The sequence below is a fragment of the Cydia strobilella genome, chromosome 7 (genome assembly GCF_947568885.1).
Source record: "Cydia strobilella chromosome 7, ilCydStro3.1, whole genome shotgun sequence".
Classification (NCBI taxonomy): domain Eukaryota; kingdom Metazoa; phylum Arthropoda; class Insecta; order Lepidoptera; family Tortricidae; genus Cydia; species Cydia strobilella.
This window is the reverse complement of record NC_086047.1, coordinates 12003023-12291380: the sequence shown is the minus strand read 5'-3', so window position 1 is coordinate 12291380 and position 288358 is coordinate 12003023. Positions and strand designations below refer to the sequence as shown.

At 37.7% G+C, this 288358-nt stretch overlaps 15 protein-coding genes across 30 annotated transcripts; 6 read left to right on the top strand and 9 right to left on the bottom strand.

The window, feature by feature from the left end:
- Nucleotides 1-43790: 43790 nt before the first annotated feature.
- LOC134742764 (uncharacterized) lies at nucleotides 43791-44591 on the top strand. Its single transcript, XM_063675951.1, has one exon. The coding sequence runs from the start codon at nucleotides 43806-43808 to the stop codon at nucleotides 44574-44576; it is 771 nt and encodes a 256-aa protein (XP_063532021.1). The 5' UTR covers nucleotides 43791-43805; the 3' UTR covers nucleotides 44577-44591.
- Nucleotides 44592-53182: 8591 nt separating this feature from the next.
- Nucleotides 53183-67996, top strand: LOC134743172 (interferon-related developmental regulator 2). The gene is made up of 9 exons (XM_063676547.1): nucleotides 53183-53458; nucleotides 55501-55620; nucleotides 59423-59670; nucleotides 59935-60033; nucleotides 61373-61480; nucleotides 61830-62012; nucleotides 63378-63578; nucleotides 64468-64683; nucleotides 66324-67996. Exons 1-9 carry the CDS (start codon nucleotides 53428-53430, stop codon nucleotides 66408-66410), a joined length of 1293 nt encoding a protein of 430 aa, XP_063532617.1. The 5' UTR covers nucleotides 53183-53427; the 3' UTR covers nucleotides 66411-67996.
- Nucleotides 67997-70834: 2838 nt separating this feature from the next.
- Nucleotides 70835-103861, bottom strand: LOC134743184 (transcription factor RFX3). Its single transcript, XM_063676565.1, has 16 exons — nucleotides 103776-103861; nucleotides 102746-102847; nucleotides 101160-101250; nucleotides 100206-100274; nucleotides 92044-92125; nucleotides 90086-90300; nucleotides 89348-89525; nucleotides 88933-89005; nucleotides 88282-88460; nucleotides 87516-87651; nucleotides 86674-86778; nucleotides 86058-86249; nucleotides 83499-83609; nucleotides 79180-79352; nucleotides 78719-78848; nucleotides 70835-78192 (listed from the first exon to the last, which is right to left on the bottom strand). The coding sequence occupies exons 1-16, from the start codon at nucleotides 103803-103805 to the stop codon at nucleotides 78058-78060; spliced, it is 2001 nt and encodes a 666-aa protein (XP_063532635.1). The 5' UTR covers nucleotides 103806-103861; the 3' UTR covers nucleotides 70835-78057.
- A 10846-nt stretch (nucleotides 103862-114707) lies between these two features.
- Nucleotides 114708-115620, top strand: LOC134743181 (ubiquitin-like protein 4A). Its single transcript, XM_063676562.1, has 2 exons — nucleotides 114708-114867; nucleotides 115137-115620. The coding sequence occupies exons 1-2, from the start codon at nucleotides 114820-114822 to the stop codon at nucleotides 115539-115541; spliced, it is 453 nt and encodes a 150-aa protein (XP_063532632.1). The 5' UTR covers nucleotides 114708-114819; the 3' UTR covers nucleotides 115542-115620.
- Nucleotides 115621-118274: 2654 nt separating this feature from the next.
- On the bottom strand, nucleotides 118275-142873 carry LOC134743183 (uncharacterized). Its single transcript, XM_063676564.1, has 11 exons — nucleotides 142709-142873; nucleotides 139715-139929; nucleotides 139092-139241; nucleotides 138824-138912; nucleotides 137018-138103; nucleotides 131128-131300; nucleotides 126001-126105; nucleotides 125279-125383; nucleotides 124744-124831; nucleotides 124283-124378; nucleotides 118275-123628 (listed from the first exon to the last, which is right to left on the bottom strand). The coding sequence occupies exons 1-11, from the start codon at nucleotides 142841-142843 to the stop codon at nucleotides 123519-123521; spliced, it is 2352 nt and encodes a 783-aa protein (XP_063532634.1). The 5' UTR covers nucleotides 142844-142873; the 3' UTR covers nucleotides 118275-123518.
- A 555-nt stretch (nucleotides 142874-143428) lies between these two features.
- On the top strand, nucleotides 143429-148164 carry LOC134743170 (nucleoporin Nup35). The gene is made up of 4 exons (XM_063676544.1): nucleotides 143429-143746; nucleotides 144626-145081; nucleotides 145516-145684; nucleotides 146655-148164. Exons 1-4 carry the CDS (start codon nucleotides 143593-143595, stop codon nucleotides 146764-146766), a joined length of 891 nt encoding a protein of 296 aa, XP_063532614.1. The 5' UTR covers nucleotides 143429-143592; the 3' UTR covers nucleotides 146767-148164.
- Nucleotides 148165-148189: 25 nt separating this feature from the next.
- LOC134743171 (glucose-induced degradation protein 8 homolog) lies at nucleotides 148190-155919 on the bottom strand. Its single transcript, XM_063676545.1, has 4 exons — nucleotides 155687-155919; nucleotides 151023-151219; nucleotides 150412-150609; nucleotides 148190-150000 (listed from the first exon to the last, which is right to left on the bottom strand). The coding sequence occupies exons 1-4, from the start codon at nucleotides 155823-155825 to the stop codon at nucleotides 149818-149820; spliced, it is 717 nt and encodes a 238-aa protein (XP_063532615.1). The 5' UTR covers nucleotides 155826-155919; the 3' UTR covers nucleotides 148190-149817.
- Nucleotides 155920-161630: 5711 nt separating this feature from the next.
- LOC134743169 (akirin-like) lies at nucleotides 161631-170113 on the bottom strand. Its single transcript, XM_063676543.1, has 5 exons — nucleotides 169703-170113; nucleotides 166523-166710; nucleotides 164123-164248; nucleotides 163565-163649; nucleotides 161631-162723 (listed from the first exon to the last, which is right to left on the bottom strand). The coding sequence occupies exons 1-5, from the start codon at nucleotides 169875-169877 to the stop codon at nucleotides 162713-162715; spliced, it is 585 nt and encodes a 194-aa protein (XP_063532613.1). The 5' UTR covers nucleotides 169878-170113; the 3' UTR covers nucleotides 161631-162712.
- Nucleotides 170114-172227: 2114 nt separating this feature from the next.
- On the top strand, nucleotides 172228-175789 carry LOC134743180 (charged multivesicular body protein 1b). Its single transcript, XM_063676561.1, has 4 exons — nucleotides 172228-172386; nucleotides 173184-173428; nucleotides 174490-174710; nucleotides 175618-175789. The coding sequence occupies exons 1-4, from the start codon at nucleotides 172353-172355 to the stop codon at nucleotides 175739-175741; spliced, it is 624 nt and encodes a 207-aa protein (XP_063532631.1). The 5' UTR covers nucleotides 172228-172352; the 3' UTR covers nucleotides 175742-175789.
- Nucleotides 175790-177522: 1733 nt separating this feature from the next.
- On the bottom strand, nucleotides 177523-190337 carry LOC134743175 (spermine synthase). Of its 2 annotated transcripts, none has more exons than XM_063676555.1 (7): nucleotides 189926-190337; nucleotides 184788-184899; nucleotides 182414-182536; nucleotides 180646-180732; nucleotides 178795-178952; nucleotides 178214-178405; nucleotides 177523-177924 (listed from the first exon to the last, which is right to left on the bottom strand). In XM_063676555.1, the coding sequence occupies exons 1-7, from the start codon at nucleotides 190205-190207 to the stop codon at nucleotides 177763-177765; spliced, it is 1116 nt and encodes a 371-aa protein (XP_063532625.1). In that variant the 5' UTR covers nucleotides 190208-190337; the 3' UTR covers nucleotides 177523-177762. The 2 variants fall into 2 exon arrangements, with proteins under 2 accessions (XP_063532625.1, XP_063532626.1); XM_063676556.1 differs by lacking the exon at nucleotides 184788-184899 and adding an exon at nucleotides 183963-184071 and having other exon boundaries at nucleotides 189926-190335.
- Nucleotides 190338-190631: 294 nt separating this feature from the next.
- On the top strand, nucleotides 190632-196886 carry LOC134743167 (eukaryotic translation initiation factor 4E-like). Its single transcript, XM_063676542.1, has 5 exons — nucleotides 190632-190750; nucleotides 191045-191223; nucleotides 193331-193508; nucleotides 194371-194458; nucleotides 194999-196886. The coding sequence occupies exons 1-5, from the start codon at nucleotides 190721-190723 to the stop codon at nucleotides 195154-195156; spliced, it is 633 nt and encodes a 210-aa protein (XP_063532612.1). The 5' UTR covers nucleotides 190632-190720; the 3' UTR covers nucleotides 195157-196886.
- Nucleotides 196887-197738: 852 nt separating this feature from the next.
- Nucleotides 197739-212755, bottom strand: LOC134743166 (uncharacterized). Its single transcript, XM_063676541.1, has 8 exons — nucleotides 212643-212755; nucleotides 203202-203327; nucleotides 202723-202878; nucleotides 202073-202228; nucleotides 201399-201551; nucleotides 200795-201118; nucleotides 198154-199299; nucleotides 197739-197913 (listed from the first exon to the last, which is right to left on the bottom strand). The coding sequence occupies exons 1-8, from the start codon at nucleotides 212659-212661 to the stop codon at nucleotides 197801-197803; spliced, it is 2193 nt and encodes a 730-aa protein (XP_063532611.1). The 5' UTR covers nucleotides 212662-212755; the 3' UTR covers nucleotides 197739-197800.
- Nucleotides 212756-217687: 4932 nt separating this feature from the next.
- On the bottom strand, nucleotides 217688-218898 carry LOC134743165 (carboxypeptidase N subunit 2-like). Its single transcript, XM_063676540.1, has one exon. It carries the CDS (start codon nucleotides 218880-218882, stop codon nucleotides 217692-217694), a length of 1191 nt encoding a protein of 396 aa, XP_063532610.1. The 5' UTR covers nucleotides 218883-218898; the 3' UTR covers nucleotides 217688-217691.
- A 4604-nt stretch (nucleotides 218899-223502) lies between these two features.
- LOC134743185 (uncharacterized) lies at nucleotides 223503-285376 on the bottom strand. Its single transcript, XM_063676566.1, has 6 exons — nucleotides 285205-285376; nucleotides 284534-284667; nucleotides 232586-232664; nucleotides 231930-232098; nucleotides 227226-227480; nucleotides 223503-226481 (listed from the first exon to the last, which is right to left on the bottom strand). Exons 1-6 carry the CDS (start codon nucleotides 285275-285277, stop codon nucleotides 226142-226144), a joined length of 1050 nt encoding a protein of 349 aa, XP_063532636.1. The 5' UTR covers nucleotides 285278-285376; the 3' UTR covers nucleotides 223503-226141.
- On the bottom strand, nucleotides 247073-253210 carry LOC134743163 (uncharacterized). 15 transcript variants are annotated; one of them, XM_063676534.1, is made up of 3 exons: nucleotides 251760-253210; nucleotides 247945-248015; nucleotides 247073-247506 (listed from the first exon to the last, which is right to left on the bottom strand). In XM_063676534.1, exons 1-3 carry the CDS (start codon nucleotides 252463-252465, stop codon nucleotides 247228-247230), a joined length of 1056 nt encoding a protein of 351 aa, XP_063532604.1. In that variant the 5' UTR covers nucleotides 252466-253210; the 3' UTR covers nucleotides 247073-247227. The 15 variants fall into 15 exon arrangements, with proteins under 15 accessions (XP_063532604.1, XP_063532602.1, XP_063532601.1 ...); XM_063676532.1 differs by having other exon boundaries at nucleotides 251497-253200; XM_063676531.1 differs by having other exon boundaries at nucleotides 251473-253191.
- Nucleotides 285377-288358: the final 2982 nt, after the last annotated feature.

Sequence of the window (288358 nt, the reverse complement as noted above, 5' to 3'; positions counted from 1 at the left end):
ATTATATAATTTTTATAAGTAATAAAATAGACCACACCCGGAGCAGCGAGCAGATCCGCATCAGTATGATAACCGCGTTAGTAAGTGATCAATTCAATTTCGTAGGATAAAAAAAATTGGGTAATTATTTTTTAAATGACAATTTGACGTAAGTATTTTTTTCACACGCTTCTACTAACGCGAAACCGCACGCACACACACAGCTACACATACACAACTACTCGAAAACGCGAAATCGAATTACAAGTTTTAAATATCGACCTCAAGTGGTCTTTTTATTTACATAATAAAATCTAATTTTGTGGTCAACACACTTAAATCCAAGATTTCATTACAGTAGAAAGTAGCGTCGTAAAGAACAAAGTTTGTCTCATAAAGTCTTGGTATACCCACTGCTACCTAATACACAGTATAGTATAGGTAGTCTTCGCTCGGTCAGAACTCAGGATACTTGTTGACTGACCATAACATCTATAGCACTGACATGGATTTTTAGTATTTACAAATCTGACGTTTGGCCATCTTTTTTAAAAGATAGGTATTACATTATTTTCAATATTTTTCGAACTCTTATCGGGGTGGTAAGAATATAGATAAAGTGTGAAATAATCTAAAACATTTAAACATATTTTTCGTAGGTATATTCCTACTTAGGTATATATTATTTTACTTTCCCATCGCCACATATGCGTAATAATTGCCTTTGTCCACTTGGTCACGTCTAATACAACCGCCTAAACCAGAGGGCGGAATTCAGCCTAAATTTTGTTTGCAAAATCCGGAAAGGGTCCCTCGTGAAAAATTATAACACGAAAGCGCGTTTTGCTAAAAAATATGTTTCCCTTTGTGTTTGAGTCGCGATATTTTACCGTCACCCGACGCTTTTGAGAGTGAAACTGAATATTTATGTTTTTTTTTTTATATATATAAGACTGTAATTGATGTGTTGTGATTTATACTTATATATTCGACAGGAGCACCGTACCACTGAATTTGCCGCGTTTATAATTTGTGCGATATTATGCAAGTAAAACGAGACATACCATTTTTCCATCCTTACTATTAGGGCTGACAGCGTATATTAAATTTAAATTAAATAACAAAGTAAAATTACTCTTGTAGGGAAATTAAAAACAAATATATTTAGGTGAGTAAAATTGAGCAAAACTGTCTTTTGTGGATAGAATATAAAATATACCGAATAAGAAACTCAAACTGAAAATCTTTCCGTTAAAAATATCGTGAAAAATGGCCGGTAATCTCGGCATTTTTCCACAGCGGCGAGTTCTAAATGAATTATATTCGTTTCAAATCAAATAAGCCCCAAGTCGGGCCACAATGGGCTCATCAATGAAATTAAGCGACATAATTATTCTTTTCCGGAATAAAAGAAGTTCTGGCGGAAGAAAACAATAATTCAAGTTTCTTTTGCGGTCCGTGTGGAAAACGTCTTTAAATTTCTCCGTTGTCTTATGTTTTTAGCGCTTGGCTAGACGAGCATTCGTTTACCGGATTTTCCAAAGATCCGGCGACCAATAATTTATAAAACTGCGTTTTTTCTCAATATACAGTGTATAAACACCACAACCGTTATGTATTGTGAAGTGTATGTTGGTGATAATGCGTGTTAAGAGGGGGCGTAAAGCCAGGAATACAGAAAGGAGCAAAAAACTAGGCGTGCCGCCGCGCGAAACTTGCGACAGAAGATTTCGGAATCGCGCGGGTTTTTAACGTTTTTCCTCAATATCTCTGAAAGTAGGTATACTTTTGTTTAAAGTTTGGTAGTCAAATCCCTCGCCTATAATCAGCTATTTTATACTAAAATTATACTGCTATCGTATGAAGTTGAAGAGTAAGAGAGTAACGTATTATACAATTCAAAATAAATTAAAATTAGACATGTTATTGTGATTTTATTTTCTATCTATCCAACTTTGACTTTTTAATGACTTTTGAATTGAGCCTGATTAAAAAGTGTAAAAATTCAATATAAAAAATGTGTGTGCATGTAATCTTTACGCGCGATTGAAGTAAAACTTCTTTGACGATGACGCTTATCGCTATGTTGGCACCACTAAAAATGACAGGTCTGCGGTTGGCACTTTGACGTGTGTCCTATTGTGCGTGTGTCACTGAGCGTTACTTCCATCAGAAAAAAAAATCGAAGTTACCCTCTAGTCGCGCACAAAGAAGTTTTACTTCAAAACTACAGTTTTGCGTTAACCCCCTCTTAAACAACGTCATTTTATTAAACTACATAATAAATAGATTTTTATGTCTGTCTCATTTTTGGTGCTCCTATGTAATATAATCAGAGTCGTTTATCAATATTTGTAACTATTAAAACCAAACAATAACACCAGAATATATATATTTCGGTAAGTAATTAAACAATAGCAATAACAGGACAAAAATAGCCGCACTAAGAAAGTTCGGTCATGAAATCGGTCGTAACCCCAGGAGTCTACCTACCTCCCCAGCCTCTAATAGTAATTTCTGGAGAAACATTCACTGGTCCAAGTTTTGATTAGGTTTGTGGTTAACTGTTCTTTTATTCTGATTATCTTCCTTACTATCCTTAGTATTTTAACTGACTAATATAAATAGTACCTCTACATATTTAACCCTGTCGTCAGCGGCCGTAGCGCTTATTGCGTCTCACATTTTACTTAATGAGAGAGTGAGACGCAATACACATTAGACAAAGAAATTGAACAGGTGAAATACTACCCTTATCTAGAACTGCGGTGGCAGCATGGTTCCATTTTTATCGCTTGTCACTATGCCTGTCACTTTCGCACTTACATACTTGTTCTAACGTGAAAGGCATGGTGATAAGTGATAAAAATGCGACCGTACTACGGCCGCTGACGACAGGGTTAAAATATGTAGAGTACCTGGATGCCTGGATGCCTGTCACGTTCTAACAAGTATGTAAGTGCGAAAGTGACAGGCATAGTGACAGGCGATAAAAAGGGAACCATGCTGCCACCGCTGGTTCGGTGATTTATTTAGCAATGTATTGTTATCTTGATACTTGTAAATCATTTATTTCTCAGTTATTATAGTTCCCGCATCTAAGCAAAAAAGTCCCAATGAAATATCTATTTTCTCGACAGTCCGATAAAATTCTTATTGTCTCCGGCGACAAAGTCAACTCATTCCCGATTTAACTCAAATCTCTAAAATAAACAATTTTATTATTACAACGTACATAAAGAAATCTACTTTTCTACAGCGCAATCTTGTCTCAGCTGCCCTAGGCTCCAATAGAAGCCTTAAATAGATAGAAAGAGGAAAGTCGGGCAATTCATTATGTTTCCTTCTGTTTGAGGGAGATACGTTAATCGTAAAACTTTGCAGTGGGAAATGTAACAATACATTTGGAGGAACATTGTTATGAGTTTTCGGATTTTCACACAAATCACTGGGAAAGTGTTATTAATGAAAGACAGGTTCTTCGTCTTAAAATGTGTCTTTATTACTTACGAAAGAAGGCTGCGCAGATCTGATTAAAAAAGACAGGAACATTTTAACGATGATAAGTACCGTCAACCGGGGTGAATAGGGATGGCTGGGGTGAATAGGGACAAAACTTAAAATGTGATTTACCTTACAATTTCTTAATAACTACCCACACAAAAGGTATCATTCGATTCAAAATAATAGTAGATTTTGTATGAAACAATTTGTGTGGGTAGTTATTAAGAAATTGTCAGGTAAATCACAGTTAAAGTTTTGTCCCTATTCACCCCAGCCATCCCTATTGATCCCGGTTGACAGTACCATCCATCCATTCATCATTCCATCCTTTTTAGTACTGTCCGAGAGAGAGATAGTGTGGTTGCGAATAAAAATGCAGTATGTTGCATTAGTTATTCAGAGGTAAATAATATAATATCCTGTAATTACGTATTGTAGACCAATTTACGAAATATAATAATTTATTATTAATAAAGTAAGTTTACTAAGATTAATTAATGGCAAGACTTAATTTAAATGCAAATACAAAATGTATTCTGATTTATTTATTATCAGAACTATTGCGTTGATTGCGCTGCGCACCGTATAAAATTACAATTCGATTAGGGTTGGCAGCTCTCATTTGCATCATTGATGTCTACGGTGTTCGGGAAAAACGAGCATCTTCCAACCCTACAGTAACATTGGACTACTTCTAATAGGATGTGGCATACATAAATTTCTCAGCGAAGAGATGTTTTCGACAGCTATTTTCCGTCGTTGCATTAAGTTAAATGAATTTCAATAACATCAACTTTTAACGTTTTTTTTACATTTATACGTATATAAGGTTCATTTTCTTAAAAAATACTAAAACAATAAAAGTAGGTATGTAAGTAATAAGTAGGTGCCAATGATTGGTTTTTATTTTAAAATTTAAGTTAAATATAAAAATTAAATGAAATCAATGAATGAAGTTACCAACATATAATTATACGTGGATGAACTAATACAAAAGTGTGCAAAGTTCATCCATGAAAAATTTAAACACAAATCATAGAAACAGTCCCTTTAGGTATATTTTTACTGCCTTTGCAATTACGTCGTATGTAAAAGCGTGGGTGCCATATCCATTGCATCGTACATCTTACATTCATACATATTCATGGAAGTCCTTTTCGTATAGTGTCGTGCGTCACCGACTTAATATCTCAAAATGTATATTTGATGATGTCCTCAAGTGTAGTCGTCGTAAAAGGATTCTTGGGTACACTGTTGAGCCATAGTCACCATTCTATGGAATTGGGTCAAAGGCTCAAGAATTTCCACTAACAAGATGTTTCAAGTGAATGGGAAATGAGACTATTACCTAATATGATTTATATGATAGAATTTATTTCGGAACGTTCAAAATTCCATACAATATTGTTAGTACCTACCATCGTTATAGCCATGTGTTAGTAAATACATTAAAAATAAAAACAAAACTTTCAACAATGAAATCACAATCCAATAAATTTAAATAATGAATATAATACTAGGTTTTAATTAACTACCTGGAGCATTAAAAATTCAGATACATATAAGAAAGAAAATGAATATTTATTTAAAAGAAAAAACGATTAACATTTGTCAATGTGTTATTTTAGTTGGTCACTTACAAACTGTTACATTTAATAAAGATCTAAAATATGTTGAAAGCGTTTCACAATGATCCAATGCGTTGCTGATGCGTTTCATGATGATGATGATGAAACTGAATTAAATAGTTTTTTTTAATTTTCATTCGTACGTAACGAAACACAGCTGTCTTAGGCAGAGTTAATAATGGTGTACACCTAAGTTAAAACAAAGGAGTTTATTTTATTCAGATCTGGCGACGAATCAGCGAAGACAGCGGAATTAGCGTTTTTACGGCGGCGGCCGTTACCGCGCTCGACAAATCCAAAAGAAAATAGATAGTATAGAGGGTTACTGTCGTAGTAAATTTTGTAGTCACAGTAAATTTACTGCCATCTATCGACACAGCACGATTAAAACTAAAAATAAAAATGTATACATATACGGATAAATGATTTTTTATATTTTTTTAAACGCCATATGACTTTGACCCATGTTCTTTCACTGATAAGTGTTAAAACACTGTTAAAATTGTTAAATATCAAACGGTGTCAACGCCATCTTGCCGTGCATAGGCCAAAGGTGTGGCGCCATCTATTCGAGAATGACTTTTTCTATGATTTCCGAGGCACGTTTTTTCCTTAGACTTTATTCATCTTATACGGAGTTGTCGGAGTTACATATGTCTTTGACATGATAAATAAAACCATAACTTTCCTCATCTAGCTGCAGTTAGGAGTTAGGAGCGAGTCTCATTAGACTCATTACAAAAACAAGTTCCGTACATTTGTCTGCCTTTATGCGCACTGACTTTAAAAGGCTTGACGGCGCTTCTCCATACAAACGTAATCCTCATTTTCCTGTCTGGATATTGACATTATGGAAAACACTTTCAAATAATTTGATGTAAGTATATTAACTATAGCTATTCCCCTCCGTTTGTTTTTTTTTCTTTCATTATTTTGTATATATTAAATGAATACAATAATATGTTAACACGTTAATATTATTATCGTATTAACATATTATTATTATATAGAAGGATGCAATATTTTGCAGGTTGAATACGCATGTACCACTAATTAGATTAAGATCCCATGTTAACCGTATTATTTAATAAACTTCCCGAGGACATTAAAGAATTGCCCCTTAACAGATTTAAAAACAAATTGTACGCTTATCTGACCCAACAGTGTTACTACAATTTAAAAGACTTCCTAAATTACGATAATGTACAAACTAACTATTAAAGCAGTAATATTAGATAAAAACTTGTATAGTTTAATATTTATTTTATTAGTGACTTGTTGTTTATAATTGAATAATTTAATTGTATATTTGAAAACTCTGACATGTTTATTCTTTGTGACCTATTTATATTTTAATTCTATTAAACAGTTTTATTTTAATGTTTTATTCTCCTTTTGTATTGAAATCTTTTTATGAATGTCAGTAATTTTTCAAATATACATAACTGACTATACTGATTATATTATTTTAAATTCAATTTTTAATTTGTAATTCGATTGTGTTGCTTTGTTTCTTTTTATTCTTATTTGTTTACATGTAATAACCGTTAATAATTTAACTAAATATTTAAATAGTAATTATAAGTTCAGATTTAGCTATTAAGGAAATAATTTGCATGACTTATTAAAGTCTGAATGTACGCTCATTTAACCATTGTAACACCACAATTGTACTACATTTAAAGCAAATAAATTACTATTACTATTACTATTACTATGACAAATAAAATATTGATGGATTGATTGATTTATTGTAAATATTAGGAACGATAAGCAGATTTCATACAATTTTATTAATGCTTGCAACTCTTATAATAATTAAAAGTTCGAAAAAAATCTAACGAAGGGGCTTAGCTGTGGTTGATTTACAACAAAAATTGTGTCAAAAAAAATTATGTTAACTAATATCCAGAGAGGAAAATGAGGACCACGTTTGTACAGAAAGGCGGAGTTCGCGAGGGTCCTCCACTTTTGTCTTAACCCATTAGCGCCCTTGTACCCACTTTGGTACACCTGTGTTAAGGTGTTAGATTAGATTTTCTACTGTAACTCTAGGTTCCGACTCCCTCTGACTAGGTAGGTACCTGAAATACTTGCATTGCGTACCTACTCTTAACGAATGTGTAGGGCATATTATAGTCCAAGCGATGTACTATAGTTGGGAGAGAGTATTTTTTTTAAATAAAATTAAAAAAAAAATAGCTAAAGGTTTTTTTGTTAACGCTGATTTCTGATTTCTTAGGATTAAATGCACTACCATATATGACCTAAACATGGTGCGCTGAGAGGTCAGTCAGACCAATCAGGAAGTGGAAAGTAAAAGTGTACAACTAGTAATACTATTATTTATTTTGTGGTACAACTTAGTACAACTAAAACATTGTTGGACTGTTAGTTTAGGTTTAAAACTAAGACCATCTATTGCCATATTTTCGAGCAGTGGTACGAAAAGACTTGTTTTGTTTAAAAAGGTTAAAGTAAGTACCTATCTACAAAACAAAAAGTCAAAATGTTTCCCATTAACGTAAATTTTTTGCTGATATTCTCTCCATTTTGTGATTTTTGCCAATACTTTTTTCACTTCTCCCTTGCTAAAAAGGTTTTTCACTTAGACACTGAACCATAAACAAAAAAGTTTATTTTTAAAAATGGCGGAAACTCAGGCAACTGGGTCAATATGCGGGCGCGAGTGGGACCGTTTACCCTATTGTGTTTCTTCTGAACTAGGGACGGGGGACTGGGGCTGGTGATACTTTTTTATTTCCTTTACGAAGTTTGAGTTACTGAAATTAAAATGATTGAAGTCTTGTTAAAAAGAAGTTAAACTGGTTGGAGATAGAGTTACTGAAAATGTAAACTGTTGCATTGCAAGAAACAAAAATAAATAAGCTTAAGCTTATTTTTCTTTCCGTATTCTATTTCAAACTTAGAGTTTGCAGTATCTGTTTACATCGCACATCCTATACTGTGTTTGTCTCATAAGTATATGTTATTATTATCTATGCTATTACATTTATGTCAATGTTCTATCGTCAATGTATTGTTACCGTTATCCGCGAGAATAACGGTAATAAAAATAAGTAAAGGGAATTAAAAAGATATATAGGAGATTTTCATACCTTATCTAGGTGTGAATTATGTATTACTTGCCTTATTTATTCAAATAACATAATTGTCATAATAGGTAATGTAACATAATCAATATATACCTTCATAGAGACCTACAGAAAAGATAACGTACATATTTTCTTTAAAATTATGTTAAGTTGATGCATAATGGAAGATTTATAATTATCATCAAAATAATGCTTCCCATATTACTTTCACATTTTCAATTAAAACATAATTTCTACAAATCACATACAAAAACGTCGCAAAAACCCAATTTAAATTTCGACATCCAATCAGGGAACTTGAAAAGCATAATGGACACTTCAAACACCATTTAAGCAGTTACAATGAATTCAATTAGTAGTGCAAACAAGGGGACCCTGTCTAAAGTAGTATTGTTTACCGTAGGGATGGACTGCGTGTGGAGATTAACGTGGTCATACATAAATACATGTTTTTATGTATACTGGCGTTTGTAAAGTATACAAAGCTCTTTGACAAGTCTCTCTCTCTCTCTCTTTGATTCATTCGCCGTTCAGGCAATCCGCCTCGAATGCACTCCCATCCTTACGAGTATAAGACAAGCCCGAAGCAAAATAAATTAGTTTTCAAGCCGATGCTCCGTAACCTGTGTCCCTAACCATCTGCTAAATGAAGAACTCGTCTACTATCCATCTTCCTATATAAACCAGTGAAATCTTACAAAAAAATCTCCTAAATAAACAATGCGTGATGTAGTTCTGTATTTTTGTGTGTTGTGGAGGAATGTGAAACTATGTTTTGCAAGCAAAGGTCCGCTTGGTAATTAGAGTATGACACTGATAAATATATCAATTTCTCAGCAAGTTTTGAGCACTAATTTTGTCACAAACACATGACTTCTTAAAATAAGGAGATTAGTACTTACCTGCTTAAGGATAAACAACAACCAACTGGAGAAAGTTATCTAATAACATAAAGTAATTGAAGAAATTCAAACACACATTATGCTAAAGTCGAGAAGTGTTTGAGTCGAAGTATTCGAGGCTTCATTCGAGTTATACTTGAATCCCGTGGAGTTCTGTTGCGGCTGCGAGTGTCACTCGAGTCTCCAGCATTTGGATCTTACACGGACTTTGCATTAATTTTGAAAATTTTCCAGTCTTCTTAAAAACATAATCACACTGGTCATTTGTAAACTTTATTGTACTTAATAAATGGGTATATGTTATACATAATCGGTGGTAGTCGATGAGACAATATTATGGCCAATCCAGTTATTTTTACTAGGTATGTACAGTAGGCTAGGTTGATCTGGGTAAGATTATCCCCAAATATTTATGAATGTATTTTTATCAATCCTCTTTTCTGATGCAAGTACTTACTTCACTGGCTCAGTGACCCATAAAGGATCTTGGCCTCTGACACAAGAGAGCGCCACTGCCCTATCCTGCGCCACTTCACGCCAGTTGGGTATTCCGAGGACGGACAGGTCTTCTAGGGCTTAGTCACTCCAGCGGTATCTGGGACGCCCAGACGGACGCTTTCTTCTTTCACATACGCTCTTCTCACAGCACGATCCTTGTAAGTGTAGCAAGTAATAGAAGGAAAATATTCTCATCTGGTGTCAAATCGCGTGGTAACCCCAGACGTGACGCTCGGCGTGAGCAAGTTAGCAGCAACTTTAATGTTGTGAGGATTCTCAGGCACCTGTTCGCCGCGAGATCTTAACTTCAGAAGGTAATAAATCTCCTATCGTTTAGTTTAGTCTCCATTTATTTAAATGAGTGACAAGCTTTACGCGGGCAGGTTTCCTCGCTTTGCAAATTCATAGACATCATGTTATCGATCTCCGTCAAGTCAATAATACTTATAAGCCAGTTGAGTTCACATATGCAGTGGCCAAATAATGTAAGGTGAATTAAGGTAAGATGGAATTGGTTTTTAATGAGATAAGCAGTGTAAAACAAAAATACAAAGGTGGGTGTTAAAAAATTCTAGTAAGTACTAGGGGATAAGAAGAAGACTTTCCTATTTCATCGATAATACTCCAGTAATACGGTACCAATGTGTAAAAAATACCCTTTAAAAATCTTTTTCAACAAATAAAACCTAGGGGACTTGGACTCAAATGTCCCAACCTCATCTTTCGATTCAAGGAATTACCGCGCGCGCGATACGATTCAATAGCAAAACCTCGTAAAATTTCACTGTTTATTTATACCACTGGCGAATTCTTACGGATTTTCTTAAAAACTTTGGGGAAACATTTACCGATAGTACGTCCCTTTCTCGAATAAAATCAAACAGGTAAATGTACCGTTTTGATTTCAGTGTGTCTATCGCTAAGTTAGAAAACAGGGCTATAACCGCGAAAATCGAAGTTCGCAAATTGCGGGCATCTGGCTCTGTCACTCTAATTACGCCTTCATTGGAGTAAAAGAGAAAGATCCCCGCAATTTGCGAATTTCGGTTTTCGCGGTAGCCCCTCTGTTCCGCTTGGGTAACTATTAAGCGCATTAGCGGATTAGCGGATCGATCATGTGAGGAGCCACTTAGGTAAAAAAAAAATAGTTTTTTAAGGTTGCATATTGGTCAACACATTCTGGAGTAAGGTATACAATATACAGTATACAATGTGTAAATATTACTAACCTTGGCACCAGCATCCTCGAAACAACGTCACCTTCTGAAGACACAGCAGTCGAAATTAAAAGCGTTCCACGCAAACACTTACTTCCTACTTGCTCGAACACAGCACTTTACACAATGTAACAAATACTTAGATAGGTACTAGTTTATTGAAACACAACACACATACAACACACTAGGGGCACATTTTGTATTTTAACGGCTTTTCTCACAAACCAAAATCGTGTAGATTTATATTATGGTTTGACATTAAAGACATGTCATAATATCGTCATGTCATGTAGAATGCGTTCCAGTTTCGAGACACAAGGCACATATATTGTCAAATCCAATCCATTAAATAACAAGATATTCAATATAAGAGCAAAATATATGTATGACAATATTCTCTTATGATTGAAGAATTTTTACTTGAAATAAAATATCGATGTTTCAATTCAGGTACAGTCTGGCAAAAAAGAGTACAAATTAAAAAGTGGCAACACTGTAGTGTCGTCCCTTTCAAATCAATCAAAAACGGGACGACACTACAGTGTTGCCACTTTTTTTTTTTTTTGCCAGACTGTACCTACCTACCTACGCGAATTGGAACGCAGCTATAGAACGATTGCGATTTTGACGCCCAAAATCCCCAAAATAGACGTAAGGATATTTATAATATTATTTTCTTTGATTGACGTTGGATTGACGTTGATTGACGTGACTAGCGGACAACTAAAAATATGCTCTACATACATTACATTTAGCGTTGAAAAAACCGGGAAAATTTCGGGAAAATTTCAGATCGGCTCGTTTTTTTCAAGTCTCTTTCGAAAAAATTAATGTATTTATCAATATACTTAATTAGGAATTTAAACAGGTAGGTTAAGGTTGCATGTCTAATGTGTTTGTTTATGGCATTGACACTGTCATCACTCAGCAGTGACATTGTGTAACATCACCATCACATCATCATTGTGTTCATTGTGTTGAATAGAACTGGAACAAAACCGAAAAAAACTAAATTTTGTAAAATTCTCGACAAAAACATTTGATTTTTTCCGGAATTTTCATCCCTTATTACAATACATATACCTACGACGGGGAATCTGTATAACACTGTGAACTACGGCTGCAACACCGTGCAGCTAGTAACTTGTTGCGAAATCCGGTATGATTAAATCCTCTTTTTCTCTGCGATCTCCAATGACTTTTCATTAATAATAGACGCGTGACGTTCATAGTTGACGAAACTAAAATGCAGGCAATTTTAGTAGGTAGATGATTTTGACAATCTTGTGAGCCGTACGAGGTTCCGGAACCTATATTTGATGGCTCACGATCTTGTATATACTATGTCTATGCTCACGATCGAGCGCCTGGTGCCATATCTACCTCCCTTTACTTACATCCATGGTGATCTCTGTTTGGTTGATCTGCTTTGAAAAATACGGACTAATTTTAAATATGATTTGTGTGCCACTACCTACCTGTCTCGCCTCTATACTCGTTAAGTATAATCCAGGCATGTACTATCAATATATATATATAACTAACCATGTTGATATCAATTTAATAAATTAATAATATATATACCAATACGTCAAATTCCATCTGAGAACTTTATACTCTTTACAATACATGAATATGTTGTCAGGCTCGTTATTTGCTTGTCGGTTTGCACAAGCAGGTGCTCTAGAAGTTCCGAGTTCCAACTCGGAACTTCGGCAAGTGCGAGAAGTTGAAAATTGAAATACCTACAGCTACACTTTGAGGAGGAACTAATGAATTTAGAATAATTGTGTAATGAATGTTACCTACTTAATGATGTAGACGATAGAAAACCGACCAAGTACCCGACGCGTATTGGTCGGTTTTCTGTCGTCTACATCATTACATTCATTACACAATTAATCTAAATTCATTAGTTCCTCCTCAAAGTAAATTAAGGGTACATGCATACAAAGATAGGAAAATTAGGAAATCAGCATAAAAGGGCGATTACATGTGAAAACCGACAAACCAATAACGCAGTACAACTTTACTAGCAAGAATAAATCGTTTTTTAAATTAAATATTTTGATTTGTGTTTTAAGTATTCACATATAAATTATAAACTGAAATATATTGTAATATACCTACTACAGAAAAAGTGACCAAGTCCTCCAGTGGCGGAGGCCGGATTAGCCGCGTAATCTGAAGACGCCGAATCGTATCGCAAAAACGTTTCTCTCAATTACATCGAAATAATCTAAGTACAATAAAAACTTTCTACAAAATTAAGAAAACCGACTTCAAATACGATAAAATAAAATATAATCCGTTTATAAGGGTCTCCGGCAAGCTCGGTTCTCCATACAAACGTAGTTCCGCTCTCATTTTAAAACGAATAGCTAGATTGCTCTGAAACTTTGTACTTACAATAGGATAAGGTATATCTATGTCTGTAATTAGTTTATGTAGCTTCAGATACCATAGCTAATAAAATTCAGCGAATTTGAATTGTTAATACAAAACTTGTTTTTGCTCTATTTCGTTCATTTTATAAACTGGAGCTATATAAACTAATTTCAGACCTAGATATACCTCATGTCATTGTATGTGCAAAGTTTCATTACAATCCAAACATGTAGTTTTAAAATGCGGAATTACGTTTGTATGGGAAGGTGCAATTCGGCCAAGCTTGCCGGGAACTCTATGTTTGAAGTCGGTGCCAAGTGAATTTTTGAAGCGTACCATGATTTTGGTGCGATTCGATAAGAATGTGGCTATATGTACGTTGGATTGCCTTACACGACAGCAATAAAACCTACCTACTTAGGTACCTACTCTCTGTAGGTACCTCACCTACTTACCTAACAAAACCGAATACAAAACCTTCTGGGTACAGAAGTCGGTTAAAAATCATCATCATCAGATCCATTTAAATTGATGGTTTTTGAGAGAAAATCCTCGAGTTGCTTAAGAAAACACCCAAATCACCATAAGCGTGTCTTTAAAAAACGAGGAGTTCCCTCAATTCCTCATGGATCCCATCATCAGATCAGAACCAAATTAATATGAAACCACCTTGGAGGTAACTCCTTTCAAACAAAAAAAAAGAATTACTCAAATCGGACCACGGGTGTCGGAGTAATCGGTAAACGAACTCGTACATAAAAAAATAGCCACAACCGAATACAGAAGAACCTCCTTCTTCTATGAAATTAAATTCGGTTAAAAATGTTTCAGCGCCTAGAAGCGTGGCGTGAGCTGACAAGGTCCAGAGTGTTATGTGACAACAACATACAATTTACCCTACAGTCATAAAAGGTAAAATCAACTAAGTATGTTGTAATATTTGCACTAGCTACCACTGACTCTACAGTCGTGTCTCAGCTTAGTTGCCTTTTTACGAAAACTGAATACTAGTATTTACATGTAAAAAAGAATAATGAAATATTATGTTATCATTTATGTTACTTTCATTAATTTTAGCAAAATTCCGAAAAAATATTAAAGACAAGCGAAAACAAATTCTCGTGGGGTACCGAAAAAGCCGTCACTTTTTTCCGTAAAACATTGTTATGACGTCCTCGGACAAAAACTAACCATAGCCGGCAGGTGGGGGCTTGAAATATGTAACAAAATGCACCGCGTGCTGTGAGCAACGCGCTTGTCAAACTGTCTGCCGGACTTTTGCGGACACAGAGGCATAAAGAACAACTTGCAAAGCAATAAGAACCGACCTAGACGACCTTGAAAACCCAGCTGTAACTTTTTAGAACTCAATGTTTGCTCTTTATCCTAACTGAAACAACGTAACCAGAGCCATAGACGAAAGTGGACGGCGGCGCAAGAACGTATTTCATACAAATGTAGTCCCCATGTTGGTCTCTGGATATTAATTAACATTATAGAAAATTGTTTTACACAATTTCATTTAAATTAACCACAGCTATGCCCCTTCGTTTGTTTTCTTTCCATGTTTTATTTATAATCAGTCAGAAGCTCTTTAAAAATTGTATTGAAATTGTTTTTCGCTCCTAACTTGTATAATAATCGAAAACAATTAAAAATCAAACGAAGGGGCATAGTTGTTATGGTTAATATACATCGAATTATTTGGTTTTTTTTTTCATAATATCCAGAAAGCTAAATTTGAACTACGTTTTAACGGAAAAGCAGTCGTCCACTAGGGAAGCTTTTCGGATTTCGTAAGTATCTCTGTTTGAAAGGTGTCAATTGAATGACAGATTTCAATATAAGATCATATCCACAGAATAAGCAATAGTACTACCGTACAGAAAAGAAACTTCCTACAAAACCGAAGTTTGACAGCGATTCAGGGACGAATCATACTGTCACTTTCTTATATAATATATGGTACTATCCCTTTCGGTCATAGACATAGTAGTTACCGAGCGACCGGGGTTAAGAGAAAGAATATTCAAATAAAATTTGGGCAGCATAGGATTTTTTTCTTTCACTGTTATACATTTCGGTATTTCGCCATCGCCTCCGACCTATGATGCCACCCGGTCGGTGATAAGGACAAAGCATGGCACTATTTTCTCTTTCCTCTTATAGGTATCGCAATAAGACTATCTTTCTCTATCAAAGAGTGTCAGGCCCTTGCTTTCGGCTATTCAGGGTATTATCTTATCTGTGGTCGTACACGCAAAGGGACGTCAAGTTGTGCCAACCCTAATAATTGCTCGGCGCAATGCTGAGCAGAACGGAGCCGAAAATTCCCGAACGCTTTAGTTTCCTGCCCCTGTCATATCCTTCCATTGTCTGCAACTTCTAAGAGGGCTTAGAAAATTTTGAGTTGAATGCTCGCCAGCAAGTTAGCCAACACCTGTCGGGTCGGGCGTGTGTCTCGCGCTCGGGAGCACGTACCTGCGCGTGACAGGTTCTCGTTGCAGCCGATATTTTTCTACCCCCACCCCCAACGAACTGACGCTAGTCGGATACACTTCAAACTGTGATGGAATTTGAGCTGAACCATTTTTCTGGAAACTTCCGTGTCAGAATCGTCTGAGGTGTTAGGTTAGCTTTACTATTAGTTTTGGCTGTACGTATATTTTTAGGGTTCCGTACCCAAAGGGTAAAAACGTAACCCTATTACTAAGACTTCGCTTTCTGTCTGTCTGTCTATCCGTCTGTCACCAAGCTGTATCTCATGAACCGTGATAACTAGATAGTTGAAATTTTCACAGATGATGTATTTCTGTTGCCGCTATAACAACAAATACTAAAAACAGAATAAAATTAATATTTAAGTGGGGCTCCCATACAACAAACGTGACTTTTTGCCGTTTTTTGCGTAATGGTACGGAACCCTTCGTACGCGAGTCCGACTCGCACTTGGCCGGTTTTTTTTGTTGTACGAGGTTTGTTCTAAAAGTTTCTAGCTATTCCAGCTGTACGGATCTAATGCCTCTAATGGCAATGTTGTCATCTGAGCTCGGTGTTTGATTTACAACATGGATGGATTTTCTCTATTTTTTTAAACAGCTTTTCTAATTTTCCTATTTATATATAATTATTTAAAGTATTGTAACAAACTATGTGGCGTGAGATAATACTTAGCAGTTTTCTCAAACATGCAATGAAATGTCGTCATTACGTGTGTTATAACAGGCTTCAAAGTATCACGTTTCGGGCGGAGCAACTCGAGAGAACTGTAAAGGAATTTCATACAAAACTGAAGGCCTAGGCCGGAAAGTATTATTATTTTTTAATTTTAATGTAAACATGGAAAAGAAAAAATCTTTTATAGGGCTGTATCTCCTAAACCGTGCGTCGTAGCGCAAAAATAATCAAATTTTCGTTCCCCTTTAAGAATCCCCACAAGACAAGACTAGAGACGCCACTCCCAGCCAGGAACATGCCTGCTCCGGACTAGCCGGCTTACCGGGACGTAATTTTATAGGGAGTGACACGCTCTGGGATGGGAAAGGGATAGTTATAATCAGTTAATATTGGAAGGTAGGTGGGGTAGGTTATGTCGTCGAGGAAGAGCGTTGGTGATATGCTTCTCGTCGTTTCCGTTTCGGTCTTCGTAATATCTTGTGTTAAGCGAGGCCGATATCATTTTGAGATGCCGTTTGCTCGTCGATTCGGGGTGTTGGTTCTTCTTCGTCTGATTCGCTGTCGGTTTCGTCTGCAGGTTGATATATTTCTCTTGCTGCTTTAATAAATTCGCCTTTATCGCCTGCCATGTTGAGCCGCTCAGAGGGGTGCCTGGTGTAAAACTCCATGTCCTGTGTGGATGTCCTGTGTGGTGTGTGTGGATTATTTTTAACAGGTCGGCTTCATGGAACTTAGTTTCTGGACGCTAATATTCTTGGTTTCAATCGATAGAGACTGAACGGAAACGCACTAATAATTCAGATGCATGTACCTTTTGTTGTTCTAACAACTCTAAAAGCGTTATTTATCTTACCTTTGTATATTGATGAATTATTTAAAAAATCAATATATTTTTATTTCAAATATTTACAAATAATTCCGCTAAAAGTATAAAATGAAATATTTGGGCTTGGGATTTCCACTCGCGAATACTACTTGACCTCTTGATTTTGTAAAAATAAAACCTAAAAACTTATGGCTTAGATTTCCCATCTTATACTACATGGCGCACCATTCTAATGTCTTCGCCATAAGTTGTATTTTCCTTCAAACTGTCTTTGGAGGCCCAAAAGATTTTAGTTCAATACGTAGCCAAAATATAATGCGAGTGCATTTATCTTATTACCTATGTATTAAGATTGATAATGGGATGTGTGGTGTATTGCCTCGGCAGAGGCAAAAGCAGGGACAAGTGCCAAGCACGTAGATTCAGTTTCACGGCGTTTGTGGTCACGTGGTTTCGTCGTTGGAATTTATTTTCAACGGTGAACCATCTAGAGCTGGTGCCCTCTCGTTTGACGAAAATTTCGCCGAGAACTTTGTATCTCGGCGTGGTGGATAGGAATTTCGTACAAGTACACTAAGTTTACGGTTTTACTTTCATTTACAGTAAGTGTGCAGGCTGTTGTTTTACTTATAACATCTGACTGCCAAGATGTTGAAGGTTGAATCGGGTGTCATGTTGATTGTATGTTTCACAACAGCACAAGGATTTTTGTGACCATCACCACCATCATAGGATATAAATTAAAGCTATCTATAAAAATCTTTAAATTGAAATACAATTATTTTCGTCCTGAAAGGGCATCGATTTGAGAAGAAATGTCGCTTTATAAGTTCAACATTATTAATATTATTATATTTATACAATTCAAACCCCAGTGACTTAATCTATCCAAGGACGATATTCGGTAGCTCTAAACGAAGCTCAAATTTTCTATCACGTTTTCGTCCAAAACAACTTCGGTTAACCCTAGAGCCTAGACCAATGATTTGCTACAGATTCCACTGGCGGAAAAGCCCGCATTTATCTATTACACTTCCTGTTGCGAGTACAGCAGGAAAACATCTAACAGGAGGTATTTTATTCGTCGGAGACACGCGAAGCGCTCGGCTCTGCTTTATGGCAGAAATGCGAAAGTAGCTTGACGCACGTATGAAGGTAGATATATAGTAGCGGGCTGGCTCAGATTTTGGAGAGCGTGGATATTGCAGTGCTTAATGATAGAGAGGGGTTGTCGATAAAACCTTTCACTTAACTTTGTTATAAGTTCAATATTGTTAAGTATATGACATGACTCAAAGGATTATTATAAAACATATTTTCATTAATTTACTACGTAAGTTCGCGCATTCTAAGCTTCAGCTATTCGCAATAGGTACTCGGTAGTTGCGTGTTTACTAGTACCTAACTCACGATAAGCTGTGCGTAGGTACGTTTATTTGCAAAACGATTGCAAACAGTATGATGAGACGATTGCAGTTTTATCCGAGACGGGCGAGACGGCTAATTGCATGTGCGAGGCAAAGTGCTACTACTCTCTTCCTTTATTTACAATAATTATATTTTCTATCAAACAGCGCAATCTTGTATCAAATACAAGCGCAAGCGTTTGCAGGTCCTACTAATAGAAGCGCGCATCACGCGCGCAGCCCCGAACTGCAAACGATGAGAGTTTTAAAATATTCCAAAATATATTATAATTAGTTTAATAGGTAGGTACTCTCTGTGTACGGACTCAAAGGGATTCCTCGTGCAAAGAAACTTGTGCACAAATTGTTGTTTGTGCACAAGCTTCTTTGCACTCTTTGTTGTCTGTCCATACAAACGTGGGGACTACTATTTTCAATAATGTTAATTTAATTTTAGAACTGCGACCCTAACACAAACGAAATGCTACTAGAAAAAGGTCACGAAGTGGATTAATAAATTTAATAGGATAACGAGATGTTATATTTATGCATGACATTTTTAATTAAAATCTGGTAAACATTTTGGTAGCCACAAAATGGAATTTTAACTTTGGTGATCATTTACTATTTTTGGGTTAACAATGATTAGTTTGGTGTCATTTGCTTTAAAAGTATAGCAAAATGTAACAAATTTGGTTATCATTTCACTTTAAAGTGGAGTTTTAATTTTGGTGACCAGTCAAATAAAAATACTGCAGGCTCTCTATTGGAATATAAATCGTATGCGATGCAATATTTTGGGAATTGACGAATTGTTAGTTATGCCTAACGATACATTTGAGTAAATAATACTTGGTAAAATGAAGCTTGACCAAGTAATTATTTGTTAAACAATAACTTGCGAAAAAACAGTTTTGCTAACTGTAAAATTGCGATGTTGTTTTGCCAAATATTTTTAGGGAAATGATAGTTTGGGTAAAGTAGTTTGGGGTGTGATACTTTGAGAAACGTTTTTGGGCCATTCATTAGTAAACCCTAGCCGCTGCTTCCGTAGCGCCCCGCCGCCGGCTCGCGTGTCTCGTTAGCTACTTGTTGACAGCTCTCGCAATATTTATAGGAACCGCCAACGCTTCGAGCTACAACTTACTCACACTCGTACTCGTATGGTATTTCGTATCACTACTTTAATTTCTTCAAAGACCGGCTGTAAAAATAAACTTAGTGCTTTATAAAGGTTCTTACATCAGCAGGTACCTACGCAACCTAATTACTCGGTTTCCTATTAGTAATGAGTTTTCAAAAACGGCTCTAACGTATTCAATTAAAATTATAATATACTTAGGCGCTATTGAGGACAAACAATTTAAACAGATGATGAGTAAATTTCCGGGAAAATTCATTTACAGAAAGTGAGAAATGCTTAGGTACTTATACGATACGAGCAAAGTGCCCACAAATTGTGCTTACAATAAATAAAATATAACGCAATTCTATATTTAATAACTGGTTTGAAAAAATAGTACATTACGATATAAGTGCGGTAAATAGGAAATTCGCAACGAGTAACGAAGAAACGAGTAAAAAATTTTACAGTACATATGGAATAATAAGCACATTACGTAACTACATCGAAAATTTAAAGGACCATATGTACTGTAAAACGTTGTACGATACACGTGCGAATAGTTAATTCCCACTTGTATCGTAAATAACTAATATTGTAGATTTATTCAATCAATCAATCAATATATTTTATTTCAGACTAATGTCCATAGTGTTAGTGTACATTCCCTTAAGCCTATGTTAGTTAAACCTATACTAACTTATAATAACCTATAAACTAAGCCTCTGGATCTCATATGTACATTGTCCCAATGTTTCCAGAAGGCGCAAGCAGGCGACTCTAACACTAGGCGCACGAGGCTGTTGGAACCGTCTCGCACGCGACGCATCAGGGAGTTCTTTTGCGTATTATCGCACCGAAGCAGTCCGTACGCGCCTCCGCGAACATACCTGACGCGCTGCAAAAACGAGGCAGTCCCAACAGCATCCTGAACCCATTGTTGTACTGGACGCGCAGGGCATTGAATGCTTTTTTTAGTATAATTTGTCCACAGGCTGCACGTATAAAAGATCTGACAAAATGCCTTAAATAGCGTTATTTTGACATTCCCGTTACACCGCGCAAACCTGCGAGACAACATATTACAACGCACCGCCAATGCCCTGCGCTCCCTCTCTATATCGACGTCGTCCTGAAGATTATCGGTCACCCAGTGTCCGAGATACTTAAAGCACGTCACGCCTTCGACAGATCCAAAAAGCAGGCATAAACGGGTGTTTTCCCTTCAATATAGTACTTAACGGTATGCTTGAAACAAAGAATGGCACTCTCTGTAGATAGACCCGGTTTGAAACCAAACTGCGCGTCTTGCGTTTTAATGTGCTTCGCCAGTAAGTTATCAAGCAGACCGTCAAGCACCTTGGCCACCGTGGTTGCCAGTGATATTGGCCTATAATTGGAACTATCGAAGGTGTTCCCAGTTTTGTTTTTTGATATTGGGACAACTATCGTTTTCATAAGATCCTCCGGAAGATGACAATGGCTGATACACAGGTTAAATAACAGTTTAAGCACTCGAGGTAAGTGTACCCCTGCATGTACCAGGTGCTCTATACTGAGTCCGTCATGCCCCAGGGACTTCCCTCTGGTCATGGACTTAATGATGTGATCAACCTCCTTTAAAGAGAACCTTACTTGTACATCGGTGTGACGACCATCAGTAGAGAACACCTGATCCACCCGTTCAGGGACCTGCTTTGCAGTCTTGAAGGAAGCTTTGAACAAATTAGCGATGTCGACCGGTTCACAGAGGCCGTCAACCGCCGCGGGGACACCTGTTCTGGGATTCAACTTATTTGTGTGCTTCCAGAACTCTGCAAAGTCTTTGGCTTGGTGGTGAGTGGCTAATATGTACATTTTAATTTGAGTCTGATTGTCCTGACACCACTTAAGCCTCTCTTTGAATATTTTCCGAGAAGAACACATGTCTTCATAAAACGGCCCTGCCCTTGGTTGCCCAAAAAGGTGCCACCGCCGAAAGTACATCCTCCATCCATTATTATCTGTGTATACTACTGGTATGTAGATTTATTATCTGGGTTACATAACTACGACACTAAGTTTTGTTATTATTCTAGGTGATTCTAGTGGCAACTTCTTACCAGTTTATAATTAATTCTGAAAAGGTAGTTATGTTCTGTAAATATCTATTAATTAAATCCCAATTAACTATATCAATTGGTGTATTAACCTTCAATTTCAATTACCTCACTACAAAAATCCAGTCAACCGTTTTCCTAATAGAAAATTAGAAAGAAAAGTGAATCATTACAGCAAAAACTATTATTGGGAACAGCATATAAATGAAAGCTGTCTGGCCTGATTGGTCACAATCAATCCGAAGGGAGGCCGGGCAAAAAATTAATGATGGGAAATCGGGGAGATAAGGAAAAGTGATCAGTCTCGGGCCGAGGGAGGCGCGGGTAATATTGATACTAAATTCAGTGGATAAGCGAGGCGGGTAGAACTGATTTTTTTCGAGTTTTTTAAGAAATTGTATTTGATTTTTCTTTGATAAATGGAAAACTAAGCTAGATTAACGGAATCAAAAAAAATTGTAATGTTATCAGTAGGTATTATTAAGAGTACTAAGTAGTTAATTCTTCTCACAACACCCTAGAGTCTAGGGCTAGTCTAGAGCCTAGACTCAACGGACCTAAGTCGGAGTTGGATGATGTAGTTTTAACGACAATATCTGGGAGACCGAGCTATGCTCGGAAAACATATTAAAGCATTATTAAATTGTAAAACGGGACTTAATCGCGTATTTAAGTTTTACCTCCTACGTTTCGAGGACGGCGTTGTCCCCGTGCTCTCGGAGATTCAGATTTCAATCGGGACGAGGGTTTTTAGATCTTATCCACATGGAATCCAGTGATTAGTAAATGTAAGCGGAAGCGAATATCGACAGTCGATAAATCGAATATCGTTAGTGTTGTGTGTCGACAGAGTAACATCCCTAGTGCGCAAAACGTTCAAGCTGATAAACAAGACCAAGTGCGGGTAGTTCGAAAAATTCGCGCGGCTAGAGATTGTTGATGTCTAGTTTAGCCAGTCTTCTCCGAGACCACGGGGACAACGCCGTCTTCGAAACATCGGAGGTAAATCTTAAAAACTTGAATACGCAATTATTAAGTCCCGTTTTACAATTTAATAATGCGTAACAATCGTGAGTTTAAATCAGTGTTTAACATATAAATACTAAAAAATGCGCGTTTTCCCAGAGATAAGACCTAGCTATTTCTTGGATCGATTTTTCGCCCCCGAAAACCCCCATATGACAAATTTCATCGAAATCGTTAGAGCCGTTTCCGAGATCCCCGAAATATTCTATAAATATATACACAAGAATTGCTCGTTTAAAGGTAAGGTAAGATAATAAGATTACATTTCATGTACATCTTATAATTAAAATTGTACATAATGCTACAAAAGTTACAAAACTGCTTTATCTTAATGAATTCAAACTTCACTTACTTATTCCAAGTCATTTAAATCCTTGTCGCATTGTTGTTACATTTAAAGTACATTATCGCACAACACATGTACGGCACTCGGGTGCATTGTAGCAAAGTTAGCGAAACGTCATAATGGCCTCGTAACTTGGGGATTACGGGACTTTGCACGGGCAGCATATTCACACGCTGGAGCATATGAAAACGTTGATAGCTGACGTAATTGTTGGTAGTTATCAGTAGTAATTGGTACCGCACCGAAACGAAAGGTAGGTACCAAAAATGTATACCAAGTTTGAAAGTAGTTTTGAAAATTCCAACTAAATGAATATTATTTTGAGATACGACTGGATTTCATGGTTCATATTTTAATACTATAATCGAAGTGGTCGAACTTAATACGGTATTGCGTGTACGATGTACTACATTTATTTATGCACCTAGACTGTCCCGTGGCTCCGAAAAAGCCTCCTATGCTTTCTTTTATTCCTCCTCAACCTCCTCGTATGCCTTTTAACAAAGACTGGTAAGTCTTTGTTAAAAGCTTCAAAATCGTTTTAACATTTCCGACCAGGTCTGACTACATGGTCGGGTACATTTTGTGGGACCTAATTACTGTCTGTCTCAACTTACAGGTCATCTGAAATTGCCACTATGATGTAAAATTTTGAAACAAACATTGCAGTGATATCTCTCTTAATTTTAGTTTATAGTCACGTTATAGTTCTAGTAAATACACCAATAAGTTAAGCATAAGCAAGTCATACCTACTATTCAAACAGACGTCAGATAATTATAATATACCGACTTGAAGAGACGACTATTGAGTTATAGTTTCTCAAAGGACTGTCTCATTTCAAACATAGACAGAGAGAATCATACTATCTTTGCCTTACACTAGTACTAGCACCCAAAAGAAAAGGATGAGTTTAGTTTTTTTGTTCTTATTTACTGCCAATTTGGCGTGACCAACTATCGGTAAGTAAAATCCCTGAAAAGGTGGTGCGGAAAAAATTTATGGGCTCTGGAGGGAAAGTGCTGTAAAACCTTAAGTTAATTAGCTCATTATACTTAAAGGAAACATTCTTTTATTTTTAAAAAGAAACAAAACTGCATTCAAAGTTTTTTTTTTATTCGCTTGCCCGGGAATTAAACCGACTAAAAATTACAAAAAATAAACACTCGCTATTTTATTCTACTATTCGATACAGTTAATATTAATGATAACATTTCTTCAAAAAAATGTTAGGTCTTACACTCGTCTATGGTACAAAATATCCATAAAATCGAATATTTAGTACTCAAGAATATTTTTAGACAAGCAAAATTGAAAAAAAAAAAAAACAAATCTTTGTATGCATTTTTGTTTCTTTTCCTTTTAGTAAAATGAGCTAACTTAAGATTAAGGCACATTCGCTCCAGAGCCCATTAAGTTTTTCCACCCTGTATATAAACAAATTTCAGCATATGTATACAATATACATTAGTAAGGTTTACAGGCACTGAAGCATACGTTTGTTTATCACTAGCCTCTCAGCTGGTGGACTTCCGGCGTGTCCCCTCGACAGCGCATCCGGCGTATCCGGCCGTGACGTCACAATTAATCTTGCGCCAGTCTTCCGGTTGCGGTTTTTTAGGTTAGCTTACTGCTACAGCAACAACAAACTTTAAAACATTTAATATACTAAATTATTCTAGAGAATAACTTTCATGTAAAGTGTAACCTATAAAGGTTAAGAGTTATACTATAGGTTTTGTTACAACACAAGTGAAGTTTGACACACTTGACAGGCGTTTATCAAAATGTCGATAGAAAACCTCTATATACTTACCCTCATGGCGTTGGGTGTCTGTGATCTTCTTGGCCTTAAAGTTATTTTTATATTTATGAGTGCGTTGGTCAGACGTTCCTGTGGTTCCTCCCTCGATGATTGAACATTTCAAACTCTTTATTGAGTTTTGCGGGTCTTTGACTCTTTGATTATAGTAAAAATAATCTGTATCTTATTAAATAAATAAATAATAAATACTTAAAATTGTTTCGTTTGTGGCATTTTGCCTAAAAAGTGTAAAAACTGCGTTCAAATTAAGCCATCCGTTTGGAAAGTGCGATGTTCACAGCAGACATTGGCGTCAAACTCGTAGTCGTAGCACCCCTCTTTTCTCGTCGGGGCTTTATAAATGGAAATCCCTTCATCTCTCTAACAAGTGTTTGACATTCGGAAATAGAATCATGACGAACATTATAACTTGACGTAGACTTGAAGATGGTGTATATTTAATTATTTCAACCAAATTTTAAATATATTGAACAATTAAGCAGGTACTTATCTAGTCATAACACTCGTACATGTACGCTAAATAAAAATAGTTACAAATAGCTACATAATAAATAAATAAAATACATCTAATTGCAATTAAAGGATGACTCACGTTAGACCGGGCCGTGTCCGGACCGGAGCTTCCGGCGATTACTTTTCTATGACATGACAGGTGATCACGTGATGCCTTCCATAGAAAACGAAGCGCCGGAATCTCCGGCCCGGACACGTCCCGGTCTAACGTGAGTCATCCTTAAGCCCTTAAAAGCTATGTTTCATTAGTCACTTTTATGAAATGTACCTATTTATTTCAGTTACACCTTTATCATGTTGCCTATATGGGTCTCTGTTGTTTGACATAATTATTGAAAGTATATGTAATGATTGTTATATTATCATTAGTCATAATTTGGTTTTTCTCAGAAACGCGTAACTTTTCAGGATTGCCATAAAACAAACCTAACCTATCTATAGGATAACCTGAGGAAAATCCTAAAAAGTTACGGTTTCAGAATTATGACTAATGATAATATGACAATCATTACATTATGACTCAATAATTATGTCAAACAAAGGGACCCCTGCCTATATCGGAGTACTCGTAAAATGCGAACAGCGAATTCTAACTCCAAAACTTCCATTCGTCATAATTATCGTCCGGCTAGATGCTCCCGCTCGTATCAACTGCAACTCTACTTTAAAATTACAAACAGTCCGAGAAGTTTTACAAAACTCATCCTTGTTCTGCGTGAGGGGTGCCGGGGATGTAGAACTGTCGTACCTTGAAGTGGCTCGATTATGCAATATGGTTTTGAAGTCATCGCCCGCGCGGTGAATATGTAGGCAGGTCATACTGCACAACTTAACTGTGAGATCAACCCTGATATTGCTTTTCTGTATTAAAAGAAACGGCGCCTTACCACTTTTATCCATGACTGAAGAAAAAAAAAACATTTTGTTTGCGAAAAACTTGTTAATTCGCATATAACACGTCAAAAACATAAAAGCCAAATAGTTCATTCAACTTTTAAACTTTTAACACGCAAAGCGGTAAAAATTATACAGGACCTGTATTACAGGTATCAGTGAAATATGAATAGTGCCATTGCCGTTACCATAATCATTCGCAGCTTTACCCCATTTGCCATTTTCATAGCCAGGCAATAACCATTAAAATTGTATTGCAACACTAACTACAACTTAGTTTTACGTAAGGAAAATGTGTCATCTTGGAACCTAGCGTTCTTATGTATTACAGTGTTACTGGTCTGAAACGCGACGAAGGCAATTGGCCGCACAGCGGGACAGGAGCTAAGTACTTGTAGACACGATCAAAGCCAACGACCTGAACGAATTTTCTCTTTTGCTGCCGTCCAATTTCATAACATTTTCTTGTGTTTAATTTCATTACGACGGTAAATTGATTTTGTTTTATTTTCAAGGGCCTAAATATGTATCAAGAGTTTTTTTAAGAAGATTCTTAAATCAAAATCAATTTACCTTCTCCATCTGGAAATCCAAATTAAATAAAACAACCCTCCGATTGTAACGTAATAAATTAATATTTGATCGCCTGAAACTACCGACTTTAAAGCACAATTATCAAACAAAACCCATTAAAAAATAATCCTAAATTCACAATAAAGAAGACCAAACAACCATTTAGCGCAAAGCAATCTCTTCTGAGCCAGTGAGCTATGGATGATAATGTTAATGAAATCACTTGGCTCCGCTTATCACCTGTCAGTGTCACCGCTATCGGCGCCCCTCGACAAGTGTCACTCCGTGGTAAAAGCTTGTGAAAAGATTACTTGGTTTTTTTACTGGCCTTATTGTTTACCCATTTATTCGATAGTGTAATTGGGGACATTCATCTGTGATATTATAACAGGTACCATGGGTTCGGGGCAGTGGTGTAACTTGGGGGGGGGCAGTGGTGTAACTTGGGGGGGGGGCAGAGGGGGCAAGTGCTCCGGGCGCCATCCAAGGGGGGGCGCCAAAATGGGCAAAAGGCAGCAGCAGGGAAACTTTTGTCAGTCGTCAGAGGGCGCAAATTTGGTGACTGCCCCGGGCGCCATATCCTCTAGCTACGCCCCTGGTTCGGGGTATTAGGAGTGTTTGCCATTTTAATAAAAAAACTTCCGTGACTTGATGAAAAAAATACATGAATGACCCGTTTTAATATTATATAAGTATAAAGGCTAGAGTTAGACCAAGATAAGTCTGCAACGATTTTGATAGCACGCGCAATGCAACTGTTATTTATATTATACGTCATAGTTTCATAGAAGTTTAATTGTTTGACGTTTAAAATAACACGCGCACTACGTGTGCTATCAAAATCGTTGCACTTTTCTTGGTCTAACTCTATTTTCAGTGTCTTCCTTTAGGCATTCCCACGCAAAAATTTTCGGCACATGGTGGTCACTCGAGAGCTTTTTTGCTTCTTAGAGTACCTATCTATCTCCATTCTATCTCACTATAAGTAATAGCAGTGGCCTAAAAGCGCAAGTCTGGCTTGTCGTAAGCTGTACTCGGCTGCTTACTAAAGCTAAATTTCTCAGTACATTGTTAAAGATAAAGATAAAAGACATTTATTCGTGACGATCACAACACAAGTACGAACATGTACAGACAACAACAGCAAGAAAAGAAGAGATCATCAAGTGTGCATCACGAAATGGACCCAACTCAGCATAATGCTAATAGCTATAAAGCCAGTGGTGGTCTTCCGTAGGGCCTATTCGGTGATGCCACGACAGATAACACACAAAGATACATATTAAAACATTACAAAGATACACACAAAGAATACCTAATTGTGTGGAATGTATGATAAAATTCTCTCGACTGAACAGGTATTTAGACATTATAGACCTGTACCAATAACTTCTGAGGTTATAAGAATATTAATGTTGCTTATTTTTTATATATAGTTTCCAGACCATATACTAAACCTAAAAATAATATTTTGTGTCATCCTAGGTATTTGCTTAGGTAGAAATTTAGGTATTTCTTTTTTCAATCAGCATTCTGTAAAAAAAATATTCGAGACGAAATTCTTTGTTTCCCTGTAAAGGCAAAGTGGCTTCCGACGTACACACGCATTTTGTGTCATTTTCATCCACGGCTATAATGGCATTTAATAAATACCTAATATTGATCCTAAAACGCCTAAAAAAATATTAGAGTCGATAAGTGAAGTGTTGTACTTTACAGAACATTGTTATATGTTATTCAAACAAATCTGTGTCAAATTCATCCACCGCTTTTATTTAAAAAAATTTTTTTTCTAATTAACACCCTGTATCTGCCACAAAAAAAAATTCATATTATTAAGTTTACGTCTACAATATTATAATACCACATTGAGACATCATTCATAATTTGGGTCATTTTGATCCACGGTTTTTTTACTATCTGGCAAAATAAAACTCAATTGAGCAAGAAGGGCGTGCGCGGGGAAGGGTACCTACGCGGGTGGGGTGCTTATTATACTTGCCGCAATATCAGCTGGCGACTGAGATCTTAATACTATCTCCTTTACCCTTGTTAAGACCAACCAAGAGTGAAAGAGATGGCATTATGAGCTGTCTCGCCACTTAGTTTTGCGATACAGTGTATTTATTTCATTCGGAGGCATAATTACATTGTCTTATCAATCTTACCGTAGTAGGTATATAAATATAATTAAAAATAAACTGTAGGCTGCACTCCTCATACTGACCAACATTTGTGACGTTCCTAATCAAAAGGTACCAATTTCTCTGACAGGTTATTTGTATAAAGATATAATCAAATTTCGTCTTTATGGTAAACGACAAAGTGGTACCTACCTTTTGATTGAGAATGTCAAATCAGCGACTTAAAAAATACTTTTGTTTCGATTTTTAGTAGACTTTTTAAGTTTATTTTAAGACGCAATTTATTGCGATTTTTGTTATGTTTAAGCGTGGCAAGCAACATTAATTACAATGATGATGATGTTCATTAAATACAATATTTTTTCATACTATACTGAACTGTCACCCTATACATGAGAATGAACAGCGCCCTCTTGACAATGATCATATATTACTGGTCAGGCTTTAATATGTGTCATAATTTAGTAGTCCCCTTTGTGGATTCTAAGTTTCCGAGTTACAGCAGTTTAGTGAAAGCGTTTTTTTTTTTAATATAAATTAAGGGTTGAATAAAGAGGAAAGAAAATTTGATTATTTTTGCGCTACGACGTACGGTTTAGTAGATACAGCCCTATAAAGTTTTTTTTTATTGTTTTTTTTTCTTTTTTACATTGTGTTTTTTGTATATTACTTTGGGGTTTTATAAAGGGGAACGAAAATTTAATTATTTTTGCCCTACGACGCATGGTTTAGGAGATCAAGCCCTATAAAAAAAAATCTCTTTTTTTTTTGCGTTTTTTTGTGTATAAATTAATGGTTATATAAAGGGGACCGAAAAGTTGATTATTTTTGCGCTACGACGCACGGTTTAGGAGATACAGCCCTATATAGATTTTTTTCTTTTTCTTTTTTAGGTTTGTAAATCTTAATTAAGGGCTTCTTAAGGGGAACGAAAATTTGATTATTTTTGCGCTACGATGCACGGTTTAGGAGATACAGCCCTATAAAGTTTTTTTGTTATTATTTTTTTCTTTTTTTTTCTTGTGTTTTTGTATATTATTTTGGGGCTTCATAAAGGGGAAAGAAAATTTTATTATTTTTGCGCTACGACGCATGGTTTAGGAGATACAGCCCTATAAAGATTTTTTTTTTAAATTTTGCGTTTTTTTAAATATAAATTATGGGTTGCATAAAGGGGAACGAAAATTTTATTGTTTTTGCGGTACCACGCACGGTTTAGGAGATACAGCTCTATAAAGTTTTTTTTCCTGGTTTTTTTTTGTTTTTTTTTAAGTATTATTATATATTATATAATTACGGGTTTCTTAAAGGGTTTTTTTTTATTATTATTGCGCTACGATGCACGGTTTAGGAGATGCAACCCTATAAAGATTATTTTTGTTGTTTTTTTTTTCATTGTGTTTTTTGTATATTATTTTGGGGTTCCGTAAAGGGGAACGAAAATTTTGTTATTTTTGCGCTACCACGCACGGTTTAGGAGATATAGCTCAATAAAGATTTTTTCCTGTTTTTTTTGTTTTTTTTTTTAAGTATTAATTAAGGGTTTCTTAAAGGGGAACGAAAAATTGATTATTTTTGCGCTACGATGCACGATTTAGGAGATGCAGCCCTATAAAGATTTTTTTTTTTGTTTTTTTTTTTCATTGTGTTTTTTGTATATTAGTTTGGGGTTCCACAAAGGGGAACGAAAATGTGATTATTTTTGCGCTACGACTTTTAGGAGATACAGCCCTATAAAGTTTTTTTGTTTTTTTTTTTTATTGTGTTTTTTGTATATTACTTTGGGGTTCCGTAAAGGGGAACGAAAATTTTATTATTTTTGCGCTACGACGCATGGTTTAGGAGATACAGCCCTATAAAGATTTTGTTTTTAAATTTTGCGTTTTTTTTTAAATATAAATTATGGGTTGCATAAAGGAGAACGAAAATTTTATTGTTTTTGCGGTACCACGCACGGTTTAGGAGATACAGCTCTATAAAGTTTTTTTTTTTTAAGTATTAATTACGGGTTTCTTAAAGGGTTTTTTTTTTTATTATTTTTGCGCTACGCTGCACGGTTTAGGAGATGCAACCCTATAAAGATTTTTTTTGTTGTTTTTTTTTTCATTGTGTTTTTTGTATATTATTTTGGGGTTCCGTAAAGGGGAACGAAAATTTTGTTATTTTTGCGCTACCACGCACGGTTTAGGAGATATAGCTCTATAAAGATTTTTTCCTGTTTTTTTTTGTTTTTTTTTTTAAGTATTAATTAAGGGTTTCTTAAAGGGGAACGAAAAATTGATTATTTTTGCGCTACGATGCACGATTTAGGAGATGCAGCCCTATATTTTTTTTTTTTTTTCATTGTGTTTTTTGTATATTACTTTGGGGTTCCGTATAGGGGAACGAAAATTTTATTATTTTTGCGCTACGACGCACGGTTTAGGAGATACAGCCCTAAAATGATTTTTTCCCTCTTTTTCTTTTTTGCGTTTTTCAATCTTAATTAGGGGTTTCTTAAAGGGGTTTTTTTTATTTATTTTTGCGCTACGATGCACGGTGTAGGAGATACAGCCCTATAAAGTTTTTTTATTTTTTTTCTTTTTTTTCATTGTGTTTTTAGTATATTACTTTGGGGCTTCATAAAGGGGAACGAAATTTTTATTATTTTTGCGCTACGACGCATGGTTTAAGAGATACAGCCCTATAATGATTTTTTTTTGCGTTTTTTTTTTTAAATATAAATTATGGGTTGCATAAAGGGGAACGAAACTTGTATTATTTTTGCGCCACCACGCACGGTTTAGGAGATATTATATCTATATATATATAGCTATAATAGCTCTATAAAGTTTTTTTCCTGGTTTTTTTTTAAGTTTCAATTAAGGGTTTCTTAAGGGGAACGAAAATTTGATTATTTTTGTGCTACGATGCACGGTTTAGGAGATGCAGCCCTATAAAGATTTTTTTGTTGTTTTTTTTTTTCATTGTGTTTTTTGTATATTATTTTGGGGTTCCGTAAAGGGGAACGAAAATTTTGTTATTTTTGCGCTACCACGCACGGTTTAGGAGATATAGCTCTATAAAGATTTTTTCCTGTTTTTTTTTGTTTTTTTTTTAAGTATTAATTAAGGGTTTCTTAAAGGGGAACGAAAAATTGATTATTTTTGCGCTACGATGCACGATTTAGGAGATGCAGCCCTATAAATATTTTTTTTTTTTTTTTTCATTGTGTTTTTTGTATATTACTTTGGGGTTCCATAAAGGGGAACGAAAATTTGATTATTTTTGCGCTACGATGGTTTAGGAGATACAGCCCTATAAAGTTTTTTTTTTGTTTTTTTTTGTTGCGTTGTTTTTAAATATAAATTAATGGTTACATAAACGGGACCGAAACGTTTATTTTTGCGCTACGACGCACGGTTTAGGAGATACAGCCCTATAAAGATTTTTTCCTCTTTTTTTCTTTTTTGCGTTTTAAATCTTAATTAGGGGCTTCTTAAAGGGGAGCGAAAATTTTATTATTTTTGCGCTACGACGCATGGTTTAGGAGACACAGTCCTATATTTTTTTTTACAATGCATGTGCTCGAAAAGTGCGTTTCCTACGGAGCCATATCGTGCGGAAAGTACTGCTTTTCCGCACTAGTGCTTTTTGTTTTCAATTTTTTTTTACAGTACATATGGTGCTACTTTCTCGCACTAGTGCGGAAAAGAGCACTTACCGTGCATATGTCGAAAGTTTAAAGGGCCATATGTACTGTAAAACGTACGATACACGTGCGAATAGGTAATTCGCAACTCGTGTCGATTTAAAACACTCCTTATAATAATTAAACTTATTTGCCATGATATGTTTTTTTATTTACTCGCACAATGCATAGTAAAACATTGTATGATACACGTGCGTAAAGATGATTTCCGCACTTGTTGCATAAATAGCAATTTTTTTTTATCAAAGAATGAAAGAAAGTCACGGTATTAATAACCAAATTTTACTTTAGTGGTACCTTTTCCCTATCACTGTCACAAATGTATGTGGCGTTCACGTAAACGCGATATTTTTAAGATTTCCCTGCGCAATGTTGCCAGCTCGCTCGCAAATCAAACATGTACTTACAGTTCTTTTGCATAATGGTGACATTGTACAATATCTATAAGTTTTAAATAGGTAAAAGATAATTCGACGCATTCTTTGCTTGCTTGTTGCTTGTTGTTGTGTTGTTTGCGTAACTTCTTTGAATAAGTTGCGTTAATTTGGCGCACAGGCGAAGTAAACATGCGTTGCGTACGGCAAGGTCACGCCGCGGCCCCACCCTGCACGGCCTCCGTTGCCCATTCAGACCGCCCGCTAGCTTCGTTCGAACGCAAATAATATTTTTGTAATATTTGTTTAAGCAGTGGATGCAAGTGACACAAATTCATACATCTTATTTATCCCGCATTTCAAATTAATAAGATGTAAACTCTAATATCTTTAATATTCTTTTGTAACGGTGACAGCCTGTTACATAAAAATCATCAAATATCTTATGAAGCTATGCCTTAATAAGACACAAAATCATTTAATGGACCTATTTAAACGATTAAATTCGACCTAAGTAATTTTTTTTAACTCTAATTTTTTTTTGTGTCATTTAGAATATTATGACATAGTATCAGATTGCAGTGGACGTAATTGACACAAACTATGTTTTCACACTAAAAACACTATCCTAAATGCAACACAGTTACATGTTTTCTCTCGAATATTTTTTTCTCCAAAATAATTCAAAATAAAAAATAATTACCACAAAATAACAAATTACTAGAAAAGCAAATTATATATATGACACAAAACAAAATGTAAGATTTACATCTTAACAAAGTATTCATAAGCGAAAACAGAATTGACTTTAATATTTTTATAACCTAGGGGTCAAAATATAGCCAGCGGTACAGGTCTATTTCGATCGAGTCCAAGACCATTCCAGGCCCGTCCAGACATCTTGATCCTTGTTCCTGCATTTTGTAGTACTTCGCACATGAAGTTTCGCGATTTAGAGGCGAGTATGTGAAAACAATGGGGGAAGCACCGCATTCACGGCGTATTAGCCCAATGGAACGAAACGTAACGCTTTACGAATAGGTAAGTAGGTACTCGTTACGTGACGTGACTTACGGGAACTGTGACTACTGTGAGTTGCTTCCTGAAAATACTACGATGATTTACTAATCAAATTTTTTATTTTCCTTGTAATTGGCGCCAATTTTTAACAGACTTTAATATTTAGAAGCAGGATGTTCTAAAGGATAGGTATATGTATTTTAGTCGGTCCCATGATGGGCATCAGGTCAGGATCTCACTGATGATATTTTTTTATCCTGGAAAAATTCAAGGAACTCTTAATAAAGCTATATTTAATAAAAAACGATGACTGCTTCCACCGCGACATTAGTCACAAAAAATTGAATAGCTATACGTATTGGTTAAAGTACCTAAATTGGATTTAGTTTTCTTCGCTAAATGCATCCCCTTGTCTTATCCTTGAATTGCTTGATATTTAGTCACAACACAAAAAATTTCAAATCAACTTAACATGTTAAGTTATAAAATACCTCCTTCCACTACATTAATCCAGTAACTGAATCTACGGCATTCGCTGTAGTGCGAACCCACACCTCATAATTCATCTCCACTTCCGTCTTGGTGATGACCACAGCCGTCTCGCTCTGGCGCTACGAAACCATCCACGCGAGAAAGAGCAAGTTGCAATTTTAATAACCCTGTACACGACGTCTGATAGGCCAGGCTTTGATTTATGCGGCTTAGACATGGACCGTTGAAATTGATATTTCTAGGCTATCTACTACTAAGGAAGGTTTTCAACGAAATCATAAATAAAATAAAACTAAGTACTACCTACCTACTTATTCCTAATATTTTCTGGAATAAATTAATTTCATGTATGTTGGTAAAGAAGTTGCGCTGTGATTTACTAGTAAATAAAATATATTACATTTTGACTTACTTAACATAATATGTACAAATTTCTGCAGCCTACCCTTCCACCAGTTCGAAGCTGATCATATACATAACTTCTTACCAACCGCCTTAGTTAAACTGTAGACCTAGTAGCTATGCTATGCTATAATAAATCAAAATCAGGTCAAGATGAAATTCTTATCTAAGTATTGGTTTTGGCTGGTTTTGGCTGGTTTTGTATTTTTTTCATTCATCCAGAGCCCCTAACCCTACCCAACCTAAATAGCGCAAAATGAGACCCCTTTCATTAATGTCATTTTACGGGTAAACAATTTAAGTACACCAAATCATTTTATGATTGTTTAAACAAATGCGAGTAAAACTAGGTACCTACGTTTTTCGCTATAGTTGTATGAACAAGCTCGCTAAGTTTCTCAAGAAGTTAAACTCCATTTTAAACGAACACAAATCGAAATAAATATGTAAAGCCTCGCAGAGAAAGAAATTCTTTGAAAAATTGCAACCTCCGACTGTGGAAAAACATTTTGTTCCGAGTCCGTAAGCTATGCACATAATTCCCTATGTAAATTGTATAAAGTTCTCAATCCTTTGCCAACTATTTAGAGTCTAAGTTGTTGGAGATCACAAGTTTTCCCATATAAATGGTAATGAGGAAGAATTTCGTTTTTATCGCGTGTTTTTTCAATCTTCCCGCACTGATTGTAGTCGGGAAGTTGGCTCGTTTAGATAGTCTGCACTCTGCGGGCAGGGCATGCATTGGCCTTTCACTCGGCTAGCTTGAGTGGAAATTTAAAAGCTATTAAATGGCGTGTTCTCATAACGCTATTAATTTGTAGAGAATATTTTGAGTATATTGTCACTGGTTTTAAAATTTTCGTGTTTTTTAGAAGTCAATTTCTGTTATGATATCTACCTATATATACAATGTGTACCTATAGCTAACACTTTGCTAACACTATCAGCATTAAATAATGTTGCACGAATTACGATATAACATTCCAGCCATGTCTTCTTTCTTTAGAGAAGTAGAGGTAAAAAAAGATATTTTTATTTATATTACAAATACATATTTAGGACATTTAGTGTTAGTTTTAGAAGCGCTCTTCGGCTAATCGTTGTCATAAATCTACATCTAATCAATGTTGAACTGTGAAAAAAATTGTATACTGTGGGAAAATTGTCAGAGCTAGAAAATAAATGCGCACAAAAGCCCGTAAACACTTTCATTTGAACACAAACAGACCCAATTCGCAACAGATCTAACCCGAAGACAGCCCGATACAATCAAACGCATAACCCCCCATTTTTCATACGGACACGGAATAGCGTGCTGCACGCGAACCAACACGTATCCAGCTCACTTACGTAGGAACGTCTTATGTTAATCATTAACTATACACTGTTACGTCATTTTTAATTTGTTACATGCTTGGTGATAATGCTAATCTTGGCCGTTATGAAGTTATCCGTAAAGCGCGAACAACGGAAGGAAGGGTGATATTCGTAACCGAATCTTTTCGCAAGAGAATGCAGGCCAAAGAAAATATAGTTTTCCTTGCATATATTATATGGAAAGCCAAAATCGTACAAAATAGACTTAGACCAAGCTAAGTTGGCAGCAATTTTGATACCCCGATTGTGCAAGTGTTATTGAAACGTCATATTCTCAAAGAAGTTTGACGGCCGCCAACTTAGCTTGGTCTAACTCTATACGGCTTCCCTTGAACTGACGATCAATCGAGACAAATAGAGTCTTTTTGGATAGAGAAGAGTCGTGGAATGTATTGGGCCCCATACATTCCACGACTCTTCTCTTTCCGCGCAGACTCTAACATCTTAATTCAAACTAGACAGCTTAACACAGCCATAACATGGCAAATTATTACAATTATTCATACAAATTCGGAGAAACTATGTGAAACCGAGCGTTAACGGGAGTTGCCAACTTACCCGCAAAACAAAACCATTATGGATATTCGCTGGGATTCTAGGTACGATTGAGAATATACATATCGGGTTTGTCCGTCTAGTTGGCGGTATCAAGAACTTAGTGTAGTTACACAGATAAAAAAAGGTTTCGAGTCAAGGAATATTATTAGTTCAAGATCTTTTCGAATTTTGATATAGAAATTCGAAATATGTCTTCGTCCAAGAAACAAGAAACAAAGATCTGGCGCCAGGAACTTATTATTTCATTTTATCAAATTAAAAAGATCAGTTTTGTTTCCTTATGTATTATCTTGACACAATTAATTTCTTCAATCAGTAAGTAATTAGTACCTAAGGTACTCTACTCCTCTACTCGACCATCTGCTATCAAGCAAAACTGCCCATTAATATAGTTAATTATAAATCTAAAGTAACATTTTACTTCCACCCTGCTAGGCTAGATTTGTAATACCCTGAAAATATAAATTATATTTTATTGTTTTGGAACTCCCAGCTACTAGTTTTAACGAGGAAAGTTGTCACTAGTTCCTGAAACAATAGATACAGCTCCGCAAGTTTCATGCGAATTTGAACCTTCACATTTTGTTAAGGAAGATTTAAATACTTAGTTAAAAGTGAAAACAAAAATGAGGGCGTAATGGACTTTGCTAACTTTTATTAGAAAAGGCCACTGTAGTCTTATTTTTAAATAATTATGTACTATTTAGTTACGTAAGTACTTAATAAAATAATTAGAAAAAAAAACTTTGTCAACGTATTTTTCATCACACACGAGGCGATATTGTGCGCGCGAGCTGTAAGCGAGCGCGGAATAAGAAAGCCGATGTGTGTAATGACCAATGCACACGCGTTTCATACGACGTTTTTCAACACACTTGCGAGAATAAAAGAAACTTTCATATTAATCGAATTTTATAAGTTAAAACAGTATTGTGTGTTTTATCTGTCATACTCGTACTGCCGGCCGGCCCTCGCGCTGCGCAGGCGGTCGGGCGCGCCCGTGCCCGCCAATCCGACCAATTAAAGAAGGCTCCCTTTCCATGCATATTATTAGCAATCAGTTAGCTTCTTAACTCAGTCGGATAATATAATGAAAAAGCACGAGTGGAATAATACACTGAAAGAGCACGCGTGTTTAATATCTAGGATTATGAGCCAAAAATCGGTGGAATAAAACGTCGTTTTGAGCAAGTGTGTTGAAAAGGTATTTTAACGTCTAAATGTGCCATTTTTTAAACCTGTTTAATTTTGCATATATTTTAGTTGACACTTTTTTTAAACCAATAACATTTATTAAGCTATATATATTGTTTACTATGATTAATCAAAGATCGACAAAGATTTACCACAATTATGATTAGGGAGTGAAAATTCCCGATAAAAATGCTTGAAACCCCCAAAACTTCTATGCATTTGACATTTTGAAAGACCTCCATCTACACTAGCGCCCCTAGCGGCGAAATTAAACGCGGTAACCCTCATTTTATGACATGTCTATCTATGTATGTGATTAACAACATGTTGTACGTGTATATATTGTTAAAAGTACATTGAATTTAGTTTTAAGACAACATACCATTTTGTACGCCTTTGTAAGGCAGGAGATGGAGAACACGGATAATTTTTACCACCTTTGTAAACCCATAACCAAAGATATATGTAACTCGAACCAAAGAGGATATAATAGGATAGAGCGCTACAATTGTAATACTGTCGCGGTACTGTCATAGTAAATTTTGTAGCCACAGTAAATTCACTGCCATCTATCGACACACGATTAAAACTAAAAATAAAAATATCAAAAAATTGCATTTATATGTTTTTTTTTTGGAATATTTGCATTAATTATTTTTATATTATTTTATTTATTTTGACCCATGTTCTTTCACTGATATGCGTTAAAATTGTGAAATAACAAACGAAACGGTCAACGCCATCTATACGAGAGTAGGCCAAAGGTAGTGGCGCCATCTGATCGAGAATCAAATTTTCTTGATTTTCGAGTTTTCCTTAGACTGTATCCATCTATTACGGAGTTATATCTATCTTTGCTCAAACTAGGTGCCACAGAAATCAAGAAAACAGTTATACCTACTCGAATAGATGGCGCCACACCTTTGACCTTTACTCGGGTAGATGGCTTTGGCGACACCGTTTGATATTTAACAATTTTAACCCATCAGTGAAAGAACATGGGTCAAAGTTATATGGCGTTCTAAAAAAAACATTTTTACAGTACATACTCGTATGGTGGTACTTTCTCGCACTATTGCGTAAAGAGCACTTTTAGTGCACATGTCGAAAGTTTAAAGGGCCATATGTACTGTAAAACGTTGTACGATACACGTACGAATAGGTAATTCGCAACTCGTGTCGATTTAAAACACTCCCTGCGGTCGTGTTTTGATTTATCGCCCCTCGTTTCTAATTTCCTCTTTTCCGGACTTGTATCGTAAATAACTATTTCCATATACATATATATACATTCTTTCATATTTTTATACATTTTCATTTTTAACACGCTTATATTAGGTCGACCTGTATGTAACTATGTAGGTACTAGGTAATGGAACAAATTTAACCTTCTTCCCGGTTTCCAATGAAGCTGAAAATTTTCATACGCATGTTAGTCGGGTGACAATGCTATTGCACCATCGAGCTGATCTGATGATGAAGACAGGTGGTCATAGGAACTCTGTGATAAAACAACGCAATCTAATTGTGTTTGGGGTGTTTAGAATTGTCTCGATGAGTATTAGTTGCCTGTGGAAAAAAAGTACAGTCAGCAATAAAAGCTTGTACATGCTTGTACCAAAAATGAATTTTTTGCCAAAAACTTATTTTAGTTTTAATCCTGTGTCGAATGTCGCTAGATGGCAGTAAATTTTCACTAACCCGAGGTTAAGCGGTTAAATATACCGTGTTAACACCGAGTGTCAAATTGTACTGGTAACCATGGCAACTCCAGGTTTAACCGGTTAACCTGGGTTAGTGGAATGGTGCAAGTGGGCTTAATAAAGGTAAATGTTTGATATTCACGCCATCTATCTGAATGCTCTGACATCCCATGATACCTACCGCTACTTTCTATTTACCATGCAACGATAAACTTGGTGTGTAAGGTTTCTTATAGATGGCGCAAAACGCAATATTTGACATCTTGTAAAATTAGCCTAATAACAGGGCAATTTAATTCAATTTTCGGCTACTCGGCGTGACAAATCACAATAAATTTAATTAAGATGGCTTAATAGATAATGACCACTTCCCTTACAATAAACGAATGAGACTTTTCCGTTAATCATTCTTAATCTTTCAAAACATGTTCCTTTTACATACTAAAAAACCAGCCAATTGCGAGTCGGACTCGCGCACGAAGGGTTCCGTACCATTATCTATAAAACAGCAAAAAAATTACGTTTGTTGTATGGGAGCCCCCTTAAATATTTATTTTATTCTGTTTTTTAGTACTTTCTGTTATAGCGGCAACATAAATACATCGTCTGTGCAAAATTCAACTGTCTAACTATCACGGTTCATGAGATACAGCCTGGTGACAAACGGACAGGCGGACAGACAGACAGACAGACGGACGGACAGCGGAGTCTTAGTCCCGTTTTAACACATTAAAACATTACCCTCTGGGTACGTAACCCTAAAAACATTTGGTACATTATAATGTCTACTTAATCGTTATAACATACCACTATACGGTTTTTTTTTCAATTAAAAATATTAAAGCCATAATTTAAAATAATAAGTAAATTACACTTATCCGGTCAAACCACTTTTTTATTGCCGCTTTTTTATTTTATTTTTAATGGCTTAATATAATAGCCAGTGTCATGTTTTATTATTGTATACAAACCAGGTAAAGATTAGAATAGAAATTCGAGTATAGAAATAAAAAATCAAGGCCGCTTTTTTAAACTGAAAACTGACGGAAATGGCTTGACCATGGCTTGACACTGCTTGACAGACTAGCAATGCGATCGAATCTTAACTCATTATTTACCTACTGCATTAGATAGTGATGTGAAATTATTTTCACAGTCGAAGATCGATTAAACCTTGGTAAGATTTTTTTTAATGTTATATTACTACTGCACCTACTTTTACTGATTATTAAATTTATTAATACTTAACTGACTTCAGACCAATACGAGAACTAATAAAACCTTTATGTATCATCAAAACCAATTTGTTCAAAGAGTTACTTGCCCAATTTGATTCGAGGACTTATTCAATCAAAAAGCAACGGTCATATTGATCTCTAGTACCATTAACAAACTTATTTAGATTGGATGGATTAGCGTAGGTATAATAACTATATTCAGCAATTTAAGTTCTGAATAAGTTATTTGCAGCCCTAATTTGTAATTAAATAGCTCATCCGCATCCGGATTCGAAACCAGTGTGGTAGGTGTACTAACCAAACTGAGCCATTGCTGCTTTGCTAGGTACCTAGGTACGATTTTGTGTCATTATCTCATTGACAAACCACCATGTTGATTAGATTGTACCCAAGTATCTATACCATACTATGTATGTATTGTAGAAGTCCAATAGTAGTTGCTTAATAATACAACCATAGTCCATACCTAAACCAGCCATCCATGCTGGTCAGAATGAGAATGCAGGAGGAATAGAATTAAATAGATGTGAGCATACTCATTCGCAAACGTTACCTCCTTTTTTCTCAGTCGATGTGTCCACGTCCCCTGCTGGGTACAAGCCTACATGGTGTCCTCAGGAAGACAGGCACTCAGGGCCTGATTTACCCACAGGCTAATAAGGCTAAAGCCTAGGGCGCAAGGACCAAGGGGGCGCGGCGGCGGCTCTGAGATCTGAGGTGAGACAAGCGGGGGGCGGATATACAATTGTCAGCCTAGGACGGTATGTGCTTCGTGTTATGTATAATAATAAATACGAAACATGGGTAAGTTTATTTTTGTTTTCATTTAATAAGCAGATAAATAAGTAAGGTACACAGGAATTCGAGAATTTTATCTTTTAAAATAAATGTTTACCAGAATCAAACTCTGATTGACTGATTTCCTGCTCTACATAAACCTTAATCCCCAGTTACTACGCTGATGCATTATTCAATTACACTGATATCACTTAAGATGATTACTTCAATATTGTACCTAATGTCTTGTTTCCGAGACAGCGGCTGCGCGTGGGCACGCGAGAAATGACCGGTATGATTCCAACCGAACTGAGGTCAAACTCTTCTAAAAAAAATGTTTTCAATAAGTACATAGTATAAATTAAATTGTACCTATATTTAAATAGGAACTTACTCTCAATATAGTTTAATTTCCTTATCTGGACTTCTATCTCATAACTCAAAACAAAGATACCAATATAAATACCAGAAAATTATATTATGATCTACGATACGATAATGATAATGAGCATATGAGGTATTTCAATTCAAAGTATGTTTTACGAGTCGGTTAATAGTTGTCAATAATTTCTGTAATCTATATACTTAGAGCAACGGCAACGGATGCATAAGATGCATAACATTATAATTATGTATAAGATTCCAAATTTGAAAACTATGTGGGAAATCGGTTTTATTTACTCATTATCTGTATTGTACAATCACTTCCAGGAAATTACTATAAATGATTCACACCGATGAGAAAAGAGATGTCTGTACCTGTAATACTTTATATCGTCCGTAGGTAATAATAATAATTAAATTCTCCGAAGTATGATTGATTAACTTTTACGTCAAGATAAATGTGATCAAATATCTTAAAATTGGCAAGCCGATACAAATCGACTTCCTTGGACGTAAGGAGTGTAACTAGCTTAAAAGATTCAACTTGCCCAATTGCTAAATCATAGTAGGTACTTAACCGGCAAGTGCTTGTCTTGTTCGGATGACACATAAAAAGCGTTAGTCCACATACCTACCTTTAACCCTGCCACCGCTGTCGGCCAATACATCTAAATTATAGATTTAGTATGTAGTTGGTTTTTTTATTATTATATAATATTTAATAGAACAAAGAGTAAATACTCAAAATAAGTCAGTTCTTTTTAGGGTTCCGTACCCAAAGGGTAAAAATTTATCTGTATCTCATGAACCGTATTAGCTAGACAGTTGAAATTTTCTCAGATGATGTATTTTTGTTGCCGCTATAACAACAAATACTAAAATAAGAATAAAATAAATATTTTAGTGGGGCTCCCATACAACAAACGTGATTTTTTTGCCGTTTTTGCGTAATGTTACGGAACCCTTCGTGCGCGAGTCCGACTGGCACTTGGCCGGTTTTTTTATTTATATACATAAACGGTTTTACACCAATTAAACTTATCCATTTTTTTACATATCTATTCCGTTTATGAGATCTCGTTCGGGCCAGTGTTAAAATATTTTACTTAAACTTCAAAAGGCAAAGTGCAACATAATTGAAAAACAGGAGCCCAAGGGTCCCCTAGTCCATTAGTTTAATTAGACAAATAACCATAATTATCATCCCCGACACACGCTATTTATTAATAATCACCCCAGTAATTTTCAACTACCAATTTAAAACTTGTCTATCCATTGAAAGCGACAAAAAATAATATATCCTGATACTCGAGGGATACGGCAGTTGAGTGTTAGCTTAATAAACGATTTAATTAAGAGAGCGTTGGGCCCGGCGAGGGCGCAGTGTGATGTTCGCGCGCGTCCAGGCACCATGCTGACGCTTGCGCTTGCAGTGCTCACGATCGCGGCCGCGGAGGCGCAACCGTTCAACATCACTCACTTTATCGTACCACACGATGTCCCTCCGGGCCAAGACGAAGTCATCATCGAGTGCAGATACGATGCCAACTTTACCATGCTTAGCTGGTTTAAGGGGCCGACGGAATTTTTCCGCTACAAACCTGGAAAAACACCAAGCACCATGTCATTTCCAATCCTCGGAGTTGGTAAAGTAGATTTGGTTTCCTGTGGACCGACAGCCTGCAGTCTCAAACTTGGCACTTTGACCGAAGACGCATCCGGTTTGTATAGATGTGACATTGAAAGAAGTTCACCACCGTACTTATTCGAAACTCGATCCTCCTACATGGAGGTCCATGGTCACAAGCACAAAAGACCTTTGCTGGAAGGCCTTGCAGAAGAGTTTGGTGAAGGAGATGAGATACTAGCGTATTGCAGAGGTGCAAGGGATTCAGAATTTCGCTGGTACATTAACGGACGAGAGGTGGAGGAAATGAAGGGATCGCAAACTTTAAGAAAAACCAGTTCTAGGCTGATATTTTCGGGAGTGCCACCAACAGTGACAGTGCAGTGCGCAGAGTTCCGTCACGGAAAACTGCTAGGCTCTAAAGAAGTAAAAGCTCGCTGGAGAAAATCCGTCCATCAAAGTCAAAAACCTCTAGAGCAAAGAAATAATGGTTCATCCGTTAATAAAAATATTACTTTTCTGAGTATCCTACTGTTACTTACAAATTTTCAATGAAAAATAATTATGTTATATTAGTTTTAAAGCTAAAATTGACCAGTTTATTTTTTGCCAAAGACATTGTTCCTCGTAGTTAATTTAAATAAAGATAATATGGATTGGAGATGTTTTATGTTTTTAAATAGAAATTGTAATAGTACGTCCTTTACTCAGTTTATCTATTTTTAGTAGGTACCTACCTACATCTACCTAAGCCTCCTTGGGCTTACCGTGGGACTTAGTCAATCTGTGTAAGAATGTCCTATACTTAATATTTGTGACGTTTTCAACCAAAAGGTACCACATTGTCGCTTGTCGATAAGGTTGATTTCTAATTGAAGCTATATGGAAATAGCGCCTTACTGACAAGCGACAATCAGTACCCTTTTGGTTGAAAATGGCACATTTATTTAACCTCAGGTGGATGAGCTTATTGCAATGTGACGAAGCCTGCGCTGTGGATCTGATGGTATGCTTTTTTTTGGTTAATAAACATACAGTGCATGTACACCTGTATAGGTAGATTCTTGGTGAAACAAAATATTGTACCCAACACCTACATATGTAACCCAATATTCATATGCAAATAAATCATTCATTCATTCATTCATTCATTCAGTATTCTCCCTAATCTCATATCGGCGCTAATACCCCCGTTCACTGTTGTGTGTAAGTAAGTTATTGGTTTCCTGCTACCCAAATGATAGAGATCGTTTTTTAGCGTTGTTACCTAAGAATATTATTAAGAATATTTACTTACTTAATACACTCGGAAATTTGGATCCAAAAATGCCCCATCTCGTAAGTTGTAAGCGTAAGTATGTATAGGTAATTTAATTACTTTATTACCTTGAAATCTAGTTTTATTGTACTGTACTGGGGAGTTTAAATCAGAAAACCCCAAGCATACGTATTTGTCATTGACGTCTCAAAACAACCCAAAAACCCGGCTCTTAGCCGGCCGAAAACATAATATATGCCAATTACTTTTAGTAGGTGTGAGTTAGCATTAAGTATGCGTGTCTTCTGTAGACAATATAGAATAAATGGATTTATTTATGGGCATGTTCAATTCAAACACTTCTTAACTTTTTGTATAACTTATATATATATGTGCCAACAATACATCCCTGTGATATTGCCCGCAGGCAGGCAATACACAAGTTTTCCGGAACGATCATTACCATAGAGAAATAAGTGGGGATAGGCTCACTACATACATCAGTTTTGTTACCAAATCGCTTATTATTTTCGTAGTCGACATCTATCGTCAAGTAGCGGATTTATCAGTACTGCTACTTGACACTAGATGTCACGTGTGTCGCGACTGACATAAAGTGTATTACCTACTGAACAATTTACAACTAATATTACACGCAGAAGGAATTGAAAATAGAGTTCCGGTTAATCCGGTTATATTATTTGGTGAAAATTTAATTGTCGAGCATTAGACTTTTCGTTCATGGCGACATCTATTTTAATTTGACGACCGGTCTGGCCTAGTGGGTAGTGACCCTGCCTGTGAAGCCGATGGTCCTGGGTTCGAATCCCGGTAAGGGCATTTATTTGTGTGATGAGCACAGATATTTGTTCCTGAGTCATGGGTGTTTTCTATGTATTTAAGTATTTCTTCTTCTTCCTCGGTTCGTCATGGCTAAGGGTCGCGACCACATGAGGTCGTTATTTTGTGCACCAAGGCTCTCCATTCTGCACGATTTTCCGTTGTTCTGATAATAGGCGCCTGTTTAGATCCCTGGCAGGCCTTCTTCACAGTGTCTACCCAGCGGGTTGGTGGATGTCCACTATCCTGTCCTCCATCCTCCATGCCAACCATAATGCGCTTTTCAAGGTTGTCCGGCTCCCGTCTGGCCACATGTCCAAAGTAGCTAAGGATCCGCTGGAGGCAAATGGCTGATAAACGACACTGGATTTTCAATTCCGTATTTAAGTATTTATTTATTTATTTAATCTTTATTGCACAAAAGAAAATACAATCGTACAAAAGGCGGCCTTAATGCTATGAGGCATTTATTTATATTTGTATTATATATATATCGTTGTCTGAGTACCTACCTATACATTTATACTACCCATAACATAAGCCTCCTTGGGCTTACCATGGGACTTAGTCAATCTATGTAAGAATGTGCTATTATATTTATTTATTTATCTATTGTCGAGTAGCAGTACTGATAAATCTGCTACTTGACGCTAGATGTCGACTACGAAAATAATAAGCGTTTTGGTAACAAAACTGATGTATGGAGTGAGCACTCTATGCGTTTACTTATTTCTCTATGTCATTACCAAACAGGGTGCAAAAGAAAGTCGTTAGTTTAGAGAAGCCTAAAAATAGAAGAGATAGTATAGCCAGTATAGTATACTCAGTCCAAAGGCGCGCTGTACGAATCGTCGACGATCCCAAACTCACAAGCGGTATTGAACCTTTAAGTCTAAGGAGAGACTTCGCCTCCTTATGCGTGTTCTACCGCTTGTACAATGGGCTGTGCTCTGAAGAACTGTTTCACATGATGCCAACGGCCGCTTTCTATCACCGCACCGCTCGCCATCGGCAGGGTGTTCATCCTCACACCCTAGCACCTAAATGGTCGCGTATTGTGCGGTTTAAGAGGAATTTCCTCCCGCGTACGCTTCGGCTGTGGAATGAGCTCCCTGCCGAGGTTTTCCCGAGGGACTACAGTATGGGGTTCTTCAAAAAAGGAGTGTACAGGTTTTTAAAGGGTCAGCAACGCGCGTGTAATATCTCCGGTGTTGCAAGCGTCCATAGGCTACGGTAACTGCTTACCATCAGGCGGGCCGTATGCTTGATTGCCACCGACGTGGTATTAAAAAAATAGATAAATTTGTTCTAAAGAACCATGACGTAGATTTGAAAGACGGAAAATAATAAGTTAAGTTTAACGGCATATAAAAAGTTAAGTAGGTACATCTCATTTATATTCTATCCATTCTCCAGAACATCTTATATTTATTATCATCATCATACAAACATATAGCAGTAGGTCTATTACTTAATCTCAGTAGGTATCACACACGCCACTCCATCAGTTATTTAAAACATCCTACAAACAAACCCTACGGATTCAGCCGCCCGTAGATAACCTTCGCGAGAACTGAACCTTAATCAAAAAGCATCTATACATATAATAAAGCGGAAGAGGGTCGAAAGTCTGTACATGGAAGATATTCGAAAAAAAATTGCCTGGGGATACTTAGAATCGATAACAGAACACATTCCAACAGTTTTTAGAATTTTTGTCTGTTTATCTGTTTGTCTGTTTATCTGTTTGTCTGTTTATTTGACCGCGCTACAAATGAAAACGGCTGAACGGATTTTGATGCAAACTTTACTAATCTGTCGAAAAAATCCACGGCCAGGTTTTAGGCTATAAAAATTTGAGAAATTTTACCCCTAAGGGGGTTAAAAAGGGGATGAAAGTTTGTATGGGGTTCAAGATTTATTTTAAGCTAGCAATTTGAAACTTCGTAAGAAGATATATTATTGAAATACAAGAAAACTAATTTCAGCGTTTTTGAAAATTCATCCCCTAAGGAGGTGAAATAGAGGTTGAAAGTTTGTATGGAGATCAATTTTTTTTGAGTGCGTTACTTGAAACTTTGTATAATGAGCATATTATTATAATACAGGAAAAGTGATTTTAGCGTTTTCAAGAATTCGTCCCCTAACAGGGTTAAAAGGGGGTTGAAAGTTTGAATCCATTACAAATGCTTTGAAACTTCTTAGAAAGGTATGATAGACGATTACAAAAAAACTAATTTTGACGTTTTTGGAAATTTAACCCCTCAGGGGGTTGAAAAGGGGATGAAAGTTTGTCTTGGGGTGCAAATTTTATTTTAAGCTAGGAACTTAAAACTTTGCAAAACGTTATTATATTAAAAAGCAAGAAAATTACTTTCAGCGTTTTTAAAAATTCATCCCCCATGGTGGTGAAAAAGCGGTTAAAAACTTTATCTTGATAACTATATCATTTTAGCTACTAGGCCAAGTTAGGTATCGATTTTGTATAAATCGGGTATGCCGAATTCATTTATGATATCAAAATGACACCATTCCCGAGTGAAAACACAAAAAATATGAAAAAACTTTTTTTAATTTCTCTTTACGCTTAAACCGCTAAACCGATTTAGATAAAATTTGGTATAGAGATAGTTTGAGTCCCGTGGAAGAACATAGGGTAGTTTTTAACCAAAAAAATGGAGACTGCGTTTGCATGGAGAAGCGGCCGTGCCCTTTCCTCTTAATAATGGTCACGAAGGTGGGTACTTTAAAAAAATCATTTTTCAGTAAATGTCAAACGATTTGGGACTTAAACGCGTTACCATGCCTTGCCGAAAAAAATCGAATCTTTCGCAAAAGTCTCGCAATGCATTGCGGCCACAAGGGGCACGGTCTCAGGAGACTGAGAAAAACCACGGTGAGAGACTCAGTGGCGCTCTAGCCAGGCAGGTCGCTTCGCTTTCGGCTGAAACGGCAAGCCAGCGCGAGTTCGATTGTGATCCCAAATATATCGTACGTAATACATATGTAGGCGCAGATCCTGACGGAGTGTGGCGCCGGAGAAGCCGTGTTCATCCCACGTATCCTTCTCATTCCGAGCAACTTCCCGTTCCGCTTCAAGCGCCTACAGGTCCCCGTGAGCGTCTGCTTCGCTATGACCATCAACAAGTCGTAGGGGCAGATGCATTTCAAACTCCGAAAAAAAAAAAAGGGGCAGACGCTGCCCGCCGCCGGCGTCATTTGACTGATTTGACTGGAGGACCGATTTGGATGACATGATTTTGATGGGAACACCCAAATATTCCGAAATATGTTTTTCCGATTTTTATAACCACGACTTTCATAATCCCGATTATTTATAAGTCCGAAATATCAAAATTACGATTTTTAAAAACACGATGGAATAAAATCACGAATGTGCTATTTCCGAAAACTTAAAATCCGATTGTCACTTGATAGAAAGCTTAAAGTTCCGATTTTACACTTTTCCGAAAATATTTTTTTTTCCGAATTCCTAAATTCTGAAAAATCATTGTCCGATCGGAAATAAAATAATTCGGTATTCAGAAATTCGGTTTTTTACAAGATCGGAAAAATGAAATCCGTGATATTCAAATGAAGACTCACGTTTTAGTAATTATTACGGGTACCTGTCGTGCCGCATCATGTTAAATTCGGCATAAAATATGTTTGGCATAAAAATTCGGCATAAATAAATTAGACAGAACTGCGAACCTGCGAACCCGAACTGTTGCTAGAAGTGGGTTAGGTTAGGTTAGAACTGCGACCCCAAAGAAAACGAACTGTTGCCAGAAGTGGGTTAGGTTAGGTTAGAATTGCGACCCCCAAGAAAACGAACTGTTGCCAGAAAAGTGGGTTAGGTTAGGTTAGAACTGCGACCCCCAAGAAAACGAACTGTTGCCAGAAAAGTGGAAATTTAAAAATTGGGATATTTAAAATAGGAATCACGTTAATTCGGAATAAGGGCAATTCCGAATTCGTGATTTTGAAAATCGTAAATGTTAAATTCGGTATTTGCCACCATCGGAATTGTTATAGTCGGAATTATGTAGTTCGGAATTTACAATATTCGGCTTTTTGGGTTTTCGGAAATATAAATCTTCGTGATTTTCATCATTCGTAATTATGACAGTCGGAATTTTGATGGGTCGAGCATTTAAAAATCGGAATGATAAAATTCGACATTCTAAAATTCGAAATAAAAAATTTCGGAATTATGTAGTGTACCCGATTTGCATAGGTACAGTCAAGGACGTTAAACAAAAATGGTACTGTATCGTTCGAAATACACCTATACTACTCTATGCCATTTAAATCACGACAAAAATTTGAATAAGGGCAAAAAAAATATTCATTTTGTAGTGTAATTTTATTTAGTGGTAGCAAAGAGGATATAATATTATAGAACGGTACTGTCATAGTAAATTTTGTAACCACAGTAAATTCACTGCCATCTATCGACACACTTTAAAACTAAAAATGAAGATTTATTAAAATACGATAAAATGTATTTAAATATGGATAAATGATCTTTTTTATTTGCATTAATATTTTTTTTATTTTGACCCATGTTCTTTCACTGATATGCGTTAAAATTGTTAGATAATAACAAACGAAACCGTCAACGCCCTCTATACGAGAGTAGGCAAAAGGTAGTAGCGACATCTGATCGAGAATCAAATTTTCGTGATTTTCGAGGCACGTTTTTTCCTTAGACTGTATCCATCTATTACGGAGTTATATCTATCTTTGGTGGTAGGTACCTAATTGTAAAATATTTTATCTGGACTACAGTCCTCTAGCGTATCCATCTGTCAACTTTACTTTAAGTTCTGTCTCCAGGGGACAGGGAGATAAATTAGGGGTGAATTAGCCGCTTACTGAAACAGACCGAATTCCACGCAGGCGAAGCCGCGGGCACAGCTAGTTATAAATAAATACCTACCTCTAATACCTACCCACGCAACGTTTGCAACAAAACATTGCACAAATAATATCAAGAGGTGTTATGACTGTGTGACTCACGCATTCACATTCATCGTCAACAAATTACAAAATTTTGTTTTAATTAAGCTTAAGCTTATACCTAGATGTTACCTAGCTTAAGCTGTAATGTAACTTGGCCGCAATTACATTGTCATACAGTAAATATGATCCTAAGATATTATGAATCATTTAAATATGAAAAACCTATGATGGTGTAATAACAATACATATACTCCTTTATATCATATGATCATTTTCTATGATAGTCTAATTGTGGCATTATACGTTGATTTTTTATTAAATACCTATATATAAACCTTGTGTAACATCAATCAATACGTAGGTATAAAAATAAATTAATGAAATAAAAAATATGTACCTACCTTCCTACATTAATACCTGCCAATTAAGGTATTTCCAAATCGCATAAAAGGGGTTGAAAAAAGACATTAACATTAAACAAGTTGCTATATTTACCATTAGGTCGATAATATAAAATATTTCACCACGTTATTTAATTAAAAATCGATTAACTATCCTCTTCTAGTCGATTTTGTTTTGAGGGACGGCGGAGGACGTCACTGGCTGATGTCAGAATTCGCAGAAAATGTTACCATATATAAAAAAAATATCTTAATAGCGGACTTCAGGACTTGTAGAGTTATGGCTCCTCTACACGATAGCCCAGCGTAGGCCAGTCTAAGAGACGCAGCTATGCGGTGGAACGGGATAGCAATATCACTTGCTCCCTCTAACGCATAACTGCGTCCCTTGGACTGGCCTATGCTGGGCCATCGTGTAGAGGAGCCATTGGACCGAGGTATATGTCTGTAACGATTTTGATAGCATACGCAGTGCACGTGTTATTTACTATACGTCATTATTTCATAGAAGTTTGAAGTTTAAAATAACACTGCTACGTGCTGCTGCGTGTGCTATCAAAATCGTTGCACTTATTTTACCTTAGCCATTGGACAAACCCTGAAATCCCACGTAGGGTTGCTGCTCAGGAATGCTCTCACGTTTATATTTTTTTAATTAGAACAAAAGATAAAATAAAAAAATTTGAACAAAAATTAATTCCAATGATCGACTACAAAAAGAAAGACACTGTATGAATCATTGGCAGGGTTTTTGACAACTTGTTCGAAAACGTGCGGCAATGATGACATTTGTCAAAAGTCAGAATCTTATTAATGTCATAAATAAAAAAGATAATCAATAAGGTCGAAGAAGGTTTCATACTATTTATTACCTCAGGAGCTATTAACACAGGCTACTCCAAAGTAAAAAATCGTAATTTGTTAATTTCTTCGTAACCGCTACACCGGTTGTTATGATACTTGGTATACTGATTCCCAAGATAGATATAACTCCGTAATAGATGGACACAGTCTAAGGAAAAAACGTGCCTCGAAAATCAAGAAAATTTGATACCCGCTCAGAGGGCGCTACTAGCTTTGGCCTACTGTCGCATAGATGGCGTTGATGGTTTCGTTTGTTATTTAACAATTTTAACTCATATCAGTGAAAGAACATGGGTCAAAATCATAAAAAAAATTAATGCAAATAAAAAAAAAACATTTATCCATATTTAAATACATTTATTATTATATTATATATTTAATTTCATTTATCGTATTTTTATAAATCTTCATTTTTAGTTTAAAAGTGTATCGATAGATGGCAGTGAATTTACTGTGGTTACAAAATCTACTATGACAGTACCGCTCTATCTTATTATATCCTCTTTGCTGATTCTAAATACCGTAATGCAGTACATTTCGGATTTGTCCAATGGCTAAGGACAACCTGTATATTTAACTTATCTCGGCCTGACTACAAATTTTTTATCTACAAACAGAAGCCCGAAATGCAGATAACATGGTAAATTAAAAAAAAGTGTTTATTATACATATTAAAGACAGAAACAATCATTCGTTATGATCTTATGATCTATCGTAAGTTTATTATGATTTAAAATTTCTCACCAATAATTAATAATTCGATTTTGATTTGTTATCCTGGCGACACTTAAATCCAAAATGGTGGCTTTAAATGACAGCTAGCCAACCAGACAGCAGACAGCGCATTGCGCAAAGCAGTGGAGTCGAGTGTGCATGTTATACGGTTAAACATGTTAAAAAGTTTTTCTGAAATTTTAGTTTTATGTTGCATTCGGTGCCCAAATCATTCTATAAGAACTGATATATTGAACTTTTCTCCGTCTTGATTAAGTGGGAAAGTTAGAAAATAATTTAGTGAATATAATTTAGTTTCATTTTAAGTCGTCTGACAGCTTTGTGTAAAACCTGATACACCATGCCGAAAGGAAAGAAAAAAGGAAAATACGGTGAGTTTATCCCGTTGGTTCTCAAATGTTTGGAAGCTTATTGTTAAAATTACATGTGGACCTGGAAATTAGCACAAGAATGCAATCACGCGGTGACCTTGTGCTCGTGGACTTTCCGGACCGCGTCCACGTATTTGACTTCGGTCGTTATACTTGAGGCATTACCTAGTCAGGTACCTAGCATATGTTACGCAGACACAAAAGCTTGGCACTAGCAAAAGCCACTAATTTCGCAAGCCTGCGTCGAGTGGTTGGCGCAAGCATTACTTTCACGATTTCATAACATGCCAATCACAATGTTTACAAAAACAAATTTTGGTTTGTTTAACTTTATTAAACCAAAATCTTATAACCTTGTATTCTAAAAACATCAATTATGTAATTTGAGATGATAAGTTTCATATTTGTAACGCAATAGTCTGGCATGGCTTTAATAATACAATGAAATGGCAACATTACGCTATGAGTATTAAATTACTGGAATAGTAACAACTATGGGTTGGATCTTAAAATAAGTCACCTTGTAAGTTGTGGATAACTGACGCTGTGGGGGGCTGTTTTGGGTTGTTTTTAAATGATTTAAAGCAATTTTAGCCACCGGAAATGTTTTTATTTTTTACCCGACTGCCAAAGGAGGAGGGTAATGTTTTTCGAGTGTATGTAAGTATGTATGTATCTTTGTGGCCTCCTGTAGCCTAAACGGCTTGATGGATTTTGATGTATGAGGTATCGTTAGATTCGTCTTGATCATCGGGAGTGTCATTAAATTGAACTGAATTGAAATAGCCTTTATTTCAGACAAGTGTTGTAAGTACATTTCATTTTGTACTACCCCACTTTGTACCCAAATGTCAAAACCTACCCCCATTGTCTATACATAACAGTTGTTAACATTATATATATATATGTTAACAACTAAGAGTCAGGGGAGGCCTTTGGCTACAAAAGGCATACAGATGGAAATTATATATATTTCCATCTGTATGCCTTTTGTAGCCAAAGGCCTCCCCTGACTTTCCATTTATCCCTATCCTTCGTTATTGTAGTCCAGCAACCTCCTGCTGCGCTCTTAATCTCATCATCCCATCTTCTTCTTGGCCTGCCATGCTTCCTCTTTTTGTATCTAGTGGCTTGATGGATTTTGATGTATGAGGTATCGTTAGATTTGTCTTGATCATGGGAGTGTCATAGGATACATTTTATCCCAAAAGTCCAACAGGATACGGATAAATATATTTTCTTTACTTTCGCTTTGAAAGAACTTGATGTATGAGGTATCATTAGATTTGTGATGATTTTTTATTAATTCGCTTGTCGCCTGGGAATCGAACCAACAAAAAAATTCAAAAAATAAACACACTGTTTTATTCTACTAGTCGATACAGTTAATGATAACATTTCTAAGAAACATTAGGTCTTACACTCGTCTGTCATACAAAATATGCATAAAATCAATAATTTAGTAATCAAGAATATTTTTAGACAAGCGAAATTGAAGACAAAAAGAAAAATCTTAGAATGCAGCTTTAAGTGAAATGAGCTAACTTTTTTAAGGTTTTAAGGCACTATCCCTCCAGAGCACATAATTTTTTTCCACCCTGTATAGTATGTTTGTCATAGATGTACCTATAACCCTATAACAGAACGGCCTTCACTACAGTAAAGCTGTGTGCAAGGTTTATTGATTATTGGCCTTTTCTGGTATTTCTTACCTTAATGACATTGTTATTTGTTACAACTGCAGCAATTTCATTACGTTCATACAAATGATATGCAGATATAAATGTAATATGACCTTGCCTGACCAATAATGGCATTTGTGCTTGTAGCTCAGCTAATTCACTACTTAATAGTCCTACTAACTAAGTTGTGTGTATATTCCTTGCTATCATTGTACTAAAATGACATATCAGTTGTCCAAATTTGAACAATCCAACTGTCAGTTTAGTACCGTAGTAGTAGTAGTAGTAATACTAAAACTAGTTTTAGTTAGCTGAACTTATAGCTCTTCTCTACCAATTGTTTTACATTTCCTCTTGCAGAGCACAAGAGGACAGAGCAGTGCTACTCCTCAGATGAGGATGCCGGCATAGACATGACTATCGACAACATGTCAGAGACCTCAGGGCAGTCTGATCTGAGGAGCATTCACGATGAAGCAGGTATGTATCAACTATCCAGGGATGATGTGATTTACCTTACTTTCAGCAGCAGGATGTGTCAAACATAACTGATGGGTCAGCAAGGCCAGAGCTAAGTGAAATCCTTGTATCCATTGTTTACAATAACAGTGGATAAATTTTAATTGGTCAGCTTTGTAACCACGTAACCACCACAGCTACGAAATCTGATATCATCTTCCTGTTTATACAGCAGAATTTGTTCTGTTACCTTACATTTACTATATATAGGCCTGTCACTTGTTTGGAACTATCAAATTTTTGTTCTGACAGGCTGATATCGTTCGGCGGACTGATATCAGTGGGCCCCTTTAGGAAAAAATTACTAACTAGAGTAGGTCTGTAGAGACGAGTTTAAGCCATATTGATATCGAATGAGTAAAAAATGCAAACCAAATAAACGTCATATGGAAAAATAAACATCGCCGCATTTGTTCAGGTGGTTACCTGAATGAAAAGTGATATCTTTACCTAGCCTTATAAACGTGACGTCACCAGAGACACATTTTCTTTCTAGTCAATACTAGATATTTTAAAAGATAAAGATAAAAGATATTTATTCGTGACGATCACAACACAAGTACGAACATGTACAGACAACAACAGCAAGAAAAGAAGAAATCATCAAGTCATTTGACATGTTTGTCACGCACCGCAACCGCCTTAGGAGCTCCCAAATTGGTCTGTGATTTGTCACCGGCTTACGCTGCCTCACAGCATCACAAAGTTTATTTCCAACGAAGATTAAAGCGTAAGATCTAGCTAGTAGTCCACCACAAAAGAAATTTTAATAAAAACGAAGGTGCCCCATGTTGCCAAAAACAGTGTGCATTTACCCATTATTACAATAACATCGTGGAACTCATCCGTTCGTCATACATGAGCATTTAAATAGTTTGACAGATCGAATCTGATAAGATAATAAACGATAATTGAGGAAGTCAACTTAGTGGCGTGACTACAAAAACACGGACTAGGCACTAACTAGTATAGTTTACTATTTCAACGTAGAAAATGATTATGTAGATACGTAATATGCCTATTGTTGTGGTACTTGTGGTTAGCCAAAATGCGCCTAATGATAATGGTCGGTAGTTAGTATAAGTATTTAGGAAAGCGTGATGTAGTCCTGAGGTTCCGTTAAATCTTGTCACATAACCCGGTATACATACGAGTACACTACGCGCAACCGATCCCCTTTTGGCCAGACACCCCTACTGAGCAAAATTTACATCAGGCGAACAGTCACGAAGTATCCTAGTATGAACAGATCTAGGACCAATTCAGCTCGTCATTGACAGTCATGACGTGGCCACAATTGTGCCCATGATTTTCATAAAAGTACCTGGGTTGTGGGTTCTTACAAATGTCATCTCTCGCAAATCTTACGTATGAAATCATGGATGTAAGTAAAGGAAGGAAGATATGGCACCAGGCGCTCGATCGTGAGCCATCAAATATAGGTTCCGGGACCTATATTGAATATGTCGTACGGCTAACGGCAATGTGTCACAATCATCTACTCAATATTGCCTGTAGTTTAGTTTTGTCAACTATGACTATGAACGTCACGCGTCTATTATTAATAAAAGGTCATTGTATAAAATAGGCTGTCTGCTCTTTTCAGTAATTAGACTTTTGGACGCGAAATGATGGCTCAACATGAGTCACAGACTATATATAAACCAAACATACTGTACCCACGGTATTGTATTGTAGATAAAAGTTTGAGAGCTGTACCTAGATATTTTAATATAATCTGACAAAAATAAATGATAGTTAATATTGGCCGTATCAATTAAGAAGCCAATAAAGTTAGATCAACGTCATCACAAAGTTGTTTTAATGATATGTAAGCTATTTCGTAAGGTTAAGGTTGTAACGACCTTGAAGAATATTCCGAGACGCCAAACTGATTATACATACCTACACTACACCTAATAAGTGCATGGTGATATAACACCTAACTATATCCTCATGCAGTTTATAGTTAGTTTCAATATCGACCTTACTGTTACATCACGAAGATTCTAATTCTACTGAAGTAAATTTTAATCTCGAATATTTCAGCCATAAACTGCAAGTGTAAACAATTTTTTTTTTTTCGTATAGAAACTGAATCGAGTTATTTTAAGTTTTACAGTTTAAAATTAATGATTTGAGAAAAGCACTGCTCATAGTTATACAAAGTTCACTATGGCCTTTGACTTGTGTTGTGTCTAACGATCAATTAACTGATAGAAACTCATTATCATTACCTATAAGCTATAAGATGATAGGTAAAAGATTAGCTCTAATGGCTTGTTAGTTACTTAATAGGTATTTAATTACCGGCTTGTGTTATTCAATAATACTTTAATGCAATTTACTGAGATTAATTACGAAACTGTTCCGCACGTTTGAAATATATTACGATAAGAGAAATAGATAGGTATAAATTTTATCCTAGTAGGTATATATTCTCTAATCTATCTTATTTATACAGTACTCATAACAAAATGTTTTGTTTCAACTCTGTTACCTACAATGTTTTTGCTTCTTTATGTGCTAGCATTGATAGATCTCTTCGTTTTCATCCCTGTAGGTACTATAGGCGGTCTAGCATAAGTTGCGTTCTTGCGCGCGAGTCCATACTTGAAGTCGCGCTAGATGTATGGAGTCGCGCGCGAGAACGCAACTTATGCTAGACCGCCAGATACTATATTTATGTTAAAAATGTCCTCCTTAAAACTCAGTAATGCAGTTACACAATAATGGTAGTGCCCTGAGCACCATCGAGTGTTATAGTGATTACTGCATGCAATATGAAAGTATCTTATCTATATAGATGGAAACAGTAAGAAACGTCTTACCTATTTTTATATAACCTTAATTTCAACATCACTTTATCTCAATTTTTTTGAGCATTACTCGTCACGTCTTTATTTGTCAAGTAATGTGGTGTACGGTATGATATGATGTCATGAAGAACCTTGCCAAACGAATGTATATGAAACGGTACTAGTAACAGTTTACCTTGACAATACCTCCTTAAATAATTTGGATTAATTAAATACGTACGAAAGGTCACTCATTTAACTGCACTTAATCGGTCGGAACACTGAACCCGCGCCAAGTGTTAATACAAGTTTAAATCGTATGAGTCACGAGTTCACGACAGCTTACCGTGATAGGGCCAACCTACGTATTGTCGGTATCCCCCTAATTATTTACACACTATGCTTTACTTTAACGCAAACAATTCTAATAAAACTCAGTTCCAATCAACGAGTGTTTTACCATAAAAACGTGCGCCATTACTTTACAGACATTGCCAAAGTTTAGCGAATCTATATTTAGATGATCTTGAATACTAAAAGGAACATTCGTTCACCTCCGTTTACAAAATAAATAATCGAATTAATCATCAATTGGCAGCTTTTTACAAATTATGTTTTTTAGCATGTGATGTGTTCTTTGACGATTTTGTTATTTGTCGTTCGATTATTTAATTGAATCCCATACGAAAACTGTTGTCATGCCAACTCTAGTTATTTCATATTGACGAATATAATACAATAATAATCAAGGTTAAAATTAAACTTTACCAAAAACCGTATGCGATGCTAGTGAACTGGCATTTATAAAATCACTCAGTACAACCCTATCAATATAGATTGTAGATGGACTGGACTTGTTCTATGTAAAGATCGATTACTGAAAGACATGTGAAGAAGCTTAGCTTTGATGCTGAATTACTATGTATTAATCCGGGATCGATTAAATTATTTATTTATTTTCATAGACGCAGAAATCCAAGAGAAGTTCGAAGAGAAAGTGATGGAAACCATCGACGGGCTAGGCGCCCGTGCGAACGCTGCGCGCGCCGCCGCCTTTGTATCACTGCGGGCGGCTCTCCAACGGAGATATCTGGCGCCATTGCTGGCCAATCATAAAGCAACACTGGCGGATCATCTCACCAAGGCCATTCGGCGAGGCAGGGATGGGGAGAGGAAGGCAGCTGCGTCTCTTGCGCCTCTGTTAGCGCTACAGGTTAGTGTCAAACTGCTTGGAATCGCTACTAGTGGGCCATCAGCTGAACTTCTGGAGATGCTGCAAATCCTATTCATCTCCTACTATGAGGCGGATGATATCTAAGTAATCAAATTATCAATCTTTAATTGAATTTACGGATTCACCACGGCAATCGATAACTAGGTTGATCTGTGTAAGATTGTAAAATCAATCAATCAATATTCTATTTTTGTCATAATTTCAACCTGCATGCAGGTGTACAAATCAAACATTTATTGACAGATCGGTGAAGACGGCACAGAGGAGTATATAAAGGAAGTGCGGCCCGCGCTTGCCGCCTGCGCCGTGGACAAGACCGCCTCCATCGAGACTCGCACAGAGGTTGGTTACATGGACGATACTACATAGTTACTACTATAGTTATTCACATTAACTTACCAAGGTAACTCCCTCTGTCGACAATTAGAGAGAAGGGAGTGCCAGTAGAGTACTAAAAGCTAGAAAAACAACTCGATTTGGTTTCTTCTGTGCACGGAGTTGCGTCTATTGTATTTACATTTATTAAGCGAAAATATATAGGCTGTTCTTCATTGACGGTGACAGAAATTTGTTGATAAGGTGACAGGGGCCTATTTCATAATAAAATACAATCAAATACTATTAGTGATTTTGTACGCAATCACTAATAGAATTAGCTTGTATTTTATTATGCAATGGGCCCCAAATCTTACGTATGCGTCACTACCCCGCTATTCGTGAATCGCTTGCTCACTGCACGCGTGAGTACATAAGTAGTAGGGTAAATAAGTGCGGTGAGTCTGCACTTTTGTCGCAGGCGATGCCGCTTGGCACGATTGTTCCTTAGGTCAGACAAAGCTGTTTTGACCCGGTAGCCACGAGATCGTACCGTACGTACCCCCTAATAAGGGGGGGGGGGGTGTTAGGGTAGGCTCCCCAGGTCCAATCTATGCTATATTTCTTCCTGATCTTAGCAACTAGGCCAAATATGTGACGTTTTCAACCAAAAGGTACCACATTGTCGCTAGTCGATAAGGTTGATTTCAAATTGGAGCTATATGGAAATAGCGCCTTGTTGTCAACCGACAATAAGTACCCTTTTGGTTGAGAATGGCACATATATCATGTTCGTATAATTAGGAATTCATTTTTGAAATAATTATACCTACCTTTCCAAACCAAAAAAAAAAAATTGTGTGTGTGGCGATTTGCACTAAATAAAAATGGACAATGTATGCCATTTATTCTTCATTCTGGAAAATATCACTTTAAAGCAGGCATTCATACATTTTTTCGTAAAAAAAAAAATATATAGCGCGTGGCGGTGACGATTTCCATAGAAATGGAACTGTGCCCAAAGTCAAATATTAAAAATGTTTACAAAAACACTGAATTTCATGGTTGTCCTTTTAAAGAGCGAGATTACGAAGTAATGAAGGTAAAATGGTTTGTTTACATTATTTGCAAGTTCTATTGACGACGACTTCGCTGCTCCGTATATTTACTGCCCTTGCCCTACTATAAGCACAAGCAGTTAGCGAGCGAGGCTTTCGCAAACAGGCGCATTCTTTACGAGTAGATCCAGACGCATCTGTACCTAGTTATAAACTATCTTTTCAACCGACTCTCTAACTAGGTATTATAAATGATAAGGTTATGGTTATATTAAGGGTGTTAGTAATATTATATTTGTAAATTGCAGTGTTGCCTGTCTTTATCTGTGGTATGCTACTTGCTCGAGGAAGACCTCTCCGAAATCCTGGAGGTCATGCGGATGTACGAAACCATCTTCAGTGGCAGCTATCTTAAGGTACTACAACCACCATGATTTTTTTCTAACCTCTTTACAAATTAAGATATAGAGAATTTATTATTAACTTTGCCAATAAAAAAAAATTGTTCTTAAAATTTGTCAGACCTGACAGACACGAACTACATTTGAGTATTTATATAATTATTAAAAACGTAGGTACACTGGCATCAGTCATCACTGGCAACCTACAAAGGGTAATATGCCACAGCTACGAAAAACGTTCGACCCGTTATTAATTTGTGAAAAACAGATGAATAGCGGTCGTCTCTATCAGCGTCAAGCGAACTCGTTCGCAGCTATATTTATCGTGGCGTTTGCATAACAGTATGGTGTTTCGGTTTCGCAGGGCGACGGTTCCGTCAAGGTGTCGGGGCTAGCCGTGGAGCAGGGCGCGCTGCACGCGGCCGCGCTGGACGGCTGGGCGCTGCTGCTGTCGCTGCCGCCCGCCGAGCACACCGCCGCCTTGCTGCGGACCACGCCGCCCGGCCTGCCGAGACTCGCTGATCTGCTGACCGCTGCTAGTCTAGAGGTGGGCCATTAATAATGCCAGTCCAATCCCTTAGCCGTGCTGGACGGCTGGGCGCTGCTGCTGTCGCTGCCGCCCGCCGAGCACACCGCCGCCTTGCTGCGGACCACGCCGCCCGGCCTGCCGAGACTCGCTGATCTGCTGACCGCTGCTAGTCTAGAGGTGGGCCATTAATAATGCCAGTCCAATCCCTTAGCCGTGCTGGACGGCTGGGCGCTGCTGCTGTCGCTGCCGCCCGCCGAGCACACCGCCGCCTTGCTGCGGACCACGCCGCCCGGCCTGCCGAGACTCGCTGATCTGCTGACCGCTGCTAGTCTAGAGGTGGGCCATTAATAATGCCAGTCCAATCCCTTAGCCGTGCTGGACGGCTGGGCGCTGCTGCTGTCGCTGCCGCCCGCCGAGCACACCGCCGCCTTGCTGCGGACCACGCCGCCCGGCCTGCCGAGACTCGCTGATCTGCTGACCGCTGCTAGTCTAGAGGTGGGCCATTAATAATGCCAGTCCAATCCCTTAGCCGTGCTGGACGGCTGGGCGCTGCTGCTGTCGCTGCCGCCCGCCGAGCACACCGCCGCCTTGCTGCGGACCACGCCGCCCGGCCTGCCGAGACTCGCTGATCTGCTGACCGCTGCTAGTCTAGAGGTGGGCCATTAATAATGCCAGTCCAATCCCTTAGCCGTGCTGGACGGCTGGGCGCTGCTGCTGTCGCTGCCGCCCGCCGAGCACACCGCCGCCTTGCTGCGGACCACGCCGCCCGGCCTGCCGAGACTCGCTGATCTGCTGACCGCTGCTAGTCTAGAGGTGGGCCATTAATAATGCCAGTCCAATCCCTTAGCCGTGCTGGACGGCTGGGCGCTGCTGCTGTCGCTGCCGCCCGCCGAGCACACCGCCGCCTTGCTGCGGACCACGCCGCCCGGCCTGCCGAGACTCGCTGATCTGCTGACCGCTGCTAGTCTAGAGGTGGGCCATTAATAATGCCAGTCCAATCCCTTAGCCGTGCTGGACGGCTGGGCGCTGCTGCTGTCGCTGCCGCCCGCCGAGCACACCGCCGCCTTGCTGCGGACCACGCCGCCCGGCCTGCCGAGACTCGCTGATCTGCTGACCGCTGCTAGTCTAGAGGTGGGCCATTAATAATGCCAGTCCAATCCCTTAGCCGTGCTGGACGGCTGAGCGCTGCTGCTGTCTTGACTACAACTAGCGTGCGAGTACTCGCACCATCTGTCTGAGCCTTAATAATTATATCAAAGTTCCATTCTTTTTTTAATATTTTTTAACACGGATATGAAAATGCCTAAAACGTGCCTACTGTTATTTGAGGTTCGATTGTCGAAAAATATTAAAGAAATACTTATCGAACGCGTCACGTTCCAGGTGCGCATGGCCGCAGGAGGGGCGCTCGCCATCGCGTACGAGTGCATCGCAGAAACGGAGGCGGGCGACGACGCGTCGGACTACGTGGACAGCCTGCTGCCGCGCCTCGACGAGCTGGCGCGCGACTCGCACAAGTTCCGCGCCAAGAAGGAGCGCAAGCTGCAGCGCGCTACCTTCCGCGACATACTCAAGTACTTCGAGGTGAGTATGAATACAGTACGAGGACTAGTGCAGATATTTATTTATGTGGTTAAAGTTCGCCTAAGCTACATTTGCATCAATTTTGACTTCACCGAGTGTTGAAGTGCTTTTATAAACCTCGTACTTTCAAAGTAATATAAAGTTTATGATGACTGCCATTATTTTCATACTTTTTGGGTTTATTCTTATCTTTCATTTTGACAGTGTTTGTTAGAAAGGGACAAAGGTAAAACTTGTAATAACAAATGGAGGCTTGTTAATATTTATGACCAAGGGCGCAAAATCTTAAATATTTGGAAACGTTTCTAACATTAAAATGTAGATGTTAGTAGTGGCAATGAGATCAATATCGAACGATCACGTAGTCTGTGATGAGGATTAATCACTTATTATATTTTGGTGCTACATATAGTTAGTGTTTTTATTGTGTCGGTAAATGAATCACCGCGTGGGTCGCAACTCGCAACCTATGCAAAGTGAGCTGCGTTTTTGTGGCCAAGTTATTTTTAGCCTCTCATATAATGTCCGTATCCTTTTAAGCTCCGATGTCCTTTTAAAAAGACAAAAACAAATCGAATTTAATGAAATAAAAGAAGGTTATAAATTCAAAACTGCAAAAATATTCTGGGACTAGGCCTGAGTGGCCGCTCGAAGCGGAGCGTTCGGAGGGGCGTGCAGCGTGGCGTCGGGCTCACAACTCTCAGAAGTGATTTGAGCAGCGTGCACTAAGGCCGCTCCTATACGTTTGCATTTGTTTAACATGCACGCCGCACGCCCCGCCCCGCTGCACGCACAACTAGAGCGTACACTCGGGCCTTACACTTACGAGGTGAAGCAAGGGTCGCAGGTGAAATAATCGCCGCATGAACGTGTTTATTTGTTATCCCAGGAGGACACGGTCCCGGCGCTGTCGGTGCGCGTGGGCACGGAGAAGGTGGAATGCGGCACCTGGTGGGCGCGCGCGGCGTACGGCGCGCTGGCCGCCACGCTGGGCGCCGGGCTGCAGGCGCTGGCGCCGCACTCGTCCGCGCTGCGCCACGCGCTCGGCCTGCCCGACACCTGCGCGACCCCGCTGCCCAAGAAGAAGCTCAACAAGCTGCATCGGGTGAGCTGAAGCGTTCTACTCTAACAACATATTATATTCTTTTTCTTTTCTTTTCTTGATGGACTTGAGGGCGGTGTTGCCCGTAGCCAATGTCACGTAAAAGGGTAGGAACAAAATAAATGCTCTTAGAGCACGACGCTGTTCGGTGGTTGTTGTAGTTATCTCGTAAAACCGATAGCTGGATTTTACGAGAAGCACGTGGACTACCGGCCGTTGACTCCAAAATGGTGGTTAAACACGCTTTGAGATTAATTCTCCATTCACTGCACACTACCACATTAGATTATTGTATAATAAAGCTATCGATATTACACTTTAAACAATATTAATGAGCAAAAACAAAGGAATTAATCACGAGGCTACTATCAAGATGACGTTCGAACCGGAAGTCCAAACATATTATATTATTTTCTATGAAAATATTTTAATTTGCGTTATATACAAGTAGACACCCTCCTATTTTAACTATAAACCGAAATATGTAAAATATGTATTTATGTATATACTTTATTGTACATAGAAATAAAAACAAGAAAAACACGGTCGCAGAGTAAATTAAAAGAAACAACGAACTTATCCCTGTGGGATCTCTTCCAGTTAACCTTTGAGGAAATGAGTTCAGAAAGTAACGCCGAATGACAAAAAAAAACAAAAGTGTACAATCACTAAAATTAATGAAATGCAAGTTTTCAATATACATTGCTACAAATAAACATAAATAGAAATATAATAAAAATAATGCATATATACATAAATAAAAAGAACCTAAATAAGAATAAATAAATACTAAATATATAATATACATCAATAGATATCAATTCGAACTAAAAAATTAAAGAAGTACTAATCGAGAAAAACAAAATTACCTAACTATCGGAATGCCACAATTTTTTAAGCCAAATAAATATATACGAAGGAAAAAATGCATTTGGCCATTTTTTCCTTCGTATATATTTATTTCCGATTCCAGAGCTGGAATTGAACCAGCGTCCTTTGTTTACCGAACAGGTGCCTGAACCTCCTTGTTGTACTAAAGCAGGGGTCGGCGAGCCCCCGCGAGCGAGCCGTGTACGGTTCTTTAGAGTTTGCGGGCGTCCCCGACGAAATAGAAACGACAATCACCGCTCTTTGGGATTCCTAAAAGTTGTAATATACTGCAGTTGGCTTTTATTCTCTAAAGTATAGCGACCTCTATACTAGTGCCGCAATGCATTGTAGGTAGTCGTAGGTCCGTCGCCATAAGAAGGTTCAATTAAATTTTCCCCCGAATACTACAGATATGAAAATGATCCGCCGCTCTTCTTCGTTTTATCGGAAAGATTAGCCCATTAACCGACGCGTCGCGCAATTAATATGTATTACGCGACTAAGGGCCACTTGCACCATTTACTAACCCGGGGTTAACCGATTAAACCTGAAGTTACCATGGTTTCCAGTACAATTTGACACTGGGTTAACGGTTTAACCGGTTAATCCAAGGTTAGTGAATCAAGTGGGCCTTAAGATAACTAACTGCTGAGATTTGGTACATTCAAACGAGATCATTTTTTATATACCAAATCCATTATTTATTACTTATGAATCTCAGAAAAATATTCTAACTGCTATCATTCAAATTAATGTCCTGTCCATTACAACAGCATCTCGCCAACAACGCCGCGGACAAGGCGCGGACGGTGGCGCGCGGCAAGAACCGCGACAAGCGCTCGGCGGCCCTCGTCATGTGAAGTGAACCCGACGCTGCGCGTGCGCGTGCGCGTGCGCGTGCGCGGTGCAACACCCGACCCCGCCCGACTGCATCGCGCGCACTGGTATCTGGGTTACACAATCCGCCTGCTCTATCGCTATACATATTTTTGTTTGTGAACCCTACTTTGGGACGAATAAAGAGAAGACCCATAGTCGATACGACTCTGCTGTAACCGCTTATACCATGTGCTTATTTATCTCTCAAATTGTCGATTTGTTGTTGTTAGGTTTAGATTATTGCGGTTGTTTTACATTTTGAAAGTATCGTGATTAAAATGTTAAATTACATTCATTGTTGATTTGATATTGAGTTTGGTTGTATATTGGAAAGGAAAATCATTTTTTGTAGTTAAAAATTAGTGTTAACGTGTAACCCACGTACCGCTAGGCGGTACATGTAAATTATCCCAGTTATGATCGGGAATATTATAGTTATTTCTGGCTTATTTAAGGTTCCAACTGCTAAAAAAATCTTAGATATTTTTGTTTTGTTGAAATAACGCTAGAGTAGTAATTTAGTGTAGAACCAAAGAAATTCGTCGGATTTTAGTACGAAAATTTAAAAACAAAAATCGTTGGAACCTATGTGCATAGTCTGATATGTCTGGTGCTGGTTACCTTGTCATTGTTCTGTCTAATGAAATTATCAAGTAGATTAGTTACACTGCTGATCATTTTCGAAGTTGGCTCAATCACTCGTTCTGGACCTTGCTGCATATCAGATTACTATAAGCATTATAAAACAACATCGACATTTGTCATCTATTTATTATTTGTTTCGTTGTTTTATTGTCCATTGTATATTTTGTCTTTAATAATCATCCATTAGGTTTAGATCTCATTGATGAAATGAACATCCAAACTTGTTTTTTAACATTGATTTCCGTGAAGGTGTTATCATAAATCATATCATTTTGTATTATAATTTGCATTGCTTAGCTACTTCTCGACTTGAGGCCGTGCTAAAGGCCAGCGCACACTAAGATGAGGCGCGTCGCTTTCGTGCGTTCGGCTGTTTGCGCTGGCCCTAACTCGCTCCACTGCCCAATGATGCCACATTTAAGCGGGATACGTTACGTACTCTAATTATTTACATTATTTTATATCATAGTATATTAAGGTTTTGATTTGTTATTAACAGTACTATAAATTAGCCAATTTTAACATAATATATGAAATGCTTTCGATCGAGTGTAACTGTAGACTTCAAGTTGTGGAGTAAGGAGCGCTATACAGCTTTTTAATAGGTTCATGTTTTAATTGACAGCAATATAGCCTCTGAATTGAGACGAGCTCTTGAGCTCACAACACCAACAACCAAAACAAAAAAACAAATTATTTTTAACCAACAATGAAATAGGAATGCTACCAGAGGCATGAAAATTAAAGAGCTGGATAACACCCGTTTTATTTTAAAGTTCACAATATATTTATTATTTACGACTTGTACAGTGCATTTCATGAGTGATAAATTGTCAAATAATGTATAGTGCAAGTATAAAACCATTATCTGTAAATATTATTTTGATTGGTAGTAGTATGTAGGAAGTTGAAATAATATTTAGCAGAACAAACATGTTTTTATTGCCCATTGAGGCCTCCCCTGATTCTCCTAAAGTATCCGTCAACGATGCTAACGAACAGAGTAACCTCCGATTATAAAAGTTCAACACAGAATTCTTTCATCATTTTTCAAAATGCATGTAGTAGTAGAGACAAAGAGAAGATCGATCGTGGTAAATCAGTAGTTATAAAAGTCGCTTAACAAATGTTGGTCGGTATGAGGAGTACAGCCTACAGTTTAATTTTTTGCTACTATTACAGGCCACACATTGTATATTAGTAATTTTAAGCCTTTTCCAGGCATATTACGATCAAAGATAGATATAACTCCGTAATAGATGGATACACAGTCTAAGGAAAAAACGTGCCTCGAAAATCAAGAAAATTTGATTCTCGATCAGATGGCGCCACTACCTTCGGCCTACTCTCGTATAGATGGCGTTGACGGTTTCTTTTGTTATGTAACAATTTTAACGCATATCAGTGAAAGACCATGGGTCAAATAAAAATTAATGCGAATAAAAAAAAACATTTATCCGTATATAAATACAGTTTTTGATATTTTTAGTTTTAATCGTGTGTCGATAGCAGAGATGGGCATTAATCGATTAATCTTTTAGTTAACTAATCAATCGATTAAAAATATCAATCGTCATTTTTTAATCGCGATTAATTTAGTTGCGATTAAATTAGTTGTGAGAATGTTCGACTAACAACTAAATTAGTTTTAGTTTCAATCGACTAAATTTCACGATTAAATCTATATTAAAACTACGTAGTCGCCCGTTTTGGCGTTTTTTATCTTGCAATATGTAACTACAAGTACGTATGTATGTAACATACGGAGGTACTCGTATGTTGTAACTATGTTAGTTTGGGTAGAATTTTGCGACTTATTTTGAAGCAGATATCTTCATCCGATTGAGCTAAAATTATGTATACACGTTTAATTTGATATGCTTGAACGACAATGCAAATAATGCCATAATATTATTATAACGATATATTGGTAATAACGACAAATAGCGAAAAACTGCATTGTTTACAAATCGCAAACAATAAAGTAGGTTGGTGCATTATTAATACTTTGAATTATACGATACTATTATTAAACTATCAATATTTTGCTGTCTCTGACAATAGTAAAACTCTTTTTAGTGTCACGCGGTGAACAAAACAATGGGATAATCCTACTTACCTGGAACTGGAAGTTGTTTCTTGCATTTTGGTGCAAGTGCCGACGCATCTTCTAAAAATAGCACGTTCTATTGAATGACACATCTGCATGTTGTTTATTATCTACGCGGTCTATTTTGTTTTCAACGTGTGGTCATTAAACTTACTTACTTTAGTAGCAAAATAATAGTGAGAACAAATCTCACTCCTTAGAAACGGTCAAAATATCGTAAGTAATACATGACTATTTTATTTTTAAACATCCGTTAAGATGTCCTAATCAGTCTGTCAACATAGCCATACCGAGGTATTTTATTCAATTTGCTTCTAACATTAGTCGCGAGAAAATAGTCTAACTAATTAGTCGATTACAAAATTTAGTTGTCCGAAATCAATCGGCAACTAATTTAGTTGCAACTAAATTAGTTGCACTCTATACAACTAAGATTGATCAATCGTCGTTTTCAATCGTCAGTCGCAATTAATTCTTGCAATCTTAATCGTTAATCGTTAGTCGATTACATTTTGCCCATCTCTGGTCGATAGATGGCAGTGAATTTATTGTGGCTTCAAAATTTACTATGACAGTACCGCTCTCCTATTATATTCTCTTTGGTACGATTTATCGACCACATAAGCGCAAATACAATTTTAGTACAGAGGGGAACGCCTATTAATGGCTACTCCGTTTGGTTATATCCTCCAAGTTGGGGTTTTAATCCCTGACGCCCCGTTAATGTTTAGTCACCAATTTTAGCGTGGCGTCATTCCGTGTAGTGAATGCCCATCGAGAAGGATTGAGGAGTTGAGGACACCCAAACTCACCCACTTCGTCAGTAGATAAAGGCGCGAAATTCAAGTTTTCTATAGGAAGTCAACTCTTCCCGGCTACATTTTTAGGTTTCCGTACCCAAAGGGTAAAAACGGGACCCTATTACTAAGACTCCGCTGTCCGTCCGTCTGTCTGTGTGTCACCAGGCTGTATCTCATGAACAGTGATAGCTAGACAGTTGAAATTTTCACAGATGATTTATTTCTGGTGCCGATATAACAACAAACAAAAACAATATAAAATAAATATTTGTACGTTTTTGCGTAATGGCACGGAACCCTTCGTGCACGAGTCCGACTTGGCCGGTCTTTTTAAATTTGCCGCCTTTTTCTACTTACAAAGTGAGGGTGCCAGAGTATAGGAGGATTTTTAAGGTGTCCGGATTGTAGGAAGAGCTATGAACTAACAAGTCTAACAACTAACTTAATATATGGACATCTTAAAAAAAACAACTATAATAATGATGGGTGGTATGACAGGTGAAGGAAAATAATAAAAGAGCATATAAACACATGACTAGCTTTATTCTCAGACATAGTACATCGTCTCCCAGCATACAAAACATAGTTTTCGCTCATATCATATACAACAGTTAAACATGTTACTTACTCTACGCGTCACCTGCGGTTATGGACCACATTCCTGCCAGGGAATGACTAGATTTACAGTTGCTTACTACCGTAAAATATTACAAAAAGAAAGAAATATCAATACATAGAATTACCAGGGGCCCCTTTATCAGAAGCTTGTAATACAAGTGGAAGTCCCTTTCTAACAAAGGCTGTCAAAAAGGGACTTCCACTTGTATTACAAGCTTTTGATAAACGGGCCCCAGGTGATAATAAAAAAAAACAATCTATATTATATCTAACGATATATTATTATCATAACATAACGAAAAGAGATTGGCAGTACTGTTCCGTCCTAGAGTTTATGAACACTTTCTGTTCAGGAGGCACACACAAGGAAAGATACCCAACTGTCCGGCTCCGATTCGATTTATTTTTATATATGTTAAATAGTAGTCTCAAATAACAGACATATTTTTTTTAGCTGCCAAAACAACCTATTGGAAGAAATTGTCCTCCAAAGTACTGAAAAATGACCTAACCCTCTAACTTCTGTAGAGGGTTTTGTTCAAGCAAATTGCTAGTAAATTACAGGTTTTATTATATGTTGGGGAACATGATAAAGTAATGGACACGTGTTTTGTTATTTCGGCTCACTCATATTTTACAAAAAAAACACTTCAGTGACGAGGCACATACGATATTAACATTAAGTATACATCACATATTACTTTGCTGAATACGCCGCCATCACATTTATTTTTAAATATAATAACATTTTTTATGCATTCTTTACAAAATTTAATCGGAGCATTTGAATTTTTGGTTGTCGTAAACCTTTAGCATGCTTAGGCACTGTTTAGAGCACCTCATATTCAACTTAAACATGTACAGTCGCCATCAGATATATCGGAGCGGCCAGTGTTCACAAATATCTGAACACGCACTCTAACGCCTTGACAATAGAGGCGTGCTCAGATACTTGTGAGCACCTTGACCGCTCCAATAAATCTGATGGCAACTGTACCTATTAGTCATGATCGCTATATAAATGGCAATTTTTTTGACACAGCAACATACGAAAGATGGATAAAAAAGAGTTGCTCAAAGCATAGACAAAGAATTCAAAGCAGACAAAGAATTAATAAGGGGAAAAAAACCAGGTATTACAGTGCTACCTAGTTCAGCTGTCAAAACAAACTATTTTTTTCACCTCTTCGTCACTTTCTTTCTTTGCTTATACTTGAAAATCTTACATAAATAATAGTTTTTTTATATATGTTAACAGTATACACAGGAATGCAGTCCAATTCGTTGCTCAATTAAACATCTGACATCGGAACAAATATACACTTACCTACTTGGTACAAAGTTTAAGCTCATGTATCAGACCTAGTACTGTAGCTAAACGGTATGGAAGTTCTCCGCAATTTGCAAAACATTGCTATTGAAATAGGTTGGGGCAAATCAATATAATACGCCGTTTATAATTTGTCCATAACCAGCCAGAAGAAAGCACGAAGGCGTTTCGACCACGGCCCACTCTGCTCTGCCAACAGCGACAATGATCTGATTCTCACAGATCCTTGTGTTTTTGGGTTGTTTCAACTCAGAATCACTGGCATATTCAATCCAGATGAAAAAAAAGTCCCAAAAAATTTGTATGAAAATTGTACATTCCACTACGTCACGCACATACAAGTGAAAAAAAGTGTGTGCGTGTAATCTTTATGCGCGATTGAAGTTAAACTTCTTTGACGATGACGTTTATCGCTATGTTGGTATTTTGACGTGTGTCCTATTGTGCGTGTGTCACTACTGAGCGTTACTTCCGTCAGAAAATAAATCTGAGTTACCCTGTAGTCGCGCCTAAAGAAGTTTTACTTCAAAAAAATTCGTACTAAAAGCGTGACGTAATGGAATGGACATTTTGGGACATCTTTTTTTAGGGTTCCGTACCAAAAAGGTACAAAAGGAACCCTTATTAATGGATGCTGTCGATTCTGAGTAGACTAAGCCCAATAATGTCCAGGTTTGAAAATCAGGTTTTAAATATTTATTTAAAAAAACGCTGCAATATACGTATCAGAAAATCCTTGTGCTTATCGGCCGCTTTTTTCTGATACCTCTGAGACCGAGCAGACAAATATTTCTATGAAGGTGTTTTAAAAAGATTACAAGCCATACTATGCTTTCTAAATCCAATAAAATACGAAGTTAATCAAATATTGCATAAACAGTGCAGGTAACTTAACGAAAACTCTTATGGGATCGAAATGGGTAGGTGTAGACTGTAGGTACACTTATTAATTTCCATTTTCGAAGCAATTCAACCGTTACCTACTAATAATTTCATACTCGTATGTGAGGTGCGGAGCCGACATTGACATTGTGCAACATGGGGCGTAAGTTAAATATTGCAAACGAGAGTATAGTTAAATCGCGACGGCTTGCCGGAGCGGTTTATAGTCTCGAGTTTGCAATATTATTACGACCCGAGTTACACACAATGTTTTTCATCACACTTATATATACGCGATACATAAATGAAGTATAAAGACAAAAAAACTGTTAATTATAATACTAGAAACTTCATAACTCCCTAGGGAAAACGCTTTTTCTATAGTTCCCGCTAAGCCTGCGTGCAATTCCACATTTACTGAGCGAGTGTGATGAAAACATTTTTACAAAGCATTAACGAATAAAATTGTAAATTATATAACGTCTCAAGTTGAACAGAAACCTTACTTTTAGCTACAGTCCGTCTAAACGAATAAGACACCTATTACTTACAGACTTAATTACTAAATCGAGATAATTTTAAGATAATTAAGAATGGTCTCAACTTCTCAAGAATTATAAGACTCCCATTAAAGAACATTCAAGATTAATAATGACATTTATTAACCACTAGTTACTACAAGTTGCGAATTTATCTACATTTAAAACTATTATACGTAACGTAAATATTTAGATTAATAAATAAAAATAATTCTTAGTGCGATTCCTAATACTTACAAGGGCTTTCACGTTTGTTTATATCAATACGTTAATTCTAGGCACTGACAAGCCCATTTTAGGACATTTCTGGGGAATAGATCAATCAGAAAAGCAAAAATTATCTCTTCTGATTCAGCTTTTCCTTTACATTCAAACTCCCAAGCACGCTGATATTGTCAATTATGATTAACTATAGTCGATTTTATTACTAACAGTCAGTATCAATGCGGAAATGATGTTCAAAAACGAGTGAAAAAAAAAAAAAAACTTTTTTCCGTATAGACAAAATTGATACTCACTGAATATATTACTAATGTAGCGCACACAAATGGACAGTACTGTTTATTATCAATGGAAACAAATCACAACTTTTCAATTATTATTTGCTTTCACACACAACCTGTGTCCGAATTCTTCCCGATCCGAGGTACAGTGTATAAGGCATCTGCAAAGGCTATCTGTCATCTGAGTCATCTCATACTCGATTTTATAAAAATATGTGCCATTATTTTTTTAAACCTATTTTAGACTTTAGGCGCAGAAATTGAGTTTTTTTTTATACAAAATGAATTTGAATATTTTTTATTAAGTTGCGTCTACATAAGGATCAATGTTGCAAAATCTGTATATTTTATAATTATTAACATAATTATCTATCGTTTTATTAGTGTGCAATGTGCAATAACGTAAAACGTGCCATTAAAGGATGTCCAGTCAATGTCACGTCACGTACTAAACACTTATATTATATACGAGTATAACCGTTACTTTTATCCATACCACTAGAAGTAGACAGAATACAGATAATTTCCTCGTATACTCGTTTATCTATATAATAATTTATTTTAACGTAATATATAAGTATGAACTAATTGCAAAAATTCCCATGAAAGCAATAACCAGTAAAATATATAATCCAACCAAATCACTACCAGAAAGAGAAGATTTACAAAAAACTAATAATTAACAATATTGAATTGAATACTTTGTGTATTTATAATTGCAAACTAAATTTCTTTTATCAACCTCTGGCCCAAATTGGGACGATGAGCTTCAATAACATTTAAAAATAATTGACAATTTATCATTCAAATAACACAAAGACTTATCCCAGCTGAGAAGAGAAAATCATTGTTATTTTATTACGAAGGGGATTTCTACCAACAATTTGGAAAGGGAAATAAGCTCAATTTCTGATTTACCTCGTTTCGTATATTTGTTATTGGTTGGTTGGATATAAAACCTTAGAATTCTAGCGTAATGGTTTTAACGGTTAATGACTAAAATAATGAGCAATCGACACGAAAATTCTTTGGCAATCAAAAAATATATTAACTCGTGCATGCTACAAACGCTACTGTGCTTATATACAATTAATTTTTTCCTATTTACAAATACTATTTAGGGCAAGTTCTGCAGAACTTGATTAAAACATTTGTACAGTTTGGTCAAACATTGGCTGAGGCCAATGCATGTGCTTCAAGCTCCTTTGATTTATTGAAGCCTTATAAGTATTTACACAACCTTTAGTGCTCCAGCACGAATACGTATTTTAATTTCAAATATATTTAATAACGGTTTCTCTATTTCTATTTGACAGTCAATAGTATCTAAAAATACACAATTATTGTATTGAATGTGAGAACGTTAATAAATTATTTAAAAATCCTAGACGTGAAAACATTTACACGTCCAAGAAAAAGACGCATTCTAGTACAATTCCGGAATTTTTTACAGTTTTTATTAAATATAGATCTTTAGGCAAGATTTTGATAGCAACTACTCTTTATACTTGTCCACAGGACAAGTAAAGATTCTACATTAATGTACGGTGAAGAGACATGATTTATACTATAACGCCACCTACGAGTGAACACACTCAGTTTCACTAAATGATAAGTGATTCAATGTTTAATGTATATGTGATACACCTATACATATATCTTGTACACATTTAACACACCAAGTTCGTACGTACTAATATATACAACTTGTGTTGGACGACTCGTGAGGGCATTCATAGATGTACAGTTTACTTAATAATTAACATTCAAGTCTTATAACACCTTACTGTACATTATGTATGGTCTTAGAAAAATCGAAATCGCGATAGCGGCTTTTTCTTTCATTTTGATAATGTAGTCGTACTTCTAACACTAAAATAACATAAACTAATATCTTACAAACTGTGTTCATACTTCATATATAAACTGATATTAGATAGAACTACAAAATTTGTATTTAAGTTGATTTGCCAAATGAAAGCAAACAGTCTAAGCGAAAACCAGCCACCAACCCTAGAACCAGCGACAGAACTGCTAAACTCTATGTACAACCAGGTAAGAGGAAAGGGCACGAACGCTTCTCCATACAAACGTAGTCACCATTTTCCTCTCTGGATATTAACATTACAGAAAATATTTTTAAACAATTTGATGATAATGAATGTTAACCATAGCTATTGCCCCTTCATTAGATTTTTTAATAATTATAGGAGTAAACTTTTAAAAATATGTATGGAATTTGAGTTTCGTTCCTAAAACTGATAATAATCACAAAATCAAAAAAAGTTAAACGAATATCTATTGTTATATTGTTAATATACAGGGTAATTTCTGGGCCGTGATCTAAAACCACTTTTTCTGACTGTAAATGGTGCACATTAGCATATATTAAACAACATCATTACCATTAGGCTCATCTTTGAATTCTGTATGATGGCTTGTTCTCTTGCTACACGACCCAGAAATCAGCCTGTATAACTGAGTAAAAATATTTTCCATGATATCAATATCTAGAGAAAAATAGGGACTACGTTAGTATGTAGAAGCGGTCGTCCACTATTCACTTTTAAGGGCCTCAACTAACTACTAGTCCGCCGGACGATATCGGCCTGTGTTAGAACAAAAATTTGACAGTTCCGAACAACTGACAGGCCGATATAGTTTGGCGGACTGATAGTCAGTGGGCCCTTTTAAAGCTAGCCCGCCGATTGTGCATAGTCAATATTTGTATAGGCAGATACTGCTTATTTCCAGATTTTATTTAAAGCACTGCCTAAATTTGCGGTGAAAAGTATTACTATAAAAAGGGTAATTCCAAACCTGTAAGAAATTAAAGTGCACAGTTGAAAGTCAATCATGGGTTTTTATTACGACTAAGATTTCTCTGGCCGCATGGTGTTTTTGTAAGGTGATAGGTGTATCGTTGACGTCGCCGCCCTAAAGCAGGGGTGCGAAACTCCTCGCTTCGGACAAACTCGGCTCCGTTCGGCTCAGCATTGCTCCGAGCAATTATTAGGGTTGGCACAACTTGACGTCCCTTTGCGTGCACGACCACAGATAAGATAATGACTTGAATTTTGACAACCCTAAATAGCCGAAAGGGATAGTGCCAATATATTAGAAAGGGATAGCATGATTCGACCCTGAACCGCTGTCAAACTTCGGTTTTGTAGGAAGTTTCCTTTCTGTACGGTAGTACTATTATTTGTTCTGTGCCTAAACTAGAAAGCACAGTTCGCCGCAGCGGCGGTAGTCATGTCAGTCTGAAATAAACCAAATGGGACGCCAGTTTTGAGTTAGACATAGACGCTAGCGGAAGGTCTCGCGATGTAGTTATATCGACCTGTAAACATTGTATCCGCCAATCGAATTCGCCGAACTGCTTTCTACTTTAGTCTCCTATTGCTTCTCCCTTCTATATATTATACTTTAACTGTCCTGCAGTTTTAACTTAATAGAAATATCAAGAGGAAAGGGGACGATCAATTCTCCATACAAACGTAGTCCTCATGTTCCTCCCTGGATAATGTCATTATGGAAAATATTTTTCCACAATATGACGTATTTTAAACACAGCGATTTTTTAATTATAAAATTTAGGAGGGAAAATTACATACAAACTTTTAAAAGCTAACTCTTATAATAATGAAAATCGATAAAAATCCAACGATCGGGCATAGGTGTGTTTGATATACATCAAGTTGTGTCAAAATATTTTCAATTAGGTTGATATCCAGATGACATTTGGAGGGTCCGAAAGAATGCCGAAATAGAACAACTAATAGCCGAGCCGAATATAATAGGTGAGACCAAAGAACATCGTGTCCGCTGCGCTGGCTTGGCCACCTCGAAAGGATGAGTGAAGATCGGGCAGTCGAAAGGGGACTTGGGGCGACCAACTGGACTCCGTCCTGTGGGTCATCCTCAATAACGTTGGGCGGATAGAGTGGAGGCAGATCTCCGCGAACTCTGCGTCGGCGAAAGCAGGCTAGATACCACTGGACGGAGCAGTGGCGTGCTTTTGTGTTGGAGGCCAAGACTCATTTTGGTTCATCGCGGCAGCCAAGTAAGTAATATCCAGAAAGGAAAATGCGGAATATGTTTGTATGGAAAGGCGGTTTTGGGGCGGTCGTCCACTTTCGTGTTAAGGTTGAAGGGTTTACTTGACCCACCGGCCCCGGAGCACTGATTACGTAGGCCGTTACTCCGGCAGCTTGGCCTTCTTGCAGGGCAGCGGCTCGTCTTCCTCCTCGTCGTCGTCGCCCCAGTCCCAGTCCCCCTCGCCCTCTTCCTCTTCATCCCGGGGTGCTTCTTCGGCTACGTCTTCCTCTTCCTCCTATAATGTGCAAATTATAGTTTTTAATTATGTTTTTGGACAAAGAAGCTAGACAGCGAGAGTATGATGTAGCGCGGTTATCGCTTTCTATGTATTGGCTTGTTCTATTCTATTATTTCGTTATCATACGATAACCGTTTGAAAGTCTCTTAAAGACTACCGCAATACAAATTCATAGCTTCGTACACAGGCACGCGTCGCCGACACCAATCGCGCGCTTCTGCCGGCCGAGATCGTCGCTATAAACGTCGCTGCGATTTTGAAGATGGCAGAACTTTCCCAGACATTTAGTCAATTAAATTCGTGTGAGCCGTGTACCCGCTACGCGTACAGTGGCAGAATAGACAACTCGCGTCTTGCGATTCAATGTCGTGTACGGACCGAGCGCTACCAGTTATTCGCGACATAAGTTTACAACATTAGTATCGAAGATTTCCATAGCCTTGTGTACCAGGGGCCTAACTGTTTCTAAACCTAGTCCTGCCGCTACGATAATCTAGCCAGATAACTCGTAGAGAATGCTTACAGGCGCGCGCTGCATGACGGCGATGGGCGGCGCGCGGTGGTGCTGCGCCACGCGCCGCTCGATCAGGTACGACACGTACTCGTCGTACAGCAGGCGGATCAGGTGGAACGAGCCGAACGACGCCGCCGATCTGCGGACAATACTTTATCGGTAAGTAAAAGCGGCCTTTGACGTTACGATTAGGTATGTCAAAAAAATTGTATGAGAAACATTTTTTTATTTGTAACATATGTTATTTGTGTATACATGTTTGCAACTGTGACTGTAAAAACCGTAGTGTGAGCCCTCGTATGACCAGCGATGGGCAGAACGACCTGTCGGTAGCAGTCGGCGCGCGTGGACCGTGTAATCCGGTCGGCATTCAAGCCACGCTGCCCATTGTTCCATCGTTGCCCTGCGGTCTAGTGTCGACTGGAAGGAACTATATGTGTGGGACTGTGACTATACAACTGTGTACGTACCTTAGCGTAAGCTCGCGTATGACTAGCGATGAGTAGAACGACCAGTCGAGCAGCAAGCGACGGGCTCGTGCCGTGTAATCCGGTCGGCGCTCGTGGGCCGCTAACGCGCCGCGAACGCACCCTTCCAGCCACGCTGCCCATTGTTCTAGCGTTGCCCCGCGGCCTAGTGTCGCCTGGAAGGAAGACTACACATATTAATATACCCAATCTTAACTACAGTGTCAAGTTAGTTACTAAAGTGCGTAAAGCGTGACTCGTTCTCTTGTATCCCTTACATGGCGACCTTGACAGGCAGGACTTCCATATTTAACTAAGAACCAGTTGCACCAACCACAATAAAATTAGCGGACTCATCAACGTCACTCAGCAGTCAACTATGAAACTTCCCATACAATAAAATTTAGCGAACGCTTTAACGATGACGGATGGTTTGTTGCAACCCCATAATAGATGTAAGCACAGAGCTGGGTGGGATGTACGGCATTCCTAGTGGTCACTCGCCAATGGCCGTACACTTGTGAGGCTACACCATAACTTCACTCGATACAATGTTCATAGTTAATGTAAAAGAATAGAATTAGCAATTACTTATCGTATAGCAATCGTCGGATACCAAAGCAAATAATTCAATTACAATTTTTATAATATTTAGATCAGTGCGGTTAAATATTTTGAAATATGTCTCACGATAGTTTAAAGTGCTATTACAATTTTTATTATACTTTAGGAGTAGTTATATACAATGGTACACAAATCTATCACAAAATATTAGTCATGTCAAAATATTCAAATAACAACTCATAATATGTAAAAAATAAAAAATTGTAACATAGTTCTAGTCTTCATCCTTGCCGCATCCGGCAATGGCCGACCCCATTAACAATTCTTGTCCGGATTATGAAATGCCCTAATGTGGCTCGCAAAACCAAACTTCGTCTTGAAGATGCGGTCACAGGATGCGCAATGGAGTTGTCCAGTCGAGTTGCGGGTGTACGTGTAGGAGGGCTAGGGAGTAGGGGTAGGGAGGGAGGAGGGAATAACAAATTAAATACAAAAGCGAAAAAAGAAATTAGATACATGTCAAATCAAAAATAAAAATAAGAATTGAAGTAAACAAATTAAAATAAAAAAACAAAATATAAATTTACATTAGGTACATGTAATTGGCAGGCCGTGGCGGCGGTGCGAGGATGCCCTCAAGGGGGAGTCCTGTCACCTCTGCTGTGGAACCTAGTAGTCAACAACCTTATAACCAAACTGAACGAGAAACACTTCTACACAATAGGCTACGCTGATGATCTGGCAATATTAATATCAGGTAAATTTGCCAGTACAGTCTGCGATCTCACCCAGGCTGCTCTTCGGATTGTAGAACGCTGGTGTAGAGAATTCGACCTATCAGTCAACCCCACCAAAACAGAAATGGTAATGTTCACCAATAAAAGAGCGCTTGGCAACTTTACCAGACCAACACTTTTCCAAACCGAGCTACAGCTGACCGATGAAGTTAAGTACTTAGGGCTAACTCTCGACAGTAAACTCAACTGGAACAATCACATCAACAAACGTATAGACAAGGCGGGAGTTGTCTTTTGGCAATGCAGAAGGATGATTGGTAAGAGGTGGGGACTCAACCCAAAAATTACTCTCTGGCTCTATAAGACCATAATCCGCCCCTTACTCTGTTACGGTGCTCTGGTTTGGTGGCCAAGAACAAACCTAGGCAACGTACGAGACAAGCTACAAAGACTCCAAAGGCTCGCATGCGCGGCCACCACTGGCTGTACGAGGTCCACACCGACTGCAGCCATGGAGGTCATGTTAAGCCTTCCACCGCTGCACCTACACATACAACAAGAGGCCAGTCTCTCAGCGGTAAGGCTGCGAGCCCTTAACATATGGTCCAACATCATAGGAGCTCTTCACACAACTTGCCTGAATAAGGTATATGACGAATTTCCAGTGCTCAATTCGGGCACGGATCGGATTCATAAACAAGCTATCTTCGACAAAAGGTACAAAATACAGTTATACGAGGACGACAATTACGAAGGACTCAATCCTCGGGAGCTCAGAATCTTCACTGATGGGTCCAAAACAGACAGCGGATCGGGCTCTGGAACCTTCTCAGAAGACCTGAACATGTCAATCACCACTCCGCTAGGAGCCCATAACTCGGTATTCCAGGCTGAGTGCATGGGCATCATAAACGCGGCGGCTGCCATTACTGCAAGGAAGGTAGTAGGATCCTCCATCCGCATACTCTCCGACAGTAGAGCAGTCTTGATGGCTCTAAAAAGCCATATAGTCACATCCAAACTTATACACGAATGCCACGAACGACTAATGGAGGTATGTCATAACAATAAGATCACCCTACAATGGATCAAAGGACACAGCGGATCCCGGGGTAACGATGCTGCGGACGAGCTTGCCAGGCAAGGATCGAGTGCGGGAGCGATTGGCCCAGAACCGATCCTCCCGATACCGTTTAGCAAGGTACGTTCAATGCTGCTGGCACGTACAGGGAAACTACACACAGAACATTGGCTAAACCAGACTGGATGCAGACAGGCCAAACAAGCCATGCCTGGCATCAACGGAAAGCTCACAAGGGTGCTCCTTCAATTAGGAAAGACCCGACTGAGCATGGTAACCAGTGTCATAACAGGTCATGGACTATTTAACAAACATCTTTTTATAACAGGTGTCACAGACAGTCCCCTATGCAGAGGATGCATGGAGACAGAAGAAACAGCCTCTCACGTGGTGCTGGAGTGCAGCGGAGTGGCCCCATACAGGGCAAAACATCTCGGATCCCCGAGAGACCTCCCCGAGGTCCTACTCAACATCAAAGGTTTGATAGGTTTCCTCGAGGAGCTGGGCTGGCAGGACTAGCCCACCCCCATGTCACGCAAAATAGGCGCCAGTCGTCGAGTTGCGGAAAATCGCCCGAACTACAATACAATACAATACAATACCAAAGCAAATAATTCAATTACAATTTTTATAATATTTAGATCAGTGCGGTTAAATATTTTGAAATATGTCTCACGATAGTTTAAAGTGCTATTACAATTTTTATTATACTTTAGGAGTAGTTATATACAATGGTACACAAATCTATCACAAAATATTAGTCATGTCAAAATATTCAAATAACAACTCATAATATGTAAAAAATAAAAAATTGTAACATAGTTCTAGTCTTCATCCTTGCCGCATCCGGCAATGGCCGACCCCATTAACAATTCTTGTCCGGATTATGAAATGCCCTAATGTGGCTCGCAAAACCAAACTTCGTCTTGAAGATGCGGTCACAGGATGCGCAATGGAGTTGTCCAGTCGAGTTGCGGGTGTACGTGTAGGAGGGCTAGGGAGTAGGGGTAGGGAGGGAGGAGGGAATAACAAATTAAATACAAAAGCGAAAAAAGAAATTAGATACATGTCAAATCAAAAATAAAAATAAGAATTGAAGTAAACAAATTAAAATAAAAAAACAAAATATAAATTTACATTAGGTACATGTAATTGGACAATGTCAGTTCAATTTGAGAGATATTCCTTTATTGAGTATAGGGATCATGGAGACTATATACTAGGGATTTCTTTAGTAAAAACAAAGAGGATATAATATTATAGAGCGGTACTGTCATAGTAAATTGTTTAACCACTGTAAATTCACTGCCATCTATCGACACACTTTAAAACTAAAAATGAAGATTTATAAAAATAAGATAAAATGTATTAAAATATGGATAAATGTTTTTTTTATTTGCATTTATTATTTTTATTATTTTGACCCATGTTCTTTCACTGATATGCGTTAAAATTCTTAAATAACAAACGAAACCGTCAACGCCCTCTATACGAGAGTAGGCCAAAGGTAGTAGCGACATCTGATCGAGAATCAAATTTTCGTGATTTTCGAGGCACGTTTTTCCCTAGACCGTATCCATCTATTACGGAGTTATATCTATCTTTGGTAAAAAGGTTTTTAGTTTGCTTCTTAACGCCATATCACTTGTCTCATTTTATATTCACTATGGCTATGAGATTGGGTTTAATTGGTGATAGAGTCATTGCGCTAGTTTCCGTCCAGCTCTAGTTTTCGTCCACTTGACGAAATTTAAATATAAACCTATATTGCTTCAAAAACGGACTTATTACAATCCTTAATGTCTAAACAATATATCTATCTACATAAAATGATATTTCGCAAGTAAAGTAGCAAATTAAAAATGAAATATATTATTTGCTAATCCGTCAAGTGGACTAAAACGGAAAGTAGCGCAATGACCATATGTCGTGCAAGTCACCTTGAAGTCTGCCTCGAGGCGGTGCGCGGCGGCGGCGCTGCCGCGCGAGCACGCCCAGGCCGCCTGCTCGCGCACCACGCGGAAGTCCACGCGGTTCAGGTCCGACAGCATCTGTTACAATAATGCGGATTAAAGTTTGGACTAATTACATGTGGCCTACGTACACACCGCCTTCCGAAGGCATTTCCTATATATTACCACATTCGCCCTTACGCGCTGGCCACAATAGGTTGGAGCGAGACACAGCGATCGGACCTTTCGTTCCACCTATGGTTTTCGCCTTAACCGAAGCAAGTGGAACAATGTCGTGGCCAGGCCGTTAGTCCTATGCGGCTATTAGTTGTCGCAAAATATTGTAGTTTCGACACTTTATTGCAACCTTTGATCATGGATGGTGGACGATTTGAAGGACATCTCAGCCAAGATTCGTTGTTCACTGGCATAAGTGCAAAACATTCGCCGATCATCGAACTGTCAAATAAGTAATGACTTCATAGAGGCTCTACTGTCACGTACACAGCCAATAACCGCCACGTCTACCTAGTACCGTGCATTGAATTATAATACCTTCTGGATCTGGTGCTGGTTGGCGAGCACGGCACGCGCGGCCTGCGCGAGGTGGTTGAGCGAGGTGTAGCGGCGCAGCGCGGCCGCCAGCGCCGCCGCCGCCGACGCCTGCGCGCGGCTCGCTGCCGTCGGCGCGCAGCCCGACCCCGCCGCTAGTAGAGTATACCTGCTGGATCTGGTGCTGGTTGGCGAGCACGGCACGCGCGGCCTGCGCGAGGTGGTTGAGCGAGGTGTAGCGGCGCAGCGCGGCCGCCAGCGCCGCCGCCGCCGACGCCTGCGCGCGGCTCGCTGCCGTCGGCGCGCAGCCCGACCCCGCCGCTAGTAGAGTATACCTGCTGGATCTGGTGCTGGTTGGCGAGCACGGCACGCGCGGCCTGCGCGAGGTGGTTGAGCGAGGTGTAGCGGCGCAGCGCGGCCGCCAGCGCCGCCGCCGCCGACGCCTGCGCGCGGCTCGCTGCCGTCGGCGCGCAGCCCGACCCCGCCGCTAGTAGAGTATACCTGCTGGATCTGGTGCTGGTTGGCGAGCACGGCACGCGCGGCCTGCGCGAGGTGGTTGAGCGAGGTGTAGCGGCGCAGCGCGGCCGCCAGCGCCGCCGCCGCCGACGCCTGCGCGCGGCTCGCTGCCGTCGGCGCGCAGCCCGACCCCGCCGCTAGTAGAGTATACCTGCTGGATCTGGTGCTGGTTGGCGAGCACGGCACGCGCGGCCTGCGCGAGGTGGTTGAGCGAGGTGTAGCGGCGCAGCGCGGCCGCCAGCGCCGCCGCCGCCGACGCCTGCGCGCGGCTCGCTGCCGTCGGCGCGCAGCCCGACCCCGCCGCTAGTAGAGTATACCTGCTGGATCTGGTGCTGGTTGGCGAGCACGGCACGCGCGGCCTGCGCGAGGTGGTTGAGCGAGGTGTAGCGGCGCAGCGCGGCCGCCAGCGCCGCCGCCGCCGACGCCTGCGCGCGGCTCGCTGCCGTCGGCGCGCAGCCCGACCCCGCCGCTAGTAGAGTATACCTGCTGGATCTGGTGCTGGTTGGCGAGCACGGCACGCGCGGCCTGCGCGAGGTGGTTGAGCGAGGTGTAGCGGCGCAGCGCGGCCGCCAGCGCCGCCGCCGCCGACGCCTGCGCGCGGCTCGCTGCCGTCGGCGCGCAGCCCGACCCCGCCGCTAGTAGAGTATACCTGCTGGATCTGGTGCTGGTTGGCGAGCACGGCACGCGCGGCCTGCGCGAGGTGGTTGAGCGAGGTGTAGCGGCGCAGCGCGGCCGCCAGCGCCGCCGCCGCCGACGCCTGCGCGCGGCTCGCTGCCGTCGGCGCGCAGCCCGACCCCGCCGCTAGTAGAGTATACCTGCTGGATCTGGTGCTGGTTGGCGAGCACGGCACGCGCGGCCTGCGCGAGGTGGTTGAGCGAGGTGTAGCGGCGCAGCGCGGCCGCCAGCGCCGCCGCCGCCGACGCCTGCGCGCGGCTCGCTGCCGTCGGCGCGCAGCCCGACCCCGCCGCTAGTAGAGTATACCTGCTGGATCTGGTGCTGGTTGGCGAGCACGGCACGCGCGGCCTGCGCGAGGTGGTTGAGCGAGGTGTAGCGGCGCAGCGCGGCCGCCAGCGCCGCCGCCGCCGACGCCTGCGCGCGGCTCGCTGCCGTCGGCGCGCAGCCCGACCCCGCCGCTAGTAGAGTATACCTGCTGGATCTGGTGCTGGTTGGCGAGCACGGCACGCGCGGCCTGCGCGAGGTGGTTGAGCGAGGTGTAGCGGCGCAGCGCGGCCGCCAGCGCCGCCGCCGCCGACGCCTGCGCGCGGCTCGCTGCCGTCGGCGCGCAGCCCGACCCCGCCGCTAGTAGAGTATACCTGCTGGATCTGGTGCTGGTTGGCGAGCACGGCACGCGCGGCCTGCGCGAGGTGGTTGAGCGAGGTGTAGCGGCGCAGCGCGGCCGCCAGCGCCGCCGCCGCCGACGCCTGCGCGCGGCTCGCTGCCGTCGGCGCGCAGCCCGACCCCGCCGCTAGTAGAGTATACCTGCTGGATCTGGTGCTGGTTGGCGAGCACGGCACGCGCGGCCTGCGCGAGGTGGTTGAGCGAGGTGTAGCGGCGCAGCGCGGCCGCCAGCGCCGCCGCCGCCGACGCCTGCGCGCGGCTCGCTGCCGTCGGCGCGCAGCCCGACCCCGCCGCTAGCGCCGACTCTAGGCTCTTTGCGAAGTTGCGGATTGCCTGACGACAACGACAAGTGTTCAAACTTGTAAGTGACCGTAGTTTTTGTTATTTAAATAAATGTATTTTCTTTTTCACAGAGTCCCAAATATTATTAGACATTTTTGTGAGATTGATCCTTTTCTCTAAATTTACATACAAGTGATTTTAAAAACTTCGTGGTTTGTTACCGCGACATTATGTCAAGGAAAGATATGAAATGTAAATATTTAGGCAAATACGCCTGGTGTTCCTGGCATTAAACACCAAATCTCTGATTGACGCAATATCAGATCAGGAAAGAAAATCAAAATTGAGGTGTTAGACGACGATCTAATAAAACTCGGTTAAATCAGGCCAGAAGGGCTAATGATAGTAATGATACTGGACATTGTCTCTTTGGCATAGTAACAAATAAAGAGAGAAGGATAATTCACATATGTACCTGCGTAAGCTGCGGCGGTATGGGGCGGAGCACGTCGGGCAGGAGCAGCTCCACGGCCCGCTGGTACAGCTCAAGGTCCGCCCGGCGCAACCAAGCGGCCACGTCCTTCATCAAACAATTTCATAAGAACTTGAAATACGGTGTGATCTATAGTATGAATTTTCTCAAATGAGGCCTCAGTCCTAATCCGTTAAACAAAAGCCTTTGTTTCTTTTATGGAGAGGCGCCTTAGTCGCGAGTATTAAGGTTCAAAATGTAACAGCTCATTCGGAGATAACGAGTTTGGTTACTGAAGTACGAACGGTTGCCTGTGTGTGGCCTCAGAATACAGAGCTGCTACATAAATTTGAACCATATAAATAGGACGGTAAATTTTCATTTTTAAACGAGTTTGTTCCCGTTCAGTCAGTAGCGGTAGCAATGGTAACCGCTGAACAAAAGAAACAAAGGCTTTTGTTTAACAGATTAGGGTGTGAGGCGTAAAAATATTTGAGAAAATTCATACTATAGTGGTTAACTATGGCGGGCAATGTATTGTAAACCTAATCATTCTAGTTACATTTCGGATTGTCAAAGATAGATTTGTAAAGACAACGGCGACGAAACGCAATCAAAACAGGAAGTAAGTAACTTTAAAAAAAGAGCACGCCGTCGCCGTTGGAATTTGTTGCCACGCCGCCGCCGCCGACAAATGATCGGCGCGTCAATACTTAAAACTAGTTTTTCTACTAAAAATATGGAATATACATATTTATTAATCATATTGTGTTCATATAAATTCCCGAGTAAAAATTCAAAAGATTATTTCTATTATTCAGAAGATTACAGTGAGTTAGTATTACCTTTCGTGCGGCTAGCCGGTACAGCACGCGGCGGCACAGAGCGGGCGGGGGCCTCCGCCAGAAGTTGCGGCGGGAGCGCTCCACGGCAGCTATGTCGAGCGCCGCCACGGCCTCAAGGAATTCGACGCCGTGCTCACTAAAGTTAAAAAAATATAAAAATCAGAAAATCCCTACATTAATGTCATAGAATAGAATACATTTATTTACGTCACATGATCGTAGGTTACATAAGAGTGTATAAAGGAGCGGACGAAAAAAGGACCCCCGTAAAAAGGCGTAATGCCCGGCTTACCGCAGCGCTGATTTTCGGTAGGGACCTAGTAAAAGATAAAAGACCTATATGCAAAAGTAACTTTGAATATATTTTACTTCTTCATACTTAAGATGAAATTTGGTACGGAGTATGAAATCATCCCTTAAGAAGGTGAAAAGAAACTAGTAAGAAATAATCCTCAGTCAAACCTCTTGCTTTCCAATGACGCGATGCGAGTCAGCAGAGAGAATCAAAATTCCAATTTACTTACCGGCGGTGGTCCTGTAGCGCAGTGAGAGACGATGGCTGCCGCCACAATGGCGCCGAGGTACTTACTGCCGGGGACTAGCGCAGCTCCTGGGAGTCGAGGGCGTAATAGCTTGTTTAGTTACCGGTGGTGGTCCTGTAGCGCAGTGAGAGACGATGGCTGCCGCCACAATGGCGCCGAGGTACTTACTGCCGGGGACTAGCGCAGCTCCTGGGAGTCGAGGGCGTAATAGCTTGTTTAGTTACCGGTGGTGGTCCTGTAGCGCAGTGAGAGAGGACGGCGGCAGGTCGTCCGCGGCGGCGGCGGGCAGCTGGGGCGGCGCGGGCGGCGAGGCGGCCACCACGGCGCCGAGGTACTGCCGGTGCGCGAGCCCGGGCACGCCGCCGGCGGCCGGCGGGGGCTCGGCCGAGCGCGAGCGCGGCTCCTGAACATATACCAAACCTGAACACTGGAAAAAAACTTTACAAGCCTCGATCAGTTTATTTATGTCCTTTTCTTGCAAATACATAAGTCAAAATGATAGATAAAGACAACCTATAATAGCAAATTGAGGCTTGTAGCGCGTTTATGAATAAACTCATAAGAATCAATCGGGCCTCAAATTTGACATCAGTGTTTCAGTAACGTTAGCGCTTGCGTTTGCCTTACGTTAATTGTGTAAATAATAACTATGGTTTCGGACAACACATCGTAACTTATTTCTACGGCATCCTTTAAATTTGTTTTAGCTGACAGTGCTGACACTTGAGCTAGCTCTAAACGTTTTAAACAGACAAATAGTAAGTACTGTTAAAGTAAAACAGTTTACTTTATCGGTTCCAATTAACTTTTATTAACAGCTAACAACTACTGTAAGGTTAATTAAAAAGTCTCAGCCTCTGACTATAATATCTAACCTGCATATCTTGGACATCAGCCTTCTCGTCGTTAGGATCGGGCGGCGGCGAAGCGGGAACGCTAGATTTCGCCCTAAAACAAACACAAAATTAGTATAGATTTGAAACTAGCTAGTTTAGGTATTGTTACGAAGAGATAAGGCCGTGTAATACGGTAGTATTGGTATGGCGAATACCGAGCTGTCTCATCGGTAGGCCAATAAAGCCGAATTTAAAAGCTAGCCAATCATAAACCATATTTCAACTAGGTAAGGCCCACTATTGTTCACACACATCTTGGTTATCAGAATCACGTAGAATCACCACCACCAATCAGTTTCAGCTTGCCCAACCTCGTTCACTAGGTCCAGTCGTTGGACAACCGATATTATTGTGACGATATTGTGTGGTAAGGTGCTATTGCAGTTGTAATCACCTGATGCCGTAGTAGTGATACTTGGAGTTGCCGCGCGTGCCGAGCCTCCTTGTCCGCAGGCCGACGAACACGGACCGGATCAGCTTGCCGAACGAAGCCGCGTTCACTGGGTCCAGTCGATGGGCCGCGCAGTGTCGGAGGTAGTGCGCGTAGAGAGTCGATCGGGGCAGAGATACGCCTGCAGACAATCATTTATTTTAGTATAAGATACATCATTAAATGGTGCAAAAGGGGAAGCTCATGCAGAAGTAAAACACTCCGAAGGTGGTTGGGGCGGGGTGAACTTACGTTAAATAAGAATACATCCCTCCAGGTCTCCATAGAAAACTAGTACAATTAAATTTGTCACCCAATAATCCATCCCCGCACGAACGACTACCGGTACAGAGCTACAGAGGGTCACTTAGCGTCGGCGGTCTTGTAGTTGTACTAGTTGTCGAGCAGCCACTGCCCACTGCACGGCGGCGGGCGGCGAAAGTATGCGCGGCTGCGGCGGTGTGTACTTGGCGGGCGGCTGCGGCGGTGTAGCGGGCGGTGGCCTTATTCGTGCCCGCCACCACGCTGTACGAGAATTCTACGTCGCGTACTCGGTACACACTTACCATCGGCAGTCTCATAGTTGTCGAGCAGCCACTGAACGGTGGCGAGCTGCGGCGGTGTAGCGGGCGACGTGGCCTTATCCGTGCCCGCGACCACACTGTACGAGAACTCTACTTCGCTTACTCGGTACACATTTACCATCGGCAGTCTCATAGTTGTCGAGCAGCCATTGCACGGTGGCGGGCGGCATGCGCGGCTGTGGCGGTGTAGTGGGAGCGGGCGCAGGTGACGTGGCTTCATCCGTGCCCGCGACCACGCTGTACGAGAACTCATCGGCGCTCCACGACTCAGTAGGCTGCTCGGCCGCGTTGACCGTTGCGACGCCATACACGGGATAGGAGCGTAGGGTTTCCCTGGTACAAATAAGTTGTACATACGAGGGTGAATCAAAAAGTTCTTAGAAATAGGGTTAAAAACAAACAAATATATTTTTTTTATTAATTTTTCTACATAATGTTCTTGTTGTTCTATACATTTAGTATATCGTTTTTGAATTTTTTTTATTCCTTCAAAAAAAAAGTTTTTTCTTGGGTCACTAAAAAATCCTCTACAGCACGCATGACCGTTGTCGTCCTCAAATTTAGTTCCGCGAATGAATCCATACGTTGCACATGCCCAAGTAACCGCAAGCGCCTCTGTTTCAGCAGGGCGGTGATGCTAGGAAGCTGTGCAATTTCCAGGACTCTCTTGTTAGTGAGCCTGTCCTTGCATGTGATGTTGAGGATGCTCCGAAGACAGCGCATGTGAAAGGTGTTTAGTCGACGTTCGTGATTAGCGTACGACGTCCAGGTTTCGGCTCCATACAAGAGCGTGCTCAAGGCGCAACTTTTAGTAAACAATCATCTTGGTCCTGGTCCTATACGACTACGTTACCCATAGGGTACACAAAATTAAACAAAAATCCTGATCAATAGGAAACTTCAGGCTGCAGTCATAAGTTTTCGTCAATCGAAATCGAAACTAACCCGCGCCATGACGAGAAGTTACGCAAAGACGGCGCCTATACACAAGATGGCGGTACCTACAGGATGTACCTACGCATGTATCGTTTATATTTACAGACTGAATTTATTAACTAACAATAGACGCAGCTGGATAACAGAAGAGAATTATTAATAACATTTAATTATTAATATTATTTTTATATTAATCTCAGGAATTTAGTCGTGGACATGATAACCCGCACAAAATCGGAATCGAAAAGCCCCCGAGATAAGAAGCCTTTTGGGTTTTAGAAATACTTCTTCGGCTGTTACGGAGAAACGAATTCACTGAAGCCCGAAAGGCATTACATAATCAATAGTCTATTAGGGAACAAAATAGAATTGGCTTGTTTAAAATCGAACGAATAAACAAAACAAAAGCAACTCCATTCCATATTTTTTTAATGTTATCGTGTGAATAATAGGGGTACCTAATGATTCTCCGAATAGTTTTTAGCAGATTATCGCTATGCTTATTGACTACTCTTGCAAACGACCATTATGCGTAATGAGATTCTACCAATCGTTACTCGGCCAAAGAACCAGTCGGCGAATCGTTGTCGGCGAAACAAAAATCGGCGTATTTCTTTTCGGCATATCAATAGGGCACCGAATAATAGAGATGCATATAGTAAATCGTTTAAGAAAAAAGGGGACGGCCGTTTCTCCATACAAGCGTAGTCCCCTGACACAACTGACACTGACGTCACTGACACTGGATACTGAAATTATGGAAAATATTTTTACATAATTGGATGTACATTAACCATAGCTATGCCCCTGCGTTTGACTTTTTTCGGTTTTTTGATTATGGTATAAATTAGGAGCTAAAAACAGATTTCATACAAATTTTTAAATGATTGTAACTCTTATAATAATTAAAAATTCGAACGTAGGGGCATAGCTGTGGTTGATATACAACAAATTGCGTCAAAATATTTTCAATAATGTTAATATCCAGAGAGGAAAATTAGGACTACGTTTGTATGAAAATGCAATTTCGCGCGGGTCCTCCACTTTCGTCTTAACAGAAAATGCTCTCCCGTGAAGAAAAGACTCGCCCATTGCTGATCGCTGTCGGTCATACCGCTGCCTGCTGGTTATGTAACTTACATATGAGTCTCATGGCCCTGGGTGTAGATCTCTTGAGGCTCCACGTATTGCACATGATAGTTGACCCCATTACTGCCCTCGCCTGTTAAAATAACATTATATTAATATAAAGTAGGTACATCAAAATATCTCTAAGCAACGCCCAGGAAATGATAAAGCCCGCCCATATACAATCAGCAAGGTCGAAGTCGTGTTGTCCCTTTCCAACCTAGAATGCTTTTAATAAGTTTAAAAGGGATCTCACGAGTTTCTCGGTGTCTCGCCAAAGGCAATGCTAATTTGTAAGTCGCAAAAGCGGAGATATAGATTCAAGTTAAAGCATTTATTTGTGAAACTGAGATATGATATTTACATCACTTAAAAATCTAGGAACCAGGTAGGGTTCAGTATTACTTAGCTAAATCAAGGTTTCGAAAATTGTATCAATAAACCCGTTTCAAAGAAATACTCAAATTTGTAAGCACGATGAAATAGTATAACTTACTTCTTATTTTTTAAGAACGGCAGAACCTTGCACCCTTGCAATACCAAATGTTACAGCGTAATATTTCAAGAACAAATCTATTAGAAAAGAGGCATATCTACTGTCTTATTGAACCATTTGAACTACACGCATATTTTATATCGCGCGCCATCAAGAACGCACGAAGGTCAAATAATATAGTAGGGTATTTGACAGTATATGAATTCATTTACACTATGCATGAAATAAAGCACCAGAAGATTAATAGAGAAACGTGGATAGCGGACCCGCATAAAACTATAAAGAGTACGTAATTTGATTGTGACGTCACATGCTAGTGTTTCATATAAATTCCATAGTAGCTAAATCGTTTTGACAGTTCGAAAAAAGAAACTGGACGTCTTTGGCGGTAAACAATTTAAGGTCACATTTGAAAAGATTCCAGATAAGCGAAAAATTAGTCAGGCTCTAGGATGATCCCGTATGGCCTTATCATTATCATAGACAAAATAATCATTATCATAGACTAATATGTCAAAAATTGCGCATAATATTTTAGCTGCCACTTTACCAGCTTAAGTAAATGGCCCTAGGCGGTGGTTTTTGGTAACTGGATTGTAAAACGTTAGGGCTTGACGACCTTTACCGCATAATGTAGCGGACTGTACAGTACCGTTTAATTCAATATACGCGATAGAATCCGTTTTCATAGTTTTATTTCATGAGCACCGTTTAATTTAGCTGTCAAATTAAAATCCTAAAAATAAAATCTTTAATATTTAGTCGTCCTAGTAAGTATTCATTTGTCGATGACATAACAATACCTAATAGGGTATTTTCCTACTAGTCAAATCAGTTTCTTTTTTTGAACTGTCAAAACGATTTGCTAATATGGAATTTATATGAAACTCCTAGTGGGAATTGTCTTAGGATGTAGGCTATATGTACTGTTATAACTTTGCCTGTAAATCTGATTGGCCTGTATCTGTTTTTTTTTCCCAATAAGAAAAATAAAAAATAAAATAAAAATAAACATTACAGAATGACGTCACGGTCTACTCACCTACTTTTTATACTTCTATCCAATTTATTAAATAGAACTTGTGTTTAAAAATAACTGCTATCTATGTTTTTCTTATAATTATCTGGTGCTTTATTTTATGCATGATGTGTAATAATTTATTTTAAATACAGTCGTATCGAAGAAATGATTGTAGAAGTTTGCTATATTTATAAGATTGCTGCGCCCTTGCAGGGTCCATATTATATACCTAATATTATATAATATGTTTGCAATAAAAGCTTTTGACTTTTGTATTAGAAAATAAGACAACTTATATATGTATAGAAATACAACACGGCACACCCAAAACCCGATAGAAGGTGGAATTATTTAGTTATAATTAGAAAGGTGTACCTAATTTAAATTATTAATTGAGTGAAACCTATATGAGTATCCCACACTCGTACTCGTACACACACTTATTGTTAATCTCAAAATGTTAAATTGTCTACGTCTATAAAATCTAACCACTTGTTGAATGTATTAAAAATATATAAATTTTCAGTACGATGATGGGCACGCTTTATTGTCTAGAGACGTAGAGACTCACGAGTCACGCTGCGTCTTCAACTCGCGAACGCGAAGCGGCGCGGCGCGGCGCGGCGGGCCCACGACGTTCGCGTTCGCAACGAGATCGCCCACGTACCCACGTAGGACACTTCTATAGGTATCAAAGGATTGATTCACCCCGCGCCGCATCGCTTCGCTTCGCGTTCGCGTGTTGTTCGCCTACGTAGTACGCTGCGTCAGTTTCATGAGTCACTCTCGCACCTGTTAGAAAGTGTCGGTCACGGTAACAGACGTTAGATTAGAAGAGCATCTTAGGCCCGCTGTGGACGCAATATAGTTTTCGCTCTACATAATTGTTATTGGACTTTTCACATTTAAAGTTATTTTTATTAGTAAAAGATCAAAAATTAAATTTAGGCTTATTAATAGGTACAGTGCACTTCTCAATGTCAAAAACTGCCACCATTCCTAACCTACACCACAGCCCTGAGAAGATACCGGCCAAAAATATAATCCCACGGCGTTTATAAAACTCCTTAACAATACGCGAAGTAGCTTAAAGATAAAGAATTTAAAAGCTAAACCATGATACTAGTTTTCACCAGTTCTAATTGGTGATTATCAAACACACCCTTAACTACGCAGTTCAGCTCTCTGCCAGAAAACTAGCCACTAGTCTAATCCTGACCGAAAATGTAAATTGATCAATTTTCAAAACCGAAATTCTAACATGGAACCGAACCGGCGACCGTTCCAAAATACACTGAAACCGTAAACCACAGTCCAGGGTGGCACTCACAGGGGTAGTACGAGCGGTAGCGCACCTCCATGCCGCGAGAGGTCTCCCAGGCAACTCGACTCGACTTCGACTTCCCAGAAGAATATCCGATAAACCGTCTCGCTTAGGCGCAGCTGTCCCGCTCACACGTATGAGGTAAGGCGGTGGTGGTGCCTCACCCCACCTGTTTTGGCTATATTATTGGGAAGCCCCTCCTGGTAGGTAGGATGCTGGGTGTGCTACAGGTTGATGATGTCGAAATAAATTATCAAGATTTTATTTTAAGACGCCAATTTCATAACACCAATTACCCAATCTCAATAACGTCATAATAGGATGACAATTTTTTTAGATATTATTGTCTCTGACGTTTTTCAGCAAAAGCAAAAACTTCAAGCTTTCCAGTCAAATATGATTGATTTTATATAAGATTTTACACTTTAAAGAGTATTTGAAAGTCCAGATTCAAATAGGTAAAACAAATTCAAGGAAAATTTTCAAGAATTTTTATACGCAATTAGTAATTGAATAATTATTATATAGCTTTTAAACCCACTTAAAGAATACGCCTACCTACTAGCGTTACAATTGTTAAAGTGAAGAGAGCTGACAAAAAAAATGTCGATGTTAAAGTATGCGCGCGCGCAATTTTTGGGCATTAAATTCTCATCGAACATGGGGATTCTATTAGTATGTATGTCAAAAATTAACCCTTTAATTTTTCAATGCGCAACGCAAATACAGATTTCAATAATAAATTAATATCTTAAAACAAAAACACACTATATCACAGCAATATCACGAAATAAAATACGACATCAAATGTTCAATAAACGTCCGCACAAATTGAGACGGCACGCGTCATATCAAAGGTAACCAGCAGGTGTATCGCATGACAACGAGATGGACCCCTCGCTGAACGCATTCACGATTTGCACCCAGGTAGATAATCTGAAGGGGCATCAACAATTATCTACCATTACATTTTTTTTAATACACCCCTATTAATCCCTAACAAGCAATTGTAAACTTTAAGCATGGTACTTATAGTAGATTTTATTTTTAATTGCTTGCGTTTAATAAGGTATCTGTTTGACGGGTATTGATAATCAGATTGAGCCTGTTTGGTGCATCAAAGGTTTCCTGAGAAATTAAATGTGCACTGGATTATTTGTTACAAATGTTTAGAGATATATTGTGACAAGACGATCATGAAGAGCTTATAACAAGCTAAGCTCAGGAAAATATTAAATTGACGTTATAAATATTAAAGATAGTTAAAAAATAAAGTGCAAGAAACAAAACGTTTACAAATTCATATTAATAGAAAATGACAAAAAAATTAAGTTAACCGAGTAATTTAAGTAAGGGTCCCGTTGTTCCCCTTGGGTACGGAACCCTAAAAATGTTAACCCTTAAAGGCCTTAATTTGGAAGGCAAAAAAGAATTTAAAAAAAATATTTTCGTTTGCTTTAATGAAGTTAGATGGGTCTAATAAATTATGAAAAAATATATTTAAAAAATATTTGCCTTATTCTGAAAAAAAACCATGTATGTCACAACATACACTGCCAAATTAAAGGTTTTTTTTAAGAAAAAAAACAACAAGTTTTTTTTAAGCAAATGATAAAGGAATTTTATTAAATAGACGGAACAATTAAATTTTATCTAAAAACAAACAAAAAAATTAAAGAACACATTTGTTTTCGTATTCTTAATAAAATACTAGTGAAAAAGTAATTGTGAAACAAAGTAAATAAATCGAATTAATTTTACAATTAAATGTAGTGGTGAAGAAATGTTTTTTTTGCGTGTTATTCTAAATGTCAATTTCTATTGTTTCTGCCAGCTACAAAACACCAATGTATAAGTACTGCAACAAAAATGGCATCTCCCTTGAGTAGTGAAATCCAGAAAGTGACAAATTTTACCATCTTATTTCATCATTAGGTGAATAAATACCAATAAAATAAATAAATAAATAAAAATAAATCTAGAGAATGAGTTTGTCTGTTTCTTCTTTATCTTTAATTCTGTTTCTTTCAGACCTACTGGAACCTGGAACTTCATATAGATGTATTTTTTTAAAGGCAATATAAGTTTCAGTGAATTTGGCAGTGTATGTCACGTTATACAATAAGTTTGAAGCAGAATAACTAATAGTAATTTAAATATTTACTGTGATTTTTTAGTAAAAGTTGATGCAAAATACATTACAGTGTTATATATAAAGAAATAAACAGCATGTTTCATAGAGAAAGACAGAGAAAAGCAGAAAAAATACCTTAAAAAATGCAATATTATTTTGCCGCCACGACATCTTATTGACAACTGATTGTCGATGTTGCCAGAGCTATGAATTCTTTTTTTATCAATTAAGTGATTAATGTTAATACCACAAAAAAATAATTGGTTCAAAATTATGGGTGTTTTTGATCGCTAAATTTTTTTGAATTAATGTATGACACAGCGTCAAATTAAGGGTTAACAAAAAGTAATCAGTACGGTTACCATGAGTTGACACTTGACGTTTACGCTAGCGACTGCGTGAACTTGATCGCAGTCTATTTCGCCGCACTGACGTATTGGTGCGATCGAGAGGGAATGCGATAGAGTTCACGCAGTCGCTAGCGTAAATGTCTAATGCCAACTCATGGTAGACGTGCAGGTGAATAATTAGTATTAGATGATATTATTAGGTTTGAAACGGAATTACACTTAGGGCCACTTGCACCATCCCACTAACCCGGGGTTAACCCGTTAAATCGTTAACCCAATCAACCTAGTGTCAAATTGTACTGGTAACCATGGTAAATCCAGGTTTAACCGGTTAACCCCGGGTTAGTTGGATGGTGCAAGTGGCGCTTAGAGAACAGCACACGAAACCTAAAAGATACAAATTATATTCGTCCCCCATTTAAGGATTTGACGGATGCATTATAAAATTTAGTGCCAGTTGCACCATCCGCACTTGACAGACTGATCAACGTCACCCGGCGCGCAGCGGCCGTTTGCTATGAAACTTTCCATACAATAAAATTTAGCGAACTCTTTAATAATGACAAACAGTTTGGTGCAACCGACCCTTAGTCTCATAATAGATATATCGCACGCTCATGAAGAAAATATGGATAATGCTTTTCATATCAGTTAGACAACAAAACTTTTATTTTCTACTCATCCCAACGTGTTAGTAACAAGTAACCTACTAGTTATATACAAAAGACATGTTTAGCCAGGAAACAAGACGTTCACATATTATAAATAGAGCAAGGAGAAGTTGTCAGAATAAAAAGAAGTCATTTGTGAGTCTAACTTCGTAGCTTGTACCGCTTGTGCGCTATAGTGCTCCGACCAATACGAATGCGATGCTGATGCAATTTTTGATCCGAAAAGAAAACGGTTTGTACCTAGTCGGCTCATAAGTTCTGTCACTGGCCTTTAAAATTTAAATTTGGAACTCCTAAAACAAAAACCGTTCTGCATTTGAATTTCGAATCTTTATTAAATATTTGAGTAGTATAATTTTGCAATTTTCTGTTTTCTTCAACATGGAGTGGACGCTTAAAGATAGCCGTACCGCAATAATTGCACTATATCGTTGTGGTCACTCGCCGACTAAAATTTTTAAGCTACTTGAAAATTTAAAATTCTCTCTAAGATTTGTGTATCGTACCATAGAAAGATACAGTGAGGTCTCTAGTTTAAATGACAAGAAAAGAAGCGGTCGTCCGCGTACAGCTAGGACTCCAGCGGTTGTACAAGCAATTAGGGCACGCATTGCCAGAAATCCCGCTAGGAAACAAAAAGTTATGGCCCTCCAGATGGGTTTGAGCAAAAACACGGTGAAAAGAGTGCTTAATCAAGACCTGAGACTTCGTGCTTATAAACGAAAAACTGGCCATCTTCTCAATGGTCGGCTTAAAGCTTTAAGGCTTAAAAGATCTAAAGCTTTATTGAAGAAGTACGCTAAAAATAAGCACCGTTGTATACTGTTTTCGGACGAGAAAATTTTTGACATAGAAGAAAACTGTAATAAACAAAATGATAGAGTGTACGCTCGCAATAGTAAAGAAGCGTCTAATAGCATTCCCCGTATTCAAAGAGGTCATCACCCTTCATCTGTGATGGTTTGGCTGGGAGTTTCTTATGCGGGCGTCACTAGTATGCATTTTTGTGAGAAAGGAGTAAAAACTAGTGCCAAAGTGTACCAAGACACGGTGTTGACTAATATTGTGAAACCACTATCCCATACGATGTTTCTAAACCAGCATTGGGTTTTCCAGCAGGACTCTGCTCCAGCCCATAAGGCAAAGTCTACACAAGCCTGGCTCGCCTCCAATAAAATCGACTTTATACGGCATGAAGATTGGCCCTCCTCTAGCCCAGATATTAATCCTTTAGACTATAAAATATGGCAGTATTTAGAGGAAAAGGTGTGCTCAAAACCTCATGCAAATCTAGACTCGCTGAAAAAATCTCTTGCTACGGCAGTGGCCAATATCGACATGAAAGTGGTGCGTGAATCCATTGACGACTGGCCACGAAGACTTCAAGCCTGTGTAGATAATTATGGCGGTCATTTTGAATAAATGTCATTTAGATTCTCTAGTTTATAAGCTTTCAAACGCTGCACAAATTATACGGAATAAACTTAAACTTTTGATTTTATTTGATACTATGTATATGACAGAACTTATGAGCCGACTAGGTAGTTTGAGAAACGCAGTGACGTCTTCGTCGTATTTTTTGGGCGTACACTTAAGCATAATTAATATTTAGACTACCCATTTCAGACTACGATTTTATGATTTAAACATTTTTTTAGGCTTAAATCAGTCGGACCGGGCGGTTCGGTGAACGCGAGGAAACCAGACCAAGCTCAATAGAGCCTAGTTTCCCCTTATGGTTAGATGATCAAATGGAGTCCCTTTCGTAATAGCCAGTGCTTACGCCAATTTTTAGGATTAGGTTGCCTAAAGTGGGTTCCAGACTCCTTTAGGATGCAACCAAGGCGTAACCAAGGGGGGGGGGGGGGGGCAGAGGGGGCAAGTGCCCCGGGCGGCATCCAAGGGGGGGCGCCAAAATGGGCAAAAGGCAGCAGCAGGGAAACTTTTGTCAGTCGTCAGGGGGCGCAAATTTGGTGACGCCCCGGGCGCCATATCCTCTAGCTACGCCCCTGGAAGGAATATATGATCGATGATTCTGAATAGGTACCAAATGACAAAACCGCGCATTCAAAAAAGCAGTATTCTTACAAGAACCCATAATCTAAGATAAAAAGCGTCTTTTTATTCTGACATACAAGCACGTGCAACCATAACCATTAACATAACAAGAACACTTGCTTTCTTGGTCACTGTGGATCTCGGCCTTGACGGGCAATGGGCCGATCTCGTTCTGCCATTCATCCTGCACTGTGCCGTAGACACGCACAAAATAAAAATAAAATAGTGCAAATAAACAAAACAAATTAAATTAAACGATTAGAGTAAATCAATCCTAAAGTGAACATCACGTTCCTCTAGAATTTTTATTCCGAATGCAATGGAAGAAACGTTGATAGTTAACATGAGAGTGCCCGAATAAATTTACCCCTTTTTTTGGCGTTCAGTTTAAGATCGGTCCAACTCAACATGCTGACAACTTACGAAAATAAATTGATAGGGTAAAATACCCATTCATTGGCATGCAAAATACACAATACTTAATAATATTATAACCCAATTATTGTAATAGTAAAAATGTACCTAGCTGCCATAATTGTCTGACTAAACTAAAGACACTTGATTGACGTGCAAAGTTCAATTTGACAGCTAATGTAAATGGAACTTTGCGGCTACTTTTGACAACTCAGTTACCTACCACAGAATCTGACGCCGTACAGGGGGGCGATTTTTGAATTTCGATTGCTCGATGTCATCACTCGAAAATCGGTGGAAAACGGCAAAATGCTATTTTTTTAAATACGGGCGATAGAAATTGAGAATCTAGTGGTATTGACCACTCGTTTACAATTCTATTAGTAGAATTTAGATGCCTAGTAGTGGAGATATTATTGAACGAAATACACGAAATCGAGCGGTCGAAATTCAAAAATCACCCCCCAGCGCCATCTACTTGATTTAAGAAACTGCGACGCGATTTGCTGCGGGGCGCGATTTTTTTCTTAGACTCCACATCTTATACAATCAAGAATCTATGACAGATACGAGTATTAACATCTCGAAAGCCAATCTAAATCATACATCTTATACCGACACTTCCATACAACGTGTATAGGTATTAGAAGAAGTACTTACTGGCTACAGTGATGTATGTGTGCCGGGCCTCGGTCGTAGGGCTCGAGTGGCCGGAGCTATCTCCGTTCACTTCCACAACCGTGCTTGACACCTGTGCACGAGAGAATGTTGCGTTGAAAACTTTTAAAATCAAGTAACAATATAATACATCACCGGCTCGGACGAGTATAGGACGTGATCCCAACTCGCGGACATTTGGAGTCCGGTGATTAAATAAGAGCTTAAATAAGAGCAGTACAGAAAAAGAAATCTTGACTGTACATATTCTTCTAGCAACATAAGATATAGTTTGAAACAACTTGAGTGCCTAAGAGTAATAAAATAAAGAGATAAAAATCATGTTTCAGTCCAAGGTTACGTTTCGGCCAAAAACCTGTCAAACTGTATTTTCGGTTAGTAGCCGAAGTTTCGGTTTGGGTTTCAGCAGGTTTCGGCATATTCGATTTCGGAAAAAAACCGGGTTTGGATGGACACTATTGTTTAGTTGAAATGCAAGTTCCTGAGACGGCTTCCCCAACGCTGCAACGCTGTAGGTAAAAGACAACGAGTAAAAGACTACGTAAATAAACAAGCCTAAGAGGCAGGTTATAAATAACTAGCGACCCGCCCCGGCTTCGCACGGGTGCAATGCTGATGTATTATACATATAAACCTTCCTCTTGAATCACTACATCTATTAATAAAAACCGCATCAAAATCCGTTGCGTAGTTTTAATGATCTAAGAATTCATAGGGACACACATCCATCCAGACAGCAGGAAGCGATTTCGTTTTATACTATGTAGTGAATAGTGATAGTGAAGGCAATAAAACTACCTGTGGTTTCAGCACTGCATGATCCTTAGGCACAGAGACTAAGGGGTCGGTGGCACCAAACTGTGATCGTTAAAGAGTTCGGTAAATTTTATTGTATGGGAAGTTTCATAGTAAACCGCCGCGGCGCCACTAAGTGCCAGTTGCACCATCCGCACTTGACAGATTGATCATCGTCACCGCGGCGGTTTACTATGAAACTTTCCATACAATAAAATTTGGCGAACTCTTTAACGATGACAAACAGTTTGGTGCAAGCGACCATTAGGTTGCACCAACTACAAATTGATGGACTGATCAACACCACTCAACAATGAACTATGAAATTTCCCATAGTATACAATTTTGCGAACGTTTTAACGATGCCAGACGGTTTGGTGCAGCCGACACTTACCCCCTTATTCATAAAACATTACGGGCCTGATTTAGTTAAATTATGTTTTGACCCTTTCTTACAAATACATAAGACAACATGACAGATAAAGACAAACGATTCACAGCTAATTCAGGCCAGTAACGCGTTTATGAATAACGCCATAAAGCGAGGTTAGACTAGCAAGAACTTGCATGCAATTTTCGTTACATTGCGGTACCTGATCAAACTTTTGAATACAGTTTACTTTAGTAGTCGGCAATGTAACTTAAATTGCATGCAAGTTCTTGCTAGTCTAAACCTCGCTTAAGACTAGAGACTTGCATTGTTCTCAATTTAGCTTGCATTTATGTGGAAAAAGGTCTCACTGCAGGGCTGCCTTTGTATTACTTATACCAACCTGTTGTATGGCCTGCTGCAAGCTGATGGTGTTAGAGATCTCCGGTATGACGATGAGCTCCCGCACGGCGCTCGGCGACGCGCCGCCGCCCGCGCCCGCTCCCTACAACACAAAGTTACTAATAAGCTTAAGTATAAAATAGGGTCCGCGAGATGGGGAAAGCAGCAAAAGAAAGGCTTAGGGCCTGTTTCACAATGTCCAAGTAAAGTCCTGAATAAGCTACTTGCCACTTATCTGACGAATAAAGTCATTGTTGGCGTTTCACAATCTCCAAATAAGCTTTATCTGCTGGATAAAGTGCTTTTTTTGTAGGAAATTTTATCTGCCAGTTAATTTATTTGTTAATTAGCTATCTAATACTTTACTTGGACATTGTGAAACAGGCCCTTAATAAAGTTGCCCGAAGATCTGGTAAAAATTGCAGGGAACGGCAATAAGAGAGGGTGAATTCGATTCCTTATATTAGGAAGAAGCCTTTGGTCAGCAAATGCCTCTTTTGCCTGATTTGATGACGACAAAATTGAGTTAATAAATCAATTTTATGTGACGATGGGATGGAAGTCTATTAAGGTTCATTATTACGGAATCTGAATTTTCAAAGTATTTAAATGCAGTGTCCTTTAACGCAGTATGAGGCAGTCATTGTACATCTTTAGCCGTTTAGGAACTCTCGTCACGTCAGGTTTCACTGTTCATTCCACTAATCTAGGATGTCCAGGTTGATCAGGGATAGTACCTACTGCCCTGCGTATAGGTTTCGTCACTTGCCGCACCCCTCGCGCATGTTTGGGGATGGACTACTGACTATCTATATATATACATAATATCTAGTCTTCATAGTCATCTAATACTCTGCCCCGAAAACCCTAATAACGACTACTACTTCAAGACTTCAAGAATAACAATCTACGTGCGATCATATATTAAAAAGATTGATACCATTTTATTCATTCGCGCTCAGGTTGCTCCTGCTGTAGGGGTGTGCTTTGTGAAGAATTAATTTTGTTCTTTATGAGTTGTATGAAGTTACCTGCGCAGGCTGAGCGAGCCGCGCCGCCATGACCGGCGAGGCGGGCGGCGACGACTCCACTAGCACCTCGTCGCCACAGCACTCAAAGTCTGGAACATTCCACATGCAATCATTTTAACCAATGAAGTTTTGAACTGCCTGCACAATACAGAGTACCCAGCTGCGTATATTTTTAAGGTTGAAGGTTTGGATATGTTGGACTTATGTGTTTGCTTAGACTTAATCTCAAACTAAGCCACCTTTTAGCAGACAACCACCGTGCGACTAGCTCACGGCTCTCAGGAGCCGTCAAGAGTTGAGTTGGTAGCACTACTATACTTATGCCTGTAATTCTAACACTGACTGGTGTTTTATTCCATGGTAAAGTAAATAGTCAGAGACGCCCTGTACATTGAGCTTTTGGTTTTATACCCTCGTTCTCATAAAACTGCGGTCGAACGTTCATATACAAATCCTGCGATATCCACCTTATTATACTTAGAAGGAAATACACCGGATACCGCAGCGGGACGCGTTTGATAGCCAGTATTTACCGAACCGTAGCTTTACGATCTGCACCGTAAGTACGGCACAGAACAGTGGCACACGCAACGTTACGCATGAAAGGATCAATGTAGATATCCACGTGGCGCGCAATCGTGCGAAATGTGCATCTTGCTTAAACCCTTTCTAACTAGCAATCCTAATTATTACAGAACAGCTTCATCTGCCACTATAATGTAGAACAAAAACGGGCCTGTACTGTACTAGCACAACTGTAGTTATACATTATGTTGAGACATATATCTGTTAAGTTGAAACTTAATACTTACGAAAAATCAACCTTTTACAATGCAACTAGACTAGAATAAAACAAGGGTCCAATTTAAAAATGAGACGAAATTAAAACTGTGACCATTTTAGTATGTGTTTTTGTAGATTTAGAGAACAATTTAAACAATTATAAATGTGGCAGAGTATTTTTTTTAATGTGGTAGTGTGGTGTGGCATTGTCAGTACCACAAAGATTCTATTTTAATTTTTACCATAAGAATAAAAAAAATATAGTAAAAAATATTTAATTTTAGTGGGTAAATTTGATATAATAAAAAACATTATTTTAATTTTCTGTTAAGTAGTTCATTGTTGCCTGCCACTTCAATGAAAAATTGTCTTTAGCTAATCAAACAAATGACAAAAGAATAGATTGATTTTCACTGGGCATTATGTAATGTTAGGAGACATTACATAATGCTGTTCTATTTTAATCTAATCATTACATAATGCCTAGTGAAAATCAAATGACCAATTTCTAATACATAGATGGCATACTCATTAGAAAAACTAAAATAATTATCATAATGATAGCATTCTGAATATTCAGATATGTAGTTTCAAAAATACCTGATAGCAATTTGACTAAAAACTGTAATAACAATAGTGCAGCTTAACTTTGCCCCCTCGACCAATTAATTAGTACAAGGGTATCACCCCTTCTGTAAAGCTACCTGCATTGAGATTAGATATCAATATTGGGGAATGAAACAGTTACATAATACAACACCTGATTACTTTAAATAATACAAGACCAGAATGAAAAGGGAGCATACAAAATAAATTATAGAATTAAAACATGTTTTTTTATAAAAATATTAATGGCATTTAATTAAATTCAATCAAACAAATAAGTTAAATAAATAATAAAAATAAAATAATTGAATATTCAAATTATTCAATTATTGAAAATTGCAAAGAAAACATAACTAAGTTTATTATAATAGGCAAAGTGTTATGTATAATATTATTGGAAAATTTCTGAAACTTTAGGATACATCACCATAGAAATAGGAATGACCAAAGTAAATTGAGAGTTAGAATTTGAAATTCCATTTAATTTTAAGTGCTATTTAAATGCTATTATACTAAGCAAGAATTAGAATAAAAGAAAAGTGTAGAAAAAAGTTCAGACAATTATAAAAGAAAAATTTCAAAGTAGCAATGAAAATAAGAATAGCAGTTATGTTTGCAAAACAATTGCATAACACCATCCCAGGTGATGGAGATGTTATTGATCTGGCGGGACGGGTGGAGGATTCTCGGAGTGTTACCAGGCAACACCTCTCCATCCCGTCTTTGCCCTCTCAATATAACAATAGTACAAAACACTCACTCTCCAGGTAGAACACATTCTCAAAGCCCATCTCGGACATTTTATATAATAACTGCAATTTCAAATTAACAACAGAGCAGTCACTGAACACAAACACATTATTATGACATGACACTGGCTGATAAAGTATCTTGTATTGATCAAACTAGCGTTGCTATGATTGTCTGATAAAAGACCTTGCTTCTCTTGTGTTTTTAGGTGTTTTTCAGTGCAAGCTTGGGAACTGTGTGTGATATTGATAGTGTGGGGTGGAGGGGGCATGCAGGTGCTCTATTGTTGCGCTTGGGTGACCCCACCTGCCCTGTAATGCATGGGTGGACAATATTACCCCATTATTAGTGATAATGTAATGGTGCATTGTTTATGTGTAATATTAAATTTTACTAGATAAGATATATGTTTTGATGTGTTTTATACCAAAAAATAATTCTAGGCATGAAAAGTATTAATGTTGTACTTTTACTATGTTGATAAGATTTAATGTGTGAGTACTGCTTAAAAAATCATTATGTAAAACCGCCTATGACATATTTACAAACAATAGGGACTTAGTGTCTAAAGTGCAAAGTTACTAAGCAAAGTAGATGCACTTACTACCTTTATGTGTTTAATTTGATGTTGATATTACAGTTTTTAGTGCAGGGAAATGAACAGGCGCGTGCCGTGCCTGGCGACGCCGTCGCGGCCCTCCCGCTCTCCGAGTATTATAGATACGTAACCAGAGCGCGAACAAGGGGTCCTCACTCCCGACGTCTCCCGCCTTCCGACGCCACGCACACCACTCTGACATTTTATTAGAACCAATAATGAGCTACTATCAAACCAAATATTCTAAATATATTACTAATAATTACGAAAATATACCTTACCCACCTGCCAGCCATACATTTAACTGTCAAAATCATCATAGCTTCCGACACCTCTATCGTATAAATAACTTTGCAAAAAAATCTTTTTAACGTATTTTAACTATCAGGGTGAAACATCTACTGATGTTTTGAGAATATATTTTATACAACACGGTTTTAAATCACTCGGCAAAGTTGTTGTATTGTAGCTACACCCGTTTCCTAGGCTACGGGTTCCTGGCAGACATCGGTCGTATGACAAGCGAAGATGGCGCTAGTGTCGCACAGCGCACAGATGATCTAGGCGCATACAAAGTTCCAAATCGAACTAGTACATACTATTATTATACAGAATGTTCCATATCTCTTCTACCATGGCTAAGCGACATAAACTGAACATGATATTTTAGATAACATTACATATTGTATGTAGATACGTAGTTACGTAGGTAAGCATTTGTAAAACAAAATAAATTTTATTCTCACAAGTTTCAAATTTACAAAAAGTTGTAAAGATCGTTTTACTTTTAATTAGTAATTATTCTTTACCATGCTGAGGTACCTAAAATCAGGGATCGAATACCGGTATATATATCGTACAAATTAACCGGTATTCAATTTCGGTATCTCGGTTGTTTAGTATATTTTTCCATTTCATTTAGGTGATCTGATAACTCATTGTCCTTACCTAAATACCATTTATTTATTTATTTATTTATTTTAAACTTTATTGCACAAGAACAAGTACAAAAGGCGGACTTAATGCCTTGAGGCATTCTCTACCAGTCAACCACTGGGCCAAACAGAAATTGTTAAGGTGGGTGCAGTGCGATGCGAAAAAAAAATTCTAAACCATTCTACAATATCAAAGAAATATTTCGAATGCTACGTGATATTTTGATTTTAAGTTATACCGGTAACGATACCTGCCTAAAATATTGATATCGCAATAATAGGGCCAAAGCTCAAAACATCTAGTAATTCTAGTACGTATACATATAGGTTTCAGTGAGAAGGTACATCTCTCACAGATTATCTGCAAAGTAAGTAAATATCGCTATACCTATACGTTATTTATTTGTTTTTTTTTTTAATTAAAATGAGGTATAAGTACAGTATTAATTGAACATTATGCTGTTCTTGTTTAACAATTACTTTCATACGTATTTACTTTAGTTTCTTTATCTAAAGTGCACAGGGTGCTTTAAAAATAAGATATCCATTAAGGTGTTCAGTAATAGGCATGCCCTTCGGTTCCAGCTACAGGTAGGTATTTTATTTATAGATGCGTATCGAATTGAATTCCCAGACGACAAAGGCCCAGGAAAACAAGTTATACGCATGCGTTAGCAGTCCTCACAAAAGCTTCCTACGCGTTCTACTCATAGTAAATAACTACTTAGTTTTAATAAATATTATTTATATTATAAATACATTATATTGAAGCCGTAGAAGCCCAATTTCAAAGAAACCGCAAATCGATGTACAGTTTAACCATTTGGCACACGCATACTAGAGGTCAAACAAAATGTTTGACCCCCAGTTCCTAACAAAAAAACCCTTAGGAGGGGTGCTGAGTAATTTTTTTGGATGAAAATATTTTTTCTCGCTTCACCCCTGTATCATCCCACAAGCGCTGACGGTCCTGTCTCTCTGGCATGGGCGCACCCAGGTTAAGAGCCGACCAAGCCGCCAAAGCATCCGCAGCAAAAGGTATGGCTACCTCGTCACCATTGGAAGATAAAATTTGAGTGACAAGGTTGCTAACCCCAACCGCCGACGCCAAGAAGGCCGGCAGGCTCACATTCATTTTTAAGTTTTTATTTTAATTTTAATAGATTTTTATGTTTCAAAGCTTTTACGAGCCATGTTGCTTGAATTAAATGAATACAATACAATACATCCCGAACGCGCCGAACTCCCAAACCACCGGTCCGTATGGGAAGTGCGGCAAGATCCCATTGGTTCGAAAATGGTTCGAATTAAGGGAGACATTTCGCAATAGCTCCACAGACTCCTTCAAAACACTGTGAAAGGAGTCAATATGCACGGGGTGAAGCCAAGCCGGTACGGTGCGCAAGACAGACCCGTAGCAACACGAGGGAAACATGCGCAAATGTGTTTCAACCTTTCCCTGGCGGTCAGGAGAAGTTGCCTCCTCCTCCTCACCTCAAAGGCATCAGGAATGGCTTCAGAAAAAATGGGGGAGCCCAGAAGATTAAAGGTTCGAGGTGCCAGCTCGATATCCCTGAGTAATTCATAAAATGAAGGCAAAGAAAGACGAGAGTCAGCGCCGCAAGGAAATAATTCGCATTTATTCAAGTTCACCGCTAGTCCCAGCTCTCGAAAACGTGGAAGCAAGGTGACCAGATCTTGCTCCACCACCTCAGGCCTAACCCCTAGGGTACCATCGTCTAGGTACCAAATGCTCAACGGGGATTTAAGCACTGAGATCGCTTAATACTTAGAAAACAGTGAAAACACCCATGACCCAGGAACAAATATCCGCCGTGTTCATCGCACAAATAAATGCCCCTACCGGGATTTGAACCCAGGACCATCGGATTCATTTCATAGGGTCACTACCGACTAGGCCAGGCAGGTCGTTTAATAAGTGCATATATGTAATATAAGTACTCAAAGAAACCTCTTTAACTTAAACTTTATATTAAGGCTATCCCTCTGTATTTGTTTTATAAAAAACGCAAAATTTAAATTTCCTGTGGGACGATAACCCTTCGCGCCGACTTTTTTTAATTTGCCGCTTTTTCTACTGACGGAAATGGCTTGACAGACTATAGTATATATTATACAAATTGTTATTTACTTATGGAAACCAAACTTGGAATAATTTAAATCAGAATTAAACGCTGCATAAAAAATATGTTTTACAAATAACGGATGGTAAGGTAACGAGTAATGCCAGTAATTAATGTAATTCTGGACGTACTTGACCGAAATTTGACCGCAATAGCGCCAATGGCTTTTGTGCAAAAATTTCATATTAAACGTTATGTGCCTTTTTATTAACAATTTATTTTACTTTAGCTATCTGGTATGTTTCACCGTACAATAAACATAATTTTTAGATTATGTTTTGTTTGTGCAGATTTTATTTTTATTATGATTTTTATTTTATTCACAGGATTTTTCTAAACATCCTGTATCTGTAACGGATAGGTAGGTACTAAAGTGATTAACTATAGGAGGCATTTTCGAACTAACATTTACACGAACGGAAGAAATACAATGTGTTACTATATACCTTCAAATTTAGCTTCTTCACAAATATACACTGAACAGGCATTCAGGTTATCATATGTGTCGTCATCAGGATCATCCATACTTTTCAAATTAATTTTTTTGAACTTCATAAAAGTTTTATAGTCCATCGCGAAAGAAGTAGCGGCAAATATTCAAATATCTCCTAGGTAATTGTTTATATCTTCTCCTTGGTAATTATTGTTTATTAACGACAGTTAAACTTCTTGAAGTAAAACATATGACATTTTGCTATTCTTAAAATAATTTGAAGTCATTTTTGATTGCGATCTAGATGGCCATGTGGAGATTATTAGTACATGAGAAGGACACGGTGATTTAAAGTACATCTTAAATATAAACTAAACTTATTAAATAAAGCACTTATTTTATGATAATTTAACTTTACTGATATCGCGCTTTAATATTATAAAAACGTTAGTAGGTTCTTTTTTATTATAACAATATTATACTTTTTACAAAAACATCTAATGGCAACATTATATGACGTCACTGTGATAGGGATGTCCACAAGCTATTTATTTATTTAATCTTTATTGCACATAGGAAAACACATTGTACAAAAGGCGAACTTAATGCCATTAGGCATTCTCTAACAGTCAACCTTTAGGCAAAGTAGATAAGTTTTAGGTGGTGCAAAAGCATGTGGTATACTATACATGATACAATTAGGTAGTTGCTATCGATCAATAAATACCAAAAATAAAACGCAGTCCGAAAATAAAGAAATAGAAATTAATCGAGGGTGCCACGTACTGATCGTAACATAAAGGCTGGAGCGTAGTTGTATTACCTTACAAAAGACTAGTGTTAATAACACTGCTACTTACTCTGTAGCCTCTGTAGGTATGTAATAATGTATGCTAGTGTTGTATTGCTGATAGTAGTGATAGTGAGTAAGGTTTTGCTCCTAAGGAGAAATCCTTTTAAGCTTGTAAGATTAGCAACGCGCGTGTAACTCCGCTAGAGTTGCAAGCGCCCATAGGCTGCGGTGGCTGCCTAACATCAGGTAGGCTGCACGCTTGTTTGCTATGGTCGTGGTACTCGTGGTATAAAAATACATAATACACATATATATATATATGTATATATATATATATATATATATATTGTTAACTACGTTGCAAACAGCACACACTCATATTAGAGATGCCAGGAATATTCGAAATTCGGCCAAAACCACTATTCGTGGCTTCTGTAATAAAATTCATATATCCATGCTGTCGCAACAGTGCGTCGTGTAAGTGTTTGGGGGCCTATCTCCCTTCGGTCGTGTTTTAAGACGATAGTCGCTGATGTGTCCTTGAGCGTCTCAGAGTCTCTGTACCCACACCCCGCTCACTACGATCGTACGTGAATTTACCACAACGAGGTTCAAAGAATAAGCTACAGCCCTGAGGCGCGCGGTTGGCGCTATACTCGTATCTTTTGCAGATATTTTGTCGTTTGAGTATGAGTAGATCATGCGTTTAGTGGAGGTCATAAATTATAATAAAAATATATTCCCGTTTATGCATTATAGCCTCAATTAGTTAATTTGTGTTTTATCTGTTTCTTACAAATAAATACCTAAGTCAATTCGACTGATTAAAATTTATAGCTAGATTTGGTACGTACTAAATTAAGGCGTACAGTGTGTTTATTTTATAGTAATTTTTAGTCAATCTGTGTAAGAATGTCCTATAATATTTATTTATTTATTATTTATTATTATTTATTATCCGTAATAAATAAATATAAATAATGCCATTAATAGTTAAATTATAAAATTAAGTACCTCCTACCTAGTCTACATACATATAAAATTTTTGGAATTGTTACCTACCTACTAGTGTTAAACTAGTATAATTTTTCTAAGTTCAAAGTTTTCTCAAACATTACGTGGGAATATCATTCGTGGGGAAATTATATTACAAGCGCGCCACAACCAAATCAGTGCTCTGCAGTTTTTTATTTTCTGGCCACAATAACCCCGATATAGTGGTTAACGGCTATGTATGATGAACCCCCGTGGACGTCAGCTGCCGCTCCGTTGGTGGGTTGAGGAATGGCAGCCAGCGAAACAAGCAAAAAAATTGTCATCGCCTCCCGCATGATACTTTGTCAGATGATAGTTTAGATGCTAATGTGAATTAAAAAATCGTCAGCCGGTCGTATCTCGGTGGAAGGTCAGCTGGTCACATGAACATGTAAAAAAAAAAAAATTCAGTCATCGCATCCCATTTCATTATACTTTGTCAGATGGTAGTTTAGAATTTAGATGCTATTGTTAATAAAACAAATCGTCGGCCGGTTCTATCGCGGTGGAAAGACCGTCAGCTCTTAAAACATTATTGTTAGTTTAAAAATAATTTTAATTGATTTAGCCGTTAAGTAGAAATAATCAAAGTTAGCCGCAAAATGGCCCGTTGTATTATTTTTATTACAAGAAAAACATTAAATGTTACAATTGTTGAACAATAAATATAGATTCATACCTATATATTTTTTCCTAATTTTTTTGTTTACCCATTTAGAATTATTTTACGCTCTAGACCGTAACAGTAAGTAAGTATATAGTTTCTGAATTAAAGAGGTATTATTTACCATTATAATAATTTACCACCTCCACGAAATGCAAGGTCTATTCGTATCTGAACAAGAAAACATTTGTAAAATACGAACTAACTACTACATTATAGCATAGGTACTCTTATTATCGTTGCGGTGGTAAGTAATACGTTTGATTTTTTCCTTTCGCCTTAATTTATAGTTTCGCCAAAAAAAAATACGACAGGCCGTTTTGGTCTTTTTACTAAACGGCTTAATCAATTGTAAGGGTCATGATTTATAAATAGTTTATATTTGGATTATGCCTACTTAAATGATTAGCTTACAAAAGAATATCAATTGACTCTTACTTGTCACTGTTCGTTTTGGGAGATTACCCAATCTCCCAACACAATAAAAAAAATTTAAACTTAAAAATGAATAAATAAATATCTATATATAACGTAAATTGATAGCCTATATTAATCAATTAATTATTGTTTTGTTAGGAATCGAACTTTATTCAAAACGTAAAAATGGCAATATGTCCGCGCATGTTAGAAAACTTTTATTTTTATATTTCAAATGAAGCTTTCTCAAACATAAGTGGAAATATTGTCATTATTTTCGTTATAATAGGCTGCAAAACACCGTGTTAAGCGCGCTAAAGCGCGTCAGAACCAAATCAACTTTCTGCAGTTATTTAGTCTTTGGCCACAATAACTCCAATTTTATTGCACTTGGGCTCGGCACAAGCATACATAGTACAAGGAAGGCACGGAGCGACGAGCGACACAGCCTCCTCGTCTCAAAGCTAGCACACGACTGCCGGCCTCGCTTTTTTCGAGCTACATACGCATGAAATGTTGAATAATATTCGATTTCTTTAAAAAAATATTATTTTTTAACATTATGAAACGTTACATTTGTAGTGCCTGTTAAAACATTTATTTTAGGTTAAAAATGACTTTAATCGAATAAACCGTTTAGGAGATATAAGCAAAGTTAGTCGCAAAACGACCTGTCGTAATGTTCCTTTTATGGAGAAACTATAAGTCACAGGGAAAAAGTCAAACGTTAGAAAGTTGTACATAAAATGGAGATTAATATATATTTTTTTCATAATTTTTTGTTGAACCATTAAGCAGATATATACTCTAGAAAGTAAGAGTTTACGGCCAAAAATAGCGACTAGCCCCTTAATTTATCGCCATTCGTTGGGAATTTCCTACTTTTAGCACTTCGATCGTAATGTATACATTATTTCTTATTTCCAATTCCAGTTAAGGTTGCACCAAACTGTTTGTCATCGTTAAAGAATTCGCAAAATTTTATTAAATGGAAAGTTTCATAGTAAACCGCCGCGGCGCGCCGGGTGACGTTGATCAGTCTGTCAAGTGCGAATGGTGCAACTAGCACTTCGTCTCTGTGCCTAAGGCACTTGGTGGTCTCATCGGAAGATCAGCGCTGGAAGCCACCAGCAACATGCTGAGATGAGGCCATTTCGTGGCACTTTAATCTTATTCTATGTTTTCTTTTATATTATGTAATGTCTCGTTTGTTTGTGCTTACGATTACATTTTTATTCTATTCTTATTATTACTATTTGTTTCCTCCTATATATTGAACAAGTCTCAAGCGGATGTTCTGAACGGATTCTCATCATCGAGGGTGGAAATCCCTTCAGGAGTGCCCCAAGGATCTCTTCTTGGGCCATTATTTTTTACCATTTTTATACAAGATATTTCCCATTGCTTTAAACACTCAAATATTATTTTATTTGCCGATGATATGAAAGTTTTCCGGATAGTCAATAACACTCTTGACGCTACTTACCTTCAAGAAGATCTTCTTAGACTAGATCAATATTGCGCTATCAATAAACTAGATATAAATGTGTCCAAATGTTGGCTCACTGTATCTATGTCATAACTTGTTACTCTAGCTGTAAACTTTCCTAACAAATAAAAGAAATAAAATAAATCATTATGGGAATCTTAGGTTTCATTTTTCGATTTTGTAATAGTCCTAATTTTGAGATACTTTTGGACATCACTTTAACTGTCAATGTCACTGTCAACTCACTCGCTGACAAGTGAAGTAGACTTGTCAGTGTCCCTTAAAACTCATCACCCTAGTGGGCTGTAATCAATAATTTTATTACAATAAAAATAATTTCCGTTTTCTTGGTTGCACATGTTTTAATCATATTCCCTTCGATAAACCGTAAGTTACAATGAAATTAACAGTTAAGAAGTTGCAAGGTGGAGAGTGTTGTGTTGAGGTAAGTGTCCGAAAATCTCAATTTAACTTGTAGCAACTGTGTACGTATTAGAATCTTGTTTTCAAGTTTTGCTGGATCGAAACCACAATGTTCAGACTTTACGAGCTTTTTTAAGCATTTACACATAATAAGTTCATGGGTATATGCCAAGAATGTATCCAGATGTTTTACCTCCCATTTATTTACATAGGTCATTTACTTATGTAGACTATAAAATAACTGATTTAGTTTTCAGCCAATCTCTAAAAATGATTTTTTGTTGTTTACAGGTGCTACCAACAACATCTATATTTGAAATAAAACGAGAAGTTGCTGGAAAATTAGCAATACCTGTTGAAGAACAAAAGCTTCTGTTACTTGGGCGCACCTTAACCGATGAACAGACTATTGAGTCATACCCAACCATTAAAGATGGCACCAAACTCAACCTTGTTGTGAAAAAACCTGATGGTCTATTTGAAGCTTCAATGAAATACTTTAAAAAGTTAGGTATGGCAGATAAAGAAGCCACAAATGCAGCTAATAAACTTCTAAAAATTGTAGAGGATAAGTTTAATAAGTTGTCTTGGGATGATATAGACCGGTTGTCTATGGATTGTCTTTTAGAGGAATGTGGCCAGAGCCGGCCAGTGGTTGAGAATGAGCCAGAAAATGAGGACATGTATGGTTTGTGACCCTTCCGGAGCAAATTGATTTACATCTTAAATCAAATGTTATAATGTTTATGGCTTTAAAAGACTACATTGATATTCATTGAAAGTACATTCTATAATGTGGTTATTTAACCATGTTCATCAATCCTTATTGGTATTTCTTGGTGTTTTTTTTTACTGTCATGTATTTTGTGGAACATTCATAAAGCCTGATTAAAAAATATCCATGATTTTTATAAGCACAGCTGGACAAGTTTTGCTCTTACTTTTTTATTCTATATATACAATTCAAATGAATTTGTAAAATAGGTGTCATTTTAGTTTTTTTATTTTGTAAATGTGTTTTATACAATAGCCTGTAGCGTAATTTCCTCTGTTTGCCAATTTTAAGACTTGTATGACTAATGTTAAAAAAAAAGTATACATAATAATATGTATAGACACTAATACATATTTTTTGCATCATTCTTACCATTGCATCCTTATCCTTGTTGGTAAAAACACTATCTATTAATAAAAAATCATACTGGAAGATGATGCAACATAAGACAGAGAGAAGTCTTACATTAACATATTTTAAGCTGTGAACAACCTTATCCCTTTAATACTTATGAAATATATTTGTTCTGAATTTAGTCCGATACACTTTTTTTGCACTTGCATTGCCACATTGGTCTACATGGCATTAAAATGAAGCTTTGTGTTGTTGATGATCTTGATTGGTGGCAAGTCAGTTTCCATACAACTTGACACACAACTTTTCATATCCAAAAATGTTACTATAAAGCATAAAAGTTACTTAGATAGTAATAGTTGTTCTTAGTGCTTTAGGAACTTTAAATCGAGACATATTTAGGTATTCTCTGCTTTGAAATGGTTAAAAATAGTACAAAGAATTTTGTTGAAAATACTCAAATAATAATAAACATGTATGGAAACTGCAGTTAACTGTAACATTGTGTTGTGTTGTGATACTCTATTATTCTATTTGTATGGACTGGACTGTAAATATTTTTTTACCAACAAGCTTTGATCATTCATATACCGGGTGTTTCCTGTAACAGGAACATTAAATTAAGCTGTAGGCTGTACTCCTCATCGTTCATATATTGAAAAGATAAGTTTAATTTTAAATTTTTTAACTGGAGACTGCTACCTGGAAGCTCAATTGCATTTGATGTAAGGTAAAGATCCCATTGATTGACACCCGAAATTTAATAATTTACATGCTTTTTTCTTTCGCCTTATTTCTATGGTATGAATGTAAGGTTTAAGATATACTTACACGTTAGTGTCAAATTCAAGCACATTTATGTTAATTTAATAACATTCATGACTCGGCGAGTATCAATGGATTTTTTATTTGATACAAATTAAATAACGAATTCTTATGTATATTATAGTATTTTGACATTGATTGAACTGAACTTGTACATACATTGTATCAAAAAAAGTAGTTTTTCAATAATATGGCAGCGATTTGTTTTTTTTTTTTTAAATTGGTAATTTATGTTGAATTAGATTCACTTCACCAGGGAATTTCTTTTCTCATTGGTTACATTACAGGTGAGAAACCTCAGTTGTTACTACACAGCTACTGAGTAACACCTTGGCTTGGTAGTGACAACTGGGAATAACTTCAAACACACCCTAAAAACCAACTGATTTTATGTGATAAACATCGCATTCAAGACTTGTACAGAGTGCAATCTATAATACTTATCCATGCATATATAACAGGTTTTTTTAATGTAATGACATGATATCTAAATCTGTACTGATAAGGTAAATGTTCTTATGCTCAACCCCCTAAGTTGGAACTTTTAATATTAGTTCATAGCAATATGTGTCAATTATATAGTTTGTCAAACATTGGGACGCTTACCTTATATACTTAAAATAAATTTGTAAACGTAATGTTGTAAAAAACATGTCATAGGTTTGAGTAAATAAAACTATGTTCGTTCGATTAATTTATTTTTTATTTTCATACTTTTAAAAGTACAATTTAATGGCAAGTAAATCATAACCAGTGCCTATTTCAAAATATGTACGTATAATTTGTTGGAATAAATAGTTCGCGTTGAAATTAATTGAAATAATTTATTTCAAGTCGTTTATCCATTATGATACTTAAATAAAAGTGATAGCGACACAAAATCAAGTACAGATCATACATTTCTCGAAGGTGTATAATCCCTGGATTCTAACGATTAATATTGTGACTAAATTAATATGATAAACGTTTTCGCTAAATGCAAGAAGTATATAAGAACCGCGCAAATAAAATAATAACGCGAACTTCCAGACTTACACGGCACAATTACCCATGAGTCTATCATTATGTCAATATGGCAAATCATTTTTTGCAATACGATTTTGTTTTATTTACGGTAGTGACATAACATTTTTTTACTTAATTTACCTACGTATATCAGATGAGTGAATATTTTGCTTGCTGTCAGTAGTACTTACGGCTACTTTTTAGTTAAGCGGGAGAGGGGTTTCTAAATGATCTCTACATACATGCTGTTACTTAATAATAATAGTTGTTCTAATCATTTTGAATACCTTTACCCGCTTAGCTTCTTCTGCTGCTGTCTCTACTTCAGAGATGTGACCGTACCGTATTGGAGTTACAGAAATTAGAAAGTTTGAGACCTTTTGTCGCTTCAATGTGTTATTAGAAGGCTAAAGAAATAATTTATATTTTACTATTAGAAAATTGTTTTCGTATGACGGCAAAATAGGCAGTGCAGTTTAATACAAATAAGTTAAACATGACATGTGTGAGGCACTTTATTTAAACACAACTACAGTCAAACGATCACAACCTTACAATGAGCTTAGATTCACCACCAAACCACAATTACAGAGCGCAGTGCGTCACTTAAAAAAGTACTATAATGTATGTTAGGATCATCAGCCTGAAAAGAAAAAGACTGGTAATTATTAGGCAAGTAAATAATAGAGATTTTCAACCTCCACGAATACAAGGTTGCGTTCCTCATCATTGCTTTAGATGGCGCTACTTAAACTACTCTTTGCTTTAATCACCAACTAAAAAAATGTATGAATCAACAACCCTTTTAATTGGCGTCAGTGAAATTGCTGCTTTATTTTGTTTCTTAGGAATACAAATTTAAAGTACGGTCGCCATCAGACATATCGGAGCGGCCAAGGTGCTCACAACACGCCTCTATTGTCAAGGCGCTAGAGTGCGTGTTCAGATATATTTGAGCACCTCGGCCGCTTCGATATATCTGATGGACAGTCGTAAATGTATTCGAAATATGTTGAATGTCGCCTCGAAGGCCAAAGCCCAATAAAATATGTGGCACTGAGACCTTGTGATGATGACAAAAGAACGCAAGTTAGATCTCTACCATTTATTTGTCTCTGGCTGTATGTCGATATATATAATTATAATACTTTAGTTCAGCAGGTAAGTGGTTGAATGACATAATAATGCGCTTGATTTCGTCTAATTCCTTAGGATTACGATTATTTCATAAGTCGTTAATTATTACTACCACTAGTTTACTTATAATTGCTATGTCCATACTTTACCATTAGATAGTCTTTACGAGGAAAATAAATGCACGTAATAGAGTTGAAAATATTTAAAATTATTTGAGATGAGCTATCGTAACAATGTAACCTATTCAAATATCGACCTTACTGCCCTTACTTTAAGAATTGAAATGTAATATAGCCAGTCAGTTACAGTCCGCCTCAAATAATTTAAAACATAAACTTATAATTCACTAGTTGGCACTTCAGGGCGCTCGTTTCAGACATTTTCGGTGCGAATGTGCCAATAGGGTCATACCCCTTACCTCAAAAACATTAAACATGAAAAGAGCTTATATAGGAAAAAAAGAAAATTGAAGTGGAAACAAGTCATTAGGGCTTCCCCTAGCTGGGGCGGTTGCACGGAGCGGGTAAGCGGGGTAACGAAAAGCAGTATGAGCGTTGCTAACTATAGTATCCCCCAACCAAACTGACGATCGGGGTCGTAAAACTTCTCATTCATGCTTACGTGATCATGACAAGAGTGAGAGAGATAGTGATATGACCTCGGTCGTCAGTTTGGTTGACGGATAGTATAGCTGGCGCGGACGCGTGCGACGGGTTTTACCTAAAATAGGCTTGATGACAATTTTTAGGGTTTCGTACCTAAAGGGTAAAAACGGGACCCTATTACTAAGACTCCGCTGTCCGTCTGTCTGTCACCAGGCTGTATCTCATGAAATGTGATAGCTAGACAGTTGAAATTTTCACAGATGATCTATTTCTGTTGCCGCTATAACAACAAATACTAAAAAGTACGAAACCCTCGGTGCGCGATTCCGACTCGCACTTGGCCGGTTTTTTATTAATGGTACCAATCGATCAGGTTTGTTTTTGGGATCAAATATCTATATGGGAGTTATGGGACCCATTGCATTAAAGCAACATTACAAAAGTAAGAAATAATAGTCAAAGTCCGACAGTCGTACTTTACTCGCGAAACGCTCCTAACAAAACGATAAGTGAAAGTGACGTCAAGGTCACTGAGAGCCCATCTTGAATGTATGGAAAATAAGTAAAATTGCGATTTTGTCGGTGAAATATTGCGTTTATGCATATAGTTGCTGTACAATCTTTTTTGAATAAAATCGAATGGTACCTTTACTTTATTCTTTTTTGGAAGTAAAAAAAAAAACCTAAAATTTTGAAACTTTAAGATCCTGTATTTTTTTATCATTTCCATATATTATTTTAATATCCACATTTTTGTCATAAATTGCTCATTTGCTATCTATTTTACTAGATTTTGTTATAAAATTCAACATGGGTCATCATCCCTATGGTACCCGCGTGCGTGCGCTCCGTTCACCCCGCGTCTGCTAGCGGACACCCGTTGAAGTTTTGTTCTCATCCACTGTTAGCTCTCATTTAGAACCACTCCACACTAGCGTCTCCCGAGCGTCGGCGTCTAGTCAGCGCTATGTAAAATGGCGTCGCTGCGCAGTTTCGTTAAAGTTGCGTCGAGCAGCAGCCACAGAGTTGACTAGACGGCGACGCTAGGGAGACGCCAGTGTGGGGTGGCCTTTACATATCAGTTGAAATATCGTTATTGTTACATTATAACTTGGAACAATATTGTGTTATCATATCATACATTTAGGATGGACTTAAAATTATTTACTAACGATACATGAAAGGATCAAGTTTGATCCTTTTCTTATAAACGCTATTTTGAGAGCGCATGTATGTATAATAATTTTAATACAATTGAGCCCTTTTTAATTTCCGAATTATACACTTAAAATAAAACAAGCACCTCGCCATATAAAAATTTAAAAACATTTTGTTTTACAATAATAACCTCGTCGTGTCGTCGTTATCTCAAATGAATATTTTAAAAAAATATTTAAGAATGTACTTAAATTACTCAATAACTATTTACACTTTATACAACTTAATACGATGGCGTCACTTTATTTGCAGATACAGGGATCTAATTATTATCTTTGGTCTCTGATTTTTGATATAAATATTTCAATGACCATTGACAATAATCAGAGCCCATAAACATTCAGAATCTTTATTTAAGGTCCTTCCTCATGGGATATCCTATAGGGTAAAACACGTTTAAACTTAAAATATATTATATGTCATATACTTAAGATTAAGTGACCTAGCCCTGCGGTGGCCGAGGCCGGAATCGAACCGGCGTCGTCAGCTTACGTGGCTAACGTCCTGACCAGCACTAGACCACCCGGTCACGGCCGTAACCGTCTCAAATTCTCGAGTATAAGCAATCATTGAAAGGCTAGGTTTAGGCCATTCATGCAATTGGCCTTTTTAGGTTTGGTAAGGCGACAACGACTGAAATTATTGGCCCGAAATAAGGTTTGTGCCATCCATAACTAAAGAGATAATTGTACAATAGTTGCAGTCTAAGAAAAATATAGTACTGTAGTAATAACTGAACCAATCTGAAGTATAAGTAATGATGCGTAAAGTTATCTAAGGTAGACTGCGCTGTACTGCAACTGCATCATATTACATTTATTTATTCATCATCAAATCAAAAGCAAACCTCTGTTAAATGATGTCTTTCAAATAAACACAATTATAAGAATGATAGAAAGAAACAAACGAATATCAATGACTTGTTTGATTTGACAGCCGTTTAGAAGGAAAATCTCTATGTATGAAAAGTGTCTATCAAAAAACAATAAATAGGCGGCGCCACCATACACCGAAAAGAAATGTCATAGACCTAGTATTTTATATAGATGTGCGACCGTGAGGGAGAGAACATACGCAATGCGACAAAATACACACACGTTTTAACGTTCCTGACAACATACCAAAAACATCCTACGTAATTTGGTCGGGTTATTTGTTGCCCCTCCCCCATTTCATCTCTACATACTTCTATGGTTCAGGTCCCAGAGCCTAGCGCCACCGGAGAGATTAGGAACTATTATTAACAGCTCAAGCTCAAAGCTGGTCACTTTTGCAACAGCTCTGCCATAAGAGATTGTGGCCCTTTCTATACCGTCCATAAATAACGCCTACAGTAATGTTACAGAGCCATTAACATAATTTGTAAAAAAAAAACTTTACATCTCTGCAATACTCTTTGCCCATAACTGACCTATTTAATAAATAAGTTGTCGTTGCCAAACGCTACCAGTGTTGCTACTAAATAGCTGTAATACACAATAAATGTAATAACACTAACAACGTTATTGCAATGTGCGTGTGACGTGTGACCTACCTTCTTAGTTTTACAACTTCTAATCGTAATCCTAATATCTTAACTGACCGAAAAGGACGCAATGACAATTATTTCTATCTCACTCATACCATACAACTGTCTCTTTTGGTCAGACTGGTTGAGGAAACATAAGTGGCTACTAGTACTAGTAGGGCCTAACTTCGAAAAAATTTTTAAACCAGATACAAAAATCAGTAGACAGTATATTGAATCTGCAACCCAATCAATATCAAACTGTCATTCTAGTACAAAACCAAATAAATTGGGCCATTAAATGTGGCTTCCAAAAAGAAGGGCCCTTAGGCACATGATGCATAAGGACCCTTCTCTATGGAAAGCCACAAATGGTTATTATTTTTAGTACTAGGGATACAATAACAGACTTTAGACTCAGCATAATACTAGTTTCCATTACATTAAAAGTTGATTCTAAAGCGGTCTTCTCATTGGATACAACGGCCTGGACATCTCTATACCCGTGCATTGTACTGTCTCGCTCACACACCGGAGCGGTTGGATTATCTCTTAGGTCTGAGGTATAGCTTAATGTTGAGTGAGTATAATTTAGAAAAAAAAACGCTGTCAAGCGAACTAAAGTTGACAATAGTAGCGGATGAAACAACGCGCCAAAAGTATCTGCCATCCTGAAATACTTTTCCAAATAGAGATATATCTCTACAGTTTGCGTTTAAAAGTATCTGGGCGTTTTCCAAAATAAATATTAAAAAACCTGATTCTTTCAAATCTGGACATTCTTGGGCTCATTCTACTCAGCATCGACAGCATTCTCCAATTTCTGAATCCTGCCATTAAAAAAAGATGTCCCAAAATGTCCATTCCATTACGTCACGTTTTAGTGTGAAAAAAATATTCATTTGTATGTGCGTGACGCGTGACGTAGTGGAATGTACACTTCATACAGATTTCTGGGACATTTTTTTTATCATCAGGATTGAATATGCTAGTGATTCTAAGTTGAAAGAACCCAAAAACACCCTGGTGTTCATCTGTGAGAATCAGGTTTTTCAATATTTATTTTAGAAAACTTCTGCCATAGTCTAATTGTTGTACATATAGACACATATCTCACATTAGAGACTTGACGCGTCGTCTGATCCGCTGCTTTAGATGCTGACTGTACCAATGAGTGAGACACTTTACGGCAAAATTAGGCAGTTTTATCCCAGTCGGAACTTACATGGACGGAGCACTGTGGTCGCTCAGTCGGAGTCCTCGTCCTCGGGTTCCGACTCGGACTCGGAGCTGTCCGGGTGGTTCTTGGTGATCTCGATGCAGTTGTCCACGTCTGTCAGACTCTTTAACGAACGCCCTGTTGAAAAATGGAATATCCTTTTTAGAGAAGCCTTAGACATCATAATGTTAACAGATTTTTTAAATACCGAAAAGTTTTATTAGTTTATTGCACTAAGAAAATTTATCATTATTTAGTTTTGAGTAACGGTTCAAAAAGTCTCGTTCGTTCATCATGACTCATAATAATTTGGAAGTCTAATGGTATAATTAAAATTTCGACCTGAAGGACAAGCAGCATCCCGCCCTTAGCCCAACACCCTCAATTGAACCGTATAAGTACAATAAAAACAAATAAAATTACTTTCTTACGAAAATATTTTAATTTGTGTTTTTTTTACAAGCAGTCATACTACTATTTAAAATATAAACGAAATAAATATCATATACAAAGGAAAAAACCCCGAAGAGGCCGTGGTCACTTTTTCCTTTGTATATGATATTTATTTCGCGTATAAGTACAAGTAAAATGCTTAATTATTTTGTGAATGAGGAATTTTCGCGACCGCATGCTGTTACTTAGTCCATGGACTTCAAATTGAACCATTTTCCCGTATAATTACAGTTCAAATTAGAGTGCAGTGGAACGTGCTTTCGCCCCTTGCGATCCAAATTAAAATTATATCTCATAACAGTCATAACAGGCCTCAATAGACCTATACCTATAAGTTACCTGTAAGAGTAGTGAGCAGCCTAGTTTCACAGCCGGACGGCATGTTGATTGGTCCTAGCTTTTTCGCGAGCTCGCGCGCTCGATCTGCCCCAGACACTAAAAAAGTACAAACACCCGTGAAAATTTTAAATTACATGTCAATTATGGCAGTGACAGTGTGGAAGTGTCATTCATTTTTTCACGTTCATTTTTGGAGCTCCGTACAAAACTTTGTTCACGGAGCTCTTATGGAACACTTCGGTCTTGGAAATCGGTTAAATGCATTTTTTTTAATAAAAATATCATGAAAAAAAAAAAAACATGATAAAAATATCATGTTTATATTTGCACTTCCCCAGTTTGTCTCTTCAAATTCTGTTCTGAGTTAGTTTATACGGACTTTAAGACATATTGTTATGTGTAACATGACATTATATGTATTGTGTCCATAATAGAAATATATGGTTGATATATATCTTTACCTCTGGAGCCTTCTTGGCTTGCGTCTTCAGTCATTGTAACTTTTTCGGTTCTATAAACACCGCTCACTAAATTCCAGACAAAGAGGCACTGAAAAAAGAAGATTTAGTTTTATTAAAGCCTCGAAACTTTAGGCTTACACTGACATGCCCCCCAGTGATTGTTACAAAAGAAATGCATACCCTTTTAAGATTCTTTAAATTACGAATTGCCCTTCCTTGAGTACTTGTCCATTACTGGTGGCGTTACCCTACTTGGCTTGGCACTAGTAGTAATTACTAGTGCCAAGCCAAGTAGGGGAACTGTTCTCGCCTCCTTAACCCTTTAAATGCCACGTTTATCGTGCGCGGCGCGCCATCGTGAACCTTGTCGCAATGCACGAAAGTCGATATTGGGCTGTCAGTTAATCCCTGCGCGCGTCAGTTAACGTCTTTGGTGGTCAAACAGTAATACAAACGATTGAACTTTCGAGGTTTTATTCTTGGAAAAATTAATTAAACCGAAATTGTTTGGTCACCCAAACATTAGGGGACTCACCTCGGCGGCGTACTGCAGGCGGTGCGCGGGGCAGCCGGCGCTGATGGCGCGGCACGGCTCGCACGCGCCCGTGTCGTCGCTCGCCCATAGCCACATCGCGCACAACTGCAATCAGGCGTTACAGTAGGCGATCACCACAAACAAATACTTGTCTACTTGTCTTTTATAGCCACCCCTCACTAGCGTCTCCCGAGCGTCGGCGTCTAGTCAGCGTATGGCTGCTGCTCGACGCAACTGGCGCAACTGCGCGGCGAAGCCAATTGCCATAGCGCTGACTAGACGCCCGAGACGCTCAAAAGACGCTAGTGTGGGGTGAGGTGGTCCTCAGAAAGGCCCCAAACTAGCGTCTCCCGAGCGTCGGCGTCTAGTCAACTCTATGGCAGCTGCTTGATGCAAGGTTGACTCAACTGCGCAGCAACGCCAGCTTCCATAGCGCTGACAAGACGCCGACGCTCGAAAGACGCTACTGTGGGGTGGTGGTGTGAGAGACCCGTGCTGATAACTTAACCCTTGGAACGCCACGACCATTTTATATAACATGCCATAATTAACCTTATTGGAATGCATGCTAATTAACATTAAAATGTAACCTTGGGCGTCTGTGGCCGTCTTTGGCGTTTAAAGGATTGGCACATTATAAACATAACTAATTATAATATGACCATACATACATACATACATATTTGTGTTGTGTATACAGGTTGCATCAAATATATACTCACCCCCGATAAGCAGCCACTGCTCTGACATACGTCTATGACATGGCAACCCCAATCGAAGCAGTATATGAATTTCTTTCCGTTCAGCTTGCAAAGTCGCCCGCAAACCTTAGGAAAAAAAAAACAGAATAATAATCAGAACAATTGGCCTGATTTTGAAATCGCTTCTAATATTGTCGGTACAGTTGTATTGGACCCGAAAAACACAATATTTCAGCTATACTCTTAAGTTTTAATATAAATAATTGCATTTTTTTACAGCTACTTTAACGTTAAGGTGGTTCGATTTTCATACAAAATTCAATCTGCTTTAATTAAGGCCCTACACACTATTACTACACAAATATTTGCTCATTTATCTACTTTCGAATATTCGTTTGCGCTAAATTAATAGAAAAACTTTGTTTCATACAGAAATCATACATAAATCAACGTAATTTTTTCATCAATTTTACGTATGTGTGTGTCACAAATGTCGTGTACAAATACGTTGCGTGCGGCGTTGCCACTCTATGACGTTGGCGACGTTGCCTGGCCGACCTGGCAGGATTTGCAGTGCCGTCATGTTTAGTGCATTTTTATTTGACAGTGTTGACACTGACACATAGGGTCATGTTTATTGTGACATCAATTTGTTTGTATAAATTGAAAATGATAGCAACGTCTAAATCAAGTTACAAAAATCATCGGTGTTCTGGTCCGCGAAAATCCAGAAAAATTCAGACTCAATTGAAGCGGAATTCATGATGGTGAAGTTTCGTAAGGTAGGTACAGTTTCATTCCTTCATTGTACATTGTAATTTTCTCGTGCCGATCTTTTTAGAAAATAATTCTCACTTCTTCCGTAATGGTAGATATAAGCAGTGAACGATACCTATATAATGTAATTATTACTGTTTTGGTTGCCGAATAGTCAATGTGTCACTAACTCTAGGTTTTTTTAGGTATTGTGCAAAATGAAGAGGCATTCTTGGAAATAAAATGTTTTCCTTCATTAGCCAGAAAAAATCAGGACATCCTCACTGCAATAAAGTAAAATAAAACATTTCCTGGGGATGAAAATTATGGAATTTTGTCTATGAATGAAAAACACAATTATTACTAGGTAAGTAAATGATAACTATTAGAATCCATATTGTTGCATCATCTTTCTTCCTATAACATTAGAGATTTTGTGCTATCATGATATTATTTTTCTTTCAGGTACAGGGACAACTACGGATAACAAATATGAAAAAATGTTATTTCATTTGTTGTGTGAATCCATCTACACGAACAAGACATCCACTGCTGGACATAGGCCTCCCCAGGGATCTCCACAACGACTGGTCTTGCAAGACCGGCCAAAATATCGAGAAATAAATAATATAAATAAACATGATAAATATCCCGTTTTCTATAATAGTTATAATAAGAAGGCCATGCAATGTTGTTACTCACTGTACCTACTTGAATAAAAAAAAAAAGTTTTAATTTGATTTTACAATTACTGCTTTATTATTAGTACATTACGATACAAGTGCGAAAAGTAGGAAATTGGCAACGAGTGGCGATAAATTGAAACACGACCGAAGGAAGTGTTTTAATCGACACGAGTTGCGAATTACCTTTTCGCACGTGTATTGTACAACGTTTTACAGTACATAATTATGGCCCTTTACATTTTCGACATATGCACGTATTGTACTAATTACCGCACTAGGGCGGTAACGTATATGTAGCACCATATGTACTAAAAAGTATTTTACAGTACATATGGTGCATAAAGAGCACTTTTCATGGATATGTCGAAAGTTTAAAGGGCCATATGTACTGTAAAACGTTGTACGATACACGTGCGAATAGGTAATTCGCAACTCGTGTCGATTTAAAACACTCTCTGCGGTCGTGTTTTAATCTGTCGCCACTCGTTTCGAATTTTCTCTTTTCCGCACTTGTATCGTAAATAACTATTTCAAACTGCAAGGGTACGATGATAGATCTCAATTCAATATAATTTTGCAACATTTGGCATTATTAGATTATAAATTGTATGGAGATGAAATCTATCATCGTACCCTTCCAGTTTGAAAAATACTATAGAGGCTGGGCAGTAAGGGATTGCTTTACTTGTAGAACTATATTTAGCCCTTTAAAAAAAAACTGATACCTAACACTTACAAACCTGGACTTCCTTGGGCTAGTGCTACTAAGAATCGTCAGTATTCTCCATCCTTTCTGAGTTGGAAGAACCCAAAAAGGTGAGATTTGTGAAAGTCAGGTTTTCAATATATGTGGCGTTTTCAACCAAACGGGTACCTACTTATTGTTGTCATATTTCCATAAAGCTTCAAAATGAAATCAACCTAATCGACAACCGACAATGTGGTACCTTTTAGTTCAAAACGTCACATATTTTTATAAAACGTTATAAACTAATTTATTAATTATACTGAATATCTGGGAGAAAAAGAAAACATAAGTAAAAACTCAAAAATGCTCGTTTTCCCAGAGATAAGACGTAGCTAGATCGAACCCCTTACAGCAAATTTCATCGAAATCGTTAGAGCCGTTTCCGATATCACTGAAATATATTTCGGTTATATCGGAATCGGACAAGAATTCGAAGAATAAAAGGTATAAGAAACATAAGATAACACAAAAAGGACAAAAAAAAGTACCCCTGTCGTACCAGTCTCGAACCTGAATCCTCTTGCACGTATTTCCACGAACATACCGCAACGCCATTGCAGCATACTTACACTGCATGAAATTGTCTACTACAAGCATCACGGAAACACTGTTTGCATGTGTGAGTAATAGTAGGAAATAGCATGACAGAAACACTCTGTCGACTTTAAAAGTGTTTTTTGCACTAATGAAGTATTCAATGTTTATTATAATAGTTCAATATTTATGTAAAGAGTGCGCTAAACATACTTTTAAGTATACAGATACCAACACTATTCCACAAAAAAATAAAACCTGAAAATTTGCGAAAGTGACGCCATCTAGCGGGGTTTAAGCTTTGGGTAACCTAGTCGAACCACCTTAACGTCGTCACGGTTTCGTTGGTGGTAGGGGCCACGCTACCACACAAACAATATCTACCAAGATATTGTTTACATGAGACATGTGTATTTTACACACGAATATATTACTTTACATACTTACAGTTACGAATTTTCCCTTGAACCTGAATGATATTGTTAATTCAGCACATATTTTTATTTATTTATTTATTATATATTATATATTACGATTAGCTATGATACTCACTTACACTTAGTTATTGCATGTTAATTGTACTTTTGTGGACATCTGTTACTGGCTATGTTTTCTGTTCACTATGCTTTGTATTACTTTTTGTATTTCTGTTGATGCCCCAAATAAATAAAATAAAATAAATAAAAAATAATACTCCATACATAGCTCACCTCATTATCTACACAGCAGCTCGGTGTCGAGGCTCCGCTGCTGCGCGCGCAGCGTGAGCGGCTGCGGGGCGCTCGCGATGCGCGCCCACGCGCCCGCGCCGACGCCCTGCAGCGGCGATTAGCCCGCCCCGTGAGCTTGCAAGTGGAGCTCTACGTGGTATCCCGATAATCCGTGCCCATACTCCATAGCTCACCTCATTACACAGCAGCTCGGTGTCGAGGCTCCGCTGCTGCGCGCGCAGCGTGAGTGGCTGCGGGGCGCTCGCGATGCGCGCCCACGCGCCCGCGCCGACGCCCTGCAGCGGCGATTAGCCCGCCCCGTGAGCTTGCAAGTGGAGCTCTACGTGGTATCCCGATAATCCGTGCCCATACTCCATAGCTCACCTCATTACACAGCAGCTCGGTGTCGAGGCTCCGCTGCTGCGCGCGCAGCGTGAGTGGCTGCGGGGCGCTCGCGATGCGCGCCCACGCGCCCGCGCCGACGCCCTGCAGCGGCGATTAGCCCGCCCCGTGAGCTTGCAAGTGGAGCTCTACGTGGTATCCCGATAATCCGTGCCCATACTCCATAGCTCACCTCATTACACAGCAGCTCGGTGTCGAGGCTCCGCTGCTGCGCGCGCAGCGTGAGTGGCTGCGGGGCGCTCGCGATGCGCGCCCACGCGCCCGCGCCGACGCCCTGCAGCGGCGATTAGCCCGCCCCGTGAGCTTGCAAGTGGAGCTCTACGTGGTATCCCGATAATCCGTGCCCATACTCCATAGCTCACCTCATTACACAGCAGCTCGGTGTCGAGGCTCCGCTGCTGCGCGCGCAGCGTGAGTGGCTGCGGGGCGCTCGCGATGCGCGCCCACGCGCCCGCGCCGACGCCCTGCAGCGGCGCGTAGCCCGCCCCGTGAGCTTGCAAGTGGAGCTCTACGTGGTATCCCGATAATCCGTGCCCATACTCCATAGCTCACCTCATTACACAGCAGCTCGGTGTCGAGGCTCCGCTGCTGCGCGCGCAGCGTGAGTGGCTGCGGGGCGCTCGCGATGCGCGCCCACGCGCCCGCGCCGACGCCCTGCAGCGGCGATTAGCCCGCCCCGTGAGCTTGCAAGTGGAGCTCTACGTGGTATCCCGATAATCCGTGCCCATACTCCATAGCTCACCTCATTACACAGCAGCTCGGTGTCGAGGCTCCGCTGCTGCGCGCGCAGCGTGAGTGGCTGCGGGGCGCTCGCGATGCGCGCCCACGCGCCCGCGCCGACGCCCTGCAGCGGCGCGTAGCCCGCCCCGTGAGCTTGCAAGTGGAGCTCTACGTGGTATCCCGATAATCCGTGCCCATACTCCATAGCTCACCTCATTACACAGCAGCTCGGTGTCGAGGCTCCGCTGCTGCGCGCGCAGCGTGAGTGGCTGCGGGGCGCTCGCGATGCGCGCCCACGCGCCCGCGCCGACGCCCTGCAGCGGCGCGTAGCCCGCCCCGTGAGCTTGCAAGTGGAGCTCTACGTGGTATCCCGATAATCCGTGCCCATACTCCATAGCTCACCTCATTACACAGCAGCTCGGTGTCGAGGCTCCGCTGCTGCGCGCGCAGCGTGAGTGGCTGCGGGGCGCTCGCGATGCGCGCCCACGCGCCCGCGCCGACGCCCTGCAGCGGCGCGTAGCCCGCCCCGTGAGCTTGCAAGTGGAGCTCTACGTGGTATCCCGATAATCCGTGCCCATACTCCATAGCTCACCTCATTACACAGCAGCTCGGTGTCGAGGCTCCGCTGCTGCGCGCGCAGCGTGAGTGGCTGCGGGGCGCTCGCGATGCGCGCCCACGCGCCCGCGCCGACGCCCTGCAGCGGCGCGTAGCCCGCCCCGTGAGCTTGCAAGTGGAGCGCCACGTGATATCCCGATATACAGTCGTCTGAAAATGCCAGGACAATATACTTCTCCTGTTTTAAAGCATATAATTCCTCCATTAATGTCTACCTACACTGTATTTAGATACTAACAGATTGAATGAAGTAAAATCATGAAAAACATTGTTATATTTCAGAAATATCACACGGTGACCTTTTCCGATGGATAAAATCTTACATTGAGAATCGTTCGCAGGCTGTGGCAGTGGGTGGATATACTTCTCAGTACAGGCCTATCACATCTGGTGTTCCACAAGGGTCTCATCTGGGGCCTTTATTATTTATCATCTACATCAATGATATCTCTGCATGTATAAAAAAGTCAAACTTACTTTTATATGCTGACGATGCAAAGATATTTAGAGTCATTCGTAATGTGGATGATTGTAAAGCCTTACAAGATGACTTGGATCTTTTTGAGACTTATTGCATTGATAATAAGTTGTCCATAAATCCGGACAAATGTTTCGTTATAAGTTTTAGCAGAAAAAGGAGTAGTATTAATTTTGACTATAAACTTTGTAATAAAAATTTAGGTCGTGTTCACCAGATTCGAGACCTCGGTGTCATAATGGACTCAAAACTCACTTTTGTACCTCAATTTAAGTAAAGCATTTAAGCAGTTAGGATTTATATTACGCGTAGGTAAACCATTTAAGAGACTTTTAACTTATAAGGTACTGTTCAACAGTTATGTTCGTAGTCGTTTGGAATTTGCAAGCGCTGTGTGGAGCCCACAGTATAAAATACATAGTGATAGGATAGAGAGTTCAAAAAAAGTTTGCTAAGACAATAGAATACAGGATTAGAAAAAAAAATTCAGATTACGTCACCGCAATGAGAGCACACAATATAACATCCCTTAGTTATCGCCGAGAACGTACCGATATCTTAAGAGCGTTCTTACAAGAAAAGTCGAAATAATGTAAAAATGATGATATTCCCGATAAGATTTAAGATTTTACGCTCATTATTAGAAATAAAGAATACTTGTTCCAGTAAGAGCGTCTTCTTATCTTTAGGAATATCGTTGTACATTTTAGAAAAAGGACTAATTAAATTAGTAATGATTTTTTTTCTGATGGTCGTTTACGAAAAACCGCGTGAAGCACTGAATTGTGAGCTCTTATTTGTAAATTTTGAGAAGTTTACTCTGCTAAAGTTGGATATTTTGTATTACTAATATCCTGTACTTTAGGAATATCGAACGATATTCTTCCTACATGCTTTTAAGAAAGAGAAAATCAATGTTAAACGAATTGAATTTTCTCTTCGAAACAAGTGTAAATTCCTACGAAAATCTACTTAGTATCGAAGTAATTTTTATACACGAGCAATCTACAACGTTTCCTTATACTGTTGGTATACATTTGTGTTTATCAAATTCTACTTTAATTTTTTGGCAATTTTTTGAAAACTACTCTATATTGCCGAAGACGCGCGCTGGCGATCTCAGTACCGCGGCAGAGCTTGAAGAGGTCGGACCTGTGTCGGTCGGCTCCGCACGTTTTCGACGGCGACAACGAGGTTTTTTATCGTTGTGTGCGGCAGGCGCCGTGTAAAACGCTATGCTGTGTGCGTGTAAACTGCGACTGAGAAACTTTAATCCGAGTACTGTATTTGTTGTTATAGTATTATAATATAGTATAGTAACATAACAAACTTCCGAACAACAATAAAAATATTTGAAATTACCTGACATTTTATAGGTAGTAAATTAAAAAAAAAACAGCCAAGTGCGAGTCGGACTCGCGCACAAAGGGTTCCGTACTACGCACAAAACGGTAAATAAATCACGTTTATTGTATGGGAGCACCACTTAAATATCTATTTTATTCTGTTTTTAGGGTTCCGTACCCAAACGGTAAAAACGGGACCCTATTACTAGGACTCCGCTGTCTGTCTGTCCGTCTGTCACCAGGCTGTATCTCATGAACCGTGAATCGTGATAGCTAGATAGTTGAAAGTTTCACAGATGTATTTCTGTTGCCGCTATAACAACAAATACTAAAAACAGAATAAAATGTGGTATTTCCTATAAAAAGGGACCTTAATGTCGATGGCGTTTACGCCATTATAAACGATTCTCCGATATAACTAAGACTGAACTTGTATAAGTTTTGAGTATGTAATACTCATCCTCCTTATGAACCCTGGCAGTACCTACTGGAACTTAGGTTTGGTGCAACATAGGCGCACACTGTTTTGATAATTCGACTCGTCTTGATGAGCAACTTGGGAGAGCAGTACTCATGATAGAGCTGATGCTGAACCGTGGCAGTATACCTAGTGGAACTTAGGATTGGTGCAACATAGGCACACGCTGTTTTAGTCATCCGACTCGTCTTGATGAGCACTTAGGAGAGCAGTACCCATGATAGAGCTGATGCTGAACCCTGGCAGTACCTAGTGGATCTAAGGTTTGGTGCAACATAGGCACACGCTGTTTTAGTCATCCGACTCGTCTTGATGAGCACTTAGGAGAGCAGTACCCATGATAGAGCTGATGCTGAACCCTGGCAGTACCTAGTGGATCTAAGGTTTGGTGCAACATAGGCACACGCTGTTTTAGTCATCCGACTCGTCTTGATGAGCACATAGGAGAGCAGTACCCATGATAGAGCTGATGCTGAACCCTGGCAGTACCTAGTGGAACTAAGGTTTGGTTGACATATCAGTCAAATTTGACAGATTGACAGTTTTTGTAATTTTCAGGGAAAATGATCTTTTTGGGATAGAATTTAGCACCAAGTAACATTGTTAAGTGTAGATTTATACTATCTGTCAAAATTGACATTTTTGACAGTTTTGACATTTTTGGATCCCAAATCGAAACGGTTTGTCCGATTTTGATAGGACTTTCAACATTAGTCATGGGATGGAAAATGTAGTTTGACACATCTGTCAAAACTGTCAAAATTGACAGTTTGACAGTTTTTGTCATTTTTAGTGAAAATTAACATGTTTTGTTAAAGTTTGGTACTAAGTGACATAGTTTAGTGTTGTTTGACATATCAGTAAAATTTGACAGATTGACAGTTTTTGTCATATATAACATTTAAAACTTTCGCGGTTTAAACACATATTAAATCACATTTAAAAACGGGTCTATCGCGAATTTATTTTGTTACCTTTATTTACCGACGTTTCGACACAGGTTTCACTGGTCGTGGTCGCGGCTAACTGACGTCCCAGCAAAATGTCAAAACAGAGATTTGTGTGACTACCCCACGAAAAGTGCATTTAAAGTTCGAGGTAGACATCACATTTTCAAACCACCCACTACACATAAAAGTTAATTATTGTCAATAGTCCGACACACAACACTCACAACATCCGCGTGTGTGTCGGACTATTGACAATAATTAACTTTTATGTGTAGTGGGTGGTTTGAAAAATGTGATGTCTACCTCGAACTTTAAATGCACTTTTCGTGGGGTAGTCACACAAATCTCTGTTTTGACATTTTGCTGGGACGTCAGTTTTCGTCATTTTCAGTTAAAATTGATATAATTTAGCACCAAGTGACATTGTCAAGTGTAGATTTATACAATCTGTCAAAATTGACATTTTGTGACAGTTTGACATTTTTGGATCCCAAATCGATTCGATCGATCGGTTTGTCCGATTTTGATAGGACCTTCAACATTAGTTATGGGATGGAAAATGTAGTTTGACACATCTGTCAAAACTGTCAAAATTGACAGGTTTTGTCATTTTTAGCGAAAATTAACATGTTTTGTTAAAGTTTGGTACTAAGTGACATAGTTTAGTGTTGTTTGACATATCAGTCAAATTTGACAGATTGACAGTTTTTGTCATTTTCAGTGAATATTATCTTTTTGGGATAGAATTTAGCACCCAGTGACATTGTTAAGTGTAGATTTATACTATCTGTCAAAATTGACAGTTTGTGACATTTTGACAGTTTTGGATCCCAAAACGAAACGGCTTGTCCGATTTTGATAGGACCTTCATCATTAGTCATGGGATGGAAAATGTAGTTTGACACATCTCTCAAAACTGACAAAATTGACAGTTTGGCAGTTTTTGTAATTTTTTGTGAAAATTAACGTTTTGTTAAAGTTTGGTACTAAGTGACATAGTTTAGTGTTGTTTGACATATCAGTCAAGTTTGACAGATTGACAGTTTTTGTCATTTTCAGTGAAAATTAATTTTTTGGGATATAATTTAGCAAACAAACCATGTTCATTTTCACTAAAAAAGACAAAAACTGTCAATCTGTAAAATTTGACTGATATGTCAAACAACACTAAACAAAACTTCAATGGCCATTAACGTCTCAAAAATTTAATTCGCATTAACTTTAATGCAATTGGTGCGTAATGCAATTGGTTAATGGCGGAACTAATGGTTAATGCAATTTATCAATGGTTAATTAAAATTAACAATTACGGCCAACACTGCTACATATAGCTAAAATAGTTTCGCTACCCAAGCGGTACGGTTACCCTGTACCTGTACCAAATGTAATGACGAAACATGTAAGCAAGCGAGTATAATTTCTTTCTAGTATAAAATAATTCTTTTATAATACAAAAGTAAGTACATTTGCACTGGATTTAGTATTTTCGTACCAAATAACAATAATTAGGATTTTAAAATTTAAGTACAGTTAGTGTCGTTATAATTGTTTTCAGTATGCTTCACGAAGGATCAAGATTATTTAATCCATCATTGTAGTGCGAGCGAGAGGGAAAACGTGGTAGAAGGGATCGGCACACTGAGCTCGCACAGCCCGCCGCAGCGCGTAAAATACCTAAACTCGCTCAACGCCGAAATGTAATAGCGCTCTTAACCCTTTATAAAATTATTAACAATATTATTGATTCTCCGTTTTTATTACATTCACTATCCTTCAGAGTTCCTTGACGTTGTGAACGCGCTTGCAGGAAAAAACCCCTCTTTTACATCCCCCGTAGTCGGACTGCTTACGCGTAAAATAGTTTTGTTAGAAGGGCATGCAGGTTGTACAACGAAAAATTTCTGAATCTCGATATTTTCTGCGAGAAACTTAATAGATTTAAAACACTATCTATGCAGTGTAATAACCCAGATCATTAGTTTGGCGCTATTGGGAAAAAATCTCAGTATTGAACGTTAATAAGTAATAAGAATAACAAAACCTTTTTAGTATTCAGTTTATATACAATTTAATTGTTAACACCCTGATACTCTTGCATTTTTTTTCTCATTATTGTTGTTATTGTTTTTGTTCTTGTTTGCACAAATAGCTCTGTTTTACTCTGTAGAAACTTTATTAAACATGATGTTAAAATATTTTCATTAAGGAAACTGTAAGTCTAGCTTTAAGAAAATTTCCAGTGTTATGTATAACTGTAGAAGACTGTTTGTTTCTTAAATAAATAAATAAAATAAAAAATAAAACAAATCTGTAACCCAGTCTAGCCCGAAGATTACTCTCACTTAGAACTAAACCGGCCAAGTGCAAGTCGGACTCGCGCACGAAGGGTTCCGTGCCATTACGCAAGAAACTGCAAAAAAAAAATCACGTTTTATAGCGGCAACAGGAATACATCATATTCTGTGAAAATTTCAACTATCTAGCTATCACGGTATTCACGGTTCATGAGATAGAGCCTGGTGACAGATGGACGGACAGCGGAGTCTTAGTAATAGGGTCCCGTTTTTACCATTTGGGTACGGAACCCTAAGACGAAACCATAAAAAAGAACTTACCTTCAGAATCCGTAACGATAGAAGTAATTTCATCATCACTTTCCACGAAATACCTCGTGAAAAACTTGCTACACTTAGAATTTTCCGAATGCACCAAATACGGATCGTGCGCGTTCACGGGGCACTCTGACAGCGTTTTCGAAGTGTTATCATGTACCGCTACCGTTTTCAGAGATCCGTCGTCAAGCATTTCCATAACTCTGTATTCAGATTCGCTTTTGTCATCAGATTCTAAGCAAGATAGACCCTGGTCTTTTTCACTAGTGGTCGGCGACGGAGGTCTACTTATCTGGTTGTGTGCTCTCAGAACCTCAACTGGCGGGGACTTTGGTCGTCTCATTTTGCTAGTGCACCCAGTAAAGTATTTCCTATTACTCCTTAATACCCTGAATGGGACTATATTTTCATTATTATCTTCAGAAAACTCATATTTCTTGTCAGCTAATCTTCGTTTTCTGAATATACTCAGTTTTTCACATTTCGTTTCGGTTTCTTCTACGAATTCGTAAGCTTTGTCCGCTTTGATTCTATGCGTTTCGTTAAACCTGGACATACTTTCCGCGGGTCTTCTCCTGGGGGATCTCAAGGGAGGGGAAATTAAAGTTCTAATGGAAGGTGAAGGGCCCTCCCATTCTTCGACTAAATTGTATGATATTGAAGACGCTTGAATACAGAGCTCTTGTCCCATCACGTCAGGTAACTGCACCGGTTTCGACATTTGAAAAGGCTCTGCGTCTAAATCGGAGAAGTCTTCTAAAATATTTTGCACAACCGTGTTCTGGTATTTAGGGGAATGGAAGACAGCTGACACGTCAGACGCGGGTGTGCTCGGATTGGTGTAAATAGAATTAGTCTCGTCTCTATCTGCAGATGAGAATTTGCAGTCATCGATTTCCATAGGCTTATCTTGGTCAGGTTTGACGAAGTCTATTTCTAGGATGTGTATGAAATCAGTGTAAATGATGATTTGATTGGAGTAGCCGAGTTGTACGACCGGCTCATAGACGCTGGAGTCGGATGTACAGAAGAACTTTGTGTGAATTGCGAAGTTGTGCTCCAGACATTTTTGACCCCAATTTTGACCATCTGAAAATGTTTTTGTGGCTGTAGAAACTAATAAAAAACGTTCTAAGAAGTTCAGGTGCGTTATTTACTTACTCTACCACTCATTACATATTTAAGACTTGTCAAAGAATGTGTCCAATGACACAAATTGTAGCAGGCAAGGGTGCTCAAAAATATCTGATTAAAGGAATTCAGAAAACATAAAGAGGGGTATTCCAATACGCGTTCTCTCGAATATTCTGTATCTCACTCATTAACACTACATTAGATCGCTAGAAATTGCTCTCTCGGTTCAGGAAGCTTTTCCCAGTTTCTTATGTGTGTTAAAACGCATCATATAACACCTTCTTAACCCTAATACCCTGGCCACATACTCGACGAGTGGCATGGCAAGTAGCGAGGGAAGTAGGCAGAGACGTAATGTGGCCTCGCTACTCGTCATGCCGCTCGTCATGCTCCTCGCCATGCCCACCGCTCCCTATTTTGTCGGTTTTTTGTCGCGGAGATGGAGCGTCGCGATCAATCGCGCGAGTAGGGCAAGTGTGTAGCCGGAGCGGGCAACATCGCGACAGCGCGAGGAGCATAGTCTGGCCGAGGTATAACATGTGTACAAAATATTTACGACGTGAGTTTTCAAACGAAAGGATACTCTCGTACCTTGACAACAATGCCTTGTACAGATTTTTATAGGTCAGGAAGTGATAATGTATTGACTTTTGTTTACTAGGTAAAACGGTTTACCTTCTTCTTTCGCCATAGCTGCGCATTTCCTACATCCTAACCGTGGCACTCCAATGACACTGAGGTGAGATCTTTCCGTACATGAATCCCTGTAAAAAAAGTAGGTATGGTACTTTGTATGTTGTACAAAATAAATTATTTATCTCGCTTTGCACGAAGAAAGTGGAAGCTAATAGATCAAATCATGGTTAGTTGCATTGCATCATACACGTTTATTCTATTTTTACTAAGTACTTTGTCTATCTCTAGTGAAAAATTAGGAACTTACGGTAGGCCATAGACCACCAGCACGCCAGGCTTGTGCTTCCACTGCGCCATGGAGATGGTCAGTCGGCTGTCCACGGCATCTCCGCCGAATAGGGGCACTCTGTGCACTGAGCGGACCATTCTTCCGGGCACCCAGGATAAGAAGTGCAAGCTGCAATGATATTAATTGTTTGGTCGCTTTTATAATTGACTGTGGATAGGAAAGGTTCCCGGTCTGGACACTCCTGTTTGATTTATTTATATATATGTTATAGAGTAGTCTAAAATAACAGACATGAATGTGACCAAACCCTCTAACTTCTGTAGAGTTTTGTTCAAGCAAAGCATTGCTAGTTAATTACTGGTTTTATTATATGTTGGGGAACATGAAAAAGTAATGGACACGTGTTTTGTTATTTCGGCTCAACTTATATTTTACAAAAAAAAAACACACTTCAAAGTTTCATACTTCTCTACTCTCTTATAGAGCTCTGAGATGTAAATGTCTCAAATCCAATAAATGAATATATTATCTGTTTGTGAAATTGGCTCGTCGTGAACCCACCATTGTCTTAAGCAGCCCTACCTCTGTTTATCTGCCAACTCTGTGGTAATTTTCTGTTGTATACTGATCGTAAGACTTACGTAAACTTAGCATTCTCCCTGAAGTAAACTTGTGACCCATTGCTGTACGTGAAGCTGAGCAGGTACTGTCCACACTGCGAGAAGCCCATGAACACATGGTTGCTGAAGTAGGACATAGGCACAATGTCCATGAGGCAGAACCGCAGCCGAGGCGGGATCCGCTCGAATATTCTGCGACCACGGTCATTGTAGCGACGTGACGTGTAGCCTAAAGTCTGTGCAAATAATAATCTGATCTTAGCATAATAAGAGATAATGAGTCTAAATAGTCCAAGAAAATATTTAAATAATAAATATTTTTCCATATAGCTGTATTTTTTTTAATTGTTCAGGATGTGATTTACTGTACCAGATTTTAATTTATTGGTAAAAAGTGGTAATGTTTTTTATTTATGTAATCGCTCCTTAAATAAAAAACATAAATCTTTACATGAGTCAAGAAGTCGAAAAAATATCAAAAATCTTCAATAATAATTGGTAACCAAAATAACTTGAGAAACCCGAAACCTTAGTTATAATTGGAAGAACATAAATTTTATTAAGGCTCAACATAAAAACCCCATAACATCTCTTGAAGGTATAAATTGTGGGTGGGTGGCAAAGGTATAAATATACCAATTGCACATATTAAGCGTGTTGGCCTCGGTATCCAAAGATGTAGGTTCAAATCACATGTTGGCCAGAGTTGATCACAGTTCATTTTTTCATTATGATTGACATGTGTATAATTTATAGATTATAATGTGGTATGTCCCCACAATAAAAAAAGGAAAAAAAAAACAATATGTTTATTAAAAATGTATCGTTATAATAACAGTACAAGTCTTGAAGGTTTTACCTTTTTATAACCTTCCCTAATAATTTACGATTTAATAGCGATTACTTAACTGTTTTAGTGAAAAATAAAATTACAAATAATTTTGCCAGATTCTTCTCTAGATAAAGTACAGTAATTAGGTCATATTACTAAGATAAGATAAGATGTTTATTTGTAAAAATCATGTACATGAGATGTTATTAAAGTTATACAGGAAGCTTCCATGACACCCTGTCAGGGCACACAAATTGTCTTATATCTAGCTTATTACTAAATTTCATTTACAGGCCATGCATGCTATTATGTATAATTAATAATTGAATTATTGTATAATTAATAATTGGTTAGACAATTTTTTTGTATATGTATGAGGTATAAATAATTACAATAATAGATTCAATGTCAATATTTGCTTAATTGCTATGCTTGATAGTTAATTTCTCTTACAGCGACTAGGTTTCCTCATTTAAAAGCTCCTCCACTGAGTAGTAACATTTCTGTATGAGAAAAGTTTTTAATTTTTTGTGAAACTGTTTGTCATTTGGTTCCAACTTGATCTCATCGGGTATTTTGTTTACTACTTGGATACACATAAAATGGGGCCCATTTCTCTAGATGGCTAATTTTGAGTTAGGTATTTTTAGTTTGTTTCTATACTGGCTTCTAGTTTTGTATGTATCCAGTTTAGCTTCAAATAAATCGGGGTTTTTTCTAGCGAAGATAACGGCCTCCATTATGTATATTGCCGGAAGTGTAAGTAGCTCATATTGTCTACTTACACTTCCGGCAATATACATAATGTAGGCCGAACTGATTAAGTACAATCAATTGTTTTCCCCGATATTTCTTAATTGCATCAGAGATAGGTAGGATAAAACATATCTAAGGTATAAAAGCACAACAACCGGAGTTGTGGAGATCAAGAGGAGAGGCCTTTGCCCAGCAGTTGGACAATGTAACGGGCTGAGAAAAAAAAAAGTATAAAAATGTGTGAACCACATATGAAAGTATGGTTCCTGGAAATGATTAGAACACATACACACCAACAAAGGCTAAAAATGTGAACAACATAGTATAAAACTTAATAAGTACAGTCAAGTGTATAAATATTGGTGCATATAAGCATAGAGTAACTTATACTAGAGCGGTACTGTCATAGTAAATTTTGTAACCCCAGTAAATTCACTGCCATCTGTCTACACACTTTAAAACTAAAAATAAATATTTATAAAAATACGATAAAATGTATTTAAATATGGATAAATGATTTTTTTTTATTTGCATTAATTATTTTTATGATTTTGACCCATGTTCTTTCACTGATATGCGTTAAAATTGTTAAATAACAAACGAAACCGTCAACGCCATCTATACGACAGTAGGCCAAAGCTAGTAGCGCCCTCTGAATGAGAATCAAATTTTCTTGATTTTCGACGCACGTTTTTTCCTTAGACTGTATCCATCTATTACGGAGTTATATCTATCTTTGATATAAGCCATACAACACTCTTAAATATGTCCCATAGTTCTTAATTTGCTGACATAAGAGCAATAGGACATAGTTATGTGTGAACCCATATTTTTACACTTGACTGTACATGGTAGGTAAGTACAATAACATTGTTACAAAGGTAAACAGTGTTACAAATAGTATTTCATTAGCATTACCCTGGTTTAGTGTTGTTTCTGTGCCAGTGAAGTTATTAATGTAATAAAGTTAAAATTAATAGAGTTAGTGTACTGCATTCCAACTAATGTTTTGTAAGGTTCTTTAAGTCCTATGTATGGTGATATGATTATGATAAACACTGGAAGTCAAGTATCTCCTTATAAGGGAAGGAGTAATACATTGATTAGATTATAAATAGTTATTTCCGGCAATGTTTCGGAGCGTATCAAGTATCGCTCGAGTACACCTGACGACACAACGATTATATATACATAATAAAAATCAAGTTTGTATTAAATTATTTTATGAAAAGGTCATAAAATGTGAATAAACTAACCGAGTTTAACAAGAATGTGTGGATATGCCGTCTCTAATCTCTTTCTTTAACTTAAGGTCATAACAATACATTACAATGAGCCGTCGCAGGTAAAATTACTAAAATTGTCTCAAAAAAAATAAAAGCGTTCAATCGTGTAAACAACCTTAGATTGGTTTACTTTAGACTTACCTCTCTGTTAAATAGCTTATGAACGATATTATTACTATGTCCTGACATGGTTTTAGGAACACTAATATAATTTTTCGTCATATCACTATCATTATGCAAAGATTTTTCAGATTCCTCACACTGAAAAGAATCCATGTTTGTTTGATTGACTGAAATTTTGACAATTCTTTTAGCACATATAATGTTGCCAAATGTACATGTCTATTAGACTATTATTTATATAACAAAAATACTGCATAACCTGTTTTTGTTCTGAAATATTATTTTTTTGATTATATAGCCACCTCACCTCAAAAGTAATATTATAAATTAATATAATAAAATAAATTTATTCATGAATAATTCATGACCATGAGTAACTTCTTAAATACTCGTCTTGTCAATATTCAAAAATCAACGGATATCATAATGCTGCCAGTTTTCTATACAAATTACTACTATAGTTGGTCAAACCAAATTGTCAGTATATGGGTGATATAGTTGGTTGGTTGGTAAAAACTATACTCATCCTTTTCTTTTGGGTGCTAGTACTAGTGTAAGACAAAGATAGTATGATTCTCTCTGTCTATGCTTGAAATGACTGAAATGAGTCAGTCCTTTGACAAACTATAGTACTAGTGTAAGTAAAAACTACTGTTTTAGAATTATTTTCTTGAATGAAGCAACATTATTATAAACGTCAGTCAGTTAACCGCTTGCTGTCTGTACGTTCTATTGTCAAAAGTCAAAATGTGGAACTGTGGAACGTCTAAATCTAAAATAGTCTAAATCGCTTTCTGAGCAACCGCCACGGTAATTGTTTCTTCTAAAAATTGATGATACAGTAAATATATGCTTTAGCTTAGTTACACTGAACTTTCTAAAACTATAAAATTTGCAATAAAATGGAGCCGATGACGCTTGGAAGTCCTACACACTCGCCGTCAGGGAGTCCGAATGTAGGATACCTGCCACCTTTCCTGTTAGGGGAAATTAACCCTCCTTCTACACCCCGAACCAACAGCCTGTCTCCTACGAAGGGCCGGAACCTCGCGTTTGGTAAGTAAAAAGTGAACCGTCTTAGTAATGTGCTATATTTGTTTCAATAAGCGTAAATTAACAATATATTTTCTTATCTTAGTAATTTAACTAAGACATTAGTCATGTCACGAAAAGAAAGAGAGGCTCTGTTTATTTTTGCTGCATTGCAGTCATCATCAAAGACTTGACAATTCTGTCAAGTTTTATTAGCGACTATAAAACAATTAAATAACCGGACAAGTGCGAGTCGGACTCGCCCACCGAGGGTTCCGTACTTTTTAGTATTTGTTGTTGTAGCGGCAACAGAAATACAACATCTGTGAAAATTTAACTATCTAGCTATCACGGTTCATGAGATGCAGCCTGGTGACAGACAGAGACGCACAGTGGAGTCTTAGTAATAGGGTCCCGTTTTTACCCTTTGGGTACGGAACCCTAAAAAGCATGTAGCCACTTATTCTCCTAGAGAAGTTTTTTCTGAACATGTGGATGTGTATCTGATAGAATACCTACCCTTTTTTAAGTTTCTTTGTTAATTTAATGTGATTTATCATTCTATGAGTATGTATTAGGCATAAATACTTAGGAACAAATATCTGTGCTTGTCACACTATTACTTGGCAAGAATTGGACCTGGGATCATCATCACTTAATTCATTGTTTACTTTGTCTTGATTCTGATAGTTTTCTTACATAGAATATTTTAGAATCAGTGCCGGATTAAGCCAGCGCGGGGCCTGTTGCAAATTCTATCATGGGGCCCATGGATTGTTTTAATTTTGTCAGAAAAAGTGAACAAAGTGAACCACGATGCGTAGGTGTGCGGGGCCCCCAAATGCGCCCGTGGCATTTGCTACTTTTGCCACGTGGCTAATCTGCTACTGTTTGGAATTTCAGGTTCACCCACAAGCCCAACTCAAACCTCCACACCAGACCAAAAGCATTACCGTCAGAACCTCTCCATGCACCAGCAGGCCCTGTACAACCAGCAAAACATGTTTGCCAATGCCCCTACATCACCAAACACATCATACAATCCCAATATGTCATACAACCCACCCAACATGTCTTACAACAACAGTAAGACTACAGGACCACCCATAGAGGACTTGTTTGACACAATTAAAAGCAATGAACCATCTGTAAACAAGTCACTATTCCAGGAGCAAAGCTTCTACAATAACTCTGTGTTGCAAAATTCTTATATGAATAGTATGAATGGATCTAGCATGAACCCAGTGGCGTGGGACGGGAGCCAGGAGCAAGATGAGTACTGGGTGACAGTGTTTGGATTTCCACCCAATGCTGCAAATACAGTACTAGCAAGATTTAGCAATTGTGGTGCTATTTTAGGTAAGGCAATATTTAATTTTAGATATGTACAGTATAATTTTTATTGCAGTTGTCTAAGACAAAAAGAAAAAAATAACTGCACAATGTTATTGATGATAATAAATTGTGTTAGAGAACATATTAAAAGCCTAATTTATTTTCTATAAACTTGATCTGATTGATAACAAACTTTTATTTTTAAAGTGTAAGTAACAAGAAACTGTGACAGATTCTGGTGGAGAACAGCATAGAATAGGAAAAACTGGGGAGGCTTTTTCTGCACATGCAACATGCAAATAAATATATAAAATTGTAATCTAATGAAACTGTGGGAAAAAAGCATGAAATAAAGGCTTTTACTTACTTATTCAAGTTATCACTTAAGAAGATAACAAGTACAGGAACTTTTTCCTTACCTTAAAAAGCTAACAACTCATAAAACATGATGTTTACAGACAAGCAATACCCAACGCAAGGCAACTGGGCGCACATCCGCTACGCGACTCGAGCCGAGAAGGAGCGCGCCATGGCACTGAGCGGGCGCCAGGTGCTGCCCGGCGTCATGGTGGGCGTGGCCGAGTGCCAAGAGCCGCCCAGGCAGCCCGCAAGCCTGAGCGTCACGAGGTGAGGACACCCATGCAGGATAAACTGATACTAGTCATTTAGCTTAGATTGTGATTACATACTATCACAGCAATATAAGCAAGCGAGAGTCAGTTGACGACCCTGAAAAGAAAGATATCATCAAAACATGATTAAAAACAAGCATCAATATTATATAAGTAGTTCTTTAATAAAAGCATGCGAGAGACCATTTTAGGAAAGACAGATAGCAAAAATCCTCTCTCTAATACTAAAGATGGCAAAGCAACTGGACGCATATGCCACAATGATGTTGGTGTTGAGGAGGTAATTGTCAGTTGCCACTTGGGGTCTAGGGTGCAATAGAGGACGTCCAGGAATCGCCACGCCAGCCAACAGACAAGCGCCCCTTATTCATAAAACTTAGAATAAAATAGAATAGAAAAAAAATATTTGCTTGAATACGTAACAATCAGATCTTATAAAAATAGTTAGACACAGTATTCATTCGACACAACATCAACATGCAAAATATTTACAAAATGTTATATTTTGTCTCTTTCTAACAAACACTAACGTCAAAATTACAGATAGACACAAACGGTTATCAATGGCTTACTACAGGGAAGCTGATAATCAATAATGTGTCAATGCACATTCATTCTACAATAAGATGTCAACTGGCACACAGGCACACATAATCGGCTATCGTAGATTAAGGAAAACTATAGATATAGTATAAAAATGCATTTCTGATAAATTCGACTTAGGCCAAAAAAAAAACTGATAAAAGGCTATAAATAAATAAAAAAGATGTCAACTCAAAAAAGTGGCGCTTAAATTTGACATTTTATTGCAAAATTAATGGAACCGCGGGATGAAAATTTCAGCTTCATTTCTATGATCTGGAGCTTATGATCCCACCATGCGTGCATGTGTCAGAAAATGCAACCTAAGAGTTAAGAGAAGTTGAAGTTTTAAGTTGTACATAGTTATTTATTTTTGTTTTCAGACAAACTCAAGGCGCCCGTTCCCTGTGCCCGACGCCCGTGCCGTCGGCGCCGGTGCCGCAGCGCTCCAGCGGCCTCATCTCCAAGGCGCTGGACTACGTGCTGGGCTGGTGACACGGCCTCGACGCTGTCAGGCGACTGGGGCTTATGATAGACTTTGAACTGTGGACTTCTAATTATTGATATTTTTGGTCTGTCTGTGGTGGTTAACGTACTGCGATGCTTCTTGCCGCAGAAAAAAATACGCAGTTTAAATTATCTACAGCATAAAACAGCCACCATTAAATACATTTTAAGTTTCTGTGGAATTCCATATTAACCTGTTATGTAAATAAAATTTAGGAATCGAATGCGAGTGAATGTCACGGTATATTTTTAAACGTCATAGAATTTGCTTGATTTGTCTCATACGTAGAAAATTGACAACCTGCATTTGTTACAAAATTAAGTTTGAGAACCATTTCCATTTATCCTAGGTACCACTGAATAACGGTTTTCTAATGCAAATGATAAAATCAAGGGGAAAACAAAACTATTAAATTTTAAGTGATTAGTTGATAAAAAATGAGTACCATCGCCCACCCCACACTGTTAACTGTCCATCGATCGCTGGACCCTATGCCTCTTGTAATAAGGTCCACCGATGGACAGTTGCGGGACAGTGCGAGGAAAATACTAACTGTAAAACATCAAACAAAATTAAATCCAAATAAACGTTATTAAATATTCATCATTTAAAAGTCAATTCTACCAGTCCAGGTGTCACTGTCAACTCAAAATTTGCATTAAATTACCACACATGTGGACAAAATGTAACTTTCTCATCACTCATCAGTTTTTGAACAGCCTTTACAAGCTGGTGTGGTAAAATAGTTATTTGTTTTACAAGGGGGCAAAGTTACCCGAGGAAGCGAAAGATTCCAAAATCGCTCTCTACTACTCGCTACGCTCGTGGTTCGAAAATGGAGTCTTGAGCGTGGCGAGGGTTTCAAGGCATGAGGGTTAACCAAATTTTGCCACCGAGTTAAGCACAGAATTTTTCATCACACCAAAGGAAAATACTAACTAAAATATCAAACAAAACAAAATCAAAATGAATGTTATTAAATATTTATCATTCAAAATCATCATTTATAAAAGTCAATTCTACCAGCCAACATCAGGAAACAACTCAGAATTTGCATTTGATTACTCTGCCCCACATGTGGATAAAATGCAACTTTCTCATCAGTTATTGAACAATCAAGAGAGCCTTTACCAGCTGGTGTGGTGAAAAGGTTTATTTTATCATCATACATTAATTATAAGATGCAGGAAAAAGAAAATAAGGAAAGATGCAGTTATCCCTAGTGACAACATAATAGTCGCCATTTGTACCATTTTTTAATCTTGTAAATAATTATTTTAATGTAATTAGCTAATTAGGTTAGTTACAACTTCCACTATTATTATTGTTGTAAGTGAATGATCAGTTGATTTCTATAAATAAAATAAAACAATTAGTTTCTTAAAGATTGTTTTTTTTTTTTCTTAAAGTATTTATACTTTATTTCTAAACATTACATACAAAAACCTTATTTTTAAATACAATTTAAGTGTTGATTAATAATTAATAGATTTTCTTAATCTAGTTCAATCGATTACTCTGAGGAATTCCTATCACTTTAATTTAAAACTTTTCTACATACAAATGAAACCTAGAATCGACAAATCGTTACGGACTATACTTGGAAACAAAAGTATTTTTGAGGTATTACAAATATTTACCCCCTTGGAATAAGAACGCTTTTTGGCTGCCCTATTGTGTGTTAGGTATGATTGTTGGTAATGTTCGTATTATTACTAGATGCTCATGCTATATAGCAAGTGATGCCTTACGGCCATAAGTCGGTTTAAAGGGTACAGTATGTACACGAGCTCCGAGGAATCGAGATTTAAATCAGCGCCTAGTATGTACAGTCGAAGGCAAAAATATCGATCCAGATATCGGGTCAAAAATATGTAAACACGACTTTATTGTCTGCGGTGTAAGAGCGTACACATATTTATGAAACCTTGGGAATGTATATATATATTTATGCCTTGACTGTGGGTACAGTCACCTGCAATAATATGTTACACAATGAAGGCCGCAAACATATCTGACACGACCTTATTTGTAGCCATAAGAGTGTGTCACATATTTTTGCGGCCTTTGAAGAGTAACATATTATTGCAGGTGACTGACACAAGCGCGCGCTTGCACGCGGACTGTTCCTATAAACTTATTTCCAACACACAAACAACAGTTTCCAGTACAATCTAATTTTCTCTAAGTTCAATAGAATTTAGGTATTTTATCAATAAAAATATATCATCATCTTCCTCGCGTTATCCCGGCATTTTGCCTCGGCTCATGGGAGCCTGGGGTCCGCTTGACAACTAATCAATAAAAATATATAAATATTTATAATAAGAAACCTTGATTATTTCATCACAATCTATAATTCATCTTCTCCATTCAAATTAGAACTTTTGAATAAAATATACAATTACCCATGTGGATAACCACTACATAATGATAAAGATGGAACAAATATGTACTAGCATGGTAATTAAAATAACTATTTTACTACTTAATTCATTACCAGATGAAAGTTTCCATTTGATTTGCGACAGCCAACATCAACTGACTTTTTTATTACCATTGTAAGTTTGGATTTATAACTTGTAAACGTCGTCATAAATGGAGACAATTTTAATAATTCCAATTTTATATATTGACGTTCTGCCTGGGCCGCACTTAGTGTTATTTTGGAGCAGGTTTTGAATTGTAAGTTCGGATTTATAACTTGTAAACGTCGTCATAAATGGAGACAATTTTAATAATTCCAATTTTATTTATCGACGTTCGTCATCGCTGCCTGGGCCGCACTTAGTTATTTTGGAGCAGGTTTTGAGTGTCATTATTATTGTTATACCGACATATACCAGCATATTTCTCAAAAACTACAAATTTTTATGTAGGTAATATGAAACGGTGCAAGTTCTGTATAAACCACATTAGTAACTATGTTTGTAAGATTAAATGGAACTGTTTTACTTAGTAATTGAGTTTATGTAAAAATTACAATGGTAATAAAATAAAATACAGACATTAAATTTATAAATAAACCACATAGAGACTTACTTAAAACTTGGATTTTCTATAGTGGCATTGGCTAGGTCGGTCATCTTTGGATACTTGATATTGTGCTTGTCTAATTCGCTCTGGGACCAGAGGATCATCCGCAGAAGGCTACATAGCTTGGGGTTGGTGTATTCTTGATTCTCCATCTTTAGTATGGCTGCGTTTAGCTCGCTGGCGATCTGTTGGATACAAAGACAGGCACTTCAATACAGAAGTCAGCAAAAAAACAGAATAACAAGAACATAACTTAGATATAATGTCTGTTTGAAATCTAAGTACATTCAGGCCTTTCATCGGTAATGCTAATGGTAATCTGATTTATAATCCCGCGATTCATATGACATAGTCCAATTTATTGTTTTGTGACATGTGTCAGCAACAAATTATTTATTCAGGTTGCTGTCAACTTGCCTTCTGGCAGCAGATCAGCAGGCGACGCGTGTGCGGGCCAAGGTACGACAGCAGCGCGAGGGAGCGCTCTAGATCAGTAAGCATTGTGCGGTAGTTGGCGGCTAAGGTAGCTAATACGAACAACAGGGTCTTCCTGCGTATATGTTCCAGCAGTTACGGTTACTATTATATTAACCTACCTTCTGGCTGTGGGATGGCAGCAGCAAATCAGCAAAGGGCGACGCGTGCGGGTCTGGGAACGCGAGCAGCGCGAGGGAGCGTTCCAGCTCTGTGAGCGCCGTACGGTCATTGGCGCCAGCTTCGGCCAAGGTAGCTGATGCGAATGATAGGGCCTCCTCGGCGCGCCCGCCACGGATCAACTCCAGTAGTTGCAGTTGCTGTGATAAATCAAATGTGGTTAGTGGAACGGTGCAAGTGGGCCTTAGAAAAGTTTCATAATCTCTATAATTACAAGTTTATCAGCAGGCTAGCTGCTATCCCTGAAAAAATTCGCGTGCCTACAATTGGTGCAGACTACAGAAGTTATATGGCAATAAACAAAATAGGAGAACCCTGTATGGGTTTTCAAGATTTTCAATTTTATTATTAGTTTTGTAATGCAGGCAGGCAGTTTAAATAACTGATAATGCCTGTATCCAACGTCATCAACAAGTTCTCAGTGTTGAGTAGAATTTATTCTTAAACTCATTGACACTGGCCCGATATTAGTCCTTTGGGAGTTTGTGTATTCCAATGTATAAAGTAACTACTAAACTAAGGAAAGAATAAAACATTAATAAGGCATCCAAACCTGCAAATGGAAGTACAAGTATCTATCATTATCTAGCAGCTCCGGATGAAGGGAGTTGACCATGGCAATGGCGTCTGGGATGCGGCCGTTCTGCACTGCCTCACGGATCATGATGCGCTCATCCAGGGAGCTGCAGAGAGCGGGCTCCTGCAGTCCAGCCTCTTGTTGGAATTTTAATGCAGCCTCCTTGAAGCCCTCTACAATTTTTCCAAGTTTTTTTTTACCTCAACAACAAAGACAATGCTTGTGGTGGCCTAATGACATCTTAACCATAATAAAACTGCAGACTAGATGAATGGAGTAGTAAGTGTGAATGTTTTAAAAAATAGTTGGAGGCTTAAAAGGGCCATGTGATATGACTGATATGTTATTGTACAATGTACCGTCAGTGAACACTTTCAAAAATAGACTGGATACACATTTTAGAACTGAAAAGTGCAAAATAAAATACAAGTGCTCGATATACACGCATCAGCTCCAAGAGCTGCTAGTGTATCAAATAAATAATAAATAAATGATAAATAATAATATACAAACAAGTGCAGTGTTATCAGAGATGGGCAAAATGTAATCCACTAACGATTAACGATTAAGATTACAAGAATTAATTGCGACTGACGATTGAAAACGACGATTGATCAATCTTAGTTGTATAGAGTGCAACTAATTTAGTTGCAACTAAATTAGTTGCCGATTGATTTCGGACAACTAAATTTTGTAATCGACTAATTAGTTAGACTATTTTCTCGCGACTAATGTTAGAAGCAAATTGAATAGAATACCTCGGCATGGCTATGTTGACAGACTGATTAGGACATCTTAACGGATGTTTAAAAATAAAATAGTCATGTATTACTTACGATATTTTGACCGTTTCTAAGGAGTGAGATCTGTTCTCACTATTATTTTGCTGCTAAAGTAAGTAAGTTTAATGACCACACGTTGAAAACAAAATAGACCGCGTAGATAATAAACAACATGCAGATGTGTCATTCAATAGAACGTGTTATTTTTAGAAGATGCGTCGGCACTTGCACCAAAATGCAACAAACATCTTCCAGTTCCAGGTAAGTAGGATTATCCCATTGTTTTGTCACCGCGTGACACTAAAAAGAGTTTTACTATTGTCAGAGACAGCAAAATATTGATAGTTTCTATGTCTAAGATTTACTCAGTATCGTATAATTCAAAGTATTAATAATGCACCAACCTACTTTATTGTTTGCGATTTGTAAACAATGCAGTTTTTCGCTATTTGTCGTTATTACCAATATATCGTTATAATAATATTATGGCATTATTTGCATTGTCATTCAAGCATTTCAAAATAAACGTGTATACATAATTTTAGCTCAATCGGATGAAGATATCTGCTTCAAAATAAGTCGCAAAATTCTACCCAAACTAACATAGTTACAACATACGAGTACCTCCGTATGTTACATACATACGTACTTGTAGTTCACGAATTAATAAACTAGTGGATGTGAAATGACTCCTATTTAGTATGAAAACCAGTGTCGCTAAACTCACACATTCATAGCCACGTTAAAATACGTCACACACTTACAAAATTGCTCTGATTCGTAGCAACTTTCCATACCAAAAGGTTATTACCGGTGGACATTTCTCGAACGAATATCAACTGAAGCCTACATGAGTGACGTTTTAAAATATAATGACAAAGCTATATGACATACGACTCTTTCATTATCTCATTCATCTCACAAAAGCTCGCTCAACGTTCACCTAATACAACTACTCAACACCAGATGGCGTTATTTTATATAATTTTAAAATCACTTACTTATTACAGGCGAGAAAAGGGCTAAAAAACCAGTATAAGTAAGGTCTAATTACGCATGGTTTGTTACGGATCTCACGGTCACGTTACACTGGTGTTTTCGAGATCTCTACACGCCTGCGAGTAGCTAACCGTTGGAACTTCTTTCCATTCGACGATATAGGGAGGGGACAGTGTAATCGGAGTGTTTTATCGATATTTGTGAGTTCAGTTAGGTATTGATATTTCATTACCTTATGTTTTAACACATTTAGATGAAACTTTATTTATGATTATAATATAGGTAGTGATAATCGTGATTGTATGAAAAATAATATGTAGTACAGTACAACAAATATCTAACTAGAAATTTGTTTCTTATTAATTGACCAACTAGGTTGTTAATGTGAACATTAAATATATCTTAAAGTCAAACAGATAAAATCATAGTTCTTTAAAGGTCTATTAACTCGGTATTGCTGTTATTTTGTAATCACAAATCTGCAATTACTTACTTAGGTAAGTATTCGTCTTTAACAATATATTTACTTGTAGCAGCATTTAAGGCCAATCTAGACGGGACAACCTGATTAAATTGTCAAATTAATTGTATGGTGTGAAAGCATACATGAAACTGGCTCATCGATCCCACTTGATTTGATTGTAAGATTGTGACCTATCAAATCAGGAAGGGGGGCGGCAAAATTCCAATATTTGACGCTAGTTTGCGTGGTACGGAACACTTTTTATTAATTTAGTGAGCCCGAATGTCACTAATAATTACTAAATTAGTAACCAAGTTTTAGGCGTGTGGACGCTAGATGAGATGTATGGCAAGTTTATCCCCAGAAATCTTTCTCTAAGAAATGCTCCTAGCAAACGGTGCTATATTTTTGCGGAAACAAATTTTCTTGCCCAGTAGCATTGATCCATTTATTTTTAATATCGGCATCTTGTGGTAACCTACAATAATTAATAATAAAGAAATAGAAAATATAAAACGTTTATTCATGGCACATTGCATGCATTGTACGCATAAGTGCATTAAGTACCTAATCTAATTATATTAACGATGAAAATATGATGGGTGTAAAAAACAAAAACGTATGTAAAAGAATACGAAGGTTTGAAAGGTTGCCATGAAATGACCCCGACTTAACTTAGTGCTTGATGACCAGAGCTGCCATATTTACTAAGACATTGATTATCCCAAATAATAATTAGAAACGTGTCTAAAATAATAATTTATTACCGAACAAACTTCATCATCAAACATCAAACTTGAAATATCGTAACTTTAACTTTATCGATATAAATATCGACATTGCGCAGCATCTGAGTAGCGAAGTTATTTGACATTTAGGATAGCGAATATTCCAGATAAACGTAAAGAATAGTGACAAAGGATTCTGAACTCTAAGTTCTAACTGATAAAATATAGATTTACTTAACGAACATTCGTAAATAATGCAAAATAAACAGATTTTTCGTATTTATCGGATTATATTTAAATAAATAACCACCGATGATAGGAAATACCTCCACGTGAAATATTTTTTAAACCGCTGTGATTTCTGCAGCTTAATACTGCACAATACGGCATTTTAAATTTAATTATCAATTTTTGTTAGACGAGCGTACGTACGACGTGAATGTCATTCGAGCATGAAGTTTACACAACAACTGAGCATAGTCTGTGCATAAAGTGAGTCGGTCGCTACTAACTGTCGGATAGACGGGAACGCCCACTTGCCATCTCCATCCTACTCCGTGTTGTAGTTACATATTGCAAGATAAAAAATGCAAAAACGGGCGACTACGTAGTTTTAATATAGATTTAATCGTGAAATTTAGTCGATTGAAACTAAAACTAATTTAGTTGTTAGTCGAACATTCTCACAACTAATTTAATCGCAACTAAATTAATCGCGATTAAAAAATGACGATTGATATTTTTAATCGATTGATTAGTTAACTAAAAGATTAATCGATTAATGCCCATCTCTGAGTGTTATTATACATGTATCAGGTTTCAGCTGATAGTGTATTAAACAATATAATATAATATACTGTCCAAATAGTCCACACTCAAAGTAAGGTGAAGATCACACTTTTGTAAAGATGATGTAGTACAACAAAAAGGTCTACAGACCCAATACAGACCCACTTCATTAACAATTATTAATAAGTTTAAGTTTATGATTAAATGCATTCCTTAGTTTTTAATGATTTTATGTTTATTAATTTTATCATTTTGTTTGTTTTGACAATTATAATATGAATTCGTGTTAATTGACATCCCATGCAATTTATAAAATCGAATCTTATTCATGTAATAAATGATGATATGATAAAATATACAAGGTTTCATGAACCAGACTCCTACTGATGTCAATGTTTGTAAAAATAACTAAGTCATATATTCCATACATATCTTTATAGCATTATTTTGAAATTATGCTACAAAGTACCACCATAGTAGCTTGAGGTCACTTTAGTCGATTAAAAGGTTCAGAGTAAAATATTGCTATATTAAATTCAAGCTGTAAATTAAATGTTGCTAAAATAACCTGTGTACTGTTTAAAATTTTTGTACTCTAGATATTATATTGCCTTTGTGCACTGAAAGGATTGCTTTGTCGGAGAGACACCGTTTCCAGGATAAAAAGTATTGTGTGTACAGGTGAATAAGAAGAAACTATCTATTCCTGTGTTGACTAGCGTAAGGTCATCGTCGCCACAAATGGAAAGGTAAAGCAACACATCAGATCATATTCTATTGTAAAACAATAGGATAATAAATTAATAATATTATTGCTTAGTATCCTAATAGATAATATTAATAGTTCAAAGGGTGGAAATATATTTAAACAACACAAACCTGTGACCAAATAATTCATAATCAACATGTTCATGTCTGTTCGCGAAATTTGCAAGTCGTCAGTTTTGCTGCGGTCGAGCACCTTCCTATCCGGCTTGTCGTTCGTACTGTTACTATTTGAGGATTGATCGAAGCTCATTTTGGATTTATAACTTTGTAATGATGGAAGAAACGAAATTAATAGTGAATTATTTACTGTATTCTTTGTAATGATTTGCTAGACGACGAAATAAACAGTGACACAGTGACAGTTGTGTGCTACAGATAAAAAAAAAAGATTGTAGATCACGAGCGTTTTTATCACCAACTTGAATAACTTTCCTTTGCACACTATGCATGTATAGTTGGTCAAGCAAATCTCACCAAATCTTGTCAGTAGAAAAAGGCGGCAAATTATAAAATGTAGGCGCGAAGGGTAATCGTCCCAAAGAAAATTAGAAATTTCTCGCCTTTTTCTTCTGGCAAGATTTGCTTGACCAACTAGTCTGGCTAATGAAAGTTGAACCTGAAAAAACGCGGCAATATCAACAAATCTGTAGCAGGCGGCTCTTTGATTACATGATCACTGAATAGCGAACTAGACCACACTCGCATTCGCAGCTTCGCGCATGAGTGTGGAGGGTCCTTACTCTTTGATAGAGAAATATAGTCTTATTGCGATTCCTATAAGAGGGAAGAGAAAATAGTGCCATGCTTTGTCCTTATCACCGACCGAGTGGCATCATAGGTAGGAGGCGATGGCCAAATACCGAAATTTATAAGAGTGAAAGAGAAAAAATCCTATGCTGCCCAAATTTTATATGAATATACTTTCTCTTACCCCCGGTCGCTCGGTGGCGCGTCTATAACTACTTGTTTATACTATGTCTATGGCTGCCATACATGGATATGTCTTTCTCTACCCCTGGTCGTTCGGTTTCATGTTTATAACCTCAGAATAATGACTAAAGCATAGAAGTCAGGCAAAAATGCTTCGCAAATATGTATACCCGTACTTTACTTCCTTACGAATTAGATAATGTGCCGAAAAGAGATGCATATATGCTTGTTATTTCTCATTTACGTACGGTGTCATAAGTTTGATAATTTGCTAGGGATGTAACTGTGTCGACTTTTTATATAGATAGATAGCGTTTATTCGTGGCAAAAAAGAGGAAAACACGTACATAGGAAACACAACATAAATAATATAAGCCACGAAATGGTCCCGACTCACTCATATAAGTTTATGTGCCGTGTAAAATAATAATCACGAAATTGGCAAATTGATAATAGTCTGGCTAATGAAAGTTGAACCTGAAAAAACGCGGCAATTTCAAAAAATCTGTAGCAGGCGGCTCGTTGAAATGAAATGAAATGCGTGGAATACAAGGATTGCATAACTTTTACACTTTTTATAATTTTCATATTCTAAAAATCATTAAAAAGTATAAAAATTATGCAATCCTTGGAATCATAGAGCCGCCTGATATGAGGATTAATGCATGTACCTAATATAGCTTTTATCTCATTTGCAGTCTACCACTCAGAACCGTCTAACTATACCTCTCGTTTTTTTATCATTAGAAAGAAGGCGAGCGATCTTAACGTGTCGTTTTATCGAAAAACACTTTGAAAATAAGTCACAACAAATATAATATACGATCATTTACATACTTTTGCTTTCATAAGTAAAATATTGTTATATTTATAAAAAAACTTGTCAATAAAAAGACACGTGGAAATGGTTTACCGTTTTTTCTAATGCTAAAAGACTAAGTATAGTTTCTAGTCATGTACAGTCAGCTGCAGAGAAAAGGCACCCCCCTGCATACAAAGTTCTGTAAATTAGTATGGACGTGGGGTACCTTTTCTCTGCAGCTGACCGTACCAAATAGGAAATAATAAAAAAAAACGTTCGTGTAATATTTTTTTATTATTTAATAATAGGGAATATTACGCGAAACTCGGCGTAGGTGGCGCCACTATCACAATCTGAGGGTCTATCGCTCTCTGTCACTCTTGCGTATTCGAGCGATAAAGAGGCAGCTAGATAACGAAATTTCGGATTCGAGTTTTCCGGTAGGTCCCCTGAAAACTTGTCAAAAACCTGTTAAAGGTACAGTATGAATAAGTTACTCTACGGTGCACTAAAAAAGCTAGTGCTGCACTCTAGTGGCAGAACATTGCAGTAATATCCCCTATTCCTCGTCCTTTGGAAATCTAAAATAAAAAGTTGAGTTTTGTGACCAACAATATTAATAAAAGGAACATTCATCAATGGTCATTAATGTCTTTTTTATTAGGGTTCCGTACCCAAAGGGTAAAAACGGGACCCTATTACTAATACTTCGCTGTCCGTCTGTCTGTCACCAGGCTGTATCTCATGAACCGTGATAGCTAGACAGTTGAAATTTTCACAGATGATGTATTTCTGTTGCCGCTATAACAACAAATACTAAAAAGTACGGTCCCCTTGGTGCGCGCGTCCGACCCGCACTTGACCGGTTTTTAGTATTAAACTATAGTCTGGCAAACACAATCTGTCAGTAAGTAAGAACAAAGAAAACTATAGGTACAGTAAAAATATCGATCCAGACAAATGGCTTAAAAATATGCGAACACGATTTTATTGTCTAAGCGTACACATATTTTTGAGACTTTGGGAATGTATATATATTTATGCCCTTGACTGTACTCATCAATTAAAATGAGACAGTCCTGGGCCAAACTATAAGAAAGCTGTAAATGTCGATAGGTTATTGATCTGAGGTCGATACATCACTATGCCAAAAATATAACCTTTCATACTTAGCAGAAAAGTTCGAAAATATATGCAAAAATCTATATAGACTTGAATGCAAGTAATAATTACATAAACAACATATCGATTTCTATGATTAGGGTCAGGTCCTATAAATAAATTTCTTCAAAATTGAACAAAACTCACCGATTAAAGGTTATCGGTTCGTGCGTATTTTCTTTTCTTCCTGTATGCGATTTACAGCCCTCGATCACACAAGACATTATCACAAAGGGAACTTCAAACCATTACAAATAAAAACTCAGAACGTTTTCCAACAATCTTTCAGGAATAGCAAAAATATAATTAAAATAAACCAAGATGACCGCTGAAACATCCCGAAATATTTCAACTAAAATAATACGACTATGTCAAGTTGTTACAGTTGACACCTACCTGTGAAATAACGAACATATATTTTATTTGGCTGGATTATATTATAGAACCACATAGAACCATTTGACATTTCCCTCAGTTTATCTTATGACAATACTGAAAAAAACGAAAGAACTTGCGGATTGTTGTCTCACTCACTCATAGACAAAAAGTAATAACGTGTTGTGAATACGATATCTTTTACCAAGCTTTTATTTTTGCCCGGCTTCTCTGCTTTAGTCATTATTCTGAGTTTATAACTACTTGTATCATAGATTTAGTATATTTTCTATAGATGTGGCCTACCGCGTGCGCCCGTAAGGGATAGACATAGATGACGTCATAATTTCGGAAAGGCTTGACACCCTGGCGCTGCGTAGAGATGTGGCCTCGCTCTGCATCTTCTATCGCGTGTATAATGGGGAATGCTCCGAGGAATTGTTCGGATTAATCCCTGCCGCTTCTTTTCGCCATCGCCCTACGAGACAATATTACCATCCTCACCACTTAGATGGTTGGCAGTCCACAACTGTGCGTTTCTCTAGAAACTTCCTGCCTCGCACAGCTAAACTGTGGAATGAACTGTCGCCTGCGGTATTTCCGGACCGATATGACATTCAAACCTTCAAGAAAAGAGCGTATTCCCATCTTAAAGGCCGGCAACGCACTTACAACCCCTCTGGTGTTGCGGGTATCCATGGGCGGCGGTAATCGCTTACCATCAGGTGATCCATCTGCTCGTTTGCTTCCTATTTCATAAAAAAAAAACCATATTGGTAAAAATTACCCCAATATTTGATATCACGTTGGGGCGATTACCCTTGAGGCAAAGTTAGCTTATTGTTTGACGGTATTACAATTGTTGAATAAAATGTCAATGGGCCGTTCTTTTTAGGCGTATGAACAATGAAATACCTCCTATAATTCGCGCAGGTGGTACAAAACTAAACATGTTTAGTAAATAAAACGTAAAATAAAATGTATTATGAGTTTTAATTTTAAGAAATCACAAATCGCAATCACATTATTCACACCAATTAATGTACACCACATTAAATCTTCACAACATTTGTTTATTTATTTTTTTTAACTTCGAGGTCAAAAGTACCCATAAAATTATGATATTTTCATCTGGTATCCCTAACATGATTGTTATGCAGCTAAATTAAGAAGAAGTTTAAAAATGGCTGACCTCAGACTCCTACCTACCTACGTAATTTGGGCGGATAATTTTAAAATAAATAAATAAAAATCATTTATGTCGGACCACAGAAATCCATAACAGGTTAGTCGAACATGCAGGAACTTAAAACTATGTTAGATACAATTAATTATTACTTAACTTACTAGATATTTTTACAAATAATGTTTTGTTAATTTACAATGCATGTGCTCGAAAAGTGCGTTTCCTACGGAAAAAAAACTAAAAAAAACCGTGAATCTTAGTATAACATGGATCGGTCATGAGGAGTGGGGGGAAATGACCGAACGGGATAGTCTTATGTACCTTTCAGTAGTAGTGACAGAGAGCAATATATTACTTTTTGTCATAGTTTCACTTTTCCACCGCTGCCACAATCGAGGTTGTGGCAAACAAATAAGTACGTGACATGCCATGCTTGTTTAATTATTGTTGTTTTGTATGAAATTGTGCTTTCTCTTATGAAATATAGTGATGGTTAGCATTTTGAATGCTTGAACTTTGATAAAATAATGGTGAATTGTTCTGTAATCGGCTGTAATAGCCGCTCTGAGCAAAAACATGAGAACATATCCTTTCACACGTAAGTACGGTATTTTACACCTTCCTCTTAACGCAATATGTGAGAATAACATCGTAAAATTACGTTACACTCAAAGCAATGTAGAATCAAACGATTTCAATAAAAATATCACAATTATTTACGCAAATTAACAAAACATTATTTGTAAAATTATCCGCCCAAATTACGTAGGTAGGTAGGAGTCTGAGGTCAGCCATTTTAAACTTCTTCTTAATTTAGCTGCATAACAATCATGTTAGGGATACCAGATGAAAATATCATAATTTTATGGGTAATTTTGACCTCGAAGTTTTTTCATACTTCTAATTCCAAACAATAAATAAACAAACGTTGTGAAGATTAAATGTGGTTTACATTAATTGGTGTGAATAATGTGATTGCGATTTGTGATTTCTTAAAATTAAAACACATAATACATTTTATTTACTAAACATGTTTAGTTTTGTACCACCTGCGCGAATTATAGGAGGTATTTCATTGTTCATACGCCTAAAAAGAACGGCCCAATGACATTTTATTCAACAATTTTAATACCGTCAAACAACAAGCTAACTTTGCCTCCAGGGTAATCGCCCCAACGTGATATCAAATATTGGGGTAATTTTTACCAATATGATATCCCCACGTTTATGACGTCATCTATGTCTATCCCTTACGGCCGCACGCGGTAGGCCGCATCTATAGAAAATATACTAGATCTATGTATGCTGCCGAAATTTTATATGAATATTCTTTCTTTTACCCTCGATCGCTCGGTGGCGCGTCTACAACTAATAACTACTTGTATATACTATGTCTATGCATGCGATGGATTTTACAAGTTGTAGTGCATAGCATAATCCTTTACCATCGTATTTTCTGAGAAACGTTCGTATTTGCCGCTATGCTACTACAGCCAACCTCAGTACTTAGTTCTGAGACTGACTGAATCAGCGTGATACCAAGTGATACGTTCGTATATAAGGAAATTATTAGTTGACATGAAAATATAAACTATTTACGGGTAATTAGCTAATTTATTTTCAGTTCTTAAACGCCGACTTACTAATAATGAGCTGATAATACAATTTAAAAAAAAACTATCCTAGATTTTTTTTATTGAATAATGCTTGGTAACAAATCATATCCTTTTTGTATTCAATAAAAAGTTCTAACTACATAATATAAAACAAATTCCCAATAATGCTCACCTGCGAGAACAATGTTACATTTGCGTTTCGATCTCCGAAACAGCAGTCGAGAAGTCTTCTACATTATCGAGAAAATAACTTAGAAATAAAGCTAGTTTATCATTCTCATGATAAGGCGTGTTGAGCGTCAAAATGGTCACACAGTACTGCGATCCATTAAATCAAACCAACCCAGTGCTTTCCACTTCAATAATCAAGGACTGCTCCTAGATTTTACCACTTTGACGCTCATCGTCGTCATATAAATATAATAATAATTAGATCACTAATAAACGGCGGCTGACGCGCCCAATCAAATACAACTATAATTCGACAAAAGTACAATCAAAATTATGGCTAACAAAACTGAGGACAATGATATCTTAACAGGCACTCTGCGTGAATTTATTTTTCGTGTTAGTACTAGGTTCCTAATAGTTCCACGATTAGAAAATATACAAAATACCATGGGCTCTTACTACTCTCAAGTCACATTAGAGTGCTGGAAACTGAACAGCAGCTAGTCCCGACTCACTCCGGCATCCATCCTCAGTCTATGAACACAATTATCCAGCAAACCTTACCTAAAGCGTTATAAACTAATTTATGTGTATGTGGCATGAACAAAGCTGTGGAATCTAACATTGTCAATATTGTGAATCATTAACATTACGTTTCGTTACTGTCAATTCATTTATAATCATTATAACAGAGGTGGGGCACAAATTTGTATATAATACTGTATACCTATAGTTGGCCAGCAAAATGCATTTCACAATATTAATGGCAGTAAAAATTCCACCAGCGATCACAATGTCTTGTTTAATTAGGACATATTTTTGCGTATATTATTCACATATATGTTGTTTGTCTTGATATATTTGCAGTTAAACACCCCATGTCGACACCATCGCTATTAGGACAGATCTGAAACAACAATAAACAGACTCAGCAAAATGTAATGTTACATGTTAGCTTTTTGCAAAATACACAGGTATTTGACCTCAATGTCACCAAATGGTAATTGTATATTGATTAGTACAGTACACATTCCAGACGATTATAATATAATGGTTAATGGCATGGTAATTAAATAGAAAGAGACGCAAGGGTAAGGGGACCATATTATACTTCAGTCAGTCTGGTAGTAAAGTAATATGCCTAGACGGTAAATATCGGTTACTAAAATCGAAAAAAAGGGGGTAATATGATTTTGGGTAAGCAATGTGTATCTTTAAGAGTCCCCGGCAAGCTCGGCCGAATTGCACCTTCCCATACAAACGTAGTTCCGATCTCATTTTAAAACTACGTGTTGGATTGTAATGAAACTTTGCACATACAATGACATGAGGGATATCTAGGTCTGAAATTAGTTTATATAGCTCCAGTTTATAAAACAAACGGAATAGAGCAAAAACAAATTTTTGTATGAAAAACTTAAATCCACTGTATTTTTTTAACTATGGTATCTGAAGCTACATAAACTAATTACAGACATAGATATACCTTATCCTATTATAAGTACAAAGTTCTAGCGCCATCTAGCTAGGCGTTTTAAAATGAGAGCGGAACTACGTTTGTATGGAGAACCGAGCTTGCCGGAGACCCTTAATCATTAATCATAAAGGCATCAGAAACACTCGCGGTTATAACAGTTTTTTTTTTCCACAGAGTAAGGTGGAGTTTATCGTCATTGTGATAGCCACATGTCTGTTCGGAAATTGAATGAGTGATGGAAGAATTCGAATACAAAAGAATGTGTACTTACAGCTAGGTACTAGATCCTGATGCATGTGGTGTTCAGCATCCATGCCCAGCGGCATGCACGTGGGGGGCGGGGGTCGACGCTGGACCTGCATCAGAAGCACAAAACCATGAGTTCACTTACAATACCTGAATTACGCCTGTTTGTTAAAATTAGCAAAATTTTACAGTACTAGAGATTTTACTTAGCAAGAAACATTTGGAAGTGGGTAATGACCCTTAATTGAATGCGTTTAGAATTACAATAAAAAAGGTACATGTTTGGTAATTATCTATTAAACCATGTTTTAAATAGGGATCAAAAGGATTGTAATAATAGCAGCAACAAGATAAAAATTACTAAGTATATTTGAGTGGGCATCTAGATGCATCTGTCTGTACAATAAGGAACAGTACAATAACTGGAATAACCATCTTCCAGTTTCACTATACCAAGCTCCGCAAAACGCAACATGCAGTGGGCAGTTGGGCACTCTGTGTTGGGCACACTGTTGCGTGAAGTGTTGTGCTGCTGTTGCATGGTGCCTCTATGCGGTAAGGCTTGAATGTAATAATATTTTACCTGGTCAAGGTTGAAGCGCACGAAAGCCTCGTATTGTTCGGCAAGCTTGTTGCTGAGAGCAGTCTCGTATTCTGCGCGCAGAGCTGCCTCCTGATCGCGCAGCATGCGCTCGCATATCATGCGGACCTGCCAAAAAGTTTTGCATTAATGTTTGTACGCTAAAATATGCCCTCAATTACCGACTTGTTTTCGACACAATATTAACACTACAGATTTTTGCCAGTTAAATCCACAGTTGACATTGGTGATTTCTAAGATAACTTTTAATTGTATGGCAGTAATGGTTTATTGAAAACTAACAATATTCGCTTAGTAAGGCAATTATTGTAGCAAATTAAAAGTTTTTACAGTTTTTAGCTGTGAACAAGATGATTTGTCATCTTTTCTTAGTACATACAAACTAAATTGTGTAATCATTTGAACTGCTGAGTAACTATTAACCTACTTTAAATGTGAAATTTATTACTTATACACAAGGCACATTAATGTCATGTCATCAATATTACCTGTTTAGTTGCAGTTTTGGAGACATACTCATAACACCTATATTTGTGACGTTTTCAACCAAAAGGTACCACATTGTCGGTTGTTGATAAGGTTGATTTCAAATTTAAGGTATATGGAAATAGCGCCTTATTGACAACCGACAACAAGTACCCTTTTGATTGAGAATGGCACATTTTTTGATGCTAAGAGCCGATGATTAAATAAAACATTATGTAGGTGTAAAATCCAAGGTGATACAAGTGAATATGAATCATTCTCGCTTCAATACAGAAAATTTTAACCTATTCTGTGGCATACACATATGTCCACATTCTACTACAGCATATTGACTGTTAGCTGGGGTTTTAGAATGTGGAGTTAGGGCATAAGTTGCACAACATGGTCAAGAGTTTGAAACAGAACTCAACAGTCAAAAATATGCAAGTACCATTTGCCAGTACCTAGTTTATGAGTGTTTAATTTCTCATGGTAAGGTAACCAGCATCGGCGATTGAACTGCAATGTATGCTACAGGAACTTAGCGACGCGAGCCTTGAGGTTGGATCCAAAACCCAGTTAATGACCAACAGCAAGAAGCACGAGGTGACGGTGGATGGTAACATTTTGCAATATGTTGACGAGTATACCTATTTGAGCCAGATAGTCTCCTTCACAGATCACCAGGACAAGGAGATCGATAGAAGGATCGAAAACGCCTGGAGGAGCTTCTGGTCCATGAAAGAACTCATGAAGGGTAAACTCCCAATTGCACTGAAGCGCAAGCTCGTCGACATATGCATCTTGCCCATCCTCACCTACGGTGCCCAAACCTGGTCATTAACTGAGGCGCAGAAATCCCGGCTCAAGGTTTGTCAGAGGGCAATGAAGCGAAGTATCCTGGGTGTTCGAAGATCTGACAGGGTGAGGAACACAGAGCTTCTCTCCAAAACCCGAGTCGTCGATGTTGGGGTGAAGACCGCCAGGCTAAATTGGGACTGGGCTGGACATGTCTGCCGGATGCATGATAAGAGATGGGCCAAAATAGTAACTAGCTGGCATCCCCAGTGTAGTCGTGGCAGAGGCAGACCGAGAAAGAGATTGTGGGACGATTTGGATGCGTTCCAGCGGGATTGGCGGGATCTTGCTCAGCACAGGGAGGATTGGAAAGGAAGAGGGGAGGCCTTTGCCCAGCAGTGGGACACACACATAGGCTAATAAAAAATAAAAAAAAGGTAACCAGAGCTGGCAGAGCTCCTAAGAGAGCTTGTCTTGTTGAAGAGACTAGACATTTTCTTTTAGTCTAATAAATTTCAGTGGTACATAATATTGCCTTTCTGTTTCCTACATTATGCACAGCAGTCAAAAAGTTGAAAATTGAAAACTGTACTATTTCATACACAATTATCAAATTTAAAATGCCATTGAGGTGTGTTTTCTCAATTTGAACTTTGTGTTATAATTATCGAGATTTTTTCGATCTACCCATAATTCTTTAAATCAAAAGCATAGCACAAGAATAAATATGTATGTTCCCGGATTTGTATTTTTGACACTTAGAGCTTATAAAAAAAAATGCAATTAATTTATATAATATTGTAAACTGTTATTAATATTGTGTTATTTCAAATGTGACCTGTAGTTCTGTTATTAATAATAAATTTCATTTCATCTAACAGAGTTTTGTTAAGTTTTATGAATAAGGGTAGGAGTTTGCAGCAATTGTGGTAAGTGGTCTTAGGCCCTGGATCTCTGGTTGATGCTGGTTGATGATGCTATTTATGCTGTGTAGTCACATTCTAAACTAAAGATTGCAGTTATAACCATAACATATAATAAGAGTGCACACAGAGTGCACAGTATATGGCAGAACACCAGACTCCACTGAGTCTGGGGCTCATTAATGTCGGTGTTTACCTGCTTGAATGTCAAGAGCGCGCGATTGGTGACCTTCTGCTGTTGGCTATGCGTGGAGCGATGCGGCGGCGAGGCGTCACCCTCGGAGCCACTGGATGATGAGCATGATGGCACACCAGTCGCCACGCGCAACTGTCTGCGTCGCTGCAAGCGTTTGATCTCGTCGCAGATTTCCTGGGCCATGCGCTCTGTCAAAATAATAAAAAAATTGTTAAATAATTTATTATAATTCCAAAAAATTCATAAATGGAAATAAAAAAAATTTCATTTATTTCTGATTTGTTTACAAATCCATAGTATCCATACCTTTAAAGGGCCTTTACTCTGAATGGCCTTATATCTATTATTTGACTTATAATCTATGAACTGAAAAATACAAATCAAAATATTAACTTAATAAAATAGTTTGATTTGTTCCCAAAGTTGCGTTATAAATTATAATCTGGTTCCACACAAATAGGCGCTAGTAGTTGTTGAGTGGCTGAAAGATCGCCCGTGCTACAAATACAATCTATGGTTCATAGAGTTGATAATGCGTTGAACCTTCAAGATGGTTGCAACAACTTTTTGACCGAGTGTTAGTGAAGGCCTCCATTTCAGCTTGGGCAAAAATGCATTCATATGTCCGGATGTTCTCCTCTACAGGTCACAATTCACAACCAATTCTCATTAAAAGTTGTGACAGTTTTTGGAAATTTTTCATTATGCTGAAGTTACCATAAAGCACCAATAGGGTCCATGGCGCTTAAGACCATTGTGAGTTCACTGTGATAATGACTACAAACGATGTATTTTTTAGTTTTACATTTTCTAAGTTTATCAAACACGAGGTCTACAGCTCACAGAGCCGCTTACGCTAGCTTATTTATTTCAGAAATAAGCTGCATATAATGTATTGTATATTAACAAAATAACACAAAATATTACCACTTCAATGTGGCAAGAGAATTCTTGTAATCAATCTGATGCCTCATGTAGCAACATACTATCTTGTTTTTGATTCATTGTATAATTATAACCAATTAATAAAATTTCCTACTTGGTCAACTTAATTGATTGGACTGGCTGAGGCAGGCAAATTCTCATGGGGAAACTATTGTAGTTTAATTATACATGTCTAGGATATACATAGAATGTCAGAGGAAATCTGTTTACTTATATCTAGTTCAAGATTCAAGTCTCCCTTGAGTAGGGAACTATGAAAGCACCTATGAGGCTGACATGTTCACCTAGAGTGTCCAAAGCCTCTATAAAAACTAGATTAAAAAATAAAAAATAAAGAACAGAGTAAATATTGATCATTGATCATAAAGAGAAATATAACTTGATTAAGCATTGTGCATTTTCCTCCCATTTCATCATAATGCTAATGATTTCTGTTGAAATCAGCTGTATCTATTCTTAGGTAAGTACAGTCAAGTGTAAAAATATGGGTGCACTCATCATACTCAAAAACATGTTTCATATTAGCTCTTATGTCACCGAATGAAGAACTATGGGATATTTTTGAGTAAGTTGTATGCACCCATATTTTCACACTTGACTGTACATCATGGTTTCCTTGTTGAAGATTTGTGAGGCAACCATGATATTAATTACCATATGTGGTGTTTCATTCTCAGACAGATTTATTTGAAGCATAATTCCATAACAAACGGAAGATTTATATCACATAACAATGGGTATAGATATTGCCAGGAGAGTTGAAGTCACACATACAACAACAAAATCATGTTATGACAGTAATTTTGAAATTAATGTTTTTTTTTGTACAGGAGGCAAACGAACAGACAAATCACCTGATGGTAAGGCTTAGAATGCACTGCGGTTTTTTTCTTGTGGTTTCAGTCTTTTAAGTGCGTGCGCTTATAAAGCATGTTGTACGTTACATTTTTTGCGGTTGCGGAACCGCTTTTGAAAAAACCGCAGTGCGCTCTAAGCCTAAGCGATTACCGTCGCCCATGGACACCTGCAACACCAGAGAGGTTGTAAGTTAAACTGCCAACCTCAAGATGGACCCAAAAAGTTTCTTCAAGGGTTATTTTTGTCACATTCACTATAGGTACTCTACCCCCCTCTAGTACTCTGTGACCTCTGTGTAGCTGTGTGTGTAATAATTCACCTCAACTCATACCTACATACAATTCCTACTCTATTATTCCCAGATTTTCCATGGGTCCTAGTTTGGGTAAAACTTCCTTGCAATTAATACATACAGCTGAAACCAGAGACTTTTATTACCATAGCTTGCTGTTAATGTGATCAAATGTGATGTAACTGGTAATGATAATCATTAGGAAATTGTAGTACATATAAATAAACGAATGCTAAATACTTAAGTAAAAAAAAAAACATCATTCATAATAGTATTGTTGCAACAAAGAAGGAAAATGTCTGATGTTAAACAATAAATAATAGAGGTAATTAGACCTTGTACAGTCAAGTGTAAAAGTATGGGTGCACACTTTATACTCAAAAATATGTCCCATAGCTCTTATGTCAGCAAATTAAGAACTATGGGACTTATTTGTGAGCAAGTTATATGCATCCATATTTTTACACTTAAGTTGTTTTCTATGTAGGGACTAATAGTAATAGACCAATCCCATTTATCAAACAAAATAATGACCATTGGTGCATCATAGCGCAGTCAATCAATAATCGCTATTGCTTTTGGCAAAACATCTCAGGTTTAGTAAAAAAAAATCCACGCAAAAGGTCGGTTTCCAAACCAAGCAGGTATAAAGCAACAAAGAGTTTTTTGCGAGTCCATTTTTCGAGAGCGTGCAATCTGACGCCAGATAACCAGCCATTACAAAAAGAAAAGTAGCGTAACTATTTTTGATTAGCTTCGTCATTACAATGAAAATAGATATGATTTGATATAGTTGTACGTTAATAATTGCAAATCTATTAGACATTCAGCTTGGTCATGTAAAAACAAAAGAACAAAATCCGCCCAACGGTTTTATTTAATACGTCCGTCTCACTCCAACACTATAAAATTATTCATGATAGCGCAAAAACAATGGCGATAAAAAATACAGCTGATTATATTATTGTGATGTGTAGGTTTATATTCATTGCCTAATAAGGTAATTTCACAATAAATGTAACTAATAATGTTAAATCAATACAGTAATTGAGACGCAAATGATCTTTTGTGATGGGGGAACAAACCTGGGGTCAACTTAGCAGGTGCACTGACGGATTCTCCAAAAGAAGAGGGTCTACTTTCTGACACTCTAATTCCTGGGCTTGTACTTGAGCTTGCAGCAAACGGAGCACATCTTCTTCTTTTAGCAGGCAACTGAGCCTCCCAATCCAAATTTCTTTTCAGTGTAGCACACGCCATTTTCTTTCTACGCCCAACGAACGTCCTTTACACAATACAACTGGTTTAGGATTTCAACCAATTTCACCAGGCAACACGATATAAAAAATAATATTATTACTAAACGTAAACTAACACTAAAATTAAAATACAATTACTTTTATTAAATAAGCTTAAAGGATTTATCCGAAAATTAAAGATTTTACGACGCTGATCACCAACCAAAATCTACCAGCGGTACTTTTTTACACAAGTCAATTTTGTTATTGAAATTTCCAGGGAGCACCAACATCAACCAACAATACCAACATACACAGAATGAATAACCATAGAGCATAGATTCTTTTTTAAGGGCTCTATAGATAAAACAATATCACAATATGATTTTTTCTTCGATTTCGATCATGGTTTTCTTTCGAACATCGAACATCCATTCACACTCCTACATTTAGTCCGCCTGATCCGCTCATTATGTAGGATTGTGTATGGGGCGCGGACCACGTGGCGTCCGATACAACACCGAAGTAGGATATGCCTCTTGGGTCCTACAAATCCAGCAAGGATCGTCTGTGGATTGACGTCAAAGAATATAATACTCACATTGACGTCCTGCATAGCAGGACTGCCATGTGGCGATTTGGACCGTGAATGTTAATGTATGAATGCAGTCCGCCATTTGTTCACAATTAAAAACACGGGCTTAGCAGATTTTATTGAAATATATAAAGAAATTAATGTGATCAAAAAAGTTTTTTTTTATGAAATAGCACATAACATAACGCAATTGCAAGAGCAACAACACGAGGGCCTACCGCGAAAAACGAAAAGCGTAATTTATTTATCTGCTTCTCTATCACTAATAAAGGACTGTCTCATTTCAAACATAGACAGAGAGAATCATACTATCTTTGTCTTACACTAGTACTAGCACCCAAAAGAAAGGGATGAGTATGGTTTTTTTTGTTCTTATTTACTGCCTGACCGCATGTTGTTACCTGGTTCTATTTTTTCTTTAGATATTTCTTTGTAGTTTTACATGTATGTAAAATGTATAATTTTGGTGCAATAAAGAATATTTACTTACTTACTTTACTGACAAGATTTGCTTGACCAGCTATAGATGTTCTTTAGATAAATCGCAACAGTCTGTGGAGCCCTCAATAAAAGTTTTTTGCTGATCGTGTATTCGATCCATGAATCTAGTATAACTGGATCGGTCATGAGGAGTGGGGGAAAATGACCGAACGGGATAGTCTTATGTATCTTTCAGTAGGAGTAGCAGAGAAAGCGCTGTTATTGTTTGTCCTTGTCATAGTTTCACTTTTCCACCGCTGCCACAACCGAGGTTGTGGCAAACAAATAAGTACGTGACATGTCATGTTTGTTCGTTGCTTGTTTAATTATCGTTGTTTTGTATGAAATTGTGCTTTCTCTTATGAAATATAGTGATGGTTTGCGTTTTGAATGCTTGAACTTTGATAAAATAATGGTGAATTGTTCTGTAATCGGCTGTAATAGCCGCTCTGAGCAAAAATATGAGATCATAACCTTTCACACGTAAGTACGGTATTTTACACCTTCCCCTTAACGCAATATGTGAGAATAACATCGTAAAATTACGTTACACTCAAAGCAATGTAAAATCAAACGATTTCAATTAAAATATCACAATTATTTACGCAAATGAACAAAACATTATTTGTAAAATTATCCGCCCAAATTACGTAGGTAGGTAGGAGTCTGAGGTCAGCCATTTTTAAACTTCTTCTTAATTTAGCTGCATAACAATCATGTTAGGGATACCAGATGAAAATATCATAATTTTATGGGTAATTTTGACCTCGAAGTTTTTTCGTACTTCTAATTCCAAAAAATAAATAAACAAATGTTGTGAAGATTAAATGTGGTGTACATTAATTGGTGTGATTGCGATTTGTGATTTCTTTAAATTAAAACCCATAATACATTTTATTTACTAGACATGTTTAGTTTTGTACCACCTGCGCGAATTATAGAAGGTATTTCATTGTTTATACGCCTAAAAAGAACGGCCCATTGACATTTTATTTAACAATTTTTTAATACCGTCAAACAAGCTAACTTTGCCTCCAGGGTAATCGCCCCAACGTGATATCAAATATTGGGGTAATTTTTACCAATATGGTATCCCCACGTTTATGACGTCATCTATGTCTATCCCTTACGGGCGCACGCGTATAGCTGGTCTATATAATGCTAGGTCTATGATTCGATCTCACTATATTCTAGTTCTCTTTGGTATGACGTCATAAAAACATGTCATCTTGTCATCTACAGTTTGACAGCTCACGAAGTTGTTGTGATTTCTGAGTCATTCATCCCTCTTTATTGGGAAATCTAAAAATTTGTCTATCTGTGTTTAAGTTTTTAACATTTTAAAATTAAAACAATTACGTTGCGGGTCAGCAACTCAGCAAACCTGTCAATTAGTTAACAAAGGGAAATATATTTTTATAAATGGGTAACGAAATGTCTTCATCTGCAATGGAAAGTATCCTTTTCAAATGTTGTTCACTTTTAGTGGTTTCGATTTTAATTATAATGTTGATATTATGTATAGTAGATTATTAAACAGGCCACTATGTAAGGCAAGATGACATCTCTCGTTTTTAACATCCTAGTACGCATCATATGACTAATAAGTTGATTAGATTCTGAAGGACTGATGCAATTTTACTTTCATTATATAGTATCCAGAATCAGATGCAATTAATTAACTAGTTGTTTTATTAATGACATTACTACATAATGGTTTCAATCTTACAGTTGTTAATAAGTTAGTTACTTTTATTGTTGTGATTCTATATCCTTGCAAAATGAATGAGTATTCTTTGAAACTGCTGTTAGTTTTCTCTAATTCCACCACCACTGAAGAAGTAAATACATTTTTCAAGTTCGTATAATACCAGATTTGGAAAATTTCTTTATGTCAGAGCTCTAATGTTAGCATAGATTGCTTACTTACTAGTTTATTGTCACTTTGAGCTGAAATAGTATTACAACTATAGTTTTTATGATATTTTAATCTGGCAATGTTGTTGTAATTCTGTAATGAATAAAAACAACCACACAACACAACAAGTTTGAGTTCATGACAAAGGTCTTGAGGTGGAGTTGATAGACATGCAAAGGATAGGAGGTCCATTAGGCACCTAAAGTATTTAAAAAAAAATGTTTTGACTAACTGGTATAATTTGTAAAAATATTGTTTCAAAAAAAATAATAATTGCAATTTAGAAGCCAAATTGATGACACCTGTGATTACAATACCTTAACTCACCCCTCCAGAACATCTGTTTAATCTAAAATTTGCAGTGAAAGAGCTTGAGAGAAACTCAAAAAAATGTGAAAAAGAAGAAAAGTTAGAAAAAGAAAAAGCTAAAAAGGCAATCCAAAAGGGAAACATGGAAGGTGCTCGGATACATGCGGAAAATGCAATACGGCAGAAAAACCAAGCATTAAACTACCTCAGAATGTCAGCAAGAGTAGATGCTGTGTCAAGCAGAGTGCAGACAGCACTCACTACAAGAAAGGTTGGTATTTTAATTAATCTCTATAAAACAATATGTTAATATTATTAACAGACTTGTTTACAAAATAAGTAGACCATTAATAACATAATAACCCTTACCCCTAAATATCTAACTGCGGTTAGGTATTAAGGGTTTTTTTCTTACAACCACCCAGCTGCTTCTTGTGCAATTTCCTTGCTCTGTGTTGTTCTGTGTGGACGCCTATTGTTAATCACTGGCTGCCTTATAAAGAGTTATTTAACGAAGTTATTTGTCTCTGATCCTTATTTTCTTTGTTCATATAATTATGTTCTTATTAAGCCAGTTATTTGGATAGTTGTCAGTGATGCATGATATACCTACTGTATATGTTACTGTTCAATTGGTGCACTAACAATAGCGAATGAAAGGGTCAAAAGCAGCTAGGATCTGATCCAGCCCTTTTCCTACTATTACATGACACTAGCTTAGCAGCTAAGCTAGTCACTAGCTAAATCTTTGAATCAATTATTAAAAAGAAGAAGCCAACAATATTTAAATCAAGTCACTTTGAGCTGAGAGAACACTCAAACCACAATTGCTCCATCATAAATAGAATAGAATAAAATTTTATTCCTAAACACAAACAAACATTACATAATATAAAAATAAAACATAGAATAAGATTAAAATGCCACGAAATGGTCTCATCTCAGCATATTGCTGGTGGCTTCCAGCGCTGATCTTCCGATGAGACCATCAAGTGAGAAGAATCACGGAAGGTAAAGATTTCCAAAAACTGAATTGACAACATAAAATCCATGTAATTATAGAACATGCTCACAAAATTTCACAAGAATTGGTTGAGAAATGCAACCAGCCGGGCTAGCACAGGAGTGGCGCGACAGTATCTCGCCCGCGAGATAGACTACCCATCCCTCTTTAATTAATACAGTTAGACAGAGGCGGGTAGTCTATCTCGCGGGCGAGATACTGTCGCGCCCCTCCTTTGCTAGGCCTACTGTAGAGACCATTTTTTTATCCAAGCTGTAACAAACCTTGCTTAGTCAATAATCATAAATTCATAATGATTAAATTTACAGGTCACAAATTCCATGGCAGGTGTAGTAAAAGCCATGGATGCAGCAATGAAATCTATGAATCTTGAGAAAATCTCTACACTCATGGATAAGTTCGAGAGTCAGTTCGAAGATCTAGACGTCCAATCTTCGTACATGGAGAATGCTATGTCACAAACCACTACCACCACGGTGCCGCAGGGTGATGTGGACAATCTGTTGCAGCAGGTAGCTGATGAGGCTGGGTATGTATTGATTAAGCTAATTATTTTGTTAGCCACAGATAGTAATAGACATATTAGTACAATATGATAATATAAATACTTAATAATGACAAGAGCATTTTATTACTTTTAACATATACAAATCAATATAACAATGTTTAATTGTACGAAACAAGGATAGGTTACAGAATTTACATAACCAGAGTCCATAGGTATGTTACACATTAAAATTACAAATAAGAAATTACAATTAGATACAAATAAAATAAAATAAAAATTGCAATTACAAATTATTACTAGCTTATTTACACAAATTAATACATTAATAATTAATAAATGCCGCCATGCAATAATGGTAAATAAACTTAATTAGTTTACTGTTTTGTTGCTCCGGCCTGCGAATATCTTCGATTGTTCGTCTATTTTTCTTTCCATTGCTTGAAAAGCAAGAGTTGTATGAATTGACCCTGTCCCTTTGCTACAAATTCAATTTCGTCATATTCAAATGACGTATGATTACAATACATTTTAAAACTGGGATCTTGCCTGAAATTTTAGCATAATTTATCAGAGAACAGCAACATTTGTTTAGAACGTGATGCTATACCCAGCATATATGTCAGCTGGACACCAAGATCAAGATGTGAAAACTATGTGCAGGTTCAGATCTAGGGCTTTATATATTGCGTTCAGCACTTCCGATTTAGGTAGTCAGTGTACGGCCTAAGTTGCGAGCGTCTAGCGGAGCGTTCCGCGGAGTGGGAACGTAGCAGCAAGCGCTCTCAGGTCGTTTGCCTTTCTCTCGAGCTTACACTTCGATCGTACACTTTTAGTTACAGTTAGCAAAGCTATTAGCTTGTCACACCTGCATACACATTTGTATATGTACAGAAACGAATAGTCGTAACGCTTACATTTACATTTTCAGTCTGGAACTAAACATGGAACTGCCGTCTGGTATCCCGAGCACGTCGGTGGGCACAGCCACAGTCGTGTCGCAGGAACAGGACGACCTCACGCAACGACTGGCCAGGTTGCGGCAAGCCGAGTAGTCTGTGAGATTGTTGAGATTCTGTACCAGTACACCAGTATCACGATCGCGTTAGGTTAGGGGAGGGGGGTCAAGAAAATGTGACATATTGTGAAGGGGGAGGGGGGAGTATTAACTTATTTAAATTATTTTATTCGCTGTACAGTTAAATAACAAGTTTTTGGAACGATAATAGTTTATATTCCCCTTTATTTACTTTCCTAATCAGTTTTGGGTTATAAGATTACTAATACTTATAGTTTGGTCTCATTTCAAACATAGACAGAGAGAATCAATAGAATCATACTATCTTTGTCTTACACTAGTACTAGCACCCAAAAGAAAAGGATGAGTATAGTTTTTTTTTTCTTATTTACTGCCAATTTATTTTGACCAACTAAATTTCTTTTGTTAGAAATATATAATGCTTAATTGGATTTGCCGATTTTGACAAGGGGGGGGGGGGGTCAAGAACACCTAGAAATTCGTGTGACGTAATTAATGGATGAATCCTTATAGCCGATAAGCATTCGTCCCTCTCTCACTTACGTAATTGGTAGTAACCGTAGTAAGAGACAAATGTTTTATATATGCAGGATTCTTACTTTCTATTTGTTCAAATATGCTTGGTGCATCTCTTTCTGAAGTATAGAAAATTAAATGCATAACATTATTTGCGCAAATAGGGATCGTGCGTATTGAACGAATTATTACTTACGTCAGCTGCCACTTAGGTCAAAATTGTTTTTATTGTCTGCTTGCTACTTTGTAGCCTAAATCGGAGTTAGGGCTCATTTAGACGGTGCACGAACTCGCATGCTTGTTTAGTTACATTACGGACTATTAAGGTTAGATCCACGTTAGATCCAATTCTGCCTACCGATCAAATACCGCAATGTACTGAAACTCGCATCGATCCGTTTAAAAGTGCCCTTTAACAAGGCTTTAACCCTTTCCCAGGCCGCACCAATCTACAAGGTTTAATTCAAATATATTCCAATCAATCCAGCTTTGATGATTCATTTAAAGACAAGTCACATTTCCCGAAAGTGCAATCTAATTTGAATGTTTGGAAAAGGGTTAATAATAATAACTTAATATTGACCTTTCAAGCTTTTGAACGGGGGCTCCTATACTGTCCCTATCATTCACGCACGTGCTCCCCAAGAAGTAAATTTCCTGCATTAGATTTGAACGCGATTGTGCCAGCTGGTCCGCGGGTTATTATAAGGCCGAACTAGTTTTGTATAAAGCGTGTATAAGTGGCAATACAATCGCTGTTGCGTTGCGTTTGTGTTACGATTGTTTCGACGCTGTGTTGAAAAAAAATCTTGAAAATGTATAATGAACGTATACCTGGATTTTAAATCTATATAGGTACTTGTTTTTTTAGTGTCATTAATTTTAAATATTAATCGACACGTTCGATTAGTAACTTTTTGAGCAACCAAACATAAATGTATAGGTACAGATTCGTCCATTATTTTCCATTGAATTGTATTAAATAAAATTTGCTTGAAATAAAACTTTTGTCTGTAAAGTTTTAAGTTACAAAAAATGATACTTTACTATATTATCTGAAAAATCTAGTTTAGTTTTTATGAAGCTTGTAAAGGTAAGTTTAATGAAGAATTATCGTTTGTTTTGTAACATAGCTTTTATAATATATTATACTTATACTGTGATGAGGTTACAAAGGACTTTCATTATCTGACTGGACTACAAACAAAAAATTGTTTCCTATTTACAACCCATACCTAAGTCGGGGCAACGAGCTAAGCCGTACAGCAGAAAAAAGAACAATTGTCGTGATAAAATACTTTTACTTATCATAAAACAATCAAAACAAGCATAAATCAATACAAATAATATAGCTTCAAATCGTGTATCGTTATGCTTACAAACTAAACAATTGAAAATGCAAAAATCGTCAAATACTGTTTCGAATACTTGTATCCGTGTACGCTTAACAATAATACTAACTACATATATGGCAATATGACTTAGGGAGATGAATAAGGAACTGTTGTCTTTGGTCGGTTGTTAGGCGCCGTTGTTAGCCGAGAAGGATATTTGGTAGAAGATCCAGTCCTCGAGGAAGGAGGGCACGAAGGCCCGGCTCTTGGAGAACGAGACGGCTGGCGTCAGCTTGGCTAGCTCTTGCTCGTACAGCTCTAGAGACTCGGAGCTGGTGGCACCGTTGCCCTGTTTATAAACAATATTTAGTAAAGGAGTTGTTATTTAAAGTAACTACCTAAATTGCAGACGTTTTCAGGTTAAATTTTGACCCTTGCGCATAAAATTGCTTAAATTAAACAATTTACTTAAATAAATACCTCACTATCTTAAAGAAAAGTAGAGATTAATATATTAAGAACTCATGAGGTATCTGTTTTACCACAAGGTTAATAATTAAGTGTATTGGACATTACATTGTAGTTCCAAACCTTATGGTACGATAAATTATGTGTATTTGACACTATGAGGTACTTACATGTGTCATAAACCTCCCATCAGGCTTGAGTATCTTGAACGATGAGTTCAGGATGGTGATCATGAACTCCCAGAGCTCGCCGCATGCCGACTCCGAGATGGGAATATCGGTGAGGTCCCCGAAAATGTAGTCGACTTTCTTGCCCTCCTTGATGAATTTGTTTATGGTCAACATGCAGTCTTCTACGATTATCTGAAACAAGTTTTTTGTTACGTAGTACGTTTTTAGCAAACATTTAATGCTCACTGTAAAGTGTACGTACATGTATTACTTTGAGTGCCGATTGTGGTGATTCGAAGAGGTAAAGTGTTTGTATAGGTAGTTCTCGGACCCTATTTCTCGTGTACCCTGCCTGATCGTCCCCTTCTTGAAGTAGTCTAAAGGTCGTTTAAATTTTGCTGTTGGACTAATCGGGCAAAATTGCTTTGCAAAGCAAGTTGGTGGTAACTACTGGGAATTTTGTTTCCCAGTAGTTACCAGTGTTAAGAAGTGCATATGGCGCGTTATGCACGTTTCGCACGATTTTCGATAGTCACAGATCTTACTCATACAGATAAACATGGAATGAATAGTCTACACACTTCATAGTTAGGCCCCTTTCGTCTCTCCAACACGTCGCCGCAAATGGAGCGCAGATGCTTATTGCACGCGTTCATCACCACCTCGTCGATCTCCAACATCCACACGAATTTGGGCTTTTCCTTCAACAACTCGTATAGGAGTGCTCCGTCGCCACCGCCTGAAATAAAATTAAATATCACAATATATTAAAAAGGAAGTTAGAGGCGTTGTACATAATATGGGTTAAGAAATGTTATAATTTTAGTTCCGAGTGCTCCATCTCTCACGAGCCTTTTGTATAGACGAGTTCGTAAATCCTACATCCCTACCTGTTGGTCTCTTTTATTCGTATTCAAAAAATAGTACCTATCTACAGTGAAGTACTCATGTTAAGATCTAATTAAATGACACGAAGTTTTCTGTGCTTGCCCTACGATTTTCCCAAGGCTTATTTTATTTGTGGCCTCCCATCATAAAGGCTCCTTATGGTTCATGTGCAATTAGGACGTTTCCATCTGAAATTCTGATAAAAAGGTCCTTATTGCAGATGAAGCATAAGGATAAGGACCCTTCTCTGATGAAAAACCACATTTAAGCGACTAATGCGATTTCGCATATGACTTTGTCTTTACGGGGACTGACGGGGACATACAATCTTTAATGGCGAGGTGAGTGCGTGCCATTCGTATGTTTGACTTGTTTGAGGTTAGGTACAAATTCGTATACCATGAAAATAGCTTCGCACGAATCAAAGATTGATATAACTCCGTAATAGATGGATACAGTCTAAGGAAAAAACGTGCCTCGAAAATCACGAAAATTTGATTCTCGATCAGATGGCGCCACTAGTTTTGGCCTACACTCGTATAGAGGGCGTTGACTGTTTCGTTTGTTATTTATAATTTTAACGCATACCAGTGAAAGAACATGGGTCAAAATCATATAAAAATAATTAATGCAAATAAAAAAATCATTTATCCATATTTAAATACATTTTATCGTATTTTTATAAATATTTATTTTTAGTTTTAAAGTGTGTCGACAGATGGCAGTGAATTTACTGGGGTTACAAAATTTACTATGACAGTACCGCTCTAGTATAAGTTACTCTATGGCACGAATGAACTATTCTTGTCAATGAATGTCTATGTTAAGAACAACATAGCGAAATACAAAAGTAACGAATAACATTTTTGAACAGGCTAGACAAAATTGCACCTTATTTAAATGCCACCAGGACTTTGAAACCCTTTTTCTATTTGTACGGTGGTTCGTGACTCGTGAACCATTATAGGTATTATAGGAAGGTATACGATCCTTGAAATGTGTGCGTGATAGATTTAATAGTGTATAACACGCAATGGGTTTTCTATACTGTATTTCAAATCAAGTATGTGCAGTATGTTATGTTAAACGTTCGAATAACCATAGTGTTGGGTCCTTGTATCTTTTTTCCTGATAGAAGTTACAAGAGATGAGATCAGAAGATTGAAAATCGTCGAGTGGATGACGATAAATAAGATAAGCACTTGTTAGAGTTGGTAGTTCGAGTGGGGATTGACCACTGCGCGACCGAGCACAACTAAATGGCAGATGGAACCATGTTGCCAGCACTAAAAATAGACGTGATTCCTAATTTCGGAAGATTTTTTTTCTTATAGTTTGTCAAGGGACTGTCTTATTTCGGGCGTAGACGGAGAGTGTCATGCTGTCTTTGTCTTGCACTGGTGCTGGCGCCCAGCAGAAGAGGATGAGTGTAGTTTTTTTTATTCTTACTTACTGACAAGATTTGCTTGACCAACTATAACTACAAAGTGAGCATAGTGGTTTACGGATATAACCCTGTTAACTACTGTACGTAAAATCCTTACCTAAAATAACGATTTCCTTTCCTTCATAGTTTTCCTTGCCTCGTTGCATCAAAGTTTCTGTGTATACGAGGTCAGCCTCTGATATATCTGTAAGGAACATGAAATTGATTATTTAAAAACAGCCCTAAAATACAAACCTCAAAATAAAGATTAACAGCTATTACTGCAGTAGCATAATAATCTTGGTTTCAGCAAGAGCAAAAATAATTGTAATCGTAGATAGCGACTCAACGGCACGAGGTGTAATCAAAACTGTTAGAGAGTAGATTCTCTTCAATATATTTTAAGAGCAAGAGCCAAAAGCCTCCGTGCCTTGCGGACCTATAGTCACAGATTAATAAATAGTTACCATTTATGTGTATTAAGTACCTACTCCCTACTGTAATTTTTGTGGTGTTCAGTACAGATCAAACGAAGGCCAAAGATAGAAGAACTAAAAATCGATTTGACCTCCATTGCTAAACAAAACCTAAGTTTCAGAGAAATCATCGATTTCATATTTCTTTGGTATGCGCTCCAGCTCAAACGACTTGATGCAACTACCTATTGCATGGGTATAACTCTAAAATAAAATCATACATGGAATCATTATAATAATTTTAATAAACTCATATTCCTAAAATATTACTATTTAACAAAGAAGAATATTAAAATAATGTAAAATAGCCCTATCAAATAGATTAAAACTAGTAGAATTCGGGTGTATTTAGTATCTCAGTCCGCTCTCAGGGGTCCCGAGAGTTTTTGTACTGGCCTCCTAACGCCTCTTCGTTATTTTTCGAGCTCTATATGACTTCATTCTCAACGTTTTTATAAGCTTAGCAATCTTTATTATCGCACGGACCTTGGCAGCCCGTCCTAGAATCCTACGCTCTGGTAAACTAAATACTCTTTTCTGTCTTTTCTTGGCTACAAACATCGTGGAAGTCCCAGGTTGAGGTTGCATGTTTTCGTTAGCTTCAGTAGGGTTAGGCTGATCGGCATATTTATCAATATTTTCAAAACTTGCTAATGAGTGTATGATAGATTTTATTTCCACGTCTAGTGATTTAAATTCTGTCTCCAGGGAATCGTGAGAATCAGTTTCCATTGTACAAATTAAAATTACTTAACAAATTCTTGTAATCCTAATATTTAAAAAATCTTGAAAGCGAGAGTGACATATATCTACTTGACATTTTTAGACTAGGATTCTACTTAGGGTAGAATTCTTAATTCAAAGTTTGTCAAGTAAATAGGTTACAAATCAGATTATTACTAGGGCCCCTCCCTAGCCAGCTAACTAAGATCGGGCAACATCTCAGAATAATAACTTAAGTTATTGCCCTCAGAATAATAACTAAAGTTATTATATTATAGTTATTAATAACTAAAGTTATTATTCTGAGGGCAACATACTTCATATTATCAGTCTTTCTTTTACGTCATTTAATTACAGAATATAATAGGCTACTTGCAGGCTGCCTGTGCTTCGTCCTAGATTTACTGAGAAAAAATGCTAAAACGCCTGGATAATCGTATAGCATAATGCATGTTTATTAACACATTCACTGTCTCCATACACAATGATAGGACAAAGTTTCACGTCCAAGTGTGCTTCCACTTTGAAGTTGTGAACCCGTAGTGGAAGCACGGACTCTTGAAAAAAGCTTCATGACCTCATCAGAAAAAAACAATTAATATATCAGCAACATGCAATACTTAACTCGCAATTCCTAATGTTTCTGCTTCTGCAATATACCTATTCTATTAATACATGTTTACTTACTTTGCAAGTCATCTAGCACCAACATGTTCCCAAGGGACTTGGAGTGCACTATCTGCACCCTCTGGAAGGGGGACTGTTCGTCGAACACAACATTGTCGATATCGTACTCTAGAAGTCTTTCATCTGAAAACAACCAGTCATTAGTCACGTCGTACAGGCTTTTCTAATAACTTGGCCAATTCTAGCAACATGGAGGACAGAGAATTTGTGTACCTTAAAGGTGCAGGCGTTTAAAAAATAAGTCATTACCGTGTACGGTTAAATTCGTCATCGTGGTGAACTAAAACTTGGTACCAAGTATCCAGAGGTGTAAGCAAACTTGCCTGCACACAAAGGGTATAGTTATCTAGTAAGTTCCTTAGTTTTATCAAGATTTAACGGTGGTGTATTTCGTATTCCGGTAGTATTAGATAACAGAATTTTGTTTGTTCTTTCACCATCAACATGACTTTGCGAAGTTAAGCATATCAGTGCCGCTAGTAACTATGTAGTGTGTGTTACTGTGTACTTAACACAGGTTCACGTTAATGAAAATCATTAGCTGCTTCCTAACCATACTTTACATGGTTTACTTTTAAATCCCAATATTCCTTGTTCACCACTCTATATGAAAGTTTTTGTTACTATAGTCGACATCAAAGACACTGGGTCTGAAACAAATCTACCTTTGACTCTCAGCGAAATGGATCCTACCTACTCATCATGGAACCATGTCAATTCCACTAATATTTAATAACATATTGTTACAGCTCTTATAGATTGGTTCATAAATGATGACAGTTTTCTTTAATTTCATGTCCACGATAGACTAGAGTGCTATTTTGCCGTATTTTCCATGTTTTAGCATTCATAGCACACAAGACTACAACCCCAAAAGTCACAATAGCTGACTATTCAATGCAAGTTTGTATGGCATCACATGTGTTTGAATAGCAAACCTGTAAGTGACATTTTAAAGATTGTTCATGACAATATGAAGCTACGTGTAAGACTATAGACAAATAAATAGATCAAATTAGAATGTTTCGAAGATAAAAATCATTAAACATATCGTAAAACATGATAATATATATATATATATATATGCTTGGGTCATTGACGAAATAGCTGAACCACTATGGTTCGGATGTATTTAGTTTAAATCTGGAATATATGGCTTTTTAATGGAATAATTTTCTTAGCCGTTAAAGTGTTTAACAATCATAATCGGAAAGAATTACGTTGATAAAAGCTATTCTTCGAAATATTCTAACTCAAGCTAAAGATGAATGTAATATTGATCGCAGGGGTGATTAATTGATTATAAAAAGTATAATACTTTAAACTTGAATGATTTTTCTTGCGTTCATCAGTGGCGGGGCGCTAAATATTTTCATTGGTGTACCAAAGCTAATTCTACTTGTTTTCTGCCGAAGTTGCCGAATTATCCTAAAATAGGTAGATATAAGTCATTAGAAAATGTATCCATGGACGCCTCGCCACTGGAAGGCATCTACATCTTTTATATCCTATAAGTACAAAGCAGTTATCAGAAAGGCAGAAAACTCACCTGACGTCGGGTAATACCTGCCGAAGAGGCAACGTTTTAACGGCGCATAAGCTTGGGATTTTATCACACTGATGTACTTTTTCAGCTGACTCTCCAATACTCTTGCGGACTATTGAAAAAATAATAAGGAAGAACAAACCCAATAAGTATGCGGGCTAACATGCAAATAACAATAAATATCTTATTCAGGGTTGTTTTATTTAAGGTTGAGCGTTTTGTACTGGAATTAAAATCTGTTAATATCATTGGAACATTAAAAGGGTAGAGGAACATGCCGGTTCATGTCATAAAATAGTGTACAGTCAGCAACAAAGTTCCGTATCCCATCCTGTATACCAGTCTATGTATATACAGAGTGGATACTTTACTTTGAAGCTGTATAAACTACTCAACCAGTTCTTAGATGCTGATAGAATATAATTAAATAAATAAGTACAGATACTATAAAAGATAAACGTAAATAAATCTAGTGTAGGTGTCGATCAAATAGCTGAAACTATTTCGTGACTAATTACCTATATAATTATACTATAAATATACAAAAAGTGAGCAATCCAAATGGGGCAGTGAGAGGAAATCAAAAGTATTTATAATATAAATTATGCGTTTTTTTTCAGTACCCATCCATATTCCGATTTCGAACCATGGCAGAAAAAAAGTATTGTAGGAAAATAGAATAAGATGGTACTTAATTATAAATAATAAACTTAGGTATATGTCTAATACACCGGCAAAAATAAAAAGAAAGTGTTAGACAAATGATAAATTGGTAAGCATTCATAGGTAAAAAGTATGGGGTAAATACCAAATAGGGTACCATCTGACCTGAGCTAGTAAGGTAAACGTCAAACTTATAGCCCCTCTTAATTGTTGGCAATAGCTTAACTCTTTCGCACTCCAATGACATTCTGACAGAACCTTCCAGTAGTTTAGTGTTCTAGAAAACAAAAAACGCTCAACCTTATCGCTACCTGGTTAGTTTTATGGGATTACTATGATTTTATCAGATGACACAGATTTCACGGCAACCCATAACATAAGTAGAAACGAGTCAATAAAGGCTAGATCCCATGAAAAGTTGGTTTCGTTCGAAATAAAGAGTTTTATAGATGTGATGGCGACATTAGTACTTGAGTGGCGCAATAGATGGCACTGCTAGTTGATAAATTTAATTAGGGCTGAGTTACAAGGGTGTTACTCATATGTAGCTCAAGCGGGAGGCAAGGACACCTAAATAGACTATATTGGTATAGAGAAGCCATACTAAACAATGAAATTGTCGCAATCGGAACCTGTACCTCGCGACAGTGTTGGCCGAACGTTAATTGCAATTAACCATTAACCAGTAGAAATTGAACCGTAAACCGTAACGGACGGTTACAGTTTACGGTTTATACCGTCAAGGAAATAGATTTCTGTGCCTTATCACAGTGACAATAATATGAGATCCCTAGCGTCTTTCATATTGATTGTCACTTGTCACTGTGATAATGATAACACCAGGTTTGTAGTGGTACATTAATCATTTTCTACTATCGTACTAACAGCAATACACTTAATTTAACTGACCGTTGCAATAAGGGTCATGATCATGAATAGATAGTTAACTGTGTCGACAATGGTATCATAACATTAAAATTATTTGGAGAAACGCAACTTCGTATGGATAGTCTCTTTATTACACTTACATTCTTGTTTCTGGTTGTGACTAAGCCAGAAGAAATAGACAATTCAATCTCTAAATTTAATGTACCTATAAGTACCGCGATCATAATTATGATCCCGCTTCCCCTAATAAAGCAGTTAGAGAAGTGGATAGCTACGTTGGCATGCTGTATACAGTACAGTCAAGTGTAAAAATATGTGTGCACAAATCATACAAAAAAATATGGCCCATAGCTCTTATGTCAGAGAATTAAGAACTGTGGGACATATTTTTGACTAAGTTATGTACACCCATATTTTTACACTTGACTGTACATAGGTAATAATAGTGTAGCACATTTAGATATAGGTACATAGTTACATACACGGTGTCGTATTAAGTGCGGATCAAACGAAGGTGAACGATAGACGACTTTAGGGGCTACTGTTTTGAGTGATTTGACCCCCACAACACAATTTTACTGTTCAGCGAAAATTTATGGTTTCGGTGATATCATCGATTTTGTGTTTTTAGTGAACCATGCTAACATAACTTTTGTAACTTGATTATATCAAAAAGTATGACTTTAAGTCGGATATGCCCTAAGAAAATAACGGCTGGGAGACCTTTCTACTAGTTTAACTAGTTATAGGTACATATTTACAAGATTTGACTGAAAGCCGTTCTGATGCGTATGTATGGAGCCAAATTTCAATGATATTTTGGAAACCATTGATATTCGCTGAACATGCATGGTCAAATCTGTTACTTTTCAGGTCCTCTATCAGTAACCTTCGTTTGATCCATACTAAACGCTACATCCTGTATAATGACGGCTCAACAACGAAGTGAATCAAGCACGCACAATATTGTGTACGTGCAAACTACCCACTAGGTATATAATACCTACATAGTCTTGCCATAAATTCCGTCTGAGTTGGCTAGACTAAGGTACAAGAGATCCCTCATAGCAATGAGGATATAATAAGATAGAGCGGTACTGTCATAGTAAATTTTGTAACCACTTTAAATTCACTGCCATCTATCGAAATACTTTAAAACTAAAAATGAAGATGTATAAAAATACGTTAAAATGTATTTAAATATGGATAAATGTTTTTTTATTTGCTTTAATTATTTTTATATGATTTTGACCCATGTTCTTTCACTGGTATGCGTTAAAATTATAAATAACAAACGAAACAGTCAACGCCCTCTATACGAGAGTAGGCCAAACTAGTGGCGCCATCTGATCGAGAATCAAATTTTCGTTATTTTCGAGGCACGTTTTTTCCTTAAGACTGTATCCATCTATTACGGAGTTACATCTATCTTTGCTCATAGGGATAAATTCGCCTTTGTACTTTCAAATTATATCTGTTGTTTACCTATTCTTGTTATGTAAAAGTGTTTTTAATTGCTTACTTACGTACATTACCTATATTTAAAAAACCGGCCAAGTGCGAGTCGCGCACGAAGGGTTCCGTACCATTACGCAAATAACGGTAAAAAAATCACGTTTGTTGTATCTGAGCCCTACTAAAATATTTATTTTATTTTATTTTTAGTATTTGTTATAGCGGCAACAGAAATACATCATCAGTGAAAATTTCAACTGTCTAGCTATCACGGTTCATGAGATGCAGCCTGGTGACAGACAGACGGACAGTGGAGTCTTAGTAATAGGGTCCCGCTTTTACCCTTTGTGTACGGAACCCTAAGAAGTATTTTCTCGGTACTATGTAGATATCGGCGAAAAAAATAATTTCCATTGATTTTATACTTTTTTCAGCTCTAAGTTCGAAACTTAAAGTGGAAAGGGGACATATAGTTTTGCGGCTTTTGCCTCTGATATTATGTATAATTCTACTGGCTTAGGTATACATATAAACCTGATATACCTAAACAGACTTATAAAACCACCCATTTATACTGGAGAGCAGTAAATTAGATAAGAATGTCAATCTCATCTCAAAAACAATATTCTTTAGAAATGCCAAGTATCCAAATAGCCTCTAGTCGCCCACAGCGTCTAGTTGCCAAGTAGGGAATACAATAACCAACCAAAGTGCATAAGCGGTTTCGGTTATGCCCGGAAAATAACCGATAGGTAAATCGGTTACGGTTATTTTCGAAAAAAAAATATAAGCCCCAGATAAGCAGATCTGCGAAATCGACTCCACACTCGTCACTCGCGAAGGTATATTCGCGCACGAGTGTGGAGGGGGCTATAAATTTTCAACCAACTAATGAAAAAATTACGAAAATAAAGGAAATACCAAAGTATTAGGTTATATGTGAATAGGTACAAGTCTTCGTTTTTTAATAAAACACACAAAATATAGTAGAAGTGAAAATATGACCTTGGACGTGGTACAATATTCAACCAAAATATTTCACAAATAAGGCAAGTAAATTTGGTATATTTCGTTATTAAAGTACAGGAATGACAAAAGTTATAATCACGTCACAGGCGTCACAGCCAAAAAGGCAGGATTTTGTAGTCATCAATTCATAGAATTAAAGTCATAAATAAATAACCGAAAATAACCGTAACCGGTTATTCAAGTTTTCAATAATCAGTTATGAATTTTTGACAAAATAATCGGTTATAACCGATTGTTTCGGTTACGGTCATAACCGATTTGCATTCCCTATTGCCAAGACAAAATGCTATATTAATTTGTCAAGACAAAAACAAAAATGATATGAAAGACCTTTTTATAGGTATCTGGACGGCAAGAGGATAGGTATTAAAACAAGATGACATTATTAGATTAGGTTTATATAATATGTAAAACATGTAGAACAGAATAGATATACTCTGACACAGCCACTCTGTTAGTAGGAAAAGGCGGCATTAAATGAGTTAATATAATTAATTTAAAAAGTAATTGGCATATATGTAACTATGATTTCAATTATAAGTAAATACATGTTATTTCTCACTAAATGTCATTGATCTCAATCAATTAGAAGAACACATTGTTTGAGAGGATTCCTAATGTTTTTTTTTTAATTTAGTACTAGTCCAGTCAAAAAAGAATCTAGTAAATTTCTATTACTGCCACTAACATTCTAGGGTAGGAAAATTTTATATTGAAATAGACAAGTACTGATAATAATCATAGATGCAAGGTATTTTGTTTGAGGTAGTCCAAAGTAAGTCCCATGTTGTCACACATTTTTCATTTTGCCTCAAAAATATTGAAAAAAAAAAAAACTTCCTTTTAAACCCAATACAACAATCAACAAATAATATTGGTTAAATTTTTTAATAAGATGCAATTGTTAAAATTTGGAAAAAGTATTGAGTTTAAACATACAAAATCCTTCAAATTAAAAACGCAACAAGTGATGGATTAATAAAAAACGCATCTCGAACCTGAACTTGGGAGGTAAACATCAACTCTATGGCCACGCCTGATAAATGGGAAAAGTTTGATTCTTCCCAAATCCAATAACAACTTTACAGCATTTTTTCAGTAATTCTGCAGTCTAAAATTAAGTAACTTTTTTTGAAGCATACTCTCATTTAGGATCATAAGCTATTCAGTGATAGCATAATATTTACTTATTAAATTTCTACCTTGTTTTTTCTTAAGATTAGAAAAATAATGGTCAAATTCGCCCATCTTTCTTTATTTATTTCAGCCAATTTAGGGAAATATTACAATAAGTACTTGTTTCAATTATTAAATATTAGTCTGTCAAGCTAATTCCGTCAGTAGAAAAGAGCGGCAAATTTTAAAAATGTAGGTGTGAAGGGTTATAGTCCCATAGAAAATTAGAATTTCGCACCTTCTTCTACTGACAGTTGTTTGACCGGCTATATATGCTTAAGAATAAAAGGTTTTTTGGCCAGTTTATCACGTTTTTCCTAGAAATCACATAGCAAAACACAATTTTTCTAATCTGAAAAAAAAAAACAAGCTACATAGAAAAAAAAGCAAAAAACTCCCTGGGCGCTGAAAGGTATACTAAATGAACTGCCAATTACTTCATCAAATGGTTTGTCCCTTAATAAATCAGCAGTTTTAGTAAGATTTTATAACAAATGGATGTTTTATTTTCTGACATATAGGTGGTTTGTTTGTATTAGAAGTTTTGGCAAACATTTCATAGCACCGTACCTGGCTGAATGCCAATTTGCCAATACGTTTAAATTTATGAAACCAATGCTATAATTTTATGAAAATGTAAAGCCAATAGGCACTGTAGATAAAATTATGCTCAGTAACAATGTACGTAAAATGAACATCCGAGTACAGGTAGGTGTATGACATTGTAACAGCGGTGGTAAAGGAATTATTCTTACCTTGAAACTTATTAAAGGTTCTTCAGAGTCTTCTTTGTAATATTCAATGTTTACAGTTACCAGCCCACGATCGAACAGTCTTACTGATACCGTCGTGCCATTCTTACCCGTTAATAGTTTCAAGGACCCTCCATCCACGGCTACTTCAGCGGCTAAAATAAGATTCGGCACATAATCTTTTAAAACGCTTTTCAGCTGACTAAAAACCGCCTTTTGACCGCTTTCGTCGCCTAAACGGGCGGGGTCAATCGAAAAGTCCATTAATAACGTTTGCACCGACATTATTTAATTTGTACAAAGATTGTACTATTATTAAATATGGAGTAATACTTGGACGGGACCGGGAATTGAGGAAGAATATTAAAGTGGTACTTGCTGTATTTTTGATTGAAAAGGGAATTGACTTGACATTTATTTCAAAGTGTTGCTTATTGTAAAAAATATTGTGTAGTAGCATAGAGTAACTTAAGTTACTCTATGCTTAGACTGTATCCATCTATTACGGAGTTATATCTATCTTTGGTAGTAGAAAATATTCCACATTCGATTTTTGTACATAGAAAAACAAATTTAATGTAGTACAAAAAACATCATCATTATTTTAACATTTTTATTATCATTGTTTTAGAGGCCAAAGTATTCGAAGACTGGCAGCTGATTATGAGGCTCAGGCACAAGTCAATGCCGTCATTGTCTGTTTGTTTGACTCTCTAGCAACACTCATAGAGTGCCTTTCCTTTCTATAATCTGTGGTCTCTCTTTTGGTAAAAATCGGGATCGTGAGATTCTTGTGATATGGCCGGAAATAATACCGAAGAAGTAGAGGTGGGTAGGATAACATCACATAAGACAAGAAGCAAGGGTTCTACCCGAATTTACGGAATATATTATCACACTTCCCTTACTTATTGCGAGTTCTGGTGATGTGGCTGAACTAACTTTCACTATAGCATTTGTTTCGTGTTCACCGGATTTCTTATCATTTTATAACTTCCTGCTTGCTACTCCCTGGTTTAATCGGCGCAGAAGGCTTCAAACTGACCCTTGTATAACGTTTTGGTTGTTAATACGAAATCGTTGGAGGTTAGAATTATCAGAAAAATGACCTGTATTTTCAAGGGGTCCGCGACCACCGATGTGAAGACCAACAGTGCTGCGGAAGTACCGCCAGAGTTCCTTATCAAGCATCCCCTACAGAACACTTGGAGCCTTTGGTTTTACGACAATGACAGAAACAAGACATGGGAAGAGAACCTGATAGAACTCACCACATTTGATACAGTCGAGGACTTTTGGAGGTATGTTGTTGAATTGACTTATTATCTGGTTTATGCCAGTTTTGTTAGCATATTCATTCCAAGTCTTGACCAAATCAGTCGGACTAATATTGGTTGCATAAAAGCTAGAAGAAGTGCTGAATAATGTAAAACTGTCATTTTGTCTGACTGTGTATGTGTGTGTGTGTAAAAAATTGTGTTATTATTATTATTTGTAATGCAGGCAGGCAGTTTAAATAACTGATAATGCCTGTAGTGATTAACCGAGTTCTCAGTGTTGAGTAGAATTTGCTTTGTGCTTATCTAATTTATTCTTAAACTCATTGACACTTTGACTTCATTAAATTGGATCCTAAATAAACTCTTTGCTATTAACAGGTATGTCCATTGCAAAATAGCACCAAAAGACCCGATGCAAAGTATGCCACAGAATAAGTAATAGTATTACCGTACAGAAAGGAAACTTCCTACAAAACCGAAGGTTGACAGCAATTCAGGGACGAATCATGCTTTCTAATTTTTCTAAATTTTCCCTTTCGGCTATTTAGGGTTGTCAAAATTGGATTGGATTGGATTGAGAATGCCCGACGGGAGGAGTTTCGCATCCCAGGCATATCTACAAGTTCGACTAAGCTAATTCTGCATGGGATTAGCAATGACAAAGTGTGGAAATGTCATTATTAATGTCCAATTTCTATTAAATCAATGATATTTCTGGATAATATGAGGCCCAATGCAACAAACCCATTAAATTGTAATGATATTTTTCTTATTATTTTATTTAATAATGGTTTTAACATAGTTTTTAATTAGTGCACAGTTCTCTAATCTAATCTTAGTATATATAAATCTATCTGAATATAATTCAAGGTGGGCGATATGATATGTGGATATAAAACATTAAAAGCTCTGGCAGTTAGCCTAGACATCGCAAAGGCTTTCGATAGGGTTTGGCACAAAGCGCTTCTCTCCAAGCTTCCTTTGTACGGGCACCCTGAGGGATTATGCACATGGGTCGCCAGCTTTCTATCTGGGCATAGCATTGCAGTCGTCATCGACGGGCAATGCTCAGATCACTGGCCCATTAATGCCGGCGTACCCCAAGGATCTGTACTGTCACCTACTCTGTTCATGCTTCATTATATTTATTTATTTAAGCTTTATTTTTTTTATTTTTTTATTGGGAATGTTCTGCACCTCCCGCCAAAGAAACAAAGCTCATCCTCACTTTCTTGACACGTGGCAAACCAAAAACAAGCGGGCATCTCGCTCGTTTTTGCCCAGAACGTGCAAGTTGTGGAATGAGCTACCTTCTGAGGTGTTTCCCTCGCGCTATGACATGGGGTTCTTCAAGAAGCAGGTATTTAGGGTTCTCAAAGTTGGGCAACACATAAGTGGCTCCTCTGGTGTTGCTTATGTCCATGGGCGGCGATGACTGCTTCCCATCAGGCGGCTCGTCTGCTCGTTTGCTTCCTATTACTTAAAAAAAAAGACCTTAGCACATATACTATATATATTTATATATAAAAAAATATATATATAAACATATATAGTAAAATATTTGATTTTCCTTTATACTTTTCATGCTTTGGCGTGTCCCGTTGTTCTTTCATCTTGTTTGCACTTGTGCCAGCGACAGTGTAAACTGTTTAGTTCTGTCCATTTTCTGTTACACTCAGTCAAACGCTCTCCAATCCCACCGAACTAAAGGACCTAAAGACCGATTAAGAGATTAAGAGCACACAAAAAGATTTAGTTCCTTTCGGTCCTTCACGGGATTTCATTCCTAACAGTTCTTAGTTCATAACCGACTCAAGCCTACACTTTAGGAATCTGGTGCCAAGGCAGTGCCCCCGCCAAGTCTAGCCAAACAAAGAGGCGCAACCGTACCATCCTTTTCTCGAAGCCTTTCAGGCCATTTTCAATGTCCTGTAATTTTGTGTTGGCTTAAGCTAGAACCCATTAGATTAGAAAACATTAAATTTGAACTTGTAGTTTAAGAATTATTGCATGTCAAAGTTCCTTGCGAAGAATTGCGTTGCGAGACTTGCATCTTTTTACATGCACTGTTATTGATGGGATTAAATCATTTTCTATAAAATATCTAATTTAAATTAATATTTTCTAGACTATACCACCACATAAAGCTACCGTCAGAACTGCGCCAAGGCCACGACTATGCAGTGTTCAAACAGGGCATCCGTCCCATGTGGGAGGACGACGCCAACAAGATGGGAGGAAGATGGCTTATCAGTCTTGAGAAGAAACAGCGTAACTCCGACTTGGACCGGTTTTGGTTAGATGTGGTAAGCACTCAATGCAATATATGTATTGTTCATTTGTGCTGTTGTTTAAATATTAGCAAAGTGTTATTGATACACCCTATCACAGCTTATCTTGAGAGAATCTTTGCTAGGTTACTTTCAGCAAAGATAGATATAACTCCGTAATAGATGGATACAGTCTAAGAAAAAACGTGCCTCGAAAATCACGAAAATTTGATTCTCGATCAGATGGCGCCACTAGTTTTGGCCTACACTCGTATAGAGGGCGTTGACTGTTTCGATAGAGGGCGTTGACTGTTTCGTTTGTTATTTATAATTTTAACGCATACCAGTGAAAGAACATGGGTCAAAATCATATAAAAATAATTAATGCAAATAAAAAAATCATTTATCCATATTTAAATACATTTTATCGTATTTTTATAAATATTTATTTTTAGTTTTAAAGTGTGTCGACAGATGGCAGTGAATTTACTGGGGTTACAAAATTTACTATGACAGTAACGCTCTAGTATAAGTTACTCTATGCTTTCAGTCTGGGATATTATATTCATTCAGAATAAAATCTTTACTTCATTTGTCATATCATATCATATCATATCATTTATTCATAAAAACAATTTTACATTGTGTTTGAATTTATAAATTACTTAAAACTACTCTTGAATAGGTACCAATTTTACTGTACAAAAAAAATTTACTTCTATTGCCAAAAACCTTGTACTGATCTGTAGGCCTAGCACATGATTGGCGCGACAGTATCTCGCCGCGAGATAGACTACCCGTCTTTTTCTAACTGTATTAATTAAATAGGGACGTGTAGTCTATCTCGCCGTCTCGCCCGGCTGAGGCCACATTGAAAGTCAATTTTGTTTATTTCCAGGTTCTTTTACTCATTGGGGAGAATTTCGAGAATGCTGATGAAATTTGCGGTGCAGTTGTGAATGTTAGGCCTAAACTTGATAAAATAGGTAAGTCATTCCAAGGTGCTAATTAATGTTTTGATTCTGTTCTACTTTCAATATTAGTAATAGTTCTACCTGATTATTCCCACTAGTTAACTACCACCAAATTGTTACCAGTGGTAATGAGTCATTACCAAGACTAATGACTGAGATTTTCTTTCTCACCTGTCCTCAGTGGTAACACTTGGTTACCCCAGTGGTTTGGTTACCAGTGTTACCACCAACTACTTATTTTGATGGTTACTAGTGCGATTTTTTTCTCAGTTGTACCCATTGTTAAAAGGTGAAGAGAAAATTCTCAGTTGTTATCCAGTGTAACAACTTGGCGGTACTAGTGGGAATAACCCGTTCAACCTGTATTGCACCCCATTTTGTAAAAAGGCTTAAAACTATTCTTTCAGTTTATAAATTATAAACTTTTTGTGTCAAAGTTATTTAATATTTATGCACACGTAAATTGTAATAGCTAATTGTGCGTTTTCTGAAATGTATCTATCTACAATAGGTCCTGAGTATAAATGTACAAGTGTTATATTTATTTTGTAGGTGTGTGGACAGCGGATGCTTCCAAACAGAATGCTACTGTAGAGATTGGCAGAAAACTGAAGGAGCAGCTCGGAATCCACGGAAAAATCGGCTTCCAGGTCCATAGAGACACTATGGTCAAACACAGCTCGGCCACCAAGAATTTGTATACTGTTTAGTCTGAATTATTTGTACTACATGTATGGGATAACTCGTTATTATGAATAACAGGTTATAAAAGTGGAGCTCTTCTTGTGTCATATAAATCTATTAAAAATTCTGTTTAATTTGGTAGAAGAATTTGTCGCAAAACTACGCATCCGCGCGATTAAGTGATGTTTGTGTAAAAAGATTGCGTGATTTAACTACAAACCAAAGTTTCGAAACGCTTGACCACGCAACACCGCGGATCACGGTTATATGTTCTGCTGTGTAAGCTCCATGTTCAGTGGTGCTGATTCAATGCTACACTTCTATACCTTGTTACTATGTTGTGAACTAAATACTAAGTTATTATTCGCACTGTGTGCGAGTATTAACGATTTTTCTATGGTTGGTCCAGTTGTGAAACTTATTGATTAAGTAATGATATTTGATATATCAAATTATTGATTGGGCTATAAGTCTGTATATGATTACTAAAAGTTACAGTTAGATTGCTGTATGTAGCATTTGTAACGTTTAGAATCTGATAGAGACATGCTAGAGTTATCTCATAATGTTTCGTCAAATAGTTTATTTTATTTAACAGAAGTCGTGTTTTAGGTTGATGTTTGATCATTTGTTTCGTATTCAGAGCTTTATAACATCTAGCAAAGTAATACTGTAGTAATTTATGAACTAATTAACTGATATGAACTAAAAATTCATAATTTTATTAAAATATTTTACCAACCACTGACTACTACTACTATAGTAGAGGAGACCAGGTATAAAAGTAACGCGGGATGAACGTAACACATGGTTTTATTACACTTACTTAGGCCTCGTCAAGTTTACTACAAGATTTCCTAATACGTATGTTTACAGTAGGTAACTGACCTACTGCGGACCCCTGATAAACACGCTACGGACCCTTAAGGGGTCCGTGGACCCCACTTTAAGAAACCCTGGCCTACATGAACAACTTAACCAAAGAAAGAGCCAAATACGAACTACTGTCCACTTCACCCCACATACTATGGAGCCTCTACAGTGGCGAATCCGTCTCATCACCATTCACAAGTGGCCAAAAACCTCAAAACATCTTCGTGCAAGCAAACAACGCATCTTCAGTGTTTCGCAGTGCTGTAGATACAGCGAAATCAATATTTTCTCAAGCTTCGCAGAATGTTTTTGGATCGCCGCCAGCACAAAATCTTAAGTATATTTGGAGTGCAAACACAAAGTTAAAAGTCCACGGCATATTTTTTTTATCTAATTGAGATCTCGTTATTAGCCCACATCAACCTTAGTGCGTTCCAACAAAGTTCACGATCAACGTTCATGACAAAAAGAGACTGGAAAATATATGTACTTATGTATCATAATAATAATACCTAAAGCATGGCAAAATGTAGTCAGGTGGATGAGATGTTAGTGTAATAAGAGTAACAGTTCAAATCAGTTATTTAGTTTGTCAATATCCACTTTGCTGTTGAACTGTAAGTCTGATTTTTTATATGAAATGCTCGAGTATGTTTGTTGTACGATCACATAGTCGTAAGTTTGTATTTACTTGGTTCTAGAACAAGAACTAAACAAAAACATTTCATTTATAACATTAACACTGACCGTGTAAACTCATAGTCGAACCGTCACCTGAGTCAGGTCTACTGTTACACATACTGACTCCAGTAATATGTGTTGTTTAAATTTGGTATTTGTAAGTAACGTTTTGGCATACATATTTTAATAAAGTATAAATTAAGTAATGTCTTTCTTGTAATGTAGTCCTTTGATTGTTATCTACCTACCTTGAAGTACCTTGTAAGGCGGCAAAAATGCGTACGTCCGCCTGGTCTGCTATAATATTTTTTAACATAGCTTGGGTACAGTGACAGCTGTAATTTCTATACAATTAATAACCTAAAAACGCAAAATTTATGGAGATGACAGCTGTCACCGTATCCAAGCTATGTGAAAAATACTAAATTACCTAAGCGGTCACCATAACCTATGGACGTGGACACAATCCCAGATGGCATATACAATACCAAAGTGTAGAGTAAGTATATGTACAATACATACGTGCATGTTGCTTTGCCGTATAAAGTAGAGATAAACCTTTATAATGTTTATATCATCATTCATTATCACGATTTGGCTGTATAAGATTATACAGCTAAATGATGATATCGGTCACAGATATACAGCAAGCAGTGGCCGCGTTGCTTTAGTATAACTTTTGTAACACTCTTTAGTGTTAATAGGTGTTTCATTACTTTGCTAGTTAGGAAAGTACCCCCGGGTCGATTTTAAAACGGGACAACCCTAGGACCGGAGAACCCGGCCAAATTTAAAATACTTATTTCTTCTAGATTCCATGGAATTAGTGATTTTAATTCTAAAAAATAAAGACTTGTCTAATCAATCGTGTTGTGTTGAAATCGCGATCTAATACGGCAGAATTACGGAGTAAAAAAAACCTAAAATCATAAAAACGTAACGAAAATTTGTATAAAAATTAAGCATATCATTTACAGTACTTGTGTATTAAAAAAAATAAAAAAGGCCGCTTAGTTTTATAACAATTTGTCTTAGGTAGTAAAAAGCAGTTTAATTTAATAGTAATAATAAAAACTTTATTCATAACGGCTAAACATTTAGAAGACGGAAACGTGTTTATAATATAGTGCATGTTCTAGAGTTCGTCTGATTTCTGATTTCGGTCTCGACGGTCTCTTCTACTTTGTGCACGGATTGCTCGGCGTGATCGATGCCCTTGTGAATGTTATCTGAAAAATAAAAACAAATAAGTAACGACTACTAACTAACAACAACAACAATGCATGGACCATCGACAATGCTTTACGACATGTTTACGACCAAGTAGTGAGACCGAAAGAGAACTCAAACTACAGAATTGCATTTCGTTTTCATTACGAGATGTGTGTGTTAGTGTGTGGTGCCACGTTAATATTATGTTAAATAAAGGAAGGAAAAAGGAGTGACACGGTTCTTGGGTGAAAACATACCTACAACATTTTCTTCTATAACTTTTCCCTTGCCCATACAAGAATTTTCCTTGTCTCTTATGTTCTGAAAAATACGGGCAAGTCTTCCTTTCTCGGCCATTTTATTGACAACAACATCGCTCTCCTCGTTTTGTCCTACATCGTCATTATCTATATGGTCTTCGCTCCTTAGTATGGGTAGCACTGCTTGTGTTTTAGCCCCCTTTCCTGCCTGAGGGCTTGATTTGTCCGATCCACAAGGAATCGTTTCATTCTCCGACTGGCCAGTCTCGCTTTTTTGGCCATCGTCGCTATGTTTGCTTAAATTTGGGCTCATTTGAGACAAGTCCGGTATATGCAGTAATTCTTGTAAGATAGGCGATTTCGGTGGTGGTGAATTTGCTACTTCAACGATTTTGTCGGGTATTTGCAACGCTTTTTTCATGTTGTCTATTTTAGGAGTTATTTTTGCTTCAGTTTTCTTTATAACATCTTCAACAATCTCGATTTTCTCATGAGCTTTATCTGATGCTGCTTGATACGCCTCATTTGCCGCTGCTTTGATATTATCTGTTGTTTCTTTCGCGTGTTCCTCTACTTTTTCGACTGCGTTATCCAGCATAGTGTCCATAGTATCCATGGCATGCATTGCTTCAGCTTTGAGAGCGGCCGTAGTGGAATCCAACTCGTCTTTAATATCCTCAATACCATGTGTGCTTCCATTGTCATTCTCAAGGTCGTTTATGTTTACAATATGCGATCCGCTCACGTTAGCTTCCAGCGAATCGATCGATCCGGTTTCATCGACGTTTCCATTGATGTTATCAGTGTTTACGTCGACATTAGAGTTGGTAATATCCTCCATGGTGTGCAGTTCGTCTCCTTTGTTTATGGGTACTTTTAGGGGTGGTAATTCCGTTAGGGATACGAGTCTGGTCTCTTCGCTGACTACGTTAAAGTCGTTGTTGGTAAAGTCTGCGTTGGAACCCTTGGTGGCGGTGAGTAAGGTGTGGCAGCCGCCGCAGGCCACGTTGTCGACAATAAAGCCATTCATGGCGGTGACCCGCTTTGGCGAGTATTGATTGGACTCGTTTGAATTGCCGTCATTGTCGTCTAAACACAACTTGTTGTGCCTGGACTCGCCGCAGGTGTATAGGAGGCCGTTATCTAAAAAAAATGATTGAAAATTACAATTTCATTACAATGTAATAGTTACCTAGGTCATACTAAACTGCTTCCCGATTGACTGTTTTTGAGTTGTTAGCGTTAAACATCATATTCAAAGTTATAATGTGACATTAGTTGTAAAGTATATATGGAATCGGTTTTTTGGAAAATTAAAATTAATATGACTGAGTTACGTAATTACATTTATACGTATTAAACGGCAAACGTTGAGCGTACTTCTATGTACCTACCTATTATAGACTTATTTTCGCGCTTTTCAAATCTATCGTCTAAAATCTAAATATAGCAAATATAATATGAAACGTAAATAAGTAATCAATTTAGTTGTTTCTAACGAAACCCTATAGCTTTTTGTTACTGCCGTTACCTACTAAATGTTACATGACCTACATTCAATTCAAGACGCAACTTTTATATATTTACCAACGTTATTAAGCAGAAGCTCGAAACCCTTGAAGTTTTTACATAGTATTTACAATCTTATCCCCGTAGCTCTACAAATTGAAAGGTTATTAACATCCTTGAAGCAATTAGATACTTTAGGCACGAGTAGGTACGTCTTACTATGTACATTCGTTGGGTTGTGTTTTGTGACGTAGGTTAGCTATGCGTAATTGGGTTTAATATACAGTATACTTATGATTTAAGAATGGAGGAGGCCTTTGCCTATAAACGGGCACCTAGCTAAAAAAAATGTATATATTTAATGTTTAAAACTACTTAGTTTCATATAAAAACTTAAAAACCTTTCGACTCGGACGACATAAACTAGTACTACAATGAACTACCCAACTTTTTGAATCAATATATAACTTTTTACACAAAATATGTCCACTGTTCACAAAGCAGGCGTCAATACTGGCTATATCAATTTGTTACCCTTGACGGGTGGAGTGCCTAATGGCGGTATCATTTGATGGCAACGAATGTACCAAAATAGAAGTAGGCATGTACGACTGACAGTGACGTCCTTGTAAGGTCGTCACTGTCACCTATTTAAGTGCTCGTTGCTTTAATGAAATAGATGCTACGTATACGTACTTAACATTCGAATGATTTGATTGGTTTGTCATGAGGGGCGTAGCCACGAATTTAATTATCTGTTACTATGTATTAACCAATAAGTTCAATACAAGTTCATAACATGTTGACTCAGCATAGCACATCATAGCATATAGCATTGCTAAGTAAAATATAGGCAATAGAATCAGATGTGGACAACAATGGACAAAAAATACCTATTTGTACCACTACTCTACAAAATAACTTAAATCTATTTAGATTATTCTAGAAAAAATCTATTATTTTTATTTAATAAATGATAACGCCTCTTGAGGCCTCTTCTTACGGATACAACTCAGATTATATTTTTCGGTAGAAAGATTCAAAGATTTATTTGTTCAACATAGGTAAGTTACAAGATGTTAAAGATCACAAATAACACATATAAAGTAGGTATTTAAGCATAACTTACCCGTAACAAATGCCGTATGCATAGCACCACACGCGACCAGTTTCAACTGATATCCCTCAAACATTATCTCCATGTCAATTTCCGTTGGCTCAGCCACAAACTCTATTTCCTGGGGCATTGCTAGCTGGCCTCTCTCATTAGACCCGAACGCCAAGATTTTCGTCTCGTCCATAGACAGGAGGAAAGTGTGGGAAGCCCCGCAACACGCGCTTTTGATAGGAATGTCTAGAGGCAGAACTTCGGGCACGTATACAGTGGTCGCTGTGTTTGGGATGCCGAGTTTCTGGTTTTCGTTGTCTCCCGTCACGAAGACTGCACCTTGGGCTAAAATTAAGGGACGTAATTAGATATAAACTACTAAATAAAACTTGTATTACAATCGCCATTCATCGATCCCACCCCATTTATGTGGGATCCTCCTTGTGGCATATGTTTAGTATATATATTCTCTAACATTTTTGGGATCGGATTGCGCGACTAAATATAAAAACAGGCGTTTGTATTCTCAATCTCCTTTTGGAAGTCAATTGTAATTATGGATTATTAAACAACTTCCTATAAACTTGGGTCATAATTGTCATGATGACAAATTAAACTTACGTACTTGTAATAAAAACCGTGTGGTAGTATCCGCACTCGACGAAGGCGATTTTCTCCATGAACATGAGTTCGGTGAACTTGGTGGTCGATCTCGTGTCTTCGCCGAGCCCGAGCTGGCCCTCGGTGTTCGAGCCACATACGAACACTCTGCCGTCGTCTGGGTACATACACAAAAATTGTGTAAAATCAATTTGCTAGGCCCATAACCTGACCGTCGAGTCCATACTTGAAGTCGCGCAAGCGGCAAGATGAAAACTTATAATAAATTATAAGATTTATTGTAACTTCACTTGAAGATATCTGACATAGCAGGTGCGGGTCTGGAGTAGTAATTTGGATAGGTTTATGCAAGTTGCACATAACGCAAATACCTAATCGAAATTAACGTTGGGAATACCTAATGATAATAATATGATGTTTAGCTAATTTTGGTAACGCTTTGTTCCCCGGTTGATTGCAACGAGTGCTTTTCCAGGGAAATCGCTTTTTAGCTGTTAGACTGCTCCTCTTGCTTGCCTCTACTTTGTATGAATTGTTTTGGTATAGATTTTGTTTTAACAAAAAAAAAAACCATGTGACTGTGACTAAATACATAACTTTATAAGTCTCTGCAATGGATAATTGACTCATACCAGTAATAAAAATCTGACCCATTAAGTGTCGCTTTCGGGTAGTTACCAGTGAGTATCGCTGTGTGGTTGCTCCCTGCCGACACCTGTCTAATGTTGGGCTGGTCGTCTACCTCCACGTACTGTGGTACCGTGTGGTGCTCCAAGTCACCGGTACCCAGCTGCCCCTCATCGTTGCAGCCCACAGAGTACACTGAGTTGGTGTCTGCAAAACAATCAGGTGTCAAACAGCGTGGCATCGTCAAAATATTGGCACATCTCAAAGCAGACAGACAGTTTCAATTTGGAGGGACCACTGGGATTACTGACAGAAAACCTGCGAAATATTGGCTCTTGTGAGTGAGGTGGGTGACTCTTAGGGTCGGTTGCACCAAACCGGCTGTCGCCGTTTTACCGTTCGCTAAATTTTATTGTATGGAAAATTTCATAGTTCTCTGCTGCTTGACGTTAATCAGTCTGTTAATTGTGGTTGGTGCAACTAGACCTTAGTCAGTGAATTCTAACATGTCGATATTAATTTGTTAAAGCTAACTACCTACCAGTCGCAAGGTACGAACATGGCTTAACTATGGGGCTTGGCTTGAGAGAATTGATTCACGTTGAACGTACCACCTCCTTGTTGCCGAGCCATAGCTGTTTTAGGTAACGACCGAACACGAAACCTTACCCATTTTCCGATAAAGTTCTTGAAATACAAACCTGTAACGAAAACAGTGTGCGCGCGACCGCATGCCACGAACATGGCGCGATGTGGCTTGAGCCATTTAACGCACGACGGGCGCGTCACCTCATCCTGGTGGCCGAGACCCAGCTGCCCCCATGCGTTCCCGCCGAACACGAACACTCGCCCATTTTCTGACGAAAACAATTTATTATAATTATAAAGTATAAACATATTTTTTTGGGTTGTTTACGCCTTACCGCCTACGGATGTTGACGTTAACAGTTACACCTATAAGTAGGTAGATTATTTATAAGTGAAGGTTTAAAATATTGTAATAGTAAGCATCCCAATTTGCGCAGCACATGGCAATCTACATGAACTGGTGATAAATGAGCTTAATTTTTTTTACACTGAAACTTTCTTAATACCTACTGTCGAATCTTCTCAATACATTCAATATTCATTTTTGATGAGTCATACGAGTAAATACCTATTTAGTATAGACTGTACTCACGACATATGACGGCGCTATGTTCGTCACCGCAAGAAATAGCGACGATGGGATCATTCTTTATAAAGAAGTGGCTCGGCTCGTTGTCGGCAAAGTGGGACTTGCCGAACGTAAAAACGGCGCCCGTATCTGCAAAAATAAAAAGGATTAGAAGCAGAAACGGGCGAACGGCGTTAGCATCCTGATGTCTTGATTATACAAAAAAAATTTAAGCATATTTGTAATATATGACTAAAAATGTTTGCTTAGAAAATTTACCCAGATTATCTATAGCTGTAACTTAGACCCAATGCTTGACCTATTTCTATATTACGTCTGAGTTTAAAGATAGAGTAATTACAGTACACGCCCATCAGTAGCTTTCAGCAAACATTCCGAGCAGTTCTATGTTACGAGCACACAATCTACAATTAAGGCGGATTCTTAGCTATTTCTGTCTATGACCTATAGCGCCTTGAATTTCATTTCCGCGTTTCTTTATATAAGAGCTGTTTTACAAGGTATAGGTGTTGGCTGTTGAATTTATAAATGTTGCTATGTACTAGGGCTCCCGGTATCCGTGTTACACGCCGAAACGAATACCCGTGTTCTTAAGCCCGGCGGTACTAAGAACCCGGTTTACACGGAACCGCCGGGATTCGAAAACGTTTCGAAGGAACGTTCCCAAGAAACGTATCTCAGACACGTATCTCCGTTTACACGGGTACTTAAGACCGTTCCGAACGGGTCTGAATACTCCGAACCAGTTTGAGCCAATGTACAATGGTAACAAGGTCCACTTTCCACTATTATTATGTTGACTTCAGATGAATTCGTTTGTCGTACGATTTTTAAAGTAAAACTTTTAATTAAGTTAACATTAAAACCGCGATTTTAATACCGTAATTCGAATTAATTTCCGAATTTTTTAGTTAAATGGCTACAATCCGAAAAAAGTTTCACTTGCATCGTGGTTTCATAAAACCGCACAATTACTTTTTTTTAAATTGTTTTTAACCGTATTGATAAAACATAGGTACTGAGCCATCTTCCTATGTTTAATAGTAGGTATATATAATTTTTATTTTAAACTATTTATATCATTTAATAAAACCGATTGCTTCTAAGCTAATTACATAAATTTGATATCGATCAGTTTTTTTTTATAATTACATTATGGTATTGTATTTTTTCATTAATAATAGGTGTGCAGACAGAATACAATATTAATTAAAAATAAAAGTTTAATTATTTCGTGGTTATTTTTATCTCAGGTGTATTACTGCTTTGCGAAAACCACAAACCTGCCAACGGCGCAAAAAAAGTTAGGTACACAAAAGCGGGATTATCGAGTAATCATGCTCAAATGAAAAGCAGAATTTTACCCAAGAACCATAAAAACCCATACTACCTTGGATAACTTGCGATAATATTGCTAATTACATTACGATAGATCTTTAAATTGGTAATCATTCATAATTCACTTTGGTCACTTTCTCACTAGCGTTCAGGTAATAAACTTAAATGGTCCATCCATCCATTGTTTTCCAATATCCTTTTGTTTGTCATCGTCGAAAACATGTAGGTTCCCAAACTATTATCACAAGTGTCACCGCGAACTATAAGCTTTGTGTCGTTGTAATAAGGTCAAAACATCTGCACAAGAAAATGTTTTCCATTGTTTTGTAGCCGCGCCGCACTAAAAAGCGTTTTATTATGGTAAGAGGTACCTGGAGCAAAAACAATTACAATTTATTGAGAAGGTGCAATTTTATCGTTGATTTAAAATGTTTATTAATAACTAGCGACCCGCCTCGGCTTCGCATGGAGAGTCAAGCATAATAAAATACATTCTGTAACAAGTATTCACATCGGTAGCCCAATAATACTAAGACTTCCATCCACCTGTCTGTCACCACTCACTAGGCTGTATCTCATGAACCGTGATAGCTAGACAGTTAAAATTTTTACACATGTATTTCTGTTGCCGCTATAACAACTAAAATTTAAAATTAAATTTTGTACGGAACCTTCGGTGGGCGAGTCCGACTCGCACTTGTCCGGTTTTTTTAGAAGTTAATAATGGGTTAATTATTCTTAAAATATAGACAGACAGCCATCGCGCACTTTTTTGTAGACTTTTTTCCACCATACATTGTGTCGTTATATCTCAAATAGATTGGGCAGCGTTTCCGATTAAGCTCCTGGCCAGCGTGATTTTTTCTAACTTCATTAGCAAACATCGTCATATTTCTACCAATTTAAACAAAACCTTAACAAAATATATACATAAACATTCCCAAAGAAAAACTTCATTCATAGGTGAGGTCTGGTTATCGCGAACATACAGACAGACATACGGACGCGGCGGGGGACTTTGTTTTATAAGGTGTACCTACATTACATTACATTATATGACAAGAAATATAATTTCATATCATGTTCTCAAATTAAACTAAAAATAAAGAAGCAAGTTAAAAAATTTTTTTTTATAAATACTTACCTAATGCCAATTTCGAACATTAGTTTGACTTCCTGCCTACATACTGAACTCGATGGTTCTAATTTTTTTTTTAAATAGGTACTAGCAGGTTTTTATTTTATTTTATTGCTAACCCGCAACGTAAAAAAAGTAGCTATTTAAAGTGCTATATAAAATACTACTTTGATAAGAAGCGTGAATACTCGTAATACCTATTGCAAGCAAAAACTACCTGCTCAAGAAAGGGTTTTCTAAACCGTTTATTAAATTTCGACTCTATGACCCCACGGAATAAGGTTAAATATGACAGAAACTCGTCATGAATCTTTTGTCTATTCATTTGTAGCTGGCGTTCGTTCCTTCGCTACTATCGTCAAGGACGTGTCCGGAGCCACGGATAAATAAGATACGTATCTTCGAATACCCGTTTATCCGTGTACACGGGTCTTAACTACACGTTTCTTAATTAAACGTGCGGAACGGGCCAGAAAACCGTTTACGTATTATTCGGAGACGGGTATTCGAAACGTGTAAACGAAACACGGATTCGACCGCGAGCCCTACTATGTACTTAGTTTTCATATCACTATATGAAGGGTACACGGAAAGAACATGTCTAGTCACTTTAGTAACATTTTGAGTATTTGCGGTTTTAAAATTTGGAACCATGTCAAAATGTATGGTAATTCCGTGACCAAGTCTTTTTTAACTAAAAAAAAGTTGTTACATATATTATACAGTGGTAGCAAAATATATAACTAATAGTTCATTAAGAGCTCTACATTATGAAATGAAAATCTCATTTTCGAAAAAAGTGACTAGACATGTTCTTTCCGTGTACCCTTTATATGATGTCACTGTAAATGCTTTGACTTGCGGACGAGCCCTTGAGGCCTACCTACTTACAGAATAAATATTAAAATTTTGAATTTTGAGAAACAAAATTAATCTCCTTTTTTTAACATACCTATTTAAAGTCAGTTTAAAAATAATCTTTAATGTCAATTAATAAATGGAAAAAATTAAAGCTGGAGGGCCAATACTACTACTACTAGTGAATCAAAAAACTTTTAGCAAAGAAATTGTTGTGTCCAGTACGGCTACATCAGTCCGGCACTGACATAAACGCTAGCGTGAACGTAACTTACTTTCTATGCATCTCGCTCGTACTGACATATTAGTGCGACCGAGATGTATAGAAAGTAAATTACGTAGACGTTAGAGTATATGTCAGTTTTGACACCGTCAGTGACTCATGGTACGGGTACACAAAGCCCGATACCACAGAATATATAATAGTACTATACCGATACATTGATGGTTATAGAGTAGTATAACTACGTAGCTTTTTTCTCTGTCTGACAATCTCACGTCTTCCTTTTTTTTTTTATGCGACAAACAGGTGTAAAATTAATTAATATTTCACTTTAACTGGCATGCTTTTGGGCATAAAAATGGACGCCGCTAAATCCTAGATGATAGGAATCTGATCAGATTACAGCGTAACCCGGCAAGGTCGCCGGAAATTATGGCTCACGCACAAAAAGAGCACTTTTGTTCCAAAAAGAATTCTCACTCGCAGTGACGTCATTTTCGGCGTGATGAATAATGTAACTTAAGGAGCCCACTGAGTAAGGGTTATTTACGTCTGTGTACCTCGAATCTACGGACGGTTTTCGCTACATAAAGGAAATTTACTGCTATGGACTACGGCGTAGCACACGTAGCACCGTTACCTACCGTTGCCCGTCCTTCATTTAAACTATATATGTTTTTAAAGATTAACCGACAGGCGTCAAGCTTCTTTCCCGTCGGGGGTTATAAATTCCGTCTAAATATTAACAACAAAGTTACTATTGACGAATGAACCTTCTGATTTAGCATATTTTACACCATGCATAAAATAAAGCACCAGAAGATTAATAGAGAAACGTAGACAGCAGTTATTTTTAGACACAATTTCTATTTTAAAACCCTAACATGCTAGTGTTTCATATAAATTCCATAGTAGCAAACTGAGGTAGCAAAATCGTTTTGACAGTTCGAAAAAAGAAACTGATTTGACTAGTAGTCAATATCCTATTACCTAGGGTTACAAGTGAAAGCGCGAAAGGTTGTTATCAATATAATTGGTATCATATTTTATCTTTTTGAATTAGCCTTTTTCAAGCTCATTAAGGATCTCTAAGGGCACACACTTCATCAAAGGATCACTTGTTTCTCCGTCCATCTTAATTACAGACTTAATTGTCTTTGATAGTTGTATGAAAAACTGATAATCCTAAGATTAGCGCGATTAGAGCCCATTCAGCGGTAATCACGACATGTTGTCGTTTTGCCTCTACGAAGCATTTCCGCTACATACCGGGAAACCTACGTTATCGGTTACGACGTAGCGCTACGACCGTAGCTCAGCGGTGAATGGATTACATATCAGAATACCGAAAATTGATTTACCTAATCTCGAAACACCTTTATGCTCGATTCACCTATTTTTAAAATACCTAATGATCATTTTACCTAAACATTGAATGACCTAAGTTCATAATACCTAATTTCATTTAATTAACCTAATGGACGAAACACCTAATGCACGATATACCTAATGCACGTTCTACCTAACGCACGTTTTGACCTAAAGCTATTATACCTAATACACGGTAATGCATGAAACAACTAAAGCTGATATACCTAATGAATGATACACCTAAAGCTGATGATATACCTAATGAATGATATACCTAAAGTTGATTTACCTAATGGATAAAATACTTAAAGCTGTTATAATGTAAGATATAATGTAATCCTTTTATTGACATTGAACAATATACTAGTATTAAATTCTGGACTTAATTGACATCTTACAACTAAATTGACATTTGTTTTTATTTGTACAATTAATCTTAGCAATCTAATTATTTTTTAATTGTCTGTAATGTGTTTCTTCTAGGACTCCTTTTTGTTTGTTTGTCTGTTTATTTATTTTATTTTTTATGATTTTATTGTTTATTATGTGCATGATTAGTGCTAATGTAACATGTTATTACTGTTTTTGCATGGCTTATGTCGATATTTGCAAATAAAGATGAATACTGAATATACCTAACGAACGAAATGCCTAAAGTCGATATACCTAAACCACGGAATTCCTAAACTCGATATACCTAATGCATGTCATACCGAAAGTCGATATACCTAATGGACGATATCCCTAAACTTTATTTACTTATTAAACGAAATACCTAAAGCTATACGTTAACGACCAATAGTGGTAAAATCTGTTATTGACATTCGGCCCGATTAGAACAATGCTTATAGCAAGTCACAGCGGTACGGTCAGTGTCAAAAGTGACGTTTTTTGGTAGAAGAAGTGTTAGATAAGTTTACTATAAAAATACTACGCGTGCTACGCTGCGGCCTAACTTCGTAGCAGCGTTTTCCGGTACATAGGTATGTGGTACATCAGATTTGGACAGTAAAGTGGTAGTGTGAGTTCTAAGATCTAGGAGAGTAATTTACTTAGTCCTAAGGGGTTCAGTTCCAACACGCAAGGTAGTATTGGTCTAATAATCGACCAAATTATTATAATCCAAAGATTCCAAAGAATAAATAAAATAATTTTTTTTAAAATTCTTTATGAGACACGTCAAGGTCTGTGAAATCACTTAAGCCCACTTATAATAAACGTTTTCTTATGAAAATTTTATAACGTTTGAATACTTTGAATACATAATAAGTAATTTATGTATAGTTGGAACATAGCCAAGTTATGGGGCTAAAATAGTTTCATATCATAAATGACTGGACAGTTAGTCCCAAAGGCACATAGAGAGGCATTGCATTGTTCAGTTGGTACATTTTATTATAAAGGATCTCACGCTAGATGGGCCCGAGCCCGGGCCGAGGCGTCCGACACGTCATTTTCTATGACGGCTGATCGGTGATCACGTGGTGCCTTCCATAGAAAACGAAGCGTCGGAAGCTCCCCGGCCCGGTCTAGCGTGAGTCAACTTTAAGCTGAATGACCGTGCGTTGTATAATTGGTACGTTACGTACCACTAAGTACATTTTAGTCGCATCTTTCTTACACATTCTTCGCTCAGACATGCTCAGCCTGTAAATAGCATGAGTATTCGGCTACTTTTGCTTGGATAGGGATGACTCAACAAGCTACTAAAATGGACTAAGAACAACTACAAGAATTTTTATATAGTCGTCTAACGACGTAGTTGGCTACCATTGGGGGCGGGGCGGTGGCATGCGAATCAAACATTATATACCATACGTAAGGCGGTGTGAATTATATGCTCGTAGTTATAATAAAAATACTTAACATTATCGTAAGACAAAAGCAATTAGCTTTGGTGGCCTAGAGGTAAGGCTTCCAAACCGGAGGTCGTGGGTTCGAGTTATCTACTTAATTAGAATTCAGTATAAAGATCTCCCATGATTCTTCTCACTTGATGGCCTCATCGAAAGATCCGCGCTGGAAGTCGCTAATAACATGCTGAAATGAGGCCATTTTGTGGCACATTATTTTTCTACGTTTTTATTATATGTAAGTAGATAAATAGTCTCGTTTGTGTTTACGAATAAAAGTACTTCTTATTATTCACAACGACGGGACTTAATCGCGTAAAATAAGTTTTAAATTTACCTCCGATGTTTCGAGGACGGCGTTGTCCCCGTGGTCTCAACCACGTTCGTTCGTATTGACAACGCCGTCCTCAAAACGTCGGAAGTAAATTTAAAACTTATTTTACGCCATTATCAGTGTTTTAAAAGTACTTCTATTTCTGTTAATAGAAATAGAAGATAACGATAACGACATTACTAACGATATTTATTGTAAGATTTTTTTGGTAGAGGAAAACATCATGAGAAAACGGGATTAATCTCAATAATCGGGATTAATTTCTGAAATCAAATTACAGCAGATTTCATAATATTCAGTGCCTGCGACAATTCTTTCAAAAAAGTAAAGTAAAAAAAAGTTTGGGTTGTCAAAAGCGAGCCCCGCAACCGGGAAAGGGCTCATACTTATAAGGTGGAAAGGTAAAATTACAGCGCACTACAAATTTCTTGCTGATTAAACGTAGGCGTAGGAGAATCTTTATCAATTTGACCAAAACAAACTAATTAAGGTCGGGTGATGTAACAGAAGTTAAGACGAACAATCCTGAGTGTGTGAAATGAATAGTACAATAATAAACGTAAGTGCACGCGATTGAGTCCCGATTCAGTTATAATATTATGAGTGAAAATCGTGCTAGTTTAAATCAACATAATATAAGAAAAAAACCGGCCAAGAGGATGTCGGGACATGCTCAGTGTAGGGTTCTGTAGCTACCCTACCGTCACAATAGGCTAAACTGGAGCTATTAGTATAGAATAAACGAAGTTCACGAAGGGACGAAGGGATGATGAGGGAAGGCATGGGAAGGGAAGGGACTCAAAACACGTGAGCTAAACCGTAAAAGCGTGCGTTGAGCAAATTATACCTTATTATGAACTAAATAGAAATCGCAAATAAATCGCGATATAATAGGTATTTAGGCAGAACTTTCTTCCAAACATCTACCTATACATGTTCTTACATTTTTGATTTCGTCACCCATTCAACGCTAATCACGACTGTCGTTAAGCTTGTATTTTTTTTTTGCAGTAAACCAGGAAAGCAGGAAATCTGATGCTACAGGCTACGACGTAGCACATCTGGGTGCGTAGCCAACGTGCAATCGTTAACGCTCCGTAGCGAACGAAACGCAACTGTCACTGTCGCACTGTACTAGTGTGGGAGAGTGATAGAGAGAGATGACTACGATACCCTACGGAGCGTAACGGCATAATTGGCACGTTGGCTACGCGGCTACGCGCCCTGGATACGCTCCAGTTAAGTTAACGCCGTTAAGAGGGGGCGTAAAGCCAGGAAATTAGAACAAAACAAAAGATATATGTAGAAAAATCATTTTAAATTTTTAGTGCGAGTCGGACACGCGTACGAAGGGTTCCGTACCATTACGCAAAAAACAGCACAAAAATCGCGTTTGTTGTATGGGAGCCCCATTTAAAAACTTATTTTATTCTGTTTTTAGTATTTGTTGTTATAGCGGCAACAGAAATACATCATCTGTGAAAATTCCTACTGTCTAGCTATCACGGTTCATGAGATACAGCCTGGTGACAGACGGACAGACAGACGGACGGACGGACGGACGGACAGCGGAGTCTTAGTAATAGGTTCCCGTTTTTACCCTTTGGGTACGGGACCCTAAAAATCGCCTATTAGTCTAAAACCAGTGAAGCTCTTTTGAGAAGTGAACATTACCTACAAACAAAAGTAAAAAAATATTGACGCAAACTCTGATTTCATTGAAATTGTATTTTAACTATTAACATTTGCGGCTGCTTTAAACCCACTGTAAATAAATACACAAAGTCTATCAAATCAATCATTAGATAGATATTGTGTTAATCATATTACAATAATATAAATTGGACTTACAAAAATGGTAAGCGTTCAGTAGGTGCAGCAGGTAATAATTTTATATTACGATTCACGTTTCCAATTGTCGTTTTATTCATACTAGAAGTTAAAAACCCATATAATAATATAATTATAAATCCTTGACATTTACGTATAGAAAATAGAAACTAGTTGTTGACGATAAAAAATACCCATTAAATAATTGGGACTCACCGGTTTTCGACAAACAAACTAAATATATATTCATGAAATAAAACTGAAAACGGATTAAATATATCGCGTATATTGAATTTATAATACATCCCGATGTTTTAAACCCTTTACAGCGTTCGTGGTCAACGGGTGACGGGTTTTATTTCATGAGTAACTATCGCGATAACCGAAGACAATATCAAATATATATTTTTTAAATGAATGACTCCATTAAATTATCTGTGTATTTTTAATTTCGCGGATCAAATTGGCGAATTTGTTTGAAAATGGAACACAATTTCACCTGGTATGTCATCGGTCATGGCGTCGTGTTGAGCGTTCAGTGCGAGGTTTCCATGGCGGATCGACCGGTCGACCGCGGGGTGACGACTGACCGGTGGCCGTTTGGCCGCCACGTGCCACCCTTGCTTTGAAAACCACCACTGTTGTGTACACGGAAATAGTTTCACTGGAAACAGGTTGCTAATGAGAATATCATTTTTATCCTGATTTACCCAAGGTTTGTTTGTTTCTTGAAGAATTTATTATTTAATTATTAATTGTATGTCAATTTTCTATCTGTGACTTCCTGTAATTGGTTAGGTATTGGTTTATATAATATTATTATAGCTGTTGGTACTCCTTAAATTAAATAAGTTTAACTTACAAAAGGCGCTAGTAAGTACACCTGTTTCCATACATCTTATACTTAAAGAGTTTCTAATCTAGATAGTTCTATAACGCGCTAAGTTGCCTAAAATTGCTATTGACAGTTAAGTCTGCTCATAATCCTTTATATCTTCGACAAATTATGACGGTTGTGAAAACAGTAACCAATTCTGAATGAGCCTTTTCCCCCTTTGACATAATTACAAAACTTGGCCTCGGAGCTTTTTATTTACATATCTAGTATGGTCAGTACTATATACTAATACTAGGGGCAGTATTTTGGTTACCTGTAAGAAAATAGGTAGGTACCTACTATAGTGGATGGAGAATTAGTGTCCCTTTGAAGGTGGCCGCCTGTCGGCTGCTTTGAAAATTATTTTAATTGTTGATTCATTACATTTAATAATTTGATTTATGGTGGTGAGTCATAAAACCTTTGCCTCAGCTCTTAGATAGTAACTACATTTGAAAATATGAGCATGATTTATTATATGTATGGTTATTTTTTGTAGAGTACCGTAAAACCTCCCAAATAGTTCAAAGCTCCCAACTATGGTCCAAAATTAACTGTAATTTTTCGTTCAGGTGCGTCTTTTACTGTATTTTTTGTAGTTCTAAGGCAAGGTACTCGTATGTTTATAAATGGAAGAAAAAACTCGGAGTAACTATGGAGTGGCAGTATTGGACTATAGTAGTTGGGAGGGTTTACTTCAACATACAACACGAACTTCATTACATAGTTCGTCTTGAGAAACTCTTGTGGCCTTGTGTACCACTTACATTTAATTGAAGGTTTTAAGCATTCCATCTAAAACTAGTTCTTTTCTTTGGCATTTTTTAAAATAATAGTTGTTTGTTTTACAAGGGGGCAGTTGTTGTTTAACCCCTTGTGCTAATATTGAATCCGAGCAAGCGAAATCTTGAGTGTTGCGAGAGTTTCAAAGGCACGAGGGTTAAACAAACATTGTTCCCGAGTGATACACAAAAATTTTCACCACACCAACGCGAAAATTCTTAATAATGTTACAAATTTAAGAGCTTTATTGATGTTATTATTTAACCCTTAAATGCATGATTTTTTATTTTTGGTTGGAAAAAATGTTTTAACTTAAATGTTTTTAGCTTTTTTCTGTTGAATCTGTGAGCTGTCCAATGCTTTGTTTACATTTGGCAACAATATGCATAAGGGTTAATAACGTTTCACTCAAAATCATCACTTAATAGTCAATTCTATCAGCCAACAACTCAAATCTTGCATCAGTATATTCTTATCCGTTTTTGAAGTAGGTACAAAGAGTCTGTACGAACTGTGTTGAAAAGTATATTTTTTTATTTGAATACTAAAAGTACTTAGTATTAAAAGTAGTAGTGCTTAACTCGCATAACACAGTTACACTAGGTTAGCCACTACCACAGAATATATGATAGTATTATCATACAGAACGGCCACGCACCGCCCCGCCCCGACTCGAATTACCTCGCCCCGCGACAGAAATCTGGCGGACTTCTGGCGTGCTCTCAGTACTATTTTTAAGCAACTTACTCACACTATGACGCATGACGCGTGTACGAACGTGCCGTTCACACATAGAAACGCGAGTGATTTTTGATGTATAGCGTGTCCGCCCTGTGCCATTACTCATTTGTCACTGGTCACGGTCAGGTTCGATCAAGGTTAGCTCAGCAAACTGACTAATGGGCGATGAAAGTGTTAAATTAAAAGTCGCACGCATCTCACTTAATACTTTCAGTGGACACAACCTTGACAAAAGAATTGATTTTTGCCTTTCCACAACGCATTACCTTTCTCAATTAGTTTTCACGTATGCACCTTTTCCCATTAGGGACATGAATATATTTAGATATGCACTTGTTCATTGTTAACTTCGGAGATTGAGCTCATTTAGTTAATGTCCACTTGGCCTTAGCCCTTAAAGTACATGACTGGTAGTTCTCAATGTGACTGAAATTACTAGTCTCACTAGAACACCTGGATAGGGAGTTTTTTCCGCTGTCATAGCATTCTTTTCTTGGTTAGATCAATCTTTCTGTACATAAAGGTTAGCCTAACTAACATACCGTTTAAATACATGTAGAGCTGGTGAACATGAAGATTTTTAGGTATAAGCGCTTTAAAAATATCGAAATAATTTGACTACCTACCACGAAAAACCGTTATACCCAGAACAATAAACAATTGATTAAAGAGTTCGTAATCCATAATTCTTGCCACCCTTGTCCAAGGGTGGCAAGAGAGAGGAAATACTGGAAGGAGTTGGAGGAGGCCTTTGCCGAGAGGCACACTGAACTAAGAAGAGACTTCATATAAACACTCAAAACTACAACCACAAAACAAACATGTCAGTAACAAAAAAAAAAAAACCTAATTCTAGTTGATTAACATAGGTAAAGCGTTGAGCGTATTCTTAATAAATTCGAGGCTAATGTCTTGGATTGCCTAGCGGGCTACCACCCCTATACATATTTAAAGAGAGAATTGCGTGGGACGTTCAAATGCCAACGAACTGATATCGGAAAATATTTGACATTGGTACAATACAATACATGGTCGAACAGAAGTTTAACTTTTGAGTTTTATAAAAATCGAGACGTTGATAGTTACTCTTCTCTTCCTTACTTTGGTTGTGCTAATATTGATACCCAAGCAAGGGAAAGATTACAAAATAAAACCATGTGTAAAGCGAGTGGTTCGAAAAGTGTAATCTTGAACGTTTCGAGGGTTTCATGGCACAAGGGTCTAAAAAAACTGCTACCAAGGGAAACACAAAATTTGTCACCACACCGACGCAAGTACCTAATTTACGAACTGTAAAACATTACAAATCTCAAATCCAAAAGAATGCTATTAAATATTTATCATTCAAAATCTCAACATGAGGAAACAACTCAAAATTATCATCTAAATACTTTCCCACTCATGTGGATAAAATGGAACTTTTTAACAGTAGTTACTGCAGAATAAAGCCTTAACGAGCTGGCGTGGTGAACACTGAACAATAACTGAAGAATATTGTATGCTTTTTGTTTACAAACTAGCTTGGCGCTTAGATCAAGTATCTTAGATCTTTATGGTTACTTACTAAGAATTATAAAGGTAAACTACTGTTTCATTTTATATGTATTGTGTTCCGCTTGACACCAAGTTATATTTTATTAGGCGTTTTCGTGATTGAATACTACCTTTATGGAAAATATAAAAATCTTGACATCTAGTTGCTTACGTGTATAAATAACGAATCGGTTCAGAATTTACCTCCGACGTTTCGAGGACGGCGTTGTCCCCGTGGTCTCGGAGAAGTCTTCTCCGTCTTCTCCAAGACCACGGGGACAACGCCGTCCTCGAAACGTCGGAGGTAAATTTAAAATTATTTTACGCGATTAAGTCCCGTCGTTGTGAATAAAAATGAGTAAAAATCGTGAAAGTTTAAATCAGTGAATCAGTTTAGGTTTCCGTACTTACCTTAAAACATAGAGTAACTTATACTAGAGCGGTACTGTCATAGTAAATTTTGTAACCCCAGTAAATTCACTGCCATCTGTCGACACACTTTAAAACTAAAAATGAAGATTTATAAAAATACGATAAAATGTATTTAAATATGGATAAATGTTTTTTTTATTTGCATTAATTATTTTTATATGATTTTGACCCATGTTCTTTCACTGGTATGCGTTAAAATTATAAATAACAAACGAAACAGTCAACGCCCTCTATACGAGTGTAGGCCAAAACTAGTGGCGCCATCTGATCGAAAATCAAATTTTCGTGATTTTCGAGGCACGTTTTTTCCTTAGACTGTATCCATCTATTACGGAGTTATATCTTTGCTTAAAATTAGAAATTAGAATCAGATTTCGGAAAAAGAAACTGCGGAAGGAGGGATTTTCTAAGGAGAAAAGTGTAATATGTTCGCCTAATTTTTCTATCAAATTTTTAGTAGGTAGATATGGTAATTAGTAATACTTAAATATAACAATAATATAAAACCACTTTTCATAAAATAAATAGTGTTCAATATGACTAACGATGAATTTATTTTATAACACCATAACATCGCATTTGTATAACCTATCAGTAAATAGTAAAATAAATGATGGCGATCAGCGTATTTGCGTGACGGTGGTCAGTCAGGGCATAGAAGTACTTGCTGCCAACTATCTATTGGTAGAGAATAATGCAACTTTGTTGTTCGGTTCCTTAACAACATGACAATATGCCACGCTAGGCATGATTGCAGTTTTTGAATTATACAAAACATACTACTACTTACAAAATTAAAGTCTACTAACGCCTTAATTCTCATTTAATACTTAAGAAAAAACACGTACGAAGTAGTTTTCAGATACAGATTCGTAGGTTTGTTCGTAGGTTTAGCTTAGCTCTCTAAGGGCCGATACTGACGGACTGCAACCCGACTGCAATTTGTATGGGAACTCCACGCCGACTGCACGCCAACCCATACAAGTTGCAGCCGGGTTGCAGTCCGTCTGTACCGAACCTAATTCGATAAAGTTGTTAAGGCTTGTGATTTATTGCTCTAAGCCAGTCTAATCATGTATGGGCTATATTATTAATGGACCATATTCTGTGTTACTAAATGTACTATGTATAGGGAGAATTGCATTAAATCAGAAAAACACAGTTGCCTGGACATGACTTTATTTAACCAATGATGTCATTGTACAAATCCATATATTCTTCATTGAAGTTTGGTTGCCTCTTACAATTAAATTCCTTTGTAGTCACGCATACCGGTTCCTGTCCAATATATTTGGCCCCGTTATATTGTATAGCCATCTTCTTGACTTCAATCAGAATGTCATTTAAACAGGCACATTGCCAAGGGTTCTGATTAAAGTAAAATTTCTTCAAACGCACACCAGAGTTATGTAACTCCAAACAGAAGTTGTCTTGAAGATAAGTAAATTTATTATCGGCCAGGTTCAAATTTTTCAGGCCGGTATGTCGAAAAGCGTTAACGGGCAAGTATTCTATAAGATTATGCGATAAATTTATGTTGCCTAGCTTAGTTAAACTTTTAAAAAGACTTTCAGGAAGATTCTTTATTTTGTTATATTGAAGTGAAATAGTTTTAACGTTTTTCAAAGATTTAAAAACATCCGCATGTATAAATTCGATGAGGTTATCATCCAACTCGATAGATTCAAGCTTTTCAAAATTGATAAACAATTTGTCGTGAAGCCTGGTAATTTGGTTTGACGACAATGTCAGACGTGTCATAGAGTTTAAATTAGGTTGCGTGGCGAACTTGGGCACTTCTTCCAAATTGCACCTCGACAATTTCAAAGTCTTTATAGTTTGTAATGCTTTAAGCAAATTTTCAGGCGTGCCAGTCATGAAGTTTCCAGATAAATCTAGAAACTCGATGCGGTGTAACTCTTCGAATATTCTAGATTCTAAATTTCTTCCCAAAATCACATTATTTGATAAATCCAGAGACTTTAATTTTGTCAGTGCGTCGAAAATATTAAGTTGTAAGCTTTCTATTCTGTTGTTGCTTAGATTAAGTTTGAGCAAATTAGGTGTTTGATCAAACATTCCGGTAAGAGCTTGCAATGTGTTTTGGGAAAGGTCGATATCTTGTAAAGCGGGTAGGGCGTTAAGAGCGCCTGCTTCAATACTGGTAATCCGGCAACCTTTTAGTACTATAGCTGTTGTACGATCATTATCCGACACTAGGCCTTTCCGTAGAACGTAGTGTTCAGCTCCCGCAGTACAGATGACGTTGGGTCCGGTTGCCCCGAAGCCATTACTGCAATTTGGTTCAGCGTGGACAGTTTTAAAGATGCAAAGAAACATTGCAAAGCATGTTGCTACTTTTAGTTCCACCATGTCTAAAACATTAATTAAAGTAAGTACATACATGTTCAAGAAATGAAATGAAATTAAATGAAAGTTTATTCACTAGAACATATGGTACAGTAGATATTATTAAGTGTACATTATTGACCCATGATATGTTCGGCCTTAGGGCATGTGAAAATAATTTGTATTGACACAGTTCATGCATGTCAAAGGAAAATACGTTACATAAATGTCGTGTTTACAAAATATTATCAAAGTTTAAATAATTCAATACAAACGTCAAGTTTTAAGCCTCAATTAGTCAGTTAGTCATTCAAATTCAGCGCATAAGTTCATCAAAATATATTATAGTAAAATCTACTTAATTTTCTTATTTATGTCAAAAGTTTACATGTCAAAATTAATACATAATACAATAAATCAATAATACAATGCTCAAGGATAATATACAATGATTTCCTTATAGACAAATTGAGTTTCAGGCAGTTTAAAGTTAGGATTTAGGAAAGGCTGGAATGTAATGTACCAATTAAATTCAATGATGAAATAATATACGCAAACATTTTTTTATGAGTAATGAGTATAGGAGTCGCAAACGAGAAGGTAAAAAAAAATTAAATGCTTATTTTGTTTATACCATCAAATACCTAAAGTGCGTTGGGATAAGATGGAATGAGATGAGCGCTTTTACATTAAGGTTTTCGTAGTATTTTAAGGTTCAAAATGTAACATCTCATTCTGAGATAACAAGTTTGGGTAATGAATGACGATCGGTTGCCTGTGTGGCCTTTTTCCCGTTTAACGAGTTTGTTCCCGTTCAGTCTGTAGCGGTAGCATTGGTAGCCGCGCGCTGAACAAAAGAAACAAAGGCTTTTGTTTAACAGATTAGAGTGTGAGGCGTAAAAATCATTTGATAAAAAATTATTCCGAATCACGTGTATACGTGTACGTGATTCGGAATTACGAAGGTCTTTTTGCTTTACCCTTGTTTTAAACTAACTCCAACGTATGTGCCTTACTAAAATATGACATTATATGGCATAGCAGTAGGTATAGTAACGTTTTTCGCATTGCATGCAGAATAGACTTAATAATGGAATGACGTAGAAAACTAAGTTTACCATTAACCGATTAATAAATAAAAAAGAAAACTTAAAAACATAGATTAATCAATATTTCGGTTAAGAATCACTTAAACAGTTTCTTAAAGATTTAATCTTACAGTAATATAAATATTTTTTATAGTTTGATAAAGTTAATTAATAATGTTTTAACTTACCGACATTAAAACAAGAGACAAATACGAAAATATAACTCGCAATAAACTAGCTATTCCTGTAAGTCTTAAAATGCTACTGGATGTATAAACGGATCGTACTCCATTCTGCCGTGAACAATACAATTCATGTTAAATCTATACATATTGATTAGGTACATCCCGCTTTTACACGCTTAAGCTTAATCTTGAGAAGGAGTTAGAGCATATTTATGAATACAATTTAATTTCAATTTCATTAGAAGTGTGTGCAAAGAGAACTGCCGGGCACGGTGAATACCCGAGTGATATAGGTAGGTACTCCTACATATAAACTGGTTGGAAAAATGCAAATCCGTTCCATAAGGAGGTTAGCCTATCGCAGCAAGCTACGCGGTTAAGGGGCTACTCGAGGCTTTCATCGATTTTTGACAAGTTTTGAATCGTATCTCCTACTTTTGCACTACATATGAAGGGTACACGGAAAGAACATGTCTAGTCACTTTTTTCGAAAAATGAGATTTTCATTTCACAATGTAGAGCTTTTAATGAACTATTAGTTATATTTTTTGCTACCACTGTATAATATATGTAACACAACTTTATTTTTTAGTTAAAAAAAACCGGCCAAGTGCGAGTCGGACTCGCGCACCGAGGGTTCCGTACATTACACAATTTACACAATGTATTTTTTATGTGAAACGTAAATGAAAGGTAAATTGCGGCTTACGATTTATTATATACGTATTTAAAAAAAACTACTTACTAGATCTCGTTCAAACCAATTTTCGGTGGAAGTTTGCATGGTAATGTACATCATATATATTTTTTAGTTTTATCATTTTAGAAGTTACAAGGGGGGGGGGGACACATTTTACCACTTTGGAAGTGTCTCTCGCGCAAGCTATTCAGTTTAGAAAAAAATGGTATTAGAAACCTCAATATCATTTTTGAAGACCTATCCATAGATACCCCACACGTATGGGTTTATAAAAAAAAATTTTGAGTTTCAGTTCTAAGTTTGTTTTTTTTCTAATTTTGTGTGAAAATCCCACAGAACTAGGATGACAAAGAACAACTGTCAGGCTTTAAAAGTGCGACCAAAAATTAAATGCGTGTGTGCGTAAATTGTCTATGTGACAGTACCTAGATAATAGGTACCTATATATAAACCAATTTCACCCTTAGGTCTATGATTGTATGTACGTACATGTTAATTATGAGCTAGGATCGAAAAAATCTAGGGTTAGTTATTAAAAGTAATTCCCTGATGTTGTTTGTACACGGTAGCTATGGTAACACTATCGCCACATCTCGCCAGCTTTGCATGTTGGCAATACTTTTACTAGGGTCAATGAGCCTTGAGGTTAACTTCAGTCGAGTTTAGACCAAATATAATAATAAACTATTGTAATAAAATAACCAATTACCTGAAATTTACACGGTGGCTAAAAAATAAGCACATTCCCGTTGCCAGGGACCCCTCCCTTTGGGATTATACTGAGCAACTTTTACTATGGGACCAACCCCAAAATCGCGAAATATTTATTTGTACAACAAGAGAGCAAACTTTGATATTTCTTCGAGTGCTTAATTTTGAATCCGGTGCAAGGGACTCAAAAGCACACGCGAGATGTAAATAACTTTGATCTCGTGTAGTACACAAGACTTTTCACCTCAACAGTGAGAACATATTTAGGGAGGAAAAATATAACCTGAAAAAATGTAATCCTTCTTCATCACTTTTTCGCTCATCTTTTCTTAAGATATTCTAACAATGAAGTTTAATTACCGCAATAAAACACAAAAACAAAACGAAATAAATTTCACTGAATTAATATGGAAAATAACGAATATCAATTGACAGTTCAGTCGACAACATTTTTGTAAAAAGAAACTGTAAGATAGGGTCCGAATTACTTACAATTTGGTTTGACCAACTATAATATTTGATTTCTAGGGTTCCGTACCCAAAGGGCAAAAACGGGACCCTATTACTAAGACTCCACTGTCCGTCTGTCCGTCTGTCTGTCTGGATCTGTCTGTCTGTCTGTCCGTCTGTCTGTCACCAGGCTGTATCTCATGAACCTTGATAACTAGACACTTGAAATTTTCACAGATGATGTATTTCTGTTGCCGCTATAACAACAAATACTAAAAACAAAATAAAATAAATATTTAAGTGGGGCTCCCATACAACAAACGTTAGTTTTGCCATTTTTTGCGTAATGGTACGGAACCCTTCGTGCGCGAGTCCGACTCGCACTTGGCCGGCTTTTTTAAAAGCTATTGAAGAAAAGTGTCATCGTTTGAGGAGTGTACAATCTACATATATACTACATATGTTTAAGTTATTTGTTAGTGTTACAGGCCACACCCGGTTTAGGGAAAACAACACGGCTCTGCCAATATACTGTCAGCTTTCCTTCGAGCCCATGAATCAGGTTCTTATTATCATAAAGTTTTACTACTCAACACCAGATGGCGTTAGACGTCGAGTTCATTTAAGAATATATCGGTGGGACAACGTCGTCGGTCATGGCAAATTGTAGTCTTATTTATGACGGAAGTTTACCGGGTGGTAATGTTTTTAATGACAAGACACCCAGTGGCACATGCCTCGATTCTGAAATTTTGAACATTTCGGTCTATCGACGACAAGTATGTATGTAGTTGGTATAAAGGCCTAAGACCTCTCCCATTAGTACCGACACAGCTGAATAAGAAGCTTTCCCCGATAAATTTTCGATGGATGAGATTTTTCATGCCATACGCTTTTAAAAAAAATGGCATAACCCAAACCGGCCATCACCACTGGAGGGCTTCGTCACTTTTTCTTTAATATATGTCATCTATTACAGTTTTTAATTTATATATAGTAGTGTTATTTAATAAAAATAATTTGATTTGTTCCCAAACTTGGGCATAACCCAAAGTTGGCATAGCTCAAGGCAAGTTCCATGCTCAGTGTAAGAAGTCACGTTGAACTACTATATTTTAAATGTCGAGGAAGATCCGTGTTATTTTTTTTTTCTTTACACGACTACATTATATGAGAGCAGTGTTGCCAACTTAGTGGATTTTCCACTAGATCTGGTGGTTTAGACATGCCTTACAGCGGGAAAATTTTGGTTTTAGTGGCTAGTGGATTTTATAGTGGATTAGATTGTTCCAGTTAGTGGTAATTTATGTCATTTAACCGCTAGTACGATTTATAAAATGCTCTGTATACGTTATAATTAAAAATGAACATTTAGGCCCGGTACTTCAAACAGGGTTTAAATTTAGGATATAGGCAACACTGTATGAGAGGTACTTTTTAGGTTTGCTAATTAATATGTAGGTACCTATATGTGTTTTATAAAAGGAGTTAAAGATCAAACGAAAAGAAATGTTTTCTCTGATTCCTTTATTAATTTAAACATTAATACAATAAGAAATTACTCACTTTAGTTTACTTAACCTACTGATGAATTCACAGAATTTTGTTAAATTAATATATGTATTGTGTAAAAAGAACTTATGTTTTTAAAGTCTATTTTTAATTTCGCCTATACCTCAAAATTTTCTGTTTTAATTTTCATATGCATATTAATATACTCCTGTAATCTCTTTACAATATAAAATAAGGTGTACCAAGTATAAGCATCATTATTAATGATTCTTGGTAGGTACTTGTTATCTACATTTAATGTGTGATTGTGTGTAGGTACCCAATATTCACAATTTTTTAGATAGAGCCCGTGGTTGACATTTCAACGATTATAAAATCAGAAAAGGGTGGTATTTAATCTTTATTTACTTATATTTCTTAGCAGGATAAAAAATAATAATAAACTAGATATTCTAGAACAGAACTTGGGGTTATAACCGCAACTCGGTACCTATTCATTTAGTTAGATTAATCATTAAAGTAATATCTACAAAAACATATAAATTTTAAGATTTACTAATCAAATGCGAAAGACTATATTGCTGAAGCATTATATGGCATTAAACCCTGCTAGGTACGCATTAGTAAGAGCAGGGTTATATTGATAAATCTACGTACCTACAGCCATTGGTATGAAACATACATTTAATTAAAAGCATTCTACGGAAAGTATCATACACAAACAGGAGATACTTAGGCATAGTCAGCAGCAGAAGTCGCTGAACGTGCGGGGTGTTTAAAATGATCTACACACGCTCTTTCAAAAAGTTCTGGGCAGTTGCTGACTGTACGAAAATAGATATTGACCAACTCGATATACTGATCATCGGCAATGAAAATTAAGAAAAAGGCAATGAACACATAGGGAGTAAATTAATTAATAAATTACTACATTTATTTTGTTGTGAAACAAACGAAACCAATAAACTTTACCGATGGGTTGGTAAATAAATATTCTGTTAAAAGTAGACGACGAAGACGTACAATATCCTTAACATAAATGCGAGGATTTTAATTATTGGCACTAACCACGACTACAGTCTAGACCACGACTACTATGCTTTCATTTCATTATATTATAAATAACAATTATTATGAAGATAATTATATATTTATGAGATAACAAAAACAAATGCCTTTTCGTGTTCCATGTTTTACTTTGATATTTAAATATCTACCTAATAAAATAAGATACACAATACTTAGTAGTTGCAGTTAGTACCCGACAAACGGTACTTACCTATGTAAGTAGTTAGAAAATAAGTTTATCGGGCATATTAAGTTAAGGGCATTACGGTTAGCTTTAATGTCAGCGTAAAACATGTGTCACTTTATGCATAATGACAATTCTTATTAAAAATTATGTATAAATGACTGTGAATGTTGTTCCGAAGATTCACACTAGTGTCCCTAATTATTTAAAATCTAAGAAAATTTGAAATGCCAATGTAAAGTACGACACAGTTTTTTAAAACTAATGAATACTTTTTAGGTTATAGAGGTAACTCTATGCTAGTGATCCTTTATGCTAGTTACATAAGTCTAACATAAATAAGATATATAAAAAACATACTTAATATATAAATTAATCAGACAAATATTTTATGGAATATAATGGGAGTACGCTAGTTTTATTTTACACAAGTATAGCTTTATAACACATGTTTGTAAACATACATAATTTTGTACTTACAATAGAAAATCTTTAAAATAAACGCACTTACTGACTAGTTGTTTATAAATACAAAAATATAATTAATTTTAGTCTCTAAATCTAAAAAGCAAATTTATGTTTTGAAACATCAGAGCGATGTTTCAAACGTGCCAATTTACTGTGCCTGTTTTAGTCTGTGGTATTACTTTTATAAGAGGATATAAAATAAAAAACAAATTATTTGGCTCGTGTGTGTGATATTGATTATCTAAGCTAACTTAACCTAAATTGAAACATGACGATAGCGTTAAAGTTAATACTCGAAATGAGATGGTTTACAAAATATGACTTAATGATTAATCGTTGACACTGAAGGTAGAGATACAAGACAGCATTGTAAATGTTGGTTGCTGTCATTTACCCTATGTCGGGCAATGACTAGCTAAAGTTGGGCCAGCCAACCCTATCAGCGGCAGAGTAGGTGAAATCATTGACCCTTTCCTTACTACAAGGATAGCTGTCTGCATTAAAAAAAGCGGAATGCTCCGAGGAAGCCACAAATGTCAAGTGTTGGCTGGCTAGAGCATAGCTATGTCTCATTATTTCTTCGAAGAATAATCGTCACGTTCTGTCTACTCTACGAAAAGAGAAGAAGAACACAAAAAGTCTACACATTTCTATAACTAAGCGATCACATTCACATTACAAACGCAAATAAATAAGCTAACTTCTGCTTATTATAAACACTTACTGAGTACATAGCAGATCCGAACTACGGAGTCCAAAGTGGCGATAAGAAGAGTGCACTTATTAAAATAAAACAGGTCTTTTCAAAAATAAACTCTCACTCAGTTAATTTTTCAAAGTGACCCAAAAAGTCATTAAATTATTTCAAAGAGAATTCACATTCTAAAGTAAACGCATTTTAAAATGCCGAGATGGAATTAATCGTAATTTATTTGGCGTGCTGGTCGTACTTCGATGGGTGATGGTGGCGGCATCATATCGAACTCCTCGACTATTGTCTTTGGATGCAATGCGCTGATGTTATTATCCACAGTGTACGTCCTCGCGTGTGTGTGCGCCATGTTTTGCTTGGGTTCGTTGACTAGCCAGTCATCTCGGTCACGTATTCTCTTTTTCCTTAGCTGCTTGTCTCGTAAATGTTTAAGCCGCGCTAGGTGAGTGTTGACTTGTTGGGGGCTGAGACCGGTGCGGCCAGAAGTGAGAAGCTCGGCGTTTCGTTGGAACGAGCCCTCAGGGTCACGGCGGTTCCACTGATATCTGAAACATAGGATTTACTCATTTTTATTAGGTTTCCGTAGCCAAATGTCAAAAAAGACTAACAGAAATAAGTAGTTCATCCTTATGGTTCTACTGGACAAAATAGTAGGACCTCCCGAGAACATCAGGGCCAATTTTGCGGTACATACGAGTAACAATTATTAATGTAAACTAATTAAGTTATTTCCAGCCAACTGTATAACCGGTCTTATTCTCACAAATCTGTAAAACTTGTAACCACTTCGCGAAGCAAAAGTAGGCACTAAAGATTTATTGGCCATTAAAACCCTCGTTACCCTAAACTGGACCACATCAAATGGGCAGTTAACATGCTGGTATCCACTTACTAGCAAAACTAATATCGTTCTTTATTACACACTTTAATCGAATTAATGGCTAAATGTTTATTAGAGTAAATTCGTACTTTTGTGTTTTGTTATTTTATTTAGGAGTTATGCGCACCTGTAAGTTGTTAATTCTAGACTAATGTGCCAAACGCATGGGGTAAAATTATTGAATTGAGTACGAATTTAAGGGGTTCAGCGATGGGTCGGCGTTCGCCACGCCGCGCGCCGTTGGACTTGGGTTTGGGTCGTTGCGGTCACGGCTGATTGCGTTATGATAGTCGCAGTTATTAGCGTAATAGAATGTTAAAAAGTGAGCAAATGTCGCTTTGTCTCATCAATAACGTCCGTAATAAATACGCCTGCAGGAGAGATGTAAATAATTCTTTAGCAATCTTACCCAGGGAAAGGTCGGGTGAGCTTCCTACTCGGCCGGAGCGGTCCTCGCTTGTTTCGTCGTGGCTTCGGCATGGCCCGGAGCGCACTGGGACGCAGGTCGTATGACTTGAGCGGGTTCAGCGACGGGTTGGCGGTCACCACGTCGTTGCTTCGCGGGTCGTTTCGTTCGCGGCTGATTGCGTTGCGTTGCCGGTGGTACTTTAGTTTAGTTTTGCAGATGTACTGCCGGCTTTCGTAGCAGCTTGCGGGTGCCCATCTGGAAAATTTAGAGTGGGTAGTTAGTCCTACCTGCCAATTACATCATAGATAGGTAGTAGGTATTAATGTCTGAGATCTTGTTATCCTCTAGCCGCCTAGACGTCAAAACATGCCAAGTCAAATGCAAATTAGAATGGAATGAGAGACCTTTTTATAGGTCTATGGGTGGCTAGAGAACGAATGTTACTCTTTTGAATTACCAAGCTGTTAACGCAGTGTCCGCGGTATTATACTACATTTTTATAAGTAGCAAGCTATTTGGAATTGTCCAAGTTAAAATTTAATTATTCTGCCTAAAACGTCAAACCTGAAATATCTCCGAATTCCAAATATACTTATTATTTGACTTGGTATAAAATTGTTACTCATATGTATAGTCATTATATGTATTCTAGATCAGGTAGTTCGAACAGCTATGATTTATTTTTGCAAAGTTTACTCGTTCTAATCAAAATTAAGCTCATAAAAGCTTTATGGGTCACGAGAGTAGAAATATAACAAGGGTTTGAACTACACAATGGCAATATCGCATCACGGCGTTCGTAAACTTTATAGATATTGCTTTTCGTGGTATTGGACGATTGGAATTGTCCTAATGTAGTAGAGTGTAATTTGTAAATGACAGCGGAATTTAAATACATACCGGGTGTCCTACGAAAAAGATTGCAACGCTAATGGCGTTTTAAGTGTTTCAGTCAAAACGAGTAATAAAACCGGCCAAGTGCGAGTCGGACTCGCGCACTAAGGGTTCCGTACCACTACGCAAAAAAACGGCAAAAATTCACGTTTGTTGTATGGGAGCCCCACTTAAATATTTATTTAATTCTGGTTTTTGTATTTGTTGTTATAGCGGCAACAGAAATACATCATCTGTGAAAATTTCAACTGTCTATTAGCTATTACGGTTCATGAGATACAGCCTGGTGACAGACGGACAGACAGACAGACAGCGGAGTATTAGTAATCCCGTTTTTACCCTTTGGGTACGGAACCCTAAAAATCGACACACCATTATAAACTGAAATAAATGTCATATACTAAGAAAATGTGACCAAGGCCTCCAGTGCCCCAGGCTAAAGCTAAAGCTAAGCTAAGGCTAAGGCTAGGCAGGTTTTCTGTAAATAATTTAATTTGTTCTAATACTTCTAACAACACACCATTGTCGTTTTAGCTGACGCACTAAAAAGTTGGTAAGCATGAGGAAAAAAATATTTGACTCATATGAATATATTTTATACAACAAACTATGCAGCTATTGTTTCTTTTTTTTAGAATTATAATGCATACTTACTAACAGGATTAAACTAAGTCATTGGCTCTGTGAGCTGTAGATCTCGCGAGCATAGATTAAAACGGAATAAATGTACTTATGAATCGGTTGAGAATTGCGACCTGTAGAGGAGAACATCCGGACATAAAGAATTTTAGCTTAAGCTGAAACGGACACCTTCGCTAACGCTTGGTCAAATATACTAAGTTATAAAAACGCAGGTGATTGAGTTATCAAAATGCCGGCACTTTCAAATTCCCCTGCTTATTTCTTAGTGAGCTTTTTCACGTAATATTTGATCTCACCTAGCAGTTTTCAATATTTCCTACAGAAGCAAAAACGCTCCAAGTTTGTAACTAATACCAATTTCTGTGTATATTGTCAGAGGTTTTAGAGCGAAAGCGACAAAAAGGGCCCACCATCTTTGTGCCCTTGAGACCGTTTATTTCTGTCACGAACACGCCATTACGATATCGAGAATACTGCGTTAGATACGCGAATATGTGAAATATGCAAGCTTAATGGGATATTTTGTTCGGTGAGGAATGATATGCTTCGTAAGGATCGTCATTTATTTTCCTTTATCTGTACGAGTGTCATTGTGGAGCGTTTATTTTTAGGGTTCCGTACCCAAAGGGTGAAAACGGGACCCTATTACTAAGACTTCAGTGTCCGTCTGTCTGTCTGTCTGTCACCACTGTCACAAGGCTGTATATCATAAACCGTGATAGCTAGTCAGTTGAAATTTTCTCCCATACAACAAACGTGATTTTTTGCCGTTTTTTGCGCGATATTACGGAATGGTATGGAACCCTTCCTGCGGGAGTACGACTTGCACTTGGCCGGGTTTTTAGGGCTCAGTACCCAAAGGGTAAAAACGGGACCCTATTACTAAGACTCCGCTGTCCGTCTGTCCGTCTGTCCGTCACCCACCAGGCTGTATCTCATGAACCGTGACAACTGTCTAGCAGTTGAAATTTTGACAGATGATGTATTCCTGTCGCCGCTATAAAAAACAAATAATAAAAACTACGTAACCCTCGGTGGGTGAGTCCGACTCGCACTTGTCCGGTTTTTTATTAAAAATAAATTAAAATTCATTTATTTCAAGCTATTTGGCTCATATATAACATAACAATATTTATGGTAGGTACTTTTTTAGGGTTCCGTACCCAAAGGGTAAAAACGGGACCCTATTACTAAGACTCCGCTGTCCGTCTGTCCGTCCGCCTGTCCGTCTGTCCGTCTGTCTGTCTGTCACCAGGCTGTATCTCAAGAACCGTGATAGCTAGACAGTTGAAATTTTCACAGATGATGTATTTCTGTTGCCGATATAACAACAAATACTAAAAACAGAATAATATAAATATTTCAATGGGGCTCCCATACAACAAACGTGATTTTTTTGCTGTTTTTTCGTAATGGTACGGAACCCTTCGTGCGCGAGTCCGACTCGCACTTGGCCGGTTTTTTATTTCTTATTTTCAGGCCTACAAACTGCTTTGTTGTTAATTAAGATGCGTAATGTTTTTCTTACTTTAAATTCGTACGTAAGTGTGACAGGTAGGCAACACGTCGAACGTGGTTCGCGGTAGGCCCCCAGGACTTATATTAACATATATGTACTTGCTTAGTTCCATAGGTATCAAGAAACTATAGATAAGTATAGGTTCTATTTTCAGCGCGCATATTTTGGCTTATAAGAGGATAGTGGACGACCGCTTCTTGAATACAAACCTAGTACGCATTTTCCTGTCTGCATATTGACATTAATACATTATAAAATAGTTACAGATGTAGTGCATGATTATTTTCCATCGTATTTTCACGGAAACTTACGAACGTGTCTTGCTATTTTAGTCAGTCTCGGTACAAAAAGTACTGACATTGACTGAACTAGCATGACAAATACGAACTTTTCCGAGAAAATACGATGGAAAACATTTATGCACTATATCTGTATTTGTTTGACAAGGGGGCAAAGTTGTTGTTTAACCGCTCTTACTAATGTTGATACCCGAGCAAGCGAAAGATTGCAAAATTAAATCACGAGCTTAGCGATCGTTTCTAGGCACGAGGGTTAAACAAACTTTGCCTCCGAGTCAAACACAAAATTTTTCACCACACTACTCGAGGAAAATACTAACTATGAAATACCAAAACAATCAAACCAAATCAAATCCATATGAACGCAATAAAAAAATATATTTCACAATCATCGTTTAAAAGTAAATTCTACCAGCCAACACACCCAGACAAACCAAGGAAACAACTCAAAATTTGCATCTGATTACTTTGCCCCACATGTGGATAAAATGCATCTTTCTCATTAGTTTTTGAACAATCAAGAGGGGCCTTTACCAGTTGGTGTGGTGAAAAATATTTTATTTGATGTATTCGTCTTCTTTCATCTCAACTTTTGTAGTTTAGTTGGTATACTTAATAAAATCATGACCCTCCCCAGACTTAGATCCCACAGCAGCTATGCTCCAAAACTGGTCCACGTCCGCATAAATCCGTCCGATAGGTCTTTGGAATAAAGGATCTCCTACGGTTAAATAAAATAATGTCAAATGGGACGTGTACGAACACACGTGTTAACTTCGCAATTATTCCTATGGAGGTCGCCTTCCAGTTTCGTACGAACTGTTTAGTCTAAGCGGCTTTTACGGGTAATAATTTACAGGGTTTATGAAACCTAACTACTGAAACCAATCTGTCTGAAATCACAATGGAAAAAAAGACGTTAGTAGGTACACTATAGGTAGGTATTTGAATTTTGCAGATTTTAATTTTGTATCCTTAATATGCTTTCTCTTAACAGGAGACTGGAGGTTGGTTTTTTCGTAATATAGGTATTAGGTAGGAGTAGTTTTTGTCATATTACCCGATTGACAAAAGGAGGGTTTTGTTTTTAGGCACCTATCTAAGAGACAGTTATTCCACTGTAGGTACTTTGGTGAGTTTCACCTAATAATTAGAGTAAACCTAAGCGCGCATTCACACGAATATATCCAGCGTCGTGGCATCTAGCGTTAGATTTACATGCATAATGTGTCTTATGTAATTGAAAATCAGGACAGCACCGTGACACGTTCGTGAGTTAATACGCGTGTAATGGGGTACTGTTTCTTTTATACGGGTACCGGCAACACTCAAAATATATAAAACAATTGCCTGTAGAGCAGCTCAGGTTCCATGGCGATGCAGTTCCATTGCAGCTCATCTGGCTTGCGCTTCCTCATCTTGGAGAAGGACTGGTACCGCATGGGGCGCAGCTCGCCGCCCCACTTCCATGCGCGCGCGGCGTAGTCGTAGATTCCGCCGATCCATCGACTAACTTTCTCTGGAAATTATGAATACATATTTAGTAAATAAATGGTATCATTATTTTATTAGGTAATTTCATTGTAAAAAAATATCAGCACGATGACTGAGATATATATTAGAGTAGATTCTCTGCAGGACGAGTATTTAAAATACCTAGTTAAATAGTAATGCAATGTCGTCAATGGACACTCGAAAAGTTTGCTATTCAAAGTAAAAATAAACCTGAAGTGAAAAAATAAGGCATACATTTTACGGGCATGTCACGAGATTGGAGATATCAAAAATAATATCGACTGACCACGCGACTAACTAATACCTACTGCTCTTTTTGGACTTTTTTAATGTTTAATGGAAGAGAGAAAAGTGGTGGCTTGTTGGTTGCGTAAATTGCGAAATAAGTCCAGGAACGGCATTTGAATTTTAATAATTGATTTTGGATAATGGCGTGACATTGGAACAACTGTTTCTTTAATGATGTTAATACGTATATTAGATTAGCTTACCAATGCCTGGTTTATTGAGGTAGTTTCTTAAGTTGCGGTCCTCCCATCGGGCCGGCACCGTTAGGTTGCTTTCACGATCCTGAAAAACACAGAACAATTTCAATTGTAATTTTTTACACACTGAGTATAGTAGGTACCTAATTAAAAATACCGAACTTCGAGTTTTTTGATCTCATCAAATAAAATCTAGGCATAACGCTAACCGTGCTAATGTGATCTGGGAGGAACAGTACAAATCGATTAATATGCTTGCTTAAATTATTAAAAAATTCCTATTATCAAACCAGAAGTTTGTTAAAATGGGACCAAATAGGTATTTCTGTCTATCAAATAATAAAATAATTTTTGATATCGGTCAATACCTACACGATACAACGGACTTCTAAGGAAAAACTTTAAAAAGTGTAATGAATTCAAAACTTCTATTTACCTAACAAGTCTGCTTTAAAATAACAGATTTTATTATCAATAATCATATTAATCATAAATGTAATTTAATATTATTTTGTAAATATTTGTAAATATTGTTGTAACTATTTAAAACACATTATATAGTTTTCTATACTTGATTATATGCAAAACTTTTTTTTTCAAAGTAGATTTGTACTAGGTAGTATCTGGCAATATTTTCATAGACAAGATACGTACTAGAGTAGATAATAAATCTCGTTGATAAATCTCTACCAGTACCTTACATTTCGTTAATCTATTTATTTATACTTAACTATGTATTTTCAATATAAAATAAAATTTAAAAGTGGAAAAATTACTGCCTTCCCAGGATCTCGATCCAGAGGCCGTAAGTTCAAGTCTCACCCGAGGCAGTAATTTTTCCAATCGCAGACGTTTCTGCTTGTTAAAAAATAATTGTTACAAATGCTTTACCTAGGGCGTCACAATAAGCACAATCCCCACAAACCTTGCGTAAGTAGAGTGCGTTCATCATCTTCCTCGCGTTGTCCCGGCATTTTTGCCACGGCTCATGGGAGCCTGGGGTCCGCATGGCAACTAATCCCAAGAATTGGCGTAGGCACTAGTTTTTACGAAAGCGACTGCCATCTGACCTTCCAACCCAGAGGGAAAACTAGGCCGTGTTGGGATTAGTCCGGTTTCCTCACGATGTTTTCCTTCACCGAAAAGCGACTGGTAAATATCAAATGGTATTTCGTACATAATAAGTTCCGAAAAACTCATTGGTACGAGCCGGGGTTTGAATTGAACCCGCGACCTCCGGATTGCAAGTCACGCGCTCTTACCGCTAGGCCACCAGCGCGTAAGTAGAGTGCATTATTTTATATAATTTAAACACGTTTGATGCAAGAATATATTCCTATTCCATTAATCACTCGTAATTTGTTTAGTTCAGAAATCCTTGAGATGGCAAAACTTTATTTTGCTGCTAAGAGTGCTGCTAAGCTGTTAAGAGTGAACTGATGGTGTTTGGAGTCAGAGGTAAATGTCCATCAACAGTCCCATTATTGAAACTAAACAACAACCCGCTTAAGTTGGTAAGCAGTTTTAAATACCTGGGACATATGATTACCTCTGACCTCAAGGACGGTGCTGACGTCGAGAGGGAGCGCAGGGCGCTGGCTGTTAGAGCGAACATGATTGCCCGCAGGTTCGCTTGTAGCTCACCGACAGTGAAGATAACATTATTCCGAGCCTTTTGTACATCTTTTTACACCAGCAGCCTGTGGGTGAACTACACGCAAAGACAGTACAGCGCCCTGCGAGTACAGTATAATAATGCGTTTAGGGTGCTGATGGGGCTCCCTCGCTACTGCAGCGCATCAACAATGTTTGCAGAGGCGCGCGTGGATAGTTTTGCTGCCATCATGCGCAAAAGAGCCGCTTCATTGTTATGCAGGGTGAGGGACAGCACCAACAGCATCCTGGCCATGTATGCTGACAGGTTAGATGGGGCATACCTGAACCACTGTAGTGCACTCCACATGTGCTTTAAGTAAATAGATATGTAAAATATTACTGATCTCTGTTCTGTTTTTAATTTAATTTAATTTATTTAATTGTAATTATGCTTTGTTACATTGTAATGTGTGGACCTATGTTGTCTTTTAATAAACTGATTTATTTATTATTTATTATTTATTTATGATTTCAGCTGACGAACGCGCGCCCGGTGTATTTTTGAAGGTAATAAATCCGATATTTTTGTCACAAACGTTGCTTGTGTGAATTACATTGTATTTAACGATTGCTTGGAACTATTTGAGAATAAGGCTTATATATTGCCGCAATAGTAATGGCAATAGGATGGTAATAATGGACAAGACGACAATTAAAATTTCCCAAACACACTTGCTCTAAACGACGTTTTTATTAAACCGATTTTTGGCTCATAATCCTAGATACGCGTGCTTTTTCAGTATATTATAACACTCGTGCTTTTTCATTATATTATCCGACTGAGTTAAGAAGGTGCTAATAACTGACTGCTAATAATATATAATTATGCATGGAAACGGAGCCTTCTTAATTTGGTCGAGTAATACATTTTTTTACCCAACTATTAGGTTTCAAATGTTAGTTCAAAGAGGTTTTATATCACCAAACATAATTTATAGATTAAATTATCTCGTAAATTATATTAATGAATAAACATAACATTTTATCGATTTGATCTCCATCCGTCGGTTAGAAATACGAAAATATTACCTTTTTTCATATTTTTTATTGGCTGTTTGTCGATTTCGTTGCATCTTTGCATTCTTTGCCTTGCGCGCGCATTGGAATCGTGCGTAAAAAAAAACATAACGCGCCAGCTATTTTCCGTATTTGTCATAAAATTGGAATAGTTTTGCATGTTTTTAGTTTATATATTGACGAAAATGTCATTTTCAAGCATTGAAAATGAAGAACACATAAAATTGAAGCTGCCAGTAATACTAATAGAGGCAAGAGCCGAGAACAATAGCCTTTTACCATCAAAATCGGGTGAAAAATAATTGGCGGCATATGAAACTTTTATACAATGGAAAATCAGCAAAAACGCCCAGTCTTTCTTGGAAAAATTGTTGAGAATAGGGTAATAGCTTACTTCAATGAACTGGCCTACAAGCCCAGCACGCTTTGGTGCAATTATTACCATTTTGAAAATTGTACTTTTCCTGTTTTGACAAATAAAATATCTAATCTATAAGTTTTCTTTTTTCCTCGCAAGTGTGTTGAAAAACGTTTTATAAAACGCGTGTGCATTGGTCATTACCCACATCGGCTTTCTTATTGCGCGCTCGCTTACAGCTCGTGCGCACAATATCGCCTCGTGTGTACGAGTAATGACCAACGTGTGCTACTTATATCATAATGTACTATTGTATCAACCCTATAAAGTATTTCAAACTATTTCAATTCGTACTTGTCTTATTCTTATTACTTTTCTTGGAACAACATTAATTTATTAGTCTAAATGCCAGTTGCACCATCCGCACTTGACAGACTGATCAACGTCACCCGGCGCGCCGCGACGGTTTACTATGAAACTTTCCATACAATACAATTTAGCGAACTCTTTAACGATGACAAACAGTTTGGTGCAACCGGCCCTAAATTTTAAATTATAAGAGCTTATCATAGGTTTGATTTTGGTTTGAACCAAATTATTGTTTTGATTGTTTGCGTATGTCGATTGTCCCAAGATTTTTTCACACGAGACAACCCGTTATTTGCTAGGAAGTTGACTTGTTTGCAAAGCTTTAAATACACACGTAGATTTGCTTGAAGATGTAGCAAGATTTTTCTTAGCATACCTTTTCGTAGAGAAAGTATTTGAAATCATATCTGGTATTTACTTACATTGGGATTGAAGGTCTGTTTCCGATACGGATTTTAACATTTGACCTTTGCAGGTCAAAGAAACAAAAGACATTAACGAAATGTACGAATTTGAAGCTATTAAAAACTAGTAAATTATATACCCATATTTAAACAGATTTAAAGAAAATAAATCAAATATTAACTCCAGGAACAACAAAAAAACACTTTGTTGTGTACATATTTTAAGTATCATAAATAGCAAGAAATTAAAATACAAGGATAGCAAAACAAGCTAGCATGCTTGAAATCATATCATCAATTGAGTCGCTTAACTTCAAACTCGGGTAAATCCAACTGTCAGATTTTGAAACTGAATCGATCTTAGCAATTTTGGTAAGGTAAGGAGGGGTAAGACTATCACCGGGGACTATCACTTGCATGGAATCCTGGAATCCTCATACTGTTTGGTTTGCCAAACAAAATAAACTATGTCTAATTTTACCCCACCTTACCGTAATAGGGTAGATATTTCCTAAGAAGGTCGAATGGTTTTACCAGAGTTTGAAGTTAAGCGTCGCAATTTTAATGTCTAGATTATCACGAATATCAGGCTTCATCGAGCAGAAACGAAACGAGAAACGAATAAAAGGTGTTACGTAAAGCTATTCTCGATTGTGCACGTGTATACTTTTTTTTACCGCATCCCAGACGGAACAAATGGCTATAGCGAACACTGGCATCTCAAGGGTTTAATTTTAAACCGATAATCGCTTCAATAATAGTTTCAATCGATTTTGTTACGCTTCTGATATATCGATGGCGTTGTCCGTATCGATAGATATCTATTTTTGTACGTATAGGTAAATTTAAAATGGAAACTGTACTAATTTGCTATTAAGAAATATCTGCGATCTTGCTACAAATCTTCTAGCTTAAATCCGTGAACCTATTAGTAAGATCTTATATAATCTAGTCAGACTATATTATAATGCAGCTCCCACATGATGAACTGGTTTGAAAACGCGTCTCCCTAGAACTTGATAGATAGGATACTTAAAGCCAGTAATTAAACATTAAAAAAAATAGATTCCCGACCCCAGTAATAACTTTGAGACTTAATCATTGGATTCTTCTTGAAATTGTAAATAGGCACACTTGCCTAAAATATTGAGGAAGTTCCTTCTAATTTTATTAATCCCGATATCAAACCAGATCCGATAACCGAAATCCATAACCGAAAATTAGTTATTAGGGATTTGCGTTATTAAAAGTTTAAAATGTCGGTTGATTCACTTATTTTAAAACGACAAAACATTAGGAATACGGCTTTATGCGCAAACTCATTGAAATATTTACTGTTAAGTGCAACTGAAAATAATTTATATTCTTCCTTTTCATTTCAAAATTAAAATACGAATAGATTTTACTGTATTTATGATTTATTATATAATATAAAATAATTTGTAATACCACCTACTTAGGGCATAATAATTGCACCATACAAAGCCCACAACATTTGATATAAAAATAGGTTCAAGTGACAAAAAGAAAAAAGTGCGAAGCACTAAGCATCAATAGTTTTGATTATTTTTACTTATTTCGAATTAAAATGCGCTATATTCAAAATCTTACAGTTAAATACCTAATAGGTAGCCGACTGGAGTCATAAGGTGTTGCCAAATACTTTAATTCAGAACGAGATCGTAAAACAGTTCACAGTTTCATACATGAACTAAACTATGAATGTCAAAAGTTGTACAAGATGTTTAGGGTGCTCCATATTACCGTTGATAATTCAATTACTATATCTCGTAAGTTTATAATGAATGCGCCTATATCGATTACGAGGCACACCATTAGCCAGTTTTATCAACAACCGCCCACACCTTCGTCGGAAAGGTAATAAATCTAGCAGTGAAATTGTGTGCCAAACGTTATCAGTGAGCGTGGGCCCTAATAGGGCCTTAGTGTTCGCTGGAGAAAACGATTAAACAGCTGACCAACGAGATTAACATTTCTCTAAAATATTGATTTACCTACACAAAATAAATGAAGATACACGCGAGTACGAGTATGGGTTTTCTATTCGTCGCCGTCCACATTTTTATTGCTTTGACAATATTTGTTTAGTTTAGCTGCCTTGACTGAAGGCTTTCAAAATTTATTAACATTTCAGTCAGAAACAATTTTATACCTTAAGCTACTCAAGATTATATCAGGAGCTGTAATCGACCTTTTAAAATCTGAACGTGATTTGATATTGATTTGACACCAATCGCCGCCGTGCATCTCGCTCATACTTATATTATACATTTACGCAAGTGAGGTGCACTGAGCAATGATATGCAATCAATACTTCATTTTTAAATATCTGTTGCCACGTACTTCCACATAATCACGCTTGCACTTGGCTTTTTCTTTGCATTGTCACTCAATCTACGCTATTTCAATACTATCTCATCTATAAAAGCTCTGTCGTATTCCGTGCGCGATTCGTGTCACAGACATACCTAGTTATTATTAAAACCGCAAACATTAGCTGACTTTGCAACAATGAAACAACAACTAGGTCAACTTTATGATGTATAATTACTTAAGGGGCCCACTGACTATCAGTCCGCCGGACGATATCGGCCTGTCAGTTAGAACAAAAATTTGACAGTTCCGAACAACTGACAGGCCGATATCTTCCGGCGGACTGATAGTCAGTGGGCCCCTTTACGAGTTAGGAAGATATCCTCTCATATCTATCACGATATCTTTTATTGCCGACTGCCAACGTAAAGCATTTGTCTCCCCAGCTCTTTCACAACAAACAGCAACTCACTATGATTCACGTACGACTTACTAGAATCTTAACCTCATAACGAGAACTCGGAATAACATCCCTATAATTTACGACTGGCGATTATTTAGCCAAAATAATAGTAGGTTGGAATTCGTAAGTACGTATTTTGTTTCTATTTGAAAAAATCTCGTCAAAGTAAAGGGCGCAACAAGAACAGCGAGATAAGCTCAAACCATGAAATAAAACCAAGTGCTTATACAATAAATAGAACAAAGCGAATCTGGTAGATCGAGAATTGTTATGGATACGACGGAAGCCAAAAAAATATGATTACAGACTTGTTGTCGTTTTGCTTTCAAATAAAATCTTTAATCTTAGATTTAAATAGTAATTTTTCGGTTCCGAAACAAGGTTTTTGTGTGAAGTGACGTGTGATATGCAGCACATTAACACAATGCGCTCGTTGGTTGACTTTAAATAATGTTTATATCTTTTGATATTTTATGAGCCGTAAAAATGTTCCATATCTACTTATAATTAACATAGTCAGTACTGTGTGCGAATTTATTAGAAAATAGAAATATTTTTATATGCTTTCATTCGATATATTGTACAGTCCTCTCTTCATCAAGAAAAAAGGACCATAATTACATGCAAATTCACGAACAAACAGATTACTCCAAGCCTTATCTATTCTGCACAATTCATCTTCAGGATATCATAATGTCTAGATCTTAGGCAGCGTTCATTGTGATGCTGATGGCGTCCACCTGTTGCTAACCGCACAGGCTGGAAGTGTTTATTTTCAAATCCACACTTAGTTTTAATCGAAATTAAACCTTGTATCGTGTTAGTCAAAACGTACATTCGACAGCCTTTCAAAAAAGTAGAGGGAATGAGAAAACAACTTTATCGAACAAAACATATACAACAATGTACAAATGGCGGAATGAATGCTAAACGGCATTCTCTAAAGTCAACCAAAGGGCCAAAGAGAAAAGTTTATTTATTAAATAAATAAAAGTAACTACTTATAAACTACATATACGTAGACTGTGACAAAGGGGGATTTGGGTCTAAAAAGGTGGTGTAATTAATGGGGTTGTGCTCCAGATAAAATGCGATTAGTAACATTGGTACGTAATATGTATGTATTTTTAAACCGGTTTCACATAATTCTGGTTCTATTCTAAAGGGCCATAAATATATTGAAGTAATCCGATGAGTATCTCCACGTTTTGACGGTCACCGCTATATTTGCGACAGTAATAACTGTTCATCACCCTTTGTCGCACCTAATTTATAGTTTCCCGAGCTTCCTAGCTTCTGAGCTCTGTTGTGGGATTCCCTCTAATTGCTTCTGTTGTTTATTACTAATCTTCTTTATTATGATTATTCTATTATTTCATATTGTAAGCCGGTTTATAATTTTTAATCTTTTAAATATGCATTAATTAATATATTCAAGAACGTAATGATTATAAATTTTAATAAGTATAATACTCTGACAACAAAATTCTTTGTGAACGGAATATACCCTTGTATGAAATGATAATTAAATGTTAACGATGTTGCTGATCGCCGCAGTTGGATGAGCGTTCAGCTTGACGTGGTGCGGTGAGCACATCAATAGGTTTAATGTTCTTGAATCAAAATTTTAATAACAGTTTATGCGTCTGAGTCTCTTGATAGGTATGCGGGACAGAGGATCTGTATACATGCAGTGAAGAACAAAAATCGGAATTTCGTTATTGACTGCGTCTCTTTGGCTTAAATATATAAGAGCGATAGCGAGAGAAATTTCGAATATCGTTGTTCGCGGTAGGCCCTTAGCACATCTAACAGTGTGTTTTTAATTACTTTACAGATTGATAGTTGATTCCTCTTTTATCACGGTTCAGCTGCGTACGAATTCTCTCACGAACAGAGTACGGTCGGTTTAATGTTCGCAAGTGATAAATATCTACAGGACTATACTGGGCCCGTGAAATTGGCCCTGGTCCAGGACTAGAATCTGGCGAACTTCAAACTGATTTGCGAAACGACTGTGATAATGGATGAACACTTTCACTTTAATATTGTATAACTTACAGTGTCACTGTCAGTGTTATTGCCGTGTACTTTTATAAATACATAACAGAATTTTGCAGCAATTTATCAAAGGACTAATCAGGACCACGAGAAAAAAATAATTTGAAATAATAACTGATATTGAAACTGAATGACGAGAATAACTACTACTAGTAGGTACTTAGTTCCATAAACTACCAAAGATAGACACATTAGTGGTTCTAGGAAATATCGATGTAGAGAGCCTGATCCTAATAGGAGCGATAACAATACGATTAGGACAACGTCAACGTCCATGAGGTTGTCAAAGTATTAAAGAAGTGTGAGAGACCATATCCGATTGTCTTTTATATCTTTATAAATGTAGGACAAGTTGCAGAACGATTCGCATGTTTACTTAGACAGACGAGCGTGGGAACACTCGTAAAAACTATGACATCACGGGCAAACTCGCCAACTAGGTTATAAACAAGGTTTCCAACGGAATCCAGCTTGTGGAAATAGTATTGTTTTCATAATTCTCTTGCCATGAACTTTTTTTTATATATTTTTTCTTCTGATATTGTCTAAGCTGTTTCATTGTCATGGTTGTATTATTACTGGTGCCACATGTGCTACAATGGATAGTGCTAATAATAATAATTAAAATAATGACACAGACCATTAGCTGGCTTTATCTCATTACGTTGTGTTGTGTATATAAATGGTTAATAGCTGTGTAGTAAAATTGCGGTTAAATTAATTCATTTCATTATTTCCCTTTAAGGGTCTTATAGTGAAACTGTAATGTAACTTACTGTCATAGTCAGGTTTAATAAAATTACAGTTATGGCCGTTGAGTTGAGTGCTCACCTTAGGCGTTACAATTGCTTTTAGGGCTATCTTAATATTAGACTCCATTACCTATACGAAGTTATATTGCGATGAGTAATTATGTATTAGAAAAGTAGAAATAAACTTTTCCCCTCACTAGCTCGGAAAGTTGTCTTTTAACCTTCAAAACAAGCGGGGAAAAACGCGTTTTATCCACTAGTGGGGAAAGTAACTTGACCTTGGATGAAGCGTGTTAAGTAGCTTGACAGATAACAAAACGTAAAACGCTTATGATAATGGTTCGTTCAATATTAATTATCATTAAATAAATGATTCGAGAATCTAATAAAAATTATCAAATTTAGCTTTATTTAATGATTTTAAGTCATAAACCTTAAAATTAAATAAGAAACGTTTGTTTTTTTATAACGATGTTAAATATAATTCTGAACGCACAAGTTGAGTCGATGCAATTTCAAAACGCATCGTTGACATTTCATACGTCAGAAATGTCAACATTGTCAACAAATTTTTTACTTAAAAACTTTTACTTAAAGAGTTTTCTGTTATAATATCGTAAAAAAATGAGTGATTCCAGTGATGAAGATGATCTAACGCCTGTGGATGTTGCACTTTCCTCGCTATAGTGAGGGGAAAAGTTTTGTGTTACACACGGGTGCAAATGTATTTTACTTCTCGTGTGTTGAAGCACTCGCTACGCTCAGGATTCTATTTTAGAACCACTCGCTTCGCTCGTGGTTCAACTATAGAATCCTTTCGCTTGCTCGTGTTTCAATTCTACACTCGCGGGTAAAATACAACTTTGCACCCTTGTATAACAAATAACTATTTGTATTTAATCTTTAAAATCAAATACCCAATGAAGCCATTGCTCGCGGCTTCGATTTTGATTAATCAGTATACTCAGAATCCTGTGTATTATTTTCCTCTGCGGGAATTGCTCATTTATAACAGTAATGTGAAATAAATTGAAAAATTCAAAAATAAATGTTTAAAACATATTTCGATAATGAGAGGTGTATTTCATGAGTGTTGGAAACTTAGTGGCGTAATAGGAGCTTAGTTTTAGATAGTACCTAACATTCCGCGCCGGGCGAGACGACAGATTCATACTCTCTTTGATCTTGGATTTCTTATTCCGAGACGCTTACCGAGTACACCGTCAGGGCCGGATTTTCGCCTATAAGGCAACCTAACAATGGTTTTGAGATAGAGAAGGCCCCGCCCTCTCCCCTAAATTCTTAGTGCCTAGGGGCCCTAGGTCTCTAAATCCGGGTCTGCATACCGTGAAAAATGAAGATTTATTTCCAGCATAGCAGTGTTAATTTTTTCAATTGGTTGAAAATTGCCACAGGGTCTCACCTTTGCATACATCATATTAACAGCCTGGGCGCGGGCAATTAAAGTATATCGTAGATTCTCGGGTTCATGCCGAATGTGCAGCTGCGCGCGCGCGTTTGTTTACAACGCTGGCGGGCTTCGGAAACGCGTTAACAGTGGTTAATAACCTTTTCGATATTAAGCTAGAATAAAATTTGTTAATATGTTACTTCTTTTACCTATTAGGAAACCCCATTACCTTACCCCATTACCCCCAGTATTTCTCTACGCCCCAGTTTAAAATGATTGTAAGTAATCAACACACTAGATTTTAGGTAAATATTTTTTTTTCGAAGTCATTATCCGCAGGTTCGAACTGTGTTGTGATGTATTTTCATCATTCATTACACATGACACGTTTTTGAATTTGAACATGAACAGCGTCGGTTCCACGCGATGCGTTGTTGCTATGTACTGTGGTCGGTGTAGACCCGGCTGTGCGCGACTCGTCCTATTAAGCAAGTTATCACCACCCGTTTGATATTTTTGTTTACAAACGATGGCGTCAACCATGGCGCCGTGGTGACAATGTAGGTTAGATGTTTAATAGATAGGATTCAAGGGGTGAACAGGAAAATGCGAGTAGGGCATGTTCTGAGTTGTACGGAAAATGTTTGATTCACTGAAGGTACCAGCCACCAGCGAAGACTCAAAATATTCCTATAAGGCATAAGGGTGTTCGAGCTTCAATCGCGCCACTACGTGCATTTAAACTCTTTTGTGGTGCGCGTGCTGCGACCGCTGCAGGGGACCATCGAGTGCGCCGACTTCTGGCTGAAGGGTGTTGTGTGTCGGAGCTTCCGGGGCTAACTGTCGAATCCCACACAAGACCAGACGATTCAACGGAGTCACGCCGTTTTGTCTCCTAAATAGTGTTTAGTTTTAAGTTTATAAAATGTATAGGTATACTATGTTAGTATATAAGGCCATTGTCAGGTTTGTGTGACATTGTGTCTGAGCGCGTGCTACGGCGCGTGCCATTGTCAGATACAATGGCACACAATGGCTAGACCGCTCACACAAGGAAAACAATGGCTTTTGTTTAGCAGATTCACGTCTTAAGCGCAAAAATAATTTGAGAAGATGCAGACTATACGGATTCTCGCACATCTCTGCAGTCTACCTAAAGAACGATGTAGTCGCATAGCCTAAGAAAATGTATAAATTAGAATGTAATTAAGTGTCTGACATTCTGTCGGTTTGTTGCTGTATTTTACTTATCGAGTGCTAGTGTAGTTATTCTTGTATTAGCTAGTGAATTGTAGAGATTTCTTCAATAAATTGTGTAATATTATACCCTGTAGGTGATGTCATTGTTGAAGATCTTCTGCCTTTAGGTATGTCAAAGCTAAGTAAATATGTTTACATATTTATAAACAATTTGAATAATATAGACTTAGATATTTATTCTCATCATAATATAAAATTACAGTATAAATTATGCTAGACTAATCTACATGAATTTATATTATGTTATGATCGACATCAATATTTACATAATATTATTAAATAGATATAAAAATAGATTTGGTTTCTAATGTAAAATTCGTTTTTCTGGTTTGATTTTTTGCAGCAACTACCTATATTAGGCTTAGGTGTTAAAATTAACGAAATCAATATTGATTACTCACTTGCCTACTAACGCCTTGCTAAAACAGAATTTATAGTAATAGGCACTTACCAATTACAAATTCACTAACATTTCTCGCGCCTTACCTAGACGTTTCTATGCATAAATAATTATGCTAATTGCCAGCATAGCTTAAAATGTATAATTTAGAAGCAACGTTTGCAAGTTAATTCTTATTATATTTTCCATTTATCACAATTAAACTCTATCCCCAATCAAACTGAACAATATATTTTTTATAGTTATACCTACAATCTCTTAAAATACTCGTAAATAATCTTCTTCTTCTTCTTATCTTAGCGTTATCCCGGCCTGCCGGGGTCCGCTTTCCTACTTGCCTTTCTCCACTTTGCTCGATCCTGGGCGTAAATAATATGAGTATATTTGTCGGTTGTTTTGTTTTATGTTACCTACCTATAATATTATTCAAAATAAGGAATAAATTCCAAAATATTCAAAATAACGCGTTAAATATGTCGAGATTCAATTACATATTTACATATTTAGTATAAATGTCTACTAAATAATACATTAGATTAGCATGAGTTGTTCAAGTTCATCATGTCTTTGTAATAAGCAAACATCTATGTAACTCCGTATAAGATGAATAAAGTCTAAGGAAAAAAGTTCCTCGGAAATCAAGAAAAAATGATTCTCGGACAGATAGCGCCTACACCTTTGGCCTATTCTCGGCTAAATGGCGTTGACGTTTTCGTTTGTTATTTAACAATTAACACAAATCAGTAAAAGAGCATGGGTCAAAATCATATAAAAACAATAAATACAAATAAAAAAATCATTTATCCACATGTACATACAGTTTTTGGTATAAATACATTTTCATTTTTAGTTTTAATCGTATGTCGATAGATGGCACTAAATTTGCTGTGGCTACAAAATTTACTACGACAGTAACCCTCTATCCTATATATTTTCTTTGGTAATAAGTAAATATACACGTGCGTGACTTGTATAATAATGAAATACGAATTAGTACTTATTACTGTTACATATTTAAATTCTTTTCCTCTAATTAGCTCCATGCATGAATTTATTTTTATTTTTGGATTCATAATTTATATCGTTGGAACACCGGAAATGATAAAAATACTTTTGTAAACCTTAACATTATTTTATTAAAAAATATTTAAAATGTTGAAAATTTTTGAGCGGTTGAAACGCTCATAATTTTTGGCGCGAATTCGACAGAGCGTGATGACGTCACACGTTGGGCGGCCCAACTGACGTTTGCTACTAATGACACTAATCTGTCGAACGCGTGACGTCACGTGGCGTTTCGAGCGTTTCGCTCACTAGCTTTTCGCGGGCAAATTTTTGTACTTTTTATTTATAATTTTAAGTAATTAAATGGTAATTTAAAAACGGAAATGCATTTGTAACATGATATAACGGTAACAAACATCCGAATAAAACATATTTCGTTCAAAATAAATATAAACTTCATGCATGAGGCTGTTCAGCGTTGGAGGTAATGGCGACCAAATGAAAGCAGAGAATCTGATATCTTAATTTAATGTTTTACAGAAGGCTGGTTAGAAAAAGTGGGCTTATCTACATACATGTAGAAGCTTATATAGTAAAGTACAGCGCCACACTATGACACTACGGATTGGTTAGGAACTATTACATACATTGACATAGCTAACAGCTTATTGAGCACTTAAACTAGTACACCATAGTTTCGGTAGATGTCACCTTTACATATCATAGGACGATTGAGAGACTTAATCTGTCTAGATTAGGTAAGTAGGTACTTAGGTATGCTAATACCTACTTATCTGCTACTTGTTAAGATAGGTCTTAACATTTTGCCACCCCTTGAAATAGTTAATGTTTTATGAGTAACATTAGGTATTTCAAAGAATAGGCTTTATACATTTTACCTATCAGTAAGGATGGGCAGAGTTCTTTGTTACGAGTTATAGTTAGGTAATTACTTAAATTTTAATTAGATCTGTGCCCATTCTTATAAATGAAACAACAATAGGAAATGATTTTTATTTTAAATAGGGAGTAGGTATTCTAATTATGTACATAGGTACTAGGTAAGTAAGGTAATTTAGGTACTTAATTATACTTATTAGACACTTAGTTATAATTATTTGAACTTTACATTAGGTTGGTACTGTTGGTAGGTATTTACTACTTATATGACTTCACCCGAAGTAGGTAATGGACAAATGTTATTGACGCGCGTTGGATGTCCCCTCTGGCGGTTCGGATGACGGCCACCCTGGTGACGCCATCCCGGCCCGGCTGCGTCGCGACGATCTTGCCCAGCCTCCACCGGCAGGGCGGCAGACGCTCGTCTCGTACCAGGACGACGGTGTCGACTGCGAGGCTTGGGCCGCGCGCGCTCCTCCACTTCGTGCGTTCCTGCAGCGTTCCGATGTAGTCACGTGACCAGCGCCGCCAGAAGTCCTGCGTGATTTGTTGCAAAAGTTGATAGTGAGTTAATCGGTTCTTTGGTACATGGTTATAATCTTCGTCCGGAAGTGAATTTGGTGCTTTTCCAATTAAAAAGTGAGCTGGCGTAAGGACAGGATAGTCAGGATTTGAACTAGGTAAGGGACATAGTGGCCTAGAATTTACCATAGATTCTACCTGATATAGGATTGATACAAATTGTTCGTAAGTTAACAAAGATAACCCTAACACTCTTTTTAAATGATATTTGGTAAGTTTTATACTAGATTCCCATAGGGACCCCATATGAGGTGTATAGACAGGAATAAAACTCCATTTTATGCCCTCGTCTGCGCAATGAGATACTAGCTCGCTCGAGCTGTCCTGTAGGTATTTTTGTAAATCTTTTAGCTCGTTACTAGCCCCATGAAAGGTTGTTGAATTGTCACTCACCAACTCCTTCGGTTTACCTCTCCTGGCGATGAATCGTCGCAGCGCCGCCAGGAAATTGGCTGACTCGAGCCCTGTAATTAATTCGAGATGAATTGCCTTTGTTGCAAAACAAATAAACACTGCTATATAGCACTTAGAGACCTTGTAACCACGCCCTGTCCTATCTCTAATGTTATAAGGTCCTCCATAATCGATACCCGTGATAGCAAAGGGGGGGGAAGGATTTACCCTTGAGGGGGGTAAGTTTCCCATTATAGGGTTAGTAGTCTTTGGATTTGCTCTAAAACACGGAACGCATTTATTTACAATTTTCGAGGCTAACATCCTACCTTTTGTTGGCCAGATGCGCTCGCGAATAGTTGAAAGTAATAACTGAGGGCCAGCGTGCAGAGTACGTATATGTGCGTTTGCCATCAGTAGTTTGGTAAGCGCGTGCTCGTGACTTAATATTAAAGGATGTTTTTTTTCATATGCATAATGCGAAAGACCGATTCGTCCGCCTACGCGAACGAGTCCGTCCTTCATGAATGGGTGTAAAGATAATATTTTTGATTTGTTAAGAACCGGTTTATTGTTTTGCAATAATTTATATTCGTGTGGGAATGATTCCATTTGTGCATGTCTAATTAATGCGTGATCCGATTTTTTTAATTCTTCTACGGACAATGGTCCTGATAATTTATTATTTGGATTAATTGTTCGAGTTTTATTTTTTGTATTATATATAAATCGAAGTATGTATGCTAATACATGAATAAGTGTTTTATCGCTTGACCACCTGTGGAAAAGATATTGTATCGTGTCGTTAGATTCTGTGCTAATAGCCAAGGTGAGAGTTATGTTTACGTCGCTCTCGGCCTCGGGTGCATGATTTAGTGACTCAGAATCGTGGGTCGGCCATGTGTCCGGACTTTGGGTCAACCACGCCGGCCCAGACCACCATAACTGGTTGGTTTCCAGCTTGCCTGGTGCTACCCCTCGGGACAAAAGGTCGGCGGGGTTATCCTCCGAGCGGACCCATGACCACTCGTGCTTGTTTGTAAGTGATAATACTTTTGTGACTCTGTTACTAACAAAACAAGTTAATTTAGGGTTACTATTTTTTATCCAACATAATGTTATTTTTGAATCTGACCACAGGTTGATTCCGGAAACGTCACATTTTAATGCTCGTTTTATTTTGTCGACATGTGTCGCGAGCAGTAAACTGGAACAAAGTTCCAAATTTGGAATAGTTTGGGGTTGTATTGGACTTATTTTTGATTTTGAGTAAAGTAGGTGAACTTGTACGTTTCCTACTCTATCGCTTGATCGTATATAGATGGCAGCGCCATAGGCTTTAATACTACTGTCACAGAACCCATGAATTTGTATCGTTACATAATTGGGTATGACTGTACATCTCGAAATTTTCAATTGGTTTAATAAAAACAAGTCTCGATAGAATGTGTTCCATTCTTGGATCAAGTCTTGTGTTAATTCGGTATCCCAATCTAATTGAGCCTTAAATAATTTTTGAATAAATATTTTGGCTACTACAATTACTGGTCCCGTCAAGCCTAGGGGGTCGAAAATGGACGAAATTACCCCTAGTACCTTTCTTTTGGTGATTGGGTGTGAAATTTGGTTTTCTTTAATGGTATACATAAGCTCATCTGAGTCACTAGACCACGCTAAACCCAGGACCTTATGTGTTTTATCTCCAAATTCGGTTGTGTGTGTGTTTTGGTGTGTGTGTGTTTCGCTCACCCGTTTTATGATGACTTCGGAATTGGACTTCCATTTCCGCAGCGTGAAGTTGGCTCCCCGCAGGATCTCGTTCACCTGTGATGCAGTTTCAGCTACCTGATTCTCGTCGTCGCCGCCGGCGATAAAATCGTCCATGTAGAACTGGTTCGCTATGGCCTCTGCAGCTGCTGGAAATGTGTGTTGGTTTTCGTTTGACAATTGTAACAAACATCTGGTTGCAATATGTGGTGCTGACTTTAAGCCGAAACTTAATGTGGTCAGCATATAAATTTGGAGTCGTTGGTGAGTATTTTCCCGCCAAAATATGCATTGTAGGTATTGTTGATTTGGTTTAACATAAATACATCTGTACATTTTTTGTATGTCAGCGTTAATAACATATTGGTATTTTCGGAATCGTAGAAGTATATTTATGAGTTCGTCCTGTATTATTGAGCCTTTGTATTGGATATCATTCAAAGAAATGCCGTTATCAGTTCTGCATGAGCAGTCGAAAACAATTCGAATAGGGGTTGAGGGGGAGTCGCGAAAAACAGCTTGGTGGGGTAGAAAATTACATGGGCCATCATAATTATCTTGTAATTGAATCATATGGCCAGCTTGTTCGAACTCGCGCATGAAATTCACATATTTATCTTTAAATTCGGGGTTCCGCTCGAACTTGGATTCTAATGTTTTGAACCTCCGATATGCTATGTGCCTAGATTGACCTAACTTGGTAGGTGGCTGCTTTAATGGAAGTTCTATTTCGAAATTACCCTCAGAGTTGTGAGTGTGAGTTTTCAGAAATATATCCTCACATTGTTTTTCATCATAGGGTAAATTTGGTGCGGAACCCTCCTCTATTTCCCAAAACTTTTTTAATTGAGTTTCTACTGTAACTTTGCATTGAATGGCAGACTCGGTTTTTTTTTGTACGGAACCCGTGACTATCCATCCTAATCGCGAGCGTCTCAGAACCGGTAATCCGGGCCCGAGCTTGTATTTACCGGTAAGAAGTAAATCAAAGAATATCTCCCCACCGATAAGCAAATCTACATCTTGAGCTAAGTTAAACTCGTCATCAGCTAATTTATAACGCGACGGAATGTGCCAACGTTGCACGTTTGGTATTAAAATGTTGGTAGTACAAATTATAGGCGTAATAAAACAGGACAAATTCGTTGTAAAGGTTCCGTCTAAGGAATGCAATGTTACGTCACACGATTCTAAAAGGCTAGACACTTTTTCATTGAAACCTATGACATTTAAGGCAAGTTGTTCCTTGTTTAATTGTAACTTTTTGGCCGCGTTTTCGGTAATGAAATTTTCTTGCGAGCCATTGTCTAAAAATGCCTTCATTTTATGCACATTGTTATGCTTATCCCTAACGAGCACTTGGGCTGTTGTAAGGAAAACTGACCTATTTCGCGCATTGTTTATTTGTTTTTCGATTAAAGTGTTATTCGACAAGGTAGTCTCGATTTGACTAGAACTCGGTTGTTCGTCGATTAACGTTGATATTGGTAATCGCGTTGGTACGGGGTTACTACCTACATGAGTGTTGGTATTTGGTTTGTGTAGTAACGTATGATGCTTGCCCTTACATACTCGACATGTACTGGCCCTGCAGTTTGTTAAGACATGCGTTCCGGACAAACAATTAAAGCATAATCGTAATTTATTCACGGCTCGGATGCGCGCGATAACGTTTAATGCACTAAACTTTGGACACTGATTAATATAATGCGTACTCGAACAATACGGACACTGGTTACATTTAAACTGTTTGGAGGTTACCTTGATAGGTTCGGACGTGGTTACCATGGCCTTCTTGGAAGTGCTGGGTGCGTCCGATGGTACTGCTGGGCTGGTCGCTTCCAGCCGGTCAGCTCGGTTCTTTAGGAAGGTTTTGAAATCCTGCAACGAAGGCAATTTTCTCAAATCAACACTGTTTTCCCACTTTGATTGCAATCGACTGTCTAACTTTTTAACTAACATGTGAATAATTGCGAGATCCCAATTTTCGGTAGGTACATTTAATGAGCGCAAAGATCTCAAATGTTTGGAAATATTATCGCACAGACCTCTTAGACCCGAAGGAGTTGACGGTACCGGTTCCACGTCGAACAAGGCTCGCATGTGGTTGGTGACTAAACGTTTAGGATTATTATAACGTTCACAAAGCATCTGCCACGCGAGCATGTACGCGTCCTCGGAGAAATCGAGCGAACTAATTACCTCAAGTGCGCCGTCTTGTAAACAACTGCGTAGGTACTTATATTTTACGATCGGTGCTAAGCTAGCTTGGTTGACTAGGGCATCAAATGTGTCTCGAAATTGCAGCCACTGTGTTAGGTCTCCGTCGAAGCTAGGGAGGCTAATTTCGGGATATTTTATCGACTCACCGAGGGGTTGCTGCGGCGGGGCTCGCGGACTATGGTCATTTGGTGTTGAATCGGTATCTACCTTCGCCAGCAGCTTGCCCTTAGCGCTAAGTCGGTAAAATGTGTCCTCAAATGACATACGCTCGGCCTCGTGGGCTTCGATGTCCCCTTCGTCGCTGCACAGTGTCTCGATCCGGTCCTGTATCTCAGAGAAATCATTGTATAACTTTGGTAATTGTTCTAGTCTTAAGCTTATGTCTACAATTATTTCGGCCGTCAATGCACTTGAGTCGATTCTTTCTATAAATTTATTAAATACAGTTAATTTTCGCTTACAGACACCTCGTCTATTTTTTAACTGCCTAATTTCTAACTCTTCTAGAGTGTTTTTGGAAGTTTCTAACATGATTAAGAACGATTACAATTTACAATTTGTAGGAAATAAATCGATTACAATTAAATTTGGTAGGGAGATTTGGTAGATAGGTTAGGGAATGCCAGCTCACTTGCCTTCTCGATTGATGCTCGTGCGCGTGGCGTAGCTTGGTGATTGCCCTCGCTTGGGCGCTCCTTCTGCTTCTGGTGTGGTACCACCCACGTGGTCCCTTTGGTACTTGCGGTAGCCGTTCCCTGCTGCGGCTGCGGTGCCACGCACGTGGTCCCGCTTTGGTGGCTCGGTCGGCGCCTGTCGCGTTGGCTCAGGCCGCTCGATCGAGTGGTGTGGTCGCCTCCTAGTCACCTCTTCAGCTTCTTCAGGTCGGCGGAGCCCCACGCGGTTGCTGCCTACGTGGTAACGTTGCTCTCCCGGCCTAAATCAGGATACGCGGCGATTCCTCGACGTACCGGCTCGCAAATTTTACTAAATTTACTAGCGATTCGCTTTAAAGTACTGAGATTAACCGCGATTTAAACTAGGGGTCACCATTATGTTCAGCGTTGGAGGTAATGGCGACCAAATGAAAGCAGAGAATCTGATATCTTAATTTAATGTTTTACAGAAGGCTGGTTAGAAAAAGTGGGCTTATCTACATACATGTAGAAGCTTATATAGTAAAGTACAGCGCCACACTATGACACTACGGATTGGTTAGGAACTATTACATACATTGACATAGCTAACAGCTTATTGAGCACTTAAACTAGTACACCATAGTTTCGGTAGATGTCACCTTTACATATCATAGGACGATTGAGAGACTTAATCTGTCTAGATTAGGTAAGTAGGTACTTAGGTATGCTAATACCTACTTATCTGCTACTTGTTAAGATAGGTCTTAACAGAGGCTAATTACAACAAGTAGCACAAACATTTTTGAGATAGTAGATTGTGTCACAAGGGAGCAAAATGACATATTTACGGCGAGGGCGTACAATTGAATCCTAAACGAAGCGAAGGATTCTATAATAGAATCCTAAGCGTAGTGAGGGATTCAAGTGTTAACGCCCAAGGTGAAAATAATTTTGCTACCATGTGACACACACTGCTTTTCACATCACCTATGAGGAAATTACATACATATATTAGGTTTCAAAACATTATTATTTTAAGCAAAGATCGATACGGACAGTGCCAAAAATATGTATACACGACCTTAGTATAGGTAGGTACATACTTCTGGCACTTTGTCCGTATCGATATTTTCAGACGTGACTGCAGTGTTGGCCGAACGCTAATGCCATTAACCATTAAAAATTAACAATTAAAAAGGTTAATGGCCATTAACCATTAGCCATTTAATTCGGATTAAAGTTAATTCGGATTAAAGTTAATTCGGATTAAATTTTTGAGACGTTAATGGCCATTGAAGTTAATTCGGATTAACTTTAATTCGGATTAACTTCAATGGCCATTAAAGTTTCTAAAAATTTATTAGAATTACTCTCAATTGCATCAACGTCTAATAAAATTACATTCGTGATATTTTAAAATGAGACAGCAAAATGACCCTGACTGAACCCTGGCAGTAGTAGCAGTACCTACCTACTACCTAGTAGAATTCTGGTTTGGTGCAACACAGACATACGCGGTTTTGGTCATTTAAATCGTCTTGATGAGCACTTCGGAGAGCCGTACCCACGATAGAGCTGATGCTGAACCCTGGCAGTACCTAATGGATCTAAGGTTTGGTGCAACATAGGCACACGCTGTTTTAGTCATCCGACTCGTCTTGATGAGCACTTCGGAGAGCCATACCCATGATAGAGCTGATGCTGAACCCTGGCAGTACCTAATGGATCTAAGGTTTGGTGCAACATAGGCACACGCTGTTTTAGTCACCCGACTCGTCTTGATGAGCACTTAGGAGAGCAGTACCCATAATGGAGGTGATGCTGAACCCTGGCAGTACCTAGTGGATCTAAGGTTTGGTGCAACATAGGCACACGCTGTTTTAGTCACCCGACTCGTCTTGATGAGCACTTAGGAGAGCGGTACCCATGATAGAGCTGATGCTGAACCCTGGCAGTACCTAGTTGATCTAAGGTTTGGTGCAACATAGGCACACGCTGTTTTAGTCACCCGACTCGTCTTGATGAGCACTTAGGAGAGCAGTACCCATGATAGAGCTGATGCTGAACCCTGGCACTACCTAGTGGATCTAAGGTTTGGTGCAACATAGGCACACGCTGTTTTAGTCATCCGACTCGTCTTGATGAGCACTTAGGAGAGCAATACCCATGATAGAGCTGATGCTGAACCCTGGCAGTACCTAGTGGATCTAAGGTTTGGTGCAACATAGGCACACGCTGTTTTAGTCACCCGACTCGTCTTGATGAGCACTTAGGAGAGCGGTACCCATGATAGAGCTGATGCTGAACCCTGGCAGTACCTAGTGGATCTAAGGTTTGGTGCAACATAGGCACGCGCTGTTTCGGTCATCTGACTCGTCTTGATGAGCACTTAGGAGAGCGGTACCCATGATAGAGCTGATGCTGCACCCTGGCAGTACCTAGTGGATCTAAGGTTTGGTGCAACATAGGCACGCGCTGTTTAGGTCATCCGACTCGTCTTGATGAGCACTTAGAAGAGCAGTACCCATGATAGAGCTGATGCTGAACCCTGGCAGTACCTAGTGGGTCTAAGGTTTGGTGCAACATAGGCACACGCTGTTTTAGTCATCCGACTCGTCTTGATGAGCACTTAGGAGAGCAGTACCCATGATAGAGCTGATGCTGAACCCTGGCAGTACCTAGTGGATCTAAGGTTTGGTGCAACATAGGCACACGCTGTTTTAGTCACCCGACTCGTCTTGATGAGCACTTAGTAGAGCGGTACCCATGATAGAGCTGATGCTGAACCCTGGCAGTACCTAGTGGATCTAAGGTTTGGTGCAACATAGGCACACGCTGTTTTAGTCACCCGACTCGTCTTGATGAGCACTTAGGAGAGCGGTACCCATGATAGAGCCTTACCACCTACCTTAGATCCACTAGGTATTGCCAGGGTTTAGCATCAGCTCTATCATGGGTACTGCTCTCCTAAGTGCTCATCAAGACGAGTCGGATGACCAAAACAGCGCGTGCCTATGATGCACCAAACCTTAGATCCACTAGGTACTGCCAGGGTTCAGCATCAGCTCTATCATGGGTACTGCTCTCCTAAGTGCTCATCAAGACGAGTCGGATGACTAAAACAGCGTGTGCCTATGTTGCACCAAACCCTAGATCCACTAGGTACTGCCAGGGTTCAGCATCAGCTCTATCATGGGTACCGCTCTCCTAAGTGCTTATCAAGACGAGTCGGGTGACTAAAACAGCGTGTCCCTATGATGCACCAAACCTTAGATCCACTAGGTACTGCCAGGGTTCAGCATCAGCTCTATCATGGGTACTGCTCTCCTAAGTGCTCATCAAGACGAGTCGGATGACTAAAACAGCGTGTGCCTACGTTGCACCAAACCTTAGTTCCGCTAGGTACTGCCAGGGTTCAGCATCAGCTCCATTATGGGTACTGCTCTCATAAGTGCTCATCAAGACGAGTCGGATGACTAAAACAGCGTGTGCCTATGTCGCACCAAACCTTAGATCCATTAGGTACTGCCAGGGTTCAGCATCAGCTCTATCATGGGTACTGCTCTCCTAAGTGCTCATCAAGACGAGTCGGATGACTAAAACAGCGTGTGCCTATGTTGCACCAAACCTTAGATCCACTAGGTACTGCCAGGGTTCAGCATCAGCTCTATCATGGGTACTGCTCTCCTAAGTGCTCATCAAGACGAGTCGGGTGACTAAAACAGCGTGTGCCTATGTTGCACCAAACCTTAGATCCACTAGGTACTGCCAGGGTTCAGCATCAGCTCTATCATGGGTACTGCTCTCCTAAGTGCTCATCAAGACGAGTCGGGTGACTAAAACAGCGTGTGCCTATGTTGCACCAAACCTTAGATCCACTAGGTACTGCCAGGGTTCAGCATCAGCTCTATCATGGGTACCGCTCTCCTAAGTGCTCATCAAGACGAGTCGGGTGACTAAAACAGCGTGTGCCTATATTGCACCAAACCTTAGATCCACTAGGTACTGCCAGGGTTCAGCATCAGCTCTATCATGGGTACCGCTCTCCTAAGTGCTTATCAAGACGAGTCGGGTGACTAAAACAGCGTGTCCCTATGATGCACCAAACCTTAGATCCACTAGGTACTGCCAGGGTTCAGCATCAGCTCTATCATGGGTACTGCTCTCCTAAGTGCTCATCAAGACGAGTCGGATGACTAAAACAGCGTGTGCCTACGTTGCACCAAACCTTAGTTCCGCTAGGTACTGCCAGGGTTCAGCATCAGCTCCATTATGGGTACTGCTCTCATAAGTGCTCATCAAGACGAGTCGGATGACTAAAACAGCGTGTGCCTATGTTGCACCAAACCTTAGATCCATTAGGTACTGCCAGGGTTCAGCATCAGCTCTATCATGGGTATGGCTCTCCGAAGTGCTCATCAAGACGAGTCGGATGACTAAAACAGCCTGTGCCTATGTTGCACCAAACCTTAGATCCATTAGGTACTGCCAGGGTTCAGCATCAGCTCTATCATGGGTATGGCTCTCCGAAGTGCTCATCAAGACGAGTCGGATGACTAAAACAGCCTGTGCCTATGTTGCACCAAACCTTAGATCCATTAGGTACTGCCAGGGTTCAGCATCAGCTCTATCATGGGTACGGCTCTCCGAAGTGCTCATCAAGACGATTTAAATGACCAAAACCGCGTATGTCTGTGTTGCACCAAACCAGAATTCTACTAGGTAGTAGGTAGGTACTGCTACTACTGCCAGGGTTCAGTCAGGGTCATTTTGCTCTCTCATTTTAAAATATCACGAATGTAATTTTATTAGACGTTAATCCAAATTGAGAGTAATTCGGATTAATTATTTGACTTTCATGCCCATTGAAGTTAATCCGAATTAAAGTTAATCCGAATTAACTTCAATGGCCATTAACGTCTCAAAAATTTAATCCGAATTAACTTTAATCCGAATTAACTTTAATGCAATTGGTTAATGGCGGAACTAATGGTTAATAAAATTGATCAATGGTTAATTAAAATTAACAATTACGGCCAACACTGCGTGACTGTACTGACAAATTAAAAGTACCTACAGCTCATAATTATGTACCTAATATCTTTTCAAAGACAGCAGCAAACACAAAATGATACAATGAAAATCAAGTGCATTATTTTTGTAGATTTTTCTGGTAACAAATTAGCTCTTAAGTACCCTTTTGAACCAAATCTTCGGAAGTGTTCTTCCGAAGATTTGGTTCAACACTATGAAGACTGATATCACTTATATTTATTATTATAAAGTTATTGATTTAAACTAAGTAGTTACAAATTTATACACAATACAGAACCGCATAATTATGCTTTGTGAAATATTTGTACAAAACTTTTTAAATATAAACTTTTTAAATTGCATAGACAAGTATGGTTGCGTTTAAGGAGACCTAAAATTTCAAAATAAAAATTAAATTATTAAACTAATGTTTTTTACGTTTCTTTGTAAATATTACGCTAATTAATTAATTAACTTAATTTAAATATGCTATTAATTAATTTAAAATACGCTAATTACATTTATTGTTTACAATTACAACAAAATATTATTTAAGTTAGAAAATTGTATGCACGTAATCGATTATAAAGAAATTGTAATCGATTATATGCATACTAATTTCATATGTCTTTGTGTCAATATTTCAAACTGGCAACAAAATGTCCTTGAACAGAAAAGTGCCACTTTGATCCCTTCTTGGAAGGAAAGAAAAGTTCCCTTTTCGAATAGGTGATGTGAAAAAATATATTTCCATGGAAGGATTATAATTGAAAAATATTAACACTATTCAAAAACGCGAAATATCAATAGAAATGAAAATTGGGTAGGTATTTTTACAAACTTAAACCGCATCCAGATTCATAAGTTTAGAATTCTAATATTTTGTAAAAAGTCATACATTCAGACATGTTTACCCTGTTTCTTAGACCAAAAGGCTAATAACCTTTTGTTTATAGCTTTGTTTAGCTTCAAGTTCGCTCTATATAATTTATTTATTCGTATGCCATTTTTTACAGTCGCTTAATATAATCAATTAGTAGCTTAATGTACTGTCTGGCTGATACCTACTGATAAAAACTTTTTAAATCAAGTTCATTTTTAGGGTTCCGTACCAAAGGCAGGTAAAAAGGAACCCTTATGGTGCGACTATATCTGTCTGTCCGTCTGTCTGTTAAAACAATGGATTAGGCTGGAAAACTTAAGAATAAAATAAAACTAAGTAGAGTTATGTAGACCAAAAAAGTCTGCAACGATTTTGATAGCACACGCAGTGCAAGTGTTATTTTAAAAGTCAAACATATGAATTTTTTTATACTACGTCGGTGGCAAACAAGCATACGGCCCGCCTGATGTTAAGCAGTCTCCGTAGCCTATGTACGCCTGCAACTCCAGAGGAGTTACATGCGCGTTGCCGACCCTAACACTCCTCTCCTTCGTTGAGCTCTGGCAACCTTACTCACCGGCAGGAACACAACACTATTAGTAGGGTCTAGTGTTATTTGGCTGCGGTTTTCTGTAAGGTGGAGGTACCTCCCCAGTTGGGCTCTGCTCTAGATTTGGAATGACATCCGCTGTGCTGTGCCCTACCACAGAAAGCGAGAAGTCATTCACAGTGCCCATACCTCTCTTAACAGTGCCCAATAACACTTGCACTGCGTGTGCTATCAAAATCGTTGCAGACTTGACATATGTCGCTACTCGCATGAATCTAACACGGCTTGTCTAGCCATTCTAATTTATATCTTCTCATCAGACAGTTTTGTATTTTTAGGGTTCCGTACCTCAAAAGGAAAAAACGGAATCCTTATAGTATCACTCGTGCGTCTTTCTGTCCGTTTGTCCGTCTGTCACAGCCTATGAAAAATGGTACATATATGTAAGTTTGTGATCCAAAGACGGACATGTAACGTAAACAAATGAATTTTAAACATTGGGGCCACTTTTAGGGCGGTAAATGAAAAAAATAAAAAAATAAAGTTTGTTCCTGTTACATATCAGAGCTTGTTGTGAGAAACTGAAACATATTTTATTTGTAATTTTAAAATAAATAGTCAAATATTAAAAATGTGCAGTCAAGCGTGAGTCGGACTTAAATACTTAGTTTTTGATCCGACCCCTACGGGTTTTTTAAAGACATTTCACTCGTTTCACATAAAAAAACATTGTTAGATATTGTGTAAAGTACGGAACCCTTGGAATGCGAGTCTGACTCAAACTTGGCCGGTTTTGACTGACGGGAATACGCCGTCCACAGTTTACAGACCAAAACTTGACTGTGACTCATCAAAGCTCTTGTCTCGAAGACAAAAGGTTCATTATACCTCGATTGATATGGTAAATAAGACGGTCAGTCTCGGAAGTGAGTTGTTAGTAACCATTTCAGCGGGCTATCGCGTGAAAATGATAAATGACACTGACGAGGTCTTGACAGATTGATGTTAATTGTTTACATTCCATTGTGACATCTGAATTTGAATTATTTTTGTGACTATTAATTTCCCAATAATGGAACCCGTGGGTGGGAAGTTTATGTGTGAGATTAAGATAAGCTCGATTGAGTGATTGTGATTATATTTCATTGTCTCGTTCTATGATACGATTTCAACTAGAATTAGACAGGTAAAAATATTATCAAGTTTATAAATAAATCCAGTAACGTCGACTTATCAGTTTAATGTGATTATAGAAGTCAGCGATTTAAAGTTATGATTTATAATAGTCGCTACTGAAAATTCGTCTTAGCTTATATTGTATATTTGATTATTAGGCAATCATATAATTTAGTTAATTTAAATAAACATATTATATTGTGCAGAAAAACCTCAGCAAACTCGGCGCCGTCGACTGGACAGAAACGGCTTTGGACAAAGTAGCATGGCGGTCTTTGGTGTCGGAGGCCAAGATCCACTTCGGGTCGTCGTGCCACAGCAGTAAGTAAGTAAGTATATGGTAAGAATAAAAACATAAATCAACCCTAGCAATATTTCGCTGCTCGAAAATTTGGTAATTATTTGGTTTGAGTTTGGATAAAAAACACTGGTGTATCGTTTCAGTTTCTTAAGCAGTTTAACATGTCCGACGACGCTTTAACAATGACATGTCTTCTTGTCAGACAACACAATGCTCTGTCTTGACGTGATCACAAATTGACATGTCGCTAATGAGATGCTCGTTAAAAATTATGGTAATAATGATGCCTTCTTAAATATATGATTCTAATAATTGGGAGGTGTGCCTTGCGATCAAAATCCTATGGAATGCGTGCGAGTTCATGGTCTTGAACAAGGTGTGGCATGGGGCCGACAGCCTGCATACCTATATTGACTAATATAAGTAACAGAACATACTTTTTATTAGGGTTCCGTACCCAAACGGGACCCTATTACTAAGACTCTGCTGTACGTCTGTCTGTCACCACAGGCTGTATCTCATGAACCGTGATAGCTAGACAGTTGAAATTATCATAGATGATGTATTTCTGTTGCCGCTATAACAACAAATACTAAAAAGTACGGAACCCTCGGTGGGCGAGTCCGACTCGCACTTGGCCGGTTTTTTTTATATTAGAGTACCGTAACGTCCGTAACGAAGCTGCCAAATTTAACACAGGTCGACAGTCGAAATAAAACTGATAGTTGAGTGGATTAGTTCGATTCTTTACACTCAACATTTAGTACTTTGCCTTTCCAACATTATACTTTTGACAAATGTGAAAATTTAAGTATTAGTATGTATGTTACTAACACATTATGGACTTTTATTCGAAATAAATTGTTATTCATTGATTGATTGAAATATCACAAAACCAGTTGTTTTTTTTTTAAATTGAGGACATAAAAGACGTTTCTCTCAGTTACGCTAATGTTTAGTTATGGACTTAAGATTTTACTTAGTTCCAGTGGTAGTTTTTTCCCCACATTTATAATTACATATATTTATTACGATTCGTTCCCCAAAGTAGCGCATGTTACAATATAATCCGTCATAATCAGGCATCGTAAACTGCGAGCGAAATCCATTGAAGTACTAGGGTTGTTACTTAGTCAAGTCAAAGTACGTCATTTCAATGGATTTCGCTCGCAGTTTACGATGCCTGGTTATAATACTTATAATTAAGAAACATGGTTTCATTAACGTCAACGTCTGTTAACATTCAATTAATTAACTTTTAATTAACTGCAGCGACAGTTAAGCAATTAAATTATGATTAAGTTCTTCAAGATTTTAATTTACCGAGCGAGCACGAAGCTCGAGTGATGCCGCGCATGCTTTATCGTATCTATGTCCCACTGTTCTCCTTTACAGGTCACACATTTCTCAAACGATTCTCGTACATTTTTGTGAGTAGGCTCAAATATTATATGGAATTTTTTTGTGGAATTAATTTTAATTGTTTCCGAAAATGACGGAGACACGGGTTCGCGAGGTCTACAGTTCATTTTATTTTCGTATTTGACAAATATTACAATACTTACTTTATTTTAATGATTGGTTATGATTCATCGGAATGTATGATGAATGCATGTTTTATTTGTGTATCAATGTATTACCTATGCATAATACTTGCATTATGCTTAATGATCATTTATGATTCGTAATGATTATGTGTATCATTAAAAGAGTATTGTTTTATTGATCGATTACGCTACACAGAATCAATACAACACTTGCCTTGAACAATATTATAATATTATGTTATGTAGTTTCGTCAGTATAAGAAGTAAGTAGACTAAACGGTTCCTGAGATTTGGATGCATTGTATAGTCATACTAATTTAAACTAACACGATTTTCACTTATAATTTTAAAACTAACACGGGACTTAATCGCGTACAAACTTACGTTTATTTATGGCCTGACGTTTCGAACGTGACGTTACGTTCGTGGTCACAGGTAGACTGGCGAGGAATTGGATTGGAATTGGGCTTGGGTTGGTTGGAGGCATTGGTGGTATTGGATAGGCCATAAATAAACGTAAGTTTGTACGCGATTAATTATTATGAGCGACGACCTGGTGAAGGTCGCGGGAATTCGGTGGATGCGAGCGGCACAGGATCGGTCGGAGTGGCGAGCCTTGGGGAGGCCTATGTCCAGCAGTGGACGTCTATCGGCTGACATGATGATGATGATGAATTATAAAAAACCGGCCAAGTGCGAGTCGGACTCGCGTTTCAAGGGTTCCGTACATTACACAATTTAAACAATGTATTTTTTTAGTGAAACGTGAGTGAAATGTCTTAAAAAAAACAGATAGGGGTCGGATCAAAAACTAAGTAATTAAGTCCGACTCACGCTTCACTGCACTTTTCTAATAGGTTTTCCTGTGATTTATAGGTAAAGATCTATTTCGAGTATTTTTTCAAAATTTTGGACCCAGTAGTTTCGGAGATAAAAGGCGGGGGGGGGGGGGGGGGTGAAATGGTCACTTTTTGCATATTCTCTTGAATAACTTCTAAAATGTTTATCCTAAAATTATAAAAAACACGATATAGTCTCAAAAATTTTTTTTTAAATATTCTAATTTACCCCTAGACAGACGCACGAGTGATCGTATAAGGGTTCCGTTTCTTTCCTTTTGAGGTACGGAACCCCTCTCAACCCCCTAAGTTTCCCCCTAAAATAAGAAGTAAGCTCTTTTGACTTATTGACAATATTAGTGGTGGTAATTGCCATAACTGTCCCAAATTTTAGCTATCTACGTCAAACGGTCCCTGAGAAAAACGCATTTAGCCGATTTGCAAGTCCGAAGTGATCCCATAAGTGTTCCGTGAACAAAGTTTTGTACGGAATACTAAGAACTAGCACAAAACATCCATCATTGTTTGTTTAAAAAGATAATTAAAGGAACGCCATGATAAATGCCATAGTTCACAAGCAATTTCTCAAACTTAATTCAAAATGATGACGAAGGTTACCGCGGGCTTTTTATGGGCAATTAATCGGCATTAAGATAGACAAACAACTTAGCCTAAAATGAAACAAAAATGGATATAGATGCTGGCAATTAACAATAATAATGTTAGAGTAATGGCGTCGACTTCCGCGCTGAGAATTATGGTTTAATTTACGAGATCGTTGGTTGTCAATCATTATTTGGAACGACAGAGGGCGGTGAATATCTGTGTAAATTAGTTCGACGTGATTATGACGAATTATGCAGATGCCCAGTGTCCGTATATAAATGGAAAACTAGGAAGTGGCATTATCTACCCTAATTAAGACCAAGTTTTCAACAATATATTTCGTTGAATACAGCTTTTTAATTACAATTACAACCCGCTTTGTCAGATGATAGTTTAGATGCTATTGTGAATAAACAAAATCGTCAGCCGATTGTATCGCTGTGGAAAGACCGTCAGCTGGTCACATGAACATGTAAAAAAGAAAATCCCTTTTAGTCATCGACGTCATCGCCTCCCGTTTGATACTTTATCAGATGATAGTTTAGATGCTATTGTTAATAAAACAAATCGTCAGCCGGTTGTATCGCGGTGAAAAGACCCTGTTACGCGTTTCGGTGGCTGCCATTCCTCAACCCACGGAGCGGCAGCTGACGTTCACGAGGGTTCATCATACATAGCCGTCAAACGCTATAGGTACGAGTTTTCGCCCGGGAGGCGATGACTGACGAAATTTGCGCCTGGCTCGCGGTCTATTATACAAATACAAATGTTTATTTCATAGAATATGGTACAAAGATGGTCAAATTACAATGAGTGTGTCATATTCAGCCTCTATCGGCGTAGAAATATGTATTACTTACAACTAAGTTACCAAAAAACAAAGATTTTATTTATTTTTATAATAGACAAATTGAGTTTCTATCAATGTATTTTAGGAATTCTAGATCGAAATAGGTCAAAGAGGAGATATTTAGGCGAGAGCGGGTATGCGACGCGCGCGCATCTTGCGCGCTGGTGGTGAGAAATGTGGCGCGCGCATGCGCTGTGTGGCTATGTTGACCATTGCGAGGAATGCTGGCACTGCACGGCGCGCTTCGTGGAATGAGCGCGACGCAAGAAGTGGGAACCAGCGGGAAAATAAACAGAGGTGGTTCCGTCGGTTTGCCGCTGTCTCTGTCACATTTCTCAAGAAAGAACGGGAAAGATCATGCGCGCCAAGTGTCAATTTTGATCGAATTTTGACGATTTTTATTTATTTTGAAAACGTTACCCTACAATATTAAAATTCGAAAGCTATGAAATTATTATTTAAGTTAAGATTGTTTTTTCTTCTTTTTTTATTTATAGTATCACATAATAAATAACCGAGTAAAGTTGGATTAAAAGTCCGAGTTAGAGGTTACTTTGGGAATTAATTGTATCGAGCGAAGTGTCATAATTCGTGTATCGGAAGCTATGATATTAAAGATAATATAGTCAAAAACTACATATATTTTTTCCACGTCTACGAATATCAACGCCTCTTAGGAAAACAGGATCATATAAGGAGATTTTTCGCCTTCTGGCTCAGGGAACCGCCTTAAGGTTAAAAGAACCGCTTTTAAATAAAAATACGTTGTACGATTAGCTGACGAGTAAAAAAAACATAATTGTGTTTAAGAAATAAAATCCTCCTTGACTCGAGTAGATGGCGACATCGAGATATTTAACAATTTTAACACATATCAGTTAAAGAACAAGGATCAAAGTCAAATGGCGTTCTAGAAGTTTTAATCCTGTGTCGAAAGATGGCAGTAAATTTACTGTGACTATAAAATTTACTTTGACAATACGCCTCTACATATAGTAAATTCTCTTTGCGATTGGCCACCATACCATTTTCCATGATGGAAAACCTTTTGTAAGCTATTCGTAGGTATGTATCTAAAAGTAATTGGCTCGTAATTATAAAATTGACATATTTTTTTAAATATAAATCCGTACGCTCGTGACTTGGAGCGTGCAATGCATTATTGCGATTGAGTAACGAACTTTAAAGTGTGAAAAATTGTCGCCAGTGTATTATTGTGTCAATTAATAAGTACATACTGCTGACACAGTTGCGACTGATTTACTAAATTGTAATCGAGTTCTGAGAAGATTTATATGACTAAAGGTCAAACAACAAGCAGTTAGAATGGCATTGTCGTAGATCTTTATAGTCATGATGGTGCCAAAACTTACGTGTGGCACTAACATATTAAATATATTAAACCGGGTCACTCACGTTCATAAAGTCGATGATTGCTCGACGTTTTTTTTTTTCATTTATTTATATAGCTTTATTTATTTATCAAAAAAGTAAAATTATAAAAAAACAAATGACCAACAACAAGAAAACGACGCTAGTCATAACAATCCTAACACACGTTATCGAGGCAAGTGGTGACTTGCCGTTGCCGCTGACTAGATGGGCCCCCGAAACTGCCGTCGTGAAGACGACCAGGAGCAACACCGGTGTGAGCGGCTCAGGGGTGTCGAGAGGTGTGCGTCACTTTCTACCCAGTGATTGTTAACAGCCACTGTGCCAACTCGCGTCTTATGCATCTTTCACTTTCACCCCTGGAGCATATAGCTCCACCGACTCCTCTCTGGACGGCCAATGAAGGCAAGCCAGAGCCGAGAGTCCGGCGGGTCCCCTCCGCGGGTGCCTTCGGGTCCACTCCGACCAACGAAGACACGCCGGAGACGGAGACCCTGACCGACTCTCGGGAGCACTCGGGTCCGTGGGGTTGTTACTCCCCAACTGCTCGCCACAAGCTGCCCTGCCCCTATTTTAAATATTGTTATGATTTTACTAAGATATTTATTTATTTAATCTTTATTGCATAAAAGAAAATACAATCGTACAAAAGGCGGACTGAATGCTATGAGGCATTCTCTACCAGTTAACCTTCGGGCAAAGCAGAGAATTTGTAGGCGGTGCAACATAGTGATTATATATTAGAACTGGCGGTGGTTTATTCCCTGATCCCTATAAGACAGGTTTACCTAGTTTAGGGCTCAGGACACTATTCCTAGGCTGTCTAATAGAATACTCCTAAAAATGTAATTCTACTATGTAATAAGCTGCATTTTTGATACACAAATAAATCATTTTTCATTTTCATATATACAAGTATACTTAAATAATGCATAGGCATAGACATACATACATATATCGGTATATATAATATTCATATAAATACATACAATATACATACATACAAATACATAAGATATCAGATGAAACTTGCAAAACAGAAACACTAAGAATTCATCGTTCTGCCAGCAAAGTACTCGCGTAAGGATTTTTAAATGTCATCATCATCATCATCATCATGTCAGCCGATAGACGTCCACTGCTGGACATAGGCCTCCCCCAAGGCTCGCCACTCCGACCGATCCTGTGCCGCTCCACCGAATTCCCGCGACCTTCACCAGGTCGTCGCTCCATCCCGGCCGGTCGGTTTTTTAAATGTAAATTATATTAATTATACTGAACCTGTAAAGAGATGAGATGAATGACTTTCTCTCTGACTACTTCGCACAAGAAGCTGGGAATACTTATAGTCTTTAATAAAAAAAACATTAACTTTAATTACAGCGCATCCTCAGCGGTACCTTTTCTAGTGTTGAATATGACATGCATAAATTTAGCAATCTGATCGCCAACAACTTCCCGTCTTGTGCGATAATTCTGGTGACAATACAGACGAAGTGTTGAATGTCTTTATCAATAATATTGGACGAATTACGACGCCCATTACATTATTTATGAAGAAAGACTTCTGCAATTAAAATGACCTCCAGAAAGGACACTAGTCGTATCGCCGACTGTCTGCCGATATAAAAGCTCTTATATAATATAATGCGACAAACTTATCTTTTCCGGCGAGATTGGGCTGTGCCATGTCCTGTTATTTACATCACTTATCAAGCGACGCAGTTCAGGCAAACCAGTATAAGTGGTCTCAATATTCACAACAACTATGTGAATCTAAGACACCGCTTATACCGGTTGCAAGAGATGATACGATAGGGTCGATAGGCAAGCTATGACATCTTCAACATCATTGAAGATTATACGTAATGTAACCAGTGTCGAGATCTTCAGCAGTATCGGTGGGTTTGTAAAATTCTAGGCCATACGTGGCTCAATTGGTCCACTTGTGCGAATTCTAATTCAACTTGTGATTTCAGGGCCGCACATGTTTCTTACGTGTACTTGCATATACTTTTACGTATATAAATTCAGTATTTAAATGTTCTGTCAGTTTGAAGAATAGAAGTTACACAATAATATATATAATATTTTAGCCTATATACGTCCCACTGCTGGGCACAGGCCTCCTCTCTCCCGCGCTAGCCCAATGCGGGTTGGGGACTTCACATACACCTTTGAATTTCTTCGCCAATGTATGTAGGTTTCCTCACGATGTTTTCCTTCACCGAAAAGCTAGTGGTAAATATCAAATGATATTACTTAGGTACATTAGGTGCGAAAAACTCATCGGTACAAGTCAGGATTAGAACCCGCGACCTCCGAATTGAAAGTCGGACGTCAGATCCACTCAGCCACCACCGCTTACAGGCAAATGAGCACCCAATCTAGTGTCTAGAAGTCTACAAAGGAACCTGAGAACTAAATACTTAATGTTGACAAGACTGGACCGACGTACCTTTGCGTTTACCTATGTGTTTTAATTTAAATTAGAATGACCGCTATCGGTCATTTTGTTAGACACGGGGAAGACAAACCACTTACCATACGGGGTTAAATAGTTAAGTATGTATATAAGAAATATAAGGATACGTCATGTCTTCCCAACGTAATTAAAATGTAATCCTAATGACATGTAGACCACACGTAATGGAGTCGTCAGATTGAGAGTAGCGTCTATTGTTGGCTGTGCAGACGCAAAGAAAACAAACGCAGAAATGTTTAGATTCAGCGCGCTTCGTTTATTACACCTAGTACGGATATATATTTCAATTAATTGTGTTACATGTAGGAATTACAATGACTATTTGGTTTTGTTACTGAGCACACCGTCAGCTCTGGTAAATATATATGTAAGGTTTCCATAATACTAAAATTATCATGTATAATGGTGCTTGTACCTAGTAACTACGATATGATAAGTAAATTTAATTTAAAATCCCTAGCATTTCCTTTTTAGACGCTGTTTGTGTCGCTGAAATATCTCGCCACCTTGGACGAAAAACAATTCATTAATGGGAAAATATTGACAGCGAAATTGCGTCCCATCTTATTCCAAAAGTAGATAAAACAACAGTAGGTATTAAATAAACCTAACACTGTGTTAGGTATCAATTAATGATAGATTTTGTAAGCAAAACTAGTCACTCGTGAACCACCGAATATCGAAAATAGATATCAGTTCATCGAACGATTGTTGTTATGTTAACCAATGAAGGGGCGTTTGACCTCATCAAGACGGTGGACGAAAATAATCGACAATTAATGCCATTGATCACGAGATGGGTGGGTTTGGACATTCCAAGGGTCAACGAGATGCCAGAAAGGGGTAAAGTGATTGATGACAGCGGGACGTCGTTTAAGGGAATTGCTTTTCAGAGAAATGTCAACATAGGTATCCCTCTCTTCTCTTCTTCTTTTCCTGTTACCCCCTGCTGGGGTGTAGGGCTCGAATCTTGTTTTTCCATTGACTACGGTCACATAGGTACCCCTAAGTTGTAAAATTTACTACTACTCATATACTGCATTAAACTATCCAGTTAGTTAAGTAATTAATGTATCAATCATCAATCTATCAATCATAACTAAATGGCTCTTTAAGCTACTTCATTTTTCTAACTCGCTTGATGTCTACTAAAGCATATTATAATGTCATTGCTTATTAATAACCGTGACAAGCAGCTCAATTGGGAAACCAACGCGCCGATTAAAATCAAACCCCGCTGCGTCTTACGTAAGCGAACAACTCGCGAACGCGAAGCGAAGCGGCGCGGCGCGGTGCGGTTCGCAACCGGTCGCCCACGTAGGACACTTCTATAGGTATCAAAGGATTGATTCACCCCGCGCCGCATCGCTTCGCTTTGCATTCGCGTGTTGTTCGCCTGCGTAGTACGCTGCGTTATTACATCATACATACATTCACAGATGGAAATTGTGGACATGGACGAATTATTGGAAACTAACCTTTAGCCAATGTCACCGGTAATCCATTAGGTGTGATTATTCGAAATGTCCAATGTCGCGTAAGTGGGACGCAGTTTGTGTTGAACACATGTGTGCAAACAGGACTTGGTAATCCGTAATCGTCACTACACGTGATAGAACCGTCTTTAAATTTGTATTGATAGTCTCTAGTCTTAGGTTGAGGTAAATTTAGGTTAACTTTTACTGTTTGCTGAAATGTAATATAAAATAAAATAGGTAATAACTTTTGCCGTTTAAACGAAAATTGCAGTTTAAACGGCGAAAAAGACATAATATGCCTGACGATTATCGGATAGAAGCAAAACTAGTAATCCTTTCAAGTTTCAATCCTCGAACCATACCATCAAATTTGTTTACCAATCTATAGATACAAAGTAACGGTGCCGTTTGATACAACGAGTTTAACCTGTCGGACAAATTTGCAGGCGGGACGAGCCATCTGTCAAGCGAACTTGGATGAGGTCGATAAACTTGAATGATTGAGAATTGTGTACAGGCTTTCGTTCGTTGACTATGAAAGTAAAATAACCTCCTATGATGTTTCCAAAATTCAAGACCGGACATATGTACCTACAATTATAATAAGTTTTACTAAGCACCAAGTTAACTAGTAATTATAATAAATTATATTCTTTGTTATTATAAGTCAGCAGTATGTATTCATTTTAAATTCTCGCAAAGCGTTGCGCCTAGGGCTCCCGGTATTCATGCTATACGCCAATCCGTGCGTCCGTGTTCTTAGCCTCGGCGGTGCTAAGCGTCCGAACTACACGAACCGTCGAAGTCCGTGCCCGTGTAGTGCGTTCGGGAACGGACCTGCGTTTGGCTCCGGAGCCGCGGTATTGAGTGTCTGTGAAATCTGTTTTTTTTTTGTTTTGCTTGTTATTGTAAATGTGTTAATATTAAACATGTCATTCTTCGCTCTTATAAAGAACGCGTCCGATCGTCACTATACCTCGAGAACGGGCCGGACCCGTGTGTAATTAATATCCTTGGATCCGGACACACGGGTAACACGGGTACACGGACCCTAATTACCCGTTCCGAACGGGCCACAAATCCGGTTTCGTGTAACACGAGAACGGGGCCCCGGCGACGGGTACACGAAACCCGAACGCGACCGCGAGCCCTAGTTGCGTCCTTATATATTTTATGGTTTTCGTTTTAGACTTGAATCGAGACAGGTCGAATACATTTCTGAAACTGTTTTAAGCCTAAAACGAAAATAACAAAGCTCTCCGTTCTCGAGATTCTCTATGCCGACGACGTTTGCTTAGTGCCCGATAGCATGGAAGCGCTTCAGTCCTACATGGATGCTCTGCAAAGGTCGTGCCTTACATTTAGCTTAGTAGGTAATAAGCATATAATAATAATAATAATAAGGGCAGCTTGTGGCGAGCTGTTGGGGAGTGACGACCCCACGGACCCGAGTGCTCCAGAGAGTCGGTCAGGGTCTCCGTCTCCGGCGTGTCTTCGTCGGTCGGAGTGGACCCCAAGGGGACCCGCAGGACTCTCAGCTCTGGCTTGCCTTCATTGGCCGTCCAGAGGGGAGTCGTAAGAGCTATATGCTCCAGGGATGGAAGTGAAAGATGCATAAGACGCGAGTTGGCACAGTGGCTGTTAACAGTCACTGGGTAGAAAGCGGCGCACACCTCTCGACACCCCTGAGCCGCTCACACCGGTGTTGCTCCTGGTCGTCTTCACGACGGCAGTTTCAGGGGCCCATCTAGTCAGCGGCAAGTCACCACCTGCCGCGATAACGTGTATTAACATTGTTATGGCAGGTGTCCGGAGTTCTTTACAATAGCCCAGTCTCATTGCCCACCCAAACTTCAATCCATAGACCGGTATACTGTTCACTTTTTCTGCAATAGTCCCAATGCCTGCTGCGACCGGTTCATGGGTGTCTATTGTTGCGCCTGTGAACGGGTTCCAGCAGGCGTTCTACATGACATTAAAGCTCTCCAAGGGGCCTCTACGTGTTGGATCTATATCCCCACGCAAGCCTATCAAAAGACCGGGATTTATAGGCCCGTGATATCCAAGGAGATACAAATAATAATAATAATAATAAGCCCGCAGGGCAGCTTGTGGCGAGCTGTTGGGGAGTGACGACCCCACGGACCCGAGTGCTCCAGAGAGTCGGTCAGGGTCTCCGTCTCCGGCGTGTCTTCGTCGGTCGGAGTGGACCCCAAGGGGACCCGCAGGACTCTCAGCTCTGGCTTGCCTTCATTGGATGTCCAGAGGGGAGTCGTAAGAGCTATATGCTCCAGGGGTGGAAGTGTTAAAGGGCATAACGCCGCGAGTAACTTCGGAGAAAGCGCAGCACACCTCTCGACACCCCTGAGCCGCTCACGCCGGTGTTGCGCCTGGCCGTCTTTACGATGGCGCATCAGGTGCCCATCTAACGAGTGGCGAGTCACCGCCTGCCTCGATAACTTGTGCATGCAGGTGTCCGGACTTCTTTGCAATAGCCCAGTCTTTTTTCCACCCAAACTTAAACCATAGACCAGTACTCTGTCCATATTCTCTACAATAGCTTCCAATGCCTGCTGAAACCGGTTCACGGGTATCTATTGATGTACCCATGAATGGGTTCCAGCAGGCGTTCTACATGACATCAAATCTCTCCAAACGGCCTCTACGTGTTGGATCTATATCCCCACGCACGCTTTATAAATGACCGGGATCGAAAGACCCGAGAGTTTTAAAACGGAGATACACATAATAATAATAAACCCGCAGGGCAGCTTGTGGCGAGCTGATGGGGAGTGACGACCCCACGGACCCGTGTGCTCCAGAGAGTCGGTCAGGGTCTCCGTCTCCGGCATGTCTTCGTCGGTCGGAGTGGACCCCAAGGGGACCCGCAGGACTCTCAGCTCTGGCTTGCCTTCATTGGCCGTCCAGAGGGGAGTCGTAAGAGCTATATGCTCCAGGGGTGGAAGTGAAAGATGCATAAGACGCGAGTTGGCACAGTGGCTGTTAACATCAGTCACTGGGTAGAAAGCGGCGCACACCTCTTGACACCCCTGAGACGCTCACACCGGTGTTGCTCCTGGTCGTCTTTACGACGGCAGTTTCAGGGGCCCATCTAGTCAGCGGCAAGTCACCACCTGCCTCGATAACGTGTGTTAGCATTGTTATGGCAGGTGTCTGGACTTCTTTACAATAGCCCAGTCTCATAGTCCACCCAAACTTAAATCCATAGACCGGTATACTGTTCACTTTTTCTACAATAGTCCCAATGCCTGTTGCGACCGGTTCATGGGTGTCTATTGTTGCACCTGTGAACGGGTTCCAGCAGGCGTTCTACATGACATTAAAGCTCTCCAAGCGGCCTCTACGTGTTGGATCTATATCCCCACGGAAGCCTATCAAAAGACCGGGATTTATAGGCCCGTGTAACCCGAGGAGATACAAATATAATAATAATAATAAATGTATTTATTTCAATAACACAACTAAAAGTTACATTACTTATAAATAGGTAAGGATGGAGGTACATACATCAGTCTGATTTAGGTACGTAAGTACGTAATATAAGTGCTAAAACAACCAGCCCGTGATTGCGAAGCGGACACTTCCAACCTAACTATAGAAGAGAAACCCTAACAGAAGTGTCCTCTTTCAAGTATCTTGGGAGCCAGATCAGAAAGGACAACAGACTAGCTCCCGAGATCCCATCTAGGATTGCTAAGGCTGCGTCCACTTTTGGTCGGTTAACGTATCGTGTCTGGGGATCGCATGATCTAAAGCTGCAGACGAAGTCGTCGGTGTACAAAGCCATGGTTCTTCAGATTCTTTTGTATGCTTCGAAAATATGGTGTTTGTACAAAGGGGACATTCGCTTGCTAGACACGTTCCACTTACGCTGTCTACGCTCCATTCTGCGAATAAAATGGCAAGATCGCGTCCCCAACACAGAAGTACTTCGTCGTTGCAAGATGCCAGGCATGGAGGCGCTCTTGATGAAGGATCAGCTGAGGTGGTGTGGGCATGTTTGGCGTATAAGTGATTGCAGACTCCCGAAAGCCGTTTGCTACTCCCAGCTATCAGCTAGTAAACGGAAGCAAGGTGGGCAGCACCTTCATTACAAGGACGTACTTAAGCGTCACTTAACTGCCTGCCATACCATACCATACCACCTGACAAATGGGAGGAGTATGCTTCGTGGCCAGAATGGCGTTCTCGTGTTAAGATGAGCGTAAAGAACTTTGAAGACGCTCGTCTCATTGAACTTGATGCGCAACGTCGAATACGTGTCCCGGCCGAAACCCTCCTATAATTATACTTACAATAATTTTGGTCAACTTTACTGCCCTACTTGCGATAGAGTTTTTAAAAGTAAGTTCGGCTTGGCCAGCCATATCAGAGCTCACGCTCGTAATTAGCTAGGGTCGCCGTTGCCGATCACGGCATGGATAGCTATAGGTATACATATATATATATATATATATATATATATATTATTTCATTTCATTTCATTTCATTTTATTTATTTACAAATAAGCTTACAGTCTATAACCAAGGCGCTTACATGTTATTATATCATACATGGTATGTTACACTTACACTATAAAATTACATGTCAAAATTACAAAAAAAAAAGAGAAACAAATTCAATTATATAATATTATGTCAGTAAAGTAAATAAATAATTATCAATTAAATTAAATTCAAAAATTCATAAATGCCTTTGATAACTGGGTAAGACGCATGATAAAAAATGTCAACGTCAGGTAATCGCAGAGACATATCATTTAACAGAGCGATAGCTCTTGCAGAGGGAGCGTTTGCAGCCCAGCGCGTGCGCCTCACCGAGCCCGGGCACGCGAACAGACGCCGGCGCCGCCGCGAAACCACCGCCCCACCCTCCCCTGCCGCTGGGCAACGGCGAGGGGGCGGCACCGATAGACCTATTCTAGACAGTGTAGATGGATTCGCGACTTGATTGCGAAGTAGCTTATAGTAATGTACCATCAGTAACAACTTCCGCCGCAACTCTAATGTATCCATCCCGACCATACCACTGACAAACAGTGATGGATACAAATAAGGATAATATCCAAACTTTTTCCTATACAGAAATCTAGCAAATTTCCTCTGGATTTTTTCTATCATGAGGGTATACTTGCTTTCATGTGGATCCCAGACACAAGCGCCAAATTCAAGTTTGCTGCGAACATAGGCGTTGTATAGCAGCTGCAAAACACGAGTGTCACGAAACTGGCTAGATACCCTCATGACAAACCCCAGGACCTTATTCGCCTGCTTACAGATGTTGGTAACGTGCGTCCTAAAGTCAAGTCTCGAGTCCAAGGTCAGCCCCAGGTCAGTTATCTCATCAACGCGATCCATCACTGCGTCTTTAATGTGATATTGTTTAATGTGAGGTGACCGAATTCTCGAGAAAGTAATAACTTTACATTTGGAGGTGTTAAAATGCAGTTTATTGTTCTCACTCCACTCGGTCACCGCGTCAATGTCCCTCTGGAGATCTTCTAGATCAGACTTGTCTCCTGCTCCCAGATACAGTTTCAAGTCATCAGCGAACAACAAACAGCCAGCAGTGTGTACCACCCTCGGCAAGTCATTTATCATTATCGTAAATAATGTTGGGCCAAGAGTGCTGCCCTGACTCACGCCGGACCGAGTGAAAAAGGGCCTTGAACTATATCCACCCCATTCAACATACTGGTTTCTGTCACGAAGGTAACTAGATAGAAAGTTCAGTAGGTGCGGCGTAAAACCCAGGGCACTGCATTTTTGAAGCAGGATATCGTTGTCTACCAGATCAAATGCCTTTTTGAAGTCGAAATAAGCCGCATCCACCTGCCGACCTGCATCCAGTTCATCTCTGACGTGGTCCACAAAGTTCACATGGTTAGTGACAGTAGACCGTGCACGACGAAATCCGTGCTGACTGTCACCTAACCAACATTGTATCTGAAGGCTGATGCGGCTTTCTATTATGGACTCAAATAACTTGGCGAAACCTGGTAGCACAGCTATAGGTTTGAAATTGGACACATCACGACCGGTGCCTCTCTTAGGAACAGGAGTCACCCTCGAGACCTTCCAACATGCTGGATACTCCCCATTTTTCAGACTTAAGTTAAAAATGTGTAAAAGTGCTGCCTCGAGAACTGAAATACAGTCTTTTACCAGAAAAGATGGTATGTCATCAGGTCCAGCAGAAGCTCGTGCTTTTAAATCTTTTGCTGCTTTACGAAGGTCTGCAGCATCTATCTTTTCCACTGCCACGCGTGCACTACTAACTGGAAGGTCGGAACAACTTTGCGCCGCCAACTCAGCATTCAAGAGTGGAACATCCCCCTGAAATACTGAGGCGAAGTATTCAGCAAAAGAGTCTGTCGCTTCTTGTCCCATCACAGTCTTCCCTTTGTACACAAACTCGGTGTCACATCGTCTATCCTTCCTTTTACTGTCAACAAATTTCCAAAATTTACTAGGATCGTCAGTAATGTCTCTCTCAATACTGCGTATGTAATGTCGGAACGCACTTTCAATCAAAGTCTTTACATGCGTCCTATAGTATCTAAACATTTCCAGATTAAAAAGCTCTCCTTTCTCTCTGTACCTTTTTAAGTGGAAATGCTTAAACTTGATGTTTTTAATAATATCTGCAGTAAACCAGGTAGGATAACAATATCTATTTCCAGATGCAGGTTTTTTGAGGGGGACATTACTGTCGATACAATTTTTCAATTTGGCGTAAAATAATTCAGCGGCAGTGCCAGAACAGTTCTCAGTGAGCACATCACCCCAATCAATATCCGATATAGCGCTATAAAGCACTCTAAGATCAGCCTTACGAAAGTTCCATTTAGGACCCGAAACAGGAGGACGAGGCTGCAAGGTCGGGGAACGCATACCAACACGTTGAAACTTTACCAATACCTCAAGGGGTGGGTGGTACGTATCAGCCGGTACAAACGCATCGACTTCGCCGCAAACGCTCACTCTCTCAGTCTCTGGGGTAAAGCCGCTCAAAACCAGGTCTAGCATACCATCATGCCCATTACACACATTATTATGTTGATACAGTTGACAAAATTCCATAAAACATTTAAAATTATTCTGGACATTTACACTACACGAATTCAAATTAAAATCACCTAAAATAATAATTTCATGGTCAGGGAATTTACAAATTACATTTTCTAAACATGTCAAAACTTTCAAATATTGGTCATCTCTATAACTAGGTGGGAGGTAAACCACGCAACACACAAATTATATGACTATAACCTTGTGTAAATCTGATATACCTACCTATACCTATCTGGTAGTGAGATTCCCTAGTAGTTATGACCTTATGACTCGTGAAATTCCCTATTCGAACCCATCTTGTAGGACGTGGCGAATTGGCGATAAGAGCGGGACGTAGATGAGCACACATCCAATAAGCGGATTTGCATCTGACTCAAATGTGCAGAAGCGCTAGGCAATTTAAACTATTTTATATTGTGCAATCAAGCCACATTTGTACTTATGAATTATTTTTTCCCTAACCCATGAGTCATAAGTTATGACAATGCAACTGGGTTAGAGGATTTCATAAACGTAACGTAAATCTGAGCTCAGCCTTCAAGCGGTTATCCCAGTAGGTAATTAAAATATGTAATGTATGCGATATTATAACTGTTTACAAGAGTTTTTTTGGTATGGTAAGAAATGTGGTGATGATGTAACATTTGATAAGCCGTAACTCGATTACGACGTTATCTCCAAGGTCGAAAAGTTCAAATTATGCATGAAAAGGAGATTTGCGTTACGACGGCGGTGCCTATTTCATCTGACATTTACATTATCCTTTCTCAAGAACCACTCAAACCTCTCCAAGTATTCAAATATGTAGATTGGTCTCCGACAGAAAATCGATATCGTGCTGAAGCCAATAAACTCAAATAAGTATATCACAGCCAATAACGGGGCACATAAATTATGAAGGCTGCTGACGATATACCTATATATGATGTTTATGAAGATTTAGCTACAAATTGACTTAATCAACTACCAATGACATAATAAAACTAAAACTTTGTATTCACTTTGTGTGAAGCTACGAGTATATAAAATGAAAAAGTAAATAAATAAGTATTAATATTCTCGTAGCTTAGGTTCTTATTTGAATAAGTGAGGAAATAAATCGATAACACTTATGCTGTATAAGTAACTGAAACAGTTGAATTGATATGTCTCTCTATATTTGCAACATATACATATACAACAGCAAGTGGTACAAATGTTTAAATATACACATAACATTAAAACACTTGTACCAGTTGCTTGCATGAAAAAGATACTCAACCCAATATCCAGTTAGTGAAAATGGTGCTAGCCACGGATACATACGAATACACCACACCAAAATCAACTTGATTCGACACGTTCTAGTAGCAGTAGTCGCGTTCCTAAGCCGTGACACCGACATCAATGAGTAGTTGACCATTGACATCATCGTCAAGCCTTACTGTTTACGCAACACCTATTAGACTTACAATTGCCTTACGAGCTTAGATGAAGTCATGTCTATTTTGCATAACCTTAGTAATTGATACTATTCAATTTACATTAATTAGAAGATCACTAAATATATTATTGCAGGACGATGTGTCGGAAAAGACAATGGATACAAATTGATGGGAATAAAAATAAATCAAGACAATAATATATTTCGTCTGCGAACGTTCTCGTCATATTTATTTCCAGTATGTTAATGGACTTATAGGCCAATTCAAGTTTTAGATATTCGATCTGTTTCCAATATGATACTGATCTGTCAGTGAATTTTCTTCAACCAAAAATGTCACTTTTGACGATGACAGATGACAGATCAGCATCATATCCTCGGATTTGTCATGATATGGTAAGTTACATAGACCTATATTTATTACATAGGGAATTATCGTTATTAATTACCTAATTATTATCAGGACGAGTAATTCAAGATTTTTAAACTAGTATTTTACTTCAAAATTGTCTGGTACCCAGTGTGTGTACAGTTGAGTTCATAAATATGTATACATTTCTTCACCTTAATTCAGGTGAAAAAATGTATACATATTTATGAACTCGACTGTACCAGACACGGCAGACATATTGCAGACGTATGGGAGTTGACTACAGCGTAGGTATGTATTTGATCACGTATTTGAATTATTTCGCGTCAGATACTTATGTAGGCTATTTACACATACATACACATGGCTTTCCATTACGCATCAAACCATGGAACTATGTATTACAGTTTCTTGGTTTGATTCGTAATAGATAGAGCACCTTTACGGAACCAATTTGCAAGTATAACGGGGACGTAATGCCATAGTATTTCAAGCAGGACTATTGGCCGTAACCTTAGTCCTACTGCTTTATAGGCCATATGTAGTCTAGTTTAATTGGCATACACGTCTTATTAGCAAAATGTAAAATTGTATGTCCTTAGCTATTGGACAAAGCCGAAATGTTACATAATTATGCATTGGGGTACTTATTTAGAACCAGTATACAAACTCTCATAACAACCGGTGTAGCGGTTACGAAGAAATTAACAAATTACGATTTTTTTACTTTGGAACAGCCTGTATGTGTTAGTAGTTCCTGAGGTAATAAATAGTATGAAACCTTCTTAGACCTTTTTGATTATCTCTTTTATTTATGACACTAATAAGAATAAGATTCTGGCTTTTGACAAATGTCATCATTGCCGCACATTCTCGAACAAATTGTCATAAACACTGCCAATGATTAATACAGTATGTTTCTTTTTGTTGTCGATTATTGGAAATAACTTTTGTTTGAAAAAATATTTTTTTATCTTTTGTTCTAAGTAAAAAAATATTAGTGGGATTTTAGGGCTTGTCCAATGGCTAAGGTTACCCTGTATAGAAAATAAACTCGTACTTTTCTTTCAGTTTGAGCTAAATATTGATCCTTAAGAGTTCGCAGCAATCTCGGCCGAATTTCACCTTCCCATACAAACGGAGTTTCGTTCTCATTTTAAAACTACGCGTTGGATTGTAATGAAACTTTGCACATACAATGACATAAGGTAAATCTATGCATGTAGTTAGTTTATATAGCTCCAGCTTATAAAACAAACAAAATAGAGCAAAAATAAGTTTTGTATGAAAAACTTAAATTCGCTGTATTTTCTTAACTATGGTATCTGAAGCTACATAAACTAATTACAGGCATATCTACCTTATCGATAAAACTGTAAGTACAAACTTTCAGAGCAATCTAGCTAGTCGTTTTAAATAAGAGTGTAACTACGTTTGTATGGAGAACCGAGCTTGCTGCGGACTCTTAAGCTATGGCGTTTGAAAGATCTTTTAATGTAATTGGTACCTATTTAATAATACAATAGGTAAAATGACCATTGTTGAATTGGTTTACAAAGGTAAATGCAAGGTTCCTAAGCTGTAGCGTGGTCCCCAGCATTCTTTCAGACATTCTAAATGACCAAAAAATTTTATTACTGAACCAGGCGTACGGCGTACCTGATCCCTATTCACTTTGATCGTAATCAAGAAATTTGATTTCTGTGACACATCGTACTTTTTCATAGCCATAGCCACTAGGTCATGTTTTTATACTAGGGCGAAAATATTGAGGTAGTTGATGTGCTAATTTACTTTATTTTATCAAAATCTTTACTTTTTTATATCAGTTAGTACAGAAAAAGTTAGGCATTTTCTGTGTTTGACTATTGTTGTACTTGCTATCAAATTGAATATAGAACACGTGTATCATAGCCGTGAGTAAACACTAGGTGCCCACGCGCGCTGTCGGTGGTCCCGTATTTATTTGATTCTATTTTTGACAAAAAGAGACCGAGTAATAAGTATGCTGTAATGCGATATTGTCATTTTATCATAAATTTTTCTACTAGTTGGAGATATCAGTGCAAGGACGCAAATATTTACAAATTTACAAATATTTAAAAAAATAGACTTATTTTCTAAAATATTTCTATTGAAGGAATGTTTTGTTCGAATCGACTTTTATTTTGCTTAAAAAAACTCATTGCAGTCATACAGATACCTATTATTCGTTTCATGCATTTGAAGACACGCGATCCAAATATCCGCACAGGACCAGAAATGAAACCGACCTAACTGACAGGCGCTATAACTGGATCGAGAAATAGAGCGAAATCCCATTGCAGAATATTTGTCTCAGACGGGAGAAATGCTTCTACGAAAGGAGGATTTAGGTCGAACTTTCCTTTGAAATCTGAACTTGATGGTTTAGATTAAAGAAAATTCCGTTGTTTTGTGATCAAAGAATTTGCATTGGCCGTAACCGATGCCGAACTATGTAGAATGTTCAAATATTTCACGATTGCTTGCAGTGTGTATTTATGAATGAAACATAATTCAAGAATAGGTGTGAATGATAATATCTTGTTGTTATGTTGAAAACTAGACGCCTGTAAGACATAAAGGGAGGGCAGTAGGTCAGCCAAAATAATAACTGCCCGGAATATGAATATACATCGAGTCACAGTGAGATACGAATATAGATTCAGCAAAAATTACGTGTCTGATATTTATACCGTATATGTATATAGATATTATAGATCAACTGTGGCAGTTAGAATTGTAAATTTATAAATAATAAATTTGTCAATTAATAAGGGTCTAGAGTTACCAGGAATTGTGACAGTAATTGATATTGTAGTCGTTTGGAGCAATGGTGATCTAATCAGATCTCAAATACTGGGAAACTCTCAATTGATACTAACACTAACTATACTATAAAACGTTTCTTATCTATTTTATATTTTATTTTACATGCAGTCGGTTAACCTTGATTTGATGGCTAGAATTAATTAATTTATTAGTGCAATTTATGCGGTTATGGAGGTACTTAAAGAAAACGATCAAATATGCTTATTTGCTACCGACACGTGGTATAAGAAAAACCGGCCAAGTGCGAGTCGGACTCGCACACGAAGGGTTCCGTACCATTACGCAAAAAACGGCAAAAATATTACGTTTGTTGTATGGGAGCCCCACTTAAATATTTATTTTATTTTGTTTTTAGTATTTGTTGTTACAGCGGCAACAAAAATACATCATCTGTAAAAAAATTCAACTGTTGTTGTTGTGTTGTAGCTATCACGGTTCATGAGATACAGCATGGTGACAGACGGACAGACACAGACAGATAGACAGACAGCGGAGTAGTAGTAATAGGGTCTCGTCTTTACCCTTTGGGTACGGAACCCTAAAAATATATATATTATTTATGCCACGTATTATTTATTATTACTTAACTAAGAATCCTATAAATAAGCTATATCTATTTGTTTGCTTATATTGATCATTACTTATTTGTGGCGGGGCGACCATAAGGCCTTACCAAAGATAGATATACCTCCGTAATAGATGGATACAGTCTAAGGAAAAAACGTGCCTCGAAAATCACGAAAATTTGATTCTCGATCAGATGGCGCCACTAGTTTTGGCCTACACTCGTATAGAGGGCGTTGACTGTTTCGTTTGTTATTTATAATTTTAACGCATACCAGTGAAAGAACATGGGTCAAAATCATATAAAAATAATTAATGCAAATAAAAAATCATTTATCCATATGTAAATACATTTTTATCGTATTTTTATAAATATTTATTTTTAGTTTTAAAGTGTGTCGACAGATGGCAGTGAATTTACTGGGGTTACAAAATTTACTATGACAGTACCGCTCTAGTATAAGTTACTCTATGGCCTTACTTAAAGTTCAGCCACTCAGGCTTATGAAGAAAAGGAATATCAATAGCTGACTTGCAGTCAACCGAAACCTAAAGCTGCATTTGTGAGCAGGTACTCGAAAATATCATTTTAACCGAAAAATAGGCCTACTTAGTAGGAAAATTCAATAACCCAATGCTCATGATATGATTAAAAAATAACACCTGATCTCTAGTGAACCGAATTATGTATACGTCTGCGTCTCATACCAGTGGTTCCCAGAAGCGTAAAATGAGATATTAGTATCACGTTGCCATTGCGATCGCGTCGCAGTAGCAGCGTAGTCGAGATCTATTTCCGAGACGTTTAAATGGTAATTTATTGCTACACTAAGGACTAAGGAGGTACCATTCCAATGCTGAATTGATTGTCGTTAGCGGGAAATCAGCAAGTTTAAAATTAGGCTAACAAGAAAGAATACATACAGTTTATATGATCAATGAGCGCACTTTTTTTTGTTTATTACTAAGACCTCAGGGGCCGTAGCCAAGATGATCTTACGACCATAAAAAAAAAAGCAGAATTACAGGTAGATTCAGATTCGATTTTAGACAGTCATGAGAGAATGTCTGAAATTAGTTCTATTAAATTTAACAGTTTAATATACTAGTTTATTTTGAGGAGATAAATATATAAATAAATTACATTATTCACAAATATGTACCTATATTCTGTTTTTTTATTCCGTAGACTAAAATGACATTTAATGTGGTACTAAGAAATGTCATGTCTTACACATAAAACGTCATTAATTTTAGTCTACGGAATAAAAAAAACAGACCTAAGTGGCCATATTTCAATTTATAAACTAAAAATAAGACAAAAATCGCTGATAGGTATACTAACTATGATTCGTTAGCTTCATTTCACAGAAACAAACAGTGCCTAATCTAATAACTGACTTAATGACCTATGCCTTTGCCTCCCTTCAGTTTCGTAACTGCCATAAAATTTCAAGTACTGATGATTTGTGCAAGTGATAAATATTATGATGTAATGAGATATAACAAGTCAATTCAGGATCGCGAGGCCGTACCACTTTAGTTTTACGGCTCGCCATAAATTCGAATGAAGTTTTTATAGCCTCGTGTTTAAGTGAATTAGTATTGTCACGGGCAATTAGACTACGTATTATTTTATTGGACGCCGGAATAATATTTTAAAGAAGAAGCAAAAAAAAATTCTCTCAGATTCGCTTTGATCTTTGTCGATCAGTCATTTAATCAGCGGCGAGCGGTGCTTGTGATTTAAATAGTTTTCAATATCATCTATAGGTGTTTATTTTAAAGACGAGAATAAATTCTGTCGCTATTTTTTTTCCAACGATTTGGTTGCTACTGTGGAATACCTGAAGACGTACAGAACTGATAGTGTCTAAGTAAGTAGACGCGTTCTGAATTGAGATCGCAATCGAAACGCCTTATAGCTGACCAACCGCGAAAATAACCTTCATCAAGGCAGAATATAAAGAAGCTAATTCAAAAAAGTGTTTCACCAAAATGACTCAATTCAAAGTTAACAGTAGAAACATTAAGACAAAAATTAAGACTCCAAGGCCCGGCAGAATATTGCAGTGCAACCATTGCAACCATATATTGTTATAAAAAAAAACTCGTGAATGAAACATTGACATTCAAAATTAGGAAAAACCGACTAATCCAGGGGCTCTCAATCTTTTCGTATCCGCCGCGCACTTGCAAGTTTAAAATTTTATCGCTGCGCCCTAATCTACAGCTAGGTTATTCGAAATTAGATAGATAACATGGTGAGGAGGATTGCCTCACGGCGCCCCTCGGTCCCTCCGGCGCACACTTTGGGAACCCCTTCATATGTCAAGCCGGCTTATTGTATAAAGTTGCTGCTAGAAGTGCAGGACTGTTATGTAGGCAAGGGGTGCCGATCTGCCGATGTACTTATTGCTTTTCATCTGTTTCCTACTCATGTTACTATAATTGTTTGAAGAATACTATATTACAGTCTATTTATCTATAAATCTTGCGGCAGTCACTAAGCACTTACCTTGCAGGCAAAGAGCGCGTTCTGCCAGGTTGTCTTGGTCTCACTGAAGAAGTAGCAGCTGTGCCCGAGCCGGATGAACTGCGCCGGGCACGTGTACACTTTCTTCGTTGTGTTGTACCCTTCCACGCCTTTGCCTGATCAAATACAGATTATACGGAAACGATAAATAAAATGGTCGGTAGGGGATATGACCGTTTCGCAATAGTTCAGTTGACACGTGTTGATTTTTATAACTACATAAATCTAGTAAAATAGATTTTAAACAGAAAGGAAGGACAAATCCTATTTGTAAAACACTTTTACAGTACATATGGTGATACTTTTCTGCACTAGTGCGTTAATAAGCTCATTATGTAACTATGTCGAAAACCTAAACGGCCATATGTACTGTAAAACGTTGTACGATACATGAGCGAATAGGTAATTCGCAACTCGTGTCGACTTAAAACACTCCCTTCGGTCGTGTTTTAATTTATCGCCACTCGTTGCGAATTTCCTATTTTTCGTACTTTAACGTAGGTAATGTCGAACAACAGAATGATTCTATTGAAACCCTTTAAAAACAATTTGTCGAACGTAATTATTACAAAATATATCAACTAAATATATATTCATAAACGTTATTATGTATGTTATATGTATAAGAAAATGTATTTACGAAAAATGCTTACATTGTGACCAAAACACGATAAATAATATTGCAGCGATCGCCAACACTTTCCCTCTCCTTTCCAATGCTTCCATTTTCAAAGTTTCACTACCGAACCGCTGCGGCACTATTGACACTAAACTCACTGGCACTGGGATGTACTGGCACACATGTTTAGATTTTAGTATTAGGGCATTTCGTGTTGATTTTAAATTTTTAACACCTGAAACAAAGAAAAAATATTGTTATAATTAATCTAGATTTATATATTTTTAAGCAACTGAGTACGTTTCAGAGTAATTTATATAAACAGCAAATTTCATAACTGCCGTAAAAAGCTTGTATGGTAAGTACCAGCGCACAAAGTTTTGATCTAAACGTGCTAAAATGGCCAAGGTTGCCTTTATCTATTTAGACAATGCTCCATAAATCCACATTAAAGTTCAAACTATGACGGTGTTTACGATGCCATTAAACCGTTGTGAATCTAGATTTCTCCTGGCTAGACTTTCTACGGTGACCTAAATGGGTATGAGTTATAGTAATTGTCGCAGTACGATTATAAGGATTCGATGTAGCTAATTACATATACTTATTCAGGCGAAGTGGGATATGCAAATTTGAATCCGATAGTTTTATATATAAACTAGCTACCAAAACATTTTTTTGAAATAATATTTTTTTAAATTTTATTTTTCGTTATTTAAAATAGGTAATTTACTTTGATAACCGTCAAGTTCGATCCCCTATAACCTATGTTTATTTTAGAGACGTTTATCTGTATGGTGCTAAGATAATTCATTTAATATAGACGGCCTCAACTATATAAATTATAGGATAATACACCAACACTATATTGATTTGATTATTACCATTTACATGCAAATTAACGAGTATTAACAGACCTTACACAATTTGTATTCACGCGTAAACTTTAGGTTTTAGATTACATACAATTAGGCCCTAGTGTTCTATGCATTGCAATAACTAAACGTTTGAAGTTGCCGACCATCTGTATAATAACGAGGTTCATTTGCTTTGAATTTCACGGGTAAATTACCAGCTTTAAGTATTCTACACTAGAATTTGCTGGTGCTGGCTTCGTGGTTTACAAAATGACCTTATAATATTGTGGTACTAAAATTACAAGTTGCTGTGGTATTGTATTATCTGGTACTAACTAATAATAACCGGGATCCTAATGTTTACAAATGCACGTAACAGTCACCTTGTTTAATAGCCAGATAAATAGGTAGGTTACTTACTTGGACATTTTCTACTTTACAAAGTATCTAAGATTACAAAGTGACAAGCAAGGTTGTGAAGCTTTTTATAGTATCTAAGTTAGAGTTTATAGTTTTTAAACTTGTTAGTAATACTATTTCACAGTGGGTTAAATTTTATGCAGTTTTTGTCACATTTACCATATTAAAGGGACGAGGTGATATTGGAATATCTAGAGGAGCTGATACATGAGTCAGCGACCAATCAGACGAATGTATGGATTAAATGAAATGCAAAAAGCAGCATATCCACGTGATAAAATAAGTGTCACTTTTAAACCCTTTCGATTGAGAGAGACATATGAGTACGTTGTCATTATCACGATGTAGAAAATTGCGACCATCATATTCGTACAGCACGGGTACATCGTAATAGTAGATTGTTAACCAAGGGATGAAATGATGCCTTTCACCCGAATTAAACACTACTTTTCATTTCGAATAAGAGAAAAGTAAAATACATGTGTTTTTATAAAAACATGACTAAGTAGGTATAATTTTTTTATATCGTTTATTGAGGGTACTTTAAATTAACCATTTAGGTAAAAGTACCTATCGTTATTTATGGAATGGGTAATTAAATATCAGAATAGAAATTGCATAACAAATCCATTTAAAACCAAATTTTTAATTGCTTATCGTAAAAAGTGATAAAAATCGTAATTGGAAAGTAAAATGCAGCTGAGAAACATCACTTTCTGCACACCTTTTAGAACAACAACGACCCTCTTTCAGAGCATGACAAATGAAAAGGACTCGATATACCTAGCTGAAATCGCCTGTTGAGCCAGCGCTTTATGGAGAGAGCCTAATACTGAAACCATTTATGTGTGTTTTAGCAGTAAACTCTGTCTAAAACTGTGCGTCGTCGTCGTAAACGGCGACTCGTAACCGGGACAACCGTATTTATTATGCTTGTGGTGCGGATAATTCTAAATCAGTCAACCACCGTTAAAACAGAAATAAAGATGATGAATTACTTTCAGACAATTAAATATGCGTTAATTATAACTGAAGACTATACGTATGTATAGATTAATTATTCTATTTATAGAATTAACAATGCTGGGTCTAATTTTAAATGATAGGATATGGACGGAGAGCTAGCCCCAGAAAATGGTACATGATAATTTGATAATTAGAGCAAGGAAACTTAACAGTTATCTATAGCCGAATTGGCGATTTAGTGGAGACATGTTAAGCTCCGTTTAAGCAAGAGGGATACAGGACCAAACCCTGTTGGGTACTTTTCAATTGTGTTTCATGGTTTCAATTAATAGTCACTATGTTGGGCTATACCTAGGAATAGAATATGTATGTTGCTTGTAGCCAGTTAATTTTATAACAGAAGTACGCGATAGAAACATAGCATGCCTTGAATATACAGAAATATTAAACATGCAATAAAAATATGATTAGTTGATTAGCTATGCCAAGTATTGTTCCAATGCATCTCAAGTTCACTCATGTTGTCTAGCATCAAGCCGCCAACATACAGGTTTCATCGTAACTTGATACAGAATGCAGACCGCAGCGCACTCTCGGTGCAGCGTACGTGAAGGGACAGGGCCAAGTTCAATAAAATGCTGTATGAGTATAGAAGGCAAGGTTTGTTGCTATAAATATGGTTGTCAAAGACTTGCCTGTGGTATAATAGGGTCTTATTGTAAGGATCATCTTATAAAAAGAGTATCAATTGACTCTTACCTGTCACCAGTCCCGAAGCTGTAATCCAAATACCTCAACATTATTTAGTACCTTTTTCCTACTAATATTTAAAGATATCTTTGTCCGTGTTTACTGAACTGATTACAAAAAAAAGATTAAAACAAACTAGGGTCTAGTAGTTAAAGTTTTCACATGTGACCACACACACGTTATTATTTAGTTTGT

Coding starts and splice junctions, on each gene's coding strand:
- LOC134743171 (XM_063676545.1), bottom strand. CDS start 155,825: ATGAGCTTCGATCAATCCTCAAATAGTAACAGTACGAACGACAAGCCG. Junction 151,220..155,686: donor TATGAATTATTTGGTCACAG/GTTTGTGTTGTT, acceptor GAAAAATTGTAG/AGGGCTTCAAGGAGGCTGCA. Junction 150,610..151,022: donor ACTTGTACTTCCATTTGCAG/GTTTGGATGCCT, acceptor GATTTATCACAG/CAACTGCAACTACTGGAGTT.
- LOC134743185 (XM_063676566.1), bottom strand. CDS start 285,277: ATGGAAGCATTGGAAAGGAGAGGGAAAGTGTTGGCGATCGCTGCAATA. Junction 232,099..232,585: donor CCTCAATAAACCAGGCATTG/GTAAGCTAATCT, acceptor CATAATTTCCAG/AGAAAGTTAGTCGATGGATC. Junction 227,481..231,929: donor GAACCTGAGCTGCTCTACAG/GCAATTGTTTTA, acceptor TAAATTTTCCAG/ATGGGCACCCGCAAGCTGCT.
- LOC134742764 (XM_063675951.1), top strand. CDS start 43,806: ATGCTGACGCTTGCGCTTGCAGTGCTCACGATCGCGGCCGCGGAGGCG.
- LOC134743169 (XM_063676543.1), bottom strand. CDS start 169,877: ATGGCGTGTGCTACACTGAAAAGAAATTTGGATTGGGAGGCTCAGTTG. Junction 164,249..166,522: donor CGCTCTTGACATTCAAGCAG/GTAAACACCGAC, acceptor ACTTTTTGGCAG/GTCCGCATGATATGCGAGCG. Junction 163,650..164,122: donor TGCGCTTCAACCTTGACCAG/GTAAAATATTAT, acceptor CTTCTGATGCAG/GTCCAGCGTCGACCCCCGCC.
- LOC134743163 (XM_063676524.1), bottom strand. CDS start 252,465: ATGTTAGAAACTTCCAAAAACACTCTAGAAGAGTTAGAAATTAGGCAG. Junction 247,507..247,944: donor GAGGTAAACCGAAGGAGTTG/GTGAGTGACAAT, acceptor CAAATCACGCAG/GACTTCTGGCGGCGCTGGTC.
- LOC134743167 (XM_063676542.1), top strand. CDS start 190,721: ATGGCCGGAAATAATACCGAAGAAGTAGAG. Junction 190,751..191,044: donor ATAATACCGAAGAAGTAGAG/GTGGGTAGGATA, acceptor TGTATTTTCAAG/GGGTCCGCGACCACCGATGT. Junction 191,224..193,330: donor ACAGTCGAGGACTTTTGGAG/GTATGTTGTTGA, acceptor AATATTTTCTAG/ACTATACCACCACATAAAGC.
- LOC134743170 (XM_063676544.1), top strand. CDS start 143,593: ATGGAGCCGATGACGCTTGGAAGTCCTACACACTCGCCGTCAGGGAGT. Junction 143,747..144,625: donor GGGCCGGAACCTCGCGTTTG/GTAAGTAAAAAG, acceptor TTGGAATTTCAG/GTTCACCCACAAGCCCAACT. Junction 145,082..145,515: donor CAATTGTGGTGCTATTTTAG/GTAAGGCAATAT, acceptor TGATGTTTACAG/ACAAGCAATACCCAACGCAA.
- LOC134743166 (XM_063676541.1), bottom strand. Junction 201,552..202,072: donor CCACACAGCGATACTCACTG/GTAACTACCCGA, acceptor GTATGTACCCAG/ACGACGGCAGAGTGTTCGTA. Junction 201,119..201,398: donor CCACACGGTTTTTATTACAA/GTACGTAAGTTT, acceptor CCTTAATTTTAG/CCCAAGGTGCAGTCTTCGTG.
- LOC134743175 (XM_063676555.1), bottom strand. CDS start 190,207: ATGTCGGTGCAAACGTTATTAATGGACTTTTCGATTGACCCCGCCCGT. Junction 178,406..178,794: donor GAAAGGGGCCTAACTATGAA/GTGTGTAGACTA, acceptor AACTTGTTTCAG/ATAATCGTAGAAGACTGCAT. Junction 177,925..178,213: donor ATGGGAGGTTTATGACACAT/GTAAGTACCTCA, acceptor GTTTATAAACAG/GGCAACGGTGCCACCAGCTC.
- LOC134743172 (XM_063676547.1), top strand. CDS start 53,428: ATGCCGAAAGGAAAGAAAAAAGGAAAATACG. Junction 53,459..55,500: donor AAAGAAAAAAGGAAAATACG/GTGAGTTTATCC, acceptor TTCCTCTTGCAG/AGCACAAGAGGACAGAGCAG. Junction 60,034..61,372: donor CCATCGAGACTCGCACAGAG/GTTGGTTACATG, acceptor TGTAAATTGCAG/TGTTGCCTGTCTTTATCTGT.
- LOC134743181 (XM_063676562.1), top strand. CDS start 114,820: ATGAAATTAACAGTTAAGAAGTTGCAAGGTGGAGAGTGTTGTGTTGAG. Junction 114,868..115,136: donor GTGGAGAGTGTTGTGTTGAG/GTAAGTGTCCGA, acceptor TGTTGTTTACAG/GTGCTACCAACAACATCTAT.
- LOC134743165 (XM_063676540.1), bottom strand. CDS start 218,882: ATGGTGGAACTAAAAGTAGCAACATGCTTTGCAATGTTTCTTTGCATC.
- LOC134743184 (XM_063676565.1), bottom strand. CDS start 103,805: ATGGCGGCGCGGCTCGCTCAGCCTGCGCAG. Junction 87,652..88,281: donor GCGCTACAGGACCACCACCG/GTAACTAAACAA, acceptor TTTTAACTTTAG/TGAGCACGGCGTCGAATTCC. Junction 78,193..78,718: donor CCGTCATGCAGCGCGCGCCT/GTAAGCATTCTC, acceptor TGCACATTATAG/GAGGAAGAGGAAGACGTAGC.
- LOC134743183 (XM_063676564.1), bottom strand. CDS start 142,843: ATGGATTCTTTTCAGTGTGAGGAATCTGAAAAATCTTTGCATAATGAT. Junction 138,104..138,823: donor AGCTATGGCGAAAGAAGAAG/GTAAACCGTTTT, acceptor AAACATTTTCAG/ATGGTCAAAATTGGGGTCAA. Junction 126,106..131,127: donor CCGAGCTGCTGTGTAATGAG/GTGAGCTATGGA, acceptor TTTTTTCCTAAG/GTTTGCGGGCGACTTTGCAA.
- LOC134743180 (XM_063676561.1), top strand. CDS start 172,353: ATGGGTAACGAAATGTCTTCATCTGCAATGGAAA. Junction 172,387..173,183: donor GTCTTCATCTGCAATGGAAA/GTATCCTTTTCA, acceptor TCACCCCTCCAG/AACATCTGTTTAATCTAAAA. Junction 174,711..175,617: donor CAGGTAGCTGATGAGGCTGG/GTATGTATTGAT, acceptor TTACATTTTCAG/TCTGGAACTAAACATGGAAC.